At 42.2% G+C, this 288,358-nt stretch overlaps 1 protein-coding gene across 24 annotated transcripts; it reads left to right on the top strand.

Moving 5' to 3' along the window:
- The first annotated feature begins 56,253 nt into the window (after window positions 1-56,253).
- DTNA (dystrobrevin alpha) lies at window positions 56,254-283,653 on the top strand. 24 transcript variants are annotated; one of them, XM_054189393.1, is made up of 25 exons: window positions 100,318-100,511; window positions 111,470-111,543; window positions 119,044-119,149; window positions 183,614-183,681; window positions 188,704-188,784; window positions 211,210-211,423; window positions 219,206-219,291; window positions 220,870-221,024; window positions 225,632-225,737; window positions 228,228-228,394; window positions 230,871-230,996; window positions 236,192-236,271; window positions 243,808-243,885; window positions 244,509-244,601; window positions 251,378-251,465; window positions 253,933-254,030; window positions 255,399-255,512; window positions 258,797-258,893; window positions 260,365-260,385; window positions 265,365-265,524; window positions 268,319-268,408; window positions 268,951-269,119; window positions 269,851-269,983; window positions 273,281-273,327; window positions 280,123-283,653. In XM_054189393.1, exons 3-24 carry the CDS (start codon window positions 119,121-119,123, stop codon window positions 273,296-273,298), a joined length of 2,271 nt encoding a protein of 756 aa, XP_054045368.1. In that variant the 5' UTR covers window positions 100,318-100,511; window positions 111,470-111,543; window positions 119,044-119,120; the 3' UTR covers window positions 273,299-273,327; window positions 280,123-283,653. The 24 variants fall into 24 exon arrangements, with proteins under 24 accessions (XP_054045388.1, XP_054045377.1, XP_054045379.1 ...); XM_054189402.1 differs by lacking the exons at window positions 100,318-100,511; window positions 119,044-119,149 and adding an exon at window positions 56,425-56,446; XM_054189395.1 differs by lacking the exon at window positions 111,470-111,543.
- Window positions 283,654-288,358: the final 4,705 nt, after the last annotated feature.

The following is a 288,358-nucleotide window of genomic DNA, read 5'->3' as shown; positions in this document are numbered from 1 at the left end:
AGAAGTAACCTTTCCAGCCCTTCTACTAATCCATCAGAGCTACAACTAGCACCCAGAGCATTTCAATTCTCAACTCGTTTTTTAGCTGCAATTTTCATACCTGTTTTAAAAATGTTTACGTGTCTATGATCCCCTTGGACCAAAAATTCCATGTGACCAGAAAAGTAAAGATGAAGCAAAACAGTGAGAACTTGAGTCTTGGAGATTTCAAGTGTGATACTTTTGAATATTTTGATGTGTTATAAAATAGGAACAAAACCGAGTAATATCTTTCCAGTCTTCCCTAGCCCTATGAAACAAAAAAAGGGACTTATAAAATCCAAGTTCCGCACCTTTAAGGCCTTAGCAGGACCTTTTGCCTGTTGAACTGGCCTCAGCCAAATTTTTCTCAAGGTCTGTCCTTCCCTTAGGGCTCAGAACACGACCCTCGTTGTGCTGAACAGAGTTGCACACACACACAAAACACCCGGAGTTTGCTCAGCGAGTTGTGAACACCTCCATCTATCTGCTGAGACAAATCCGAGCCACCAAGAAACGCTTCACTGAAGCACCTAAACTGATGCAATACCTCCCTGCGCTAAAATTATAGGGACTAAACTTTATGAAGCAGATGAAATCAAACTAATTAAAGAAACAAGAAAGGCCCAACCTGAGATTTTTCTCTGCACTAGGTTTTCAAACTACTGTTAAGTACCGTGCAATGTGTATCTGCTAGACCTAACTTCTTTTTTCTGGTGTTCATAGACGATCGTATTGGAGAAAACTACTCACAAAGCTACTACCAGCCCCATTCACTGCGGATATCCCCAGCCTCAAGCTTCAAGGTGATGATTTAAGAAACTTTTAAACTTAATTGACTATTTACATGTCCGCAAAGTTTTAAACCACGTGTGTAAGGAAGGGCAATGAGAAATTTTATGCTGCTTTTGAACTTCCTGAGTTGGTTTAAAACCTATGTGCACAGGAAAAAAATCAAGGAAAAAAAAAAAAAAAGATGTTCTGCAGGACGTCTGACCAACTTGTGCTTGTGAAGCCCAGGAAAATCACCTGGCTCACTAGCAAAGTCATTGGCTGTGTGTAGATAATTCTGGTTTAAAAAAAAAGATAGAAAATATCATAACCTGCAACCTGTCAAGCTTCTTTTCATATAGTACAGGAATACTCGTCTTTAGGATATCTCTTATCAGAGAAGCCTTTTTACAGGAACTCTAAAGCAATAGCATTTTCTACAAGCTGTATCCTTCTATGCCACAGCTTCTGCATGCTTGATGGTAGTGTAGGCGGGAACTCCTACCTGCAATAAACCAAAAGCAATAAATGTCCACCCATGAACCGTAGTCATGATTTCACCTCTCCCTGGGGAACATTCCCTCTCAATACCAAATCATCAAAGTGAAATAGAAAATAACTTCATAGCTCTTGGCTCTTCTGTTAGCTAGGGCTCAAATGAGACCAGCGTTTGAGAGCGGAGTAAGCAGCCAAGAACAATTTAGTAGCAAATCTGGCATGGGTTACACCTCCAGAGCACCTCAAGTCTCTGGTGTGGCAATTCTCAGACAAAATTTTTCATAGTCGCTGTTCTCTGAGAAACAATGATCTCACATGGCAGTTACAGCAAGCAATTAATGCTACATAAACTTTTTTTCAAAAGAACCTTGTAGAACAACTGTATTCCCTAGGAATAGGGTGGCAAGGAAACAAGTTCCAGTGATGGCTTACCCCACTCCTGTGATTATTCTTATGGTGAAAATGATTGTCTGACACACAGATAGGCAAGGGTACCTCTTCTCCCCATGACTGATAATCTGCTGGTATTCATAAGAAGAATTCAGGAAGCAAATATTCCAGTCTTTCTTCTGTTCCACCACAGCTGAAATACACGTAGATTTATACCAGAGCAAATGTGAAATTTTTAGTACTTCGGCCTTTTATCCAAGGCAGAAGTACCTTTTTATCCTTTTAATACTTCAGCCTTTTACCCAAGGTTCTCAAAACACACATCAAGTCTATCTCCAGATATGACTTGAAACTTGTGACTTATCCACTATTTCAGCAATGGGAAAGCAGAAGAAGCATAGAAGGAGAAAAAAATCCTGCCTGTCATCGCCACTTGAGCCTGTAGGACATTGCAAAAGAGAGCTCAAACTCCATGAGACTCGTTTCCACTTGAAGCAGCACTTCATTTGTAGTCGCATAAAGTTTAACACCAGAAATGTTGTGGTCGTGTAGGCTAACCCCTGGTAGGCCAGAGGACATGAACTGTTATTGGTAAACCAATGACCTGTATTGCACAAAATTACTGATGTTTAACTGGACCTTATCTTCTAGATAAGACACAAAGAGATGAACAATCCACCGTGCCCCTTAGCTCTTTCTTCAGTTTTCTGCAACATTAAAAACATGCCTGGTTTTGGATTTGCCTGTCTTTGGCTTCCCTTGTTCCATCATCCTCATTCCCTCTCCTGCCTTCTCAGCTAGGTTAAAGCATTTTGGATCTGTGTTCCTCCTCTGTGAAGGTACTTTACCAAGTCACTTCTCAATCTTCTCTTTGCTAAGCTAAGCAGACTGAGTTCTCAAAGACTCTCACTGCAAGGCACGTCCTCCAGCCTTCAAAGCATTTGTCTTTGTCCTTTTCAATTCTGGACTTCTCCTGTTTGTTTCCTGCATTTTCTTTTTTAAAGCACCAGCAGCAGAATGACATGTACTATTGGGACCCCGATGCCCCACTTAGTGGTAAAATCCTTTCTCCTCACAAGCTGACAGCTCATACACAGTGCCCATCGCCAAGGCAGGCCCTGGGAGCTCCTGCTACCTTGCCTGTTTCTTAGGGCCCTCGTATCTTCTTCCATGCTGCTGTTTCCCAAGATGTGACCGTCCATTCTGCAGGTATGACCCCCACTCCTTTGCCCTGGCTATGTAACTTACATGTGGCTGCATTTTAATGCATATGGTGTGAAGAGCTCCAGAAAATCAAGGAAGTCTCTATAAAATTCTAACTCAATGCAGAAAATTTAAAGCCTAATTTTAAGAAATTAAAAGCATTCTCTAGTCTCTTGAGGTTTTTAGCTCTAAATGTCAAATAATAAACTATAAAAAAATCTCTTGTTTTTTACTGTCAGGACATTGGATTTATATTCTTCAACTCAGAGATTAATATTCTAGTTTGCAATAAGGCTGGAAAAAACAGCAAGCAAATTACAGAATGAAGTGTTAAGGCACCAACCAAAAAGCAAAAAATACGCCTGAAGAGAATTAACAACATTAATAAGTGAACAACAGACGATAGAATAATTACTGTTTCAGTACAAAAGGGTCCCTATTAGAACTGAATCCCTTTGAGAAGGGAAGAGAAAAAAGGCTACATGCTGTAAGCAGGAAGGTAACCAGCAGCATAATCATTGCTAGAATCTGATCTTGATAACCTGTCCTTATGTAGAAATCTTGTCCCCGTACAGAAAAGACATGATTACAAATTAGTAAAACAATTATAGTCAAAGGCTGTTTATAGTTCAGGATAATACTCAGTGAAAATCTTTGCCTTCTGAGACCGTATGTGTATTGAATTCCAGGTAAAATTCCCAATGCAATTGATCAAAGAGACCTTTGACTTCAGCAGATGTGCATCTGATCAGTATCTGATAAATCTGAACTGCCAGTTAGATCAATGGTTTCCCTGGTAAAGGCCAGAAATTAAAGGAGAACACTGCTTCCTAAGAAGGTGATCAACAGGGCTTGGGCAAAGCATGGAGATCCCGGTACTTCATGTAGATCTAAACAGTCCCTGTGTTTGCACAGAGCTCACTTGAAGGCACTGTGCTCACATACTCAGCTTATCTCAGGAGCCTCACCTGAACGGTGTAAGGGAAAGCAGCCTGCCATGCACACAAAGACTTCCAGTAATGCAGGGAGTTGAAAAAAAGGGGGAAAAAAAAAGACCCAGCTCCCACAAACACGTGCACTCATCCATAGCTGCGAATACGTAAGTTGCCCCATTGACTTCATGGTGTCGTTGACTACTAGGTTTACTGGCAAGACTGGAGCCTGGTGTTGTAAAACCCCCAGGGTGAAGAGATGCAAAAAGTCTCAGCACCTGGTCTGAGAGACTGTTAGGACACTAAAACAAATCAACTAATAATCAATCAGTCTGTTCTGTACAATGAAGCCACAAGTTAAATACTGTGCCTGCAACAAGCTACGCTGTAGTCTCCCTGGCCTATGCTCAGCGCAGGTGAGGGGCAATGCCACCCTGTACAGCCTTCTCGGACAAGGGCTTGATGCTCACTTGGTCAGCCCCGTGTGTCCCAGGCCAAAAAAGAAATCCCGACTAACTTCTTCCTGTGTAAGGCGAAGGGATAGCATAGGACACAGAGTGGTCTTTGGTGCGCCCCTGTCACCCCGCGCAGCCCCAGCCTGCTGAACTGGACATCGAGATCGAAGTAGCTGCGCTGACCCTGGACCATCTAAACGCAAATTTCTCATTCTGAAAAAAACACTCACCCTCCAAGCCAATTGATAAAACTGGAGCAGGGAAAGCAGCTTCAACCCATAGAGAATCAATCCCAGTGACAAAAAGGCTCCGGTAAACGGCTGCTGAGTCCATCGCATTGCATATTGGTAAAAGTAACTTGAGTTTCTTATCCTATCCAAGTGCCTTCATTTTATGTCTCTGCTAATTCCTTAGCCTGCAAATTCCCGGAACCAGAAATGTCCTAACAGGTTTTTCTGCCCATCATGAAATGCACTTATTACCTCTGCTTACTCACTGGGAAAGTAATTTGGTCTTCTGATTTTCAGCAGTGATTTCTGTGCGAAGCATGGCGACCCTTAGCAGAAACTGGCAGGGCTTTTTGTATGCTAAAAGAAGTTAATCGGTGATTCCCTTCTGCAAGTCAGGACATTATTCTTCTAGTTGGATTAAATCTCTTTTTTTTTCTTAACTAATGCAAAAATAGTTTTATATTATCTGAATTTAAATTGTACTAACTAGAAATACTTCGAGTCCAATTTTATGATTGATACATGGTCACACATAGTGGACTGCAAATAGAAATATTGTGGGCTGGGGCTCTGTACATTATATGGAGCAGGGATCCTCCAGTCTGGTCATGGTGCTCTGTGTTGTAATAATGCAAAGCCACTGTGAAGTGTGTATAACTAATCATATGAGGGGTCCTCAGCCCTGGAGAATCTCTGGGAGGTCTGAGGCCACTGTCGGATTGGTGCTAATCTGTACCCGCTGCCTGATGTGAGGCACTGCTGCAAAATACAGAAATTCCCATTTTGAACCATGGCCGGTGTAACTGCAGTCATTTTAGGGCCATGGGCAGAATGGCATCAGCTGGACACGGTTCTACTACAGGGCAGAAGGTGGAGGATTGAGGCGGGTTCTGAGGGTACAAAAAGCTTTGGCTAGTGCCTCCTGCTCTGCTTTTTCTTGACCATCACAAAGACAGAGTCTCTGTCCAGGAAGTTAAACCATTGAGGTTAATTTCGATATTTGAAGCTGAAATCTATTTTCAGGTCAAGTTCACCTTTCACAGACGATATTCCACTGGAAACTTCCTGGGGTTTCCGCTGGTGAACAAGGATCACCAATGTGCCCGGAAAATCAGTTGCCCAAAGGCTCTGATCTAAAGCCTATTTTTCAGGTGGAACCGAGAGAAACCAGTGGAAACATTGCAACTGGAACAGAAACCAGAAGTCTCTCTTGCTCAAAGATGTTCAAAAGGAGACGAATTGTTGGCGTCCTGACAATTCCCACATCACATAGACAGGAAAGCCGCAATCAGTGCAGGCCTTCTTCTGGATCCGCTTCAGGCTCTTTCCCACACTTCCACCTGCACTGCTGACAGCAGCAGCGATTGATGCAGCTCAGCCACTGCTGATGCTCCAGAAACATTCCGGTTTAAAGCAGAGCCACGTTACACATCAGCAGGGAAAGCCACGTCAGCGGCAGTGGTTTGATAAAGGTATTCCTAACATGCTGGATGGGCTGTTAATTACACCAGGGCAGCAGCGTGGTGCAGCTCCGGCTGCCCCCGACAGCTCTGCTCCCCCTGGAAGCTCCGGGGCTGGCAGCTCAGGAATGAGAGCGGCAGGAGCTGGAGGCAGCTTTCCTGGCAGCTGGCCTGCCTTCGCAGAGCTCCCACCCAGACCCTGCTGGTGCACGGGAGCTTGCCGAACAACATGTGAAAGCCCAGGGCAAAAGGCAAAACCAATTTCTCTTCTCTTCGAGAGAAAACAGAACGCTGGGTGGTAATTAGATTTGCCAGGCGCGGCTGTGGCGTGATGGTGCAGATGAGAGGATGCAGATATATATTCCAGGGCAGCCTGCTTTCACGTGGAAGCAGTGGAAGTGTTCTTTGACAAACAATGGCATTAACAAGTCTGTCTTAGTCCTGCCTAGTCCAAAAGGTAGTATTTATGAAGTATAGCTTACAAGGTTTGGTTTTCTTTTTTACACTAAAAGAAGGATGCAATTTTTAACACTAATAGAGGTACAAAATCACTTCTCTCCAGACCCGAAGTAACAGAGATCTTGTTTTCTTAACTCAGAAAAAATACAGAACAAAGCATAGCTGAAGCAAATAGAGGGACTATGGACTCCCACTTATTTTAAAGGATTTCAATTCAGGCCCCTTACGACTAGGTCCCACTGATCTCAATGGAAGTTATTTGTCCCTAAGAACAAACAGACCCTGATTTTCACATGATAATTCTCTTTAAATGCATTCCCTCAGCTTCCCAGGGAATGGAGGTGGGCAGGGTCCAGAGTATGCCTTTGAAGTCCCGGGCATTTTATTTGGTGTACTGCAGTATTGCGTTACTACGTGGCCACAGAGCTGCAGGTAGTTCATTTTGGACCATGCCCACAATCACCTGGGAAATCTCCTTTTATTGTTGTATGCTCAGATACCATCATGATCCAAGTCCCTGTGCTGATCAGAGCAAATAGCTAGTGAATACATGTATAACCGCTCCTGATTATCATGCAGCTGTACTGTGCAGTAGCTTTCCTACATTTACTTTGTCATTACCTGTCTAATGTTCCTCCGTCTCTCTCCTTTTAAACAGGAAATCTTCTTGACCTCAATCAGTATTTCTTCAAACTCCTTCCTCCCCCGCTCCTATCAAGTTCCTGCTTCTCCATCAGCCTTTAATGCTCATTCACCGGGGCGGGTTGTCCTTCATCGCCTGCTGTCACTCTCCCACCATCTCCTTATGTTAGGACATCTTCTGTGTCAACATACCAAGCTAATCTTTAATACTGACATCTTATATTCAGGCTAGTAGTGTTAAGCGAGAGCAAGTATTTGCTTTCAGAAGGCAGCCGGAGATGCTGGGATATTTACTGCCTTCCCGTGACTTGATGCAACAAAGTTTTACATTAGGCTTTGCTCTTTGACTTTTGCTTTTTTGTTGTAAAAAATAATGTGTTACAAGAAGGTGTGTGTGGAGGGGGGGAAGAGAGAGAGTTACCAGGAAGTATCTGATTTGTTTGGTTTTTTCCTGAAGTAGCATTTACTGCTTGGGATCTCTACTTTCCCCACAAAGTCGCATGAACCATAACGCAGCCATCGCGGGGAACAGCAGACACAGTCGGTGGACCTGCACTTTCTCACATTAGTCAAAGGCAAAACGAACGTCTCCATTAACACAGAGAAAAGTTGTCTGCTTGTGTCTTGCACTTTAAGAACACCTCTGCTGCAGCAATCATCAAACTTTTGGAAACCAGCTTCTCACTGCACCGTGGAGGCTGTGCTGTTGGTAGAGACAATAGGCTTCCTTCTGCCATGGAGGCTTTTGTCAGCTGTGTGGGGTTTTAGACAAACAGTCCTTATAATCTTGGAGGATGTTGTATGTGTAATCGTGGAGAGCTTGAAAAAACTAATATATTTGGTGTTCGTTCTGTGGCGCATGCCTGGAGGGCACTGCTCTAAATACGGATATTGCCCTGGACACGTCCAAAAGCAGTTAAGAAGACATTCAAGACGTATTACGGTATCTCTCAAAAAGGGCACCGGGGCACCTGGGATCACCTTTTAACAGTTTCACAGTTTCAGATCACCACAGCTTGGACAGGTGCAAGACTCCCCACCACAAACACACCTCAACTTGGTGTTAATGAAGTCTTCTTCATTGACTTTGCCAGCATAAGATGGAAAGGGAATGGCTCTCCTGGATGCTGGAAGTGTGCACAGCCGTAGACAGCACACAGATTTGCAGAGTGTGTGTTGTCCTCTGTGCTGCTGTACAACAGAGCTTCTGCTCTTGCAGTAAAGTATCTGGACGGGTAGTTTTTGACAGGGAAGATGAAAAAATTCAAGCTTATATATGCAAGAAGTTACCAATAGCTGAACTGTACTTTGGCCATAGTAAGTCTAAACTTGAAAGTGTCAATGAAGAACTTTTCTTCTTTGCTCTCAACATATATGCTCATTTCATCATTTGTACTTCCCCCACCCTTTCCAGCATTCATTCATAAGGCACAAGGGCAGAAGAGCCCCAACCCAGACAAGGAGGTTTTGTGCTTACTGCCAACTCCAACTTCAGCTTTATAACCTCATTCTTCAGCACAGGCCAAACTGAGTTTCACCCTTTCCAATATCCCAAAGTTTTCAGCATCTCGAAGTAGCTATAACCTATTAGAAAAGCAAACACCAGCTTATATTATCCACTAATTACCCTAGCCCAAAGCCTCTAGCTACCCAGAGCTGAGCTCTCTCTTCCAAGGAACTTGTCGTTAACCTCCCAGTCCCCTTTTTAGAGCCCACCAAGTCCCCTGCTGCTGACCCGGTTTACTCAGCCCACAGCCAAGGACAGCCGGGAAGGTTAATGGCGTTTCTCACTTCCTCCAGCGCCCTTGCTGGCACGGTGGGATCCCCGCAGCCTCTCACACAACTCGTTCATGTGCCAAAACCACTCTTTAGCTTAACTTAAATAGCCCTTTTCCCTTCCTGCTACTAACTCTTCTGAATTACTTATGAAGAGCGATCATATAAGCTCTACAGTCTTTTGCTGAGATAATTAGTCCTGTGCGTATTCCCTCACAGGAGAGTGACTGCCCCCAGCCATCACCTTTGCCTCCGCTCCAGGCTGTCCACGTCTTTCCTGACTGAGAGTGACCCGTATAAAGCATTAGGGATGAGATGTCTCCAGAGATTTCTGTGATAGCATGAAGTCTTGCTCTCTGTAGGAAGTACCTTGCCTAATAGATTCTGTGGTCACCTATTTTTCTTCACAGCCAACACATCTCAGTGGCTCATTGTCACCTTGTGACTAATAAAACGAAGACTTACTCCTCCTCTGTCATTCACAGCTGATGAACTCAAAGAAATTTCCATGATTAATCCCAAAACACAGAGACTATTACTTTGCCGTTAGATAAATTTCCATTTCTACCCCACTGGTCCTCATGCTCATGCATTTTGCCTTCATGTAATATTCCAACCTTGGCTCCATTGGCAGTGCCTCCCAGTCTGGCGTCAACAGTGTGCTGCTTTACCTCCTACCTACCACTTCCACCACTAAAGCAGAGCAAGGGTGGCATTAAGTCTGATCCCATAGCAACTCCATCATTAATTTCCTTCCTTGCTGATAGTTTCTCTTTAAAGAGCACGTGTGGCCATCGCAGCCTCTGGAGCCAGAAGAACAACTGCTCCAATGACCATGAACCTTTTTCCTCTCATACACAACCGCATGAACGCAACTTCTTCCGTGGGTGAAAAAAGTTGGCAAGTGCCACACCAGGTGCCCAAGCTTCCCCAGCTGGACCCCATTATGAGCACCCAGCTGTGCCTGCCACGGCCAGACCCTGCGGGCCTGTGTCCTGTCTGCGGTCGCCCTCATCTCCGAGGTTGTTCCCCATCATGGAGCCACCGGCCCTCACTGTGCCCTGATGCTCTGCCATGAGATGAGTATGCTCCTCCTTAGCTTTGAAATACACGTGGCACCAGGAGAGCTGAGATTGGCTGGGTGCCGGCTTCTGCTTCACCTGCCCTCCTTCTTATGGACAGAAAAGAGGGATGAAAGGTTTTACCTCAACCCCTGTAAATTAATCCCTTGGTTTACACGAGTGATTTTCAGTGACATGAAGAGTATCTTTCAAGCAGGCAAGTGAGAAGTCTGCATGAGCATCCACATTTCTAAAGCATCAGTTAAATGAGATGTTAGGAGAGATGGGAGGTTACCTGGCAGATAGGCTTTTACACGAACTGTACATTTCATAAACGTATGGCTGCTGAGCGTTACCCCAAATTTTTCTGCAACTTGCTTTCTCTAGTCCATCCTTAATAAAAGCACATGCCATTTTAAGTATCACAACAATTTGTGATAACTAGGTGCAAGTCTTACCAAGTCTTACTCCCTCATTGTCCACAAAGCCAGAAAAAATATTTCTGTGCATTTTCGCATTTTGCTTTTTCTAAGCACCAGTGTCTTTCCTTGCTCTGTTTAAACTGTCCAGCACCTCATTTTTGGCCATTGTTTCCCCCCCACCCCCACTCCTGTGTTATTTCAAGTTGGACACAATGACAAAAGCCACTTAAGGATGGGAGCTAATAAGACATCTGCTTTCCCCTAGCGAGTGCGAGGGGAGGCTTGCAAGGCAGCCGTCAGATGCGGGTGCATAATCGGACGCGTTACCTTTGGACTCCGGGTCACTGCTTGCCCTCTGATCCTTCTCAAGAGTGACCATAACTTGTTCTCTGCCTGTAAATCACTAACCTAGGAAAATGAGTTGATGCTTTTGCTTTAAGTCCTGCTGACAACTGTTTATACCACAATTAGCCAAAGTAGGGAAGACAAACGGGAGCGAGCTGCCTTCTCAGCCCGTGATGGGGGTCTGGCAGGTCAGAGGCAAGGCAGCTGGTGGGGCCAGTGGCCAGGCAGGCTCACTGGCTGCAGACCTCCAGCACCGCCAGTTCCACAGGCACGAACCACATTTTGATATAAATAAAAATAGCGGTAAAGCAAGATGAATTTGCGCAGGGTTTAGCTTTCCTTCTGTTTTCTGGAGTGCTCCTACATCAGAGCCCATTTAATAGAGCATACTGTGAGCAAGGGTGAGCTAAAGAAAGGAAACTGGAGGATAAAATACAGCAATTTTCAGGGGCCTTGGAGTCCCAGCATAAAGTGACGGTTCACTGTTCACCTGCAATGTATGCAATCAGCTTTGTGCTAATTTGGGCTGCTTTGTGATGTGTCTGCACATATGTCATGCCAAAAATGCCAGCCAGATGTGCTGCATTTGCAATATAAGACATTATCTATTTCATTTTTACTTTTCCTCTGTATCTTAAGATAAGTCATAGGTAAGATGTAAGTCAGCAGGAATTTTATTAACTAGCACTGTTAATCAGTGAAATGTGCAATGCTACTGGGTGGTCAACATTAGCCGTTTTCACTACATATAATTACCAATATCTTTCTCATTTCCAGATTATCACAATTACCATATTTTGCATATAGATCACTGTATTTGTTTGAAGTCTTTATGAATGTCAAAATGTAACCAGAACTTGATCCCAGTAAAAGGGCATATTGAAGACCTCCATTTGTGGTGATTAAATCATATACTAACCCAAGAGAACAGAAGGTCCGACGTCTCTACCAGGTAGTTAATGATTATGCTTCCTATGTCTTCTAATATTATCTTGAAAATGGCCATGTCAGGAGGCCTAGCAATCTCTTAGAGCACCTAATGCTTTTTTATTTTCAAGTGTCCAATTGCAGTATATGATCAGAAAGAATGACAGAAATGTCAATCAGATGAATGATCTATTGGATGGAAAAAAATGAGGGCCAAAATCTGCATTTTAGTCAGTTCTCAGTCAGGCTGGAGAAGTTATTTCAGAGTAAAGCAGGAGCAAGCAGACAGAAATATCCCACAACTAGGAGAAAGATACTTATTTCAGGATGGTATCCCATGGGCTTTGGTGGGAAGAGCACAGGGAGAGGTGCTCAGGCTTCCCCCTTGTCCCTGCCCCGACAGGGGTCACAGCAGATGCTTCGGGAGGGGGCAACAAACATTCCCTTAGTGACCGGCAAACTGAGGCCTCTGGAAAAAAGACCTCTGCAGTCAACCTATACGTGAATGTTATTCAGTCTCACTGACAACACAGGAAAAGGCGTTATTTTTTTCTGTCTGCACCTGATTCGGTGTAATGACTGTTCTCTTTCGGGTGCTGGGCATCTGCCTGTGCCCGCCCATGCCGTAGCCCAGCCCCTTGGGGCTTTATCCCGACAACAGGCTTAAGCACAGGCTTCACCAGTCATGGTGATGGTAAATAAATGCTGAGGGCCTGAAAACCTGGGCCTTAAGGCATTGCCCACCAGCCAAGCTGTTTACAGGGAAACTGGGAGAATTGTGTGTTTCCCACCTGGGTAAGGCTATTTGTAAGATCGAGCAGAAATGGTGTTTTGAAGATTTCATGGCCTGGGAATTTTGGTCTTGGGAATCAACCCGTCTTCTTAAACCAGGGTAGTTTTTTAGCCCATAGCTCCGAAAGATATTATTTTTTGTGAGACACTCTTTGGAGGGGGTTAGCTGCTGGGTGCCCTGGATGCAGCAAGGTCCTGCTGGGGTGTGGGAGAGCGGCAGGAGCCCATCTCACCCCAGGAGGATGCCCACGGCATGAAATACAGCCATTAGAGAGGCTGGGGCGGGGGGCAGGCGGGGAGCAGGGTATAGAGGTTCTGTAATGGAGCGCAGCGGTGCTGGGCAGCCATGGGCACAGCCAAAGCATGGAGAAGGCAGGGGAAACACCATTGGAGCAAGTGTTCCCTTGGGACCCAGCTGCTTCCCCTCTTCCCCGTTCAGCCAATTTTACAAATAACATGGGAATGAGGATAGCGGGGAGCTGCAGATGCTGCCCAGCCTCAAACGTCTCCTCTTCAGCCTGAGCAGCCTGCCCTAATTTCACCCGGTCCCATCTGTACCCACTGCCTTGCACACAGGCGGGGATGAGCGGTATGATATTGCAGATCTATTACGTAGGAACATCTATTCTATACCTGCCTGGAAAATGAGTTATGCCAATTCATAAGTAGGTGCGCTTGCTCCGAAATAAGAGCATCTACTCAGGAAATTAATTGAAGGTAGTTAATTGGGGGTAACTCCCAGCACAGCGAAGCCCTTAGCACGGGAGTGGGAATGAAGCTAACTGCTGTGCTACGGCTTCTGGCTCCTCTGCGGAGAGCGTGCGAGAATTTGTCCTCGGGCTCCCAGGGAAGAGCAGACACCAGCGCATCACCGTGGCACATCTTTGGCTCAGCCACTTCAATAGAATTTAAGCTGTTGTTTCATCAAGGTGCTTAAAAAAAATGGATACAGTTTGATAAAGTGATGATTAATCTTCATTATACTCCTCTGTGATCATCACAGCAAAGAGCTGCACTTGTGTGTCTGCTTGTCATCTCTTCTGAAAATTATACTGGTAAAGAAAGATTTGATTGGGGGTTAGATTTTGTCATCAAATCCCATTTTTGTTCACACGCAGCAAAAAGGGAGGAGTCACTTTTGAGGGAAAAAGGAAGTAAAAGGAAAGCACAATTGCTGGGCAGTTGTCTCTGACTTTCATGTAATGTAGCGTATGTCCCTGTTTGACATTCATGTGAGAGAAAAAGAAAGGCGTAGATTGAGAAAGGTTACAGGAGTTCTTCAGGCATGAAGTCATCTCCAGGCAGCAGAGTCGCTGCAGTTTATAAATAGGTTCTGCTCTCACCCACCTGCGTTCACGGACTTGGGGCACCGCTTAACCCATTTGCTTGCTGACACTTCTTTAATACACAGTTTTGATTTTCCTTTCTAACAATAACATTAAACCAGGAACTTAGGCCAACTGCTGGGTTTAGGAGCCACTACCCTTGCCATTCTCTCTTCCAGGGAGGAGAAGGGCACTGCACTGAGGAGGTAGGCATTGCCGTGGGGAATTTTGTCTCTCCTTTGCTGTGAAAGCATGGCTGATACTCACAAGACACTGCTTTATTTCATCCCTGGGCATGACTTTTGGTAAGACGGGAAGTCAGACAGGATGCAGATGCAGGCAGAAACAGGATGGTGAGGACCACCACTTGAACTCTGTTCCACTTTTACCTCCATGAAGAATAAAATCCAAAGCCTTCCCCCAGTTGGAACTGGATGATCTTTAAGGTCCTTTCCAACCCAAACCATTCTATGATTCTATTCCAGTAGCAGTCATTTTGCTTTCTGTTTATCTCTAGTTTCTAAACACTGGGATTGACTCAGAGCATGTCTTCAGGTTCCTTTTATTTCTACAGGCATGGCACCTAGAATATTCTTTCTATTCAGCTTAGAGGACGTCAACCTGCAAATAGCTGTGCAGACTTTCTCACAGTCCCTAGGTCTGGCAGACCTTGCACAGCGAAGGTTTCTGCAGATGGGAGTCCAGACACAGAAATGTAAGCAAAGAGCTGTGGAAGAACTGGCATTATATTGATAGAAATCACGGCAGAGAGGTGGAGGCCTCTCTCTTTCCCTGCCCTTCCAGTGCTGTCTAACTTGCCTGAGGTGGCCTGGGGCATCAGACAGTCCCGCTTTGCAGCTTGCTGTGGAAAACAGCTATTTTTTAGAGAATGCAACACTCCTGAGCAAGGGTGGCCATGTAGCAGTGCTGGAGCTGCTCCTGCAGTTTCTGGGCATTGCCATGAGCTTGCCAAAAGCACAAAAGGTCTGGGAGTGGAGCTGCCTCCTCTTTGGACTCCTAGGCATAGTCTGCCCTGCAATACTTGCAGATGAAATTGTCTCTGTCACAAGATACAAAAGAAAAGCAATAATGCTAACATCTTCCACCATATTGAACTGATTGTGAATCTAAAAGAAATGGTAATCATGTGAAGACAGACCGGATGCTTTTACTGGCACATAGGCAACATAGAGACAACTTACTCCTCCGGACAGGTAACAAATGAAATGTAGTTGTTGTGGGTTCATGAAGTTGTCTAAGTTCAAACGATCTTTACTGTCTTTCACAATATTACTTTGCGGTGTGTGATGAGGCATCACTTGACCAGAGTGACCACTGTCCTGCCTGCACGTGTGGGAGTGTTGCCAGCCGTAAGAGCTTCCCCTTCAGAGATAGTGTCTTCTGGGCAATTTAACTTTAGTTAGAATCTAGAACAAGAAAAGCTTTATATCCCTTGCATCTGAAAGGAAAATAATATGCTGTGCATTGTGTAAAGCTGTGTTTAATTGGAGTTGTACAACATAGTATTTGCTACTGCAGACGGCAGCACAGGTATTTGTTGCTGCATTGCCATTTGAACCCAGCTGTCCACACATTTTTATTGAAAAATCTTATTTATTTCCTCTTGCAGGTGCTGTTTTTCAAATGCATTCCTATTTGTCTTTTTGTCTTTCATTCCTCAATTGCATGCATTACCTTCCACTTGCTGAAACTAAAGATGTGTAACGCTTCTCCTCACCATACTCTGGACAGCCTACTCCTGTCTTCTTTAATTCCAGGAATAATTCTTCTTTTCTTTTTTTTTTTTAAAAAAAAAAAAAAGCACCCAGGTTCCAGGGGGATTCTTTGTGAAACTCGGGATTATGAGTAAGGGTGGCAGGACTGTGTCTAATGACTCACAGGTGCAAAAATGTACGGCCGTTTAAGAACTGCTCAAAAAGCCGCTTGTGCCCGTGTGAGAAAGCCTGAAGCCGAACACCCATCTGACTCCGCAGTTCAGAAACCGTGGAGCTTTGCGAGCCGGCGGCGAGGCTGAACAAAAGCTCCGGGGGATGTGCAGATAGACGTCTGCTCCCTCTCCTGGTAAGAAGGGAAAGCACCGGGGAGGGAGCCCCTTCTTACCTTCCCCTGCCCATGCCCACCCTGCCCCGCTGCCCGCCGCCGCCGCCGGAGGAAGGAGGGCTGCTGCTCTCCTTCATCCTCCTACCGGGCTCCGTGGGGGCAAAGGCGCAGGTGACAGAAGCAGGGCCGAGAGGACTCGGGGGAAAGGACTCCAGGGGTGTCTCCGCAAAGCCGCGGCGCTGGGCTGGGCGAGGCGCCGGGAGCTCCGGAGGGACGGAGGGGATGCGGCGCCGCAGGGGAAAGAAAGGGCTTTCTGTCGTGGCTGTGAACCCACGCTGAGGTAGTGGGCACCAAGAATTAATATTTGGGATATCCTCAGTGATCTGATAAAGGAGATTAATCAGAGTTAGGAGCGGAATGATATTTCACCCCTCGATAGAGTGAAATGCATGGGTTTGCTGCTGGTCCCTCTCTCTTTATAAAGCTTTCTCCTTACAGGACTTTTGGAGGCTTGTGGGTTTGGGAACCCTGGCCAGTCTAGCCATCTGCATACAGGCTCTCAGGTGTCCCAAGAGCTGATCGAATTAATTTAATTGCCCTACATGCGATAAGCTCATGCTGCTGATCACTGGGAGGACAATTCCATGTATACGTAACCATCACAAGTGTTACATTCACAGTCACTTCTAGAACACCTACTGCTTTATTATCTGAATTTGAGGGGGGAAACTAGCAACTAGACAATGATTTATTACCACAAACACTCTAAGGAATAATTTAGATAAATTCCAAAAATTAATCAAAGCTGGGAAGACAAAAGTAACGGCAGAAACAACAAGGAAATGTTCGGCACTGTAGCTGTAATGCTGGAATGGATACAAAGATTCAAGTTAAAAGGAAGAGAAACCATACACTAAAAATAATAACTAAACCCAAACATTAAAGGATAACATTAACATTAAAAGGTTATATACACTTGGCTGTATAAAACTTCTCGTCAACGCCACAGCGGTCTTCAGGAGATTTTGTGGTACGTGAGTAGGCATAGTTGGGCATGCTCGTGCCCTCGGGCACATAATGGGCATCTCACACGTAACATTGCCTTCTGCACACATAGGCAAAACACCTGCCTGGAAGCCATTGTGCCCTGTTTCTTCACTGGCTGCCTAACTCCTAGTTTGAACTTCCCCGGAGATGTGCAAGTGAAAGAGATCTCGGGAAAGAAGGGCCTTGCACTTTTAATATAAAAAATGGGTATAGCTGATTTTCAGAAATACCCCTCAAAGACAGTTCATGAATTTCAGTACAGCAGGCTGACTTCTCTCTTGGTTGTAATGTGTTAAAGATGATATGACTGACTTGGTACCATAACAGTGTGTCAAAATATGTTATCCTGGTAAGAAATAGAAAACAGTTTCTTGCTGAGACCTGTGTTCAGCAGTCTAGCTGCATTTGGCGAAGTATTTAAATGTTTGTTTAAAATTATATTGATGTCCCACTGATTTCAGTGAGACTGAAATAAATCCCAAATGTTTCACATATAGCTGAGAATTCAGGCTCAGTCTCATAAGCATCCTCCATCACTACTGAATTCAATGGAAGCTGAGGGAACTTGTCACCCAGTAGGAAAAATAGCATTTTATGAGGTATGCCCTTAATGAAACAAAAGATGTATCTTTTTCAACATGAGTGAAAGGGAGAAGCACGAGGCCATACTATGTTTAGTTGAGTAAAAGAGCAGCACAGTGGAACACAGGGGTTATATTAGGAAAGCCTCCAAATTTGGTATGTCACTAATATACAATGTTACTGTAAGATGCCATTTCTGGAGGCTGGTAGCTGATCTAAGTTAAAAAAGGAAAACGAATCAACACATCAAAGAGAGCACAAGTGTTGGTTTGGTATAATATATTTAGTAGTCGTTGCATGTTACAGAGCACATACATTTAGAAACAATTCAGAAACAGTTATGTTTCTGAGAGCTGAGGGACGGGAAGCCCAATGCTCCTATTTGTTCCCTGGCTGCAGACAGCTCTATAATGTGTATTCGTCTTCCAGGTGACCTTCTTTCTGAATGGGGTTAACCATCATGCTTGTTCAGCCCTCGTCATTTCCTCCACAGAGCCTGGTTCTGCTGGATAGTTTTTGCACTCTGAACCAATGTCTGGAAGGAACTTGGCTGAAACCACAGTTTTTATTATACTGATGGCATCGGGCTGGACAGGAACTGTGACACCAGTGTTAGCCCTACGGCCATCCTGAGGCACTTACTTTCTATTTTGGACTGACCTGTTATGACTATGCCCGTGCCCTTCCCAGTTTGGAAAGGAGAATTCAATGTGAAGGAAGATATTCAGAGTGTGATCCCACCACTAAGCATTCCTATTGCCTGGATTTGTGTCATTATGGACCACAGCTTTAGCTCGCATTGGAAAGATACATCATGAAACTGAATAAATGATTGATTTGAGGAATATTAACTGCTCACCTCTACACATCACTAGGTAAAGGTAACAGCAAGAAAGGAAACCATCAAGGCTCTATTTAGTATTTTTCTATTTTTTTCCATTCTCATGGATGGAACTTAGGTGCCAGTTTATAGTTAGGGTACTGGTTTGTGTCTGTTCCTGTCTCTCTATGAAAATAATTAAAAAGTCACCTGGACTGAGCATATAAGGTCACCTTTAGACCATGAAATGAGTCTGTGTCATGAGAAAGGGGAGTGAGGTTCAAGTGGTTGTGAGTTTACGGGAAATGAGACGTCACCTACTCAGGTCCCAAGGACTGTAGATTTATATAGTGTAAAACTATCGAGACTGGCCCTTAATGGCTAGCCTGATTTGGATAGTCGGATTAACTGGTGGAGATGGAAAGAAGTGCCGAGAGTTACGTTTCACACGGTGCTTTCACCTTAAACACTGACAGGAAACCCTGGACTGTCTCTCGTTTCATGCATGAGTGCTTTGGGCAGGACGAGATTCCCTGCAGTCGCCCAGGACCCACCAGCCTAAAACCTGCCATGGGTCTGCTGTGCTGGGGGAGGAGGGCGACCAAAGGGGGCCGTAGCCCGTACATTAGCACCACCTGACACAGTGTATCTCCTCCGGGGCAGGAGGAGAAAGACGCCACGGAGCGTGACCATCACAGCTGTATCCAGCTGTATCCATCCAACAAACCCCACGGAAGAGCAGGGCCACAGGGAAACACAAATCCTTCAACAACCTGAGCCGCGCATTCTCTGTGCACAGTCGCTGAGCACACCACTTCCCAATGCTATCATCGGTCACAAAAAAATTGTCATCCTGATTTAAAAAGCTGCTGTCTATGGCTATATATAGGCTGCTCTGTGTTCTGGGCTCTTCACACACATTAATATCTCATCGTGTCACGCAGGGAATGTTGCCATTCCCCACTGGTAACACAGCACGCAAGTTAGGGCCGCAGCCCTGCAGACGGTGATACGCTTGCTCGGCTCTTCTTAGAAAAACAGCCTCACGAAATCAGTGGGATCTGTCGTGGTTACATCCCCGGGTGCACCCCTGCCGCGGTTGCAGGACTGTGGCGTGTGGGCCTTTGCCAGGAGAGGAGCCATCCCGCCGCACGCAGGTGAAAACTGCCGTCGCCCACCGAGAGGAACGGGGTGAAGTTGGGACACCTTTTTGCGAATGAAGCTTGTATCACGGTGACCCGCCGCAAAGCAGAGGGGGAAGAGGGGGGATGTTACTAAACATGCATTCCTGGAGGCAAGCAGAGTGCAAACTCATCTTTCCCTACAGAACACACATGCGTAGAGTGGCCCGGAAAGCACCAGACGCTGCTTGTTAAAAATTGGCATCTCTTCAACACAGCTACCAGTGATTTTTCCATAAAACACATTAAGATTCAGTATAAATGCCTTTATGGATTTCACACCACATTAAAAGGAGTGAGTGATTGACTACATTCCCAGTAGCTTATTTTTCATCCTTTGACAGCTGTTAACCAGACAGAAGCATTATTAGTTCAATTTCTCATGCTGTAAAAATATTTGGATGTAGGAATTTGGCCAAATTTTTTCTTCTTGTTTCTGGCCTCCTGTCAGAGTTGGTTGGATTTTTTTGGCAAATCTGGAATGTAACTAGCACAGCATCTTAACGCAAATGCTGGGTTTAGAACCAAACCCCAGGTTTGCTAAGTAGATTTGAAGCTGGAAGCGAAGAGCCACAAGCTCTAATTACAGCACTCCCAAGCAAAGTTTCAGGGTCATTAGGGCTTGGATTTGGTTTTGCTCTTCACAAAACTAGGGGCTGCTTACACAATGTGGGTATCTGGTTCAAAGGTACGATCTCCCTGCCACAGTCAATAGATGGCATATGAAAAATAGATAATCATAGAATCATTGAATCACAGAATGGTTTGTGTTGGAAAGAACCTTAAAGATCATCCAGTTCCAACCCCCTGCCATGGGCAGGGACATCTCCCACTAGACCAGGCTGCTCAAAGCCCCATCCAGCCTGGCCTTGAGCACTTCCAGGGATGGGGCATCCACAGCTTCCCTGGGCAACCTGTTCCAGTGTCTCACCACCCTCACAGGAAAGAATTTCTTCCTGATATCCAATCTAAATCTACGCTCCTTCAGTTTGAAACCGTTACCCCTTGTCTTATTGCTACACCCCCTGCTACACCCCACCCTCCTTCCTGTAGGCCCCCTTTAGGTACTAGAAGGCTGCTATAAGGTCTCCTCGGAGCCTTCTCTTCTCCAGGCTGATGTATGCTAATGCTGAGGTGAATCCGTTTTTTCCTTGGGTAGACTACAGACAGGAGAAGATCCTTTCTGTTCATCAGTCTCTTCAGTCTTTATTACTAATTGCTTGTGAAAACTTCAGTGCTGTCTGTGTGTCTCCTGGAATTTGCAATCTCTTAAAGCAAACTCCCTTGCAACCAGGTATCAAAGTTCTTAAAGCATTATGTATGGAAATAAAAGAATTTCCCGGATGCCTCAATACCACTGGCAGAGTTGATAGCATCTGCTACCGCCCCCCAGGGGAATTTACACTACCCAGACATTATTCATCATTTCAAGCAAAACGATTGTGCAATATCAGCAAGGTGACGCTTACACAGAACCAAGTCGTGCTCTCAGTCAGTCAGGGGAAATGCAAGGCAGCAGCATCAAAGTAAAGGAGTTGCTCTGCATTGAATTTAGAGGAGCAAATAGCAGAGCCTCAGCGTTTCCGAGGTGTTCAGGTGTTACAAACAGTGCTGCTTCCCTACCGTGGGCTCTACCAGCTCTGCGATGGGAAACCAAACGACTCGGTAAACCCCAACTGTGTCTGAAAGAATTTCTCATGGTGCGGGAAGCAAAGGCCTGAACCCTTCTCAGTGGATTCCTCTGAATATGAATTACACAAGCCTGTAGAGCATACAGAAAGGGGAAGGTTTGGACCAAACACAGAAGCAATTTTAACACCTAATCTCCTGGAATACGGTTATTTTCAAATCAAGTCTGAGTTTTGAAATGTAAATGTTACTGGTCATTGCTAAATTACAAAGTAAGTTCTGTTTTTCAAATGTTTAAATGTTGGGCTTTTTTTTAATAAGCACACTGGAAATGGGCATATTGCAGCAGCATGAAATGTTCACTGGTGACCAGCATAAAGTAGCCATTGCAACTATTAAGTTTACAATTTTATCGTTCTTAAACAATACCAAGTGCTCGTTTCTTGTTCCAACTAAATATTTATGATTTTATATACAGATATATTAAAAAAAAAGAAACATCTCAAACTCCGAGGTTCCCTGCTCACCTGAAGTCTTTCTGCCAGGTTCCAGCATGTGGGGGACGTAGGTACGTCAGGCAACGCAGGGCAAGGCAGAGGTCCCCAAATGATCACCTCATGAGCGAGCCCTTGGCAGAAAGCGAGGGAGCAGCGTCAGTGCACTAATCACAGTCCACCTGGCCCTTCCCAAACCAGGCTGAATTAACCCCAGAGCACCACTGCACGAAGAGGGTGATGCTGCAGCCAGGACCTGAGAGGGTACCTATGCCCACCGCATCACTGGTCCCCGTACGGCGCTCACCGGGAGCCGTCTGCAGTGCCCCACACCACGCACGTCCCTCCCCTCCCTGAGCAACTCGGGTTCTTCTTCGCATCTGCCCCAGCCGACTATGGCACTACGGAGTAGTGGACCAGCCCACAGAGCAAAGTGACCCCTGGCAAACTCCACATACAGAGCATTAGCCCCCATTACTCAGAAGAATTAAGACAGAAACCTACTTTTATTTTCCTAGGCTTATTCATATAATTAATTAATATCTCAATCAGCCAAGAACAGGCAAAGACATAACAGTATTTCAGTGCATCCCTTGGGGGAACACTACACAGAGACAGCACAATTAATTTAGACAAGATCCATTTAGATAGCAAGTTAATTTTAATGGATAGAAGCTGAGACAGGAGCACCAATTTTTTGGAAAACTATGAGAAAGTCAAATTTCCTTTCCCCTTTACCTGTTGCCTACCTCCATCGAACACGTTTTTGTTTGGAGGCAAAAATCCAGCTGGAACTCAACCTGACAATTAATATAAGGGACAACAAAAAAAGTTTCTATAAATACATCAACAAAAAGAGAGTGACAGAGAATGTCCATCCCTTACTGGATGCGGGGGGAAACCTTGCAACCAAGGACGAGGAGAAGGCTGAGATACTTAATGCCTTCTTTGCCTCTGTCTTTAATAGTCAGACCAGCTACCCCCAGGGTGTTCAGCTTCTTGGGCTGGAAGATAAGAATGGAGAACAGAACAACTCCCCTGTAATCCAGGAGGAAGTAGTTAATGATTTGCTTATGCACCTGGACACGCAAAAGTCTATGGGGCCGGACGGGATTCACCCAAAAGTTCTCAGGGAGCTGGCAGGAAAGCTCACCAAGGCTCTCTCCATTATCTATCAACAATCCTGGTCAACAGGAGAAGTGCCGGATGACTGGAGGGTGGCCAATGTGACGCCCATCTACAAGAAGGGCTGGAAGGAGGATCCCGGAAACTACAGGCCTGTCAGCCTGACCTCGGTACCGGGAAAGATCATGGAGAGGATCATCCTGAGTGAGCTCTCAAGGCAAGTGCAGGGCAGCCAAGGGATCAGGGCCAGCCAGCATGGGTTTAGGAAAGGGAGGTCCTGCCTGACCAACTTGATCTCTTTCTATGACCATGTGACCCGCTTTCTCGATGAGGGGAAGGCTGTGGATGTTGTCTACCTGGACTTTGGTAAGGCCTTCGACACCGTCCCCCACGGCATTCTCCTGGAGAAACTGGAGAATCATGGCACAGACAAGTGTACCCTCCGCTGGATAAAAAACTGGCTGGATGGCCGTGCCCAGGGAGTTGTGATTAATGGAGCAAAATCTGGTTGGCGGCCGGTCATCAGTGGTGTCCCTCAGGGCTCAGTTTTGGGGCCAGTCGTGTTCAATATCTTTATTGATGATCTAGACAAGGGGATCGAATGCACCCTCAGTAAGTTTGCGGATGACACCAAACTAGGTGGGAGTGTTGATCTGCTTGAGGGTAGGAAGGCTCTACAGAGGGATCTAGACAGGTTGGATTGATGGGCCAAGGCCAATGGGATGAGGTTTAATAAGGCCAAGTGCCGGGTCCTGCATTTCGGTCACAACAACCCCGGGCAACGCTACAGGCTTGGGGCTGAGTGGCTGGAAAGCTGCCCGGCAGAAAAGGACCTGGGAGTGTTAGTGGACAGCCGGCTTAACATGAGCCAGCAGTGTGCCCAGGTGGCCAAGAAGGCCAACAGCATCCTGGCTTGTATCAGGAATAGCGTGGCCAGCAGGAGCAGGGAAGTCATCGTGCCTCTGTACTCGGCACTGGTGAGGCCTCACCTTGAGTACTGTGTTCAGTTCTGGGCCCCTCACTACAGGAAAGACATTGAAGTGCTGGAGCGTGTCCAGAGGAGAGCCACCAAGCTGGTGAGGGGTCTGGAGAACAAGTCCTATGAGGAGAGGCTGAGGGAACTGGGCATGTTTAGTTTGGAGAAGAGGAGGCTGAGGGGTGACCTCATTGCCCTCTACAACTACCTGAAAGGAAACTGTAGAGAGGCAGGGGTTGGCCTCTTCTCCCAAGGGAATAACGACAGGACCAGAGGAAATGGTATGAAGCTGCGGCAAGGGAGATTTAGATTAGATATTAGGAAGAATTACTTTGCTGAAAGAGTGGTCAGGCACTGGAACAACCTGCCCAGGGAGGTGGTGGAGTCACCATCCCTGGAGGTATTTAAGAAACGTGTAGACATGGCTCTTCAGGGCATGCTCTAGTGCCCAAGATTATTGGTTTGTGGTGGGGTGTTGTGTGTGGGGTTGTGGGTGTGGAGTTTAGTAGGTGGGTGCTTTTTTTTTTGTGTGTGTGTTTTTTGTTTTTTTTTTTTTTTATGTGGTTGGACTCGATGATTTCAGAGGTCCCTTCCAACCACTAAGATTCTGTGATTCTGTGATTCTGTGAAAGACATGCAGAAAGCCCAGCAAAACCTCTGTTGAATTTCTGCAGCTTTCTGGGGCGTTCGGGCCAGGTAAGAGTCGTGAGAAACTCCTTGGTGCTTTACTCGGTAAGGAAATTTGCTCATCGACACATTGAAGCTGTATGAAAGACGGAAATAACACAATATATAGCTTAACTATTTTAAAATTGGTTGTTTTATGTTTCGTCAGCATTAGGAATACAGCTTCCCAGAGCTAAGTCAGTTAATGAATTAGTTCTTTTTTTGCATGCCTTGCACTGATCTGACTGAAGGGGGGGGGCGGGGCGGGGAGGGAAGTGTCAAATAATCCTCATCCAATTTATAAGCAAACTAGGTTACTGTAAAGTTGTCCTTGTCACCGGGTGCCAAAGTGCAGCATGCAGTTCTCGCCTCCTTGTGGGTTGCCATCTGCCATTACATCTCCCTCTCCTTCCTCTCTCTCCCTGGTGGGGTAACGTTGGACCGTCAGGGGCTTTGGCAGGCGGTGGGGGAAAAAAAAAAAAAAAACAAAACAAAAAAAAACCAAAACACAACACTGTGAGTTTCCTACAGACCAGCGCAGTCTGCTTCTAATATAGTTTCAGTCTCTGCCTGCAGGAGACGAAGTTAAACAGACCCTGGGCCGCTCTGGGGCTCGATCCCCGGGTGGCTGTAAAAGCAGCACACCTGGGAGCCTCTGCTCAGCCCCGGAGATGGGATTTTTGCGGTGACCTCTTCTGCGTCCTCCCACGGCACAGCAGCAGTCAGCCACTACTACACCGCTTTGTGGCGAAGCAGGGCTTTTAAAGTTTGAATAATGCATCTTCAGGCGTTTAAAAACTGCTTCCAGTGTTTGTTTTCAACAACTGCGTCTCTTAACAGCTCATGGGAGGCTTTTCTGTGCAGTGTGAAACTCCGCCCTGGTTTGCACAGGTTGTTGTGCCCAAGCACAAATTGGGCTCCAGTCAAGGAGCATTTCGCTCAGAAATCATAAGGCAAAATGGGATCCACTAATTGCCGTGCGGCAACGACAAATAAGATACAGAGAAAATATCTGCTTTCTGCCTCAGCAGTTTACTTGCATCTCAGGCTGCTTTTGCAGCACACAATAAAATAAAATCCCAAGTGTTACTGACCAAGATCATGCATTCTCTGAAACACAGAGCAGATTTAAAAACTGGTTGCAGTTATAGCTGGCCCGAGCTATGGGGTTTATACGAGAGGATAATTCACTGACCATGAATAAAGAGCATGCCTCTGTTTGCCCAGGAAACCTCTCCTGTAGCCATTTCAAACTCTCTGTACATCCAGATGGGTATTTGCATTCCTGGCTTTTTAGGAAAATGAAGCAGGACACGGTGTAGACTTACTAGTTTATGAAGTGTTAGTTATAATTTACTTTTATGATTATGCAAGGCAGAGCTTGAGCCTTTTGGACAGGCTCTGTTCTGTGAAGACCACAACATTCACGTCAAATTTAAGGTCCGAGTATTGGGCAAAGGGAATGTTCAAGAGAGGCTCTTTTATACATGTGGTTCCATATCTGCCATCATTTCATTCTCGTATCACATTACAACATGGGGAAATGAAGCCTAATGAGATTTTTCGGCAACTCTTGCTATAACCTATATTTCATTCTATTTTAAGTCTGTAAAAATGTAAGTTTAAATGAAATAGCCATGTCTGGCTCTTTGGAGTTAAGTAGGCAATTAATAGAAACCAGTGCAATCGACGCGCCCTGACTCACGTTCCCTGAGGCGAAGAGCTGCTGTGGCTCAGGATGCTCTGTTTTGCAGATTAGTTCTCTCACAGCACTGTCAGCAATCAAATGTTTGCACCTCAGCTGCTGCAATGCCAGAGCAGACCCATCACTGTAAGTTCATCTTCATCAGAGGTTTAAACCAGTATGCCCGCACCAGGCCATGAATATGTATTTTCTTCTTCCAGCTCCTCTACAGAAGTGTTATTCCCAGGCGCCAGGGCAAGGTTGGCATCTGGGGACAACAGGACTGGATGTGGCAGATCTTCTCTGTGGGTGCTGTGCAGCCGGTGGGTGCAGAACTGGGTGTTCATCCGTGGCGGGATGTTTCTCCAGGGACCTGCTCAGAATTTCTGGCAGAGTGGGGATTATCAAAGGAAGGGCAGGTTTTCCTCTGAAGCCCACTGAACAGCTGTCCGTCTTTTCCACACAAAAAGCACTTAGCCCCATCAGTGCACTGAAAGGGAATATTCTTGCATCACCCCTACCGCAAAAGTGGCTTATTTCACATGAGGTGTAAAAAGGTTTTATGCTAAGTTGAATTGACAATTATTTGCCATGATCTGCTGCAGCAGCCTTCTCCTTTCAGAGTCATTCATGCAGTTTTACCCTGGACAACATATATAGATCTATCCGTCGCACGGCCATAGGACTTCACACAAATCTGCCAGGCATTCAGCTCTAATACCCTTCACACGAGGTTATGGGATCAGTTTGTATCTGTTGCTTAATCAATGAGAAATAAAACTCCAGTCGCTGCCAAACTGCTGCTTCAGCTAATACAGGCTTGGTCTGCTTTGCCTGAGTATCCTAATTAATAATAATGAAATAATGTAAGTAGATCTGATATATTTAGAAGTCTTTTTTTCTTTTTTTTTCCTTTCACCAAAATGGGAACTCAGTAATGCCTGGAGTTTTATTCGTCACTGAATTACTCTTTAATTGGAACTGATTGCCTGAGCTGCTGTTTGTAACAGCAGCTGTCCCTCTACCCAGTTGAGGGAAAAAACCTTTAACATCACCACCAACAGGGCTGCAATGTTTGCTGTGACAGACTGTAGGATACTGAAATCCATCCCCGGGTAGAGACAGATTTAATATGCATCCTTTTGCCCGAGTGGGTTAGAAATACTGACTGACAGTGTCTCGCCTTCTCTAGACTGATAAAGATAATGGTTTGTGGTAGTAGCAGGCTGCAAGGGGATGGGCAGCAGCCTTACAAACACAATACCAAGTAACAAATACCAGTAATTTGCTGTGTATTCCCATTCCCTGTACCTCTGCCCCACGGAGGGCACTGAGCTGAGCTGCTGCCTGCTGCCAGAATCTCTGCCTGGGCTGTGAAAGATCAGTGGACCTTAGCACACAATAACAAGATTAACAGAGACAATTTGGGGAATCTGCTCCGAAACAGCTGGATTCCTGTCTCCTGAGGGCCTGAAGATTAAACGGCTACTGGAGAGGCAGAAACACTGGAGGTCTGCTGAGAAAGGCAAGCCTCCTTCCGCCTGCCCTGCGAGCAGCGGGTTCCAAATGAGCTTCCAGGAGGGGAAAGGGCTGCAGCGACACAGAGGGAAGGGCTCTTACAGAAACATTGCTTGGTGGCCGAAGGGAACAGATCGATCTCCCGATGAGCCAGCGGTGAAAGATCTTCGGTTGCTTTATGTTTGAAGCTATGCAAGAAGCTGTAATGCCTTATGACAAAAATTAATTACTCCGAGTAATACCCTTGACCGTTATAGTGTAGGAAACATATTTATTAGAATTTTCCTGTGTCGGTACATAGAGCATTTTTTCCTGCTGTCTTTCAGGGAAAAACCTCTCCGATGCGTAAAACGTGCATCTCTTAAAAAGACTGATAAAATCCTTTTAAATTGGTGGCTGAATTATACCCTCTGTAATGTGGTGTGCAAACGTTAGGACACTTTTCACGTGATTTCCAATCATGCTCATTGGAAATACTTTATTGAGGAAAGCCTGTTTTGTCCTGTGCAGAGGTCTGCTGTTCTGTTGCCAGCAGGATAAATGGAGAAGTAGCCGCTGCCCTCCAGCTTGGGTGAGGTCTGGATCTCAGTGCAAGCTTTGCAGGAAATACCAAAGATGGAGCAGTTGGAAAAAGCCCATACATTGCATACACACAGGTCAAAGATGATTTTCTTCCGGATTTTGTTTTTCACAGAACGCAATAGCAGAATGAGTCTCAGCCATGCACTCAAGCTTCCTCTGTATTTCTTCTCTATTGCTTCTGCATATGAAACTCCACTGAGTCATAAAAAACGCTGACAGTACTTTACTTCCTATTATTTCAGATTTTATTTTCCTCTTGCTCTTCTCCTAAAGGTTATGTAAGCTGCACAAACCAAACCGACCTGATGTGGAGAAAGGGCATTTGGCTGGAGGTTCCCTGCTTGGGTATGATCTGCTCAAACCAATGTTTCAGGCTCACGTAGAGGAAGCGGGCAGATAAAGAGCAGCCTGGAGAATCTCCCCAGTGTATGTTTCAGAAGGTTCAAACATGAACGAGTCCTTACTGCCATTCTGAGCTCTCATGTATGAAGAAACATGGCCAGCGCTAGGCAAAGGGAGCTGTTGCTGGTAAACTAGTGATGGCAAAATACCTGCAAACCACAAGCTTTGGACCTGGTGTAGGTGCTACCAGGGGAGGTGGAAGGAGGCCTCAGGCAGTAGCTACTGCTTGGGGAATAAAGGAACGGGGAGAGGATGAACACAGAAGCTGCTCTCTCTCTCCCCCCACCCCATACACTGCATTGGGATTACAATCCTCCCCCTTTTTCTCTTCCAGGAGTGTGCTGGCCAAGGCAGACTGTTGCCTCCCAGCCCTGAGGTGGTAAATTCAGCTTGGCCCATCCTGCTGGGAAACCTTGAGTTTGCTCTGTAAGGAAGGCTCCCGTTCACCTGGTAACATTTGATGGAATTGCCTTAAATTCCTCTAACTTCGCTTCTACGTACTTTCCCTGCACTTTTTCCCCCTTCTTTTTTGGCTCTTCTATGCTATTTTGGCTATAGCACGGCTCAGTTCTCTTTTTTCCTCCTAATCAGCTAAGTAGCTTTAATATCAAGTCTTCTTTGGGGCTGAATTAGGACTTTCCTGAACAGTAAGAAACCAAACAAAATTTGCAGTGCTGCTCCATTACCACAAAGTTCAAAGGTATTCATGGTTATATATAAAAGGAGAGGATTATATGTAAATCTTCAGTTAAGATGATTATGCATAGCTCAGGTAGCAGACACACCCGGAATTATGAGCAGTTCCAGTTCAAACAGTGTAAAAAATCTGTGCACCCATATAAAAGAACCATAAAAAAATATGGTCCAGGGCAACAAAAATTATTTTAGACCTGGAAAATAAATTGTACTACATGGGGAATGTGTAAGGTAAATTTTGTATTGTCTAGCATACTGAAAACTCAAGGGAGAAAAAATCAGGGTTTATAAATACTATCAAACCAACAGCATAAATGGAAGAAGGGAATTATTTAGTCTTAGAAAATAACAGGTCAAGAAGGTAGGGCCTCGAGCTAAGAACAGGAAAGCTTAGATTACAAAAATCTCTTCATGGAACAATTAGATATATACCTAAAAAAAAGTTGTGAAAGATGTGTTTTGATTTTTAAAAAGTTCCCTTTAGAGTAACTATTTCAGAGCAAACTGTTATTGAAAATCAGCTGCACGAGCACAGACCGGGACTTGCTTTTGGTTTACTGAATTTAAAAGGCAGCTAACCGGGAAATATCGCCGATGCCTGCGCCACCCTGTACCCACTGCATTACATCTTCTGCAAAGTAGGCATAAAATGCTAATACGCAGTCAGAATAAAATGCCATGGTCCTGGCTGCAGTGAGCTTCACACTTATTTTACTATGTTGTAAATTTCTGCATATGGCAATATCAAATCTGCTTCTCTTGCTGTAGAAATTTAAGTACAGTTTAAAGAAATCAGAAAAACGACGTCTTTGTCAGAAGGCAAGACTGTCCTTTAAACATGTGGGAAAGGACTGAGTGACTTCAGTTCTGACACTCCTATCTATTCTTTCAAGTACGTAATCCCTCTTCCCAGTAAAGTCAATAGGAATAATATTTTCCCCCTTCTGCACTTTGTATGGATCATATGCGAAAAGCATATGATGTGGTTTACTTTGGGGTTTTTTTCATGAATATCTGCAATGTAATCAGTAAAGTCAACAATACTCTGGAAATAGGATGTACAGTCTCGTCTAAATATCTTTACTCACCAACGGAATACAGAATTTGACTGGATTCCCATTTGTTAATTTGTTTTCTCCACATGGATAGCTCTGCCCTTCGCAACAGCACTTCAAACATCATGCATTTAAATGGTTACTCTGTTAGAGCTTATTCTGTTTTTCAGAAAGTAAGTAGTGGATATTCTTTCTTTAAAATAATATTTAAATGTGATTTTAAGATGAAAAACACGCTTCTTGTCATAGCACAATACTTTTAAGGCAGGTCAAGCTTCGAGTTCAAACTAATTGGCAATATTCCTTTCAAATTAGTTATGGGTTGTCACAGTCAAAATCTGTTTCTTTGTATTAGCACTACATTTTCCATCTCTTGAGTTCTCATAGAAACCTATGTAAATTTTGATGTCAGGGTTTTTCAGAAAACCTATAAAATACACATCTGAATAGGTCCGAAATGTGGACATAGTCTTAAACTATTTATCAGAAATAGAAAATAAAAAATGTAACATTAGGCCATTGTCTTTAAGTTAGCAATGCCAATTGCTCTAATTGGTCCCTTAAAAGTCTTGGAACTGGGAGTGATAACTTGATGAACTTAATTTGCTCCAGAAAACTCCCGAAGGCTTTCATATGTTTCTTATGCAAAAGAAATCAAACACTTGCAACTATTCCTATTGTGCTACATTTGTGAGAGATAAGTATATCTAGAATCCCTTCTGCTCTGGAAACATTTCTGGAGAGTGTATGGACACATAAAGTACCTGATACTGCACTTACTCCAAGTTTATGCTGATGTAAATAAAATCCTGGAGAATCTTCTCAGCATGAAGCCTGGCTAAATGAAACCTGGAGTAAAGCCTCAAGAAAGTCCTTCCTCCCATTTATCTTACTAGAACAATTCTCTTTTGACATTCAGTTCACGTTAGTCAGTGTATAGTTCAAATAATTTATTTCCTAATTGTGCCCGTTAAAAATCATCATGGCTTTACAACATTATATGAAAGACTAGAAGTTAATACGTATTTCAGTCACGTGTAGTTCAAAAGTAAGAATGTCCTAGGGACACTGTGGGCATCCATCAGATGAGTGAAGAAAGATAAACTATGGCATGTAACATTATCCACTTAAGTGCCGCTACCCAATCCGTAAACTAATGAGAATTCATTACAAAGATACCAGAGAAAAGCAGATTACCTTGGATTTATGGCAAGGTAAATCTGGTTTTGCTTATTGTCTGTTTGTTTGTTTGCTTTCAAAGTCCTTACAAATGAACAGCAATTATCTTCTTCATTGTGCTTTTATAGTTTTCCCCTCTCCATGAAGCTGAATCAAAAAGATTAGTTTTAGAAACCTGATTCAGATCCAATCCAGTCTATCAATCTTCTTTTTGAAACACCTGAGCTTGAAGCAGGGAAGCTTCATCCACGTTCTCACACAACCTTTAGCAAGCATCAACTGGTCATGCAGGAGAAGACTTTCAAGTGACCACTGATTATCTATTTCCTTTAACATGTATGATTTTTCTGGAAGTGTTTGGCACTGACCCTCTGAAAATTCTAAAGGAGGACTGGGAGAGACTGTGGCAGGGGGCACGTACGTCTGGGACAACCAGCAACAATAGTCTGGAGAAGGAGAGGAGGAGGAAAATGTATGGCGTCTAGAGAAGAGGTGCAAACAGGGATGAACTGAGAGTCCCTTGTGAGATGGCATGCAGTACTAGCACTTCTCAGAGCACCCAACCCCCCTGCACCAGTGTTTCTCAGACCACTTGTAAAATAACGAGTAAGTGGTTTCATAGTGAAAATTCTAACTCTCCACTTGATCAGATATTGGTGAAGTATGAAAAAACATATAATGTAATGATACAGGAGAAAGTGTGCAAGTGAAGAGCGGACACGTAAGGGAAGGTATTGCCATCTTTTTCCTGTCCCCTCAGGGCTCACATCTTTATCTTAATCATTATCACAAAAAATTAGTTTCTTTTGAGAGAGATTTGCTGAACTCTTATATGGATTGTTGTGGTGGCTCAGGCCAGGAAGAGGAGTGTGATGTCCTCTGAGGCTGGTCGCTAATGTGTTTCTATGGGAAACTGGGAGCCTACAGAGAACTTTTGAAGTCAGAAATCCTGACTACTGACCTCTGCGCTGGTAAGACATATGTGGGTCGTGTGTTCATACAGGAGCTCCCTGTTGGACAGGAGCTCCTTTCTCTTGTGAGTGTTCTAACACCTAGATGCTGAAAGGTGTCCATCAAGGTCTATCAGAGCAAACCTCATTTCAGTAATCCCTGCTGATGCACAGTTAGGACCTTTAAAGCAATGCTGTAAATTGCAGCAGTCTGGCAGCTGCTGTAAATTGCATCTAAGTTGGGCTGGATCAATGAGGTCCAAAGTCTCATCATATTCTGCCCCTACGCCAGGAAGAGGATCTAATGCTTGTTATTATTCTTCTGTCTTAAATAAAGATATCATGGCACAGAGAAATAGGACATTATCCTTTCTATGTAAAGCATGGACACCTTTACCCGCAGCACATTTATCCAGTCAGGTCTAAGCCTGTACACGTTCCCTGCTCGGTTATGACTGCAGTCAGTCCCCTCATCCCCACCCCCTACTGAGGTGTCCTGTTAAGCGAGAGGACAGCTCAGCAGCTTAAGTCCTCACTGGTGAATAGAAATTTTGCTGTTCCCTGTTAAGGTTTGTTGTACACGAGGAATAAATTCTCTTGCCTGTAATATCCTGGCAATGAGTACTTTTTGGAGATTGATTAAATGCTTCAGCTTTGCTCAGTCTATTAATCTCAGCAGCCATTTATTGCTTCGAATACTACAGTGCATTGGGGATTATCCCTTAAGCACTGTGTGTAGAAAGCATGTAGCAGCGAGATACAAATCTTGTGTCTTGGAAATGCTTCTCTGGAAATGAAGAAAAGGAGCTGTCAGTAAAAGCCGGGATAGTTTATATTGGCACTGGATGCCTCAACCTTTTGCTATCAGTACTGCAAACTCCCATTCCCTACGTCAAATACATGACACTAACTTAGAATCCGTGGTGTAACCTGGTGTACCACTCCTGCTGCACCCATACTTGTCTGTTGATTCCTGCTGATACCTGAGTCAGTGGAAAGGGGATTTAAAACACTGCAAACTTAGAACAATATGAGCAACTGCTGTTGTGTGTTGGCTGGAACATCCAGCCTCTTAATCCAGTGAACTGTTACCACCACCCGCAAATGTTGCAGGTGTTATTATTCTGCATATGAAGCATATACTTAAAGGTAATATGTGGATTCATCCACATATTATAGTAATCCATCCTAGTGGGTTAAGAAAACATCTATCAACTATGTTAGCACTGGGGCGACCGACATGAATAAACTAAAGCCTAAGAAGTCTCTTACTTCATAGAATCACAGAATGGTTTGGGTTGGAAAGGACCTTAAAGATCACCTAGTTCCAACCCCCTGCCACGGGCAGGGACACCTCCCACTAGACCAGGCTGCTCAAAGCCCCATCCAGCCTGGCCTTGAACACTTCCAGGGATGGGGCATCCACAGCCTCCCTGGGCAACCTGTTCCAGTGCCTCACCGCCCTCACAGCAAAGAATTTCTTCCTAATATCTAATCTAAATCTCCCCTCTTTCAGTTTGAAACCGTTACCCCTTATCTTATCACTGCATTCCCTGATAAAGAGTCCCTGTCTATCATTCCTGTAAACCCCCTTTAGGTACTGAAAGGCTGCTATAAGGTCTCCCTGGAGCCTTTTCTTCTCTAGGCTGAACAATCCCAACTCTCTCAGCCTGTCCCAAGTCTTCATCCTGAGTGTTTGAACACTTTTTTTTTTCTTTTGCAAAAATTGATGCTTTGCTAACAACATTATCTTCAGTGGAGCTGTGCCGGTCTACAGCAGCAGAGGGGTGGACTCTTTGCTGCCCAGCCACTGTTACTGACTTTGAGAAATTGTCTCAGGATTGTCACTGTCTAAATACTTTACTTGGTTGGTTGCTTAACACTGGATTGTCTCTTTCATTTCAATAATGTAAAAACAAATAGGTATATGCATCAGGAATGAATTCCCTCTGCGCTGAGTTTACAGTATAGTTAACCAGTTATTTAAACCAGTTACCTTTCTAGTTACTTGAATGGGTTTGTATAGTACTTATTTTAGAGAGCTTGATAGCCAATCAGCGATGAGGCACATGCACAGAGGGAGAAAAGACACTGACCAGAGTCTTTTGGTGCTCCTTGTGCTTTCTGGCTTCCCTGTTTTTCCTGCTCTAAATGGCTGCTTGGCTAAATGCCAAACGTGTTGGCATTTAGATGTGTTTGTCTGTCTGTGCTTGTCTGTTCTCCTTTGGTGCACTCCTAAATCATTGAATCATTGCCTTGCTAGCCCACCAGAGTGTTTGCCTACCCTACCTCTAGACCATGCTTCTGATGGGACACATCTTCCAGACTAGAATCCCTTCGCTTATGGGAAAAGGTGGTGTATAAAATAGAGAATAATTCTGAAGCTGAACATCACATGAGAAGGACTATTTACAGGGCCATATGTAGTCCTGGGATTTGAAGTCCTCTAGAAACAGCACAGCCAAGACCAACGATTCTCAGAGCACCTGGGCAGGCTACAAACATAGTTTTCTGACATGCTGCTCTGGCAGTGATATGGCAAGAGTTTAGGACATCAAGGAGACTGTGATGCTGTCCAAGAGCCCACAAGGGAATTCTCTGTCTCCCAGAATGGTGACCCGCTTTCCTCTCACACCAAGCTGGGCACTCAGCCCTGCATCTCTGCTGCCTGAGATTCAGGTCACCAACAGCCCAGCTGAGAGTTTTGTTCCTCTCCAGTTCCTTGCCAGACTCATGATATTGCTTCCCTCTGAGTCTTCAAAATGCTTCTTGACCACAGTCAATTGCTCCTATTTCCCTGAGAAAATAAGGCCCAAATCCATATCCCATCACGTATGTATTTACCACTTAACTGGCTTAAAGTCTTCTTTGACAGTGAAGGCTGTCCTTGATCTCAGTCCCCTGTGACATTTATTCTGGTCCTCATCATATCAAATTATTTTCTAGGTTCCTTAACTAAAATTTAAGTTTATCAAGAACAACCCATGTATGATTATCCCATGTATGATCTGGTGAGGAGGGTATTAATACCAAAAATTCGTGCATCATCATGTTAATTTTGAGAAGTGTTTTGGGAGCAATGTTATAGCAACAGAAATCAGTCTTCCATTTTAGCATCATTAACTTTCTTTTTTTTGCACCCATTAGTTCGGTGATGACAAAGGGTCCAAGGTAAATTCGTTTAGCAGCTTTCTTCCTTGCAGCAAGTTATGAATTTATTTGTTTTAAAATTGGTTTGTTCTTTTATTTGAGAACAGTCAAAATGTTTTTTTTTTCCTTTTCCTTTCTTAGATGAGCCAGAGTCTTAAGTGGCTACTGGTGGTTTCTGCAGTAGCCAAGCCTTCACCAGTTCATTTAAGAGTTTTGCATCCAAAATAGAATCAAGCAATACACTGCACAAGCGCAAAGCACAAACCTCCCATGATCATTTCCAAGTGCAAAACAACCAGAGTGACACACCAAAGAACAAGTCCTGCAGTAAAGTTCCCGACTGTAAGGTAGGGCCACCTTTTCCCCGTTCCCATACCGCTGACCCAGTACGCACCTCAGTAGTTTCAAGCACCAGAGAAGAATATCTGTGTTAAGAAATCTCAGAGAGAATCTGGAGAAAGACATGTCTCAAAATATTTCCCAAGATTTTGAGCAGCACTTTAGATCACTGAAAACTATGGGATAAAAAAAAAAACAACAAACAAACAGAAACCAAACCAAACCAAACAAAAACCAACCAACCAAACAAAAAAAACCCAAAAAACCAAAACCTCAAACCCACAAACCCACGAACCAGCCTTGTTAGTTTTGCCAATTCAGCACCTCTAACATCAGGCTTAACCATCACACAGTTTAAAGTGAACTGGAAAGTGAAAAGTGAAACAAAGTTCAGTGATCTCATGGGAGCCTCCAGCTCTCTGTTACACAGAGTTTCTCAGACTACAGAAAGTAAGGGACAAGTGGAAGTAAAAGGGGTAAGAGCAAAGACAGGAATGTGTGGAAGTGCTAGAGCAAGAAGGAGGGTTTCAGTCTGACCTGGCAGCTGCCAGAAAACAGCCTCAAGATAACAGAGCATGGTCTGGCCAAACAGAGAGGGCAACTAGTGGCTACGGAGATAGTGTGTCAGCGCAGAGCGCAGGGGCACCATCAATAGGTCATTACTACTACTATAAAGAACAGCCTGTCAAAGCTGCCATCCCTTCACCTCCCCTTAACTCTGGCATCTCAAAACTTTGAGATACATCACAAAACTTTGCAAGCCCAGCTCCTACCAGTCCCTAGTACTTATTCTAGTAGGAAAAGGCATTCGGCCCTTGGCTACCACAGCCACAACATAGCTCAGTCTGAAGAGACTGAGCTACTCCCAAAGTTGCTATGAATCTGACACAGACCCTCAATATGTGGGTGATCCCCAGTAAGAAAGACTGTTCGCCATGACCCTAAGCCTTCGCACAAAAAGTTCTTATATAAAATCTCATCCTTAACTACAACACTATATTCCTGCCACTTACCCCCTTCATTTCCCTCTTTGCATAGTTCAAAATGGTCTCAAAAATGTGTGTATGCACCTTTGTGCTATTTGTTTTGATGCACATCAAGGACAACAGTCTTATTTTATTTAATTAGTGAAGCCACATCTTGTTTACCGATTAAGCATCTTCTACTTTTTTCTCATCATCTGCTTCTAAAATTCACAACAAATCCATATAGACAATGAAGCTGCTAATTCTGAAAGGCAAAGCATCCACACCGAGTATGCATCTTGAAATAAAAGAGTAAAAACTTACTGAGGGAAAAAATCTGGACAATCCCCAGAAGACCTTTCTGGGCCTGTTGGTAAAGGCTCTCACATAGATCACCCACACTGTGCTCCAGGTAAACAACGATCAACATCCACGAAGGCACACACAGGCTGCAAAATGGTCCCCCCAGTCCATCACGCAGTGCCCCTATTCCATTTTAACACTCATGTGGACATGCAAAGCACACTTAAAATTTCCAAGCAGTATTTGAAAACCAGTATGTTCCCCCTCCAGAGCAGGCGCACCAGGCATTTCAGGTTGCGTGCTGCTGGCAGCTATCGTCCAGAAGGGCATCTTGTGGGATGTTTAACCTGTCCTGGAAGTCTCCAAACCTCTGTCGAGCGACCTTGAGCTGTAACCTTTGGTCTCAGTGTTGCGCAGGGCATAGCACTCAATTATAATTCCTAAAGAGAAAACCTGCTGCCACACTGCAGATGCTTCAATAATGGTGACGTAGGGGTTACTGTTTTTCTGTCCAAGGAAGGGTTTCCTTAGCCATGATTGTAGAGGTGTAAGAAGACAAACGCTAATAGCATCTGTCTTCAGACTAGTAACCATGTTGGAAAACTTTCTGGGTTCGAGTTTGGGTTCTTTTTAGTTTTCGTTAGGGAAAATAGATGACAGTTTGTGAATATTCACTGTCTTTCCCAAATAGATCCACGTTGCTGTTGCTATCAGGCATACGAGTTAGCAGAGAAATATTCCTTTTGTTTCTAATCTCAGTGGGTCGGTACGGAGACAAACGCTACTTGTTGAAAAGAGGGAACAGCATTTTTGCAGAGCTGTCTCTAACTTCCCGGGGCTGGACAACCCTTGTGATAAGCAGAGAAGATACCTCTTCGCAGCAGCATGCAACACAGCCACAGCAGTCCATTCAGTGTCAATCTCCTTGTAACTAATTAGAACCAACATTGTGAGTTTCCCATGTACTTTTTTCCAGGAAAATATCCTTTGACAGTCTGAAGTCATTCAGTCATCACTGGTCATCCCAATTCTGCTGCAAAATCCCCTCCAAACAATCTCCGCTTCTGCCTGTACAAGGTAAATTAGTAGAAACTCAGGTAATGAATACACTTAACAGACATAAAGCCAAAATATGACACTCTGGGAAATGGTTTAGATGATTATTATAAATGGAATTTTTGGGTTAGCAGCTCATTAGGGTCTTTTTAAAAGTCAGTGAGCATGTAAATAAGAGTGATTCATTTGATATAGTTTACTTTGATTGCCAAAGTTTCAACAAGCTTCTCAAAGAAGCTAAGCCTCTTGAGAAGAGAGAAAGTGTCCTAATAAAGCGTTGCACAAATACACACACGTTAAAAGGCAGGAACTTAAAGACAAGAGTAAATGGCCAGGCTTTGCAGCAGAGGTTGGTTACCAGATACTACTTTGGAAATCTATGCTAGGGCTTCTGCTGTACTAGACGTTTACAAGTTACATAGCAGAAGGGTAGAGAGTGAAGTTGCAATGTCTGCAGATGGCACAGATGTTCAGAGTAAAGTTGACTGCGAAGGTGTCCAAAATGGATTCTTGCTGTATTTTATTAATTTGTGACAAAACAGCAGACGAAACTCAATGCCAATACATACAATGTAACACACACGGGAAAAATGATATGAAGTATGCATACATAATGATGGGACATAAATTAGCTAATATCACTCAAGAAAGTGCACTTGGAGTAATTTTTGGTGGTTAAAAAAAAGCGAATTGCAAATTAGCATTGTTAGAAAAGGAGCAGAGGCAAATAACAGTAAAAATCATCATATTGCTGTAAAAATCTATCACGCATGCCCATCTTGAGTACAGCAGATATTTCTGATCACCCGCTTTCACAAAGAGCACAGGAAGGAAGGAGAAAGGTGTCAGAACAGTAAATGCACAGAGTGGCTCCCATACGATGGTAGACTAAAGACTGTGGTAATCTTCAGCTTCCAAAAGGTTTGTGAAAGGTGAACAGGAAACATCCTTTCACTATTTTTCACAATTCAATAGTCAAAGGGCTTCAGGGCTCTAATTTCAAATAAGCAAAAAGGGGTTTTTTTCCATGTAGCTCTGAATTGAATGATGAACCTTAATGGCATAGGATATTGTGCAGGTTAAAAGCATAAACAGTTTTTTAAAGGAATTATAAAGTTAATAAAAAATAGACCCATTGATGTTATTAAGAAAGATAGTCTGAATACAGTCTTCCTCAAATGAGAAATTCCTTATAAGGCCTTTTTCAGCATATGTGCCCCATTTCAAGGTTTTAGATACACATTATCAGACTAGGTGATCTCCAGAGGTCCCTTCCAACCCCTACCATTCTGTGATTCTGTGATTGTTGAGGGAGCAAAACCTTTGACCTGGCCAGCCCCCAAAGTGCTTCTGTTCTTGCATTCCCTGATGCTGGAAAGAGCCACACCCAATGTGAAGTTTTTCAGAGGTGACACTTCTAAATCTCATCATTGACATTTGCTTTCTTACTCTGCTGCTCTGGAGTTTTTCCCAGTGCAGGGCTCCAGAAGCCTTGAGTCAAGACTGAAATAGGACAGTTGAATATGGGGGCAGGGGGTTAGCTTGGAAGAACTTTGAGGTCCCTTTCAGACCTTTGATTTGGTAAGCTCCACTGCAGATAAGCTAGGAGATGCTGCTGCAGCCTTCTGACTGCTCAGGTACAGGGTACCTAGGAGAAGTATGTCCTGTATCTATCCACATGAATTGCTGTTTCATCCTGAGCCACAAATTCAATCAGACAACAATCAACTCTTGTGGCAAAAGACAAATCATGGCATTTTTACACCTATGTGAGAGGATATTGAAAATGGAGATTTACAGTGACCAACAATAAATATGCTTGTAATTCCAGTGGCACAGTCCCAAAATGCACTGTGTCCTCCATCACCCCCAAGGAGCACGAAATCCTAGTTCACAGCACTGAGGGAGTACTTTGAAAGGAATCACCACCACAATGAAACAATGACTTACAGCAAGATAAAAGCCCTCTGCTTTATCTCTACCTATTCCAGAGCAGATAATGTGAAGCAGTTAAATAGAAGCACCTCATTTCAGTGGAAATCCTCTCACATGGAGAAGTTCTGAGCGTGGAATTAACCTGTGGAGTTTTTATAATTCCAAAATTTTCCCTTGTCAGACAGTCCCTCATGAAACTTAAGGCCATCTAATTGCCTTTATTACCATCATACAGTTAGTATAATATTGTAGAGGCAACTAGAGATCCCCATTAGAAAAGGTATCCCCTACGTAGGTGCCAGGACTGTACAAAGCCAAGGTTTATACTGTCCTAAACTTGCATGTTAGGAAGACACAAGGCAGAGGTTTTTATACAGGATGACAAATCTAGTCCAGTCTTCAAAGACAGACAGATCACACTGCAAAAAAAAAGGGGGGGGGACAAGCTACAAAATAGCCATCAAATTACTTTGAGGGAGCTTCTAAATATTCTTCTGTGTAAATGAAGTGATTAATGGTCTTACTATTCCTCCGTGCATCTCAGTAGATCTTGTGGTTGATAATTACATTTTGTTCTTCATTAAAATGCCTCCCCTTTGCTAAAATCTTTGCTGGGTTAATGGGTCAGACAGTCAACATCTGGTGGGATTAATCACTCCACGTATTCAAAAGTATCTCCACTATTGCCCAAGAAAGCTGTTTCAGGATAGGAAAGCAGGACACATGGAGGAAGAACTTGTGGAATCCAAGCTGGAGTCCACCTCTCTGCTGGCATTGTCTGAGCTGCTCTGTTATAAACCGAGAATATTTGGCTAAAGTAAGTTACTTCCATACTGTTGTGTTCATGTCCCCCAGGTGACGTGGTTGTATATATTCATGCCAATAATGCCAATTTAGCAAACCAGCAGCTATCGCTGCCTGTAACTGCAAGCACTAAAACCCCTTATTTACCCATGGGCTCAATTTTGCTGCCTTAAATCCACAAGGCGATATAATCATCGCTGCTTTACTGTAAGTGAAACAGTTTAAAAGTGGTTAATCTGATGAATGTGGTACAAGCCCAAATAACCTTTTGCCAGCTGTTTACTACACTTACAGTTGTTTAAAGTAATAGCTGACAGGAAGGCTTGGATAGCTGAAGAACAGGAAACCAAAATTTATTTAAGCATGTCTCTTTCTTTACAAAGTAGGTGAGTGCATAGACACAGTGTCACGGCCCTTAGGCTGAGAGCACCAACAGTTGCACTCTTCTGGCCCCAGCTTTGTCACCTGAAGAGGTTATTGTGGCTCCCTACGTCTAACCACCCACTGGCAGGAGGGTCCCAGGCACAATCAAATATGTGAGCACTTCTCAATCCACTTTGGTGTAAAAATCACCAAGGTTAGCACAGTCCAGCTTCAAACCAGCTACAAGCAGACACCTTTGCACTGGCGAGTATGAGGAGCTTTGCTTTCAGGTGGAAACCTCCAGCATGGGAGTAGTGGTGGCTTGGTGAAGAGGGTCATCTGCAAAGCGAGTGTGCCTCAGCCCTGCCTGCAAATCCTATGGCCTCCAAAAGATGCAGCAGTAGCACACTACCTTCATTTTGGTAAGAAGGTGTTTAGGAGCAAGAAAGCATGACCAAAATGATGCATTGCATTCATGCACGAACTGGACAAATCCCTGAAAAACTGTGCGTGCACAAGATGATTCTCACAGCTTTCTGTGAGGTCTGCCTTTTCTGCCAAGTCTGTTGCTCTTGGTTATTCACGATTTAAGTCAGCAGTGTTTATTCAATTATAAAAGTGCTAGAGGGGGTGAGGAAGGATTATGCTTTGCATGAATGTTAAATGCAATCTACCTATACTCAAGAATTAACATTCGTATTTAAACAGGTCACGCTCTAAATCAGTGTTATCAGTCTACTTGAGTTCTGATGCTTTAAAAACTACCTTGCTTGTGTTAGTGTGCTGAAGACTCTGATAGTTGTGTTTTTTATAGAGACACAACAAAGTGATATCACTTAAACAATGTTCTGAAGTCCATGTTCCCATCTAGCTCCACTTATTCAAGTAAGCCACACTAAGGTTTTGTCTTCGTGTTAATATCACAGAATCACAGAATCACAGAATGGTTCGGGTTGGAAAGGACCTTAAAGATCACCCAGTTCCAACCCCCCTGCCATGGGCAGGGACACCTCCCACTAGACCAGGCTGCTCAAAGCCCCATCCAGCCTGGCCTTGAGCACTTCCAGGGATGGGGCATCCACAACCTCCCCGGGTACCCTGTTCCAGTGCCTCACCACCCTCACAGTAATATGATTCTAATAAGAAGTGGACTAATACTAGCTTAGGCCTAACATTATTAAAGCCTGTTATTTCTTTGCTTTTCCTCTTACCTAATTTGTAACTCACACTGGGTAGTAACCAAAGTGCCTGCTGGGAGACTTTTTGAGTAGGTTTTCTTTGCAGCCCATCTGCTTTCTTATATTTGAACAAGGTGGATCTGAATCTGCCAGTCAATTTTAAAAGGCTTTTTGTAAGAATGTTATGAGCAACCACCTCATGTTTACAGCTGTGATTGCTTTTGAAAAGGACTGTCTATTCAAAAGAGATCTCACTTCGTCAAACATTGGAAAGGTTTACTTGTTTTCTTGAAATACAATTATCCCTGGAGTTCTAGAAGTGGTAATGGTGAAAAGGCTAAACAAAGCTGAAATCATGTATATCATTTGTGTCAATTCATCAGCTGACACAAACAGTCACAGCCTTACTTTACCACATCAGAGTATTGAAACTACTGTGCCCAAATTCTGTTGTGATTTCTGGTGGGTTGTTTTATTAAGTTCACCCAATCTGTTTGCTGTCTGTTAGGCTCTGGTTCCCTGTTATTAATATTGGACCACTACAGCACTTGGGAAAAGAAACCTCATCGGGATCAGGGAGGAAATTACATTTCTGCTCAGTTAGCTGAAGCACCCAAAACATGATTCACACTGACAACGCCTTATACTGCCTCTCTGAGTTACTCCTCATCGAGTATTGGTGCTAAGAGGACAGTAAATACCTGATCTGGCATACAGTCTGTGCAAACAAAGTTATCCCTTCAAAATTTCTAAAACAAATCTGAAGCAGTTGAGTGAGTTGTACCACTTCAGTGCCTTTCATCATCCAGCTGCGGCACTTCAGTTCCCCATTGCTGGGCACCTAAAGCCTCGCGTGATTTCTCTTGGAACCACAACTTAAGACAATTAGTCCCCAATTCTTTAAAATCCATCTGCTTTACTATTAAAGTGATAAACTGTGAAGTCTTATCCTGTTGTGTATAATCTCTCTCCTTCAGAGCAGTTCAGCTGACGCACCAGGGAGGCTGCCCAGCAGCAGGTTGTCCGTGTTGCTCTGAAATACAAGATGTGTGTCCTTCCCGACTCACTGCCACTGGACCTGACCCTGGCTGCTGTGGATGTGTGAATAAAACAGGAGTTTTCAGATAAGCAAGACTTTGTAAATAACATAAGGCCACTGCTGGTGGTGATAATGTTCCCCCAGTAGAAGCAAAACTGTGTATCACAGGTCTGGTATCTCAAGATACTAGATTGTCTCTCTGAGACCTGAAAATATCAGGGGTTGATTTATAAGTTTTAACAAACAGGTTTAAACAGTAGCTAAAAATCCTGGGTCTTACTTTCCTGTCATCACTGGGACTGGTAACAGCAGATATCTCATTGGTGACATTCTTTTCTAGCTGACACACCAGATATCACAGCGTTGCTACAAAACTTGTTACCAGTCATGTTTGAACTGATGGCTTGGGAAACTAACATATCTGGAGGTTGGGAACACAGAATTATATCAATATCTGAAAATATCTTTCTCCTGTTGCATGGTGTTAAGTGTCCATGGTGTCTTCTCTACACAAGAGACAATAATTCCCATAGAGCAGCCTCACCTATTTAATCTGTCCCAAAACCGTTTACGAAACTGAACCCTGATCCAGCTGGAAGGCTGTCAGCACAGCTTACTCTCAGCTAGGTGCTCGCTTACCGCTAAATGGGCTTCTCTCTTTACTTCTCTCCACTGTAAACAACGCACAGAATAATATAATTATGGTTCTAATCTAGTGTCCTGTGAACACCGGAGGGCTGAAATTAAAGTTATTTTTTATTGTCTCAGGAATGCACACAAGTTGGTGGACAATTTTTCATGTATATATGTTTTTTCTTTCTATTATTGCTATTTTCCAAGTTTTTTGTTGACATTATTTGCAGATTGTACTTTGGGGCCTGCTTTTAACACCATTGCGTGGCCAGGAGATGTGCTAGGACAAGTCCAGGGAAGAGTGTCATGTAAGTGATTGCACCACTGCACAAACACCCAGATAATACAATCTCAGCGAGACAGATGTCACAGTGTAAGACCTTTAACATCTAGACACTATTGAAGCTGTACGTAAACCTTTGAGATCTACACATACGCTGCCAACTCTTCATCACCCAGGTACTGGGGGGTTAGAAAACTTCAGAACACGCAAGAATCCAACCCCTATGTCTTTGGCTGATATCACTAGAGATAATACTGCTGCTTCCAAATCTAACCTCCACTAGAGCAGGTCCAGCTCAGCTGTCTAGGCAACATGTTCCCCATTCCTCCTTTTTCCAGAATAATGTATTAGCTCACATAGCAGGCCAAATGAATGGCTCAGCTCTAGAGAAAGGATAATCATCCTTCCACAGGCCTCCAGCAGAGCCAATGAGCCCCGTAGCAGCTGGCAGTGCGAGGCAGGAACACTTGAGTGGCTGCAGAAGACTGAGCTAGATTCTAGCAACGTTTGTTGGCTTGGCCCCAGCACTGCATAAACATGGCTGTACTCATTCTAGCGAGAAGCTGGCTCTGGATGCGATCTACTCATGTGTGTATTTATCCCTGCTTTTCCACTAATGAACTCTACAATAAGAGCAAAGAAAGAATGGAGGGGTCTTGGAAGACACAACTTGGACAATTGGATAATCTAGCAAGGCGGAGGTGAGAGTTGGCAGTAAATGAAGAGCTTCAAGGTGCAACATTTCAGGGGGGGTCACTGGATGATAGTGAAAGTCCAAAATTTCAGGTGTGATTTCACTGAAGAGAAAAGTATCATTTGAAAGGAGAAGAAAGAAAAGGGAATGGAAGTAGATACGTTGACCTGTAAAAAATACAAAGCGTACATGGGGCCTCTCTTCTCCTATCAATCTTAGATCTCTCTACCTGCCAGAAGCTATGAGAGGGTTAAAGTGCTGATGTCGAGGAAGAAACATTTTGTGCATTTGCTTCTTGTCCTGCTCCCCTGATACTAAATATCCTATTTGATTTGTTGTCGTTAATTGCTTAAAGTGTAATTAATATTTGACTTTATTTTGTACTTTGTCATTTCTGTTCATTTCTCAGAAAAGTAGTCAATGACTGGCAGTTGAATGTTACACGGCTTTCTGGTGTAAATTATAATTTGAGCAAAATCTGCTTTTGGTGAAAATTCTTCCACATAGAATGGAAGAAAAAGAATGATATTCACCATAATTTGTCACTGGACTGATACAGAGTTCAACAAAATAAATGCACTGTATACTAAGTGTTCGAACTAGTTGCTGGGTAATTAAAAAAATGAGGATATTATAGGCATTTTTTAAACAGAAGCCTAACATTCTTCAATTTAGTCAGCTTTTAAAAAGTTTCTGTTCCATACACTGAATAGCTGAACAGGAAAGAGGATCTTGCAGATGGAAGGCACAGATACAGCTACAGAAGAGATATAAAAAATAATTTATTTGATTCATAGCCTACTTCTTTGTCTTCTTGTAGCTTGAGAAATGCTAGACTGAATGAGGTTCTATGGTTCTTTATTTTGGAGAAATGCTTATTTTGTTTTAATAAATCAGGGCTTTGCCATTTCCTCCATAAATCAGGGAAGGGAAGCAATCCTATCACTTTTCTTCCATGTGCAGTCAGATGATGGAGTCTCTACTTGTCTGAGTGTTATGATTAAAGTCAACAGTATTACTCATGAAAAAGTTGCTCTTTGAGATGAGCCCAAAGACCGGTTCTCTTCTGTAGCCAAGTAAGTGTGCACTTGGTGTCACACAGCATAAAACAGGAGAGGCTGGGATCGCTGCACTCAGCCAAAGCTGTAGTGGCCAGGGGGAGGTATTCACTGGGCTAATAACAGTAACCAGCTCCTGTGTGATTAGCTGTTAACCTCCGCGCTTGTTCCTTCTGCTGCCAGACACTAATGATAGCTAGCCCCTGGAGCTCTATTTATTTGTTTCTGTCTCTCTTTTCACAAGAGGAAATATAAAATGCCATGCACTTCAGCTGACCTTAACTTTGTGAGATACTGAATGTATCCTTGTGCTGTTCAACCCATTCTGTTGTAATCTTAATGCAATTTGCTAGAGAAAATAAAGCCTTCTTTCTACTACCTAACTGTACCGCACACCTGGCACTAGCATTGGATGGGGAATACTCTAACCACGTCTCAGAGCAGATAGAACTATCCAGTCTTTCCCCCAGTGAACAGTTCTGCGTCTCCATCAAAAGCAATCTCTTCATAAAATTAAATCCACTTTGTTCAGTCACTGAGCCAACTGCTCTCCAAAGCCAAATAGATGTTGATAGTAGGCTCCAACCTCTTACTGCTGGTCTCTTTCTTTTACAGTTTCAGAGTCAAAGTCCAGATGACTTTTCTCTTAAGCGCTATATGATTGTAATGGACATAAGTGTTGGTCAGAAGATTGGATAAGTAGATCTACAGCAGCACTTACCACCTGCTCTTATCCAGACTTGGCTTTCAAGACTACAGTAAGCAAGAAGGTCAGGATGAAGGAAGGGAAGCAGAAGACCGAAGAGCCAGAGGCAGAGTTGAAGGCGGCCAACCCCCAGGCTGTATAATGGATTGGGGTGGAGGTTTGCTGTGTGGATATGAGGAAAGACATGACAAGGGGAAGCTAAGGTGATGCCTGGGCTCCAAAAGGGTCAGCACCTCATCTGTCCTTTTCGCTCATGTCCACACAGCTCTCTCTGCCAGCTTCTGTTGTCAGGATTAGAGAAAGGGTGCGGGGCAGAGCCCAGGTTCCTGCAGGATTTTGAGTAATCTGTGGAGCTAACTGCAGGCTTCTGCTCAGAAGGGACTGGTTATTCCTCCTTCACAGAACCCCCATGACCAGCTTACCCAAACCCCAACCCCTGCTCCATGAGGCCAGGAGAAACTCAAGCTTGAGCTCTGGGCTCTTTCCAGCCACCCTCACATTACTGCTTCTTCCCGCTCAGCTTTGTGCAGATCCTCTGGACTTGTCCCTAGTCCAATACTCCGCATAACTGACCAGAAATCTCAAATCTCTGCAGAGATCTCTGGAGACCTCAAATGTCTCTTGGTACACTTACCTGGTCCCCAAAACCAAACAGCTGGTACTAGAAAAAAGAGAAACCAACCAGTGAATGAATAAGCAGCATCTCGTTGCAGCTTGCTTGATTTAACAGCATTTCTTCTACTCTCAAGTCAAGGATTCTGGGGATAGAAGAGAAGGAGGCAAAATGCTAGAACAGAGTGTACATGGTAAAAATAAATGCTATTACCAGAGCTGCAAAACAGTACTTCAGAGATGCTGCAGGGCAGATCCTCAGCTGCTGCAACCTGGGCGAGTCCTGTCCCCAGCAGAGCTGTGCCGACCGGGGCGAGCTGCCCGCCCAGCCTGCCCTGCTCGCACCCAACTGCAAAATCAAATGTTCGAGGTATTTCTTTTCACACATGGAATCGGATCAAGATTTTGTTTTAGATGAACTCAGTCCACAAATACGAGTGAAAACAAGCCAATGACATATATATCACCAGGCCAGTAAAAGTTTTTGCACTGCGCACACCGGTAATACAAAAGAAGCCCGATCCTTTCATTTTATACAGACCCGAGTAGCTTTTTTTTTTCCTCAATGAAGGTAACATAATTGTACGAAGATACTTGTGAAGATTCTCAGGACTGAGTCCGCTAGTAGAAGCAACTGTGCCATAACAAAATATGGTATATTAGCTTCTTGGGTCTGTACACCACTATCTTGCAAGAGCTCAGAATTAATTGACTGGAATTGACTACACACTTTAATACTGAATTGCATAATTAGATTATTAAGAATTATGTTACCGCTTGTGATTTAAGCTGTTAGACAAAAATCACGGACACATACGGTTGGAAGAAACATAAAGGTTCTACCTCCTTTGAGAAAGACTCAACTCTGTGTAGCATATTCCTGAAAACAGTTTGTCTGTCTTGCTCTTCTAAAACTTTGACTACGGGAATTCTTTAAGAAACTTCTTCAAATGCTGAGATACACTGAGAAAAGGATCCTCTAGCATATATCTCTCTTGCTGCAAATCAATTCTCATCTTAATTTTTGTAGACATGGAGAAGACTTTATTTTCTCTGCAAGTCTTTTACACAGGTGAAGAATGCTACCAGGTCATCACTCAGTTTCCTTTTTTTCTAGATCAAATAAATCTCATCATTCCTTTTCCTCTTCTCTGGTCATTCTTGCTTTACTTTTTTCTTATAGTACTCTAAACCGGGCACACAACCCTAGTAATTAGTGCTGAGTAGTGCAGAGTAATTATCCTTATATTCACCAGAATTACATTTGTTTGGCTCACGGGGCGGTAAAGCTGTTGTAGGGGTAAATGTTTTTTCAGCAGCATTATACTGTTGACTCATCCTCAGTTCATGACTGACTGTAGGACCCAGAGCCTTGCCTCCAGTACCGCTGCCTAGCCAGCTGTTCTCCACTTTGCACTTCTGCGTTTGACTTCTCCCCCCTAAGAGGAGTCCTTTGCATTCTTTATTGAATTTGATCTTATTGATTTCAGAACATTTCACCAGCGTAGCAAGATTATTTTAAATTCTAATCCTGTTCGCCAAAGTGCTCACAAACCTTTCCATCTTGATGTCATCCACAGATTTTACTCTCTATACAAATCATTACTCTCGTTCAAGTCATTAATGAAAGCATTGAGTAAAACTGACCCCAGGCAGACCCTTGTGGGACCTCACTTACAACGTTTCCCTGGTTTGACAGTGAATCATTGATAATTACTCTGGACAAGTGGTATTTCAACCACTTGTGCACCTACCAGACTGCAGAGTGATTTTAGCCTCGCCTCATTTTCTTTTTAGTTCAGCGCATAACAACATCATGTGGGACCACATCAAAAGCTTTTAAGAAGCCTTACTCACACCTGATGCTTACCATATACCAGCTAGGTCAGGGATGCCCCACATACACGGCTTATGGACTGCATCCTCCAAGTTAGTTCCTGTAGCCTATAGCCAACTACCAGGCATCTGCCTTACCTATGTAGGCAGCAAATGACCGTGTCCTAATAATGCAGCAGCAGGGCTTCAGCTGACCACCTTCCCCCAGACACGGTCAGAGGGTGGGTAGGGATTCACCTGGACACAGGATCTTTGTACCGCTTGCCCAGTAGATCCAGCACTCATGGAAAGGGATGGACTTTTGCAGACATGAAGTGTTTTGTGGGTACAGTTTCCATAACAGGAGAGGAAAGCAAGGCAGCTCCTGGGTGCCTCCCAGAGACATCATGTCACCGGCAGCAATAGGGGTAGGTGCCTATGGCACTAGGCTGTTTGCCCTAAACAGGAGATTAGATCCATTTAATAGGATTAATTCAAAAGGCTTTGTTGCTTTACTGTATTCTACATATTTAGTAACAAACTGTTTTAGTTTGTTTTAAAATGTTTCTTGGTGACAGTCCTAGCCCAACTCCTCTGAAACTCCCTACTTTCTTCATTTTCTCCTTTTTAATGACAGGTGCTATGTTTATCCACTGGGATTTTTTCTTCTAGCAGCTGACAAAGATTATTGTTAGTGCTTCCAAGACTGCTCCAGTGCTTTAAATTTGCCAGTGTAGAGCTCAACAGGCCTGGCTGATTTCAATGTATCTACATTTCTTAAACATTTAAAATGTATTCTGTACTTATTTTGGACTTTTCTATACACCTGTTAAAATGAGGCACGCTAAGTTTCTGGGTACCAGCACCTTGTCTGTGACTAAAAACCATTGAATATGTCAGTCTTGGTGTCACCTGCTTTTCTTCTCATTCCCCACTAAGCAGCAGACCTTCCTTCAGCCTTCCCCCATTTCTAATGTCCTTTCAAACTTGTCGTTACAATTTGTCCCTTGTGACTCATTTTGTGCCTTAGCCTTTCCGTGTCCTTCCTATTCAGGCACATTTTGTCATCCTGCGTCCCTTTCTCTACAGTTGCTTTTGTGTGATTCCAGTGTTATTTACTTTAAAAGGTGAACCTGGCAGTGCGGTAGGGTATTTCTATGGTGCCAGGGCTCGTTGCAGTCAGGAGGACAGAAGGGAGGCTGTGCCGTCACACAGTAGCTCCCTGTCATGTAATGTAGCATGTACACAACTGACAAAGCAGCTTTGGCTTCTTTAGAGCCAACAGTAGATTAATTCATGGATGTGTTATCCTCTCAAGATCGTACAGTTTCATATTCACATCCTGCAAGCGTCTGTGAAGTGCAGCCAACTTGTTTCAAGTGCCTGCTCCCATAAAGGTCTTTCCTTGTAACTATTTTAGATGGTGGGTATGGATACATCTAGTTACCTTAAGGATAACTCCCATTTTTTCCTTTGCAGATCCTAAAGCATTTGCAAGGGACCCCATCCTTTTGCAGGCGGAGGAACTGAGGTACAGAAGGGCAACATTCAGCTCAGGCTGGGTTAGGAAGTCAAACCAGGTTGCCAAATCCCCATCCCACATTCTTGCAGCAGCATCATCACATTATCTCCACAGATGAACCACTGGCTTCCCTCACTACGTGTAGAGTGGTCTTGATGACACACATGTCTAACTTCACTTTCCATTTTAAAACGCTGCATACTATTTAGCTGTTTGGCACAGACAGCAACAATGTGCTAATGAAATTAAAGCTCTATATGCTCCAAAGTATCATTACAATATCCAGATTCCAAACTCTTTAACGCTAAAGTTTTGCATTTGCAAGATGTAGAGCACAACTGCACAGTAATACACCATACACTACATTAATGCAAATAACAGTTGTAAACTTGCATATATCGGCTGACAATAATTGTGTAGCACAATGTTTTCACTCTCTCAAAAGATGACTGCCACTGCTAGAGTGCATTATTTATTGAGGATAAAAACTAAAGGGAAAGAAATATTTTACTGCTGTAACTGGTGACCCTTACAGTTTCATCCTCTCGGGCAACCTGAAATCTGATTGAAGGAACGAAAATTTTTTGGTGAAAGACCATTCTGCTTCCTCACAGCCTCCCGCGGTATGTATTTGTCCGTCTTTCTCTCTAAAACAGTAGTGCTCCTCTCAGATTCCCTTCAGGACCATTATTTTCTCTGGTGGACAGGCTGGACTCGTATGGCGAGGGTGGGAGCCCACTGGAGCTCAGCTGAGCCACAGTCACGCAACCACAGCATTAAACCGATGGAAGGCAGACGTCTCCAGGCTTCACCAGGTAGGAGTAATGGCCACTAACACTCACCGTGAAATGGGTTTTAAACTCCTCTTGGAGTAGAATAAGTGATACTCTCAGAAGATGCTTTAGAAGTCTTAGATGTGAATAGTCCCCTCATTTTGCAAGCGAATAAATGCCTGTTGCAATGTATTTCTGGTACAGCGTGACCTCTCTGGGACTGCCATCGTATTCTGAATAAAACTCACACAGCTACCGCAAAGCTACTAATTTTGTAAAAGACTTAATCACAATTCTAACTTCCAGGTCATTAAGAAAGACCAGAGTTACACGTGTAGTCTGGTGCTAAACAGTCGACACCAATTCCTTCTTCTAAGGAGCAAATAAATAAAATTAATGAAAACATTACAGTAACACAGTGTACAGTGTTTTGTAGATCTCTGCCAGGACATCACCCACTAAAATCTTTTATTCGTATATAGCAGAATCTTATTTCTTTCTGTGACATCTCAGTATTAAGCACTGCATTTTTCCAGAGTGAAGTATGGACTTTATTCTCTGTTCTGTAATGAGTCAAGCAAGCCACCAACACATAGTGTCAGTATTTTTATTATTATTATCTGTATTCTGGTATTTCCGACAAGTTGAAGATCATAGTAATGATGATGTATCTAAAAGTCCAGTTTGGATAATGTACCCAAATGGAGCAAATTCAGTTTATTATTTGATTTCACAGACACTTGATCATACAAAATGATGCCTAGTTGGCACAGTGATAGATGAACTTGGGAAAGATTAGATTTGTTAACGATGACGTTAAGATCAGCACTCTCTAGTGTGATCCCTGCATTCCTCATGCTCTTTTAGCTGTAGGAGGTGCGATCTTCTTTCATTCTTGAGCAGTGGGGTGATGTCAAATTAGGAACCCCAAAGGCTGATAACAAATGGTGGGAGGGCTACTTGGTCAAAACATGTCGTTATCACCTCTGTCAACTTCATTGTTAGAGACCCAGTTACGTTAGCCAAGAAGAAATCAGCTATGTGTGGAAAATTTGAGAGGACTGTTATAGAGTTCAGAGGTTTTAATGCTATTAAATGTAAAATATAGGAAAGCTAGTAAAGGGCTTGTAAATTGCTTTGTGAATTGCTGGCTGGAAAGAAGAGCTGGTCAACAGGTGATAGAACAGCTTGCTTAGAAGGTGCAATGGAAAGAAGGGTCAGGAGTGCAGGAACTACTTTGAACTTCAAAGAAAACCACAGGTGGCCACACCTGAGATACTTCCCTTGTGCTGGAAGGGAACAAGACAAGCCACAGAGTATAGGTGCAAATTAGAGTCCTCTTTTTGTAGGGATGAGACATCTTAAAAACTCAAGGTGAAAGATAATAGGGCAGCTAAGGAAGAACCTGTTGTTACATTTGCCCTAGAACTACATTTTGAGTTTAAATGACTCCTGGTCATTCTTGTTTTCTAGCCCTGTAATTAGGCACTTGACCTTATGCCTGGATGGAAAGAACCTTTAATTTGATAAATGTTTGCACTTGTGTAGCGTTGATGACAAGCCTAGGTGAAGCTAACAAACTTCAGAGTATTTTCTGTCTTGTGAGATAATCCAAATGCATCCACATAAAGGGGCGTGAAGATGCAGCTTCTAGAGGAACAGCTCCTCAAGATATGTATAAAGGATCAGCAAATGGAGTGTGTGGCTTTGCAGGTACAAGAACTAATGAGGGGACAAGAGTTTTCAGGTGTTTGATTGCAGAAAGAAGCCTGCTCTGCCAGACATAGGCCAATACGTCTGAGACATATCTCGCAATCACAGGCAACACTCAGACTACCCCATAGGAACTCCATATTTGAGTTTGTACCATCAGCACCTCCATGAGACTGGCTAAAAAGTGGGATTTTCCCTTGGCAGAGGTTTTGATTTGGTTTTCATTTAGTTTTCATCCATTTCAAGCAAACCCCAACAAACACATTGTTTTCCTGCAAACTGGACATTTGAGGAAAACTTCACTTAAAATATGCTGATGTACAATGTACCCTAAACAAAATAACCTTCCTGATGCAACAGCAGCTCTGTCAGGCTGTCTTGTCTGTCCCAAGACTGCTTACAGCACCTAGAGTAGCATCAAGCCCTGACGTCTTGTTCCTGTCGTGCTCTGCCAGGCATCAAAGCTCTTTTTCTATGGGAATTCTGCCTTCTGCCTGCCAGTAGTTTGTTGAAAAGCAGCCTGCTAACCCTGGTCTCAATCCTCCTTGAAAACATTACCTATCCTGCCATGCAAAGAGCGTCACTGCCAGGTCTGTGACCCGTAGAGAGGGCAGTCCTTTGGCTGCTTAGCCTTGGAAGGGCATGCTCTAGAGAATGAAAGATTATGGTCTATCGGGGTGAAACTGCCCGTAAGTGCAAATAATTTAGTGCCGTGTTAAAACAGTGATGAATTTAGCCCATAATTTCAAGAAGTGAAGCAACGCTCCCTGACAAAGCCTCGGAAGCTATAATTTATAGCAGCCCTCCCGGTTAGCAGCCCAGAGAGCTATGAACATCCTCAGCCCCGTTACCATCTTAACTGGATCCCTACTGCGCACTGAGGTCTCCTGGTATATTCTCTTGTGAACTGGAAACAGAGATTTGAAGGACAGGTTCTCCTGTGGTCTGATCTCCTTTATGTGTCACTCTTCCTTTACAGTAAGGTTACTGTCACTTAAACGTCCCTGCTGAAATGCAAGTCTTCGCTCACCTCCTCAATACAGTGACAGAATCCCTGGTTGCAGGCTCACTCATTTCATCCTCTGTGACGCTGCCTTTTCCCCGCGTTTTTCTATTATACTCTGGTAATGATAATAAAATTCTGTATCTGATATCATCTGCAGACACACAGACTTCCCCTGCTGGCTCTCCATCACCCACTGCACCTCATTTCAAGCTCCCATTTCAACCTCCGTGTCCTCCACAACCTCACACCTCACTTCAGCTGTTTTTTCACCTCTTATGCACTCCATCCCTCCCACTTTCCCTGTGTGTCTTACTGAGCCAGAGGGTACCATTGGGCCACTCTCTGTGGTATCTACTATGTCTGAGTCACGTTTTCATTCTCTTCTCACCTCTCCTTCCCACTGCTTTGGCAGCGCGAGGAGGCCAGCAACTGCAAAGGAGATTGGTGTGGGAATCCAGTGTTGTCTGTGCAATGCCTTTCTCCTGTGCTCAACCCCTCAGACTGCTTTTTAAATGAGAATTACTAGATTCTTAAGAATTTGCATGCAGTTGGATAGTGTAACGCCTTGGCTATCTAACAAGACACATTTTAGCCTCCTGCATGATCAAACCTGCTCCCTTTTCACTTTTCTGCTTCCTTTCTCTAGTCTGAGCTGGGGTCTCCTCATGTTGTTTTCAGCTTAGTCAAAGGATCAGTCCCGACACAGGACTGATGTGGTGGCACCCCAAAAGCCTTCAGCCCTCCTGACAGCAAGTGACGAGCATGATGCAGACCTTTAAGCATTATCTGAGCTCAAGGTTAAGTATCGTAGCTAAAAAGCTATACACACTGATTATTTTCGTAACTGGATGGGAAAATCAGTGAAAGCTGAAGAGAAAAAAAAAGCCACCCAAGTTCCAAATTTCGTTGCTTTAATGACCGTACATTGCATGTCTAATGCAGATAGCTGTGTCTCATTTTCAGGTCATACGTGATGGATGAAAGGAAACACGGGGCTGCTTCTCTGAAAGGTGCTGAATTTTCTTCCCAGGTACCTGCACGTTCAGGTTAATCCCTGCGGTTTATCTGACTAGTTGGGGCGGGGGGGGGGGGGTGGCGGGGAGAAGCGGGTCACAGAACTTCAGCACTAGGGACAATTCGATTCCGTCACCAAACCCAAACGTGCTGATTTTGAGAACCGCAAAATGAGCAGAAGCTTTTGGTGTTGGTCGCTTCCTATAGCCGGGCTACCTATTGTGCTCGGGCGGCTGCCGCACGCCCCGGGGCTCACCCCTGCTCCTCGGCAGCGAGCCATGTTGGAGCTGGGCACGTCCGCAGCCGCTCGCACCTGCGGCACCCAAATCCAGCGGAAAAAGCCGAAAAACCGCCGCCGAAAGAAACAAGGGGCTCTGTGCCCGGTAACGCCGCCGGTGAGAAAGTCGCGCCTGGGGACCGGCGGCGGCGGCGGGCTCCCTGCGCGGATGGGAGCAGGGATGCGGGGGGAGCGCCCGCCCGTTTTTTGGGATGCTCTCGCCGCGCCTGTCCATCCCGTAAGGGCCCGCCGGACACCATCCCCCCCTAGCCCGCCCCGGCGCCGCTTTTACACCCTCAGAGGTTCGAACCCCACCGTCCCCGGGGGCCGCCGCGCCGCTTCCCCCCCCGGCTCCCCTCCTTTCCCCTCCCCACATCCCCGCCCACGCCCCTCCTCGGGAGAAGAGGATGACATCATCCCTCCCGCCCCACCGCTCCCCCCGGCCCCCCCTACCCCCCCCGCCGTGCCGTGGGGAGCGTCGGGGGCCGGGCAACGGCTTCGCGGCGGCTTCAGGGCGGGCAGGGCGCATGCGCAGAAGGCCGGCGTCTGCGCCGTGGCGGTGGGGCGCATGCGCAGGCGGCGGCGGGAGGCGGTGCGCGGCGGGGCTGGGCGGGCGGCGGGGCAGCTCCTGCGCTGACACCTGCAGCATGTGCCAGGAGCTGCAGCGGCAGCGGCCGCCTCTGCCTCTGCGCGGCGCGGCCGCCCCGCTCCGGCGCCGTGCGCGGCGGCGGCGGTGGCAGAGGAACGGCGGCAGCGGCACCACTGCCAACAGCAGCAGCAGCAGCAGCAACAACAACTCCCGCCCGGGCACCGGCGGGTGCGCGGTGACCTTACGGAGGGTGCGTTACCTCACAGGTAAATAGTCAGCGGATCCGCGGGAGGAGGAGGAGGCGGGGAGCCTTCCTGAGGTAGCCATCCCGGGCGGGGGGGCGATGCCTGTTGCCGTTTACCTGTGAGGGGCAGCGCGGGGGGGGGGGAGGTTGCCCGGGGTTTTCTCCCCTCAGTGCCTCCTCCCCTCAGGGCCTCGGCGGGGTGGGGAGGGTGGGGGGGGGTGGCCCCGGGCCGGCGATCGCCGGCCCGGGGCCACCCCCCCCTACCCTCCCCACCCCGCCGAGGCCACCCCGATTTCCCGCTGAGGTGATCCCAGCCCTGTCAGGTGCGTGTGAACACACACCGGGATGCGGGACAGCCGGGCTATCTCCCATCGACCCACCCAGCCGCTCGCAGCAGCAGCAGGTCCTTGAGTTCCCTCAGTAAGGGTGGGCTGTCCCCTGCTCCAACGTTGTCTGCGTCCCACTGAGGTAAAAGGGTGCAGAAGGACGGCTCCAACGTTGTCTACATCCTACTGAGGTAAAAAAGGGGTTGCGGGAGGACGGCAGCCTGTAGGGCGGCAGCGGTGGCTTCACCTCGCAGGTTCACCAGCTCATCAGCAGACTTTGGTAATTGGCTATCTCCCACCGACCCACCCAGCCGCTCGCTGCAGCAGCAGGTCCTTGAGTTCCCTCAGCAAGGGGGTGGGCTGTCCCCTGCTCCAACGTTGTCTACGCCCCACTGGGGTAAAAGGGCTGCGGGAGGACAGCAGCCCGTAGGGCGGCAGCGGTGCCTTTACCTCACAGGTTCACCAGCTTGTCAGGAGACTTTGGTAATTGGTGGTGGAAATCTTAGTCATTGCAGGCAAACTAGCTTGTATGACGCTCCCAATGCTGAAGAGTAGCTACCACCGAAAACTAAATACCGCTGGCCACTGTGGTGGTCAGCGGAATCGGGTACTCACCCACTGGATCCACTTCCCAGTATGGGCGATCAGGTACTATTTAAAACATTAGCAGGAATCAATATTGTCTGATAATCTTTGATTGTTACTGGTGACCCAGAAGATGTCAAAATGAGAAGCTTACCAAGTAAGGGGACGTATCACAAACTTGGTGCTTGTTGACTTTCCATTTTATTTTGTCGTGTTTGAAGTTTTGTAACTTACTGCTCACTTCTGGACGCAGTACCTCAGCTCCTCCCCTTGTTGTTGGGATATAGAAGTAGTTTAATAATAATGGGGGGGTCAAGGCATGGATTCTGTGGCTTAATCCTATCATAGCTATGGAGCTGTTTCCATAACTTTTACCTGAACGCCAGGTTTTCTGTCTCATCCATGAATGCACGCACGACTGGACACCTATTAACTAATAAAACGATGGCAACTAGAGAGTAGTGAGTGCTAGACTTTTAAGTTGTTCTGGTGCCTGGTTGTCAAAGGTTAAGTGAGCATGAGATAAAAGCATTGCCATGTCTATTTTAAGTTCCTGTCTTTGTATTGCTCCTCAAAAGAGAATGATCCTACTGACACATTTTTGGGTTTCATCCTCCTGTTGCAGTCACCAGTCATGTTCCTGTATTCATTCAAAGATGTTTTTGTGGTTTCGTGTGGATTTTATTATTTCTTTATCACAAGGCAAAGTTAATATTCAAAGAACTGAATGCCTAAAAATAAGTCTTCCCTTCCTCTAAAAAGTCACACATAAAATATCAGTTCCTGACTTGACCTCTCAATGAGATGTAACTGTAATCAGAACGAGGTGCTGTAGTCTTGCGGTGGTAGTAGTAAATACAAAATTACACACGTGTGCATACTGTAATCACAGGCAAGTGGATAATTCATGAATGTAATACTCAGTATATGTGGCTCCCCAGTGGTGTGTAATTAGTTCCACAAGCAGTTTTTGGTGCGTTACTTGGTGGTGTGAACTGATGCCCAAGATGGATAAATTGTGCAGGCTCAACCACGGTAAATTCAGCTCACTCTGGGAAATACCTCAGGACCCAATCCTGAAAATCAATGTGTGGCTGTGATCTCTGCGTGCTAGGGTAACCTACTGATCCCACAAGTAACAAACAGAAAAAAGCACAAAGTACATTATAATAAGCTGCCAGATAGCAATCTGTTAAGGTTTAGAGGAAGGCAGAGGATGCATTTTTTTGTTTTGTGTGGCTTTTGAAGGTTTAGTCCTTTATTAGTGATTTCTTGATTTCTACAATTGTACTCTGTCAAAGACTGTAGAATAGATTATCTCCTCCTATCCATTCTGCCCAGCGTAAGTCTATTCAGAATTGTCTATAAGGGCCAGCACTGATCTGTTTAACTTCCATGCCAGGCAAATAATCAGATATAATTGCACTGAAATCAATGAATATATACTGACATGAAACTGTGAGAAGATCGACCCCGTGGTGTTTTATATTTGTATAGCTGAAAGCAAAAAATAGCTGTCATAAATGCACTGTGTCCTTTCAGAAGAAATAGTCAATGTCTATCTTACAGTTGTCCAAAAAGTTTCTTTCTTCTGTTTCAGCAGCTTTGGGTTAGCAAAGTGAAGGCAGCAATCTTGGAATGAGAACTGTTCTGGAGAAACTTTTTGTTCCCGTGACTAATCTCCTTCTCCTGAATTCTGTGCTGTTAATCTTAGTGTGCATATACTCACACTACGAACATTTGGCAAGGACTATTTTCTTAGACAGGGCGCCTTAAGTGTGTTGCCAGGTGTCACAGGGTTAATTCTAATAACTGTGTTTTAAACTGCAGCTCTTTACATTAATTATGTATGTTCCTATCTCTAGGCATAACAGCAAAATGTATGTGGTATGGAATGTTACGTTCCAATTAGTTTTGCCGTGCAAATGAGGATTATAGTTGATGGGTAAGTCTGACATGTACTGCATGACTTGTCATGTTTTTCCTGGAGAGAGGGGAGTCTTGGGACTGAGTCACCATAGAAGAACATGGAGCCCCGTAGGCACAAAACTGGTGCAATGAAGTGATGAGTCAGACCTCTTATCTTTACATTTGGTATTATGTGGTATTCATGCACAGGGTGTATTGCACTCATTGTGCACCTAGGCAGGTAACTACCAGGCGAAAAACTCATTTAATCAGTCCTTTGGCTCTGGGATGCCTTTTCTTTGTATCTGTTGAACGTATCTTGCATCTATCCTACTTCTGTTGAAATGAAAGGCTGTTGGTTAGGATCATGTGGGAAATCACAGTATATTAACTTGATGAGCAAATCAGGTCTGCCAGGCCATACGCATTCATTTCTTGCATTGTTTCAAATCCAATAGTAGTGTGACCTCATACGTAGATTTTCGCTTTCTGCATTGTAGATTTGCATCAGCTTTTTCAGATGTCTGAAACCAGATAAAGAGTGGAGGAGTAAGAGCAGCATTGCATCCTTGTAGGCCCCAATATTCGTCTACGCCAAATGACTTTTATGAGTGTTGCTGTGGAATGACAGTATTGTTTCTGATTCCAGAGGAAGCTGGTGTTATTGCTAAGCTAATGAAAATAATTGGAATTTCTTAGAGGTGGTAGCCCCAGAAATATGTTAAACAGGGAGAGTGAAGACTGCTCACTCAGCTGATTTCAGAAACAAAACAAAGCTTTACATCAGAGATGTCTTCACTTAAGCACTTATTCTGAACTTCCTCGAATAGCAATCATTAATAACATCATCTCCTCAAGCTAACAGAGCATGAAAGTTCCTTGATTTATAATCATTTGGGAGCAGATGCTCACAATTCTGTCCACTTACACAAACAGCACAAGAATGACGTTTTTGCTGAAAATGGGGGGGGGGGGGAGGGGAGGGGCGCAGGGAGGCAATTGTGTGCAGGGCAATCACAATGGCCTGGAAGAATGTAATGCAACGGCTCCCTCTCCTAATTCATTACAAAAGCTACTAGAGAGAGTGTGTTTGGAAGAAAATACAGGAGATTTTTATTTGAAAGTCGTAGCAGAACATTATTGATTTGTATATTTTTAAATCTCGTGAATGTAACCAGTGACCATTTTGTGATCACCACAGACCTTGGCACTGGGTTTGGGGTGGGGGGTTTGTGTGTTAGTGGTCTTGCAAAAAAAGCTGTTGTGTTCTCACATTGCCTTAAACTGGAAAACTGTTGCAACAAAGACACATTGGAAAACATGCAGGAAAGATGTGCCCACTTACGTCTAAATCATACCAATTCCAATTAAAGCGTAAATGTTTTAAATTTTTTTAAGTTATCAGATACACCTTTTGCATTCTCTAGTTGTATAGATATCTAGAATGTCACAGAGAGGGTTTAGCAGTCTCAGCAACTGAGATGAAATGCAAAGCCAATTGCAAAAACTTGGAAATTTCAATGGTCTTTGTGTCCTGGTGTGGAGATCAACAAACCTGAGACCAGTTGCACTGATGAAGAAAGTGACACCAGAACTGGGAATCTCCAGAGAAACCCATCTCAACTCTTGAGAGATGGAGATCTAAGAAAAGTTTTCCAATACCTTTTGTTTGGATTTAATTACCATAGAATTGGAACAGCAAGGAGTCACAAGGTGATGAGCACCCTGGAAATCCATAGCATTTTCCTGTTGTCTTCAGTAAAGCCAGGGTTTTGCCCCACTACTTCAGATAGCCACGAGTGAAATATATGAGGCTAAATCCTTCTCTTACTTATGATGATGTAAATCCAGTCCTAGTGTATTTTCTTCTCCTCACAGTGGAGAGAGAAAGAGGCTGCAACTCCGCTACCTGTCCGCAGGGTATCCACAATTGCTGTTAGGGAATATAATTATTTTATGCTGTTCCTGTGTGCTATTCAAAACCTGTACCATTAACTGTGTGATGTCATCTTCTCCTCCTGTATCCGCTATATTTATACTGGTTATATGTGAAGTACCACTGACAGTTTACACACCTGTGTGTATGCCACAAGGACTCAGAGGGAAATTCTGAGCTGTAGCTTGTGTTGTGAAGAGGCTGCATTTGTATAAGGATGCTCTGTATAGCTAGAGTAGCCTGTAAAGGGAAGTACAGAGATTTTTATAATTGTTCAAAAGAGATTACAATTTAACAGAATTCCATCCTAGAATGTACAAAGTACAAAAATAAAGGCTCTTTTCAGTTAAATCCTCTACCAGCCTGATGCCAAGAAGCAATGCAATATCTCAAACGATTTGGGCTTTTTTAATCTTCTTAGCTGCAAGAGATGTCAGAAGAGCCGGGGTGGAGATCTACAAAAATGAAGTAGAAGATTCATGTGGAATTTCCTCATGTAGTGGTCTGTATGCCTCTGCTTATTTTGCTTAAAATGAGATCCAAACTTCAGAAGCACACTTGATTTTCTTTTCTCTTGGCGCTGACAAGCTCTGCCTTGGCTTTGTTGTCTAAAGAGGTAACAGCAATTAAAATGTGATGTGACAGCGACTTCTATAAACTGTTCCGTGATGTAAGAATCGTAACTTAAGATTTTTCTGACATGATGGAAATTAACAGGGGAAAGGAAATCTTTCAGCATTATCCGTGGCTTTTCAAAAGTTCAGCCAGACCTTCCTCCTGATCACCGACTCCTCGCACAGCGGGTGTGAGCCGAGGCCCATTTAACTGGTGAAACTCCTCTATAGCAAAGTCTGACCATGTTGGTTTAAATAAAAGCCTGATATAATTTTGCCCTTGGGCCTTCCTAGGGAACTGAGGAGCTGCTGGTTTAGTGCCAGAATTTGTTTGTCATACTTACGGGTGAATAGATCCATTGAACAGTGAGACCACGTTGAGCTGTTCATCTTGGCTTGTGCAGGAAGGTGGAAGTGTTTTTGCATTGTGCTTGGCAGCAGACAGGATGGGTGAGCTGGTTCCATCCAGGAGGAAGAGCCATGTCAGGTGGTTCCAAAGCGGCCTCCTAGTGGCTAAGTCCACAGGTGACTAGAGGAAAAGTGGAAAGTAATGCAACGTTTTCTGGAATGCGATTATTACCATTAAAAGATTAAAACCCAAAAGAAAACTACGACCCACCTCTGTGATAAAGATGAAACACAGCGCAAGTAGAAAAGTAAAGATAGGCTTTAATCAGAAATGTAAGAGGGGGTGGTGTGTGCAAGGTGGTGGTATGGTCTTCCTGGAAAGATTTGAGCTGAATTGAGGATCTGATGCCCGTTGTTCTGATCTTGACCCCTGGTTCCTGGGCAACAGTAGTTACTCACCAAGTCTGGGCACGTGTGAAAGGAGCTGCCTTTTGTAAGCCATTTGTATATGCCCTTATGCCTCGCAGAATTGCCCAGTATAGCGGCTATTTACATCTATTGAGTTTTCTCACAATTGCCCTGTTGTACTTGATTGGTGCCAGAGCTAAAGTTAAATGATGGCTGGCCTGTGCTTAGCCACAGCGGCATTGTCCACGGTAATCACCGCCACAAAGTAGGTCTTGATCGCAGGCTGAAGTACCAGTCAGCTCTCCTCTTTTCTTTCCTCTTTGAAATCTTCTTTGCTTTGGCATGCGTGTCAATGAAGCGCGGTCATGTGGTGTGCAACACAACCTTGAGTTGCGCTGGGAGGCTTGCCTCCCTGGAGAAAGAAAGAAGGGCTCTTGGCTGCCCACCAAAGCCCATCACGGATTGACAGTTACGCTTTAGTGAAATGGACCAACCAACTTCTCGGTGGGCAGAGCGCCAGCCGAACAGATGGGCCTGAATGTGGGCAGCCAGGAAAGCACATACATACGTGTAGATGTAGATAATTGTATGTACGAGCATAATAAATAGGGATCTCTGCAATTTGCAAAAAGTTGCTGAAGCGAAAGGCTGAGTACTAAAAGTGATGAGCCTGAAGAGAGACTTCTTTTGGGGAGGGGACGCGTCAGAGTGCTCAGAGGAAGGATCTGTGCTTTCCTTGTTGCTCTCTGCTTGCAGTTTTGCAGATTATGTAATAAACAAAGGAGGCTATTTAGTCTTTTGAGCTCCGGCACTCTGGTTACTACAGCTGGGAATGTGGAAAATGACACTTTACTGCAGTGGATCCGCTTACAAACTGCTTGAAGCTTGCTACCAGCTCACATTCTACCAACATGTTTACTAGTACAGCTTGAGATCAGTGGAAATCTGTGAATGCCATCCTTTTTGTTTTGAATTACTTCGCTGAGCAAGAGTTGCATGGAAATCAGTTACCAGTACAGAATGTAACAAAACTTTCTCTATAGGTCGTAGCTTCCAAAATCTTTGTGTGTAGTTGGCTAGCGAGTAAATGCTAAGTCCCTACCATGGATGGTGGTCAGCTGACACATGCATGCGGGCCATGTAATAAGTGATAATTAAACACTAGTAAGTCTTTTGAAGACTTAAACATTAGTTGCATCTCTACAGAAGGGAGATAGAAAAGCTAGGTGACTTGAACTTGTCTGCAGAGGGATTTGATTGCAGAAACCCATTTTGCTTGAGCCTATTTTCCTAATTTATCAGTGTGATGGTGGAGAATTGCCTGGCCTTGCTGTTTCAGGGCATACAGGTATATCTTGCTTGAGTGTCCATCTCTCCTTACTAGGAGAGAGCACTAGTGGATTGCAGGACGAATAACATCCTGCTACTCAGGGAAATTGCCTTGGGCTCCGCTTAAAATTCTGGAAGATCTGTGGATGCAGTTTTCCTTGATGTGATAGGAAGCCGAGGATTTGTGATTTTTGGCAAAATCTGTAATGAGCTCTCAATACCCTCAGTATAAAAGTAGAGATTCAGCTTTATGTTTCTAGGACTCTTAAGTTAGATTAGCAGGAATTATTGGGATAAGACAAATCTTTTCTCAGATCCTGGAAATAAATTATATTTACCAGATCTAATGTAATCCCTTTACGCTTAACCTGATGACATCACAGCTGTCCTTGTGACTCCCAAATAAAGTCCTATAGTTGCTTGCTTCTAGAGTGCACACAGTGCACAGCGAAATTTTGCAAGCCAGCACATTGAATGGGGCAGCAGGCCTAGGGAGTACGTTTTGGCTTAAAGGATGGGTCCAGGCTTTTGGTGCGGGCTGACCTGCCTGGCAAGGCATCCAAAATGAGTTCAACGAAAAGACTGTTTTGAAGAAGGGCAATAATGAGGTAATTTCTTAGGGCCCAGGTTTCAAAAGATGATTAAAAACACCTGTAGGCTTCAGAGGCAAGTATTTGCTCCCATAATGGAAATGACAAGAGTATGCCTGGTGCATTCTGAATATTGAATGGAAGGATGTGAGTATAATGTCTGACGTGCACACACTTTTATTAACTTTTTCTTCTTCTTTTAGTCTTTCAGATGTGTTTACCATGTGACTCTGCTCATTTTTCCCCTTCTTAAATAATAACCAGAACAAGCATTTAATGGTAGTGTGCAGTAGTTAATGGGAGCTACAGAAATTTAAATCCCCTGTGTGGGAATTCTGCAAGTTGAAACTCATTTAATCCCCGTCTCTTTAGCCCAACTCTACCATTCCCCTTTGTGTAGATTAAGGGGAACATAACCCTTAAATCTCAAGTGGTTTTTATCAGTTTTCTTATCACCTGCATTCAGCTGCTTCTGGTGGGACTATTACAAAAACACAGGTGCAGTCCTCCAAGGGACTGGGAGAGGGCAAAGTGAAAGAAAAACAGGATGGAGGGAGGAGGGTTGTTAAAAGTGGAATGGAGAAAAATGAGATGTGAAAGAAGGAAAGCAAGGCAAAGGGAAGAGTAGAAAGAAAAAAACTGAAACCAGTGGAAAACAAAGAGGGAGAGGAAAAGAGAAGGAAAAAAAACCAGATTATCAGATGAAGACCGTACTGTGTTAATGAAAATTAGTACATGCTCCAGCTAAGTTCCTTTTCTTTTAACATGACAGAGCAGGATTCATCTTGCTAAGTCTTCTTTGGGAAAAGGGTCTCATTTGACCCTATGGGACTACTCACATGAGGAACTTGCTTGAGAAGACCTTTATGGGCTGAAGACCAATGCTAGCAGCAGCAGGGTCAAGCTGTATCTATTTATGCCAACAGAACAGGATGCTGATTTCCGTTTTATTACTGAGTCTGCTGAGGTAGGAATATATTTGTCCCCTGTTAAGCACTGGCACTGAAAAGAGGAAAGTTAAGTTGCTGTATGTTTTAAGCCTGCAGACAGGCACATGGGAAGTTGAACTGCATCACGGCGTGCTCTATATAACCTTCTGCAAAGAAAGGGGATATGTACTGTCAAATACTGTAATATTAGAGGTATTACTTTTGTAGTCCCTGTTTCTCTAGACAGATACAGAAGATTTAAAAGCAATCAGTGTTCGTGAACACTGCATCAGTCTATCCTAAAAGGCACTTTGCTAATTTTTCCTTCCTGACCTCATATTCAATCTAGTCATATTAAGACTGACATTATTAAGGAAAACTGCATGAAACTTGTTGGCACAGAAGAGATAAACAATAACTGTTGTAGAAGATTAGTAACTTAAAATGCAGCTACTTAGTACATTTCTCTGCACCGTGGATCAGCCAGTCATCTTTCTTAGGTAGAAGAACAGGTAGAATACCTTTACGTTTTGGTGACAGGTATATTTCATTAGTCCCATTGTAATGCTGTTCTGTTTTTCACAGGGAATGCTACATGGGGCTAGGAGCCCTGTATTATCATTGCTATTTGCATTTACACTTAAATGTTGCCATCTTACTTTTAAAAACAAGCTAGTGTGAGTATAGTTATTCTTGTGCAATTTGTGGCTTTTTTTTTTCTTTCAACACATGAAAGCATGTAGTAGGGCATGATAAAACTCTCTTGATTTGTTGTAGGCAATCAGACTTTCGATGGTGTGCTTGACTATCAGAACAAACGACCATGGTTTCTTTACCATAAGCTCTGTTCCGAATAATTAATGTAATGTTAGTGGGCTTAGTGAAGCGGTGGGCTATATTACAGTGACTGCAAAGCATGGAAACCTGCTGTGTCTTTCTGTCACAAAAAGGCCCTGCCTGTGCTGTAGATCCTATGAAGAATTTGTAGAGATACTTGAAAGGATAAAACACTGTATAAATTCCTCAAGTTCAAAGAGAAAATACCACTCAGGATAAAAAAGGGAGCTTAGCCGAGCAGCAGCTTAACCATATATGACAGATCTAATGCTAAATCCTGCGCCATCAATGCAAATGCCTCTGGAGTTCACCAAGTAGCCAAGATGGAAAGACTAGAAGAAAGGCTTTGAGGATACTGACCTTGCGGGGGGAGGGAGGGGGAGGAGAGAGAGGAAAGGCATGTGCTTCCCAATAAATGACTCTGATTCTCTGGGCAGGATACGAACAGGGAAGGTTTAAAATGCGTACAGGCAGATCTGTCTTGCGTTTCTTGCGAAAACTACTTTTAAAGGCATTAATGTTTATTTGTCTGTATTTCTGTGCAATTATTATGCCATAAATAAAATTGGGAACTATGCAAGTTGGCAACCCTGTTATTCTAACATAAGGATAGATTACACTAGGCCTGAACGATGCTTTTGAGAGCTGAGACATACAAAAATCATTAGCTATGTGCTCCTTCCTGTGCCATGTAATGACATGAACATTGGATCAAAGTTGACCACCTTCAGGTAATGAGGGTAATCAAAAGTTCAGCAAAAAGGCTGGTTTAGAGGTGACACTTCCTTCTAGGTAGTTCTCTGTGACCTTCAATCATCTCTATGTGTCCTGGACCCAGCTGTTTTCTTGTCTTGCCAACTCCCTATAGAAATACACCATAGAAGAGTCATCCCAGCCGTGCTCATGCTGGCCTCCCTCCCACTCCAGCACAGAGCTAATTACGGGCGCCCGAGGAAAGGAACGACACAACAGCATTTTTGCAGCAGTATTGATAACAGATGCTGTTTCAGGCACCTTATACCCAGTGCTCGCAGTCTTCATTTCAAGTAGTGCAGGCGTTTGGAAGGTAGGAAGTTATGTGGTATCCGGAAGTTCTTAATGTTAAATAAAATTAACATGGACGCATAGCAGTAAGTGCAGTCCTAGGAAAGTATGTGTGAGATTGTGGTCACTGCTAAGAGGGGTGTGCTTGTTGGATGGCATACTGTGGCTTTTTGGCCCTTGCTGGTGACCGCAGGCATAGAAATGGTTCACGTTGCTTTTGTCTGTTTCTAGGAAAAGGAAGAAGCATGGAGCTGCATCTCTGTTCTAAAGCTAAAGTATAGAATAAAGGTCCTCTCTTTTTTCCCCATGGTTTTGTTTTTTAGGAGACTGCAGTAATGTATTCTAAGCAGTCACAGGAGCTTTAATGACAGCTGTTTTGCTTGAAAGCCTGTATCTGTCAGTGTCTGTAACATGACTTGATGTAATCCTTTGGATTTCCTCATGTTTAAAAAAGCTGCGGAGTCTTCTTTGCCTACCAAAAGACATTTAACAGTTGAAGCTTTAGCAGGGAATATTTCTAAAATCTACCATTTTGCATATACTCTGTTTGATGATCCTACTGTTTATGTATTTTTAATACATCTCTCACATTAGTCTGAACATCCAATTAAGGACATGGCTTAGGAAAATATGGGAGTCTGGAAAAAAAAAAAAGAAACAGAAATAAAATAACACAAGCAGAAACCTTAGCAGTCCCATATCAGTATGATGTTTGCTGCTCAAAACTGAGGAAAATATGTGACGTTGTCTTTCACAGCAGACTTTATGCCTATGAGTCAATCTCATTTTACTACTCAGCTGTCAAGATTTGTCCTTGAAACCCAAATTTCCCCTACGTACAGTGACATGTGTTTTGCAAGACCTTGAAACTACACAATGGAAGGAGAGCTGAAAACTGCTGCCAAATCTACAAGATGGTCATGGTTATCGGGAGCTGATCAGAAGCTTTAATTTCATGCACTACGGTACTACAGATTGAAGCCGGGGAGCTGCCGTGTGCAGGCGGGTAGTCGGCACCGAGCGGGTGGCTGCCCCTTTGGCCAGGTGGGGAAATGCAGATTTACCACAGAGGGCAGCAGGATGTGGCTGATCGTTCCCTTGACATCAGCAGGTGGGCTGTTGGTTTCCTCCCATTTTGTTTGCCCAAAACACTTCACTTTTTCTCAAGCAGTGATGCTTGAAAGGGGAAGGTATCGGCTGGTGCAAGTGTGTCCTGTGGCATGCTGCCTCACTTAATATGCAAAGGAGGAGAGTGGGGATAGATGACCTGACTGTAGTCCTCCTGAGGAAGCTATTCTGAAACCAACGAAGTCCAGGGCACTTGAATTTCATACTGTTTTTTTCAGAGGACTCTTGATGGCCCTGCCTAACAGAGAGAAAAAAGCGATGATTGTCCCATTAGTATTACGATTTACATCCCAATTTGTTAATACTAACATACTTATCTTTGCTAAACTACAGACAAACAAACTTATTTCATCAGATCCACTTATCCAAAATTACCAGCATACATCTGGGTGTCTCTCATGGGGCTTTGGGAGGGGGAAAAGGCTGTTTGGTTTTTCATGGTGGTATTTTTCCTTTCCTTGCTTTTCTTTTTATCAACTTCTTTCAACTGAAATCAGCAAAGCTTGCATATTGTTGTAGTTAGCTCTTCATGTATCTATTTTCATTTAAGGACTATAAGATATGGGGTCAATCTACATTTTTCTGGCGGTCTTAAAATGCAGTAGTTAAGAACAATTTATTGCTTTGTTCACAAAGCCTTAAACCAAAAGGAGAGGTGTTTTTTTTTTAACACTTCCTTGTCTTTGGTAGCCTCACAGCAGTGGAACTTCCTGGGCCTCTTGCTGTCTGCGTGGTTAAGTCCAATGAATCTTTTTGTTAACAAGTGGCTAAAAATTTATTAAGAATATTTTTGCTCTTTATGCTTTACCTCATACTTCTACTTGTGTTTGGGTAGAACATGCCAGCGATTGGGACATAATTTATGAAATGTTATTAAATGTTAACCCGTTTAAATTGAAGCTCCAGAATACACTCTTATGCAGTCCTTGAGTATTACAACATTTGTTAGCATATGTTATGTGAGCAGTTAGGCTGGAAGCTTAGACCTTGAGAGGGCCTTTACTATTTTTTTCACAGTTTATTCCTTTTTTCCTTTTTTTTTTTTTTTTGTTTTAAATAAGACAGTCCTCCCCTACCTTGCAAGAGCTGAGTGTCGGATGTGACTTTGTTTTGGAAAGTGGTAGCATACAATTCCATACTATTCACGAATCATCAATGTCATTAGATTTCAAGGTGTTTAGCTGGATTTTGATATATAAGGCTCTGCTCCATGTTGTCTCTGCATCTGTATTAACTGTCTTCTTAACTATTGCATTTTTCTACTTGGCAAATATTCCCAGCAGAAACAACTAGAGCAGTTGGTTGCTTCTAAAACTGCTGCATTTGTTACTGGTAACTGTACCGTTACCATTGTTTTTTTAATGTTCTATTTTTAAATCTCCCATTTAAAAAGAAAATACATGGAACAGTTATCAAGAAATGCAGCAAAAAAGCTACCCCAGTCCAGAAGGCTTTACAGCAAAATAGAAAGCAGTGCAGCTAAACTGTACCTTCTCGTACAAAAGGAGTGTGTAACACACAGTCTAGGCAGTAGATTCTTAGCTCCACTGAAGTCACTTCTGAGGGGCTCTGCCCTGACTCTGTGTGTTCCCCGTGAAGCTATTAATAGTGAAGCAACCAGCACACACACCGGGGCAGGATCAAACTACACTTGCATCAGAGAAGGGAAATAAATGCCTGAATATATACATACAGGCATGTCTGCAAAAGTCGGGTAACTGGATTTCTTAGCAATTTGGGATGGGGGTGGGGAGGAGAAGACAATGATAATGCCAAAAAAAAGAAGGAAAGGAATCGACATCTGGAGGCTTTTTGGAATTATTTGTACAGTGCATCACAAAAACACAACAACAAAGAGAAGGTCAAAGTCCTAAGAACATGGATTGCAAAGTCAGAGGCCCTTTCAAATGGCGTGGGGTCCATGCCTGCATTAATCTCAAAGTGACTTGTTTCAGTAAGATGGGAATATTTTAAATATCAAGAATTGTTCTGTTCTCAGTCACCTGACAGGATGAACACATCACAGAATCACAGAATGGCAGGGGTTGGACAGGACCTTCAGGGTTCATCTAGTCCAACCCCCCTGCCAAAGCAGGTTCACTAGAGCAGCTTGGACAGGAATGCAACCAGGCGGGTTTTGAACATCTCCAGAGAAGGAGACTCCACAGCCTGTCTGGGCGGCCTGTTCCAGTGCTCTGCCACCCTCAAAGTAAAGAAGTTTTTCCTCATGTTGAGATGGAATTTCCTGTGTTCTAGCTTATGCCCATTGCCTGTTGTCCTGTCACTGGGCACCACTGAAAAGGGCCTGGCCCCATCTTCCTGACACCCACCCTTTAGATATTTATAAGCATTGATGAGCTCCCCTCTCAGTCTTCTCCAGGCTAAACAGATCCAGGTCTTTCAGCCTTTCCTCATAAAGAGAGGTGCTCCAGTCCCTTGATTATTTCCTACTTGTAATTGGAGTTGTATTAAGTCTTCAAGTCCCAAACAGGTGGGAGTTTATCCATTGTTTTATTTACCAGCCAAGTGAATTTGTCTCCTGCGGTATTTAACTACTGCATCGCTGATAATACTGGCCACTTCTAAGAATAATGGTTTTGTCAGATTTAGATCTATTTAACAACACTGACAAATAACAAATGCTTCTCTTTCTGTCAATACATCTCCTTTATAACTCTTTCAGCCTAAGTAGGAAAAAATGACATAATGAAAACATTGGGAGCTGATACTAGAGCTGACTTCCCATCACGATTTCTGTGTGCAATCCCAGCTGGTTTAGCATGATCCAAGTGCCAAGTTAGCCCCTGGTTGTAGAAGGAAGGCTTCTCAAGGCTGAACGATAATAGGTTGCAACCTTTCATGTTTCATACACTTATTTCCTCTCTTATTTTCCTATCTGAGCACTTCAGATGATCGAAAATAACTGGCAAACATTTTTTTGCTTGTTTGTTTTTAAGTAGTTTTTTGAACTGACAAGACATGAAATCCTTAGACCAAAGGACAGTATTTTTCAGTCGGTTACAAATGTCTGAAAGTAGAGATGCTGAATATATTTACCTCAGCCACGATTTTATTGCCATAATAAGATTTTTTTGCTTTGCTGCACACACCAGGACTTTAAGATTATGTTAGCTTACGCTGAGCTAAATCCAGATACGGGATTTGTTTGTAAAATATACAAGGAGAGGTTTGTGGCTGCAGAAAGTCTCTACAATCCCCTTTCCCTGAGAAGATATTAGCGGGGTGCTTTCATGCCATCCTAGCTAAAGTGACCTTGTTGTTCACACCCCTGCGAGGCTCCTGAGGAGCCAGGGGGTAACTTCATTGTGCCTCTTCCAGATGGCAGTGTCCTTTCCCTGTGGATGTTTTGGTTTTGATTACTCTGCCCAAGCTTGTGTTGACCAAAAGCGTATGAACTCGATGAACAATGTTCATAACCTGCAGTAACTGTAGAAGAGGCACCTCCTGAGCGTGTGCAGCCCCTACCAAAGGTCACCCACCCATACAGCGTGAGCGCCCGAGTAAACCCATGTGCTCCCCCTCAGCAGGAGCATCCACAATGGCTGGAGCTTAACTACTATCATTTGATGATTCATTTGCAGTGCTTATTTTCTAAAAATTGCATAGCCTGTTCTCAAAAGCAAGGCAAAGAAAAAAGCAGCTGTTATGAAAAGAGAGGAAGAAAAACTCACACATACAAAACACAGAGCTTTAAAGAACCAAACCCACATTGTTAGGGTAGGAAAAAATCAACAATTTAGTTTTGGTCTTATCTTTGAAAAAGATCAGAAATAGAATTATATTTTTGAGGTACTAATCATATTTTAGACAATTATCAGCAACACTTGTGAGTCTAAGAACATATGGATTTGAATTCAGTCCTGACTTGCATTTCTTACCTTGTGGAGTCTCATGGAGAATAAAACAGGGAATTTTTCCCTGTTCTAAAAAGACGTGCTTTTATATTCCGTACTAGTGAATTTTAGGCATGTAACATTGATACTGAAATAAACACACTGCTTTTTAAGTGTAAGAAGCATCAGAACGACCAATTGAAATTTTAGTCTGTCCTATCATTGAATATGAAGATGGACTTCATAGTGCTTTTCTTTATTCTAACATAGTTTATATAGAATTTGATTCAAGAATCAGAAAATTGGCATGACTGAAAAAATGAAAAAAATAATTTTCAGTGCTGTGTAATATTTTGCAAAAAGTATTTGCTTTCTGTAGAAACAACTGATCTGAAACTTCCCTTTCAGAAATTTCATAACATTTCTTTTAAAAATTCATGATTGAAATTAAACATTCTGAGTTCTCCAAATTCATTGTTTTCTTTTACCACAGTCCAAATTTTATTTTTTTCTTCCTAAGCTACGGCAGCACTTTGTCCATTCTTCCATGTCTCCCAGTAAGTCAGGCTGTCCAGCCCAGACATACATCTTTCATGGTGTGTCACCACTATGCAGCTTCTGTGCCCAGTGAGGAGGTTGTATTTGCTGCTGAGATGATGCTTTGTCCAAAAGCAGCCCCGTAGTCCAGTCTACAAGGCACCGAAATGAGAAGTCCAGTGGGGTACTTCAGTAGCCCAGAGAGACGCAGCTTATCCCAAAACAAAAACACTCAGTCAGCTTTGAAAGGGATACATTTTTTTCTGCATGAATTAAACTTGGCTTTTAATGAAGTACGTCATTTGGATTTTGCTGGTGGAAGATTTCAGTTTCCAGCTCAAGTTAAAGCACTTGTGTGCTAAAACTCCCGCTGTTCACTTTTGTTCTGCTGACCAGCTCTCTTCTGAGATTCTCTTATACTTTGTTTGTATGGGTTGTAACTGGGAAATATCCTTGTTGTGAAGGCTTATCTTCTTCTGAGATACATTCGCTGTTGTTACAAGTAGGGACCTATGGAACCAGTACTCTTTCTCACAGTGGAAGAAACACGTCCAGGTCAGATGATAAATTTTCTTGCAGACTGATACACACATTTATGTTGAAGGTCCTGCCCAACTTGGAGCCCGGAGAAACAAAAATTCCTGTCTCTGTGTGTGTGTGTATTTAAGGGAATAGCTCACAGATGAGTCATGAATGCAGCATTACTAATGACCCTACCCACACCACAGCTGCTGAACCTTGCTGCAAGGCAGAATGAGCTACAGACCTCCCCCAGATGCCAAGAACATCTCATCAGTACTCCCTGGAGCTGATGGTCTCTGACAGGCTTTCAGACCTGGTCCCCACCTTCTAGCTGAGGAGCCTGTGCAGAGAGTCCCAGAAAAAATCTGTTCCCTGCCCCGTGTGCAATGAGACTCACCCACATCCTCTCCATGGCCTCACCTCCTGTGCCATGAAATCTCCCAACCCCCAGCAATTGCTGTAGCACTGAATTTACCTTTCAGTCATGAAGCTGCAGCAGAGAATCACGCTGAATGAGTGAATGCATGCAAATAAATGTACACCACAGAGAATGGGGTAATTTCTGCAATCTTAATGTCCTGGCTATATGCCTATTAGCATTTTCTTTGATGGACTAGCTTTTCTTTGATGTAGGACATCATATGTATTTTTTTAAATGACCTTTGTAAAGGCAATTCATGAAAAAAAGGTAGAAATAGTGCAGTGTTGTTTTAGAATAGGCAAAAAATCCTTTTGTGGCTCTTCTTAGGCAAGCAACGTTTCTTCCAGGGCAACAAAAAATATGTTAGTTGAAAGTGGGATGAGAGCAATTAAGATCCAAGAAAGGGCTAATCCTAGAAAGCTAGGATTAAAGAAAGCTGAAAAGCGAAATTTCAGCTGAAGAAGAAAAGGCTGATAAATATATTGAAAGCTTTTGATGGCTACAAAATGTATAGAAGGGCAGCTCATTTAATTTTGGCTTTTGCTTTTAACTGTCAGTTTACTATAACTGAATTTTTGTCTTCATTCTAAAGAACATTTTGGGGAATGGTGTTTCTTCTGCTCCTAACTGTGATCTGCAAAATAAATTTGAAAGATTTGCCATATGAACATGTATCCTTGCAGTGTTTTCATTAAATCTAGATTTAATTGATTTTTCTTTTTGAGTTGAGGTCTATCATTCTTTTTTCTCCTTAGTATTTTGCTTTTCTGGTTTGCAACTATTGTGTCGTCTTCTGGGTCGGTGCAAGCCCATGTATTAAAAATAAGCTGTTTTTTATAAGAATCCTGCCACTTCCCATTTGGAAACCCATTAATGAGTGCTGCTGTCTTTTTAAGCCCTGTGCTGCCTTGCAGTAGAGCCAGGGTAAGGGCTTGCCTTTTGATTGCTCCCACTCTCCCACTGCTACAAGCTATTCCTCCCTCTGAATGGGAGGTACGTCAACCTTTCCGAGAGTTGTCTCTTCATGGTTCTTCTTATGGGTACTTCACCTGACAGATGCTTCCCAGAGCTGCTTAGTCTGCTACTGCATATTTGGAGACGTGTTTGGTTTTTGACAAAACTCTGTTATGTTTGCGTGCTTTAGCAAGCCTTTTTACTTACAGTCATTTCTACCATCTTAAGGTTTCTGTGAACCCAGGTGCTGCTGCTGGTCTTAAGCTGTAAGAAGAATAGTGATCCTGATTCCAACACAAGCAGATGGGACGGTTTTATGCATGGTTCTGTTTCCCTTTTCATTTTCAGTTTTAGCCGTAAGAAAACATACTGCTCTGTGCACTTTGAAGAAGGACATTCCCTGGCTCTTGGTCCCAGACTGTCATCTCAGAGGAACGTTCAGAACGAGAGAGTAACCACACACCTGACTTGATGTTCCTGGCACCAGAGGCATATGAGTTGCTGGTGAAGACTTTGTTCTGTTGAATGTCCAGATCCAAAAGCCTTTGACCATAAAATCAAGGAAAGAGGCTCCATGGCAGTGCAGGTAACAGTTCCCAGTCTGCTGTGATGTGGCTTGGGGAGTGATTGTGAGGCTTTTCAGGGTCTAGGAGGAGCAGTTGGGATACAATGGTCCTTCATTGCATTTCTGCCATGTGAATAAACAGTTGATGTGAAATTTTTAGTGGTGAATTGGGGGTATGAATACAGAAGCTTTAGACTTTAGTCTCTTGCTGGCATCTCTACAAGGGAGACGAAGTTGTCAGGCCTTGTTGCAACCCTCAGAATACTGGACTTTCTTTTAACATAGAACTGCTAGATAGTACAAGCTTTTAAACTAAAACAATGTTATCCTTTATGGTATTACAGAAAAACTTGGAAATAAAATATATTAGGAAAACATAAAAATCAAAAAACAAAATTTCTGAGCCAGTACTGTGATTTCAGGGTGATTTGTGTTGATATTCTCCATTTTCTTTTGAAAATAAGATTAGTATCAAACATATTTTTTATCTGGAATTAGATCAGGCACCAAACAAGCAGCTCGTCTGGAGCATTTCAGTACAGCTTTACCACAGACCTATTTGAAGTTTAGGGCTTAATAAAGTAATTTTTACCAGTTAGGTATAGCAGTATGGATTAGAGTTGCATGTGTAGCAGTATCCCTTAATCCGAATTAGTTGATTCTAGGAAGTGAAAGTCAAGTGCACGAATCTACTTTATGAGCAAATATAATGTATTTTCAGTAGGGGTGTAGGAGATATGAGCCAATTTACATTAGTGTACACTTATTGGTATTTTTCATACTTTCATTGAGGAAATTATTTGTGTACTTCCTTTTGTGTGAAGGATTTTATTCCTTCCTCTTCTTCTAGCTTGTGTATCTGAAAATGGGAATCACACTGGTTGTCAAGCATCATTGGATGTTCACTGATCATCTAAAACTAGAAAGTAATAATCATATTTTAGAAGGCAAGTGAAAATCACTGCTGACTCTTCCTTGTGAGTTGTGTTGTGAATAGACACATTGGATTGCAGAGAGTTATGATATAAGTGTGTTTGGAAAATTTATTCAAAAAAGAAAAGCTGAAAACAGGCTCAGTCAACTGGTGTGCCAGGTTTCATTCTGCCTTTATCTTTAGCTCCCACAGCAGGAGGAAGAGCTAATTAGTGATGTTCTTCAGTATTTGACAAAATATGAATCTACTGTGATTTCCAGACTTTGCTGAGGATGGATTAGGAGTGAGGGAACAGGGAGAGCTGCCGTACACGGTCAGTGTGGAGAAGTTTGCTCTAAACTTGACCTATACCACTGCTACCAATCTATCATTATTCACAAACATGAGTGAAAAATACAACAGATACATTGACAGAGTATCCTAGCAGAGGCTCTCAATTTTTAAAAACATTTTTTTTAATTCCTTTTGGAAATAATTCTAAGAATTGGTAGTTACCAGTGTCCTTTCAACTATAATCAATTATAATAATTAGAATAGTAGAAATATATACTTGAAGAATAGACGTGAGTAGGACAAACAATCTATGGCAGCAGTAACTTTATGCAAAGAGCTGTGCTATGCAACCCAGTGGAGTTTCTTGCTGTGTGTGAGGTTCAGTGCAGGTGTGTATCCTCCCTGGCTCTGAGCCTGGGATAAACAACTTGATCTTCTTTTTGGGTGGATAAAGTGGCGCTGAGAAATGTTTTTTCCGAGACCTTTTAGGTAAAAATCTAATACCAAATTGTTTCTGCTGTGCTTCATTAGAGGTGCTTGCAACTGGATTGCTATTGATTGCTTTTCATATCAGATTCTGCATTTTAAAAAGTTTTAACAGAAAAATGACAGTGATGTATGTGTACCTTAGTATCCCTCTGTCAGATGTGACGGAAACTGCAGTTTATCATTGACCTGTTAGTGTCAGAGAAGCCAATGACTATTCACAACCCAAAGGCCCTGATCCTAAAATCACCTAAAAGTTGTGTGTCCTTATTAATGTAAGTAACTGTACTGAACATCATGGGATTACTCATGTTCACAAAACAAAGTGAGTTTGAGTGATCCTGGAATCAGTACCTTGGAAGCTGTTCATGTAAAGAAAAGCTATGATCAGATAACCAAAATCAGCAAGGCAGCAAGTATGAGATAGGCACTAGTGCTCATGACACTAAAAGTTTCCCTGTGCTTTCCAGCTCACAATAGCAAAATATACAAGGTTAAAAATACAGATTGTGGTATTAATCACTAAAAATTTTTCTGCCACTTTTGTCACCAGTTTATGTAGCTGGCTGAAGTCAGTGGGTTATGCCAGTTAGGTCAGGCTGAGATTTTACTCATTTTCACCCATTCTGTACTTTCTCTTTGCTTTGTGCAGGCCAGTTTTTTTTAAGCAACATTGTTGATACATGTGACATTTCCTTATCTTCTTTAGCGTAATAATGACATCAGACACAGCACTAGGAAATGCTGAGGCATCTTCAGGTCCTGCTATAGCAAAGGAATGTGTATAGATCTTGTAGGGGTGTTTAGATCTTGTAGAGGTACTCAACATCTTTCATGGGTAAAGTCCTGATACATTTGTGTGTACAGTAGAAGTCCACAGCTCAGCTGAAGGTGGGCCTTTAAAGACTTCACCAGCTGGTGTGAGAGCCTCTAATGATACCACCTCCTCATCTTCACCCTCCTTTTCACCCATCCTACCCCTCCCTGCATTCCCCCTCATTTCCCCTTCGAGGCTACCCTATGGATTTGGTCACCAGCTCAGCATCCCAGAGCCCTGGCTCCCTGTGCTGCAGGAAAACAACAAAACACCCTCTTCGGCAGTCACTGCCGGTCAGCCATAGCTTTTTCTCTGTGATGAAAGTTATTCTGAGAGTTTAGCAGTTCCTGCTTGGGGGGATAGGACAGTAAGAAACATGTTTGGTTTTTTTTCAGTTTATGCCTTTACAGATTTTTCCCTTTTGTTTTGCCTTCTGTCTTCCTTTATTTTAACTCTACCCCTTCTTCAGTCACAGTAGTTAAAAATATAAAAAACATGAAGTACATTTTGAAAGCAAATATTTTGAAAACTGGAAAAAACAGGAACAATTCATACAGCTTTCACTGAAAATAAAACAATTTTCAGACAGTAGTAATATTTATTGTTTCATTGACTGTGCTGTGCACATATGTTAAAAATGGTCCTTCAACTGACTATCTCCCAAGGTAGGTAGTTGTATCAAACCTAAATTCTCTAGTCCATTACTTTTGCAGACCTGCCTGGCTAAACTGCTATCCCCATTTGCATTGTGGTGGATTTCCACCAAAGTCTTCAAAAAAAAAAAAAAAAAAGTGGGTAAATATCCTTAGCGTAGTAGTGATTGTCATGTTATTTCAGTTTTCCTGTGCTACTGTGAGAACACAAGAAGGAAAAGACTATTATTTAGCTACTATATGCTGGTATGTCTTTTCCTGTGAGAAAGAAAACCAAAATTTTGTGGTTTATTCTATATTGGATCCACAGCGATGTCTGAGCATTACTGTCTAGCTGAATTCAATACCAGACTTGAGTGTATCATTTTCTGATCATGAAATTGTTTGAACAGTGACACCCAGACATAGGCAGTTAAGGTGGTTGAAAAACAGTAACCCAATAGAGAGCTTAGACTCTGTGGGAGGAGACTCGAAAGACAAAATAACCTGTCTGCAAGGGAAACAGATAATTTCCAAAGTGCAACAAGCAGCACTTGTTGCTCCTCTTCTCTTGAGTGTTAAGCTACTTTCTATCAAGACATCAGGTGTGGTGGACCGTCCTCAGCCTGCTCCAATGATAGTATGTTTGAAGAAGCATGGAAATTTTTTTTTTCATGAGCATACTTTTTCCAAAAATGGTGAAATGCAAGACTTAAACATACTTGAACGTATTGTCCTACTCTCCCTAATTCCTAGACGGTTTGAGGAAAATTGCTACCTTTGTTCTTTGGTATCTTTGTTTGTCAATTTGTAGTTGAAGGTGATTATTTTATAAAAAAGCGAAATATGCATCACAGTAAGTTTCACGTTCTATGGTCCTTGACAGAAAGTGCTTCACAGTAGCCTTTGTTTTGGCCAATCTTGCTTTTCAGCAAAATTAGGTCACAACATGTTCAGATTTATCTGAGACACCATCCTGTATATAGATAAAACTGTTAGTTCTGCCCTCCTTTGAGTTGCAAAGTACTGCTGTAGTGGCCAATGTTTAACCCCTGGTCTGTGCTCTGAGTAGCATGTGGCTGTTACAGCACAACTGTTCTTGTGGCTGCATGTCATGGAGCTGCAACAAAGTGCTTGGGTCAAACAGCTTGGCCTGGCCGGATTAGTTCAAATAACACTTGCCTATCTACAATAGCAGAGAAAATATTGGAAAACAGAAGAATCAAATAAAAAGTCTGTGTTTCTTCCTTTCCCTCAACTTCTATGTGAAAATATTGAACTTGTACTCAAAAGATCAAATGTTTGTCTTAAATATGCCTTTGAACACAGAATGAATTAAACTCAAGTAAAACATGGTGTAACCTGTGACCAAAAATTCTTACCTCTGGTTACACATAAAACATTCAGCTCATAAATTAGCTCCAGCGTATGCTCCTCAGCTAAGGATGTTCTTTCCTAGCAAAATGAGTGTGCATATGATAATGAAACCAGCATTGCTTTTATTGTCTGGGGGAGAGGGGATTCTAAGTAAAGCATCACTACATGAAGTTTCTGTGGAGTTTAGGCAGACACTCTAATAACATGAGTATTTATGGTTTATTGCATAAAAAGAATTGGTTCCTCCAACCATTACCAGCTAGTACCACGTGAGAGCCTGTCTGTCTGCATTACCATCCATGCACAAACTCCAATGTCAAGCCACAACTGTGCTTGTATGATTCATAGCTGTTAGCAAGAAAGACTTATTAGTCATCTACTTTATTGTCCTTCCTATAGAGTTATTCTGTATTGTGCTGTACATTTACTACTTTTTTTTCAGTCTAATTTTAAATTATCAAAGTACTGGAGTTCTTAACACTTCCCTAAGGAAAATGTTCTAGAGCATAATAGATCTACTGTCAAGAAATATACTAATTTCATGATACTCGTTTTTTCTTTATTAATTTCATTGCATCAACTACTGTCTTCTGAGCGTTTTCCCATGATCTCACTTTGAAACTTAGGCTTTCCACCCTGCAAATGTGCCTTGTTTATTTTCAGCTATATATGAGCGTATGAAGGGGTAAAAATTTACCTGTACAGGCTTATAAATTTGGCCTGTGTTTAGTAGGAATAAAGCAATAAAACTGCTGAAATTAATTGGTTCATTTTAGAGCAACGCATCTTTGCAAGAGCTCCAGATGTAATTACAAACAACAGCTAAAAACTTCATGTGAGCTGAAAGTTTATTTCTTACACCACTTTTTACAAAGGCTGGTTGCACTATCTGAATGTAAGCAGGCAGAGTTAAATTAAGGTAGAACTTTGTGTAGACATTGATTTTGGTTGGAGTTTTCTAGTTTATCTAGAGGATTGGTAGGAGACTTCAGACAGCTGAAGAATTTACAGTTTCCCAACAGAGGTATGCTCCTATGTGAGCTTCCCTAGGCTGTTTCAGTGCAAACTTTGCTTTAAACCAAAGTCAGTATTGGCTTCTGCTACTTGTTATTTCTGCCCTGAAATGGATGAAGACCACTTGCTACTCATCACAAATGCATGGTACAAGATGGTGGTTTAAGAGATGCCTTTCTGCTTTGCATTCAGATTAACTTTTTTAGCTCAGATAAGGGATGGTAAGCTTAGCATAAGATACGTCAAAATTCATCAGACAGTCACTCACCTGACTACACTTTAAACCTATTTTCAATGGGTATCAGTTGAATGAAAAAAATAATTCTTAAGTGGAAATAACACACATCAGGTTTGCCATAGCTGGCTTCTGCATGCAGGAATAAAATCTGAGTTAAATTGTGCAACTTTACAATGTCTTGTTGTAAATATGTATGTACTTAAGTGGCTTTACCAAACAGAACACAGCAAGTCTCATTTCCCTCCTTCTGCTTTGAAATTTGCCATCGTGAATTTCCTTGCAAACTTTAGATGGTGTGAACAACCTACAGGCGGCCTGCATGCTTCTGGCATCCTTCTCTGTTTTCCTTCTCTCCTGGTCTTGGACAAGTCTGTTTTGTACCAACCTCGTGCAAACTGCCAGCCCTCTTTCTGCTGAATTTCCTATATAATTCCAGTCCGGAACACTCCCTCTTCTGCTTTGGACAAAGATGCAGCCATGATGTCTTACCCTGGGATAGCAGGTTCCAATAGAGACCTTGTTCTAAAAGCTTTAGAGTTCATGAGTTTTATTAAGGATCTGTCATTCTTTTCCCAGGAAGTGACTATGTTTATGTGATAGTCTTTCCCTAAGAAATGGTTATAGTAGAACTCAAGGATTTTGAAGCGGAAATGTTTTCTAACTGAGGCTAAATGTGGGCAAGAGCATAAATAGAACTTGATTTTACAGAATATGTTCTGTAGTTGCGGTGTTTGCTTTATGGAGGATGAAATAAATACCTGAAATGCAGACAACAAGACAGCAAACCTGACTCTGCCCTTTGCTCAACAATATCTCTCACTTCTTGAAATATTTGAATCTTAAGTGGCCAGCTTATCAGTCCTTTGAAGTCAATGAGAAGACTGCAAATGACATCTCTCATTGTTTTGGTGTATTCAGCGTTCCTGTCTAAATATCCAGGGAAGCCATACGAGGGCAACAAGACAAAAGATCATACAGTTAAGAAAACCCGGGTGTCCTAACTTCTTCAGTCTTTGCCAGGTTACTCACAAAAGCTGGGTAATAGAAGGGAGATACTGTCTTCTGAGATAACAAATCTAAGCTAAGTTCTTCTTAGCGCCTTTTCAAGAGCCAGTGTGCTATTTTATTCTGTAAAATGGAATACAATGAAAGTCAAAACTGCATCAGTCTTTTGGGTTTTGTCCCAATATTTGCTCTAATTGGCCTTGCTAAGGTTTCTGTGAATATGTTACAAAAACTACAGTCAAACGTTCAGTGTTTGAACAGGCTTTTCCATAGCTTAGCTGCTCAGGCTGTCTTTACCTACAATATGACCTTATTGCCACTGAATGATCAGACTGTCCCTTTTGTTAACTTGAACAGTTTTTAAAAGGTAGTTGTTCTTTTAAATTTTAATTGGATCTTCAGACTTTATCTGATAAAGCTGACTGGGCAAAATGCATGAAACGGCATTAGGGTTATTTTATGTAGTATAACTGACCATGCATAAAATTCATGTAGTAAATTACACCCTGACAAATGAGACTTTTGTCCCTTTTATTCTCGTTGAAGTCTGGGTGAGCAGAACATATGGAAATTCCATATATTTAAGAGTCTTAACAGGATCTGTGCTGAAAAGGTAAAAATAGTTATTGGGTGTTTTGAGAGTATTTACTCCTACCTTAACATTGTCTCACTCGGATCTGTAGACTTCGTGCCAAGAGAGAGGTCCAGATTAAATACCATTGAAAATACCAGGTGTGAAGTAGCAGCTCTGCATGGAAAGCAAAGATTAGTCCAGAGCAAGTAAGTTTTCTAAGGCACTATAATGGATACATTTGCTGAGATGAACCTCACTGTTGGAATTGTTGTCAAGAAGCAGCAATTGGCTTTGCAAATCAAATGAAAGCCGTACGGTAAAAAGTAAAGTAGCAGAGAGTAGGCTGGACTACTGCCCTATTCAGCATTTACATTCAGCTTAAGTTCTACCATATTCTACCACCCTTTTGGTATACTGTGTATTTTGCTATGCAGGTTTAATTGGCTATATAAAGCATTTATATGAATTTGTCTTTGAATGTATGCTCTGAAAACAGTGACTTTGCAGATTCATATTATGAACTCTACGTTTATGTTGGCAGACAGATGATTTTTTTGGGAGTCCAGTTTAATAGCTGCGAGAAAACAGCAATAAGCCAACAAAGATATGTCTGTAGAAGTGTACAGGGTTGAGATTTCTAACTATGGGACGTAGCTGTCATGTTCTGATGTCATGTCGTATCCTCAGGTAGATCTTGTGGTGAAGTCGGGTGATAAAAAATTTGTGACCTCACAGCAGTAAAAAATTAGGATGTAGGACAGTGACATCACTGGAGGTGGAAGGGAAAGGTTCAAGTTGAGAACAGCAGTTGTGAAAGCATGTTTATCTGCGATCTAAAGCACAAAATAGTTCAATGGAAAATTGATTCTAAAGTAATTTGCTGTCTTAGTTTGCCCGAGGAAAATTCTTCTTAAGATATTGTAGAACAACTTAGTGGAACAATAAAAGCAATTGCCAACCTGAGTGTGTACAGAAAAACAAGCCTTTTTTAGCAAAGGGAAAAATTAATTCTGTCACATACTAATGAAGTGTCACATTTTCAGATAGAAAACCCAATTTCATTACCTACAAATCTGCCTTTTCTAAACTTCCAGGAGTTTGAAAACTATTCCAAACTCTTACTAGCAAGTTAACCTGCAAGTTCTTGATAGTTGTGTGGTGGTGTATAGAGTACAGATACAGAGTTTGCCAAGCTATTTTACTTTGACTATTTGGTTGGCTTATGTGCAAATAGCCTATACAATTAAGTGTATGTGACGACTTCTGCTGGTACTTCTGTCATGTCATAAATGCAGTGACCCTCAACAAAAGAGGTTAATGGCTTTTGTGTCCTGATGCCATGTCCAACAGAGATGTAGAATAGAGCACTAAGGGGCAGAATTTGCAGTGTTCTTTGCCTTGTTCAAAATATTTTTTCATAAATGGCAGCTAATAAGGTTTTAGTATATAGGGTACAGATAAATCTCTAATTGCCATCTTCATTATATTTCTAGTGAAAAATACTTGTTTCCTAGTGAAAAGGACCTGGTTCAGTCTTATGAAACATATTTTCAGAGTAATTTAAGGGTAAGTAAATATTTATTACTGGTGCAGAATCATAGTAAGCCACAGCAGAATTTTATTAAGAAATGACCTTATAGTTGATGATTATGTTACAAACTTAAACTGCAATAATCCACCTTCAAAATACGGGTCAGTGACTCTCATCACACTGTAGTAAAGGCTGTCATACGGGAAGATATGGAGTATGCTAAAGGGAATGCTCCTGGGACCTGGCAATTAACACATCCCGAGCACACAGCTTTCACAACAGTGCTTACTCTGCATGTGACTCTGCATTAGGAAAACTTGTATTGTTTCGTGTTTTTTTCCAGTAACAAAATTCACAGTTACTGAAGTTTAATTTATGTATGCATTAGATGGAGAAGCTGTAGGCATTTGTGCATAAAACTATAGGAAGTATGTTAACTGCTTTTCCTACCCATAGTATGAAATTTTCAGAGGGTCACCGCTCCTGTGTGACAAATGTGTGCATAGTAAGACTGAGCAGATCACTCGCCAAGGGCTAAAAGAGATTTAACACTTGGAGTTGTCTCTCCTGCTGCTGCTTTTCAGGGTTGGGGTTGGCTGCTGTTGTCAGTGCTGTGTGCTCAGGAACCTGTGAACTGCTGGCTCCCATCATCCTTTCCCCTACCCCGATCCTAAATCTTGCTATACAACAGCCTCTTTGCAGCTGGCAAGCATCTTCTCTGAGTGCTGTGTGAAAGACTGCAAAGAAGTCCCCCTGTGTAGCTCCTCTGTCCTTGATCTTCCTTCACACGTTCCAGGAAGCAAAAAGGCCTTTGTGCCAGAGTTGTGAACCCGGAGTGAATCTCATCTCACCTATAAACCCAGTAGCATTGATGGAAATGGCACACATACATTTCTTGTAGGATATACTGCCATTGTTATATGAGCGTTCTATAGAGAAACCCCTTAAATACCAGGGGCCAAATATAAGTATAAAGCGTTCAAATTAAATAAGCCAAAACACCAAGTTCCTATCCAGATTGTCACCATCTCCTTTTTTTTTTTATCCCCAGTTGTCTGCATCTTAGATCTGACAGTGATTCAAGATATGCAGATAAGTATTTTGGTGCATTTTGGAAATCCAGCAGTGAGCACAGGTTCATGCATTTTAGGCATGAACTGAGGAGTCTTAATAGCTGGATATTACTTGCATACGGCAGACAAAATTTTTCCTTCTGCTAGTACTACTGCAATATTTGCTTAAAAGGAATGTCATACAGAGATGTTCGTATGACATCTTTAGTCCCTGGGTTTTTTAAGGTCGGTTTAATGTTTGCAGTTTTGCAGGGACCTGATTCATGCCCATTGGTTTTGAAAAAAATCAGTTGTTTCAAATAGATGTCAGCAGTACAAGTTATCTCCTGCTATTTTGCTAGTCCCTCATTTTCCTAAGGTGTAGACTTGCAACGTCTTGTATGGTAGGAAAGGAGTGGGCAAACTGTGACTATTGGTACTACTGTCCACACAAGGGAGAGACAAAATTAAAAAATAACAACCTGTATTAGGTTTACAGTAAAGCTCCTATACATTAAGGAGCCTTCTCAAGAAAATGGATCCCCATGATGCTGGGCTGGCAGGTGTTTCTAGAAAAGCATCACCATGGAAAAAAGGGCTGCCAGCAAGATGAAGCAGCAAAGCACATTAATCAGCTCCTTCAACCAAATGAACTGAGGACAGGCGTGGGTTTTGGCACTTGTCCCACAGTGACTTCCCTCTCAGTAAACCTTTTCCCAGGGCAAAATCTGGTAGAAGGATCCCAAGCAGAGCTGCAGCCTCCCTCCCATTACAGGATTTGCTATAAGAGGGAAGGAGCGAGCCTGTGATCATTACAGTTCTGTTTTATTGCCCTGTTAAATATGATGCCTTATTGCTATTTTTAATTTAATTCTTTTGTGAGAGTGGAGGTGATAAAACAAATTGTTTCTATGCTTCATTCACACACCTGATGGGAGAATGGTGCAAGGGAGCTGCAAACTGTAATTCGCATGAGGTACAGCAACAAGAATTTCCAAATGCACGTACGTGGAGTGTGCTGAAAAGCTGAGATTTGCTAATGAACCCGCTTTCATCCCCATTTCTGATTGTATCTAATTATAATTTATAACAACAGTGCCTTACATCATGAACCCTATGTTCATTTGTGCTATCCCATAGTTTTTATTGCAAGTCAAAGAACACCCATCTAAGGGTATATATGTGACCTTGTAAAGGCTTTTTGCTGTTTCAGCAGAGATAGGAGAGACCACAAGTGAGAGCAAAAATTCTTATCAGGGACTAGAAAAAGAGACCAGGGGTTGGGCAAATTGTGCTTGGGATCTGCCTATAGCCATCCAGATAGAAAGCTAAAGGACTAAAGAGCCCTGCAGGCAGCAGCTCAAGTTGCAGGACCATGGGGAATGATGAGCAGTGTGAGGGAGATTTAATAAACCAAGTAGAGGATTGATGGGTTTTATTTCCTTTCTGATTTTTGCATTGAGAGTAGGAGAAGGCAGCATGGGTAATGTGAGACTCTGCTCCAAGAGAAGAGGGAGAATGCAAACTACCAAAAGGTCTACAGGGTGGACTATTGATGAAACTCCTGATAGGCAATGAAAGAATTTACATATGCTTGCTGTGGATGCCTAATAACTATAGATTGCGTGTAAGGGATACCAGTGAGTCACGTGGGTGCATCCACCGCTGTTCCAAGAGGGGAAACTAAGGCAAGATATAGGTGATCTCTTAATGTAAATTGACCTTTCTACATATTATGTTTATATTTGTTCATATAGCTGCTTCATAATTAGTTCTGCCAGTGCTTGGTTTCCATATGTCTTAAGGAATGACAGTATATTCTCAGATTTATTTCTGTTTATACTAATTAAATGCTAGTAAAACTGTCCACCTAAAGGACAAATTACAAATCATCTTTTCCTCAGCTCTGTGTTGGAATTCTCTATATTCCTAACTATTAAAGCTGCTTTATTTTTTGTGTTCTTCTGTCTTACAAACAGTTATGTAAGTTTATATTTCTACATAATTTAGCTATGCACTTCTTACATTGAACTCATACAGAGGAAATAATGAAAAATTATGTAGGAGGAGGATTTCCAGTTATTCAAGGCCTGAAGTGTTGAAATTGTACAAAGATTTATATTTTTATTAAGCAAAATCATGGCATCTCCAGAACATCTCCATTGCATATGAGCTTGAATATACATGAGAAAAGTCATTATCAAGGTTACGTACCTGAATTTCTTTTTAAAAATTGTTATGCAGGGTTGGAAAATAACATTTAGCACCATAGCTCTTAAGAGGGAGAAACCTATAGTAGGAAGGTAATTCCTGACAATGCGGAAGGTCCTCAAAACAGACTGTATGTTGTCCACTGACAGTATAAAGGGAAAAGAAAAACCATTTTTCACGTAAAGGAAACGCCTGATGATTTCGGGCAAAAGAATGGCTAGTTCTGCGGGATGGTCGTTATTTGTAAATGTCCTTGGTGGCTGCAGGCTTGTCCCAGGCTGGCTGCATCCCCTGTCCCTGCTGCACCACCCCTGTTGCCCAGCTGGCTTGGTTTGTGATGAAGGCGGAAAGTGATGAAGGCAGAAAGACTGTGGCCCAGGTTTTGCAGTCAGCAGCGGTGTATGCTGAATGGTTTGTCTTCTTCTCCTTTCCAAACCTACATACTGAATCAATTTTCTATTGTCCTACCATTCCATCTGAGGAGGGAGAGGACTCCTTCTAGGCTCTGCGGGCAAAGAGCTTGTGCGATGGAGCCAGGGGGTCTGTCTATTAGCTAGCTAGTGCAACTACAGATAGAGTTGCTTTTCTTGTAAGCATACAGATTAATCCAGGGAGGGCTCCTGTGTGGTCAGCCATGCCACAGAAAGTCAGTGATAATCCTAACAGAGAGAGGAGCCTCCAGGTGCTGAGGTGATACAGAGTTATGTGCCCATTTACCTTGTGCCACAGGGGCTTCCAACTGACTCTGACAAAGAGAAAGTAGATTTGTGCTCAGAAACGTGTCTGAAGGAGGAACGCAGAGCACGTTTTGTAGGTCTGGCTGTAAGGTAGAATATAAGAAGCAGTATTACATGCTCACTTATCTCTCTGAAGCAATGATACAGTATGGAAATTTGGCAGAGGGGATTGCCATGCTGAGTACCCAATGTGGTCATAGTTCTTCATGCTGAGGAATCCTCAGTCTCTTGGAAGAGAGTTATATCTTATCCTACAAAGTTGTGTTAACGGTGCTGTAGAAATGAAGTATTTTTAACATCTTGTAGCCACAAAGAGCTTGGCATCATCACCAGTTAGTTTCAGTTACCTTGCAATGCAAGGCAAGATGTCCCTACACGCCTGTGGGGGCGGAAACATAGGGCTGGCATTGCCCTGGATAGGCAAAAATCCCAAAGTCCAAATCAGAAAAGGGGGTCAAAGTCTTTCAGCACAGGGTACGTTTTAATACCCCCTGTTATCTTTAAAAGATCTTCACTTTTGCCTCCCTCATGCCTTCGTAGTCTTATTTCAGTCTCTCCTAGTAGCTCAGTTCCATTTCCAGAGGCCTGAAATGAATAAATCCAAACATGCTCTATTTAGACTTACACCCCATGGCCAGCACACCCGATACGGCATTTCAGAGACTGAGGGAAGCAAGCCACATTTCCTCATGGAAAAAAGAAAACTGCAGCAATACAATGACGTAAGGTTTATCCTGCAGGTTCACCTCAGGTTACAACCAGATCTAATTCAGCACGCTCTTGTCAGTACAGCTTACTTCAGCTAAACCGAGAAAATAAGTTCAATTCTACATACAGCTAACTCCCACATAAAGCATCAGAACCTTTCCAAGCTAATTTTTTATTGCAGATGGGTTTTTTTGGTGGTTTTTTTTTTTTTTCATTTGAAGAGCTGTTGGGCCTGAATAATGTGGTTTTATTTATATGTCTGGTATCAAACGAAAATAATCTTATGAATTTGATTAAAGAACCATCTCAAAGTAAACAGGACAGTCACACATTTAAAGAAGATGTTACCACACATCAGATGCTAATGAGGTCACTCAGGAGGACATTGCTGTTTGGGGCCTCTACTTGTCCCCAGGGTGCATTTTCTCAGTGGGAAAAGGTCCTGCTATGCAGTCTTAATCTAGAGCATGTTTTGAAGTAGCTCTTCCAGCTCGTGATGTGCTAAACTGCCTCTTTGTTTTCATCTTAGTAGGCTCCGAGAAATGAATTGCATAAATTTCACAGCAGTGAGATTTATTTTTTTTATATCTGAAATAATTTTACAATTTGACTCTCATATCACAGTGTAGCGGCAAGTTTCATCAGCTAGAAGACCCTGGAACTCCTAGAACTGCAAATACTCTTAATGCCGTGGCAGACCAGAAGTCAAGTTTGCACGAAAGATGTCAAGCAGCTCAAGGAAGTGAAATAATGTATCTTGGCCCAAATCTAGGCCAAAGTGTTTTTACACACCAAAGCAAGTAGAGTTGATGTATGCTTGCTGCCTTCATCTTCAAGTGCTGCTAGCTACTGGCAGACAGAGCAAAAAATTGTTTAGAAAGCAAGGTTTTATGGTACACTCCCAAGTCTGTAATCTTTTTTCTTAAACAAAATTTTTAGACAGAAATCTCTTGATTGAACTTCAGTGTTAAGCAAACATTGGCATGTTGGATCTGACCCAATACATTGTTCCTGACAGTGCTCAGGAACTGGCCAGCTGATAGTTATGGAATAATGTGACAAAAGGGGGATTTTCTTAATCCTTGGGGATTCCCCTTAAGGGGAATGTCTTAATCCCTGACATTTAATCATTGCTTGTGTGAGGAGGTATAAATGTTTGTCTTCTATTGCTTAAAAAAAGCAAGGTTCATTAAGGATTATATTGTTTCTTTTTAAAACAAATGAGTTTCTAATGGGAACAAGCAGGAATTCATTAACAATCTAATGAATATTTTCTATATAGTCCTTTTTGGTCGCAATTATATTATGCTGCAGACAGCTCCACAGGGTAAACTATGCTTTAAGTTTAAAAAGGTAGAACAGAATTTTCCTTAATCTCTTTTAAATTTGCCTGTCAGTTTTAAACTCCCTGTTTAACTTTTCTTCCATATCTCATGAATTATTTTGTCTTTTGACTGCAACGTATTCTTTTTGTTTGGAGAAAATAAATATGAATGTTTATTTTCCCTTCTTTTACTGCTTATAATTTTTATACAGCTAGCCTACATTCATCATGTCTCTCCTCATTTGCCTCGTCTCCAAACAAAAATCGTCCTTTCTTCATACAGCTGATTTCCTGAGACTCCTGGTGGTTTCTTCCCGGGGTCCGAACCCTTTCTTTGGCTGCTCTTTTTGCAGCCCCTTGGCTAGCACTACCTGTAGCATTCCTCATACTAGATTTACAGTTCTTTCGTTTTGTTTGCTTAGGTGGAGAGGGTTTCCGCACACCCCCTTGAATTTCAAGCTGCAGGCTTGACATTGCCAGTGTCATCTGAAGTGGTACGAGCTGGAGTTCAAACAGGTGGTACCGTCGGGCTGCTGTCACAGGGGATGAGATCATACATTCATTCTGTCTCCGTGATGGATTCGTCTAACTCTCTCCAACTCGAGCTGACTTTGATCCCCTATAATGAAAAGCCTTAAAATAGAAAATGGAAGGGAACAGAGAGGAGCTTTAATTATTTACTGGCTAGGTCGAATCCATACCTTTTGTAAAGAGACTTCTTTTGTTGTTTTTTGGTCTATTCAGTTTTCATTAAACCAAATTTAAATCTTTGTGCTCAGCATTGATTCAGATTCTGGGGCTGATTAAAGAGGCTTTTGAAGGAAGCTGCATTTTTTCTTCTTTTACTTAGTTATTTTTTCCATTTACTAAATGGAATAAAAATGCTCCCTAAACAATTTCCAGTACTTTAGTCACAGTGCTAGGAGGTCCCAGCTCAAAGTTTTAGTTGCTCTGAGAACCTTGTGACATGACACCCATCATAAAGCCAATGAAGGCTAGGTAGAACAAAACAGATAAAAAGTGGGTAAATTTGTAAATTCCCAAATTCTCTGGCAAGCTGAGACCTGATCATGTTTCCTACCACTGCTAGCATGGTGTTTAGCTGTGAGCTCATGCTGCCCCTGCCATGTTCATCCCTCTGGTAACACCTGAGCAGCACTGGTACGGTGTGGTGGTCTCCATGTGTACCCCATGAGTACCCCATGACTGCCTGCTTTCACAGGAGCATTCCCAATTAAAAAGCCAATGTCATCCTGAACATTTTGGTAATGTGTATTTGCCCTCCTCTGAAAACAGTAAGAAGACAGGCTTTTGGTGCGCCATTTCCTTGCATCATTATGCGTACAACCAGAAACAACCTTGCAGTTACCTCTGTAGTCTTAAGCAGAAAGCTTGCTTGATTTATTTTGGAAGCTAGTGTCTTCATAGTGTGCGTGGCTGTAAAATCTGCATGCTTGAGTTGAGGCTTGAGGAACCCCAGTGCCTATCAATATCACTACATCCACGGCTCCTTCACAAAAATAGACAGTAATGTGAAAGATAGTGATGGTTCAGAGAAATGTCCTTGCTTTATCCTCACCCTCTTGGTGCCTGTGGATACACTAACAGGCTACCATACATAGGGGAAAACATGCCTTTAATAGTTCTGTCTGAGCTGCTGTTAATTTGATTTCCCTCAGGTAGTCAGTGTTCGGTCACAAAGTCCTGGAGCAAGACTTTTTGTAGCAAAAAATACAGATAATTTACGGTGTAATGTCTGAGGCTCTTAGATAAAGCATATGCTATTCCGAACAAAGCAAAAAAATGATTTCTTTTATTTGGAGATAAACATGATGAACTCAGAAAGATGGGAGGAAGTGCTATAATGAGGAGCACGTTTATTCAAAGCAGCTTTGTGGTATCTGGCAGCGAGCAGATTAAGTCCAGACCTATGCTTGGTCTCTGTGCCATACGCATTGTATATTTGCAGGCTGTTTGTTATGACACTTCACAGAACAATGTCAAAATAATGTGTAATTATTATTGAGTTACTACAGATAAAATATTTTTCAATATCTCAGTTTTCCTGTGGAAGTTGTTAGTTTAGTTTATATTTTCAGTTCCATTCCAGCTTCTTCCATGTAAACTGGGCAAGTGTGAATTAGGTACATTGTGTCTGTCCTGAGGCCAAACTGCATTTGTTTGCATTTATGTAAATCCGGGGTAGTGCCTTGGAAAAGAATGGGCTGGATTCTGCCCCAAATTGTCAGGTCCATTCCTTTGCTGGGGCCACTCATTTAGGGGTGGGATTTTTGAGCAGGACTCAATGCTGCTGCAGCAGTTCTACTACTGCTGTAGCATTGCATGGCTCCTATAGCATTGCAAAAACTAAATTTGAAGAATTTAGAGCAGAACTAGGTCATGACCAAGTGCATTTGAAAATGCCATCCTAATTATTCACAACTTTAAAATTACTGAATGAGTTTCTTCCACATTTGCTCTGTTCCATAGATTCCATTGACATTTAAATGTAATTCACTTTATCACCATGTTATATCATAAAGTCCAGTTTCCAGTATTTTTATTAGCTGGTAGATGTTCTATAATATAAAAGGAAATAATACTTGGGGCATAGAGAAAAAAGGGAATGCAGTTAATCTGTTAACGTTCCCTTTCTGGAATTCACTGATTGATTTTTTTAATCTCATATTGGTATTGGGAAGGCTTTTTGTTTAGTTTCTAGCAAAAGTTGTGTAAAGTTCCTGAATTCTCCAGAAGGTTTAAGGTAAGTGCATGACTGGTCTGTCAAAGACCTAATGTTGCATCCAGCCTTTAAGACTCTTTTACTATGGAAAGTGTCCACTTTTCCTGAAAGTGCTGACTCTTCTCATAATTCCTCCGTATTCTGATGAGTGTGCACCTTCTCAGGGAAAAGTGCTTGAGAGGGATTTCTTCCTTTGAGATGTTTTCTATTCTGGTTTGGATTTCCATAAATCAGTGCTAAAAGGAAAGTGTAGATTGAAATACTGCTCTGAAGATCGCACAAACCACAGTGTAATGTTTGAACGTTTGAAAAGATGTATTTTTCTTGGGGTATGGGTTTTCACTGTGTTCAAAGAAAGGCTTTCATAGCAACTGCAAACGTCTTTTACAGGTGGTACCCAGTACTGCCAATTTCTCAGGCCTCAGAAATAGTGTACAGAGCGGGAGTGTTGCCTGGAGTTGCGTTCAGGTGGTCATGGGTTAAAAAAATCCCCATTCTCTCCGACAGTGAGATTGATAATTCCCACATGATTAATTGACTCCATAAGCCATTTCCCCCCACTTTTTTTTTTTTGCCTGTGCTTCATGTTGTTTGAATTTAACATGGCACTAACGTGACTCGGAGGTGGGGTGTTTTTTTCCCGTTGGCTGCACCAGGGTGCAGGAGGCGTTTGCTGCCTGTGTTGCCTAACGTGGCGCTGGGCTGCTGCTGGCAGCCGTTCTCTGGGAGCTTCGTGGGCCTTTCTCTGCAGCTGATCCTGACACCCATCCATCTCATAAGATGAGATCATTATCTAAATATGTGTAATAAAGCGAGATGATCGTGCACAAGGAGAGGCGTTATTTTCCTAAGAATAACACCGGCAGGTAAAGAGCAAAAAAGATTTGATATGTTAAATGCACAAAAATCCGTGTCGTGCCATCTCCTGAGCGTGATGGTGGTTTCTTCCTCACCAGCCATGACTTTATCCCTTTCCCAAGTCTGGCTGGGTCTGTCCTACCTGCAGATTTCTTGCAGAAAGCTGCTGTCCTTTATCGCATCTTCTCGCACTGACATTTGGGATTTCTCCACAGGATGGGTACAGCAGAGGGAGTAGTAGGACAAGCTTCTCCCAGGCTGTCTCCGCAGCCCAGACCCTCCGGCTGATCTAACCTCTCCCCTTCTGTCCCCATACCCTCAGCAGCATCAAGACCGCGCTGCCAAGCCCGAGTGGTCTGTGGGCACCTTGGGCGGGGAGGGAGGGAAGGAGATGACTGTGTGGCAGAGACACCGACCCCAGCCCCTGCACAGCATGGATTCATTTCAGAGAGCAAGTCAGACGCTGCTTGCTTTTATATAACTGATCTGATGGGATTCGTGTTGTTGGCCTATATATTAATGCTCCAGCTCTCATTAGCAGTTTCTGAGACTTCCAGGCCTCCTTCTGTGTTCTTGCTATGTATTTTTTTCTTAAAGAAAAAAAAAAAGCCATTTCCCCTTTTTCCCAAGGTTTTCGTCTGGAGGGTTGAATAAAGTGAGTTTTATTTTAAAGCAGGAGAGTTTTTCAGTGGTATGTGGAATGAGTGAAAGGGGATTGTTCCTGCCTTTGGCTCAACTGAACAGAGAGTCTGTTTCCTAGATTATCCTCTTCCAGTTCTGAAAAAAGTGTGTGTGTGTCACTCCATTCACATGCATGTCTGCCTGCACGCACACTTTAGGCACTGGCCAAATTTCCACGAAAGGCCTGTGGTTGTCTGTCCAGGCAAATATATATACATAATGTTTGTGGCATTTTTATGAAATAACTTACTGGAAACCTTTTTTCAGTGTAGAATATAGCACTGCAATGAAACCAAGGTGCTGGAGCGAGACAGGATGACAGAGCTGTTTCCATAACAAAAATAATTCATTTCATAATTTCAAGAATCAGGACATTCATTTCAGGAGAAAGTTACGGCAAGATAAATTTTGGTGTCATAATCTTTACTTTCACAAACATTTCAGTTATTCTTTTCAGGAATAGGCTGCAATGAGCTCTCTTAATTAGCAGTCTTTGCTACCTTTTGTATATTGGTTGGAGCAGCCGTGAAGCAGAGGGTTCTTATCACTGAGGAGACAAAGAGCATCTCGTGCTGGAGCAAAGGCTGTGTCATGAATCTTTGTAGCTGGCATGTGGAGTGTTTGTTTATTTTCCTTCTGAGTTTGGCTTTGTAAGGAACAATCATGCTATGTTTGTTTGTCTCACACTGCTGGACACGGCCAGTAGTTTTGAACTCATTCGACATTTCTGCTGAATTCAACACAGAGGAAGAAATCTCAGCTATACCGATTCTCCTTGACTCTCGTGAAGTGGGATTCAAGACAGCACCCCAGTAAGGACAGGACAGGCAACGTTCCCCTCTTGAAGCAGCTCTTGCTTGTGCTGGCTGGTCAGTCTGAGCACGCACAGCTCTCAACCAGCTGCACGACCTGCTTGCTGCTTTTCCCCCAGGTAGGGAGAAAGTACACAGGGGTGTGTGGAAGAGGGTGGGAGTGCTGATGAGGGCAGCACCTGGAAGAAGGGCAACCGTGGAGGCCTGGGGAAATGAAAGGGATTATTGTGCAGATGACAGCGCACGTTGCTTGCATGGTACATTAAAAGAAGCTGAAAGTGCAGGTGGGCACCGCTCATGTCCTGAGGGGTAGGAGTAGTTGTGAGAGTTTAGAGGAAATGGGGATTACTGTCGTTGGGAACAGTAAATAACAAAGGATCATAAATCCTTAGGAAAACAATCTTCATTAGATGCACTGCTCATCAGGCAACTTTAATGAACTACAGCTGTCACTGCAAACCTTTCAAGTTCAGCCTGTTTTCAGGTAGGGAACCAAGAATGGATGATACAGTCTTTTTATTTATCTATGAGTGCCATCATAGATAGGAAAGGCTTTTCCAGGGCTCAGCACTGTGTGGGATTAGGTTTAGCTGTCTTTTTTATTATTATTATTTTTAGAAAAATATTTTCCTTTCACTTTCCTTTCACCAAATCCTTTATATCCTGGCTCTTGTAGATGTGATGTGCTTATATATGATGATAAACAGTGGTTTAAACTGTGTGTTTGTCAAAAAAACTTCAGCAAACTATAAATATAAAACATTGGAAAAGGAAAGAAATGTTTAAAAGTAAATCATGGATTTTTTTTTCCTTTATTCAGTAAAATGGATTGACCGAAAATGTGATTTGTTTCCGAATCTTAGATGTATGACCATGGACATTCTCCTTTCTTCCCATATAGCTTGAATCACAGAAACACAAAAAATAAAACCAGAACAGCCAGCACAGAAAATCCTCTGTTGCTGAAAAACTGCTCATGGAGTGTATACCAGCTGCATTCCCCATTTACTTTTTTAATGCGTACCGAGAATTCAAGCAATTTGAATGTTTTGCAAAGAGTGGAGCTAACTCATTTGAACCTTTTTAGTGACTGAACTTCCTCCCATTATCCAGTGAGCTTCCCAAAAACGACAGGAGGATGGGATTCCGTGAGGAAGGTGTTGCAGTAGATTTCTTTGGAGCAGTCAGACTCAGCGCTGGGGGTCCAGGGCGGTGTTTTGCCCCGTGTAAGCCCATCTCAGTCCCTTGGTTGCCTTCAAGAGCAAAGGTACTCTGTCCTGCTGGATGCTGTATTGTGGGGACGGAGGGGCAGTGGGTGCTGGGTGGTGCTACCAAGAGCCCCCAGTTCCCACCAGTTTCAATAGCTGTTCTCCATCTCTTCCAGTAAAAAAGTGGTAGGTGGGAGAGAAGCAACTCATGGGTCAACGCTCGGCCAAACCCCGGCTGTTGGACCATGCTGGAGAGGGCTCATGGTGTAACCAAGTGGCTGAGTAGCCAGGGCTGAGGTAGGTGGGGGGGCTGGCGGGTGTATAGACCGAGCAATACAGAGTAAAGTCAGTGTGCTGGGTCCGCTGTGACAGGCAGGAGCTGCGTTCCTGTCAACGCAATGGTAGTCCCCTACTCAAAGCTCTTACTCTTGATCAAACCCGTGCTGAAATCATCTGCAGAGGTTAACAAGATTATTCCTAAGAGCATGAAGTACTCTGAGTAAGACCTAGAAGGACTGAGCCCGTAGGGTAGAAGATGTTGCTTATCCCAGTAAGCCCAAATCTTAAGACTGCCAAGACAAATGAATTCAAGACACTGACAGACAAGGGAAGACAAAGAGCAAATTCTGTGCACATTAAAAATAGCTAAATGTGAAGGGACAGACCATGCCTCTTAGGCACCGGTCTAAATTGGGAATGGGTAGGAAGTCATGCGGCTCCAAACATGTTACATATTTACACTTGTCAGTGGTACCAAATTACTCTCTGCTCCACGCCGCTCCCTTCTCTGCTCCCACGCCAGCTCCGGCTCCGGCTCCTCCACAAGAGCTTGCTATTGATAGATGTTCATGTATCTCAAATGTAATGCCACAGAGGTCCCTGATGTATTACATTTGGTGATGGTTTTACGCAACTGAGAGAGAAAGGCTATTACTCCCTCTCATAGCTGTGGTAAATCTCTCCCAGCTGTACACTTTGCGTTCCATGTTAGACACTGGTATTATTGCACATCTCTTCATCTGAGGAAACTGGACACCTGTCTTCTCCTTTGGCTTATGTAATACAGTTTTTGGACATATGACCTCTGACTGTCCCATTCATGGGAATGGGATCATGCCGTCCATGTTGACATCCAAGGTTTCACAGTAATTTCCAGCATCCTGTTCCCCAAAGCTCCACCTCCCACATACTGTTAAGTTTATAAATAACCTCTTAAGAGACATGGGAAGCAAACACTTTAAGTGTTCTTTCAGAGGATCCCAAACCCATTCTCTTCTTCCCTGTATCTAGTAAGGGAAATACACAAGTTAAGATAAAAGTGTGGACATGCTTCTGTGGATTTCCCTGCCTTTGTTTTTCCCCACACTTAAGCACTCTCTAGAGGTAGGCTGGAGTCCTAGAAACAGCTCGGTCTTAATCCTTCCTGTTCATGACTTCCCTTCTGAATCACCACATTTGTCCATCGTACCTTCTTCCATGGGGAGCTTCTTCCTTCCTTCCTTCCTTGTTGCCCTAATTAAAAAGGAGCCCTCAGCCACAAAAGCATGACTTTTCTTTGTTCTTTCCCTTTTGTCTCTCCGAGCATCTGAAGCACTGTGCATTTTAAGACCTTGTGTTAACACTTGTTCTCTGCTTCTAGTGATTATCATCCCTTCCAGCCTGACATCCTTACAAAACAATTGAAAAAAACATGATTTGAGGTATTGTATTTTCATTCCATTATATGAAGTTGCTCCATTTGACTGGGAGACACTGTGGCTCAGTGACTTTCTCTGCTCTGAGAGATTTGTGGCAGTCTTAGAATCGGCTCCATTGGGAAGCGATGCCAGGCAGCCTTCCTGCAATTCACCGCAGCTCCTAAATCTGAGTAATGGACACATTCCCTGAACCCTTGTATCAGCAATCGAGAGTTTTAGGACCTGAGGCAAAGAAGTAAAGTGACTTCCTCCCTTTATGGCAGGAAGTCCGTGGCATGTTTTTCTCTTGCTGGAGTTTTTGAAGTGCTCTGGAAGTCAGGCATTAAACATACTGATGTCTGAGTAACAAAGGTTAGTGATTCAAAAGAAATCTTTCGACTTTTCAGGAGCCATCAGCTAGTTTATTCTTTAATATTTGTACGTTGCTGGCAACTTTTCCAGGCCCGTGAACCTGAGCTGACTCCAGGTTAAGAGGAGCTCTTGCCTTCCTGCTGGTGGGACTGACCATGAAAATGGCTGTGGAGTTACTGCTTTTATCAAAGTTTTTATCTGTGTGTTATATATATGTTACCAAACACATACTGATATCGAACAGCATCATGAAGAGTAGCTGGCAGGCAATGAAGTGCAGGCTTACTTCGTGTGGACTAAGATCCAGCCCTTTGGATGATTCTTTTAACCCTCTTTAAGCATTTTCCTATTTGAGCCATTTCCTTCGTTAGCCTGAAGTAAACGCATGATTACTTTTACTACTAAATCAGCCTAGCCTCTCAACACCAGTGCTCTGAAAAGTGTAATGCCTTATCAAGGCATTTATAAACCATGTTTTTAGCCAAGTGATTCTAGGCACAGCTTGACCTTGCCCCTCCACCCCGACATGTGCTTGCTGCTTGCTTGGCTGCATCCCCCAGTATGGACCCCCCTTGGCAGCAGCTCAGACAAAGGCCAAAGGCTGTAAACGGGAGATACCTACCATGTTATTCTGTTTGAATTGGTGTGAGTGACTGTCAATTGATATTTTCCAGTTTCAGTTGCAAGTGCTCAATAATTCATATGTTTTACATGCGGTCTTGTGGCTTGTTCCATTGGCACCCATGTCTGAGATAAGGCAGTCTCGATGGCAAGCAGTATTCAACTGAATGCGCATTTACAAATTAAAAACAGGCCTGCTTCAAAAGGCTGGCGTTAAGAGCCAGGGGGTTTTGTCAACACAAATGACTCCTGAAGCCTCTGGTGGGGATGCTGATTTTCTGGGTTACATGGAAGGACTTTTTTTCCCCACTCAATCACCTCGAATGCTGCCAGTAATCCGTAGTCTCCTTATTTCCAAGTCTGACTTCTGAACAACGTTGCAATGCATTGTTATCGTAAGGAGACACAAATTTACTGAGTGGATGTTTAGAAGCTTTGTGTTTAAGATTTGGTAAAATCTTTTGTTGTTCCGTTTGGGTTTCTTTGTTTTTATATGCCACTGCTCACTAAAGCTCTCTGCATGAGCAGAAGTGCTGTAAACATCCAAATATGAGTCTCTGTGGAAGCTTGATGTGACAGAGGGTGAAGTGCTTCCTTGTGCTCCTTCAGCCGGTTGCTTTTGGAGTCCCCTCCAAAAAAGCGGGGACTTTCTTCCTGTCCTCTTTCTGACAGCGATTCAATCGGCGACTCCGGGATCCAAACCCAGAGACTTTGCCTGGGTTCGGGGGCACAACGAATCATTGCAGCTACCTCCACTCCCAACCACAGCCCATGCCCCAGCAGTTTTTTGGAAGGCACAGGCCGGGTTCGAGCTGCTGGCGGGGGGAGCAGGGGGCTCCCTCCGGGGAAGCCGGAGTCCGGCCGCCGGTGCCCGCCGGCGGCCCCGGTGCTGCCGCAGGCTGTCGGGGCGGCGCTGGCAGCCTCACTGAAATCCTGCCTGCCAAACCCTCCGTGCGTGTGGCAGGGAGGAGAGGTGGGGATGGGGGAGACGGGGGTGGAGTGGCAGGCTTGGGGGGAGAGGGAGAGAGGGAGGGAGGGAGGGAGGGAGGAGAGAGGGAGGGAAAGGGGGAGAGGAGGGGACGGGGCCCGGGTGGCTGCGATTGGTAAAGCTCCGCAAAGGCATCTGCCAGCAGGACTTCAGAGGAATGTGAAACCAAATCATTTACAAGTTAAAGATAGACGCAGAATACACAGCATCTTGAGCCAGGGTTTAAATTCATCCCTCTCCGCTTGGCTTCTCTCAAAGCTCTGCTTGTCAGCTTGCCTCTGTCTCCTCTAATGACTCTAATATTCCCTTAAAAAATAACATCATTCTGGATTCTTTGGAATTACTAAGGTGGCAAAAGAGATCATGGTGCATACCATAGGGTAAGTAGGAAGCTTGCCTTTGCATACGTTCGCTAGGGTGATTCCTCTGGGCTTTGCTTCTGCTTTCAGAGCACTCAGCAGTTACTGTAGGATGAGGTAGATCTTCACGTAATGCTTTCCCCGTGCAATTTATTCCCCCCCTGTTTTCCCCATATGGATTATTTGAACTTTATTCTTCAGTGAACTGTTAACTCACAAGGTTACTTGTCTTGGCATACCTAGGGAGTCTTGAGCTTTAATAATCTTACCGTTGCAGTTTTGAATGCTGTTTTCCTATCAGCTGAATTTTGTTATAATACCTTTGCTCTTCATTACTGGAAGGTGCTGTTTGAAATGCTGCTTATTATTACAAAGTTGAAAAGCTAGTTGTTTTCCACATTAGAGAGGATGTAATCAATGTTTTTGCATGCTTGTTTGGCTGTGGTTTCACTTACCTGCCATTTCCTCATGTGTGAATTTGATCACAACACAGGGTTAATTACATTTAACCTTTCTGTTCGTTTGTTCCCAAATAATGCTTTTACTTGGCATTTGGTTTTGATTTATTTTTTTTAACATTTTGACCCTTTTGTTTTCTCTGAACAAAGTCCTTCTAGCAGTAATTAAAAAGCGTGCACATTCCCCTGATAGTCCTCACTTTTAAATAGTGAGTTTGTGAGTAAAAGAGGATTCAGGCTGTCATATTCTTTTTACAACTTATCAGAAGTAATTTCAGTATCTAGCAGATATGTCACTTCATTGATCATTGGTATTATTTTCAGACTCTTTCTCAAATATTTCTGGTGAAGTTGTGGTGTTCCTGTGACCAAAAAGATTTTGAAATATCTGAAACTGAGTAGGAAGTTAGTTGTCATATTTGTGATATAGCAAGAACTTGTATTCTGAGAGTTTGATCTGAATCTGTGCTTTGAATGAGAATTGCCTAAATGCCAGCATCATTTTTACCATTTATTCTGGGCACACGTATTTTACACTCATAGTAGAGGAGCTCCTAACTTTGGATTTGGTAGCAGTTCACCCAAACATACTCAGAATTCCTGGCGTGTTAGTACTGCCCATAATACCCGTAGGAAGTAGGTGCTGTCTGCAGATAACTGAAACGCCTAACATTTTTGGTTAAAGATATCAGTGCCGAAGACACTCACATAATGTCAGTTTGTGCCTTGCAAAATATGTGGAACTGGGTGAGCTAAAATAGAAATGTTTCCTCTGTTTGAAGGAAAGGTGATGCATCTGGTATGTTTTGTTATCTTTCTTTCATTTGTTTGGGTTCAACTTACCTGAATTTTGCAAAACATCTGGGTATATTTGGGTGAGCAAATCTACTGTGAAGTTTTTTCTGCGTGGTTAAATGTAGGGGATGGAGAAGAAGGAAATATATAACCTATAAGGTAAATCTGGAAAAAAAAAACAACAGCAAGGGTGAGAAATGTCGTTCAAGCCAGTTCTCTTACAGTTTGTACTAGTTGGGTGTTCTTTTAACTAGCTTAGTCTAACTAAATACTTCAGTCCCACACTAAATTCCCAGGCCAACAGTTACTTACATTAAGGTATCACTGTAATATTTGTTTTGGTACTGAAGCGGAAGAACTTTGAGACAAAATGTGTCAAGATGAGTAAAAACTTGCAGTGGGGCTTAGCAAAGCTGTGGTTCATTTTTGGCTCTTATGCAGGGTCCTGCGCAGCTTCAGGCAAGTCGTGTGACCTCTCAGAGAGCATGTAAACCTGAAGGGGGTGGAAATACTTTTATTACGTTTCTGTGTTAGGTATCTAGATAACAGTTGTACTGCCTAGGCATCGCCTCTGATAAGGCTCGGCACAATAGGCTTCTGTTTTCAGGTGACGTGCACCCTCCCCAGGGCTATGGGAAACAGCGGGAGGGAGGAGGAATCCACAGATTTGGAAGCAGAGGTTCGCTGCACCTTTTATAAGCTTCCTAAACTGAAAGAGAAAAATAGACTGACATTCAGAGGTGAGCAGAAAATAGAATTAATGTTCCATGGGAAATTCCTGAGTCAGTTCAAAATTAAATTGCATTTCCCTACCACAGTGTATTGCTTTTCAGAAGTTATAGTTCAGGAGCATGGTGTTCCCATTTCATTATCTGAGACCCTTCTCCCATAATTAAATGTCCAAGAGGCACTGGAGAGCCTCGTCAGAAGGAAACCTGCTTTGTATTCTGGGAAGTGAAGCTGCCTGAAAAACTTTGTTCCTGGGAGGGAATGAGCATCTGACCCAGGAACAGGGAGGTCCCAGCATAAGGAACTACAGTGCTGGTGTTGGATTGACTTTAAAAAAATATAATCTGGTGTGTCTGATCTGCCTGAAGTAACATCTTCCAGTTGTCTTAGCAGTAAATGGAAAATCTTCAATAAACTGATATTCTCCCATAGAAAATGTTGCTATATTTGATGTAGTTTATATATTATTATAATGTGGGCATTTTTTCTGAAATGGAAAATCCTTGGCCAGCTGTTAGGGTGAATTTGTCATGGTTAGGGTGCATGCAGTACCACATATGTTCAGTGACGATGGTACCACATGGCAGCTCAATACTACCCAGGCTTTTGGGAAAGGGTGTGGTAGCTTTATCAGGGCAGGACGGAGGGACTGGGACCTCTCTCCTTTCCTCTCTCTCCTTCTCTCCCTGCCCCCTTCTTCCCCACTAGCCCTGTGCTCCTCAGGTGACTGGGGTTTGCTGGGAAGCAGGGAGGGAGGAAGGAGAGAGAGGGAGACATCTTTTTCTTAAAGGCTTTTGTAACAAGGTGTTGCTGCGGGTGGTGACACTCTCTTCTCCTTGATCTCCCGAACTTCGTGCCTCACTGCAGCCTTCCCTTCCCTCCCTCCCCTTTCCCAGGACCCCCACTAACCCCACACAGGGTGAGATGGAGAAGTGCTGCTGGGACAGGGGCAATGGGAGTGTGAAAGGGTGCCTGCCCCCAGCTCCTGCTTCTTGCTGCTGCAGAGAGGAGAGATCACAGAGGTCCTGGTCTTCAGGGACATCAAGCAGGGGACGGAACATTGACGAGGGGAGCACAGGCCTACAGCTGAAGCACTGGTGTGTCCTGGGTTTGGGTACTGTGTGAGTGGCTGAGGTGTTTTTCTGACACTGGTTTGGTGTTCATCACTAGCCCGTGCCACGCTTCCCTGCTCTGAGGAGCTGCCTGTTCAGTGTCGCTTAGGGACAAGCCCTGCTTCGTCACAGTTAGTAACACGTCTGCTCTCAGAGCAGGCAGATAACGGCCCCTCCCTTTCCCTTACCATTAAGTTGGAAGTGACTCTGTCACAAGAGTTGAGAAAAATCATGCTCTCTGAGGTTAAAATGGGTTTGCAACATTTTTTCCTTTAATAAATCCTACACTTCTTTCTTTGTAAACCCTGAAAACCAGTGGCAGGGATACGCATATGGGTGTTAAAATCCTTGCTTGCTAGACTTTACAATTATTGTATATGGTACCCATTTTCTTTCTTTCTGTCATGATCTTTTTTTCCTTTGTAAATCTTTGTTCCTAGCCTCATCTTTAAGCTTTTTGCAGTTATGATGCTGCCTAAAAAAAAGAAAATAGAGGTGTCATCAGGAACCACTTGATAAAGAGTGGTAAAGATCAGGACTGTTTCCCCAGGGTTCCCTGAGAATGCACTGGCATTTTTCTGAGCTTAAAAGTACCTAGAAGCAGCTCACAGTGATGTAATTTCCTTTGGGTCCTAATGAATCTGCTCCCAGCGATGGCAGCTGATTTGTTTTGGCAGAGTACGACAGGCAATGCCTTATACAATGCAACATGCTGTAGAAAGCCTCAGTTCTGTAATTTTGTAATTCCGTAAAAAAAAGAACCCCCAAAACACCCACAACTGAAACTAATGAAATTATGATGTCCTATGTAGCCATGTTATCACCTCTGAGTCCATGAGTGGAAATCCAGGGAAGTCGCCAGTCTGAGCGGTGTCAGGCCTCCTGCACTTACTACTCATTCCGGCCCCTGGTGTATGAAAGAACAAAGTATATCCTGAGCTAATTATTACTGTATGAAGTGACTTTACCTGGAAACACAGTGATACTTCCCACTAATAGGATGCTTAAAAATGCATCTAATTGCAGCTGTGGTAGTTGAGAGAATGCCTAATACCTAATAGTCTCGAGAAAACCATCCTCCCTGGCAGGGGGTTATTACAGGAAGCTATGTTTTACTGTGTCTTTCCTGTATCTGAAACGATTGTATGGCCTCTTACTGCATTTAACTCTAAAACCTGAATTGGGGAGTATACTCTAAGTAATAAAGAAGAGATAGGAAAGCACTGGAAATAAGGAATCTTTATTTATTAGTTTATTTGTTGGCATGGTGGTGGCTGTTTGCTGAACATAACCTTCCCTAGGGCAATGGGGGGAGTAAGTCGGCTTCTATGCCTGTGATCTTTGACAAGTCATGTAGGGAGCTTGGTATATCCTTTTCTGAGAGCGATGACAGTAATACTTGCCCAGTTCTATGAAGTGCTCTGAGATCAAGGGATGGGAAGTGGTACCGAAGTGCTGCATTCTTATTTTTTTTTATATCTTTTGTAAGACTACTCTGATATAAAATAACTCTTGTAAATTTGTAAGAACATTTGCTCTCAGTGGAACCTCAAAAAAGAAAAAAAAGAGAAAAATGAAGCAGAGACAGAGAAGTCTGTGAGCAAGTAGGCTTTAAAAACAATTTATTGACAACTAGTGACTAGTTCTTTTAAACACAATGAAAGTAAGCACAGGCAAAGCCCAGAAGAACGTATTTTGAATGAAGCTGTCCTTGAGTTCTCATTACCAAATAACAGCTGCAGATGGAATTAGTTAGTAGTCTTATCCTTTCATTCTACATTTTTAAAATATACCGTTGAATGAGAGTATATGCTTTCTAGTAATTACTACCTTTTCAGTCCGTGTTCATTCTTAATGTGACATTGTCCTTGGAACAACGTCAGGAAATACTTTTGATTCTTTCCAGATTTATAAAGCAATGATAGTTTGGCTCTCATGTGTTTCTGTCCCCCCCCTTTTTTTTTATACACAGCTCATTTATATTGAATCAAGACAGCAACTGTATAATTCGTTTGATATGGAAATATAATCCATTCCTTGGTTTCAGATCATTCTTTTTTCCTATAAATTGACTTCAGAATTACGAAGTTTACATCTAGAAAAATGCATTAGATTACAAAGGCAACACATTGATTTAAACATTTTCTAACTTTTGAGTTGATAATTCTGAAACCTTGACACTCTTTTAACATGGAGTCCTAACTAATTTGTGTAACTGAAAGCTTCCTCACCTACCTGAGAAATTAAACTTAATCTAGGAGAGCTGGCCAGTCTTTTGCAGAGTAGAACCCAGGAAAAAAGGCACTTCATAGATCCATGTTTGAAAGCATTTATCTTGTTATTTAATGTGTATTTTATAATTGTTATTACAGTTACAAATATTTCACTTTTCTTTGAACATACACAAACAAAATGTGTTTCCAAACAGATTAAACAGATTTCCAAATGGATCAAACAAAATGCAAAGTGTTCTATTGTTTTATTTTTGTCCTTAAAAATTTGATCAATTTGCATGTATTATTAGGGAAAATAAACCACATCAGTTTAATGCAGGTACAAATTATATTATGCTGGTACAGGAATACAAGGAGAGCTTAACGAAACTGAGACTCAAGTCATGTACTCTTTCAGGCTGTTCTGTAAACAAGTCATCTTTTTCTTTTAAAAAAATAAAAAAAAACACTTCTGAAAATGCCAACTGTCACGTTAATTCCCCTACAACCTATTCTGCATCCTCCTGGCTTCCTACCTCTTTCTGCCACCTGCCAAACCATTGGTAATGCTCTTCAACCAAACCTCCAGGTCATCTTCCCTCCAATTCCAGCCGTAGAGTTGGATGAATTTTTGGCTGAGCCACTGAACACGAAGTAACAGCAAACAGGGCAGGCTGGCAGCACATCCAGAGATGGTAATTCAGCAAAAGTCCTTGCTCCACCTCCTCTGCCTACAGAGTCTCAGTTAGGGAGGAAATTTCTGGAGGAGACACATTTTCAAACACAAGAGGTTGTGTGTGGCTGAGCACATCTCCCATTGACCCGTGTCAGTTCGAAACAGAAGTCATCAGTAAGGTTCAGACCTTCAGCTGGGTAGAGCAATTGCTTGCACTCATAAGCTCTAAAGCTCCCTGTGAACCATCCTTGGAGGGGGATGAAATATGCCTTCTGTTAATAAGTTCAATGGCTGTTTGCTGATAGCAGCAGAAAGATAACAGTTGTACCTGCCAGACTTTAAGTTTTTATGTGAAAGCATGGAGGAATGAGTGCTTCTCAGCAAAGGATTTATAAAGGATTTATTTATTTATTTTTTTAGCACAGGTAAAACTATTTTTTTTCAATAACTTTAGCTTTGAAAATTGGTGAAAATGTAATATCTGGTATGTAAATTTTCAGGTCAGACATAAGGTTTAGAAGAGCAACTGAAAACAAGTTTTGTAGTAGGAAGTGGGTGTAAGCAGAGGAAACTTGATAAAATGATAATGGCAGGAAACAATTATGTGAGTCTAGGAGATAGTAAATACAATTTCAGGAATCATACAGATACATAAATAAATCAGGTATCTGATGGTTGAAAAGAATCCAAGCAAATGCAAGTTCTTCATCTGCCTTAAATCTGGTGCTCTACTTCTAAATAGAATTAAAAGTGCTAGAGTTTAAAGTCTTTTTTTAAAAATAGTTTCCCAGCTTAGGTGAATTCTTAGCAGGATGGTGCATTTTCACTGAAAGGTGAATAGGTGTCTGCTGAGAGTCACGCAGTTACTCATAACTCAGCAGTAACTTGGACTAAATAGGCCTAATCTTTGCTGTTACACTGTTTAATATCCACATACGTTGAAACAGTGTATTCTCTGTGAAAAAAGCATGAAGTAAGTAGAAAGACTGATAATTTTTCAGGCCGCTCACTTTTCCTGAAAGTGGAAATAAATTTCTTGTGCACAAAGCCTCAGAATTTGTAACTGTACATGTAAAGTACTAAATAAGTCATCTACTGTGTTATGTCGAAGAGAAACCAAACTATGCCAGAAAGCAACATCAGACCAGCCAGGTCTGGCTATACCTATTTCACAGGTCATTAGTCCTATCCTTTTTGTGTTGTACACTATCGTAGATGACTGCTTAGGCTTGTATTAGGCATGACTACATATACTGACAGAGTCAGTATAGAGAAGGAAATAAAATAGGGTATCTCAGCCTTGGAAGAAATATTCCTAATTGTTTTCCCACCCTGCCCCTGGCAGACAGAGCAGGCAAATAAAAAGAGGGGAAGGTTATGCAAATATTGGCCCAGTCCATGCTGGATTTGCAGTATTTTTCACTGTGTGCTAATTAAGAACTACACGCAACTCGATGCCTTTCATGAGGCTGCATCGCAAGGGCACGCTTGGCTCACCAGGAGCTCAGAGGCCAGCAGTGGTGGTGTGTAGCTCCAGAGGTTCCCTGAGCTGTATGTTGGTAGCTCTTGGCACCAGCTCAGCTGGAGTCCTCTGTTCACTTTGGAGCACCACTCCTCAAGAAAACGTTGGCCACTTTGGAAGTGGAGAGGCAGGAGGGCAGTAAAAATGACCAGAGATCCAGAGGACATGCCCTAGGGGGAAAAACTGAAAGGTTTATGTTTGCTGTGCCTAAAGAAGAGCAGCCTGCGGGGGAGCGGATGGGGGACAGACAGTTTTTCAAGCGCAGGTAGCACAGAACAGGCTGTTGCAAAGAGGAGGCCAGTGATCTCTTTTCTGTGCCATAGACAAAGAGAAATGGGTGTGAAGCGAAGAAAAAAAGGTGAGGTAAACACCAGGAAAATCCCTGAAATACACTGCCAGGGGATCTTGTGGAGTCTCCATCACTGGAGGTGTTAGGAATGGCTTTAATAAGCATGAGTGAAGTGTATCTGACTTTATCTCATAGTGGGAGGTGGATTACATATCTTTTCTACCAACCTTATGATTTGGTGATACTGGTGATAATATTGCCCACAGAATTAGTTTCTTAATGAAAGACATGCTTTCTAAATTCGAGTTGGAAAGATCTCTCTGCAGAGTGGGATGTGTTTTGCTGAGGTGCAGAGGCACTTAATCATCATATAATTTCCTCATTTTGAAATGTTCCTTAGGTTAGTGGTTAAGGCATAAACAGCTGCCTTTGCATTTCAGCTCAGATATCATTGTCCTGAAATACTTGGGGACATCACACTGTCAGCTGGCACTTGACAGTCCATCCTAAATTTGAAACATGTAATTGGATTCTTAGGATGAAATCCTAGTTCCCTTTGAAGTCATGAGTTTTTATAGGGGAAAAATTTCATAGTGAGGACAGAGTGGTGTCCACTTGTATGTGCTCAGCTTTACTGTCCTAGGCAGGCCTGTTGTTTTCAGGACGAGGATATAAAGAGTGGGGTTGTAAGAGTGTGTAACCTTTGCTATGGCAAACATGTGGTTGCAGAAGAGAACCTTTGGAGTGCTTGTGTGGGTGAGTGAGAGTTTACAACAGGCATTATGTGAGGCAAATTAATTACTTTTTTCCTTTTTTTTCAGATAATGTCAACAAAACTAATTTACACCATCTGTTCTAAAATAGAGGCAGTCAGTAAAAAAGAAAGCCCTATTTTGGCTTTTTAAATTTCATTTGATAAGACTTTAGGCATTCTGTGTTCTCTTTAGTGTAATGTAATTTTTTTCCTTTTTCTGTTTTGGGGGGAGGGGTTCTCCCTCAAAATGTTGGGTTTTGGGTTTTTTTTATTGCCAGTGGCCTCTGATTTGCATTTAGTATTCAGGTAGCTGCATCTGCAAGTTAAATGTTTCTCCAGCTACTGGTTAATCCCTCCTGATGAAATGCATGCAGAGAAGTCTCCAGGTGCTATGAATTGGAATAGTTCCATGGAAAATACTCTGCCTTTGATTATGCCGATATTAATTCAGAGCAAGTTCACTGTTCACAGTTTAGGGTAGATGACAGTCAGAATTTCACCCTCAAAAAGGGATCTCATTGATGTAAAAGCTCAATGTGAATCTCAGAGAATTAAAATCTTTTGCCTCCTGATGTATCGTTGCGTTTCCACATCCAGGTTTCTTTGCAGGCTTTTCTTAACTGTGCGATGACTGTGTAGGAATTGCATGCACGTACCTGAGGCTAGAATAAACCCACAAGGAAGCACAAACCCCAGACTTTAGGACCACCCATATATCAGTTGTTAATAACCTTACAATGTTATTATAGCTAACACTAGAAACATAATTAAATCGGAATGATTTGAAACTGCCATTAGGGGGAAGAGGATGGAGGAAAACAGTTTCATCCTCACAACATCATGTTTTCATTGACCTACTTACAGTAGGGAAGAAAATGTGTCCCTTCCCGTTACAGCAGAATAGGTTTGTTCAGCAGTTTTATAATGCAACTGCGCAAGAGAAGACTGCCTTTCCTAACCACTCCAGGAGGATTTGGAAAGGAGAGTGACGTTATTTCACACACTGAGTACTAAGACATGTAAGTTCCTGTCTAAGCTATAATGTTATTAATCTTATCAATTTGGCAGAAAGTGCTTTATCTGAAAAATAAAAAGGAAAAAAAAAAAGACTTGTATTCAGAGGTGAGAGGAGAAGGGCTGTGCCTGGGCTGCAGCCGTGCAGACGAACCTTTTATGGGCAGTCACATTTCCTCCATCTTCATCTTCCCTGATGCAAAGTCCCTGCCATCCCCCAGACCCCCTGACTAGCGTCCCTTCACAGGCTGAAGGGAATGGCTGCAGCCTGCTTTCGCTTCAGCAGGAGTTCCTCACCTGCTTCACATCAGAGAATTACTGAAATGAAAGGGAAGATGTAGAGCCTCTGAAATGGGATGGGATGAAGATGTCTGGGTTACTTGAGCCATGGGACACGGTGGTGCCCATGGGATAGACGCCACATGGAGGGGCTTGGGGTGTAGCCCCCTCCTCAGAACCTGTGCATGTGGTGTTTCACCTTTGTTACTTTATCCCTGGGTTAATAAACCGTCTTCATATGAAAATAAACACCTGCAGCTAGTCCTTTCTAGGCCGCTCAGGTCACATTCCTCCACAAGGTGTTGTTGGTAATTTAATATCGTCAGAAGCATTAGTCACTGCCATAGTAGCTTAATAATGCACGGTAGGAGCCAGCTGGTAATTAACAAATTAAAGATATCGTATACATTTTGCCCAAATATTTCATATGTAGCAAAAATAATTAGAAGCAGAGCACTTCAGGTGTTTAAAGCTGTTACATACATTTAAAACGTCTCACCATGTTAGGAAATTATTCATTCTTTTAAAGGTCAGCTAGGCCTAATTTTGCCACTGTCCTCATAAATATGCACGTAAGAGTTGTGAAGTAGGGAGAGAGCCAGAGTCCTGTCTTCTTTAACCCTTTTAATTCTGCCTGTTTAACGTGTTCATCCCAACGTGACAGTCTCAGCTGCTCTCTTGTGCTTAACTTCATATTAGAAGTGTCTTGAATTGGAAGGTTATGTGCACGTGCGTGTGCGATGCAATCTATTGGAAAGATGAAATCAGCTTGTAATTTAAATGAAGGAGAGACAAAGCTAACACAAATTGTATTAAACTGCTAAACTGGGAAAGACATGACAGTATGAAAGGAGGTGGCGATCGGTTTCATTATGTAGTGTGAGTAAAATATCCCAGAATGCACAGGCTTGCTTTAACTCACTTGGTGTCTCCTTATTTTATCACCAGATGGTGACCAGCGGTTTCAAATTAAGATGCTCTCAATTACCTGTGCATGATGGTTGAACCATAGTGCACTTTGATATATCTCCCTTCCGTGCTGCTTCAGCCCAGTACTCCTTGATCCTCCTGCAGCCTGACTCCAGGACTCGGCTTTTGAGTATCCCAAGCCTTTGACTCTGCTTTTTCTCTGGGGCAGGATCTGATCTGAGCACTCTGAGGCAGAAGAAGCAGGGAACAGAGCAAGCGATCGGAGGAGCATCATTTCTACGGGTAGGGTGCGGTTAACTGTCTTCATGGGGAGCGCTTGGGTACTGGCAGCGGCTTTGAGAAATACGATTTATGTTTGAAAACTTTCTTCTTGGAGAGAAAAAAATAGTGTTGAAAATGTGAATGGCTGCTTTTTGATACAGAGTGCAAAGTCTTTGCCAGACAGTGACAGAGTTTCTGTTCAAGCTTTGAACTCGTGGTACTGATGCGAGTGGCTGTACAGTGCAATGAAAGGCAGGGAAGAATCTGCCCCATACTACCTTTGCTCTTTGCTACATTTATTCACCTCCACATTGTTTGACAGAAGAGCACTGGGGATTTCAAAGAATGTGTTTCTGAAGCTTATGAAAGAAAAGGAATTCCATGTGCAATTTCTGTTGAGATTTTTAGTCTCTTAGGGTCAGGCTCAGGTGTTCGGAGTGCTTCTTAAAACCTTTTGGTATTACCGCACAGCGGGTAGAGGTAGAAAGGGGCTATTAAGTTATTCACCCAATGCTGTTAACAATGTACACTTGTTTTATGCACTCTGAATTCTCTTTTGTTGTTGGGGGTGGCTTTTGCTTGGGGGTTTTCTGTTAGTGCTTTGTACTGACTGTTGTCTCAGCAGAAAACCTTCACTGTTTTTACTGTATAACAGTAGAGCATGAAAGCCTGGGCAACACTGGAGTCACATAGCGTGCAGACATGGTGAGAGAGTGACCCTGCTGACCGTACTCGGGATGGGTGAGAGCAGGCATCCGAGAGGGCAGACAGAAATACAGGAACACACCGCCCTTTACATGCGATCCCACAGCAGTGGTGAGAACAGGCCCCCCATCTCCCAGCCTGGGTGCAAGCAGCACGGCAGTTACTTTTTGCAGTGCTGCCAACAGTCCTGGTCCCTCCTCTGTCCAGACCAGGGAGCCTGTTGAATGCACTGTTCTTCTCTTTTTGCTGGTATTTCTGGATTTTCCCCCAGCACAGCCTGAGGGCAGGGTGTAGCAATGGTCCCACCTGGTTCTGCCTCTGCCACGCCATCGGGTGGTAGCTTGGCATACGCACAGGGACTTGGCAGGGCTCCTGGCATCCACAGCTGACATGTAGCTGTAGAGCCTGCCCTGTGTATCCCTCCCAGTGACAGAACAGCATTTTCTATCATTGGAGTTGGTCCCACAGGTAGAGCCTTGCAGGACATCCAAGGATTACAAGGCTTGTCCAACTTTACTACAATCAGCATCAGAGAAAATCTTTCACATTTTCCATCCCCTTGAAGACCTTCATATACACAAACGATCGCACAGACGTCATAACAATTATGTCCTTTTAAACTGCTGTATTAATATTGGTACTAGATTTTTTAAATTATTTTTTAGCGTTTGAGTTAATTCAGTTCATGACCTTCACACTTCAGGTTTCTAGGTGCCATTACCTCCCACAGAAGACTAGATTTCTGTTGAGGGGAATGAAAATAAATAGCATAACAAAGTGGAAAAAAAAGTTTTCTTTCTTCAATCTGATAGTTCATGTAATTGGGGAAGGTAGGGGGTGTCTTTAATACCTGTCACTCCCCTGCACTGATGCTTTTGAAATATTTGGACACAAGTCATGGTGCTTTCTGTTCACCTGGGAATAAAGGCAGGCATTCAGGCTGAATCTCCTTAGTTTCTACTTTTCTTTTCTCAGAATACATTGCAGGTTAGTATTTCTGCAAAGAGGCTATACAGAAATCTCAGAGCAATTTAAGCTGCGAAGATTTCTCTATTCTCTAGCTCATTTTGGCAAAATAAGATCCGTATAGCTCTGGATTAAAGGACCATTGTGATATTTGGATATTGCCTTCAAAGCATTGCATTTCAATACAATTACTCAAAAATAAACTTCGTGTAGGTAAAATACATTATTTACTGCATTTCTTTTATGCTGAACAAATCTGTAAGTTTTATTCTAGTTGTATAATTTTCTGGAAGAAAACCCTTTAATTCTGATATGTTTTATTCTGTGCTCAGTGCCTCAATTGTTTAAGTCAGACTTAGGCCGTCCTCTCCGGTTTTTGTTTTTATTTGGTATTTGGGAAGCAATAAGCTAACCTGTGTGTTCTGTGATCAGTCTGGGTGACCGAGTAATTCCACAAAGACTACTGCTCACTGGCTGATCGCTGCGCTTGCAATTTACTTTTACTAAGATAAATGCCAAAGCCCCGCAGCTGAACAATTCGGTTCCGAATGCAGATGGTTAAGCTGGAAACCCATTTATTTTGTAGTTTTTAGCACTGACAAATGAGATTCAGAGTCCCCACCAGGGCTGCATAGGCAGTAGTAGAAGTGCTGCTGGCGCTATGAAGAATTTTGCTTGAACTTGCGTGTGAGCTGCTGGTAGAGTTGTTCAGTGCTCTGCTTACTGCATGTTTACAGAAAGTATTTCCTTTTATTCCAAACAACCAAGCAAAATGTCATTCCCAACCGCTGCTTCAATGTCTTCCATCACTAAAGCAAAACAACAGGTGACTTGATCCTGATGTGCCATATGTGGCACATTTTGCAGTTGTTTTGTGCTTCTTGATAATGCCGGGATATGACTTCAGGTCATTCCAGCTGCTCTGGCTGCCTCTCTGCTCACTGAAATAAAGACTGCCTGGTTTAGTCATTACTATTTGCTGAGGCTGCTTTTACATGTGCGTTTACATAGGGTCCCAAACACTATGTGTAAAGATCTGTGTTAACACCTTGTAGTGAGAGTTTCCCTGCCGATGGGAACCTAGGCATGTATATGCATATATTTTTGAAGCAAATGGTTATGGTGATACGTGCAAGCTTATCTGCTTAGCCTGTTCATTTGAATGTAGCCTTCCGCGATTAATTGCTCAGATGAAAAATTCAGTCCATCCTGTTTGGAATTACATGTGTTTATTCAGTCCATTGTTAAAGCTGGTGCTGTTATTCATGCACAATTTTTGCTTCCATGTAAGTTTTATTATACTTTGATCTTCTCCTGTAGTACCCGGCATACTTTTAAAAACCACTTCTCCAGAAACTGTTATTTCACTGTAATTATAAAAGAACATGCATATGAATCACAAATGAGAATATTACCCAACTAGATGTTCCTAGAAACAGGAGAGCACTTATGTGCAATACAATACATTAATCATTTATAAGGAGTCAGCTATTAAAATGATTTTTTTTAATACTGTACATTGAGTACAAAGATGATGTGAAAAGCCTTTTAACTGAAGGTGTTTGTGGGCTTTTGAAACTTTCTTAAGTTTCCATCATCACGCTCTTGTCACAGATTTGAAAAGGAAAAGCTCAAATATACTAGTTTGGGTGACTCCAGGTTAAGGTACCTCTACAGTGTAAGTATATATGTATACATGTGTATATACACATATGTACATATATGTATCTGTACATATATGGGAACGTATATTTTTGCGCCATTTCTACAAGCTTTTGTCTTTAAGGGAAGTCCACAGTGTGCTTGGTGCTTCTCCATTTCAACAGAACTCCTCATGGGCAAGGGGTTTGGCTGCTTAAACACTTTCACAGTCAGGATCTGTGGTCATTGTAAGCAGATTTCTCAAATGAACAAAACTCATAAATCTAGCTTAGCTATTGTTTCTTCACAAGGCTTTATCGCTGGGTTGGCTTCAGACTTATGTATTTTAAATGTCCCTGGTAACAGAAAAAGAAAGGAAAGGAAAGACAGGAAGGGAGAGAGCTTCAAGCAATCTTGTTTCGAATTGCCTGCATGAAGGTGTAGTGTTCTCACTACCCAGTTGGACACGTGTCTGCAGATGGCAACGCGAGCTCACCTTTGGCCCTTCCACAGGCTGGTGGGATGTGCTTCAAGGCCAGTCACAAGCTGCAGAACTCACTTAGGACCACGCTGTGCCCAGTGATGATATACAGGATATAAGCAACTGCAGAAGCTGGAACCAGTTTACAGCTGCCTTGTACCTGGGCAGCTCGGGAAGGAAGGAGAAGTTGGGGTCTGTCTGTGGTGGCCAGTGGAGAATTTCGTTGAGTGGTGCTCATTCATGGTGGAGGTAACAGGGCAGGAGACCTTTGAAGCATTTCTTGGAATTTGAGACTAGCAGGGTCTGGTCTGGCTCCTGCTTTTGGAGCAGGATTACAATTATTAAGAGGCACTCACCACTGGGCAGTGATGCAGAGGACCATTCTGCTTCCCTGGGCATCTCTCCCTCAGCTCCCTTGCTTTGGGGTGAAAATTGGGCAAGGGAAAGGACCTGCTGCAGAACTGCAGTTGTTTTGAAGCAGCTTTACACCACGTGTATAGAGTGGAGGTACAGTCTGGATCTCTTTAAATTCCTGTGTTGATGTAGGCAACAAATTGGAAAAGAGAGGTGGTTTGGGGAATTAATAGCCACGCCTCATAACTTATTTTTTAAATAAAGAGCAGGATTTTCCAAGTATTGCAGAAAGTGGCAAAAGCAGCAGGAGAGAACAGATTTAACGCTTGTAAATAATCTTCTTTTTTAAGTGCTAGTTTGGGCAAAAGAGATTGCAGTTCTCCTAGGAAGAAAAGTGTGTAATGAATAGTTGGTTCCCACCTGTGTCACTTCCACTCTTCATACTGGAAAATACAGCAGTTGTGATTCTGGTAGCAGTATTTAAAATGACAAGCATATTTAAATCTGAGTTTGTCTAGTGTAACTTTGCTAAAACTATCACGCCAGCATGGTGGTACCATGAGAGCTTTACAATGTAAAACAAATCTTTTTTTGGCTCTGATGCCATCCTGAGCCCTGTTGTGGTGAAAACCCCAAGTGGATCATGCGTTCTGCTTCCAGCTCGATCTCTAGTGATTCTTCTGTTTCTCTGTTTTCCATGACCCCTCTGAGACCAAGGTGCTGCATGTATGTGCCCTTCACAGCCTCTCTGTTTGAGAAATGATGAGAGGGCCGGCATTCCCTCTGTTTTCACCTGGACAGCAGCAATCTTGATGCAAACTGGATGCGTGTGGCTGTGGGGCAGGGCGGGGAGATGGTCTTTGACAGAGACCAAAGTGAAGGTTAGCTTTCCTCATGGGGTCAAACCCCAAAGGAGATCAGACTCTCTGAGGTAAGGAAAAGACCCAACTTTCTGACACCCTACTGCCCTTTGCCTTAATGGCTTTTTGGGAAAGGACATCCATTCATTCATAAATTCATCAATTTTTCATTCATAAAATAACCCTGTTTCATGCTCTAGAAATGCTGGTGGTGGTGGACAGTGCATTGCACGCATATACTTTCCGTAGCTTTAAGTGCAATATTACCATTTGTGTCTTATTTTCAGAGGTGCTGAGCTGCTGTAGCTCTGGATGAAGTCCATGGAAAATGTATGTGGCAAGCACATTATTGAAGCGTAGCTCTCTCTGCCAGGTTTCTCCTGTTTTGCATCTAACACCAGACCTTAGTACTCACAATTCAACTGTTTAGTAAAGGTGAACTCCTTATCTTTTGTTTCCTATTTATCAAATGTTGTACTTGTAATTTATCCTTGTTTTATGCTGTCATACGCAATTCATGGTCCAGAACAATAGTTCTTCTGACCCTACAGGAAATTGATGGGTAGAACTACTTGGAAAATAATCTCCACTGGAAATCTTATTAAAAGTAAAATTCAACTAGGTATTACAAAGTTGACAGTCCGATTCATTCACCTGTCCAGGGCAGAATGGGAGGTCAACTTAAATTTGAACCCTTGGTAAAGAAGTGCCACTTCATATTAGTGTAACAGGCAGTCCAAAGATAGGATCACACATTACTAAAGGTAAAAGGTGCAAAAACCCACTTACAAATTTAAAAGCAACATCCTGTACAAGTATGATTATGGAGTAGGACATTGGTATTATAATCTTCCAAATGACAGCTCTATCTGACTGTAATTCATCATGAAGTCAATAGTTTCTGGTGTGCCAGGAGTTCTCTTGGTCTGATGCAAGAACTTTATAGCTTAACTTTATGACCCCAGGAAATTAAATACATTATTGCAGTTCTAAATGAGTCTTTCCCTGCCTGAAGATACTAAAATTTCTGTAATACCCACTATTTATTACACAATGGACACTTAAAAATTCTAAAACTTTGCCTTTTCTTTATAGCTCACACACAACACAACTGCATTGAAGCATCTAAGAACATGTTGCAAGCTACTTGTTTGTCGTTTTTAATTTTGGAGTTAGCAGAAAATAAAAAGTCAAGCTGTTAAACCTCCACCAATTTTCACTTCCTTGGAGTTGTTCTGAGAACTGCAACCTTTTGGGCCCTACGTGTGTCATTGCAGAAACATTTCAAATTCATCCATTGAATCAGGAGAGGTGACTTCAGTGCTGAGAGCTCCTCATAGTTCCACAGATAGATCTGAGGTACAGTACCGACCATGCTGTTGTTGCGTGGCTCTGGAAATGCTCGTTTGCTGCCTCGGAAGAAGGAATTGTTTTGCTCCTCTTTCTCTGAAGGTCGGTTTGTGTGAAACTTGCTCCAGTTTTCTTTTCGACACACAAATAGAATTGCCTGTTGCTTGTCCAGGTATCCTCTTTCTCGCATCTAATCCGAGCACGTATCTGGGGTTTCTTTTTCATCTGCTGAAATATGACTGTGATAATTTTATCTCGACAGCCTGTATGGCTCCACTTGCATTTAAGCGGCAGTCTGACTGGCTGTGGGCTTCAGGCACATGACCTTGGGAGAGGGACAGACTATTCGTGTTGTGAAAGCCTTCTGTATTGGAGTGACGTGTGTGTGCATGTGTCTGATATAACTTTGTAAGGGCATGGCAGACGCAAGAAACTGTCCTTCAGTGTCTGTCACTGCCAAACTGATCAGTTTTTCTGAGCTCATCCAAGTTCAGTTGGCACCTCTGCCTCCTTTTTGCTTCCCTCCTCTCTATTTTTCTGCTTATTATTAGCTCACTGTGGGTACTTGATAATGTAGTCTGTGATAAACAAAACACATAAAGTCCTGACTATGTAATAGGTAGCACTGCCAATTAGGAAAGCTGCTCAGCAGGTCCCATTATAGTACCCTGGTTTTCAGGGGTTTTGTGAAACTTCTAACATTTGAGCTGATATTTTTCAGGCCAGCTGTTTTCCTCAGCCGGCGTATTTTTGGAGTATTTCAGCTTGAGTGATTCAGTAAGACTGACAACAAGGCTAGCATAAAAATAAGGTTTTTTCGTCACCTTAAAAGAAAACCTCCAATATTTTCTTTGGTGTTCTTGTAGTTTGCAAGTTTGGAGCAAGGATGTAGACTTCAGTAGAGCACACAGCTTTTGCACGAGGAGCACTTCTTTTATTTGTCCCTGTGCAAATCTGCCCACATTTGGCCTATAGAGTAGCCCTCTGGGGAAAACAAATCCAGAGCAGCTTACCTGTGCTGAGAACTGGCAGTGGGTGAAGATCTTTGACAGATCCAGCCCCTCTGCACGTGCTGTAGAGTCTCCGTGCCTGCTCCTGGCACCTGAGTTGTTCCTTAGTCCTGGAGCACCTGGAAAGTTTTCTGCTGTATTTGTCTTTACACAGCTTGAGGACACACGGAGCTCCAGTCTCTGGTGTACAGCAGAATGATGCGCCGAGTGAGGAAGTGGTTGTGAAAAGAAATGTGTACCGAGGAGTCAAAGGCTGTACCGTAAGTCTTTCTTACACACATCAAGGGCAGCGCTGCAGTTTCACAGGCAGCCGGAACTTAGGTATCTCCTGTCTCTTAAATGCTGGGGCTGCTAAAGCAAACAAACACGTAACATTTTTGTTAACTAACTCCTCTGTAATAATTCTGTATATAACGTGGCATTGCTCCTTGTTTTGATGAATAAAGGTGATAGAACCTCTAGTGCTTTGCAGTACTTCTTAGCATTCCAAACAACCTTGATCAAGGATCCCAAAGTACTTTGGGGCTTCCACGTATTACCCACGTGAGGTATGCGTAGCACATACGCTTACGGCAGCTCTCTGTCAGGACAGGTGGGGAAGGGGAGCAGGGACCACCCTGGGCAGCAGCATCTCAAGGTAACGTGGCTTACGTTCAAAGTTCATTTCCATTTTGATTTATGAAGAAGTGCTTTTCAAAACTTCCAAGTTTCTACCATATGTCCAACCTTTAGCTAAGCAGATCTCAGAAGGGAAAAAACAAACAGAAGGAAAATAAATACATGAACAGTTTGAAACCTTGGTTATGGAGCGTTGGCCAGTAGTGAGTAGAAAATAATCCTGCTGTCATCAGTGTGTCTGACATTAGGATTACACCCCTCTTCAGCTCTGCAGTTTTTTTGTTGTTGCTGTTCTCTTTTAGCAATCTCCCTTTTCTTCAGGAAGAGCCTTTTGATTGAATTTCTGTTTTGTTCATTGTGGTCTGGTGAATGTTATTTCCCGCTTATTAAATACCCCATGCTTACTGTATTTTATCCACATGAATAGGTTTGCTTGAGAACAATGTGAAAGTTGCTTGATGAGGGGAGCAAAGAGTTAATATTTTTTACAGAGCTACATAATACTTTTGGATATATTTCTCTATTGATCTCCGAATCCTCTTGCGTCTGCCTAAATAAATTCTTTATCATGGAAAATAACTTTGCGATTTATAACACTGTGAGATCACTTTCCCCTCAAAAGATCTTATTTATATAGTCCTTTCTTGTTTTCAGACTCACTGCTCCTGCTCCAGTTTTCTCTCAGGTAGTCATGGTTTAAGGATAAATAATAGGCAAAGTTTGCATGAAATAGTGTTTTTTACAAAGCCAACTTGTACCTGTTGAAAACACGAACAAAATTCTGCAAGTGGTGGCATCTTAAAAAGATACACAAATCAACAAGTCCTCCTCCCCAGTTATCTGTAATAAAAAGGCTTTGGGATATTTTCTGATCTCTTTCACAAGATTTTCTGTGCTTTCTTCTCCTGCCTTTCACCTCACTGGACCTCATGTTTCTTGACTGCTCAGTGAGAAATATTCTGACCCAGGCATAAAGAACACGGACAGGGTATGAATACATCTCAGTGACTCTACGTCTGCAGTCTCCAAAATTACAAAATAATTCATCATCTGGACAACTAAAAAAAAGCAAAACAATCCATAGTTAAGTGATTTATTAAAGGCACAGTCTTTTATTAACACAAGGCAGATTTTCTCGCTATGGGGAAATCCACTTGTGGAAACAAATCAGAAGAAATTGCACATCCCAGCAATTTACTGCAGACAAAGGTTGCCTTCCTGACTTCTTCAGGAAAACAGTGCATTTCATGTACTGTAATTGGTGTGTTAAGCCACAGGCCTTAGTATAGCGATATATTAAGGGGTTCAGAAAGCTATACAGAACTCACTCATTATTTAAATACATTCTCAGCTTCCCTACCTGAATAAGTGGATTACCAGCTGCTCTGACAAAAATACTTTATTTAAGACAGGAGAGTAACCGGTAAGTTCCATGGACAAACATATTTCCCAGGTTTTAGGTAATACAGGAAAATTGTGAATTTCATGTTACAAAAAGGAAAGATGCTGAACTGAATGAGCTGATGTGCAGATACAAGCAACTAAGAGCTTATATTGCTGTTGCAAGTGGTTTTGTGTGCACAGAAATAACTGCTGTGCAGGCCAGGCTGGGTGCCAAAGTCATCTTCTCTGCTTGTATGGTGCTGAGGTTGCCAGCACTTACCCCAAACCTGATGTAGCTGTTGGCATAAGCCTAGACTAGCAATGATCACTTCGATGTCTGAAATATAATACAGCATATAGGCGACTTCTTTACAAAAAGAGCAGCACAGATAAGAATCCCTGCGTGTCTGTGATGAGAAGTAACAGACAGGCGAGGAAGGTGCTGTGTTTGCTGGAGGATGGAGAGGAGAATGGGAGGGGAATGGGAGGGCAGAACACAAGCGCGATTTTCCTCTTGTTGTCCTGCCACGTACCAGGTGCTCTGACCAGAGCCCTCCTGCAGCAGTTTATTTGCAAACAAAATTCAGGTTGCTGTGTACAAATGGGGTTAGAAATAAAGGCTTAAAAGAAAGAAGAAAAAAAAAATCCTCCTAGATTCCAAAACCATTTGAAACCGTGGCTGCATAATTGCAAGTAAAATCTGTGACAGTTCCTCTCTAATCATATGAATCAAGCAGCCTGTAAACAACAAGATTGTTCAGATGATCAGCTGGGCAGTGGATTTAGGATGTCATCTCAAGTGGGCTCACTCTACTGACATTAAGCATAGCTTTGGAGAAGAAACTTTGCCTCTGGCTGCATGCTAAAGGAATTAAAACTCCATCTCTCAGATAAAAATACGTCATTCACAGGATACGCGATATTGTGAGATGTGCTTCTTGTCCCAGCAATTTGCACCTTACGCAGCAGCAGAACAGAAAAATCATTGTAGGCACTGCACAAAGAAATAGATACGGCTCATTCACAAAAAGCACCATTACTAATGTCATCGGTTAATAATAGGCAGCACAACATATACCAAAATGACTTCTTTGAAAAATACTGTGGTGTTAGAGGATTTTCTTTTCTAGCTAGAAGGATGTGGTTCTGTCAGTCCTACACTCAGGAGCAGAAGCTAGTATTTTTGAAGCTAGTTTTTTTGAGAGCATCTTTGTTTTCATACTCTCCTAGGATTTTCCTACCTTAATACTACGTCTATTCATTTAATAACCTCTATCTGGAATTAAGGATACTTGAGTGTAAAATACTGATTCTTAGAGAAACTATTCAAACTGAAGCACCTTTTATGAGGCACAGCAGCTTTTCATGAGTTCTGTTGACGCATTGTCTAGGCTTGCCAAAGAGTTTTGTTTGTACATATCTGAGAGCATGGCAATTTCTTGGACAGGGATGGCTCTTATCTTTATTTTTTGCTCCTAGCATATGGTCGTTGCTAGACAAGAAGGCCAGAGTTTGCCCTAATAGAGACAGCTTCTGGCTGCTGGGAGCACCTTAGTGTGCATTTCGTTTAAAAAAGGTAGCACAGAAACAGTGAGTTCAAGGGATGCGATCTTTATCAAAGTAGTTTTAGGTCTGAGCAACCTCTGTCCGGATTCTTGCTTGTGGCTGTGGAGGGCATGTATTCAAGACTGCAAGGAAAGTGGCAATTCTTACAGATAAATCATCTAGTTTGGAATTAATTATTATTGCTATCATTATTATTATTATTATTATTTTAAAAGGAAAAGGCTGATTTTGAAACATAAGCTTTTCTAAGCAATCTGTCAGTTTTACATAATTTTGGAAAGAGCTCTGGCATCCTAATTCATATATCTAGCTGACGAGGTGGAGACCTCAACTTACTAAATAACTCACTGACTGAGACACTGAGGCTGCGTCTATTCCAGTAAACATGCCGCAGAGATGCCCCTGGCACCGAGACAAACTATCACAGCCCAGCGTGTGTCCATGCCACTGAACTTGGGCTCCGAAGCAGGGCAGCCACAGGCAAACAGCTTGATGGACATGTCTCTGGTCCCGGCAAATTCCCAAGCTGTTCCCAGGAGCCCTTTGGAGGAAGGAGGCTGTTTTGGGCCAAAACCATGCCAGGGACTGCTGGAATGCTGTAGGGGTGTAGGCAACAGCTCCAGCTCCCAGAAGCGTTCCCTTGCCCAGTTTCACTTACTAATATAGACATAGTCTTATCAGGGAGGTGGAACCAAATAAAGAAGAAGCAGGGGTTTGTTGCCGTCACTCACCATCATATTGCACGACATCGGTTTTGAACCCCATTGCACGCTGTAATAGATTATTCAATAACTCTGGGCAAGCTGCCTCCCTAACAGCTCCTGAGTTGAGTTGGAACAAATCTGCCCTGGGAAACGCCAGAGCCCAGCTTGACTGCTTGTCTTTTACTGGGCAGGATCTTGCTATCAGCAGGGTTTTTCAAGAGACATTACACATTTGCTTTCAAAACCAATGAAAATATTTGTGGAGAAATCTTGCCATTGGATACAAAAAAGTTTTTCTCCTGGGCCCAGCACTATAGGCAGTGTGCTGCAGTAAATCACTGATGCCCTAAGTTCTGGCATTGTTTTTTTTAGAATTCCTTTGTATCCGGCATTCTGTTTTCTTCTGTTTAAAAAGAAATATTTGTACTGGTAGTTTTTACTGGTACCTCAGTGCACGTAACATGGTGGTGTTACTGTGGTTTAAGTAGCAACATGTAGCCTTGCCGTCCCAGTGATGCTAGATGTTGCTGGTGCATGCGTGAAAGTAGCTAAACAAGCTGGATGGGAAAATTGGGTTTCAGAATGATACTGAGCTTCCAGGGATGTGCTTGTATGTAGGTGCGAGAGGAATCTCAGTCAGGAGGTGAAATAAAGGACTGGTACTGCGCAGCTCTGATTCCTTTTCAGAGGAAATTTTTCCTGAGTCATGTCTATAAAGGAAGCATTTGTTCATATGCCCAATACTAAGCAGAAAATTCATTCCATACAAACTCTTAAAATTAAGTGCATAAAGTTTGTATCCATTTCTAACTATTATGTGAAGATCGGTTTGCTGGCTGCCCAACTTGTTGAAGTAGCTATATTAAAATACCATAATAATGGGCGTGACGGGAAAGTTAAATGTAGTAGAACTGCTCATCGTTCTGTTTCTACCTGATTCCCTGACATTATCCACAATATCAAAAGGCGTGAGGATAAAAACCCACTTCTGTGTAGGCCAGCTGAAACTGCCGAGCACTCTGCAGTTTAATAGTAACAATAAACATAGTGACATTTTTAGGGAGGTAGATTTATTTCTTTTCCTAGAAGTAAATTCTGTGCTGAGTAAGCAGGCTAGTTCTGTAATTTCCTTAGTATAAATCAAAAATTTGATTTGACAGATGTATATTAGATTCATGGTTTGGTCTAAACTTTCTACTTTAATTTGCAAATATTTTCATTTTCCTTAGGGACAAGAGTCCTTCCACTCATCCTTCTTGAGTCTTTTAATACGGGAGCTTTGGTTTCCAGTTCAGTGTTTGTAGTTTCATGCATCTACAGCTAGTACTCCCATAGTGCAATCAAATGCATTTTAAGATAGTGGCGATTCTGCATGTAAATTGAAGTCTCAGGAAAAGCATAACTGATGAATCCAGCTCAGCACTTGATCCACAGCCTAATATGGATGTAGAATGTCTCTGGCCTCAGCCTCTCTGAGCACGTTTGGAGCCTGCCAGGATCTCACTTTGGACCGTTTGCATGATGAATTCATCCTAAGCAGTAAACAAAATGTGGTTAATGCTCTAAATAGACTGCCCCATTTCCTGGGTTCTCTGTGGTTCAACTGTTATTTAACATCAATAGCAAGATTTTTTTCAAAACAGAAAATTCGCGTTACAGCTTTTTGTTGCATCCATGCAGAGCCATATAGCAGAACTGTGGCACTGTGAAATGGCTGTTTTACTTAAAAACTAAACTATGAAGATCAGTTTAACTCTTTTTTTAATGTCGCTATTTGTCCTGGCATTTACAAATTCCCTGCTTTTAAAGTTTACCCTGAGAAGGATTTTGTAAATGTAGTACTATGATGCTAGAAAGAGCTGAGCAAGTTCCTGGGTAGGATATCTGTGGTCCTGGGCAAGTGGCTCTGGGTGGCCCTGAGGTCCCTTCCAGCCCCAACCACTGTGACTCTGTGACACAGTTGCTGTCTTCCTGAGGCTCCCGTTCCTGTGAGAGCAGCCACCTGAACGCAGATGTTAACTACCAGAACTGGACCACTTCATTTTTCCATTCTTTATAGTTGCAAAGAAAGTTGATTAAAAATCAAAATCTCTCTTTGGTGGCACTCCAGACATGCATGGTGGTGTTGTCTCCTTAGGAAGCTGTAGATCTGCATTTTCTGGCTATATGGATTAGCTGGTAGTGGGAGATCTGGACATTACACAACAGCCTGCTTCAGTGGTTTTAACAAGTAATATTATCTGTAGGAAAGGTCCTGCGGGTCCTAGGAAATGAAGCAGTGCTTTCTACTTTCTATAAAAATATAATTCAGAAGGAAAAAAAAAAGGCATTCCCTCTGGAATGTTATTTCTGTCCCGTGTTTGTTTGTTTTAAATGGATGGTCTAGAGGGAAGAGTCTGGTTTCTCAGTTTCACCCAATGCCTTTAAAAGAAGAGGAGGGATTATCTTGCTAAGTTTTGTCTCTGATGACCAGAGCTAGCAACTAACTCACCAAGTCTCCCCTGTTCTGCTCCAGCATATTGAACCTGAGAGCCACTGGAGAATTACACAAGCTGCTTTTTTCTGGAGAGCTGAATTACCTCCAGGGAATTGCCAGACCTTCCCAGATTTCCTGTGGGTGATCTCTGATCATCATTAATCATGTGTTTAACCATTGTAGTTGCTTTCCACTGTTGTCCCATGTCATGCAATTATTGACCACCAAGGCCTGTTGGTGTCCTCAGCATTTCATTTGTAATGGCATTGGGGTCATTGAGCAATCTGTCTAATTGCTAGAAAGGCCAAATGTGGAGGGGGACACACACCCAACCCCTAGAGAGTAAGAGCTCAGACTGGAAAAATGTATGTACATTGTTATGATTGAGACAGAAATTGTTATTTCTGCTGCTGTCCACAGCAGAATTAGCCAAGTTAATTGTTTTGGAGATGTGGGACTGTAGGGTTTTTTATGTGAAACTTCATCTTCTTCTTTAAGAAAGCAGTTAATTAACTCTTGAAGACTAAATTATTTGTGGGAATGCACTGCATTTAGGATTTTTGTGAAACTTAATGGATCTTAGATAGTTCCAACTTAATCTTTGACTATTTCTCCCATCATTTCATTCCTTTCCTGGTTTACCTTCAGCCCCAAATTAGACACCCTGAACATACTACATTGCTAGCAGATAAATACTTTGGAGAGGGACCTAGTTTACTGTGAAGGCTGTGAGACTCACGAAAACTAGCAGGAAAAGAAAAGGAGGGGAAAAAAGGTGTATAGGTGATGAAATTCATAGTTATTCTAATGCACGAGAAAAAAGACAAAGGTTGGCTACAAAGTAAGTAATTACTAAGAAGACAGAAGAGGTGAATATTCTGTACCTCCTGTCACGATTTTGACTCTTGGAACGGTTTCGTTTTCCAAATATTTGCAAGTAGCTTTCAAGTTATGGCAAGCAAGCCCAAAGTTTATTGTTTTGTTTGTTATTGTTGTTGTTATGCAGTAAAGCTTAGCATCAAGGTGTAATAAATACATTTTCTTTAATTCTTAACCAATTGGAAATGAAAATAATTTACATACTCATTTTTAACCTCAATTTAAAAGGATTTTTATAGGGTAGTACATGGGCTTTGGGGCTCTAGTACAGCCTTATATGTGCTTAAGAGGTCTTCAGGATGAAATGGACATGGTTAGTTGTATATTCAGACTAAATTAACCAATCCTTAAAGTAATCTGACATCTTTGAAAAACACAGATAAAGGTTTTTTGTAATTCAGCCTTTTCTCTTGACAGAGTACTTTTAAAAGACAAAATAGGTGATTAAGGAAAATCATCTCTGACCCACGTTCAGCCCTGGAAGGCTTCTTACTACCTTGGCTATGAATCAGGAGGGTACAGGGTTTATTTCCTCGGAGCACAGACGGCACCACCTCCACCTCCTCATAAATCTACTGACCCGTCTGTCAGCTCCCAACGTTGGCTCTCCGAGGACCCCGGGAGCTGGATCCGTCCCTGTGGGGCTGGCAGGGCTGCCCAGTGGCATGGGTGTTCCTCCATCACACTCCTGGGGAGATGTGCCACAGCTCTTATCTTGCCTTGACCCTGTCCTCCCCTCCTGCCGTCAAGGGAGGAGATCTAGATGAGATTTCAAAACACTTTGGTCATGGCCTGGTTTATTCATTTCCTTTCGGGCCAGATCCTGGTTGTTTGAGAGCAATAAGCCAGGGCAAACCCACAGCCGTCTCCAGCTCTCCTCACTGCCCCAGGCCCTCCAAGCAGGCAGGCAGGCAGGCAGGCAGATGCTCCTTGAATCAATGTCAGGCGATCAGGAGACTCCTCTGCAGTATTTCAGCACAAAGAATCCAGCCTCAGGTATGTAACCAGGCTGGAAGCAGGTTTAAAACTCCATTTTGCACACAAATAAGACTTCGGTGGTGGGGAAATAGATACCTGGTGTAGGCTGATTGCGGTATTGAGTTGGCAGGGCTGGTTGCACAGGGCAGTATCCAGCTCTGGCCATTGCAAAATGTATTGTGGGGACCTGCCCTTTGGTTGAGGGATATGTTGGATCACATAGCAACTCCTGTCCTGGGTGTGTGTGGAAAGCAGGATGGGCATGGCATGGAGGGAGGGAAGCCTCGCCTGTGTAAGGTGCTGGGGCACTGGCAAAATGTGCACCTGAGACTGGGAGCTGAGTGTCCTTTCTGTGTCCAGTAATATAACAAGTGTAGCAAGAGCTATTTGTTGAGTTGAGGGATCATATTTTCCATAGGGGACCAATACCCAGTCTTTTTTTGAACTTTCTGTGACAATTGCCAAGGACAGGCAGAGAATAAATTGGAGGGAAGGATGGGTTGTAGCACGAACCAGTGAAGCACTGTCTCAAGTAACTGTTTGAAGGCTTGTTTTAGCATCTTGAAAGGAAGCGGGAATTCACGTGTTTTATTTTTAGCTTGCAAGGCAAGAGTTATTTAATGTTCCTTTATATCTCGTCTCTGAAAATGTTCTCACTGAGGCAGGATCTGCAGTCTTGGAGCTACTTAACCCAAGACTTGCCTGCCTGTGAAAATTTATTTTTACAAGGGGAATTACTGAAATTGTTTTTCCCCTATAAAATTTTAAGTAGAACTGATTCCAAACTCCAAAATCAGTAGAGTGTTAACATACTTTCTGCTGCTGGCAGTGATTTGTGATTCACAGTATATAGTCGGGTGCGTCTTGCTTTCAGGAAGTCATAAGCATTTTCAGATTTTTATTGCAGAATAGCTTTTGTTACCATTTGCTTTGATTTTGGCTCCTGTTAAATTATATGCAGTTTGTTTACTTATTTTTTTCTAAAGGAATATTTTCATCCAGGATTTTAATAGTAATGCTGTGACTGGGCCTTAAATCTTTAAGCAGAGATGAGATAAGCTACTCATTTATAGTTAGTGCTGACAAAACCTCTCTTGCATTTCCCCCTCTCCTCCTCCTTGGTCTCTGAACTTCAGTACCATGCCTCATTCTTTAGGTTCCTGAAAATCAATGAAATATTTATGATAGCTCATTTTCCAGCAGTTGGGTAATGAATGGGGTTGCAAGATGTTGCTGGTCAATACTCGCACCTCTTGTCCAGCACTCTTGGGTCAGCAAACATCTCTGATGCATCTTTGACCTCCTTGTGGGGCTGCCCTTCTTTTCCTTCCTTTTCTTTCCTGTGCGATAACAGAACAGGGTGAACACCAATGAAACGAGAGCCATCGTCTTCCCGAATGGGTACGACAATCTGCAAAGCATGCATTAAAAATAAAACAGGAAGTCAGTGATTATCAATTTTTAGCAAACACATTTCTACCGATCTTCAGACTGATGCCTAATGATAACAAAAGGAGAAGCTCTGTGTCTGGGCAATGTAATTTCTAATTATTTGTAGTATCTTTTCCCCTCATTATGGCATGGGCTGTTTTTATTTTAAGGCCTAAGACCTGTAAGAAGAATATCAGAGGCTTAATGTTGCTTGTAAACAGCACGTGTTGAACAGCGTGGCTGAGATAAATAGGTATCAGGTTAAAAAAAAAAGGAACATCTTTTTTTTTGTGCATTTACAGTTTGCTGAAGTAAAAGGCAGCATATAGCATATGGCAACGCTAGCAAGGAAGAAGTCATGCCTCTCAGAGACACTTCCCTAGTTTAAGGAGTTAGCAATTGCTTCCCGCCCTCATAAAAGAAAATTACTGGCATCCCTGTGCTGAGCGGTGAGCGTGTGGGTGACGGGAAATAAGGCTTCCTCCAGACCTGGCCACCTGCTTGAGGAGCAGCGATGGCAGTGGGAGGGAAATCCACCCGCCGGCTAGCTGAGAGTGTTGATTGATGTCTGTTTTCACTGCCGGAGGGGAACCAACGCCGCTCTGCTGCACGGCGAGCTTCTCCTTTGTGTATCTCTTTTCCCCTTGAGAAGAACCAGGAGTGTTTATTTGGACCCTGCTGCGGAGGAGAGGGAACAGCCTACACACCTGCCAGGAAAGGGAATCCTAAACAACTGCTCCCGCTCAGAAGAGATTGGGAGCTGGGCCAAACATTTCATACGTGGATGATTAAAATTAGACTCCTGCATCCATATGTACGTTCTCATTTTGAACACACTGCCTGGCTTACTTCTCTTCTCTCCTGCCTTTTATGTAGTCCCCTAACGGGCAAATGCTTCCCCCTTTCCTGCAGCTCTGACAGTGGCCCTTGTACTCACTGAAAGTACATTTATCTTTCCTCTCCGTAATCATACCTGATCACAGGCACAGGAACACAGCTTCTGTCTTTCATTTTCCACTAATATTCACTTGACAAGTATCTTTTTGAAAGGGAAAAAAAAAAGTGATAATCTCTCCTTTGGAAAAACAGCCAAGTGTGGAAGCGGGCTTGGCTTTCTGCCTCTCCTCCTGTGCTGCTTCTGCCTGAGCAAACCGAGACCTTCCTGCAACCCACACTCTGGTCTGGCTGGAAAGGCATCCCGAGGAGGAAGGGGAGAAGGTAGGCAGACCAGCACAGCAGTCAGCTACGATGTGCTTGTCTGCAGGCTGTTCTGTTCACGAGCACCAAAACCACCAAAGGATAAAGAAGCAATGAGGCAGCCAGTGCATGGCTGCACGACCTCCGATTGCAAGGATGGAGACTTGCAGTGAGCCACACAAACCTTTTGGTGCAGGAGGACTTTGTGCCAAATTTCAGCTTTCTGTGTCCTGTAAGTTGGATAAGCACATGGAGATGCTTATCATCATTAGACAGTTCCTGAGAGCTCTGAAGCATTCAAAGACCCCAGTACTTCCAGAAAGAAATCCTTATGTTTCAAAGGGATGGGTATTTTTTTATGTTCCCCTCTTAAGAGCTCTTCTTAGGAAAATGAGACGACTTCCTGGAATTAGTACTGCTAGGAACGCCCTATTAATGCTGCTGTTTTATAAGCAGCCAGGTGTCTGCATCCTCCTGCTTCGCACTGTGTACCCTCTGCAGAGTCTAAGGGCCACAGTCAGGGGGAGAGCAGGGGGGACCTGCACTCCCCCGGGGGCTGATCGGTTGGGTCACGATTCTGCTTCAAAGAGAAAAATCCTTCCTTGGGTAGACTCTGGGCAAGGAGGCAGCAGCACAGCCTCTGCTGCGCGCTGTGGGCTTGGCTGGTGTGGGCTTGCCCCTCACCCTGGGAGTTGCAGGGCTGTCCTGGTCCTGGCCCTTGCACGTGCACCACCATACAGGTGAGCAGCTACCTCTGCACCTTTCCTGGGGAAAAACCTTCTCACACAGAAACACCGAATTATTTTCCCTGTAGGAGAACATCTTTGATGGTAAATCGAGGTTTGAATCCTCCCCTCCTGGTCCCAACTGGGGCGTGGTGAGGGTGTACAGGAACTCCCCGCGCTGGGTTTCCTTTCCTCTGGAAAAGCTACAAGCTACTGGGTACTGGCCAAGACACAGAGAGGAGGCAGCTGATGCACACCCTGTTCTTGCCCTAACATGGAGTGAGGACATGGTTGCAGGGCACACACAGATACAAAAGCTTTTTTTTTTTACATCAAAACTAAGAACAAAGCACCTTGTATAGCAAAGAGAATTTTATAGCTCGCTTCAGCCTGGAAAAAGACTTTTCAGAGCAAATAGTGCTGGCATTGTCTCCTCACAACCCTGCAGTGTTTACTGGAGGTAGTTTATCTCAAGCTGTTTTTTCATTCCTGCGTATTTTAAATTGTCCTCCCAGACCCTCAAAATTAAACAAAAGCAGTGACTTCATGACGAAACATCCCAATAAAAAAGCTCAAGTGAAATCTGTACATTTTTACAGAGCAGCTCCCCAAGGCTGCCAGTCATTGTAGTTTTAAGAGGACTTGCAATTTATGCATAGCCTCCAAGCATCTCCATGCATCAATAAGGGTTTTCTGATTGTTGTTGTTGTTCTGTTTCTTGTTGTACGGAGTACAGGGATATGTATTCGAGGTATAGTAAACGGCATTGTTAACATTATAGATGCAAATGTCATTGTCTATGAGGAAGAGGACAAGGTACGTGTAAAAGAGATTTCCAGAATTATTAAATTCGTATTACTGTCATAAAAATGCAGTCAAGTGAGCAGAGGGGAGAAGCCAAAATATGAGCTCCGGAAAGCAAAAGGGGAGCAAGACTGAGCAGTTACACGTTGTTGGCCGTGGGAGCTGAGCCACCCGCACGTGTGTAGCCCCTGACGAGCCCCCACACCTGCTGGTTCTTGCTTGGTAAGGCTGTTGCAGCCTGTCTGTCCACAGCTGAAGGTGCAGGAGTCATTACATTAACGAGAGAGAAAGCTGGAAATGATACACAAAGGAAGGAGGTCTTTTGAGAATCGGGTTTCACTGTTTCAGCTACTTATGGAAAAACTTATTTATAATAGTAGTCTCCATAGGAGGTGTGTGTCTGTATAGGTACGTGTATATATGCACATGACATATGTTTATGAGAAGGAGCTTTCACCATGGTCTGTCAGCCTTAAGCACATTGCTTCTATTTCTTCTTAAACCCTGTGACTTCATTTTTAAAAAAAAAAAGACATTAAGAAACTCCCAAGGTAGAGAGCGAGTGTGTGTATGTGTGCACGCGCGAGGGAGTGTGAGTAACTTATCTTCACATTTAGCTGGAGCCTTGGTATTGTCAAAGCAGCTGAATCACTGCCTGCGAGCTGCCATCTTTGCCATGGTGATAATTTGACAGCGTGCCAACATTGCTGCCTACCGTCTCTGAAGAGCTGACCTTGTAACAACATCAACACTCTTTCTTTGGCTTTTGCTGACATACTCTAGGCTCTGGAAGCTGTTTTCAAAACAAATATATAATGAAGTATTGTGCTTGTAAAAGCAATTGTGTTTCCGTTCGTCAGATTATTTTAGGGTGTCTCGCCTGCCAAAGGGCAAAGCAAAGGAACAGGCAGGGAGGATGCGGCTCTTCAGATAAAGTGAGAGGCTCTCCGTATACAGGAACGATGGGAATCAAAAGTAACCTTGACGAAATCAGAAGTTAACAGTAAAGTAGCAACTTATTGACTCCCTGCACTGTTCCATCGTATAACAAATTCTTTCTCAAGGTCACAGACAAAGCAAGGACAAGTGAGCAGAGCTCTACAAACAACACAAAGAACACACAAGGGCCAAAAGCAAAGTAACCTCTTGATTTAATGCTTGCCATACACTGTTGCATGTCTTTCTTCGTGCAGCCAGAAAAGAATCACCATCGAAAATACTGATGAAGACTTTCCATCTTGACATTTGTTATGCAGAAATGATAGAGACTTGGCTTAGCAGGTACGGTAAAAGCATTGTCAGTATCTGAGTATACCAGTCTTCTTGGCCCTAGGTTTAGGCTGCTTTCTACTGGGTGACCTGACATGTTCAGACGCTCCCCATTCGTGGGGGATTACTTGGGTACTTTGTATTCCTACTGCCCACATTTGTGTACGAAACTTCACATGCCCCTTGCACGTCCAGTATGTTTGCCAGGACTCAGCTTACAAAGGAAGCAGAACAAACCCGACACAGGACTCACCCCACACTTGCTACTGCTTGGGTCATGGGGACCAGGGGTAGTGAAATGCTGCTACTGATGTGTTTTGTTCTTGCTATCCTTATTAAACTAAATTAATATAGCAATTACTGGTGTCCTAAATGACATTTTGTCAAACGTTTTTATGATATCAGAGACCATATAGTGGATGCATGACAGGCTTTCCTTAAAAACTGCCATGCGGTGCACAAAAAGGATACATATGGTTAGGTAACAGCAACTTTAATTTTAGATATGGGATTGGAAAATGCAGTTACTTTAAACCTAAGACTCTGTAGGCTAAGACCAGGATGAAAGATGGAGCTAACAAAAGTCTGGAGGCAACATCTTCATGAGACACCCCAGTTTTCACTCCCCCTCAGAGATCTATTTTCAGGTGTTGTCAGAAAGGAAAACACTATAATTTATACCAAAATGTTTCTCCGGGATCCTTCTTGAAGTACAATCTTTTAGATTTGTTGAAGTCAGGTGAATATTTTATAAACTTTCAATTCCGCTTTTACTTCTATATGTAGAAGTAAAAGTTACTCTTGATTTTGCATAGTCGAGGATAAAGATTGTATTGTTTGCCGACTTTCTAACTTGTCTACTTAAAAAGCCTCCAACAAATAAAGCACTCTGACTTCAGCTCCTTCTGGCACTTGGAGGAGCTTTAAGCTTAAATGGGATTTGTCTAGCACATATCACTGTATTACTCTGCCTTTATGTATAGTTTGTATATGGCCAGCAAAACTTCAGCTACTGCAGAAAAAAGTATTTGAGAGAAACAGCAAACAAATTATATTCGACTTTGCGTTGTTTTCTAGCTTGTTTCTTTTTGCAATTCAGTGTTGGATTTTAACTTGCAAGTTTCTGTTCGGGCTGCATTTTCTTTGGGGATCGTGTTTCTCCCTTTGTTGATAGCACTCGAATCGTTGGGCCAAACCAAGAAAGAGGAAAAGGCTGAAAACAGGATTTTCAATGTGAAAATAACTTGCCGTGGGACCTATTTTCAAACCCTTTGTAGTGGGGAAGGCTGAGTCTGTTACTCTTCAGGACATCTGGATGATGTAGCATCTCAAACTGCAAAGAGGGGTGCTTGAAGTTGTTGGGCCTGTTGTATGTCATTGAGATGGGATGTTCAAGTTTAGCTTTGAAAAGAGCATTTGTGCCTTAAAAAAAAGGGGTTTTGTTGCCTTAGCCAGTGGCATAGCTAGGAATGGAAATCTGGATGGTCTCCAAGCTATGGTGGACAGGCAGTGGCCAAATCTTTTTAAATGTGACCACCATACAGGTTCAGATTTGGGAAGGCTTAGAAGCTACTTGGGTGGGCCATGTCTAAAATGTTTGCCTGAACCAAGCTCAATACAGAAATTTGGTGCAAATTAGCCTTTTGAGATACTCCTGAAAGCACAGTTGTCTGTGCAGTGGAAATATGCATTTTTTCTGACAGTGAGAAAATTCAGTCTTTTAGTGCCTGAAATTAGTTCACAAGCTGCACGGTTTATAATGCATTCAGCTTTATACTAAAAGCAAGGACTAGTTTTTGGTGCTTTGTTTTCAAGTTAAATGTTAACATCCTGTACAGCAGAAGCCTGCTTCTTACAGGCTTGGTTTCTTCTGGATGGGTGGCAAGAAGGACTTTCAGAATGACTTTCCAGGGCGCTGTGAGCTTTTACTGGCAGTGCGTAATTTTAGCTAATGGATTTATTAGATTATGCTAGTTTTTTCCTTTTTGTGTGAGTGGGATCCCACAGCAGAGACCCTCTCAGCATGCAACTTTTAAAAATAGGTAAGGAAGATTTTTCTATCAAGGGAGAGATGAGAAATTGTTCCTTTGGAGAAAGCTGTTTTGAGACCATCCAAGGCAGAACTGCTGGGATGTCCACCAATCAGTGCCTAAAAAATGCAAATTACATTTAAAAATAAGTATTGCTTGAGTCTTTGCTTCTGAAACCAAGGGAGCCATCCATTAGCTGCTTACTGAGGAGAGTATCCAACTGGACCATAGAAGGAGAAAAGGAGTGTGCCATGGAAAATGAAGCTCTAGGCTGAGCCAGATTTTTTCCTGTTTTTGTGCACAAAAAGGTCTTGTTACAGCCACATCCTTTAAGCCCCGAGGAGACAAGATCCACTGCCAAGAAAGGCTTTTGCATCTCTGATCGCATGCTGCCTCCTCCACCAGCCTGTATTTTTCTAAAAATAATCCTGATTTCATACCTTAGCTGATGGACCTCCCTAGCAGCCACAATAGACACAGCCTTCCTGGAAAACACGCAGTAATATGTAAAAGCATTGGCTCCATTCTTTAAGAGAGACTGTACACAGCTTTTGAAGAGGCATCGTTTGTGTTTTGAATTCTGCTAAAATGTGGTAAGCTTATCCCGAGCCCTTTCTGCTTCCCCCAGAACAAACAAGTTGCTGCTGAATACCAGGTATCTTATTCTGCAGAAGAACAAGAATTCCTTTTTTTTCTTTAAAACAAAGAAAACAAGAAGTCACTTGGCAGGAGGGACAGAAAGGATTTGTTTTTCTAGTCCATGGGGAAATTTGTCAGGCTGCACAGGCTAGTGTGCGTGTGATGGTTGCTAACAGTCAAGGGAGCGTCCTCAGACAGGTGTCATATTCTCCATTTGATAAGCAAGGAGAAAAGCTGCCCTGCACTGGCAGCACAGCTTTGGGTCCATGTTACTTTACTGTTGGTGGGAGATCACTTCTCCACCCCATGCTCCTCATCCCTCCTCCTCATGCTGGGGTCACCATTCTCACCTTTGTGTCAGCTCGTTTATCCCTCTGGTTGCCAGGATGCTCCCACACCAGGTCTGCTGACGGAGTAGCAGTAATGTCCAGCTGTGTCCTTTGTGAATATACGAGCTTGCAAACAGCCCTGGGGTGTCACATGTGACTCCATCAGGGGTACCAGAAGTAGGTAAAATACACTGAAGATCATCCAAAATATTTTCCCAGCGCAGAGAGGTCTGTGGCTTGAGGACTTCCTGAGCCAGAGGTGAGGTCTCCATGTTTAACAGCATTAAGGTATGGTTAGATGGTGGTGTGAATGTCCCCAGGCTTCATACCCTGACCCAGGCCTACTGGTTTGTGTTGTATGTGGTGCTTTTCCTCTGCATTTTCTCTCCCCAGCAAAATGCAAAGACACTGCTGGAACCAGGACTGCCTAGGCCTGGCTTAACAAAGTCGGACTTTAAAATGCATGTTGGATGTATCTGTACCCATAACGTTTCCCAGGCTATAGCCAGATGTCACCAGAGCAACCATGCAAACGTTGACATGGGAGGGAGCACCTCCATCATGGAGACTTGTCTTTTGCCATTTTCAGTGATCAGGAAAAAAGTAACAGAAAAGCCTCCTTCTGTTACTGGCCACAGACAATTTTTGTCACCCAGAAACACGTATTGGATCAAGAGTAAAAAGCAAAAAGCCAGAGCTGTAAAGAAAGCAAGCAGCACAGACAGCATCCTTTTGCAGGTTGGCCACCTTCTCTCCGGCTGCTGTTTGACAGTGCAGCACATCAGCCTTCCGCTTCCAGAGCCAGCCTCGGGGCATGTATCACCTAGCACCAGGGGAGGAGGTGGCAAAACACCGATCCCCGCTCTGCAGGCACAGAGCCGCTCAAAAAGCACTGAGGGGGTGACCTGTGTGTGGTGTCAAGGCGACATAAGCTGCATGTTGTATGCTGAGGCGGATTTGACACCAATGTGCTTGTGTGACAGTCTCGGCTGCAGGTCAGGTTTGTGCTGCTGCCGAGTGGCCTGTCAGTCACGGGTTGCTTTAATGGTCATGGCATCCTGGCTTCAGCTGGGGAGTGGAGGCAGTGGTTTGGGCACTGTGTGTACACACAACGGGAGTATCAAAGGGGCTTCGCAGAAAAAAGCCTACATCTTGTCCTGGGTCTTACCAGCACAGAAATGAGTGACCTCCATTTAAAGATTTTTTTAATCTGATGTAAGAATCCTAATCTTCAGCATTACTGCTGCTTCAGTGTGTCTCAGCCCTGACGGTACACAATTTTACAGTGTATCGGTGGTTTGTTTCTCTCCCTCTCTATCCCACATTTATAAGAGATTTTCCCCTAAAAAGTTAATTCTCCATTCTAATAAGCAGAGACATTTTTAATCTGACTTTATCTTGGGAAAAACCTCACTTCAGAAGTTAGCAGCCAGTCGGCTTAGTCCCGCTGGTCCAGAAACATGCAGCAGCAAAATCAGTAAAATCACCGTGTTTACACTGCTGTGAATAAAGATCCCGTTCACTTGCCTCTGGGTGCGTTGGCTCAGTAGGACCTGCAGCCAAGTGCCCTTTGAGTTTTGGAGAAGAATCATAGTTTTGGTTCTACTCTGTGGCCAGAGATTAGTGTAATTTTAAGGCCTTAGTGAAAATAACAAGAACGTAATAAGAGGTCTCTGAACAGTATCTCTTTGAAACTCTGGGGGCTGGGGCAAGGGGAAGCCTGGTCTATAAAAACATGGGCGAATGCTACTTGCTGTACGTTTGAAGTACTGAGGTGTTCAGTAGCTAGTGAAACATACAGCATCCATGAAAAACCAAATAGAACTATTGACAGTAAGCAAAGATTTTCCCAAGGGCTTTTGCAGCTGCCCAGTTTAGAAATGATATCTGAAGGGCTCTGATCGGTGAAACGGGCTGTGGATTCCTGTCTTACCATTTACTTCTCAAGGTGAGTGGATTGGAAATTGTGATAAGACACTGGAAATTACTACAAAATCCTGTACTGTTTAATGGTCCTATACAACATCAGAGCTGTATTTATTGTTCTAGTAAATAAATTTTTCAAGCTGTCAAAATAAACAAGAAAGAGGTGTGTGTCCCCCGCACACACATTGTATCTGTAACTAGTGGTTGTAGCGCTTACCTGGGTGAATTCCTTGGGAAACCCCTGCCTTCATCAGAAGATGATGCTTATGCTTTTCATGTCACTTGTGTGAAGGTTAAGCACTGTTAACCAGAAGGGTGAAAGCTGTGGTTGCTTGAGGGAGCCAGAGGGATGTTTAGACTTTTGGCTTGCTTGATTTATTGCTCATTTATTAGACTGCATCCTAACAATGGTGCGTGAGAGGCAAGGAGAGCTATACATTTCTGCCTGATTTCTATTAACAGCCTTCCAAATAATAGCCTTTGTTAGCAGCTGCTTTTTTTCTTTTCATGTCCAGGGAAGAAATGTTTAAAAGCTTTTATACTGTCTGAGTGAGTTAGGGAGAGAAAGAAAGTGCCTTCGTCTCCAGCTCGGCCTTTATGTGCGGTCGTTTATGTTTTCACAACGAGCAGCGAAATCCAAGGCATGTTGCAATACTGTTTGCTGTTTTCTTATCTCCTTATTTATGTGGTAGTCTAGAGAGAGGCTAACAGGCATGTAACTGACGAAATATTAAGGGCTGAGCGTTCAGGATATGTATCATGTGAGTGGTGGGTGACTAACCGATCAATCGGTTTCCCTCACTTAGACTCTTCACAGCTAATCTTTATGTTGATCCTGCTGGAGGGAGTGATGCCTTTGGTGAAGAAGGAAAAGTATTTGACACTATGGAGCTACTCTTCAGGGCGATGTATTTTGTGTATTGTGTGCGATAAGTTAATTGTCCTTTTGCATGTTTGTATGGAGTTAGAAATGTGATGTACTCAGGCTGCTCAGAGCTGAAGCTGCAGATGTTGTTACAAGACACAAGGAACATAGGAATGAAACTTCTGAGAAAACCTGCATTAAAACCTGAACTGACTCCAGCTGGGTTTCCTGAGCAGCTCTAGAAACTACTGATAGGCTCATATGAGCATCAATTAATGACAGTTAATCCTTTTATGATTCATAGGTGAGGCACACACGCCTTGAGCAAGAAAGCTTCCTTTATAGCTGCTTGCAGCTTCTCTGTATTTTCACCATCATTGGCCTCCACTGTGTCCCCGCTCTCCTGCTCTGATCCTGTCTTTCATCATGTCTTTACCTATTACTCTGCCTTCTTCTTCCCTCCTCCTCCTCCTCCTCCCCAGCCTCTTCTGGCTTCCCATGCCACCCTCCTCCCTGGGATCCCCCCTTTCTCCTGACTGCTGCTGTTGTGTCTGGCTTTCTCGCTGTCCTCCCCGGTGTAACAAACACTAACCCGGGACTCAGAGGGACTTCTCTTAATGTCAGGCCGCTGCTGGACCTGGTTGGTTATAGTCCAGAGAGTGCTTGCAGAAATGCTCTGGCAAAGGTCTGTCTTGGATATTTCTAAGCTCCTTGTCTATGTGATTGTCTTATCACATCAGGCACATAAACATCTGTGTCCCCAGAAAAATGCTGTGAGATAGGATGTGCTATTAATCCTCCTTTATAGACGAGGGACTGAGATCAGAACAAATAGGGAATTAAACCAGGGTCTCCTGAATTACAAATCAGTATGATAATGCCATCTTTATGAATATGCTCTTTGTTTCAATTTGCCTGGACAATTTTTTTTAAGTAGGCTTGCAAAAGAATGTGAAAAGTGGAGGGAACCAGCATAGTTACAAGGCTGTTCTGGTTTGGAGAGGGTGACTATAGCAGGAGGGAGGAAGGAGTTAGGGAATTATGTTGTTACCAGAAGTTTACACAGTATTGTCTTCTTCATGTTGAAATCTGTCATTGTTGGTAGTATTGGGGTTTTTTTCATTGACCATTCGTTTAAAGCTATTTTCAAAATACCGTACGGAATCATTTCATACAGATATACAAAAATATCACACGGAAATGGGTTCCTACATTATGCATTGTAACAGCCCAGAAGTTAGAAGGATGGCTTTCCCTGGTGGCATTCCAGTTTCAAGGCTTCTAAGCTACATTGACAGAGCTAGGGACCCAAGCATCTGTCTTCTCAATCATCGATGGAGTCCTAACTACTGGACATTGCACGGGCTTCTTTTGGGCTTTGAATAAAAATTCTACCTTAGACCCGAGAAACCTTTCCAACAGAACTGTTACCAAAACTAGGGTATGCAGAAGATAGGTGCTGTGTTTGATAAATCAGCATTTTCTTGTTACAAATTCTGGTTGGAAAAAGTCCCGGCCAACTTGGCTTTCCACACTGTATTATAAGAAGTGTTCTCATCTTTTGTGCGCAAGTTCAATTTGTTAGTAATGCTTGCTACAGTGTCTGAGCAGATAAGCTGATTTCAATTATCTTTCATTTGATTGCTTTCTATTTGTTTTCAGCTCAGTGTCATTAAAAAAAAAACAACCCAACCAAAAACCCCACCAACATTTATATGTGGTACCAGTACTGGACTTAGTTGTAGCAAAAGTAAGTGAAGTTAATCAATGCTGAGGGGAATAGAGGTCTACACTCTGACCTCACAGGAGAATAAATCAGGAACTGAACAAAGATTTTGAGATGCTCATAAGGGAAACAGAGAGGTTGCAATCCTGAGCTCCAAATACAGCAGGAGTGGGCTGACTACGCAATGGCGAGAGTAGTCCTGATTCCCCTTCTCTCATTTGATGCATTCTCCTTCCTCCCAGCTATACTAAGCAGGAAACATGGACCAAACGTAAGAACTCCTAGTAGAGTTTCCTGTTTGGAAAATCAGAGCTACGTGGACTTTCTGATGCACTATCTGTGAGGCATTTGATCTCTGCAGAATAGGTAAGGTATCCAGGTGTCTGGCATATTCTCTGAAACTTGCCCTTATTATGTGTCTCTGTGGTGAGAATCAGGAGGCAGGAAACAAGTCTTAAGTGCATATCCCCACTCATTCCTCTGGGTTCAAGGGAATTTGAGCCCAGGATCCCCCTGTTTATCTGGTAAAATTGTAGACCACCACAAATGAAGAATGGCACTAGAACTGTAAAGTTCCCTCCACACTCAGGTACTAGTTTTAAGTATTTATTGCAAATACTGATGAATACAAGTGATTTCTAACAGAAGTGTCCTTTTGCATTTTTTTTTCTAAAACCAATTTCCTGCTGTAACCCAAAGGAAATGTACCCAGTTATGAATGATGTTGCTTTTATTGTATTCCTTAAGACTTTACAGCTTGCCTCTCATCCCTCTCTGGAACAGTTTTTAAAATAAAATTTTTCAGTGATATTAAAATATAAATAATAATTGGCTTTCATGTAAAAGCCACATTTCATTTTGAAGTATTTACGCAAAGCATCCAGTATGTTTTACTATTAAAATAATTTCCTTACTGAGACCAACCTTGTTGCTACCGAACTGAAGACAAAGAACAGGCTTGGTGTCGGGGGGGCAAGTTCAGGAGGAGAGTATTCAAAAGAGAAAGTAAAAAAGAGAAATTCTAAGCTTTTCCTGAACATCGTTAACTTTGATTTTTAACTATTTAGGTGAATATGATATTTTCAAGGTGAATGTGGACCCCACTCACACACAGATCCTTTGAAAGCTAATTTTAGTTTATTGCATCTCTGAAAAGTTTGTCATAGTTTGGAATCCATTGTAGGCAAAATAAACAGGTCTGTTGGGCTGATGCTACCTGAGGACAGTCAGGATGGACATAGGTTGACATTACTACAGAATAAGAGCAACTTGGTACCCTTTTTATTTCTCCCATCTCCAACAGTATAATGAGATAAATGTATTGCTCAATGTGATCTGCATTTTGGGCATTGCTTACCCTGCCCGAAAAAGCTTTCATTCTAAAATGCAGGAGGTCGCATCTGTTTCATTATGCATCTTTTTGCCACAGTTGGATGATATGTCACATTAGCTGGGGTTGCTTTATGATCTGCTTGCATTTTGGCAGGGCTGCTTCTGTACTGACTGCTGCCCTGGCTGCACAGGTGGGACCAGGAGATGCGGGATGCCCAGGAGTCCCTGCTCTCAGTCTTACAGGACAAGCAAACACTTCATTTGCATTCTTGTTCCCAAGTGCTGACCGACTGTCTCAGTACTAGTTAAATTAAAACTATTTTAATCAGCTGCAGCTGTATTCAACTCGATTGCTTTGAATACAAATTCCTAGCTATCTTTCCCCAACATTTATCCTTAGATATATTAATAATATCTGTAAAGATAGATAAGGGTAACGTCAAGATTATCTCTATTTATGCAAGTGCTTCATTTGGAGGTCCACAGTGTAATTAATTTCGATGTGCTTGAGTCCCAAGAGGGCAGAGTCACCTCCATCCCCTGGGCCGCTGTGCACTTAACTCCTCAGATCATGGAGAGTTTTCTACTGCAGTGCTCCAGGTGGAGAATCAGCCCTGAGAATGGGCAGCTGTTAGTCACCTGAAAGGCTCCGTCCTTTCCCCTTGCGGGTGTAAATAGAACAGGGTTCTTGTGCATCGTAAACATCTTCTCCCGCTAATTATACACACATCCAGTGACACAGGTTTTCTTTTGTCTAGAATTGCTGAAGAGGTGCTTTAGAGTAAAGAACACTGTGCATTTCCACAGTGGGATGAGGACAGATGCTGCTTTTAAGATGTACAAAGCTGGCTAAGGAGAAATAGAACCCACGAAACTTGGGATAAGTATGGGATTTAGAGGGTAATTTAGGGGCACTTCAGAGCTTCCATTGCAGGTGGGCAGTAGCAGAGAGAAATCCTTTCTGTGACGCTTCATGTTTTGTTGATTCACATCCAGAAGAAAGGTGAGATTAGGGGTTCTTGCATGAACATGGGGAGGAATTTCACAATGCATCAATGCCCCGTGGGCAGAAATACCATCATACCTTTTACACCTGTGTGCCAGGGAAGCAGGAGTCAAACTGCTGGCTTACACAGCATGAGCCTGGGCCTGGCAGCTCCCCTGTCTTCAGAAGGGGCTGGATCGAAAGGAATAGATTAGCATGTCCTCAAGCTCCCATCCACAGTCCGGGACTTTCAGTGTCTCTCAGGTGTGAAGAAGCGAGTACCAGGATGCTGGCCTTTCTTCCCACATGCAAGGTACACATGAAATAAAGGATGATTTCTCAGAGCAGAGGCAGAAGAGAAGTTGCGTGGGTTTTGGTAATACGTGCAATATTGTGGAGTTCTTGTCTTTTCCACAGGTTCATGCTGGCCTGCATCTTTTGGTGGAATTAAGAGTGGGAAATTTGAGGATGCAGATGAAGTGATAAATTATTAGACATAGCTCATTTACCAGACGATTGACAGAGTCTGTGAAAGAAGATAGTAGCATCCATGAGTTCGATGATATGTTTTAGGACAGCTATAAGTGAAACATTGCCTGGCACCAGGAGATCTGGCTTCCCAGATGTCTCTGCTCACCTTTCATACGCAGTCAAATCAAAACCCCATTTTATCATTTTTGTCCTGTTTCACCTTTTGTACTACAGATGGCAGTCCTGTATATGCTTCTTAGCACAAAATTTGAAGGCTGAGGGAGCACGCTCCCATTTGAATGCAGAATTTTAACTTGTTGGGGGGATCAGAGGAAGGGGTGAGAGGGATTGATCAGTTACGTTTTGAACCTTATTCCTAACTTAAGACAGAAATTAGTTTTCAGTTCTTTTTGTTTTCAGGAAAAGTATGGGCCTGATTTTGCCATATGTGGCAATTTATAAATTGCCAAACATCATTTCTAGAACTGTTTTGGTAACATTCAGTTCAGTTGGGTTCACAGTTACAGATAGCTCCTTGCTCTGGTGATTGTCTGTTACAAATACCAAATATTGCTATTAAACAAAAACAGCTGTAGTTAAATTTAGGTAAGAATGAAAGAAATAAAACATATCCAAAGCAAAGATGATGAACTGATTTTAAGAGAAGACTTTTCAACTTTTCCTCTGATATTAAAAGTAGAGCTTAAATTAACAACAGTGAAATTGCTAAAAATTATTTGACCACATCCTTTAGAATTTAATGAAGACAGGTCCATGTTCAGTGAAAATTAGTTAAAGCTACTGTTTCACTTAGTACAAATGCAGTTTGGGTTGATGCTATATTTTTTAATGATCAGGAACACAATCTATCTGGAGCACCAGACGGTCTCAATGTGGTTGTCGTAAGACTTGTGCAGGTCTCCTCAGGAAGGCAGGGACTGTTTTGCCTCTTTTTTTAATCAACATCACTCCTCTGCTTTCCCGCATTGGCCTCTCCAGAGCAAGAGGCTGCTTATCTACTCAAATGGAGTGGGAACTTCTTTTTTGTGGAAAAGTGCAGGGAGAAGATTGAATTTATTTCCATTTGTGATATAAGTAGAAAATGAATCCAGCCTACCAGAGCTGGAAACTAAATGTATTAACTCTTTGCAGAATTCCCTGCCAGAACCCCTTATGCCAAAACATCCTTTTGGGATGTTTTTAAGGGAAGTCAGTTGGGTAAATGTCAGGAGAAGGCAAACCAGACAGCTGGCCTCAGCGGCATTTGTGTTCCCCACAGCCTTGACTCCATCCTACGGGCCCAGACGGATTCCCGAGTGACCCGGTTCAGGGGTGATACCTTTCCTACTCTCTCTCATCCTCTTGCCCCTCAATTTTTCGTCTCATCTTCTAGCCCCTCTGTTTTCCAGCTGCTGTTAGCTGGGGTTGAGAGCCTTTCTGTGCACTGACAGTGGGGCAGCTGCTGGCGCTGCCTCTTGCAGCCTTTTCAGGGACCTCCCTCCCCTGCAGAGCCACACGCAGGGACAGAGGTAGGCACAGGAAAGGGTCTTCCAGGTGTGCCCACTGCATACTGGTTGAAGAGACACATGTGGAGACACATGTGAAGCCACTGGCACATTATAGATTTGGGAATAGGGTTGCTGCAGTAATTCTGAAATCTGTTTCAGGCTTCGTGTCTGAAGATTGCAACAAACGGGTTCCCCGGTTTGGAGGAAGCTGGGAGCCCGCTCAACCATCTGAGCTAATTTTAGCCAGGATGCACTTCCATTTCCTGCGCAACATTTCACACGTAAATGAGTCTAAATGAGAGAAGGGGTGGATATTATGAACGAGGTCCCAACTCACAAACTTGGACCTCTTTGGACATTGGTATGTGTAGTAATTAATCGTATGGCCAGATGAAGGGATTGAGATGTCCTGTTGCAGTGCCCTCAGTTGGACACTGGAGAGTGCTTCATGTACTGCACAGTGACAAAGTTCACTGAAACATGATCATTAGTTTACAACAGTTAACGATTTCAGATCACCTATGTCATTCTGTCTTCTTCCATCATTTCCTTTCATAAAGTATGTATAACTATGTACTTTACCATACTCTCAGCATTAACGTCAGGCCTGCTTTGGTTAAAGTCATGTAAAAACCAGCACTGTGGTTTACTTACTGTTAGTAATCACATTTTCCTTAAAGGTTTCTTTAGAAAAGCTTTTACATTCGTCACAGTGCTATTCCTCATACTTACCTTTCAGGCTAATTGTAGACATAAGCAGTTATACTTACACATTATTGTAATTGTTGCTGATGGTGCCCTATTTAGTTAATGTCCCTTCTTTCTGAGTAGTATTAGATTTGCTGAATCTGTCTATTTTTACTTTTGCTAAATTAAAAAAAAGACACATTAACATGCTTTCAAAGAGATTTAGGGAGAGGGAAAGCACTACATCCCACTGCATGAATTAAAAAAAAATGCAAATAGGCTCATAAATGAAAATTAAGAGTTGTTTTTATTTAATAGTTGCATCTCCGTCAATGCAAGATTTATTGGTTTCCAGTCCTCCCAAGGCTTATGAATGCACTTAATTGGACTCATTGGATTCAAAACCAGGGTTTCTTCCATTCTGCAGAGCAGGGGTGCAGGAGCTGGCTACGTTTCAGCACATCCCGTGAGCCTCACTGGTGTTCACATCACCAGCTTTGGCTTCTCCTGCGTGGGGGCACGGCGACCTCTGGCAGTGTCTCTGTTCAGAGATACCTGCTTTGCTGGATGTGAAGCTCGGCCTTTTACAGAGGGAGATTGCATCTGTTTTGCCTGCTTGGAGTCAAGCAGGTGATGGAGACGTACTCTGCAAAATATGATGGGTTACATGGCAGAAGATTTAGGCTGGTACACATGGCCTTACATGTGCTTGGCTTGTCCGTGGCGCAGGTGGAGACTGTCTTGTGCCAGCACGAGCAGCAGAGTGGTGGAACAGGTAAGGCAAGGTCCAGTCTGTGTTTCTCTAATGTCCGTGCCTGAGTGTGGGTCTTGATCCGCTCTGTAATGCTGGGAGCAATGAGGTCCTGCGAGCTCTGTAGTCAGTGGGGCTCTTCTCCCTGTGCTAAGGTCTGCAAAAGCAGTGAGGAGATGGAAGTATCTCAGGCATGTTACCACCTCCTGCTGAGCTTCCAAACTTATTAAAGCAAGTTGCTAAAAAGGACAGAAGATGGCTATTGGCAAAGCACTATGAGTACAAGCGTTTGGTGTAAGATAATAAAGCAGTATGTAAAATTGCAGCAAAATCTCGCTCTTTTTCTCCCTTCAAAAATGTAGATGGGCCATGAAGTATAATCAAATATTAAAGTAAGAGTTAAAAATAGTTTCACTTGGTGCACTTCCCTCAATCTCTTGTACATGTTTTTATTTCAAGATTACTTTTATGCTATTACTAATTTCTCTCTCCTCTGCTATTATATTAAAAAGCCGTGCAAACAGAAGTACAAAGTGGTGTGCAAACCATAAAGCAAGCAAAAGAAATAAAAATTATTTATTTATAGAATTGTTTTATTTGAAGTACGTTTTCATGTACTTCAATTCAATGAAGTACATTGAATTACATGAAGATACTTTTTAAGTATCACGTAATAATAACATATTTGAAAGTCAGAGAGGTGATTTTTTTAAAAAAAAGGTTGATTGTATCTTTTAAGATAATATTGTTCACCATCTGAGAGCAGAATGGACCTACACAATATTGTTCATATAAATACTGTGGTTCTTTATAGTAGAAGCGTCATCAAACAAAACCCTGTGCAGATTACTGTTGCTTGAGGGCAAAATAACTTCCATAGCATTCAGGATGCGTGCTGTTGCAGCCCCATAGCAGAGTACACATGCTGCCTGGCAGCACGGTAACATGGCAGCGAGCTTGAGAGGACATGCATAAAAGCAGATTGGTAGGAATTTGTTCTCGTTGCCATGGTGGTTTGGACACTGTTTACTTCACCTGTCAGCCGGGTCTGGTTCTTTCCCACTCTTCTGGAAACATGCAGCCCTAACCTATAGCGAGGTTCAGCCCCAGATAGGTAGTCAGGTCCCAGTAGCACATGGACAAAAATTTTATTGTTTTTTTTTTTTAAATAAGGTTTCTGGCATTTGTGGCTGAGGAGGAGAAGTCCAGACAGTGAAGCGTGCGTTATCCATTCAGCGGTGCTCCACGTAGCCTAAACCCCGCCTAAGCACACTGTCAGCCGACCGCTGGGGCTTTCAGCCCTGGGTTAGCAGCAAGATCCTCACAGAGATGGGTGCTGCTCCCTCCCTGGTCCTGGCAGCTGCCAGGGAGGACAGTGCCACTGCTGCTTCCTCTGTCCCCAAGGCCTGGGACAGGTGGTGGAGCCGCTCCTCCTAGTAATGAGATTCCCAGCTCCTGCAGGTCGGTGGGAGGAAGGTCTGGGCGCAATCAGGGGTGGTCCCAGGGAATGGCCTCGCTGGTGGCCTCTTTGCCCCAGTCCCACTCTACCTGCCAACCCCTAGAATTGTTCTCAAATACAGATGCTTAACTGTTGTAAAATTTGTGGCAGCTTAATGATTATCTCAGATAAGGGATGGGATGAACTCTCCACATCAGTTTCCCTTGTAGTTAGTGCCAAGCTGTGAATATAAAATGCCAGGTTCTGGTTATAAAAGCGCTCTAATATATATGGCACCCTTCCCTTGATATCCTTAAACTAAGTGCAACAAAACGGCCAGACATGCATATAATTTTTAGTTTTTCAATTACTAATGTCATGGTACTATTTTCAGTGACTTTGGTTTTATCATGGTACTACTACTGCCAGTGAACTACTGTAGTTGAAAGGTTGTTGGCATATCCTTCATAATTTTGAAAACAAAATATCCTTGTCTCCCTCTGGCTAAGTGGTTAAATCACACTGCAGTGGCCCTACTTGATAATTTTCTCATGAAAGACTCAAATCCTAGGGTTAATTAAAGCATGGAATAACTATCTAGGGAGGCATATATAAATGCTAACAGGATTCCTACCACATAACTACAGAGGCAAACATCACCATGTATAGTTTATGCTAAGCTGAGGACAGAAAATCCTTAGATCTCTTACAAGGCAGAATTTTTATATTTTGTGACAGATATAGCAAAAAAACCAACCCCAAATGATAACAAAACCACACAAGATTTGATAATGTTGATACATAGATATATGCATAATAATCGCAGGGATTAAACATTCTGGGAGATTGTATAAAGCTTTATATTTACAGGAATTTTAATACCCATTCCTGCTAGAGGAACCTGGATCTAGGGTCAGAAAGCGAGGAAGACTGCTGTGTCCAACTGAAACTGGCGGGGGAACTGTAGCAACCAGAATTATCTACTGATAACGTAATCTGGCCAGTGCTGCAGGCCAGAATATTATGGAGAAGAACTGCATGATCCACAATGATAGGTAATTAGAAATATTGTTTGGCTTCTTGCCTAAAAGCCCCGGTTTCGAGAACATCCACTGGCACTCATTGTCCGCCCCCAGCACCGCTGCAGGCACCAACTCAGAGGGAAGGGTGCCACCTCCTGACTTCCATCCTCCTCCTCGGCTGGCCTCCATTTTCCCCCTGAGGTTTGTTTTTCTGTACTGGCTTGACTGTCCTTAGTTTATGCTGGTTAGCTGAGGTAAGGGGAAATAAATGGATGAAGTAACCTAGAGCTTTTGGCAGAAGCCCTCAGCGCTCTTCTGTCAGCAACTGTGTGGACCACTCCAGCATAAGGGGATTCTGCAGAGGGTCTCTCTATCCCTTAGATCGCCTGGATTTAGGTCTGCACTCCTGTAACTGATTTTATTCATTCTTGAAGAGGTTAGGGTTTGTCTACGCAAAGCAGAGCCTTAGGAGATGTACCAATACCATCTGCTTTAAGCATCCAGCTTGGATGCAATTCAGAGGACAGCATTAGGAGCAGCAAATCCCTGTAACTTCATTGTAGAGAGGCAGGTGTCTCTACGCAGGCAATTCAGGGGCAATTCAGGTCATTCATGTTAGATGCTTAAAATAGAAGATATGCAAATTCACGTCGTCTGCTCTCTTCACCTAGTTCATTGCTTACATCTATTTATGTCTTGAATGTGATTTATCATCACGCCGCCGAAAGAAACCTTGCACTCTTTTCAAATTGCCTGCCCAATGTAAAAAAAAAAATTACCAAAGCATCTAAAATAGATCGTGACTACGTGCCCGTTACAACACGTGTGCCCACGTGCCAACACGTGCACAGGCACACACGTCGTGCCTAAGCTGCCTGGGAGGTGGTACATCAGGATTGCTGGGTACCAGCAACAGCCACGGTGTTTTCGGATGAGCAGCGAGAGGCCAGTGGTTGGGCTGATTTAGCCCAGATGGGTTTTGAGGCTGTTTGAGCTATTGCCTTTGTAGAAACATGTTAAAATATAAATGAAGAAATGTGTTTTGGATAAAGCCCTCTCTGCAGGAGTGCAGAAGTGACCATAGTGGCAGGGAACCTCATTGCTAATTTATTTGTGGATGTTTTTTAAAAATGTGTCCTTTTGAGAACCATTAGAAAAGGGCCTTTTCATCAAACCGCTCCCTGGGCCCTTGTGCTTGCGTGTTTGTTCCCATGCTTTGGAAGTGCTCGAGCTGTCACTGTGATGCATAGTCGTGGTCCGGTCTTCAAACATTTGTTCTCCCCCATGCTGTAGTGCTGCTTCATACGGCGATGGCTGGCCTTGTGTTCAGTGCCATAGTAACCGTTCCTTGGAAGGGCAGCAGGACGAGGCAAGGAACATGTCAAGCACTGGAGAGAGAATACACGAAGCCAGACCTGACAAACTCTTGACGTGGATGATAAATACTTGACAACGCTTGGTGGTGGACAGTCAGTTGTCCTTAATGAAAGGAGAAGTAAATAAGCAATTGAGAATAGGGAGCAAAAAATTATGAGTGGCTCACCGGTATTTAACAAGGGATTGCACAGATTGGTGCCAAGTGAGCAGTCCTCTGTGGAAAAGGATGCTTGTGTTATCATGGGGAATCCAGGTCAAACCTCCCAGTGCCTATGGGTCATTCACCACCAGCACATTCACCTTGGGGAAGAGGTAGGAAGGATAGGAAAGAGGCTGGAAATGGTGTATATCCATCTCTCTTTCTTTCTTCCTGCCTCTCTCCCTGTCTCTTCCCCTGACCGTCTATGTGGTTCTCCCCAGTCGCCCAGCAAGGCTGTAGCAGCCGGCTGAGAAACCATCAGGCTTCCCAGGGGCATCTGCGGAGGTGTGCCCAGGCAGGGTCACTGTCCTCGCTCTCTGCCACGGCACAGTTCCTCATTTGGCTTGGCGTGAGTGCGTACCTGGGTGGCACGCCAGTCGCCCCAGCCACCCCAGCGGCTCATTGCTGGTATGTGAAAAGCAAGGCTGAGCCCAGTCTTCAGGGTGAAGAGCTTTTGTTCATTCTGACCTGCTTTGGTTATAGTGCTTTATTTTGCATTCAGAGTTTAATCACAACCAGGGGCACACACCAAGGGAGAAATCCCATTCAAATCATCAAAATAATTTTTCGGGGCATCGTGGGTTCTTGCAGCGTAGGGCTTGCCTGGGTTTTGGCTGACAGTGAGTTTTGGCTGGCTCTGGGATACATGGATCCTCAGGGAGGAGGGAGCAGGGGGAAGGAGGGGCTGTAAAGACTTCAGTTGTCACAACCTTTTTTCAGCTATTAGGAGATGAAGGCTGCAGTTTCCTAACACAAATTCTCTGACCGCCTGCCTCAGTGCAGGGTCTCCCCCCATGCCAAACTGTCTGCTCGCTCCTGTCTCTGCATGCCACCTCCCCGGCACTGCCAGAACGAGATATTTGTGGTGCCGTGAAGCGGCTCAGCCACAAAGATGTTTCTGCGTTGTGTTTCCACCGCTCCAGCAAGAAGCATTATTCATTTGAGAAGGGCACCCAAGTCAGTTTGAGTCCAGACTGGCTCGTTAGTGCCGGGGCAGCTGCAGCCATGCCTCTGGCTGTCTCTGTCCTCCCATGCTCCAGCCTGCAGGCAGCTCATGGGTTCTCCAAAGGCATGCTGGACCCATGCTATTGGGGCTTGCAAGACCCGGATCTCTGACGAGCACCTGGTGGTGACATCCAGGCGGCTGTATGAGGACTTGCCTGGGTCCAGCACAGCAGAGCGGGAGCCAGAGCTGGCACAGCATCTTGCTGACCCCCTCGGGAGCCAGCTGGGTGCCCCTGCGCCGTGCCCACCAGCCCTGCCAGGACACGGAGGCTGGCTCAGCCGGGATACAGCTTAATTAATAGTTCTGGCTCCTTGTGAAAGCAATTAAATGGGGGAAAAAAGAGTGAGTGCTGGCCTCTATATAGAGGAAAGCCTAAAACTGTGATCATCTGTGGCTCAGAAATCAGACAGCAAACAGACCCAAGCACAGGTGTTTGCTTTTAATATCTTGCAATGTCCTGGGGTCTGCAGCCTGACTTTTGGCCATTTGGGCAGCACTGTGGAGGCCTTTTCTACTCATCAACCCGAGCAGCTGCCCAGTGCCAGGGCAGGGGTGCTGGGAAGGCAGGAGGAAGGATGTCACACTGTTTGTCAGGCAAGTGGGGACAGTGAGAAGAGATGTGATTCCCTGTGCTGGTTCCTGCTCACCTTCAGAAGTGCTGGAGCAGTGCCGCTATGCCATCTCTTGTGCTCACACTGTGTTTTAGAGGGAGAGTCAAGTCTTGATGGCTGCTACAGGCAGTTCCTCCAGAGGGAGTCAGTTCTCATAGGAGCCAGCCTTTACCTTTATTTTGCATGGCTTGAGTATTGTGTGAGAGGATTGGTTATCCCACGGCAGTAGGAAAAGAGCCCTCTAGAAGGCTGAGTAGCATTTCTGGTGAGAAAATATTTTGATGGAAAAGTGGCCGTTCACCTTACAAGTCCAAATGGGCTTCATGCCATCTGTGTAAGGCAGCCCCTGGCCAACAGGTGTTTAAAGAACAGCAGAGTAACCTTCCTTTGAGTACATTTGACATTGGCTTGATCTCCTGTTGCATTTTCCAGGTAGTGTATTAACTGACTCTGTTCCAGAACAATAACTACACAGCAATGCTTCAAGCCATGCCTGACCCTTTCCATACAAAAGTTAAGTGCCACCTGGAAGCTGGTTCCCACCTTAGGAGCACGTTCCAGGTGCCTGCCTGTGTTACAGATGAGTTCAGGGCTGTCCCCTGTTACTGACAAGCACAATTTTTAAAACTGGCATGCTTTTCCTGCAGGTCCCCTGAAGTTCACTACAGACCTGTAGGAGTGAAGGAGAACTGAGTTTGGTGGGGGAACACAGCAGAAGAAAGCATATGAAAGCATGAAATCATGAGTGACACAGGAGGCTGCTTTTAGCCTTGGGATACCAGAGCGGACATGAATTATTGAAATTATGGCTGTGTTAGTCTTTGTGTTGTCAGCCCTTCTATAAACAGTGAGCAGGTGCTGTGCGCCTGCAAGTCCTGTTGAGTGGGAAAGCCCTCTGGTCAGGGAGTGGGGAAGCTTCTGCTGGGGCTCCAGCCTGCAGCTTCAGCTGCATGACCTGGATCATTTGTTGGTTCAGACAGAGGGATATTGCTCTTCAAAAGCCTGTGTTTGTTTCTTTTAAAACAGGTGACATCCTTTACTAGTCCATTAATAGTCCATTAGGCTCCCTCAATATGTTTTCTTTTTTTCTTGTTTACTATATGCGCAATTAGAGTGAAGTCACTAAAAGTATACAAGACAGACAGTAACATTAATAGACGTGCATGGAAGATTTGCTTTTCTTGCCTTTCAGCTTTTGGGGTTTTTTTTTTACAATTTTTTATGTGTAAAGTACTTATCACAGAGTTTGCAAACGACTATGTAACAACTGAAACTCAATCACATTATACAACTTCAGGATGTGCTTTATGGCCTATCTGTTCTCATGGTAGTCAGTATTTGGGGAAGAAAATTCACCATGTGGTAACAATTAAGAGGATATATGTTGAGTAATTGTAGAAATTGTTCTGAGGAGAATCCTCTTGCACTGTGTTTTGTCCCTGTATACAGAATGCCAGAGAGAATTTTAAAAGTGAATAAACAAATAAACACCTACTTCAAGGCATAGTAAGGTAGCTCTTCCAGGAGCCTGCATTGCTGTTTTCCATCTTCAGGGGTCTCTTAGAACAGCTGCTGCTCTGAACATCTACTAAACTGGAGATCTATGAACTCCAAAGCCAGCCTTCGCTGACTGTTGCAGTGAGGTACAGATTCCATGAACAGCTTTGGCAGGTCCTATGTGAAAATAAGGTAAAAATATTATGGATTAACTCAGGCAGAGTATGACTCTGCTCATAAAACAGTAAGAGAGAATTAATTAGTAGTTAGGATTTTATTCTTATTTTTATTTTGGACTCTCTAACAGGTTGAGATCCATGATAGCAGTAGCTGTTTTTTCTGCATCTTCCATCACATCACGTTCAGACAAATGGAAAACTGAGTAGAAAAGTTGACCTTTTAATGATATAGTTGCAGGACTACATTTTTACTTAAGACGCTCCTAGAGCGATAGTATCTTTCACACCTTGAACAGACTTTTTGTCTTGGAAATGAGAAGAGAAGCAGTTATTTTGACTGAAAATGCCTAGCAGGTTTTGGGGAAGGCTGGTTGCTGAGAAACCCATTAAAACCATTTCAGAAAAGTCTGGCAAACTTCATATGGCACGTATCAGGTTGCTGCCAGTTCAGTCCCTGCTCTTGAAGAAACTCCCTACAGGTGAAAGGCCTGACTCCGCTGCACATTCAGTCTTCTTCTGTCTACTGAAACTGCTGGAGGAAGGCTACGGCCCTGGTTCACAGGAAGAATTTGTTCTCAAATTGCAAGACTGGGACCTTAGAGGTGATAATTCACGTATTCTAGTACACTTCCTAAGGCAGACTTTGAATGGTATTACTAAGATGTCTCAGCAGGGCAAGAATTCATCTGAAGCTGTAAAGCATCAATGTTTAACTCAAAAGGCTCTGCTATGGTTGGTACTCATGTTTAATGCAGTAGGGCAGTGTTAATAATGTTTATTCAGCATTTTCCAGATAAATACAATTCTGTTCCACAAGTAAACAATTTGTAAAAGTTTTTTTCCAGTTGAAGAGGGTGGGAGTTTGTGGCTGTTTTGTTTCTGAAGGTGTAAATTTGAATTTCACCTGTAGTAGCTCTGCAGCTGTACCATTACATTTCTGTCTGCCAAGCATGATTAGGTGATTGCAATTCCTATGGAGATAGGGACCTAAATTTTGAAACCAGTGAATGACAGGAGCAGAAAAATAATCGTCAGCTGTTTAAGGGATCAGTGGTGATTTCATACTATTAACTCATTTGTTCTCTTAAAAATAAACCTCAGGTCCTGCAAAGCAAAATGTATAGTTTAGTTGTGTCATTCTTTTTAGACTTTGCCACAACTTAGCTCTCACAGGTGGCATGAGTCTCTCTGGATTAGATTTACTGCACAAGAAAACAACCCTGACTTTTACCGGGTGGGTGGACAGGAAAAAAAACCACAACTTTTTGTCAGTCTTTTGTGTTGCAGCAGCTGGATTCATTGCTGCTATGGCAACATACCACATGATGAGGTGTATTAGATTGCTCTGCGTGGAGCACGAGGGGGAAAATGAGCACAGCTCCTTGCTGAAGGTAAAGGTTATGCTGGTGTTTCTGCCGGAGAGCTGGGGAAGGTCAAATGCTCCAGTTCCCAGCACATGTGCTCTGTGAAGAAGTAGGGGTGCGTGGCGGTGTTAAACTGCAGAACCAGGTAAGGTACAACTGCATCAATTAACCTGAGGTCTTACCCTCCTCGGTGTGGCAGCAAAACTTCCCAGAGAGTCTTTTAGTTTTTCCAAGTGGTCTTTTTTAAAGTTACTGTGCTAACGTGACAGTGTGAATACACCGATAGTGGTTAAAACTGTTAGACAGACTGTCTTACTGCAGAGAGACCAGTCTTACAGATTAGGAGGTGTCAAGTCAGTGCAAAAGTGTATGTAGATTTTTGCTGTTGTTTCAGCTTTACTTTGAGGTGTTGAACAAGTTTTGGTTTTGTTACTATCTTCACAGTGGTCCAGAATATCTCTCTTCTCAGTCGGAATCTAGCGCTTTACCTACTTAGTGATTTTTATTATCAGTACTTTTTAACCATCTGATGTCTTTAGCATTTATTAACATTTCTTCCTCCCTCCCGATCAGCTGGGTTGTCTGGGTCTTCTTGGAAATGAATTTTCATATCATTTCCTCCTTTAGATTTTATGCTGCCTCCTTAAGTGTGGCGGTTTTGTTAACGCAGTTAAGCAAACTTCAGTGCACCTGTAAGGATGTGAAAGTGGAAACAGTGCCACAGGATATTATGGTTTTTACCCTGATAACCATTCATCCGTATACAGGTAAATAGGAATAGTTATTGTAAGCGTTGAATTTATCTGTTTGTTCAGACCCATATTAAACTTCAAAGAAAGATTTACTCTCCCATGTTCTCTATGCACTTTTTTATTTTGCTTTTACACATAATTAGGTTAAATGCAACAGGCTTTCAAGTAGCATCCATTAGGTGGAAGAAGACAGCAGTACTTTATAAAGGTGAAAAACTGAGGGACACAAACAGTAGTGGAGAGGATGGAGAGCAGGCCTGAAATTCAGGTTAGGTGGTTCAGTACTCTTCCTGCTTCCCATGAGGTGCTTCCAACATTTTGAATACTTCCTATTATCTGCAACTTAAAACATATTTCTACCTAACCACTGGCCTCCTGCTTGCTTCACCAAATGGTTGCTTTTCTCTTGTGACAGTCTAAAAGGTGGTTAAGAGCCTCAAACTTTTGCTTCATAGACGATTCTGCTTACACAGATAACAAAAGGCAGAGGCAGAAATCCAAGTGCTTTTTGTGCCACTTTAGGAAGAGTGGTGAGGTTAAAGACTCATATACTCCCTGGTTCTGTCAGAAAGCACAAGGCACACGGTATGGATGTCTGTGCAAAGCCAGCCCATAGGAAAGGCTCCAGCATGTTTTGTGGTAGACTGATATAAAATATAAGGAAAAAGTGGCCTGGCTCACTGCTTTTACATGGGGTGTAAGAAGGGTATGCAAATATGCAGTCCTTCCCCACTGCTCTTAAGTAAAAGATTTCAAGCAACCTCTCAGTTCCTCCAGATATATTTATATCCCGGGTGAGGCACTGTTTAAAAGCCCTCGTTGCCACTGTAGGCAAATGGGAAGCATTCCTGTGGAAGCTGAGGGCTGGTGTGAAGGTCAGCCTTTCCCCTCCACTCACCCTTTTTAGTGGTGAGAAGCGACACCCTGAGTTATGGTATAAGTTATGGTATAACTAATCCAAGTATAAGATATAGGCAACTTTTTGCCACAAGCAAAGAGCAAGTGTGCTTTATGTGACGCTGTAGGAACTGCGTGGTGAGAGCTCAGATTTAAATGAGGCTTCTCCGGCTGTCATGAGGTGACCTTAACAGAGGTGAAAAAAGCAGCAGCCGTCCTGCCCATAGGCTCCCAGGAGAGGATTTGTGAGATAAAGAAGTGTATAAATGACCAGCCTGTTTATGATCCCAGAACAAGACAGATTTGCAAGGAGTTGAGTTGTGATTCTTGAAAATGAGGATTTGGAAATCTTTGAAGGGGAAGAATAGCTGTACAACGGAAAACTCAGGCAAAGTAGGACCATTATTTAGCTCGGATTCCACCAGTTCAAGCACAGCAAGGAAAATCCAGGTGAAATTATCAGAGCAATCAAAGAAGTTTAATCTATCTAGATTTAGGGACCTTGTTCAATTGGGTGAATGAGGAATCTAATTCAAACACCCAAGAGCTCTTTATCACTAATGCAGCACGTTCATTGTGGCCCAAAGCATAAGGCACCAGGGATGCAAGTGATTCATAGCATTGTATCACTAACCATCTAACTGACTGTCCCAGAGATGCACTAGGGGTGAATTTGTCCAGGGAATTCAAAAATTAAGGAATCTAGATAAAAGCAGACAAAATACCCCCCTAAAAAGTACTTCCCTCTCTGTGAGTTTCATTTGTCTTTGGAATCAGAGCTCTGGTGGTTTATTGCATTGAAAGCAGAAAAGGAAGTGACAGTCTTAGTTAGGGGCTTCATTCTTAAGCAACAACAACAAGATAGAAAAGGGTGTCTAGCTAGTCATCTTTGCTAGAGTAGCAAAAAGGTAAGAGATTATGGAAATATGGATATGGAAAATCATATTCTTGGTGAAGCCTGGTAAATAGAAGGAACATGAGCACTGTCAGCAAAAGGTAGTTTCCTTCACCAAAGGTTGTTCCTTTGCAAGGTATTCCTAGGATTATGTTAGCCTCTACAAATCTTCTTAAAGATGACAAACCTGGTCATGATTTGGTGATGAATAGCGTATTTTCAAGTATCACATTTTGTCCATTTTTAGGATCTGTGAGTAAATATGAACCTTCCCCCCTTGGACTTTTGTTCCACATACTTTCTGCTGTCTCATTAATCCCATTGAACCTTTTATAAAACCTTCAAAACAAAGGACAGTATCTTATATGTCTATAGACTGCACAATTTATTAATACCCAGTGCTAACTGAAACCTCTGAAAGGTGCACTAAACCAAATTATAATTCTTTATAACATATTGGTACCTCTTGTACATGAACCAGATGAGAAATTCATGGAAGACTGCTAAAATGTGCTACTGTACCATCAGAATAATTTCACTGCACAATGTTACTATTCAGATTTTACCCAGCATTATAACTATAACTCACTGATAATGTCAGCAAATTTATAAGAGGTATCTCATCTGCCTACTCCTACAGATTAAAATCACACAATTTATTAACATAGTAACTTTTTACTAGTTTTGAATTCATGGAAAACAGCGGAAAAAACAAACTGACTCCACTGGAAAGAAAAAAAATAATCCATTGGACTGACATGAGAGTGTGTCAGCCTCTGAGAAGAAAGAAATCTAAGAAATCTGGGATCTTGATTACTAGGAATCCAAACAGACACAAAATGTTAAGGCTACGTAATATGATGTGTATATGCCTTGTATGCAAATAATAACGTAGGCAAAATTCCAATACGGAACAACTTGCAGTGACTAATAGATGTAGTAATATGTGCACCAGTAGGAGCAGGCCAGTCCCTCACTCAGCTGTCAGATGGCTGAGATATTTTTCTAGGGATAAATATGTACAATGATGGTTACAGTAGCAGATGCTAACTCTAGGAGCTTGGGCTCCACATCCAAATGTTCATCTGGCTCAAAACAAAATGGGCAAAAGTGTTTCCAAAGGGAGAGCTAACATCTCCAGGGCCACATCTCAGACCAAGAGTGGGTGTATTGACAGCAGTCCACGTGCAGGAGCCATGCTCTCAGGACCAGTTATTTCCAAAAGGTCCAGCCACTTTAAGCATGCAAAATGGAGAATTAAAGAAATCTGTTTTCTTTGGAAGGAAGCCTGCTATGAAATCATCCCAGGAGAAAGTGATTCTGTTCTTCATAGAGCACGGGAGCTTGTGGCATCAGGATGTTTATCCTGGATGTCTGGAGGGTTAGCTCCAATCAGTTCCCATTTCGGCTTTAAGGGTGTGCTGAAACAGGTCAAACACACACAACTTGTGGAAAATGAGGCTCTCACTCCTGGACTGCCATGGCCACTAAGCAAGGAAGGGAGGCTTCTGTTTGAATGTCTCAGGGAGAGATGTAAAGCTGCTACCTGGCCACATTTGTCTGTGGTCAAACTTCCTATAATTCTTCCTTTGAGGAACTTGCCTTCAATATTGCCAAGTCCCAAGTGCTCACAGATCACGAGTCTGTGCTGCGGAACAGTCATGAGATGTTAGAGCTACCCTACTTTCTGGCTCATTGCATGTTCTTTTCTGCAGTCGTGAACCGTGGAGAACTTCTAAGTTCACTGCAGAGCAAAAGAATCTGTTCAGCCTCCTGTACTACAGTTTGTTAAGGGAAAAGTGCCAAATGCTGCAACACCCTGAGAAGAGATCCCCTTTTCCTGCTGGAGCAGTAGAGGTACAGCTAGAAGAAAAGCTCTCTGAGGTGGGCAATTTGGGCATACAGTGGAGAGACCCTAAAACTTAGAGGCTCATTTGGGAATATGTGCAGATGATTACTTCCAGTGAGGAATTAACTTCCTTTGAAAGAAGGTGAAAACAGCTTCTTTAACCAACAGCTCAGGACGTCTGGTGGCTCTTGGAGATGTTAGGTCTTTGAGTGGAAAGGGAGCATAGCTTCTTCCTACAGATTTGTCCCCCAGTAAACCTGTACTGAGATAGCCTCTGGCTCTGAACATCAAAGACTACAGCTCCTATCCAGATCCTGTTCTAAGGAAAGCTCCTCTCTGTGATTCTATTACCTCCTCCCTCAGCTTCAGGCTATACTAATTAATTAGTCTACAACAAGACTCCTTCTCCCTCCCTGCTCATCCCATGTAACCTAACCCTCATATACATGCCTTTGTGTGTGCATATACACACAGACATACTTTGAGTGAGTCGTGCGTGTCAACAGATACAAATTATTGAGTTTGGGTTGAATTACTTTGGTTTTCATGATTTCTAAAGAGAAAAATGGCTGAAGAAAAGACTAAATTCCATGAGCTTTTTTGTTAAAGATAAGTGACGTAAGAAGTGCTATCACATTGTGTCAAGGAGAGTAAAACAGGTGCAAACTGCAAGTCTCCCCTAAATTAATAGCCAGGTAGCCTATTAATTGTGCCAACAGTGAAGTAACCGTGTCTGCCTCTGAGGGTGACCATCCCACGCTCACCGCCAGCTGCAACCAAACGCTGGACTGCGAGCAACTGGATTTGCAGGGCTGAGAGGCAAAGTGCCACGTACCTACTAACTGTAATTAAGAATGTTATTTCTCACACATTTATGTCACGAGGTGAAGACTAAAAGCCTGTTAGCTGTCTTCAGTTACGGGTATTTTTGTGTGGAGCGCTGCTTAGAATGAAAAGTGGCAGATTAGACTTTCAAGCACCCTTTGACAACGGCAGTGAAGCTGAGGGTGCACCGAGGAATGCTAATACTGGAAAACTAGGAACATCTTGATTGTTAATTCTGCTGAAGTTAGCAGAGCAAAGAAGAAAAAAAAAAAAGGTGTTTTTTTTTCCTTTTCATAACCCCTAGGCTTCATAAATGCATCACACTTCCTTATTGTCAGTTTGCTCAGGAAATCACTGCTGACATCTCACCTAAGTATTTATTATCATTCCAGTCAGGCTATCTTTCACTTATATTGAAGATCTCTTGGATTTTTACCAGCTTTAAATTATATTGAAAGTAGGCAGATGAACATTTAAATTAAAAGGTTAATTGAAACTGAAATATGGCACTGGCACAGTTAATTTGTTTCAGTTAAAATGTTTATTAGCTTAATCGAATATTTACAGAACCAAGGCAAAAAAAGTTGTGCATGTGTTTCCACACACACAAAAGTAAATGTACTTGTATTCAAAAGGTAAATAGCTACTGATAACCATTAAAACCAATAGTTTGTAAGAGTATATGTCCAAAAAATAGAACTTTTTTCTGTAGCCAAAGGCCGAATTTTTTATGGTTTCCTATCAGTCACCAGTTTCTTCTATGATTCTTTAGGATTTATGAGCACACTGAAGTCTTCAAAGGTGTCAAGAGAAAGAGCTTACGTTGTACAAATTCTTGGGCCAGGAAACACTGGTAAGGTCTTCTGCCTGACAGAAGATGACCAAATATATTCTCTTGTCTTCTTTGTGGACCTTTGGATACTGACCAGGAAGATCCTTGTGAGGAAGAGCTGCTAGAGAAATCTCTCTGCTTTTTATTTTCCCTAATTGGAGAGGGGTCAGGCTCTGTTGGTGACAGGAAAGGAAAACAGTGATTCATTCTGGCTTTCCTGGAAGAAAACAGATTTCATTTAGTTGGCTTTTCCTCGGTGCCTAATTTAACAGCCCAATCAAATGAAGATTATTTTTTTTCCTTTGAAAGAACTGTATTCCCAATCTAGGGGGCAAATTCAACAGCAATAGTAACATCAAAATTAAACTAATCAGATTATGTCTGTATGAACACAAATGGTTTTTCAGAGAGAGCAAGTGCTTGCAGTATGTTCCAAAATAAGGAGTAACACATTATTTGGAATATGTTTAAACATGAAAAATGTGCTTTAATTGGATTATTTTAAAGAAGTTTATGTTTGAAAACATCTACGCTTAATAAAAATGATATTGTGTAATTTTCTATTCAAAGAAATGTTATGGCCCTAAATAGCAACACAAATGGATTATTTATTTTTTTTTTATATCTACTAGATGGACTATTTTAAATTCTACTTTATCCCCTGTATTAGTTTTCTGACAGGATTTCCATCATCAGGCTTTAGGGAATACACTTAAGCGCTGAGGTCTTGAAACTATGGTAATTCTTAATCTTTAGCAAGTAACCAGTTAGACCTCATTGGCTTTGTGGCATTCAAACCTGTCTTCAGATCTCACTAGGTATTTTGCCCATTATAGCATCTTCTTCAGTTATACAGATGGATATACTGGGAGAGTATCTTACCAAAAACACCAGTGTGTGACAAGTGGGAAGGGCGCTTTTATCCCCCAACATGATTTTGTGAGTTTATGCATCTCAGCGGCACTGCGGGAGAGAGAGTAGGTGGTCTTGGGCAGTGAGGTGGACGCGAAGGTCAGGATGCCTCCTTTTTTCCATGGAAGGGTGGCTTCAGCTCTCTTCAAAGAGTATTATCCCACCCTATAACTAGCTGCGTCAGTTCTGAGCAACTTCAGAAGCCAACTTTTTCAAGGTGGCTTGAGAAACAAAGCCTAGTCCTTTGGCCTCTAATCAAAAGAGTCAAACTGTTTGATTTTGATGATCGTTTTTTTGGATGATGGTCACCCAGCAGGTACGAGGTGCCCAAATGCTTCTCTGGCGCGTTGCTTCAAAGGGATGCGTTGTTCATGAGTAGATTGACCAAAAATACCTGGTTTTCAGGTTTTATTCCGTGAGCCTGTTGTGCTTGTTCCATGTTAGAAACTTAACTGTCGACCTCTGAAAACTCTGTGTGTGAAGGTACAATTCAGTGCCTTCAGTGGGCTTTGGAAATGCTTCCAACACCTTAGCGTGAAGGGCACTGCTAGGTACCCCTCAGCTTCCAGGCTGTATGTTCATTGCATTTCCCTTCTCCTCTGGTATTCTTACTGCCTTCCCCTGCCTGCCTTGCCACTGCCTTCTTTCCCATCTGTCCATCCTCACTGCCTATATGCACTTTTTTGCCTCTGTGGTGCTGTTCCTTGGAGCAGACTCTCATTTTCTAATGGCCAGATGCTCTTCCTTCAAACCTGTTCTTTAACATTTATGCAAGGAATCTCTTTCTAGCTCTCATCACCAATAATCCTTGCACCTTTTCATTGCCTTAACTTGTTTCTCTATGTCTTGTCTGTGTTTGTCCTGGTTTTGGTGGCAAGTTTTTCCTGTGTTCACGAAGCACTAGTTACCTGTACGATTCTTATTGAGTGTTGATTGTTACCAAGCATTGTGGCTGCAATTATGTTTACATTTGCCGTTGTTATTCAGAGTTATTAATTGGACTTCACACACACTCTTTCATAGTGTTGCTTTGTGCCTGATAAAGCAACCTATTTGGTGTCCTACGTGTCTGATTGAAACAAGGCATTGCTAGAGCCCAGCACTTGCTTGTTCTCTGTTAGGGGAAAAGTACTGAAACCGAGGAGTTTTCGCTCAGCTAGACCTTTCCCATAATGAAGCCCATGTCATTCTTCTCCTGAAGAGAAGCTGTTCTCTGGAGAGGCTGTAAGCAAAGTGTGTGTCTTGATCCACCTGCAGTGGATGTTTATATGGCTGCCTTGTGTGCACTGCTGGGCTTCTCCAGGTGGCCACTGGGCACCAAGTGAATTTTGAGCTGTCAGCCTCAGTGGCCTTCCATCCTGATATGGAAGGTGGCATCTGGAGGTGGTGGGGGCTGTGGCACCAGGTCTGGGCTCTTGTCTATAGGGCAGCCTCAGGAACGCTGTCAAAGGCTGGTAGGGGCATTCCCTAAAAATGCGTAATACTTATTTCTGAAGTACCCCTATGTGCTCATATCCTCGAGACTGGGAAACTCCTTCCCTAACTGCTGAGATAATGTGAAATAGGGAAACAAGTCTGGTTTCTGCACCTTCAACACTGAACAATGATCTTTGGAAAGGAGAATCTGTGGGTGAATGAGAGAAGGTGATGGTGGGGGATCGTGAGCACAGAGACGGGGGACTACGTGCTTGCAAAAGAGGAAACCCATTACCGCTGCACCATGCATAAGGAGATGAAACCAGCTCCTGCTGTGCCGCCTTTTTCATGTTGCTGCTGCACCTCACTGCTGAGTCTCCTTTTCAGAGTGATTTTATTACAGTGATATGTTAAATGCAGGAAAATGACGTAATCCTGAGCCATGATTAGAAACTGAAGAAGAAGGATGTTTTAAGCTAGCCATTAGTAGGGGGGGGTTCTCCCAATTGGCAATGTAAAAATCTGTAAATCACATAAATAATCTAAAGGACTAAAAGCAGAATGAAATAATTGTTCATTTTGGGTCAGGTTTGGTTTTTAAGAGCCTAAGCGTAATTATTGTGGCACAAGGGACCTTTTAATGATTTTAAAGCAAACAGAGCTGGCTGCAACAGTAAAACTTGTGCCTTGGAAGCAGCAAGCACGCTGGGCTGGGCGAAGTGGTGAGGCAGAGTCCCATGAGCTGGAGCATCACCAGCTTAGACTTGCGATGGGACTGGGTGGTTGCAGGCTTGGGTAAGTGTAACAGCCTTCCAGCTGTCAGGGGAAAAAAGATTATTCCCCTCCGTTTTCTTTAAATGCCTGAGTTTATGACAAATGTACACTAAACCACCACTTTTTACAACAGAAGTAAGAGTTCTAAGTCAAAAGCTGAAAAAGAGGATCTTCCTTGCATGAAAAATTGTGACTCATCGCACTCAGCCTGTGTATGGCCAACAGTGAAGTGTGCTCTTCTTGGGGCTTTTTTTCCAGCTTGCTCTCTGCTGCCTCTCAGTTAAACAAGGGGCACATCTCAGCACGTATAACTGAGCTGCATGGAGAGAGAGCAGTGATTTAAAACTACTGAGTCTTTTTTTTGTAAGGCAAAGTATGCATCAGGTAGGTGCAGAAATAGATCTCGCAGTTTAGAAATAGGTTTTGAATAACAGAACATACGAGGCCCTTAAGTTTTGGGTGAAGTTCAAAGAAACCCTTCCAGAAAGCCAATTCAGAATTTAGCCAGGCCATTCTGGAGTTTAATCAGCAGTCCACCAGTGTGATTAGTTTTAGCTCAGAAAACATTCTTCAGTTTGGGGTGTGACTTGGTAATATAGAGAACAGCTACAGATCTGAAAATAGTGACACAAGAAGCAGAAAGTGCCTTTGCTCCCTTTTACTAAGCTCACATCTCTGTTTTGAATTCTGACCAAAACCCAGGATAATACAAAGTTGTAAACAGAATAAGGACAATGTTGCAATGATCCCAACAGTTGTTTTTTTTTTAAAAAAAAAGAATTACATTTTCTGTTTACCCAAAATGTTCTGCCCTTGTCCATAAAACTAAAGTTTTATGTGTAAATGCTGATTTCTAATGGAAATAAAATACACAGTATCTTTTAAATTGAGTGCTGCCACATGAGGGAATATGTCTTCATAATGATACTTCTGATCTTGAGTTAACTGTGAACCCAGGACATTAATATTGTGCAATCGTAACTGTTGGAAGGGGATAGTAAAAATTTGAAGTCCCCATTCCAGTTTCTGAAACTCTGATCTTTTAGGGAAGTAATACCAGGGCTGTAAGTGCATTCTACCTGGGAAAATGCTAATCCATCTTCCCTTCCACTACAGCTGGTCAGATGCGAACAGAAAGGTCCCACTGGTGTGCTGGAGGCAGAACTCTGCCGTCTTCAACATACTCCATCTGGCTTTTGCAGCTCCTTGTGAAGAGCAGGACCATGTGAGCTACTGCTAATTAGAGTCCTGTCCCTTTAAATTCCTGTTGTATCAAGTGAAAAATTGGTATATAAAAACACCTGCAGGTCAGGAAGAAGAGTTTAAGTGGTTATGCCTGCATTTAAAATAACTTTTCCCCACGACCACGATTTATTGTATAAAAAGAGCCAATATTGTAAACCTCTCTCTTGTGGGAGTGTCCCACACAATCTCTGTGCCTATTCATCCTGTCTTTTCTATATTCACTGTTTGGTAGTTACACTTTTCCTATCAAAATTCTGGAGAGCTAAAGGATAGATTACTTTCACTGAAATCAGTGACTGAAATTATTACATCAAGGTCATTAGGTTAATTTCCTATCTTTGTAAAACAGCATATAATTTTAAATCCAAAATTATCTGAAGTGGATAAAGATGTGGAAGAAATGAGCTGATATAATGATGCGTAAAATCTCCCATCAGTATTTCACATCTGCCACTTAACACACGATTGCGTGGTTTGTAACGAATGCCACTTTTTTCGTTGAGAATCTTACAGTAATTAAAGAACAGAAGATTGTTGATCCACACATTGCCATCATTCATTGCTTATCAATTGTTATTTCTGATGTTGCTGTTCTGTTGTCTTGATTCCACCTTGATTGGGAGTCTGTTCACATTACAATTTAACCTTGCAGCATTCTAATTTTAACACTGCAACACTACAAAATAGACAAACATACAGACTAGACTCTGTTTTCAAAAGACGATGTTTATTTTCATTGCCCAGCTTGATTTTTGGGGGGAGAATGAGAACTCTTCCTTTGTGAAAGGCAGACACCTAATGGACATCTTACAATATATCCAGAAATAGAGGTATCCTAAATCACAGGTTACTTCTGAAAACACAAGCCATTATGGCTAAAATTAAACATAGGTAAAATCCTGGCAAAATCGACTTCATTGTTACTGAAGTCAATGAAAGTCTTTCCATTGATTTAAGTGGAACTGGGATTAAGCTATTTTATATAGAAGATTAAGAGCTTTTACTGTTTTCACATGCAGACATGTGCACCCTTTCTATTCCCTTCTCTGCTCTAAATGTACTGTGCGGGAAAAGAGCCACTTAAAAGTTCACAACCTTTAGGCAAGGTGGCATGCCAGCAGTGGAGAAGCATTAAGCTGTGCAGGACAAGCATGGCTGTGCACCTCAGCCAGCGCCTTTAGTTCCCAAACGAGAGGGTATTTCACTTGACAGGGCTGCAGCAAAAACTCCAGGTAGCTTCCAACAGGCTTCAACTCCCAGTGTTAAAAGCAGAAATTTCAGACATTTTGTTTTTGAGGTTTTTTGAGGTCAGTGCAAGACATTTTCCGTAAGATGGTTTTCAGGCTGCATTTGTGAAAGTATATTGTTATAGCAACTTAATATCTCGGATATCAACTCAAGGGAGTAAGTCTGCCGCAAGTTATGCCATAGCAATACTCAGAGTAAATGACTTCTGACTTTTAAAAGTGCTTGTTTCCATGCCCTTTCTCTGTGTGTCAGAAATCTGAGGAGCAGGGACCAGTGTGAGGTCTGTCTTGTTCCAGGTGTTGATCCTGAGGGAAATTGCCTGGGGGCCTCCAAGCAGTGGAGCAAGTAGTGGTGAGTTGGACTAGGGAAGTGATCGTCCCCCTGTACTCGGCACTGGTGAGGCCCCACCTTGAGTACTGTGTCCACTTTTGGGGCTCTCACCACAAAAAAGACATTGAGGTGCTGGAGTGTGTCCAGAGAAGGGCAACGAAGCTGGTGAGGGATCTGGAGAACAAGTCTTATGAGGAGCGGCTGAGGGAGCTGGGGTTGTTTAGCCTAGAGAGAAGGAGGCTGAGGGGAGACCTTATCACTCTCTACAACTACCTGAAAGGAGGTTGTAGAGAGATGGAGGTCGGTCTCTTCTCCCAAGTGACAGGCAATAGGACAAGACGAAATGGCCTCAAGTCGCACCAGGGGAAGTTTAGACTGCATATTAGGGAGAATTTTTACACTGAAAGGGTTAGTAAGCATTGAAGCAGGCTGCCCAGGGAAGTGGTTGAGGCACCATCTCTGGAGACATTTAAAAGATGGGTAGACATAGCACTTAGAGATATGGTTTAGTGATGTTTTTTGTCAGAGTTAGGTTGATGGTTGGACTCAATGATCTGAAAGGTCCCTTCCAACCTAGGCAATTCTATGATTCTATAAGTACTATTACATTTTACAGTGGACATCCTTAAGAAAGAATCAGGGCTTGTACCAGGATGCCATGTTTTCAAAATAAAATTTGCAGCATTTGCTGCAGCCAAGAGAAATTTGCCACAATATTTTGCTCCAGTACTCATGGTAACTCTGGCCAGGAGCCCTCAAACACAAATCTCTGAAGTGTCTGCTCTTCGTCTTTCATGGCAAAACTTTGGCCGAGCCCCTGAAAAAACCTAAATCCTTTATTTCAAAGAGCAAACATTTACTTTCCCACACGATTACCTGCCTGGAATACAAGAGAACTGTTTACTGAAAAAAAAAAAACAAATAAATGACATTTTTCTTTTTTAAAGTCACCCTGTAAAAAGGATGAGAAGTGTAAGCTAAAGTCCCTTTCTTTCCAAATCTGTATTTTTTTCCCCAGAAATATCAGCATAAACTGATGCATATACTGAACTTTGCATTTGTTGTAGATCTGTGACTTCAAGAACAAGGGAAACACCTTTGTACCAGGACAAAAACAGTCCAGGTGCGGTATCTTGCCTGGAAGGCCAGGAAATCTGTGTAGAAATCTTTTTCATGGATAGGGATATAGCAGAAAAGATTATTCAGAGTAGCTGTTGCCTGCAGCAAGCTTAAAAGGTTTAATCTTAAAAGGTTTTCTATCCCATATACATTCAGGTGTTATCTGTTTTACAGTCAGTGTTTGCAATACTAGGGAAACAAATATAAAGCAAACTCACTTTTATCCTGATGTAACCAAACGTGTGCAGATGTGATCTCTGTTTGTTTGGTGTGCGTGAGGAGAATGGGAACAGCTTTTCTTTGGACGTTGGAGAGAGTACCATATTTGGGGTTTTTTCTAATCCTTCGCCGTATCAAAAACAGAGCAGTCAAGACAAAGATTATGTGGTGTGTCTTTTTGATCCCAGCAAATATATTATTCAGGTCTGATAAGGTGAGCTTTTTAACAAATGTTTGTACCTAGCTTTTCTGTTGAAACTTGAGAGGTAAACAGAAAACATTCTGTATGGAGCATTGGATTTCATGCTCAGTATTCTTCCTCTTCAGAGTAACTCACATAAAACTGTCCTAGGATCCAAGTTTCCAACATTGGTCAAGAGTTCGGCTGATGCCATGAACTGTTGCTGGCTGATGCAGCAACTTCCAGGGGCTTTAAAATGTTGATTCTCCAACTTGTTTAAGTGCATTAGTTAATCATGTGTATGTAGTTTTACAGTTTTATAAATTTATGATCTTACAATATTTTAAGTTTTTTAATGATTTCTAGCCTCCCCCTCAAGTTACTGACCATTTCAGTTAGCACAATTTCAGCAGATGATTCAGAAGAAAGAAAATTTAGCTATTTGTGTCTCAACCTGGAGTATTTTCCTTATATAGCTAACATGATTTTCAAAAAAAACATACTGGTTTTCTTCGTAATTCAAGATCTTAGATGAAAATAAAGTTTGAAGGGATCCTGTTACATTTCTTTTGCCCTCGTTATTTTGACCTTATTAATGCTGCAGGTTATTTATAGCTCCATGACTGCTCTGTTAAAACCTTCGCAGGCAGACTTGACTCTATCAGAAACTGCGTATTTGAAAGACTTCCAGGGTTGCTGCTACTTCCGAGTAGGATCTGCTCCACCCTGGCTTCTCATGGACCCTTTGGGGCTTCTGCTCTGGGAAGCCCTGCTGATGTAGCCAGCTCATATGACTGGCATCCAAATGCTTACCTTCAGAAGTGCCACCCTGTAGTATTTTTCTCCCTCACCCAAATCTCTGTGATGTTGTGCATTGGATGATACAACCTGAAATAGCCTGTTGCTGATATAGTGAGGAATGACTGGCACTTGATACAAACAAATCTCCTGGCATTGGAGACTGCCAGTGGAAATCCTTTCAGTGCCTCTGTGGAAAAATGAGGTGCACACAAGGAACACCACCAAAAGGCCTTCCTTTGCCAAATATTTCAACACTTTACAGCATGTAAGTCTGTTCCAAGCAAAGGTATTTGTCCCCTCTGTCTGCTATACAAATAGGATTGAGTAGCAAAATTGTAAATAAAATAAATAAGTAAAATAAAATTGTAAGCACTCGAGAAAAAGCCTCTCTGGCTCTTTCAAGTCCCCTTTTCAACTCATTTGTGTTGTAAACTGCACTTCCACAGGCTTGCTTAGAACCAGGCCTGCAGATAAATATTTACCCAATAGATTTTGTTAAATCTGTTTCAGTGCCTCTGGAAATTAATTCACACCTCTAATTCCTAAATACCCTTTGCCTCTGGGCATCTGTAGTGAAATGCAGATATTAGAAGAGCTGAAATAGAGTTGAGATAACTGATAACCTGAGTCAATAGGCAATGGATTGAGAAGACAGAATGATCCTTTGTCTCTCCAGGGCTTGGAAATGGAAATTTTTGAGCTGAAAAGCCAGGCTGGACTGGGGTATTTCAGGTCCTTCAGGTGGTGCTTGAGAAGGATTTTCAGTTGTGTTGTCAGGCTTCCTGCACCCTCCAGGTCAGCTCCAGCCCTTCACAAGTTGGATCTCCCAGAGAGAAAGCGATGCACGTGGAGAGGTGCCACCACCTCCTGCAACAGAGGGAGAGTTGAAGAGGAAAGGCAGGCTCTTCTGTGGGAAATCAGCAGCAGCACATGGTGACAGCCTGCACAAGTGGAAGGACACTGTCTTCCTGGAAGTGCCTTGGTTAAGGGATAACAAAAAGCCCTGGTCAGCTGAATCAAAGCCTCTCTAAGACCCTCAGCCATGCAATGGGTTGTATTCAGTCTCCTTGACAGAACAGGCCAGACACAGGTTGGGAGAAGCTAAGGGTTGGCCACTCACCTCACCAGAAGCTATAGCAGATAATCTCACCCATTTTTCTTGGCTGCTCGGTGTATTACGCTTTGTTAATTCATCTCACTTCTTGGTCCTGCCCTTCTTCTGCATAGACCTCGTTCTGTGCTGCTGAAATGCTTTTGCTTTTCCTGATGACTTTGGTGCAGCACTGTCTTGCTCTTGATCCTGCTACACAAGATGCACCTGGTTTCCTGATGTGGAGCCCCAACTCGGACCACATCTGCCCCTAGACCTGGGCTTCTTATATTCTTGCTTCTCAGGTTTCTGATCCTGAGTGGTTTTGACTTGGCTACCTGGGTATAGTTTGGTCCCTAGCTCTTCAAAGCCAATACCTCATAATAGTGCCTTGTGACAGCAGAGCAAGGCTGACCGTTGTTTCTTCTTCCATCAGAAGGATGCCAGACTGTAGGACATTCACCACATCTCTTGAGAGACTGTCCACAGCTTACTACATCTTTCACTTCAGAGTTCCCCTGTCGAGATTGGACATTTTCTATGTTTAAATATCATTCCTTTTATTCCTAATTAAACCCTTTGTATCATACCTAATAATTCTTTCCACTACATGAAGAGCAGATAGCTATTTTATTCCCAGCTCATCAGCATTTAACAAAACTGTATAGATCTGATGTAATTCTTTTCCCAGAAATCAGACCCTCCGGTCTCCACCCTCTGAGTATTTCCCCGTCTCTCCTTCTCGCTCCTTGCGCTTTGTCAATAGCTTCCAGACAACTTGGTGCCTAAACCAGAATGTAACAGTTGAGTGTGGTTGAGCCAGAGCCAAACGAAGGGAGAAGGTCTCTTACTTCCTGCTCTGATGTGGTACATTTGATAAGGCAGACCAAAAATACTCAGAAGAGTATTAGACATGGTCTCAGAATTAAGCAAATGACACTTGAGGTGCTAATGCACTTATTCTCATTTTCAAATATCATTAAGCAGCTTAGTTTAAATCTGCTTATTACCAACTTAAACTACTTCAATTTAAGTGCCTCTGGACCAATTTAAGGATCGTATCCATCTGCCAGCGTGGTTCAAACTGGACATGGTTTTGTCAAGGGGGTGGTGTGTCACTTCTAACTAACATGGACTTCTCGGTTTCAGTTTCTGTTGTTCTCTGAAGTAAGCTGGTCGTCGCTTTCAAAGCGGTCATTTGGCATGCAGTCAGAGCATCACACCATCGAGCTGGTTGCTGGCTCAGCAAAGGGCTTGTTGTACCCAGTGCCTCTGAGGCTGGAAGTGGTCTGTAGCTGCCTGCTCGTTGTAATTACCTAGGTAAATGTGCCTCTCACCTGTGACAGTCACTTCAAGTACATTTTCTTGTCAAAATTCAAGCCTAGCGAGGTTACTGCTCTCTGAGAGGATTCATGTAATACCCTTGCTCTTGTGGCACAATTGGCAGTGCCCTTGCAGTAGCCACGAATACCCCAGCAGCTCTGGCTGGGGTGCACCCACTGGGCTTCTGTGGTACATGGTTACGGGTGGTCAGTACTTGATACTGAATGTATAGAATCATGGAATGGTTCAGGTTGGAAGGGACCTTAAAGATCATCTAGTTCCAACCCCCTGCCATGGGCAGGGACACCTCCCACTAGACCAGGCTGCTCAAAGCCCCATCCAGCCTGGCCTTGAACACTTCCAGGGATGGGGCATCCACAGCTTCCCTGGGCAACCTGTTCCAGTGCCTCACCACCTTCACAGTAAATAATTTATTTCTAATATCTAATGTAAATCTATGCTCTTTCAGTTTAAAACTGTTACCCCTTGTCCTATCACTACGCTCCCTGATAAGGAGTCCCTCCCTATCTTTCCTATAGGCCCCCTTTAAGTACAGGAAGGCTGCTATAAGGTCTCCCCAAAACCTTCTCTTCTCCAGGCTGAACAATCCCAGCTCTCTCAGCCTGTCTTCATAACTGTCTGTATCTGTACAGTGTTTTGTTTGTTCAGAACCAAAGCATTTCACAGGTACTCTCTCCCAGAATATATCACTCCTTGCAAGCTGCTGGAGGCCCTAATGCCCCATGCTTTTCTATAGGATGTCTCTTTTTTTTGGCGCTGACCATCCGTTCCCCTTCTTCTGTTGGCTGTGAGCTTCTCTGATGGTTGATGGCAGCTGGTTTTTGGTGACTGGTCTTTGTGAAATACCTGTGTAACTGTGGTGGATCCTGGAAACGGCACCTTCACAGCTGTGAGTTCACTGATTGGGGTTGCTCCACGGAGTGGTTTTTGGGGCGGTTCTCCTAGAAATGCTGTCTTGTGTGGTCTTTGAAAAAAAACTCCTACTGAATGCAACCATGACACAAGGACAGGGAAGTCCTTATTCATTCATTGACTAGCCTCACTGAAGTCCACAGCAGTTCTCTCAGAGTAAAAAATACTCTGCACAGGTGAAGATGTTGGCTTGAGACCAGTAATTCCTCCTGGCTATGGGAGACATACAGCACGTAAAGCATTCATCTTCCATTATGGCTTTATGTGTGCGTTTAAATGTAAACTATTGGTATTGTATTAAATGTGTGTAGAATAATAGACCCCAGCAGAAATAGAAGGAAAATGAGACCTTTGCAAAGGAAAGAGGTGTTGAAAAATTTGTTCCAGGAAGTTTAGTCTTTGGCAGAACGTGACAGAAGCACATACAGACGTAAAGTGCTGTGTGACCATGTCTTGACTGTTTTGGCACCTCTTGTAACCTGTCATTAATGTTACAAAAGTCATTTTTCCACAAAAGTTGGTGCATTCTAGCGCAATGGTTGCATAGGAGTGTGTCTTCTGTCTTGGCAGCCCCTCAGATAGGTGTTTCTAAGAAGCTATCTATCTACTTCATTTTACATGAAGAAAAATGCCTTTTAACAACCGTCTGGGGATTTCAAAGCACATCAGGAATCTTTGGAACTGTAGCTGCTGGTTTGATAGCTGTGCTTCTTTCGGGCTTTCCTGTGCTCCCCTTGGTTTTCTTCACATTCCCTCCTCGCCATGGGAAAGGTAAATTCAGGACACTGAAATTTCTTCAGACGCAAGTCTGCTTACAAATATATTTGTACCAGCTGAGATGTTTATGTTGCACTGGAGGGATTTTTATAACCTAAATGTTCTTTCACAATATAATGAATACTGTTTTATTAAAAATGCTCCTCTTCAAGCATGTTTTGCATATACAACAGTAACTCGAGTTTAGCAGGGTCCAACCAGTGTTAATGTGCATATCTGAGAGGAAAGAACAGGATCAGTGAATCATACCTAGGACCCAGTTTCTGCTGTGTCCATTTACAAGCATCACCAGCCATTATCTTTGCATTCAATATTTCAAGCATTAGCTTTCTGTTCTGGCTTAGCGTACGAGACTATTTGCTACATAATTATATTGTATTTCATTTTCTTCTGTATGCTATTGTAATAATGATATTGCCTAATAAAATAATGTCAGATTTTAATTAGGTTAAAAGTAATTTGGTATATTAGGTTTTTTGAGAAAATAAACTAGCCGATAGTGCATATCAAGCTCTCCGTCTTTTTATGTTTGCATTTGCTTTCATTTCCTGTTGTGCTTTACCTGTTGAAATAAGGGTGGGATTTTTTCTTGAATTGTTTTAAGTTATTATAGCCCTTCACAGCCTTGCGTCTAACATATTGATGTTGTAGTGAGGACATAAGGTGTGCCTGACTTACTATTTATTCAGTGGATAGCTTTGCAAAAATTCCAGCCTCTAATAAACAGTTGTACCTTATTAGTCACTGAAATGGATTAACTAGACTAACGTGAAAGGGTATGGTAATATTGTATGAAAGTAGTCCAGCAATGGGAGGCCTAAATTTGCTGTGAGGCAAAGACAGAATACATTTGCATCAAAGACAGTTCTGTAACAGAAAAGGTTATGCTGACTTTCTGTGGTGGGAAACTTAAGGGATGACCAGCAATGTATGGCCTGAGAGAAAATGTAGTTCTCTTCAAAGTTCACTTTTTTGTAAGAGTGTCATGAATAGCATCTCAACATACATCCAAATAATGAAGACGAGAAGGATGAAAGGGGGAAGGATTCTTGTGCTTCTTACATCCTTCTCTTTAGTTCTTTAATTCCCTTTGCTTTCCAAGTGACCTCAGTACTCTGTAAACTTCCAGATCACATGTGGAGGAGGTATGTTCTCTCTTAGATATATCTCTGCACGTGACTAAAGCTTATCTTGTGCTGGGAGATAGTCTGACTCCTGCTTGAAGTGCCATTTGCAAGTACATTCCCTTTTATATACACTGTTTGTAGGCTGCCCTTTTTGTTAGACATTTATTAAGGACTCAGTAGAAAAACCTTTGAGCCCGGTTCAGCAATCCGTTCCTCTTCAGCTGAGCACTCGGTCAGCACGATGGAATTCAGGCATATGCTTTGAGTCCAGTGTGTGTGTAAAGGCTTTGCAGAATAAGGACAGATTAAAGAAAGCTTTCATTGAACTGGAGCCCGTAGGAGTTTGCCTTTCCTATGCATTCGCCATTACGAGACGCAGAATGTTTGTGTCGGCCTGTAGTTTCATGTCACTTAATTTTTTACAAATTTAGATATCTCGTTGCGTGGATTTTTTTTCTGCTGTTTCTTCTGTTATCGCATGGTGCTGCCGGCCTGCCTGTTCTGTTTCCATTGGATATAATGATTGTGTTGCAGTACTGCTTAGGTGATTATTCATGGGTGTGCAGGCAGATAGTTATGGAATACACAGACACTGACTTTAATCATTCTGACTTTGGGACAGTTAGGATCTTGACTGAGAGTCTTGAGGACTGAACTATTATAACTATTATAACTAATGCTGCCAAGTGAAATCATTTTAACAATGCACATGGAACTTTTTTTCCCACCGCAAACTTAGAGACTTAGTCGTGTGTCCTTCAATGTGATTTGGTACTTGAAAACAGAATTAAAAAGAACAAGTTGGCATCCGCTGTAAAAGAATCTTCAACTGAATGCAGCCACCAAAATGATCGAGTTGTATCACTTTTACCCAAGCCATCAGGCCACTCACAGAAGGGATATGGCCAGGTAAAAAAGAGAAAATCGCCAATTTCCTTATTCTCTGACAACAGCTAATTGCTAAAAATGCCTTCTTCAGATATTAATTAGATCAGCCTGTAGGCTGCTCTTACTTGCATTAAGGATCTGATTTCTCTCTGCATGAGATTCATACCAACTCAGTAATCAAAGCTTTTTTTGTCTCAGAAGGTACACTTAACCGAAATATGCTCATAAATTTGTTAATTCCCATCCTACTGCCATTCCTCTGTCCTAGTGCCCAGTCTCACTGAAATTTAAGACAAATTAATGGCTACCACTATGAAAGAATATATGTGAACAGTTTCATCAGTACCTCATTATTCTTTCATTTGTAATTTAATTTCTACCTTTCCCCAATTAGATCTGGAGAGACTTGGGTTTCCATGGGAATGTTTTTAAAGATTAAATTTTTTAGCTGTGTTGTTTAGATATAATTCAGACTACTTTTTCATTAATCTATCTGTTACAATATTTCATAAAATTAAAAAGTGGAAAAAGGCCAGAGGGGTCTATTTCAGACATAAAGATGAAAAAGTTTAAATTCTTCTTGGTTTTCAGTTGAATAATGGAAAACTCTTCTTAGCTGAAAAGGGTTTTTCAACTTGCGTAAATCAATGGCTATTCAATTAATTTTTGGATGCCAAAACTTTTGATCAGGTAAGGTGACAAAGTCCAACAGCCTCTCTATTAACTGATTTGTTTGACTACCCAACAATACTTAATTTTAGTGAAAGATTTTCAGAGTACATGCAAAGGAGCTCAATAGTTTCAACCACCTAGGAATGTATCTTCTCCCACAGCTACCATTTGATTTATTTAGATGTTTTTATAATTCTAAGGAGATGAAAGTACCTACTGCCTTAAAGCAAATAATCATCAAATCCCTGTTTACAAAAACTGACAACTTGTATTATTAAAATTGGCAGAAGCCAGGAAATGCTTCCCAACACAATTACATCACTGACAGCTTACTCAAATGATTTTGGGTTTAATTATGGCAGCACAAGAAGTACTGAAAGATCCGTTTGACTAAGTAGGAGTTTAATTATACGTGAAATCCTGCAACCTCCTTTGTGTCTCTTCAATGGCAAATAAAAAGACCTGAGAGAAGACCAGAGTACCAAAGCATCAAGAGTATCAATTACATGCTTCCTGTGATAAAGTCCTTATAACTTTTTAGCCCTTTAGTTTCATTATGATTTTCTCTATGAATTTTCTTTGCCTAACTAACTGAAAGAAGTAGAACTGCAAATTCGAGTGTTTAAAGGTGATCAATACTTTATTGGTCATGTTTTTTAGAAAAATAGTAAAAAACCAAAACATAAGTTGAAGGAAAAAGTATAGTTTGGATGAAATACAGGTCCCTGATGAGGTCATGGCAGAACTTCATGAACAGATTAACACATCAGACAAGCAGATTTGGCACGGTATATCGTCAACTTTTGTGTCTGAGTTTTGGGGTTTTCTTCTTTTTCTGGAATGTGTTTTGGGTGCAACAAAAAAGAAATGACTGGTAGCGGAGTTTTTTTCTAACTACCCCTCATCTGAACTAATGCTCTGAAACACTGTGCATGAGTGTAAAGAAAATCAATATCTGCTTTATTTGTTTTAAAATATTTAATAAAACGTAGACAAAATATCATTTTAAAATAGCATTTGAGCAGAGCTTTGAAGAGCTGTATTTGCATCTGTGCCAGTTAGCTAAAATCAGTCTCTACTGTTTATCAGAACTGGTTATCAGAAGTGATGGCAATGACGCACTGGTGAAGTTTTTTGGAGCTGACCAAAATTATTTTCTTGGATCATTTTTATCTCTCAATGGGTGAAAACATATTTGAAGCACTGAATGTTAGCTTTCTTTCCTTATTTCATCCAGTAGAATAGTTTCTTCTAGTGCCAAAAAGCCTGACTCTAAAGAAGTATGGTTGGAAAAATATATCTAAGCAACTCTCGTAAGACAGTTTTGTAAAGTTTCACATGCATATTGTAAGCCTCAAGTATTGGTTTTCTCAAATGTCTTTCATGTCTGGAGTAGTAAGATTCTCAGTTATACAAGAGAAGTCCTCCTTTGTGTGGCAGCGAAAAGCTGAAAATTATACTCTACGAGCACCCATAAAAAGCAGAAGAACAAAGCTTTTGGGATATATTTTGGTCTAGTTAACAAAATTTTGAATTCCTAAACTTAATAATGCCTAGTGCACGTGGAAAATGACTGGTGGTTCCTTTGTTACCTGAAGCCAGTCACAGCATCCTCTGCTAAAGTTCTGATTCTCTACGGTATTAAGTATGAAACTAGTCTATTTTGACTCTCATATTTTCTGTCTTCACATTGCCCTTTTTTCCTTTAGTGATGAACCTCTTCACAATTTGCTTTTTAGGCCTCACAGATAAGATTTGCATAGCGTTCAGACTTCCTTGAGGACTGAGTGTTATGAAAATGAGTTGCAGTGGGTGCCTTATTAGGCATTTTTGACAGTGTTCTACTAAGGATATGAAGGTCCCAAAAGGGGAACCGATGAAAAATCTGTTGGAAAATTCTTTCTTAAAAACGAAAGATACATTTTGCTAAAGGAATAAATCAAGAGAGAATTTCAGGGTTTTGGTAATATTAAAATTGCAAAACATAACAAAAATAAGAGGAGGCAGACTTGCTGAGGCTCATGTTGGAGGTGAGCTTAGCAACAGCTTTTATTTTCCTTCTTCACTGCAAAAAGCTCATCTAGATAAAATACAAACAAGCCCTGTAAGTGAAATGCAATTATACCTAGCCTCAGGAAAGAGCATTGAACAATTTTATTATCGTGCCAAAGATTAGTCCTGGAATGTAAAGCTGAGAGAGGCCTATTAAGGACCTGCTTCATTAGAAGATGTGGAACAAGACATTCATACGGCACCAGTAAATCCATTAAGGGGAAGAGGGCTCTGAAATGGCCTTTCATGATTCTCATTATTAACTTCAAGGATTGCTGAGGTTGGTGACTTTGCAAATACAGTTCTAGCTAGCACTCATTCTCCCTTTTAACTCTCTGTTCTCCAGCCCAAATTCACTTTGGAATAAGCAGCCATAGCTCTGCTCTAGTTAGCTGAGCAGCATCCACCTACCAGGGCTGAATTTGCGGAAAATGGGAGAAGAGGAAGAAATCTATGGAAAATTTTCTCTCTCATATTGCTATGAATTCTGCATGAAGGGCACTCCAAACCTAGCTGTTGACTAGCTTTTAAGTTCCTCATAAAGTCACTGTAAGCTAGACCCTAGCAGGTTCTTTCATTTTCATAAATAAAAATTTCTGATGCTGGTAAATCCTGAAAAGGAATAGCAGTTTGTTACATATAGAGGACACTTTGATAAAACTGTCCCAAGCAATGGCAGACAAGAAGCCTGTGCAGCTGAAAAATGTTACTGTTTCTGCTCAAAGCTGGGTTTAAATATTGACCAGCTGCATAGAAAATGGCATCTGATTTGTCAACAGCATGGAAAATAGCCACTGAGAAACCAGCACATTTCTCTGCATCCTAATGCTTCCAATTCCCAGACATACCAATGCGAATATCTAAGATTTGACATTTCATGGAAGAAAAAAAATAGCTGTTTGTATCAGGAGTTGAAGATTTCCTTGCTAGGGAAATAGACTGCTCAGAATAAAGGGTGCTCGAGCCTGGTTGATATTTTCTACCAAACGATGGTACTCTCTGCAGAAGTGATGTCAAGATACTCACTGACAGCTTTACCAGTCTTCTGGAGCAAAAATTCCAGCTAGAAGCTGCATCCCAGAATGCTCCCAAGCGCTTCAGAGCCGCAGCGAGCACGGCTGGGCAGGACTCGGGCAGAGACAAGTGTTTCTCTTTTTCCTCTGTACCTACTGCCATGGAAAAAACCAGCTTTTATCCATCCTGAAAGACTGTCAGGAATGTCACCGGTCAGGATTCGGAGCTGCTTCTGTCAAACAGGCGGCTGCGTCACAGCCATCGCATGGGACTTGGTAAATTTTTCATGCCACAATTAATCAATTTCAGCAGACGATTTTCCTCACTGGCGTGCTTCCCGCCTCCCCAGGGCTCTTCATCCGTCACGGACGAACGGGATGGGGATTTGTGGAAGTGTTAATGGGGTGGCTTTTCTCACAGCCATCAAACTGTGCACGCGCATGTGTCAGGTCGGGAATTTTTACAGTCTCCGGTGAAGTGTATGAAACTCTCAGGAGGGGAGCTCCTTCTCCAGGTATACAGGCAATTACTTCTTTTGGGTTTTTTTTGGAGCTACTGATTTAATTATGACAGGCATTGCTTTTACCATGCATACAGATAGCTCAAGAAATGGAAATATACTAATTACAAGAAGAATGACGTAAAATGGGGGTTAATAAACTACGCTATTTACCCTGTAAATATTAAAACAAGAAAAACACTTATATGTGAGAGAGAGTATTACCGTACTTATAAATCAAAGCAGCACAAGAGCAACGGAAACTAAAATGAGGCATTTAGTTCTTACCTTATGTATATTATATGTTATTCCCTCCCAGATTTTATAAACAAATAAAGTATATTAAAAAAATAGACCTACTATGCTTCTGATACATGGTAAGCACGAAGATGAAATTGTAATCAAAAGAGTTCAAATAAAACTAAATTATTTCTGTATTTATTATTTTCCTTTAAGCACTACTAACATCATGGAAGTTTTCAGCTTGAAAGGCTGATAGAAATGAAACATTCACGATATCTTTTTCAGAGGCTGGAAGCCTTATGCTTGGAATGATTTCTGCTCTGGAATGTCTGTAATATATTGAAGCCTTAATACCTTGCTAATTGGTACCTTACTAATTAGCCCGTGAAAAGAATTTTAATTAGATGCACAGTAGGTGTTCTCCCTACCTGTAGTGGAGGAGCTGTTTCCTGGGGAGAAAAGTGAAGGGAAAAAGATCGTGGAGGGGATCAATAGAAGACAAATACAATCTAATCCCTACTATGGGAAGAGTGTACATTAATTAATATTTTTCAAAATCATGTCAGAAAATTTATTCTGTTTTGTAAAGTACATTAAAGTTCACTTTGTGATTTGCTCTTTTCCCCTGTAGAACAAATTGTACTTTTTTTTTTTCCGTGACTTGGCACGTGTTATAAGCAAAATGAGAAGTATTGAAACATGACTGTAGTCAGTTATGCTCACGGCCAGCCCCAGGGACTGAGCTGAGCTTATCCCAGGCTCAAAGCCTGAGTCTCCGTAATCTGAGTTAAAGAGCTGGGCTGTGTACCTGTGAGCTGGATCAAGGTGAACAAGGCTGGAAAGGGAGATGCACAACACCCATGACCAACAGCATTAGTCGAGCCTGGGCTGTGGCACATTCTGGAGTTAAAAATGCATATGAAAAGCTTGGAAGACACAGTTAGGTGAATTACTATTAATGACGACTCAAAAATAACAATATTAATGAGCAACATCTATCATTTTCTTCTATCAGGAAAAGAGGCAAAGGAGGGGTAGAAGATATCTATCTGAGAATACTGCCACCACTAATGTTCTCATTAGCTTAATGGCATATATCCCATTGAAGAGGATTTTAAGATTTTCATTTGGGATGAAGGCTGTTTTAAAATCTGCAAAATATCTGGTGCAGTGAGTCTTAAAAATATAAATACAAAGTTTCTTCCCTCTCCAAGGAAGTCTGAGTTGTGCATGTATAAATATAAAGTTATTTGTCAGGCCCTGGAACCCCCGTAAGCCCCAGCAGTGAAAAGGGCGATTCAGTTTCACTAGATAATGGGACATTCTGAAAAATGATGATCACATCCAGGGAACGTTTTATATAAGGAGATTAAAGCATCAGTAAAAGCAAGGGGACGATGAACTGCAGAAGAGGGAAAACGAGTTAATGATTTTTACCCCACTGAAGGGACACTTTAAGAATGGTTTCTCTGAAGGAAGTGGAGAACTTGCTGAACAATTTGCATTTTTTGAAAAATAACTTTTTTTACTTAATTTTGACTGGGAAAATTCTTCCGCATGGTGAAAAAGGTCACAGGTGAGACACATTCCACTGGATGCACTGTAGATATTTAAAAACGGTAGCTAAGGAATATTTTTATCCAAGCAGCAGTATGAGGGAAGGGAGAATAAAGTTGCGTCCCTTTTGTTTTCGATAAAGTTTGGAGCAATCACTCTGAGGCCAGTGATTATTTCACAAATGTTAGAGAACATTGGTGGAATGAAAGCAGCAAATTAATAAGTGGAGAAAAGTCTGTAAGATTTAAGTGTAAATTGTATCAAGAAACTGAAAGATGATGATGTAATCCTTGTGCCAAAATCAACATAGCCCAATTTCAGTCAATGAATATGAACAGTATATAGTCTGAAAACCAGTTGCACGTTGTTTGTAGAATAATTCTGAATACAGGAGAAGTCAGAGAAAATGATGCCCTGTGACCCACGCTACAAATAGTAAAAGTTAATCTAAAATTGTATTCGCTCTGAAGTATTCCCTCAACTGCCCTGCCTGGTAAAAGGTACTATCTTTTCAAAGGGCTTTATTAACCCAGCTGTCCTATGAGATCTGGTCATTTGCCGTGGCAAAATTGTCTCCTACTTTGTGTTCGACTAGAAACAGAACGGAGTGCGGGGAACGCAGACTGGGGTTAGTGGGATTACATCATGTTTCGTCTTTTATGGGCAGAGATTTAAGGCTGATCCGGGTACAAAAGATATTACTACTTGCTGTCTAATTAGGGTGCAGGTTGGGTCTGGCGTATCTTGAGGTATATGTCATTTTGCAGGGAGGTGTGAGTCCTCCCTGGCGCCTGTGAGCTGAAGTCAATAGCAAGGCGCCAGCCACCTCCAGGTTAGAGGCTGTGTGGCCGCTTTTGTAAAGCCCCATACTGAAAGCTGTTACCTCTGCAGAAAGGCAGGTTATATTAGCTCAGGCTTCATGCCACGCTACACACATCCGTGTCTCTCCCGGCCAAATTAGAGCATAAGGGTGAACTTTTGAATATCGCTGCAAACAGGATGCAGCCGTACCCTTTGTCCGCTTCCTAGTGGGACTGCTGCTCACATCACAAAATGTCCAGCATAGACAGCACTTTAGCAGAGCCTTTATCAGTACTCTGGGAAATGAATAGGCTGTTCGGAAAAGGCAGTTATAATGTACCGCCACTTCATTTGAACAGTGCATTTTGGAAGGGAAAAAAAAAACACACAACAGAACACCTCTTATGTGATTGCCTTTCGTTCTCCGAGAAATAAAAGGAAACTGGTTTTCGATCCTGAGTTCTTTGGTGATGGTAGACTTCAGCATCCCGTATTTTTATCCTTCCTGTTATATACATATGTGTTATATGCTATATACATATTTTGGATTGCAGGCTTCTACAGAGCATCTCCTTTATACCCCAGGTGGTCCAATGTTATTTTACACAGTCTAGTTGAGATAAGGATGTAGATTACAATGCAGCTGAGAAGCCCCAACCAAACATGGCAGGGAGGAAAGGATAGTGGCTTGCTAGAGTGATTACCCATAGGAAGTGGTGATGCTGACACTGGTTTCATTTTTTGAGTGCTGCTAAAGATGTTTATCATTACTCTGGAGGCTCTAGTCTTTTGTGGTTTGAATGCTGGTTGTGAGGGAAGCTGTCTCTTTTCTCTATGCCCTATCCAGCAGTAGCACTCTTCGAAACAATCTGAAGATTTTTATGTCTGAAAACTGCAGGAAAAGATACTCTTACTTCTTAGCCTTTTGCTGGAACTCATTTAATCAGAGACATACTGTCTTGCATTTGAATAAATATTTGGAGTGTGTTTGCTTGAGCAGATAGAGGGTATTATGTTGTAGAGTAGAGGTGTAGTTGCTGTTGTGTTATTTTTTTGTCTCCTCCACCCGGAATTGGCTAGAAAGGCATTTTCTAAAATATAAAATAATATCCAAATCTTTTATGATTTCTTCTCTCTTACATAATTTAAACTGAAGATTCCTTATTTAAGAAAACCTAAAATGAATTTCAGAGCTTGTGTTATGTAAGTCAGTTAGTTACATCAAGCGGAAAAACTGAACATTGCCTTTGGGAGAGAGAGGGGGGGAAACAAATGCTTGGAAGCAGAGTCTAGGGAATGGAGGACAATTTGGGGACCACCTTCTCCACAAACCATGCCACAGAGAGGCTGACAAAAGGCATTGGGCATACATGGAGCACCAGTCAACCTCAAAGGTTCTCCAGGATCAATTATGGATGCTTATGTACGTATGCACAGTCTGGGAATAATACTCAGTATTTTCACATGATTTTGTCTTCCAGAATGATTGAAGATTGTGGAAAAAGAGGAAATACCATGGCAGAAAGAAGGCAGCTGTTTGCAGAAATGCGTAAGTACTTCATAGAAATGTTTTGCTGTGATAGACCCAGCCAGTTGCAATGCAATGCCAGTAAAATCTATGCCAACTTTCCACCTCAAGTAACTGATATCTTCATTTCTCAAATGGTTTAATGTCATGAAACCAAAACTGCAGGAGAATGGGCTGATTTGACCAAATAGCAGGAGAGAGGGATTTTCTACATCAGATTTTGTGATTGTATTGTTTTAGTCAGTAGCTTCTTGAGACAAAGATGCTGCAATGAAGAGGGATAAAGGCGTCCAAAAGACTACATCTTTTAGGGGGGTGTCTGTAGTGGGCTGACCCCAGCCAGGTGCTAAGCACCCACACACTTGCTTAATCCCCAGCCACCCCCCAGTGGGATGGGAGAGAATATAGGGAGAGCAAAAGCAAGAAAACTGGTAGCTTAAGGTAAAGACAGTTGATTAAGTGATGAAAAGAGAAAAAATGACAGCAAAAAAAACCAAGTGATGCAAAGATGGTCACTCACCACCTCCCAAAAGCAGACCGATGCCCAGCCTCTCCCCGAGCAATGTTCCCCCTGGAAGACAAAACTCCCCAACCCCTTCTTTCCCTACCCCAGTTTTATTGCTGATCATGACGTTATATGATACGGGCTATCCTTTAGCCAGATGGGGTCATCTGTCCTGGCTGTGTCCCCACTCAACCTCTTGCCCAGCCCCAGCCAACTCTGTGAGGGGACAGAGTAGGAAGCAGAAAGGCCTGGATGCTGCACAAGCACTGTTCAGCAATAGCTAAAACATCAGTGTCTTATCAACACTTCTTTAGCCACAGATCTAAAATACAGCACCATGCAGGCTGCTGTTGAGAAAGTTAACTCCATCCCAGCCAGACACAGTACAGGGACTTAAGTACTACATGCCCCACTTCAGCATATTTTTTATAGTTTCTAGTGAAGCTTTGTGTTCCCTGCAGAATAGTGTGTTGGGGATATACTATACTAACAGTGTTCCTGCAGTTCTCTTGACACTCATCTCTTACTTCTCTGACAAACATTCTACTGTTTCTCAAGGACATTCTATTACATCTGAAGTTTGAGACTGTTGCCCTGTACTAGATTTACCTAAATTCTCTCTGTAATTCCTAACCTTCCTATTATTTGTTCCCTGCAACATAGTAAAAAATGACAGAACATCTCCCCCATCATCTGGGGGAGACAAAGATGAGAATTACTGTGACTTGAGCAACTGTGCACACTGAAAGGCCAGGTCTGTGCTGGTGAATTAAATGTGCTTGGGACTGTTCTCCAGGGGCGAGCCCATGGGGGGCTGAATGCCCCACTTCTGCGCTCTTGAGCTCTCTGAAGTTAAGGATTGCTCGTTCAGATGGATTCAGATGGCCTACTGAAAATAGTCTTGGCCCATTCCACTGTGTCCACTAGCTCTGTTGTGCCCTGTAATTATTTCAATATCACAAAAGGCTTGCTGTTGTAACTCAGATGGATTGTCGCTTGAGTACAACATCCTGGACCAGTGGAGGGAGGGGTTGTTCTTTGGCCATAACTAAAAAAAGAAAAAAAAAGAAAAAAGGATGGCATTTGTCCATTATCAGAACATGCTATACTTTTAATTAGAATTATAGAGCGGACTTGAGCTTATATCAGCCAAAGTCAATAGCACAACTTCCATTAACTTCACTTAGTTTAAACTACTCCTAAAATGGAAGATAATTGCTTAAGACTTCTCTGTGAGGATTTATGGTTTGTTCCCGCAGTTTTGAAGGCTGTTTTGCTGTTGGGTTGTGGAGGAGTTAAGGGGTATTGGGAAAATTTACAGTCAGCAATTGAGGCAGAGGAGGGATGATTTTCCCATACTGTACGCAAATAGTATTTTTTTTCTCACACATTTTAGTATTTTGACGTATTTACTTGTGTCTGGTTTATCTCATGTGTGCTTCCTTTTTCTATTTGCCTTGTTCCCTTTCTCTTCCTACTACACATGCACACAGAGAACTGAGTTCCAACTAGGTAAAAAGAGGGGAAAATACTATACTTTTGTAAAAAACTAAGCATGTTTTAAGCAAAGAAATGTCCAGATTGCTATAAAATGCTCAAATTTGCATTTTGAGAGTCCCTGGGATTCCTGTGTATGTAAAGGGTGTGCTTCACTGAAACAGAACTCGTCCTTCTGTCCGTGCATTCACGTGCCCTCAGCCCAAACAGTCCATGCTTAATAAAAAAAAATAAAAAACAGTCCACACACTGTACATACTGTGGGCCCTGCAAAGCTTTTTCACATTATAACAAATATAAGCTTCTGGTAAAAAGTTAAACTTCACAACCTGCCAATGTTAGAGCAAGAACATTCATAATATAGAGGACTTTGCCAGTGTTTTAGGTTCTTGCAGTCATATCTGCAAGTCTGTGACTAAAACCCCACGGTGCTTTTAGAAAATGGGTCATGTTCCAGGCTACACAAAACAGAAAAGAAAAAAAAAATCCAAGTTTTTCTGCGTTTTTTTAGTAGGAAACTTGTTCTGAACAAGGAGTAGATGGATTTGACTCTGACTTTAGATATGGGCCACTATGTGATTTTCCCTGTATCTAAAGAAATTTAGTTTGACTTTTTTGTTAACTTTCCTTCAGAAGAGGCATCTTTCTAGTTCCAAATTACAAACCTTTGTAAATTAGTGTCATAATCAATATTATCTTCTGTAGAGTCCTGTGGTTAAAGCTTAAATTGTGTCTTATATCTCAAAATGCACCATTGACATCAAATCACTAGGCTACCTTTCGTCTCACCTGATGTGCTCAGGTATATCCAGGCTGATGGAGAGAGTTCAAAGTGTACATCACTGTTGTGCTGCCGGCACATGTTATCCAGCAAGAAAACATCGGCCAAAGCTTGCAAAGTATCCCTTTATTATTTTGCAAACTGCAAACAGTGTTAAATGAGATGAGCCATATTCAAAGGAAACGGCGAAACGCTGCCAGTGGGCAAAAGGAAGGAGAGGCCACTGGCAGTCCTGTAGGCAAGTTACAAATTCGCAGTCTCGTTTGCCGTGCTCAGTCCTGCACATCTTTCCACTTGTTTTTCAGGACTCTTCATGTAAGTGAGGTCACTTTTCTACAGAAGTAATTTGACAAATAGATCTCTGACTGCGGCAAAATGTGAATCATGATAAAATTAAATTGTCTGCTCCAGGGATTTGCCAGGAAAAACACCTTCTCCCAAAACAATGCCATCCACTGTGTGTGTAAATAGTAAAGAAAAAAAGCAACATTATTGTCAACAAATTTGTTTACTTAGGATTAATACTGCAACATAGGAAGGTCAATGAGCCAGAGTCTCACTTTGCTTAGAATCTTTACACCTTCTTAAAAGGCTGAAGTTCTATAAAGGAACATTGGAAGCTTCTATTAGTATCTTTCACTAAAGTTAAGACGGAAAAAGTTAAATTCATTTTACTTATTGGTCCTATTAAAAAAGGAAAGACTTAGTGTTACAAGCATTATCCTCCCCTTTACCAGTAAAGAAGTTTTTCCAAAAGCTGTCAATGAGATACTAATGGAGAAGGGAGAAACCTCTATAATTTAACAAAAAAGCATATGATGAAAAAATAAAAAAAAACTTTCCAGACCTGATGTTAAGTAGTTAAGGGTAGCTTCTCCCAGGAGCAGATGGTGTTAAGACAGCTAACTGCAAAAGGGAGTGGCTGGGAACCCTGGGAAGACGGTGTGGGAGAATCCAGTCAGGAAAAGAGCAGAGTTTGGGGAGAGGAGAGAGAGTATCATCCTCATTTTCGTCTCGCAGGTCAGAGCACATTTGAAAAATTTGGGTCCAAAGGATGGCAGATTATTTAAGAAAGTGTGGGTGAATGATGCTGACATGGCCATATGTACAACTGAGCAGCCAATCTAATAATGTCAAGATGAATCTTAAAGAAAGCATTTGGGAAGCATGTGTAAAACAGAATAGGGCCATATTCCACTCCGCTTCTCTTACCTGATTGTACCTTGTTTGGATGTGTTTCATCCGGACAGTTTCTTAAGAAACTCTGGTTTTTGTAGCTTGGTACCTTGCTCAACCGAACAGAACAGGTTTTACTCCTGTTACAGGGCATATCACTGTGAAAAAGTAATACGCAAAAATGTGATTGAATGTGTTTCTGTGAAATGTGTGGTACAATTAATAAGCAGTCTTGTATTTCACAGGCCATATTGTAGCTATGAGGCAACACTCCTTTACATAAGACATACCAGCCAAGAAGGAGAAAGACGGAAATCACAATCTCCTTTTTGAGGTTTTTGGGAAATGTTATGAGTGGTACACAACAGCAGGAGGCCTAAAGATGCTGTGCCAGGTTCTGCCCCCATCCTGGTCCCTCTGTGCTGCACTTGTATGTGAAATATCTACTGGTGAATTTATACCCATCTCCTGGGCAGCTGCTTTGGAAATGCTGCCAGATCTTTAACTTGGAGCAGCCTGGGCCAAGCTATGTGTGAAGCAGAGAGGTGACCCTTAGAGGTCTCTGTTGCAGAGTACACACCTCCACAAAATGGAGAAAGCCCTCGCAGCCTTTGTGTTACTTTTACCCGCTTCTGCACACTGCTGTCAGTCTTTTCATTATGGCATGGTATTGTTTCTAATTGATTTGCTGGCGATACCTTGTTCTAATCTGGCACGTCAGCCAAAGATATTTGTTACAATCTTTGTTGTTAAATATTAAAATTAGATGGAGGTTTTCCCTGCTGTTGGAGCCTGGCCAGTGCGTCTTTTAGCCTGCAGCTTGACCAGATTGTTCCTCAAAGTGACAGACACAGTGGGCTGACTATTCCTTGCCTTCTTGCATAAAAGTCTTTTAACACTGTAGCTCCTGCCATTCCCCTTCTTTCTCCTCATCCCTCTCTACTCTGCCTGCAAAGGAGATAGCCTTGAAAATTATTAAAAGAGAGTCGGCTCACGTGTCTTCTTTGTTCTCTGGCTTCCCTGCTAGCAAAGATACACACAGGTCGTATTCCATACAAATGTCGCTGTTATTCTCTTCCACTAGGGGCTCAAGATCTGGATCGCATTCGTTTGTCCACCTACCGAACAGCATGCAAGCTTAGATTTGTTCAGAAGAAATGCAACTGTAAGTATGTCAGCACTTCTTTCGTATCCCATGGTTATTGGCTTTCCCCTGCACTCCCCAGTCTGTCCTTCAGATCAGTCACAAGTGGGGACTGTTTGATTCGGCATTGCAAAGGACGTTAATCAGAGTGCCTGGGCAGATTTTAAATAGTAACCTGTCTATATAAGGCACTTGTCTCAAATAGGCCAGTGATTCAGTCGTAGGAAGGTGGGTCGTGATGCAGGCCACAGCTTTATTTAATAAGTACGTTAACTACATTCTCCAGTTTTCTTGTAAAATAACATTTGGGGGTTACAGCAAGATCCTGCAACTTAAATGCTTTTATAGCACTTCCATGGAGAAGAAATGATGGTTCCAGTCCTCATCTCTTTGGGGTGCAGCAAAGTGCGTGCAATGTCAGTCAGCCCCCTTTGTTCCAGAAGGCCAGCTAGAGACATCTCCTCTAAGAGGGTGAACCTGCTTGTAATCTCTGCATGTCTGTCCTCCTCTGTCTAGGCTTCATTTTTGAGAAGTTTCCCACTTGATTAGTGACTTTTTTAAGGTTTCTTCTGGGATTCAGTGTTTCTTCCTTTACAGCTGCAGTTTCTATTAGCACACTCATGCGCTGTGAACCTTAAAGGGGAGATAAATACAAAATCTGTAATGGAGTGTATCCTTTCTTCTCCATCCAAAATAGTATGCAAATACTTAGAATGGCAGGTTTTGGTTTATGCATTTTACCAGACCTTTCCACACCAAGGTAAAAAAAAGAATCCTAACCAGGGGAACTCTTGTCAGCAGTAGCAGTAGGGAGAGGACTAATGCAGAGAAAACAAGTTTTTTAGTCTTCATATCTAAACTGGAGTGACAGCCTGGCTACGCTTGTGCTATGCACAGTGGTAAGTATGTTAAGAAATGCTCACTGCAGTTAGAGATTAGCCACCCAGGAAGGAGTTCCCAGTTTTCAGGCTACATCTATCTGCGTTACAGAAACGTTTAGCTTATGCTGTCCAAACATACTGCAGAGGCCAAGTTGTGGCGCAAAAGACTTTGGAAAGTACGTATTGGGTTATTAGCTATGGAGCTTGTCGTTCAATCACTTCTGCAGCACATTGCTCGTGTTTTTAATATGTGTTTAGCTGAAGTATGAATGGAAGGATCAGTATCACATTATAAGCAGGCTGCCAGACACAAAACCCAGGAGGGGGTTAGTACCTGCCCAGCAGCTGGCTTCTCCCATTCAGGAGGAAATGCGTTGAAAGACACTATTATGTTGTATTCAGTTGTTTATTTTAATTTTTTAAATTTTATGTTTAAGAGGATGACTTTTTCACTTCATTTTCATGGTAACAGAGTACAATAGTCTGAGGTGACAAAAGTATCCAATTAAGTTGACAGTGATAGCAAAGTCGTAATACTAATTGCTTTGATAAATGTATACAAAGCAAATGAAAAAACAGAAGGGTGCAGTAGTAGCCTCATTGTTGGGAGTGGCTGGCTGGCTGAAAACATTGGTTGTTAGTTTTAACGTTGTTCCTCTTATTTATCAACCATGATCTGCGTTTGTGGAACTTTTGTTTCTCTTTGTGGAGAATGAATACACATGCCCCTCAGTTTGCCAGCTTGCGCTTATGGACAGTGCTTGCCTTCTGGTTGCCATTGATAGCCTAGGAGAAGTGATTTGCTGGTCTTATGTCAAGACTTAGGAAAAAAAAACGGGGAAGTGGGGGAGACTTAAAGAAATATGTTGTCGTAAGAGTTGGGTTCTGTGCAACTTAAGGAGTAATGCTTGCTGCTCTGGAATGGGCTGAATTGCGTGTGTCTTTTCACTGTCAAGTACAGCTTTCTTCTGATCGTTTCTGTTAGACTGCTGCTCTCCCAGATGGCTTTCGCTTATTAGTGGGAAAAGAAGTCATTCATTCACCTGATACGATTTCAAGCAATGGTGTTCCAAGGCAGAGCTTCTAAACATAGAGATGCTGAACCAAGCACTGCTGCAAAACAGTTAATATCAGACCTCCGACTCATGTCAGCTACTCTTTTTTTTTCCCTACAGAAGTTGCCATTATGCACCACCCAATAGTAGGTTCAGGACAAAAATAAAAGGCCATGGGAAAAAAACCTTTCTGCTGCATCTGAGCTGTTTCATTTAGGGGAGAATACAAAAAGAAAAGGCTCAAAGGCAGTTCTGCTCCACTCCCAGTGCATAGCACCTCCTGTCACTCAAGCCATCCTTGTCTTCTTTCAGCTGTGCTCTCTGCCCTGGCCTGGCACACCAGCCCAGACTTACTAGGAAAAAATTGCTTGGAAAGAGTGTGTTTAAGGGGTTCTTTTAAAGAGCTAATTTAATAAATTGCAGGGAGCTGCTCTTGGCTACAGGTTGAAGGTGTATGAGGATGGAAGCAGAGAGCTGCTTTGAATGCCAGAAGTGGCTGTTCCGAGGAAAGCAGAGCAGAGGTTTTATTAACACCGTCTTTTTTACCTGAAGGTGCCCATTAGCATAAACAGTCACGGGATATCATTTAAGAGGCAGCTATGTTTATCCCAAGCAATGCACTGTTTGTTTCTGTTGTCTTTAATGCAGACACAGACATGGGTTCCTCTCCTGGCTTCCCTTTGTGAATTCTTCTCTCAGTACAAAAGGGTGTTCTACTGAAACCTTCAGCAGCTGGATGGGTTTTACTGGTGAAGTAGACAATGTGCAATGCGCAAAGGTGCCTTCATAATCTAAGAGCCATTCTCTCTTGCAGCATTTCTCTTTAAACTAGTTGAACTGTCTAGATTATAGGGGAGGTCACTGTTTACTACAACGTACCAGAATACCGCTATGTATGTTGCACGTTGAGTACTAACACTGTCTGTCAAATTAATTGCTCCATGGAATTATTTCATTTTCACAGGAGGAGGACTACTTTAAAGATATTTAGCAAACAGTCTTCAAAATTGCAAATATATGTGTTTCTGATAACTCCATAAAACTTCAGGAAAACTACTATGCATGTGAAAAGTATTTCTTCTATAAAAATCTCTCTGAGCATTTAAACCAAAAGGCAGTTTAAATAAAGTCAGAAAAATGAGAAAAATAGCAATTATTTGTCAAACAGGATAGAACTGAATTCAGTCCAGCCTCGTTCTTCAGAGAAACAAGAAATTCTTCTTAAGAGGTCAGAAAATGATAAGTAGATAAATTTGAAAAAGCTGTAATGTTATCTTTCGAAGAAAAATTCCTTCAAATTTAAGGATTTCCCTTTGCCTATGTTAATGCTACAAATAAATAACAATAACAACAAAAACATTTAAAATCATTGTTGGCACACCTCTGAATCTGCCAAGTGCCCAAACATGGGATGCAATATGTGACAAAAATCCCAAAAGCAAGAGACATACAAAATTCTACATGCAGGAATCCTAAAAGCTGGGAAGCTTTATTAGTGCAGCATGAATATAAACTCATTTTACGCTTCTGTATTTCTGCTGACAATTTCTAAAATGGGAAGTAATGAAAAGAGAAACTCTGTAGGTAATATAAGTACCTTTGAGGGTGTGGTGGGTATAGGAGGAGATGATTGCAGGGTATTTGCTCGTTACTTTGCAGAGCTCCTGTAGCAGTAGGCCTGTTGCAATAGGGGTATTCTTATTCATAAATACTAACACAAGATGTACATAGCTTTTCTGTAAAAAAATAAAAAGATCAAAGAAATACTAAAGAAGTCTTGAGAAGATCTTGAGATTTGGGCATGAGTAATTCCAAATGAATGCCACGAGTCTTGGAAAGACGGACCCTGGAGAAAACACTGCTGGTGGTTACACCATCTTCAGACCTCAGAGTGTGCGAGCTGACTGTGGCTGCTCTGCTGGGTCGTGGTGTTGGATGTAGTCTCAGAAATAGCAGCACCCTAATCATTTGAGGTTAAATTTCATTATTTGGGATAATAAAAGCAGACAGGAAGCAGGTGCAGAAATATGATTAAACATGCTATGTGTTTATTCCAGTCTGTACTGTACAAAATGGACAAAATGCGAATAGCTGACTTCTTCATCATCTAAATTTTCTAAATGTGTTTTAAAGGTGGCCCTAAATAGTGCACACTGCAGAAAAGGAGGGAGATGGAGGCGAGCACCACAAGGTCTGCAACAGTCGCAGAACTTGAAAACCCCCTGAACTAGTTTTGCGCTGACCAAGTCAGACATTAGGGTATTGTCCTTCACTCCTACCTCCAGTGCATCAGAGCAGGTTTTGGAGCATCTGGCATACATTCTCACCATACAGACTCCTGCTCGGCTCCCCTTACCGCCAGGAAAATGCCATCTTGACAAGGTTGATTTACAGTTGTTTATCTATAGCATTCAGACACAGAAGTGCAATAGGCTTTCCTAAAACAAAGCATGAAGGACCAATGGCAGCTGTTGCACGCATCTCTCAACGTTCACCAGTATTCAGGAACTACCACAAAGCACAATTCGTAGTTATCCCCAGTGATCATTGTGCGGTTGGTTTATTTTAATGTTTGCGTTTCAGTGAATTTATTAAAACCCAATTGTTTATACCGAAAAACAAGCTGAGATGAAATATCGTGTTCAAATGCAAATTCCCTCTGGGCTGTGGTGGCAGCAGCAGTAGAATATAACAACATATCGTAATCAAAACCATTATACAATTAAACATCACTCACTAATACAGAACTGTACAGCTGGAAAACTGCTGCTGTCCTCGATGAACTTTGTGTTGTGAAACTGAATGTGTTGTGAGATTATTCTATGACTCTGGCTGCAAAAAGCAGATTTTGCTGATTTCCCTAGATCGGAATAAATCATTGGCAGTTGAAAGCTTGAATCTAAAGCCATGCCAATGATCATAATATGGGGCTTAATTAATGCAGACAAAAAGGGAGCTTGTTTCTCCGGCAGTTTAATCCCAGCACCTTAGGGTTTCAGTGTCTTTATTTCTCCCTTCAGTATTCTTCTGTGTGAGTGATTCCGTTTTAGTATTTTTTTATTATTTTTTGCATTGTTTTATCTTATCCAAGTTGTGGCACAGCTGTTTCCACATAGGGAGCGCAGCTGCCATGACTGTGGTGGAGACCTCGTGCATGTCCAGGGCAGTCTCCTCCACCTCCACCCTGCTCTTCCTCCTGCGTCCTCTGGGCTTAAGTAGTCACAGCTGAAGCATGTGGGCATGTCAGCTTAATTTCCATACATGCTCTTGGGTGCCTCTCTGATCTGATCTGCCTTTTTACGTTTGTTTTAAGTTAGAATAATTTCTCACCCTCCTGAAATTTAATAATTCCCCACTGAAAATGAATGACAGTTATTGTAAGCACACTATTTTTAGATGCTTTTCTTAAAGTTTTTTTCCGACTGTACTGTTATACCTCCTGTAACACCACAGCAAGCTGCTGAAACTGGTTTTGTCCTAGAAACTGACAATTTGGTATCAAATGATGACATCAGCCTGTGTGAGCTATTGGCCCCCATCAAGATGGCAAGCACTTTCTAAAAATTACTTGATCAAACCTAAATAAAATTACTAGGGTTTGGATCTGAGTTTTGTTTTTTTTACTGGGCTGACACTTAAAATACCATTTTATCCCATCTCATTCAACATGCCGTTCACCACAAAATGAAAAGTCACAGTATATGGTACTTGTAGTAAAAGGAAAGGATATGAAAGTCTTGATTCCGCACTGGAAATGGTGCTGTGACCTTTGCGTTATGCAGTGGCTGAGGAATTCAACAAGAGATCCAGGTTCAGCTTTCTCTCTGCCTGACAAAATATGTGCTGATCTTACATAGCCAAAAAAGTTCCCTAAACACAAAGGTAGAGGATAGTCAGAAGTGTTCCATTCTCTCATGTTGACGCTTATCCACCAAATCTTCATCTTTATATGTTAATTGATTTAGGAACTGATGACTGCTTCTGTTTAATTAACTGAGATCTCTTGCCAGCATAGTATAAAGCCGTTCTTTCTTTGACTCAGCGAGTATTTATTTTCTCTAAAATGAAATGGAGTGCAGAAGAAATGCTTGGTGGTGGTGTCCTTGTTGTGCAAGAATCCCATGAAGATCCCTGCCATGGCAGGACTCATTAATTCTCAATATCTTGCCTTTTACTTCTCAAGGACTATATAGCCTGTGCAATTTTGTGCTTGCCCCCCATCCTTTTTTTCTCAGGCTGACCATCAGAAGCAGAGCCACTAAGTTATCATGATTACAGAATTGTTTAGATTAAGTAACTTAATCACTGTAGGTTTCCATGGTTAGTGCTCTCTTCTCATTGTTGGTTTTTATCGTGTTTTTCATTCCATCTTGGAAGCAATGAAGCACGAGATAGATAGATTCAGGCTGGGTCACAGAGCAATCAAACTGAATGACAAGCAATGTTGCCTACTCGAGAAGTGCAAAAGGTCTGCTTGGCTGCAATTTGAAACATTATTTCCTGGGGAAAATAATCTGCCTCTTGAATTTCTGATCATGGCATTCTCCTGTTCTTTTGAACCCTCAGTGGTCGGTCTTCTAATGAAATTTGCTTTAAAATCCTATAATTTGGGGAAAAAAACCACAATTTTAGTTCTTAGTTTCATTCTTCTCTGTTGACCATCTTGGTTAGACTATTATTATTGTTATTATTATTAAAATAAAAAGGCCGAAAATATTAGTTGTGTTCTTGTTTTCTATTTTAACAAAAGCTGAGATTTACAGTCACTCACATGACTCCGAGACATCTGGCTTTAAAAAAAAGGAAAAGCACTCTGTATTACAAGAATCATGATGCCATTGTGTAAATTACTAATTTGGGTATCCTGCAGTACTTGAATAATGGAAAGAAAGATGAGCTAATGATTTTAAAAACTTTTTTTGTTCCTTTGTCTTTACCAGCGACTTAGAGACTAAATGCTCCTGGAACTGCTAATACTGTTCCATATGGGTTTCCAGGCAACTATGGGGAAAGGACGCATATATTATACATTCTGCATTATGCATCAATTATTTAATCAAAAGTTCAAAAGGGCTTGATTTAGCATATTCCCTGCAGACGAATCCTTCATAAGGATTTTAGTCTGTTAAGTGTTCACTCACAGCACAATATCCTGAAAATGGGTTCAGATTTTCTTTTCTTTTCCTTTTAACTGTTAAAGTTTATTAATATACTTGGCAGACCATAATAGCTGTTAGAGAGCTGACATATAACCTGTATATCTGGCATGTTCATTGAGGGACTGCTATTCAGCCTTTTCTTCAATATTAGCACAAAGTGGACTGTTACTACCTAAAGGGCTTGTGGTATCTCAGATGTCCCTGAGTATTTGCGCTTGAAAGCTACCACTGCAAGCCTGTCTTATACAAGATTGGTACAAGAACTATCAGTGGACATTTGGAATTCATTTTAATGTCAAAAAGAGTGAACCAGACAAGGATATATATCTTAAAGTCTCACATTTTTATTTGCTTAGAGACTGATTTTTCAAACACGATTCCAAGTGGCTCCTGTTAAAAACTGAGTTGCGGAAGTTTGTCAGCTAATATTATTTTGCCCTTTACAGAGAAAAAAGACCGAATTGACTTCCTTTGAGTCAGAAGTTGACAGGCACACAGGCTAGGCCACGTCCCAAGTATACCTACATGCTGCCCTCTGCTATGCAGGTGGCTCAGCCCTGCCTTGATGCAGACAGCTTTTGTAATTGGATCGTAGCTGAAAATCTCTTCTTACTGACTTCCTGAACTCTGCTAAAGCTGCCATTCACTGTGCTATTTCTGATGGCTTTCCTGATGGAGGTTTAAGGTTGGACAGTCTGTTCAGTTCCCCACCGATGTCTCTGAACATCTGCTGCTGGTAACAGGCGTCAGTCACCTTTGCCTGGCAGGCTTTGGATTAGTGACACAAAACCAGGAAGTTTGTGCATCTTATTTCACATCGGTCCTCATAATGAACACTTCAAATAAAATAAAATAAATTATTACTAGCTTAGTTCTCTTCTAGGCAGTCTAAAAATTGCAAAATATATGCAGACATACAGTCTCATGCAAACAAACTGATACCTTGGTGATGACAGGATCAGCATGTCTTCTGAGGGACCCTTCTTCTTCACATGTGAGTTTTTTTCTTCTTTCACCCTCTTTTTTTTTCCCCTCAAACTGTAACTGTGTATTTAAGTCTCCTTCATCGTTCCCCTGTCCTTTCTTCAGCTTCCTGTCATTAGTTGTTGCATTTGCTTTTATCTCTGACTTCTCTGCAACCCTCATTCTCTTGGCTGCTCTCTCCTTTCCTGTTACCCTCTCGGCTCCAAGCACCTTTCTTCAGGCAAACCCTCTCTTACACTTGAGCCTTTGTTCCCCTCCCCTGGGCTTTTCTGGTCTGTCCGGTTTGGATATTTTGCTGAGCCTGTCGTGGTGTCTCACAAGCACCTTCATAGTGTGCCAGAATGCGTTAAGGAGTGTGACTTACATGTGGGTCATTCTCTTAGTTTTTTTGCCGTATGACAACATATTTATGTGAAAAATGGAGGAAAAAAGCAAGAATTTTTCCTTGGAGCAGGTATCAGTGAGTTTGGTGATCGTGGTCCTTTGTTCCTTCAGACCATCATCTTGAACCAGCCCTGCCTCCGTTCTGGACTCAAAGCAGTAAGTCTGGAGGAGTCATACATGAGCTCAGTCCATATGTGCTTTCTGTAGAGAGTAAAGGACTGTTGATGTCCTTGCAGAAAATTGTTTTCCTAAGAAGATAAGCTGCAGCATTTTGCCCTACTCATGTGCTGTAGCATTGCATTCAAAGTGTCCTTCTCCAACGCATCTGCTGAGTTGGGGTTTTTGCTGAGGATCTTTTGCCTTTTCCTGGTTTCAATGCTGTCACTCAGCTCTGGAGAACGAGTAGGCCTGTGCAGCTTTCCTCCACCTAAACCGCACAGTCTGCACCATCTTCCTGCTGAAACAATGGTCTCTGCTGCAGCCTCCCATGGATGGTCCAAACTGTCCCCAGCCTTTCCTTGTTCCCTTTCAGTATCCATTTCCAGTAACTTTTACAACTAAAACTGCTGTGGAGCCAGCAAGGATGCTGGCTGTCCATGTTTTCAGCAATTACGGGCTTATTCAGGTTGAAGACAGCAAATAGTCCACAGAAGGACACTGGAGTGTGGGGCCTGACATAATTTTTAGTATAATTCTCTTCTTTTGTAATTCCCAAAGAGTGTTTTTTTCCATGTTCATTTGTTTGCAGGGTTACATGGTAAGTCAGTCTGTGTACCTCTAACAGTATGGATCAACTTCCTAACACCCAGAATATTCAAAGAGAAGCTTTAGCTTAACTGTTATCTCACATTTTTATCCCCCAGCTGCACCTAGGATTATTTTCTGTAAGTCTTGGTGGAAGATTTCGTACAGCATGTATCTGGTATGCTAGGACAAACTGTGAGAACAGAAGATGTTGGCCACAGAAAAAATTTCCTGCTTTTATAAGTGTGAAGAGACTTCACAATATAATGTCCTCAGCGTGTGTTGTTATTAATACAGTTCTGGGACTCTACACAATGAATATTCAACTTCCTGGTGTTAATGTTTGTGATATACAATGGCTTTAGAGAGGCAGTTTTTCTTGTGCTGAATTAAGGCATTTCTACGCTGAATTCAGACTGAATTATGTCTGTGATATTGTTGTTGGCCGCAATGAATTTCTAGCAGGGTATTTGCGATCAGTCTTTGGCCCTTCACTGTGCAAAGTGTGGGCTAATTCCAGGAGAAGTTCTGTCTATGCTCAGCCTTTTCTTTGGTCCATGTGGATGGATAGATGGATGTCTCCTTCCCTGACAGAAAGTAAATTGGAAGTAACTCTGTTGAACTCACTGACATTACTATTGCACGAAGGAAGGAATGAATTTGTCTCTCGGTGTATATTGTTTGCAGAGGTTGAACTCAATTTCTGATAAATGAATCCGACACTGGTATCATACAGCATCTCTTGTAAAGGTGCTGATCTTCCCCAAGTTTAATTTTCCGCACTTCATTCATCTGTATTTTGCCTTGAAGCTCTTATTTTGTCTTGGATTTGCAGGATATCTGTAAGGATTGCTTGCGTAAAATAAAGGATGACAGATAAGTGGCCATGTACATTGAGACTCTTACTCCATCTAGGGGCCCTGACAACATCATTAAAGAGCTTCTGTCACAGAGAGGAGGGAGGATAGATGTGTGGGACTGCACCTAAATCCCATTTATCTGTCATTTCACATTCTGCAGTGTTGTTTCCTTTCTCATTGTTGCTGACTGTCGAGCTATGTTTGTGTCAACTGGAGCTTTTCCCCTTTCTTGGCCTATTCCTCCTACCTGTTTCCTTAAGAGATGTGGAGTTTTTGTGCCTGACACTGCAAATTGCTGCAACGGGAGCCGCTGCAGTTGCCTCCTGGTTACTGGTGTTCTGGTTACTGAACAGATCAGCCAGGGAACTGGAGCACGGTGCGGCTCTTGCAGGAGACATTGCTTTGAATATGAGTAATGGCAGAGGGCAAACGCGGAAAGACTGTGTGAACACAAAGCCAGAGTTTAGTCACATATTCTCTACAGTTTGTCTGAATGAGATATTGTCTACTCAAATTAATTGTTAAAAAAACCAAAACGGATCTTCCAGATACCAGGATCCATCTCTCCCTATCTCAAAGCTGATTATAGCTCAGATCCCAAAAGATTTTGGGGCAAATAAATCCTGTTGTTTTCAGTGTTGTAAGTCTTTAAATACCTATGAAAGCTTGAACCTGTGGCAGTAATTAGCACCTCCATTACCAATCTCAGCAAAAGGTTAAATAAGATTAGAGTCTGAACTGTCCTTATGACTTCAGGCATAAGTTGCTATTTCACCGAAGTCCTGCGTGTCACATGAACGTCCTGTTCCATTGCAGTGCGCTCGCTCTTAACAGCTGAGTTTGATTATTGGGATTTTGTCCCAGCAATCCTCTGGATTAGAGCTCTGGACCCAAACTCTTCAGAAGAGAGAAGCACATGCCATCACTCTTTAGTGTGTCTCTTCTCTTCTGGGGGTGAAAAATGCAATTCTGGTATCAGGCAGTTTACCCAAGCATTAAGTTCAGCTTTAGTATTTCTCGCATTATTTTTAATAATTGAAAACATTATGGGCCAAATTCAGTCCACATTACATAAGAAATTATTTAAATTAATATAGTAAGTGTCAGCTTAAGAATATGCATATATGTAAAATATTACAGGAAATACACAATTCATGTTTCATTAGTATTCTGTACCTCGTGTTGCTGCTTATGGTGTTGCCAACCCTAAATGATTAAAAAAAGAAAAATCACAGAAGACAAAATAGCCATGGGTCAAACTCTGAAAAACAGGTAGTAGGCCAAGAAGGGGTTTCGTCTTCAAGCAGTTCTAGATGTATAATATGGGCTCATTCTTTTTCATTGACCTACGTGATATGACTGAACCTTGAAGGTTGAGAATGTAATATCAACTTGTTTTCTATATCCATGAGGGAAGAAATTGTTAGAAGAACTGTTACATCACATATTTTCTTGTCATCGTGAGCTATCTTTTAAAGAAAACAGCAGTTAATATGAGATTGGGGATAATACCCTATATCCTTAGAGCTGGTAACACATACTGCTTCAAAATTAATGAAAAATACAAATAACCCAATTTGTTAATATTTGTATTCTTTACACTTGCTTTTTGCTGGCAACAGTGCCAAAACAAGCTGTCTTACTCTTGTGGCATGGGGAGGTTTTTAGGAGGGATAGAGGGAGCTGGCAGCAGTCGTATCAAAGGAAAAAAACTGAAGTATTTGAGAGAGAAAGATGTAAGATTAGTCAGACTTGGCATTTGAAGAAACGTCCTTCTGGAGGAGATTTTATCACTGTAATAAGGACATTCAACATAAAGACATTCTGCCCTATCACATGTGATTGCTTGTATAGGACGTCCACACCTCCAGATCTCCAAGCACATATAGTCTTTATTCAACCACATACGTAGACAAGGCCATTTGCTGGAGCCAGCCGTGGGGACGCACAGCCTTTGATTTGTGTTAGCTCACTTGACATTGTGGCGGTGGAGAGTTAAAATGTTATAGCAAATGTGTGCTGCGTTTACTAAAATATACCCAGTAGTGCCATCCTGTGGTCAGGACTGTGGCTACCAGAAGGCTTGTGCGCCGTGTCCCGCCTGGTTTCTAAAAGCTGGTTTGTCTTGGGTTGTTACACAAAATCTGAGTTGTGCCAGGCTCTAAAATTACAGGGGTTTTCTCGTATGTTCAGTCATTTCTGAACTTCTAGTGTAATCTCCTAAATAGGAGGGCTGGGACATGGCTTTTTCTTTTCTCTCCAAACGTTTTTTGGAAGTCTCCATAATTCAGCTTCTGTCACCAGATCTATAATGGAGAAAACTTTGAAAATCAACTCCAGATACAGAATCACCCAGCCTTGGAGATGTTCTTTGCCACCTTTTGGGTGTGCAGAAGCATTTTCCTAATATATGTTTTGATGTAATATAGTACGAAAGAGTTATATTTCATTAAAAAACTTGAAATGCTGTAATTTTACTAATTGAAATATGAACTCGGATATAAGGCAAATTGACCTTATTTTAAGAGAAATGAGAAAGCTGTTGTGTGTCATGCGTATTTACTGACCAAGTTTTGTTACCCCATGCCTCCATGAATTCTTTGGCTAATTTAAAGCTGACACTTGCAAAACCCATTTGAAGGAACTATTTATATTTAGTCAGATTGAGGCCTGATTGCACAATGCCTCAGATAAAGTCATTCTCAGTAAAATAGTATTATGGTGGGATAGCAAGAATAACAGAGATGCATAATCTAGGAATACCATTGTTAGGGGGGCATTTATAAAGTCGCTGGCTATGGAATACAGGTAGCAACAGGTCTGTTATTTAGACATTGGTCTTTAATTCATAAATATGCTTAAGTCTTAAAATGGGAAGATTATGTATAATCGATGGATTTAAGCTATGTGACTTATTAGCAACACTGCAGAGTTTTAATTCAGTGGTCTTCTGTGGTTGTCATCAAAACATTAAGCAGCTTAGAGTTAGATTTTTTTCATTATTTTATTTTATATATGTCATACTTCATTCAGCATTCCGAATAAATGATTTCAAAGTGTGTTTAAAAAAAGGAAATACTTTCCCAGCATCTGGGTGACAAGTAGATGACAACAGTTTCTCAGCCCAGCACTGCAGGGTACGTCGCCCACTGTTCCCTTTTGCAGAATCGACTGTCATTAGTGCTGCTCCTTGGGGAGACTGATGGCCTCTTCTGCCACCCACAGAGAGCCCCTCAGGCTCCACTTAAATATAGGTGAGGCAAAATACGCGGGAAATGACGGGGGTGGGGGGAAGGAACTTTTATTGTAAATTAAATTAATGTAAAAGAGAATAATTTTACTGGAGATCTTTACATACTCTTACAGCTTCGTGTATTTGTCAGGTGCCATATTAAAAGTAGAAAAAGAACATATTTCAGTGTATTGTTATCCTAATAGTTATTCCTCATTAATAGCACTTGGCCAAGTTGACAGACACTTCCAACAGGCCACGTTTGTTCAATGTGCTGTAGTGATCAGAATCTCAGAAGGCTTTAGAATAACTCATTTTCCCTCCAGGGCAGAACAGTAGGTGAGGACACAAGGATGCAAGCCCGGGTATGTGGACAGGAGAACCTTTAAAACTTTTCCCCAAAACTTTCAGTGCCTTGGTTGTACACATCACGTCCTGCAGATTTCCAGACCCCCAGCAGCCAGGTTTGGCAACCACTCGGAAATGTCTCCCGTGCCAGCAGCGTGCAGCGGCCCAGCACGTGCACAGAGAGCCCAGCTCCTGATGGGCAGGACATCGCTTGTGCAGACTGATTCCATGCAGCATTTTGCTCAAAGTCCAGCGTGTTCCCTGTGGTGTATCTGCCTGCATTCAGTGAGTCCAAACGCAGCTGACTTAGTCCACGTGCACAGTAGGTGGGAAGAGGGATGTTTCCGTTGGCTGATCTGAATGGTTCATTCCTTATCAAGGCACTCCTGCTCTCTCTGGGTGTCCATCATTGGGGTGGGCAGGTAGAAGTGGATGGCCTTATTCCAGCTTCTCGCTGGGCCAGTGCGTACCACACACCTGCACACTCTCACAGCACGGGCAAAGAGATAACGAGCAGGAGGACTGCATGCGTCTGACGGGACTAAATGATGAAACCATGACCTCACCCTGAGATCCCTCAGCATTCAAAGGAAAGCTTGAGGGAATGCTTGAGTAGGCAGAGCATCACGAAGGCCCTCTGTACACCTCACACAGAACCTCTTGAGGATATGGAGGACTCTTTCACAAGTGTTCAAGGGGCCACGGGGCAGGCTGTGTGGGTTTTTTTGTTTATTGTGTGAGTCAGAAAAGGGATGGCTTACTTGAGCAATGGCTTTGGAGAAAAATCAGGGGGGCATCACTGATTCCTCTCCAATCAGGGTTATTATGTTTTTGCAGTATAAGTCAATGACTAGACAAGGACATCATGGAATCACTGAGGCTGGCAGGGACCTCTGGAGAGAGCAAGGTCAGGTAGAACAAGTTGCTCAGGTCTGTGTCTGGTTCAGGTTTGAATATCTTCAAGGGTGGAGACTCCTCAGCCTCTGTGGGCAACCTGTCACAACGTTTGACAACCCTCACAGGGAAAAATTTTTTCTTATGTTTAAATGCTTTCCTGTATTTTGATTTGTGTCTGTTTCCTTCTGTCCTTTCACTATCCTTTCCCTGAGAAGAGTCAGGATCAGCTGCCTAGCAGGTGCCAGCTATGCTAGAAATCACTGGCCTGTATGAACTGTGTCTGGCAGCAGAGGTTGGCAAGGGAGGTAGACGAGGAGCCTGAGACATGGAAGCAGGAATAGAAACATACAGGACATTTCCAGGTACAGTCTGAGTGGAGGTTCAGATATTTGGGCAATGAGTAGCCTGTGTGTGACAGCTGTCACCAGATGTACCAAGCCAAAGAGCTGGGTACCTCATTCTAGCCCTGAGCAGAAGCAACACCCTGGTACATTTTCTTTTTCATGTGATTTGGCACCAGAGAGGGTAAAAGATTGCAAGCCGTCATAGCTGGCACATCAGTCTGTGTAGTGGTGAGATGTGCAGATAGAGCTTTCGGTGATCATGCTACAGCTGACTGATTTAAGGGGCAGTTTGGCCCCAAACAGGTGTAGTTTAGAGGGAAAACACACCTCCACTACAAAAAAACAAAACACAGTCCTCCATTACCCTCCTGGCAGTGGGAGAGCGGGAGACAAACAGATTCACAGTGAAGAGTGAGTGACTTCCTCTGGCTTCACAGCAATGGCAATGACAAATGGCTCCAATACCCTGCTTTGTGACGGGTTCATAGATTCTATTAAAAAAAAAAAAAAAGAAGAATCATCTAACATACTTCATAATACTTTTAGGATTGTTAGACAAGGAAGCATGAATCTCTCCATTCTAATGAAATGCACCTGAAATACCTGACACACGTTCAAGTGCCACTGATTTCAAATGACAGTACTAGTATGTTTAAACTCCAGCATATCTGTAAGAGTTTTGCTGGAGTAAAATCTTAAGGAAATGTATACTAGAATTTTGGAAATAATTTAAATTAATACTCCTTTCAAAGTTTTTCCTGTATTCACTAACAAAGGAAAATCTATCAAGGATGAATTCTGTCCTAACTATGAATTGGGCGTGTTTAATCTAGGTTTAGTCAGACCTACTGTGTATTAAGTAGATTTGGATTGATTATTAAAACCCTAATTTCGTTGCTTCCCTTGTTTGATTACATGTGATCTCCTCTTCCATGTTCATTTAGTAATAAACGCAAAGATAACATTGTAGAGTTCATGGTTCAGGTGGAATACCAAAAATGCAGTAGAACAGATGAAGATTTTTGCATAAGTAGATCCATTTAATGGTAAGAAAGCTTAAGCACACAGACTGGGTTTAATAGGTTTTTTTGCTACTTAGAAGATAAACTTCCACTACAGTTTTCTTTTTTATGCTTGCTTAGGGCAACATCATGTCTTGATAACTGATGTTTGAAGTAATCTGCCTCCTTTGAGATTAGTGATATATCCAAGATTATCTATATCTTCCAGCCTTTCCATGATTCTAAACAAACTGCATGATAGGAAGAAGACTTCATTTTTCGCTGCATAAATAAATTTTAAAAGTTCTTTGCTTTGAGTTGAAAAAAAATGAGTGTAGTCCATCTCTTCTCTCACATTTTGGCTATTAAGAAACCTTTATCTATGAAACAGAAAATTACTATTTCCAAGTAAATTAAAGTTACTAGTTACAATAAATTAAAAATACATTGGTTTCCTGCTAATGAAGAGACTAAAAAACACTTGAAGAAGAAAAGAGGGAGGATGAAGATCAATAAAATTGACATATGCATTTACAGTAAGCAACATAGTTTTGTCCTAAGTTCTGCTTTCTCAAAACGTGTCCAGAGTATGCGTCTTCCACAAATTGACCTGTTGACAGAGTTGTAAGTGATGCAATTCTGTACTCTAACACTAAATACTCTTTTTCATCATCAAAGTAGTAAAAGGCAATAGGAAAAGGTGTTCTGAACATAGGTAAAGGGAGAAGAGCAGGATGTAAAATTGCAAGGGTGTTTGAAAACTTTTTAGTTTGAGGAAAATATAAAACTTTCAAACTGAGCCAGCCGCCTTCATTCACCCTTACATCCTGCAGAGAGGGACTCGTCAATTCAGTTACAATGTGTTGGCAACAGGCACTCTCCAAATGTTGTTTTATCAGGTGGAGTAGTCCACTGAAGGAAATACCGTTTGTTAATTGGGGTATATTTTCATGCGTTAATCTTAACTCTCTGCAGTTCAGCCAGGCTCTCCTCAAAGTACGTGTGTGTTGGTAACGATCGCTGTGGAGTGAATGGCAGCCATCTGTAACGTTGCTCATCTGCATCGTCCCACTTCTGTCCCAATGCTGAACTTTATTTACATTCACTGATCACTACCTGTTATGAAACATGCTCAAATACGAAACCCTCTATGACAGTGTTTAAATATTACTTAATCTCATAAAAGCTAAATTAGCAGACAGTGTTTGCCATAGAAGATCTAATAATGCAGCTGTTAGGCTTACCTCTGACTTCAGAAATCACTTAACAGAAAAACTAAGGGGAAATGTGTAGCTTAGCAATTGCTCGTGGAAATCATGACATCTTTTTCAGACATCAGGTAAGCGAGGCTGATCGTCTGGACCTGGATAGCTGTGCTGTTTACAGAGTGCGAGGCCTTCAAAGGGTCTGTGAAGATTGGCTGGGCTGCAGGATTTTGGATTGCCTTATACCACACAGGTGCTAGATACAAGCAGCTTTTACTCCCGCTGCCTAGCGATCATCTGCTGACGCTGAAGAAACAACTGGCAGATTTCTATAGCTTTACAGATCCATTTCAGAAAGGCCTTCTTTCTCATTTTGAGGGATAATTCCCTTTTCAGAGGGAAACGTGGCTAAGGCAACAAAAGCAGAAACAGCAACAAGAAGTTAAAAACAAACTTGTAGAGTTTGACTTTTTTGAAGGAATTTAAGGCAGATTTTAGGGGAGAGAAAGCTCTCCTGCATCTGTAAACTGTACGTTACATTGCAGACTCCTTTTGTTAGCATCATAGTAGTATGCAGAAATCAGATTCGGGTTTTATTGCGCTGCACGTTGTGCAAACAAAGCAAGGAGACATGCCTTCTTCACTGAGATGAAAACAATCTCAGGGATGGATAAATAAACAAATGGGCATAGCAGATGTTATAGAAAAAGGGTAGCAGAGAGTATGAAAATTAAAAAGAGAGGAATGTAAGCTTATGCAAAGTTTGCAAGGTTGACATTCTATTATTATGTTGAAAATACCATAGGTGTCATATTAGCTATAGGCATAAATTTCTAATAGTACAAGTGAATAGAGTGGAGCTTGCAGAGGCCTGTGTTTTTCTCTGCTTTTTCCCAATGTTGATAGGTTGACTTGGCAGCATGATATAATATGTAAAAGTCTGCTTACTATGTGAATAAATGTAAAAAAAATAGGATTCAAAGTGATCAGTAGGGCACTAAACCCAAATGTAATCTGTGCAAGGTCAAGCAATGCAGTGTAAGAGGCTGTGACAATGACAGGATCTGGTAGCCGTTCATACAGATTAAAGTATTTATTATTAATATGTTATATAAAATCTGAATTATTCTAGGCCACGTAGTAGTCAGAACAGAAAAGACATCCTTTCTTAATGTTTAAAGAGCAAGGTGTGGGATTCATCTCAGTTAACTTTACCAGCTCTGAGGTTACATGTCTCATGTAAACTTGAGGCTTTAGGCATTGTCTGTAGCCAATGAAGAAGTATGGGCACCTTCAAAGCGTGGTTCATCCCACCTATCTCCAGATGGCAGCTTTAAATGGCCTTCCAGTACCTGAAGGGGGCCTATAAGGAAACTTGGTAGGGGCTGTTTGCAAGGGCATGTAGCGACAGGATGGGGGACAATGGTTTTAAACTAGAGCAGGGTAGGTTTACATTAGACATTAGGAAGAAGTTCTTTACAATGAGGGTGGTGAGACACTGGAACAGGTGGCCCAGAGAGGTGGTGGAGGCCCCATCCCTGGAGACGTTCAAGGCCAGGCTTGATGAGGCTCTGAGCAACCTGATCTAGTCGAAGATGTCCCTGTTTAGTGCAGGGGGATTGGACTAGATGACCTTTAAAGGTCCCTTCCAACCCAACACATTCTGTGATTCTATGATTTTTCTTCCACTGATGTTAAAAAGAACCTTGATCACCAGCTGACAGCAGACACCTAATTTTTGACATTTAAATTTAGGTGGGTGAATTCTTGTCCATAACAACTGACTTAAGGCCAGAGACTTCAGTCCTTTGTACACCAGTCTAACAAACACTTCTTGTGATTTTGAGCCAAACATTTGAACAGATATTTTAAAAATTAGCAGATCTTGTTAAAAAAGTCTGGCTCTTGTCCATCTTCCATTTCCTCCTCCAGGAAGTGTTACTTTCCAGCCTCTGTGTAGAGATTTGAAATTTGTGAATAAAATGCAAAATAAAATGGTGCAGTGGAACTGTTGTTTATTCAGCTTCAAGTGGAACCAAAGTGTTTCTGAAAAAAAAAAGAAAAAAAAGCCCAAGTAAAATTATTTATAGTACAAATGCACAGCAGTTCCTCGAGACTAATATTTCATGGTGGGTGGGGGACTGTTACTGCTGTGTAATTTCCCATAAGTCATTTTCTTATTCTTGTGCCCTAGCTTTCTGGCATACCAATGAATGTCAGGATAGCTTATGAGGCTTTCCGGTTAGAGTTAACACTAAACCCAATATTTTTCTCTCAGATGTGTTAGTGTACTGATATTATTAGTCCCATGTCTGCTAGCCTCTGGACATTTCCCTTCCCAGGACCATCATCAAAACTAACTCTGGACATGACTATGTTATGAAAAATATTATATCAGTGGGAAAAGAAAAAAAAAAAAGTGAAAATCTGATGATCACATAGTATCAATACTGGATCATGTGAAGAATAAAGACACCAAGCCCCATTTCAGTTTCATTTCTTGTGCCAGCTGTTTTCCTCCATGCTCTCTTATCCAAGAGTTTTACACTACTAGGCTATAGCAATTAAAGTTAAATTGCTGCATGAAATTCTCACTGTCGGGAAGTCTGCCTGTCAGGTTCATCCTCCCTGGATGTCCTTCTATCAGTGCTGGGGAAACCATCGCAGTTCCCCGCGACTGCAGAAGTAAACACATATGGTCAAAACAACGGGCTTAATGCTGTGTTCCTTCCTCCGCACTGATCAGGTGCAGGAATGCTTGAGAGGTACCCCAGGCAGCTCTGATGGCATGATTTGTTACCCTTTAAATTCCCCTTTTCCACTCCCACGCTTTTTTTCCTCGGCCACACTCATGCGCCCCCAGATAAACAGCCTGTCCTTTCTTATTCTTTTCCCACTAGCTCTAATGTTGCTGATTTTACAACCTTATTCAGTATTTATGATAGGGTTGCCTTAGAAATTTCTGCCCCGGTCAGCAGTGTATGACTAGTCATACTAGTGTGAGCTACTGCCCCTGTTTGTGCTGTTTCTCGGGTTGCTACCCTGTTAGTGTAATGTAGCCTCAAGTCAGGGTTAACCATCTGCATACGCCTTACTCTCTTTTTGCTATTTGTTATGCCTGGTAATTTCTCAAGTCGCTATCTTGTTCGTAGTGTAGCTACAGTTCAGGTTCGACAGTTTGCGCACATCCCCTCGAACCCAGAAGCCAGCCTGGTGAAACTGCTGGTGGAAGCACCTTCTCCTTCATCTACTTGGTCTGAATTACCAGACCAGCAACAGCTAGACCTTGAGGGAAACATCACGCTTAACCTTCTGCTCTCTGCCTGCCCTTGCCTTCTTAACAAGGTCACAAAATACATGGGCATGGTCCAGCCTGTTGCTGCATCTTCTGACATATGGCTCTGTATTTCTTCCTTGGCTGCCTTATGATGGTGACCCACAGTGGGAAATGCTCATTAACCCTTCTGTCCTGGACCAGGCGGTAGCCTGCTTTCTGGTGACTTCTTCCTAGTCTAGTCTGACCTCTGAGCCGTGTGGCGAAGCTGCCCAGAAAGGATCAGGTTTTATGGGCAGGCTGTCTTCCTGGAGATTGTTCACCTCTCATTTACCCAGATTGTCGCAACTTGACAGTGAAAACCAGTTGACTGGGAATGGGAATGGCTGCATTAAAAGGATCTGAGACCTATGCCAGATTCTTTTATGGGGAAGATGCTCTTCCCCCAGCTAGGAGACAAAAAGGAGGAGTTCAGAGAGGGTGTGTGCTCCACCCACCCTGGCTTAATTCAGGATGACACTCTGAAGACAACCTGCCAGGGTACAAAGTTCCCTATAGATAGAACTTTCCTTTTAATACAAAGGCCAAATAAATATTTAGGTGTCACAATGGAACCGCATCTTTCAGGTTTTCCCAATTATTTGCTAGGGAACAGCAAGAAGAAGTAGAAAAGTGCCTTGTCTAGTGCCTGAAGTAGTTGCTGCTGCTGTTGCTGCTCACCTGTATGGTGTATCTTCCTCTTTGGGCTTACACATGCGGTAGCAGGGTATTAGAGATTATTTTTTTGCTGCGGTAGAAGAGAAGAAACCCAATCACAGGGAAAAATTCTAGACTAAGTAATGCAACTATATCTGGTTTCATTATCTATCTAATATCAGCTTACATTTCCCTGCCATCAGACCATCATGTCACAGTGCAGTCCGAGACAGCACCTGCAAACCAAGCAAGTAGAAGTGAAATGATGAGGATTAGAATTAAATTTCTCTATCCACAAAAAAATGCATCTCCTTCCACATACAGATGGCTCTTGATATGTCATAAGACATATCAAAATGCTAAGTAATAAGAACTATACAGTAGTTTCTCTGGTAAAAAAAAAAAAAAAGAGAATTTGCACCCTGAACCTCGTGATTTGTTTCTGATTGACAGTTTCATAAGACAATAGGTAATACTTAAGATTAAAAAGGGGGATGATTCTTTGAGTTCAGGTTTGAACTAAATCCAAATTTTGAATGAGTGTATGGGTTTTTTTATTTTTGGCATGGTGCACCACTTCTGGACATGCCAATCTGTGGCAAGCCGATCATATTGACACAAGAACAGTGCTATGCACACAAGGTTTCTGTTTGGGTACAATATGAAGGGTGAGCAGAGATTGTCCTTTAAGCCATTCATTGTAGGTAAAAAAAGCCCCCATGAAATTCAGCTTAGACTGGGACTTTTATCAGAGAGATTTAACAAACAGTTTGGCAAATGTATTTAGAAGACACGAAATATGACTTTGGGATCACTTCATTACATGTTGTTTGCTTAATGTAGCTTGTCTACCCTGACTCAATTACAATTCTGTTTCTGTAAAATATTTTGCTTTCCATACAAATTGCTGAAAAGAATTTTCAAAATGTCAGTATGTGTTAAGCACTTAGTATTCGTAGGATCTACTGAAAAGCCCATCTGCTATGCAAATTAATATCTAAGAGTAATTTCTGAATGGGAGTTCATAGAGGCATGGTTCAGAAAAACGATTAGGATATGTTTACCTTCCAGTGATTTCCATGAAATATAGACTTTGACTTGAATGCTTTATACAATGAGGAATGATTTCCCGAGCTGAAGTTGTACTTATTACAACTAATAATATCAATATATTGTTTGCTTATTAACAGATTTGAATTTTATTTGCTCTTTCCTTTACCGAGCTCACTTCTCAGTGAAGGAAAATACATTCATTTGTTTAATTATTCATGAAGTGTTTGTGTGATTGTGTCATTCCCCACCCTGTGGGATGAGGTGGCTTTTTTTCTCAGTTGCTTTCGGGAGTGCATGTCCCTGCTGACTGTTTCTGTCCTGTCCCCTAGTGCACCTGGTGGACATCTGGAACGTGATAGAAGCCTTGCGGGAAAACGCACTGAACAACCTGGACCCCAGCATCGAACTGAACGTGGCTCGCCTGGAAGCTGTGATTTCAACTATCTTCTACCAGCTCAACAAACGGATGCCAACAACCCACCAGATCAACGTGGAGCAATCCATCAGCCTACTGCTCAACTTCTTGCTAGCGGCCTTTGATCCGTAAGTCTGCCTTTCTTCCCTCCTCTCCTGACTGGGGAAAGGATTTTACTTGCTCCGGAAATATCTCTGGAAAACAATTGAACAAGCTAAATTCTGACCCAAATAATGAGTGTGTGAATAGTGCTAACCAGGGAGAGAACCTAAATTAAGGACCTCTATATTCCTCTCTGTTGAGCCAAATTCAGCACAACTGTGTTTTCGTCCAGTTACTCAGACTTGTTCCAGTTTATATCAAAGAAGAATTATCTACAGAAACAAATTTACATCCACTTCTAATTTGCCTTGTTATTTATTGACACACCAGTGGCTGACATCACTGCAATGCCTTTGCAGCAGTGACATGGGTTAATAGCTCATTATTTTGAAAGAGCTCATTTTCCTGCAAGTTCTTGCAGCTGTAAGCAATTTTTTTTCTTCTGGCTCATGCCAGTGCAGCATGATTTTGAAACCGTGACAGAAATAGGATAAAGACCTGGAGGTGATGCTGAAATTCATGTTGTTTATTACTGCATGGGACCCATATTACAAAAAGGACAAGTTTGAGATAGAACGAGCCACTTACCGTAACAAATACACTGTGGATACGTATTACGGTTTCTGAATACACGTCATCAACCCATACTGCAGTATTTGCAATCCTCAAAACCGAATTATTGGAGAACAGTGGTTAAGTCTGACAGATGCAGATGACCTATTGCCTCTTTATGGCAAAAACTCACCATCTGAAAACACTGGCCATGACGCATTAAAATAAGGATGGTGCCCCTCTCCCCCTCCCTCTTTCCTGTCCTCTCGCTTGAGGGCCCTGGTGCTGGGTACCATCGAGAACCTTTCAGAGCTAGACCAGCCAGCAGCTCAGTTGTCATGGCAACAGGGAGAAAAAGTAGATGTTCCACATGGTGAGGCTGCACCCAACCTCCACTCTGGCCCCTCCGAGGGGAAAAAAAAGAAGCCAAGCCGTTGTGAAACCCTAAACTTCAGGAATATTCTTCTCCCCTCAAGGGCAGTAAAAGAAGGAACAGGCAATTTAATTTGTACCATTGTGGCTGTGACAAGAATATTAAAGGACAACAAAAATGTCCGAACGCATGGATTGGTGCATGCCGCAAGCAAACTGCTTCCCGGCTGGAAAGCACAAGGAAAGACCCAGGACTGTGGAAGCAAGACCTGCAATAATGTGCTTGTTTTGTAGCTTGCTGTAACAGGGGTGGAGAACTCAGCCAGACGTCAAGGCTACTTGCAGAGGAGAGGATTTTACTCCCCTGTAGGGAAACTGAGAATGTCCTTAAAGGCGCAAGGTTTTGCTTTCCTTGGAAACATCCCGTGTGCTGTGGATCGTGACCTGTTTCTGGGCTCCAGTAAGGACCTCCCAGGGGTGAGGAGGCTGTGACCCGCATTCCATTCACTGAGCAGAAACTCAGTCTGTCGCGCTGCCTCCAAGCAGGGTGCACAGGATGCACTTCCCAGAAGGACAGAGACACCCAAAGGACCCCCAGGAACAGGCTCACAGCTCTGGGAACCAAGAGAGGGACTGACAGCCTATCACCCCTTTTTAAATGCACCAAACATCTGGGATGATGTTCAGGTGCAATCTGAGATATCGAAGTTCAGGCTTCACAGAGATGTGTGTCAACAAGATCTCTCTTTACTGTAATGGAAGTTTGGACACCTATCACAGATACAGACATAAAAGTTAAGCATCTCATTCTCAAAATGTGCCCTACCCTTTAGTATGGTTCAAATTATTGAAGTTTTGGGTCTGGTGTTGGTTTAGCAACAGATCTGGTGGTCCAGATTTTCCTGTATCTGGGAAACAGAGGGAGGGAGGTGGCTCTACATGCTACAGGGATGGTGTGAGAGCTGCTGGGGTCTAATCAGACCTGATAGCTCTGCTTCCCGTGTTGCTCCCTTTCCTCCTGTCCCCTGCAGTGCAGCAGAAAGGTCCTTCACTGCTGAAGGCTACAAGTTGGTAGGAGGAGCAAGGTCTTCTTGTGGTCCCATGCTCACAGAGAGGCAATACATTGCATATAGGGGGAGCAGGAGGGGGACTGTGAGGTGAGATGAAGTCTTTTTCTCACTCTCCCCCCATTTATAAAATCTGGACAGTGAAACTAAATTGCTTGCAGTCTTCTCCAATGAAAAAAAGGAGTTTTAGTAGGTGCATGAACCATACTGAAATCACAACCATCACATCTAAAATAATCTTGTTATTTTTGATATGGGTTCACTCTTCTGTTTCTTAGCCTTGTGTTTTAAGGAAACTGTTGACCTGCAGAAAGGCTATCCAAATTTCTAGATGGCTACTGAGGAACTATTTTTTATGTTTATTGATGAATGTTAATATGATCACATTTCATTCTGTGAACACAAACAACCAAAAAAAAAATCCCAAACCCCTGAAAAACCCAGAATAGTTTTCTAAGACCAAAACAGTAGACCAAGACCAAATAGCTCTTCAGTATAAATGAGAAGGCTGTTCTAAGTGATCATGGATAGTTTTGGTATTTGTGGCTACACAGAACAATGGCTGCTCCTCCTGTACTGTGGGCAGGTACAGAAAAGGTTGTGCAGTTTCTCACGTCCTGTTTGAAATGCAAAGAGAGTGGAGAAATGGAGTCTGCAAATTAGCGTATATGAAAGGACCACAAGGGACAAGTTAATGTGTGATTTAAAATCTTAATAAGCCTACCACTGTCATTTATTTAGTTCTAGTTAATATATATTGCCCCACGTGTACCGTGCTGGCTGAAGATCCTCCAAGCTTTAAACGGAGCTTCTTCCTTTGTTTACAGCCTGCTGAAAACCTGACAGGCTTCTCCACCTAGAGTATTTTCTAGAGTATTTCCCTAGGCCTGCAACACAGATGTCTTCTCAGGAGCTAGAAACTTAAGAGGAACCATGGTGCAATGCGGTGGCACGTGGGCCAACTTGCCCACTGCCTGTATGAACATTCATCCCAATTTTTTGATGATTTTTTCACAGCCTTGGGGATTCATTAGGCCTACAGATAATTATATTTCCCTGCTGCTCAACCCTGAAGGGAAGAAAAATTATAGGGTATAAGATTTCATGTGACACTGACTCCGGTGCTCCTACATGCTCAGCCAAAACCAAAGTGCAACCTTATCGAACTGCAAGACAACAAAATCAAAATTCACAAACAGAAATGTCATTAAAATTGATTTGCTATTAGCGCACGAAGGTCAGCATCATGTTGTAGAGGACCCGACAGACCAAAACCAGTGAGCAGAATGAGGCGGTCAGACTTTAAAGAACCTGGACAAAAACATGCCTGACCTGTGTTTTTGACTGCACGATAAAATTGGGCAATAGCTTTTGCTTCAAGGTCTAAGGTGATTAACTGGGTTTATGAAATAATAGCATACTTCCTTCACTGGCACACAAGTAATATATAAAAAAATGACAAGTTCAAACCTCTCTGAAAAATTCATCCCAGGCTGGCGTCAAAGCCTGCGCAGGCAGCTGGGTGGAATGTCAGCCTCATTCAATCGAGCGGTTCCCAAAAAGACTCTTTTTAAACAGACTGTAAAATATTCTGTGCTAGATCATCTTCAGCACTGGCTCAGTATTGCAATACAGCTATTCCTGCTGCAGAGTTTAACTGAGGAGATCATAGCTGATTTTTCTCTGTCCCTTGACATACCTGTCCTACGAATGGAACTGTGAGCTCTGGGCTATGAAACAGACCCAGTCTAACTGGAGGGGCTTGACTTGTACAAAGAGAAGAGGAAATATTCGTGCCCGTGTTTAATCAAATGCACATTTGAATCATACTGAGTTCAATACATAAAGATGTATCTGTTTTGGAAGTTTAACTTCTTGCTCATCCATCTGTTCAGAGCTGTCAAGTGTTTAATTCCCTTCTCCACTAACCATTGAAAGCCGTACAGGCCAGCTAGCTTTTATGAAGGAAGTCCAGCAAAAAAATGCATTTCAGAGATTTGGTCATTATGCATTTTGCTCTCCTAAATGAAAGAATTTTGCTTGATTCCAATAAAATTTCCTCTCTGAAACCTGTTTGTGAAAATGGGAATTTGTAACTACAGCCTCTGACATTTCAGAATTGGCTGCCCTGATTAAGGTGGGCAGTAGAAGGCTCACAAGTAGCTGAAGAAATTTTGTTACTTTTGGAAAATATAACTTAAAGTATTGGGGAGCACCGCTTCATGCCTAGTTAATGAGGAAAATCATATTTTCTCGTTGTCCCTTTCATGGGACACATTTGCTATTTCTAAAAGATGTGACGTTATTTCTTTATAGTCTTCCCACCATATGGCTGTCTCAGTACAAGTATTGTAGAGATCCTGACAAACGACAGTGTCTCCCATTTGGTACCGCTCTCCTTGCTGACCCAAAAGGCAAATTCAGGCCCTGGAGCTGGACTTAGCCTTGTATGGTCTGTGGATTTATCAGGCAGTCAGTCCATGGGGCTTCCTTGCTCTGGGGAGATGCTGTCTCTCTCTGCAGCCATGCATTTGAAGAGGAAACCTTCTGCTCTTCTCTGGTGTCTAAAAGCCTGTGTTATTTTTTGCCCTTTTTTTTCCCCAAGCAGCAGGAGATAACCTTAAGCCCTGGCCATCATTCCCTTTCCTAAGTGCTCCATCCTGCGTTGTTGCTAAGTGCACATCAGTGTCAAGGTTTGCCTTTGCCATCATTTATGCTTCTAGTGCTTTTCTGTAGGGATCTGAAGAGTAACCTCAGGAAGAGAGGTGCTATAGAAAATCAAAATGTTTTCTGTCCTCTCCTATTTCCACTAGTAAAATTTTTATCTCTTTGCATTAGCCAGCCTAAAGCTTCTTGCAGGGAGCACCGACTTCAATAGAGATCTCCATGCTGCTATGAGCCACTGTTTCAGGATTTGCTTTTACGCAGCAAACAGTGCGAGGCCCCCATGCTGCCAGTCAAGGGCATCTGTAGTGCTTAGACATAGCTTAGGGCACTTCTGGATCCAAATGATATTGGCAATTCTCAGGCCCCATTATCCTGTCTGTTCATCAGTCATATATATTTAAATATGTATGTGTGTATATGTGTGCACACACACACACATATATATTTGAAGGGCAAATTGAACTTATACTGGCTCTAGTGATGCTTTTATGAATACAAATGACCGATACAAAATACAGTGTCAAAACTAATCAGCTCAAACAGAGAGATAGAAGAGATAAATCAAATCTTTTCTTTTTCTGTTCTTCTGTTCCATAACTGTTTAAGTATGGAAAAAGCCAATGGCTTTGGGGTGGAAAGCCGAAGGCAAGTTGATATGTGTCTGCCATTCAATAATAGAATCCTATTAGTAAATGTAACTAAACCTACTGGGAAGAATACTCTAAATCTGAAGCACTTCCATACGGGCTTTATTTTTTCCTGTAATTCTTCCATTGCATCTTAATAACACCATTGCTTCCACTTAGCATTTATTTTTCTTAAGTATAACTAGCTCTTTTAAAGGCAGGTGAAAAGCTCATGATGAAACAGTGCAGAAAAATTCTCAAAGGTCTAAAAGGTAGCACGCACAAGAAGAATAGAAAATGAGCAAATTCTCAGCCGTAGCATTGTAGGTCCTGGTTTACGCAAATTAGAATCCAGTCAACGAAGGATGGAAATACAGAAGACTGGAAATTCCTATACTGTGATTTTAATCTTATGAAGCCAGTCAAAGGGAACACAATGTAATGAAAATGTGCACAAAACCCATCATTAAAGAACATAGTAAAGATTTATTTCTTAAATACTGAAGTCGTGAATTTATTTCTTTTTGTCTATATCTCTATTTGATTTTCTGACAGAAAGCAGAATTTTAAATGAGTGTAAAGAATATTTAGAATTAATATTGCAAATCATGAGTTAGGCTGATGTAGAACAAAATTCAGTTCACGGAACTTTAAAGATTATTAGTTACCCAAGCTTAGGGAACTGCATCATTTTCTAAAGTCTGAGTGACTTAAAGAATAGTGAAGCATGTAGCATGCTTTAAGGTACTGTTATGGGTATACCGTTCATGTCTGCTATATATGTATATGTTACTGTATTAGTCTGCTTTGGGGCTTGCAGAGAGACAGACACAGTCATAAACTCTGTGTCTTTCCAGAATCAGTTTATCTGACACAGTATTCTTCATTAGAATTAAGAGTGGCAATCAACAGAGTAATTTCAAAAATATTGATGAAGAGCTAAATTTCTGTAATTTCTGTATTTCTGTGTTTTATATTTTTTATTGCCAGTGCAGTTAGACTACATTATGTAAGACATAATTGTATATATTTTAACAGGAAATCTCTTAGAAACGTAACGTTCCCTGATAAAGACTGAAGATCACAGAAACTCTGCTTCTAAAAAAATGAGACAAAACTTTATTATCTGGTCATCATTAGCCCTATCAGCAGAATTTAGAAGGAGACACAGGTGCCATTTTGCTAAGCTCACAAATATTGGATGACTGTCTCTTTTTTAAAGCATGATGACAATGTGTTCTCACTGATGTCATTAAACAGGCATATGAGAAGCTATTAAGTAATGCAAAGGAGCTTGGATGACAGATAAAAGTTGCTCCAGTGCAACAGTGGACTCTTACTGCCTTATAGTAAGACTCTGAGAATTCCAAGAAAAAACACATTTCACCGTTTGGATGCCAAAAAAAAAAGAACATTAAAAAGCAGATGAACTTAGGAGACCATGTTCATTCTCATCTTTGGAAAGGGACTGAACATTACGGCATTTTTGTTCTGACGTTCCTGTCAACACTGGGCTTAGTTTTGCCTAAATTGGGGGGATAGGTCTTTTAGGAGGTAAGAGCACCTTGCAGTGTGTGAAGTCATGTATGACTCACGCAGCTCAAATATACCAAGGTTTCTATAATGGCAGGTAATCATTGGGGACCATCATGACTGTAGAGGGAGAACGAGATAGCAAGAGGAGCAATAAAGTTAAGCCATTGCGTGCTTCGAGACAGTGGAAGAAAGAGTTGGCAATGTGCTAAAGGTGAACGCGGCGTCCTGAGAGTGCAGTATATGGTCTGATCCTTCCAGGGAGAACAAAAAGGCTTTTATTTTTACCTGAAAGTGACTGCATTTACAGAAAAAGCTACGTCTATTTGCCCCAAGGCATCCTCCTGCGTGCATTTGGGGTTTAATAGCATTATGCATTTTAAGTTGAAAGTAGAGAGCCAGGCATAGGCCCAACTTGAACAAAGCAGGGACAGCACTCTTTTGCATATCACAACAAATGTCATTCTGGATGCAGGTATATTCCCCATTTTTCAGCAAAGTTCTTAAAGATTCATGGGGGTCAGGTGTACCATTTAAAAGGCAATTGTCAGGACTTAGTCCTGTGAGCCCTTTCTGCTTTTTCACTTTTGTTCCCAGTGTTGATTTTTGCACTTATTTGTAATCTCCTAGGGACAGAAGATACACATTGCACTTAGGATAGGGAGACCATGAATGTGGTAGGTGCCTTCCAGTGCCACTGTAGCACAAATAGCAGTAATAATCATCACCTTAGTGTATAATGAGATAAGCAGTTTAATACTGAGCTTCACATACATAATAAATCTGTTCTGAGATCTTTACAGAACAATGTACTGATGTGTGTTCCCACAAAACAAACTTTGATTTTAAAGGCCTTATCTCTTTGTATGTCAATCCACATACAGTGTGGATTACAATATGTCATCATGTCAATGATACACTTTTTAAATGGAAAGAGGTCCATGTTATGAAATGAACATATAAAATATGTCTACTTTCTACTTTTGAACAGGGAAGGACATGGTAAAATTTCTGTTTTTGCTGTCAAAATGGCCTTGGCAACTCTCTGTGGAGGAAAGATCATGGACAAGTTAAGATGTAAGTCTTTTGGGTGGCATTTTTTACCTGTTAATCATTGTTGTACTTGAGAGATAACAGTACAGGTAGGAAAGAGGAAATCCGGATAAGTTATAGTTTGATGGTTGGATTTGGGGTTTGCACTATGTATATATCTCCCAAGAAAATACCCTTAAATGTTTGGCTGAACTTCACATTTTTGAAGGCAAATTGCATATATTGAGGTTCTGATTGGTGGATTTTTTTTTTTTTTCCTTTGGGATGATTGAATTCAGAGTACAGGTAAGTGCCTCAAATGTTCAACATCATGAAGCATCATTTAGCAATTTCTTCAGACATTTTCTGAATAACATCCCTCTCATTTCACACTTAGAAGTACAATATATTTATGCACTATTTATATTTCTTCCCATAGGGCGTATACTAATTCCATCTGTTTTGGAGAACAGATTCTCATTTCACAGGATTTAATCCCAGTTCCCCAATGGCCAAGGCATAGTTTACTTGTAACTGCAATGAAAGACTTTCTGTTAAGTGCTATGATGTCTGTAGCTCAGGTCCAGAACACCATTTTCCAGACTTTTTGACCAAAGGATTAATGTTAACCTTCAGTTTCCTCCGAGCCTTCTACCACAGCCAAAGAAAATTGAGTTTACGAATTGTTGTTGATTACAGTAGACAAGTAGAAATCCCAGGCGCTAATGTAGTCTTCCAGATTTGGTGCCATTTTTTAATATATTATATCGATGTAGAAACTCAAAGACAGGCTGAACTTAAATTATAAATTGAACACTGTCATAAATTGAGCACTGTTCCATAGGTTGTTTTAAGAACAGGAGCAGGGTCCATCCAGCGGAAGACTGGAGTGTCATGATGATTCTTCAGGTGCCACGTCCCAGGGTCCTGTTGTCTGAATTTTCCTTCCAGGTTCCTGTAGCTGACATGACAGCCTGAAAAATGAAAAATGTTGCTTAGTCTATGATCCCCTGCTAAACTTAGGATAATTTTAAACAAAGAGAAAGGTAAAGGCTGAGAAACGTGCACCTCTGGAATAATAAAACTGCAATATTTTTATACATGAGCAAAAAAGAAAAAAAAAAGGAGAAGACTGAAAAGTAATGCATTTGAAAGACTTTCAGTGCTTTGTGCGTCCAAAACAATAATAACTGACTTAATGAACTTATTGTCAAGATTTAGATTTGACATGGTAAGCCGGCAGTAGGCAAAGAACTGATGTTGCGTATCTTGTCAAATTAAATTCTTCTTATCTGATTAAATTACAACCTCATGCCATGCATTAGACTTCACTTTAAAAAATGACCACACACAATGAAAAATAAGCAGGCATATTTTAATATCAAAATCAGCTATTGATTTTTTTTATATGTAAATTTATTTTAGATTTTTTTATATGTAAATCATTCCCTTTTTTTTCTATTGAGAGGGGTTATAATTAAAGATGCAGTAATAGTGGAGGTTTCCATAAGCAGAACATGTTATTTAGCACTTCTGGTTCAAATCAGATGATACTGAATTCAGAGCAAATATGTAGCTCTCACTGAAGTTGCTGTGTCTTTTTCTTGTCTTTTCCCGCCTCAGATATTTTCTCAATGATTTCTGACTCCAGTGGAGTGATGGTTTATGGCAGATACGACATGTTTCTGCGGGAGGTTCTCAAGCTGCCCACGGCTGTTTTCGAAGGGCCTTCATTTGGTTATACTGAGCAATCAGCAAAATCCTGTTTCTCGCAACAGGTAAATGGAAGAGTGAGCATCCTAGACATAGGATCTCAATCACCCCTCTAAGCAGGCCATGACTTTCTTCCTTTCTTACGCATGTGCACATATTTGCCCAGGAAACGAATGGCTGGGTGGAGGGGAGGTCCACTGTGCTAATTTCTGGCATGATGCCTTCTATAGGAAGCTAGTATCCATAGGTTCACCATATCACTGTGGAGGAGAGAGAGGCTTAGTCAAAAGGTAACTCAGAGCAGGATCTTAACTTACATGTTCCTAAATTAGGGAGGCTGAGGAGACTGGCTTCCTAATTTAAGCATCTAAGTTAGATGCTTACATTTAGATGATGTAAATACCCCAAGACATATAATCCTCCACTCCAGTTAGTTGTTGTTGCTGTAAACGTATATGAGATTTTAACTTCTCCATACAAAGCTCAACTCCAACTGAAAAATCAAGCTACGTATTGTACACACACAAGAACTTTACGGGTGAGAAGAAAATTGCATTAAACCATTATTGAAATGGGAGTCAGTAGGTATTAGAAAATCCCTAGTCTCTTACAGATAACATCAGTGAGATAGGGTCAGGAAACCAATGAATTGATCCTGAAGAAAATACGAGATTTTTCCACAACGCACGGGACTCTGTAGGTGCACTGAGTACAGTACGCTGGCTGCATCTAATACCTAGCACTGCAGAAGAACCCATAATTGGGGCTGGTTGTCCATTTCTCCAATGGAGAAAGAGAGGATTCCTCTGGCTCTTGCCACACATCACACTGTGTAATTCCATAAATATAAAGTAAGGGAAGATGCTGAAACTGGGAAAATGTTAGAAATAAAGTGGTATTTTCCTTCTCTTTATCCTTCCATTCGCTAACTGAATACTGTTGAACAAATAAGTTGAATGGAGCATAAATGGTGTCATTTTCATGCAAAACGGAGTCTTATTTTTTGTTTTCCCTCAGTTTCCTTACTAATCAATAGGCACTCCAGTCAACTGAAAGGCATTGTTGAAATTCATTTATTGAATCATCTCCCAAATAATTTTAAATCATAATGTTTGCATATATGAAACTAGCCTTGTTTCACAGAGGGAGACTTAAGACAGCACTTCATCTTACATTGAAGAATTTACACAGTGAAGTGACTTTTGGTAGCTTTGTGTTAAAATAATAAAAGAGTGCTCTTGCATGGCAACAAGGCATTCAAGCTTTGTATGTAGGCCGTAGTATTATTAAAGATCAAAGAAAGCAGTTTCTTTTCTTGAAAAAATGTCATTCACGCCTCATTTTCTATCTAAGCAGCCATCAGAAATGGCACTTTCATTGACATTGCATCCAAATGAGTGGACTAGATGTACTAAGGTACTTTAAGAAACAAAGTCTCCAAATAGGCATTATATGGTTTAGTTCACAATCTCCATTGAAAGCTAACGAGAGTTAGGTCTCTGACTGATATAGGTACACAGTGGATTTACTAAGCTGCCCTTTTGCATCTGTAGGCAGTCAAGTGCTCCTGTAAATCTAGTCTAATTTTTCACTGAAATTCACTTTATGTAATTCTCATTACATCTTCAGACTCAGAACAACATATCCCTATGATAAATGATAGCCACAGTCTTAATCACACTGTAGGTCATTCCCTCACCCCCTCATATTGCACTTAGTGTTATCAAAAGTTGATACCTTGGAATAAGTTTGGCACTCTCTCTGTTGTTCTCAGTATGGATCACTTTTGTTTACCTTTCAGCCTTTCAGCTGATACATAGCATAAGCCCACTGATACATAGATTCCTCAGTTTCAGGGAAAGAAAAAATTCTGGGAATGATTTTCTGCTCACGGTGTCAAATCCATTTCTGTTTGCATCTGAAAGGATTTTTCCTATTGCAGAAATGTTTTATTATTTCCCATTCTACTGGTTTACTTGATCAAACCATGTACTTTCTTCCGTCTGTGGACGACTACTAGATTGAATGGCTATTCAAAATAGAAACAATCGCATTTCCTCATGAGCAGATTTATGGAACAGAAATGCCAGAGCAAGTGACTTAATGTTTCAGAATACAAATCTGTGGCTCAAAAGGGAATTTACAGCCACCACTTTCCCCCATGGGTAGGTTTAATATGATGTTATACTGTATTTGTATTTAGAAGTGTTGTTATTATTACAAAAAAACCCACTTTTTATCTCTCTTTTTTTATCCCAAATTAAAAAGGTAGACATGAACTTAGTTTTCTTAGCACTTGGCTAAGTGTTATTCCACAAACCTAGACTCCATCTGCATGTGGCATATATTTAGAAAACAGCTTTCAGTTTCAGCTTTCCCAGCAGCTGAAAAAAACTGCAGGAGGAAAATATGCCTTTAAAATACATGGAGCTTGCTCTGCTCCTTTTAAGGGACACTCTCTAATCCATAAAATCAGTGACCACCAGAGGAGTCTGGCCATAAAGTTGTCAGTGAAGCTAAATTGCTTTTATTTGGTGCAAATCAGGTTTTAAATTATAGCTGCTTTCAAAAGGCCTACTGCATTGTGGAAGAGCTGTTCTTGTCTCCCCATCCATTTGCTTGTTTAGACCAGCTGTGTGTTTGCTGCCAACTTAGCTGCCTTCAAGAGCAGAGGGAAGACTTAAGGCTACTCAGCTCTGCAGTACGGGCCACTGGAGGACCTTTCTTTTCATAGACTTTGTTCTGCCTTTTCTCCTCCTGTTCTCAGTTCTACTGCAGACAGTATAGACATTTGCTGGCGGCGTTGGTCAGCAGAGCTATGCTAAACGTCCACAGCAGATCTCCAAAAGAAAGATGCTTTTCCCTGAGCTTATAGCATAGGATGCCTATTCAAGGAGTGGTTATCCACTCTCCATGGCTGGGAAGATCATTCATACAACAAGCAGGTGATAACTGATTGATTGGACTTTCAAGCTACAAGTATTGTGGGAAAAGATAGTATTTCAGTGAGATTTAGAACTCATATTCTGGCTATTTCTGTTTACAAAAGAATCAAGACCATTTTCACAATTAGCCTGAAGTGTTTTCTCTTCTTTTAGGGACAAATACCTTCATGTATTTCCCAATATCTTGCAATATTTCAGCCCTGAGACTGTTGCAGAGTGAGATGTTTTCCACTAATCAATCAGTGCATAAGAGAAATAATGATTTTCTTTACATCTGGTGTCAATTTATATAAATGCAGTACAGAGACTCCATCTGGAAATCTCAGCTCTTAAAAGCACTCCACAACACACGGAGATGATACATGTCACTGCATAGCTGCTGTTTTGCTTCCTCATGGGGTAACCACAGTTCTTTAGCAAGTTAAAGCAGTAGCTTATGCAATCAAATATGAAAATTTAGCAATCCCTTTGGATATGGGAATGCTACTTAAATATGTACGTCTATAAATTATATCTGCACACATTCTTCACAGAGCTCAATATTTTTGCATTTTAATTTTATTTTAAAGGAAGGTTTAGTTGATGATTTCATAGAATCATAGAAGAGTTAGAGTTGGAAGGGACTTTAAGATCATCTAGTTCCAACCCCCTGCCATGGGCAGGGACACCTCCCACTAGACCAGGCTGCTCAAAGCCCCATCCAGCCTGGCCTTGAACACTTCCAGGAGGGATGGGGCATCCACAGCTTCCCTGGGCAACCTGTTCCAGTGCCTCACCACCCTCACAGGTAAGAATTTCTTAAGGACTCTCTGTCCTTGGCCACCCAGTAGCTGTGTACTTTAGTACACACTTATGTAGCTGGTATACTAGGTCGGAAAAAGCAAGTATTTATGGTGGCAATACCTCAGGCTGAAATATCACCTCTAGGTCTGAAAAAAACAAATGGACTAAGATTTGTGCTGACTTTTTCCAGACGCCTAAGAAGCTTAAGGCCCTAGATTACATTTTTTAAATCAACAGGGATATTTTAGTGTTTAAATGTCTTTGAAAGATAAAGGGGCATAGGCCTTTTAAGTGCTTACAGGTGTGGAGAGTTTAGGAACAGTTGCAGTCCCTGAGTGTACACAAACACAACATCCCACAATCAGAGCCCACCCAGAACTAGTTGCTCTCACTCAAAAGACAAGCGTAGTTTCTTAAATTACAGTAACACAATTGCCTGTGATGGTCTGTCCTTACCCTATATTTGTTTTGAAATTATACTCCCTTGTCATTATTTTCTTTCGTTTTCTTTGTTGGAGTACCATCAGTCATTCTCTGCAGTGGCTTTTCATGTGAAAGTTGGTAATACATAGCGATGCCCTACACGCACTTGTACTCATTATAGGGTATTCATAACACATGAGAACATGAACAGTTGAGTGCTGGCCTTATTCACAAAGCATCTTCAGGCAATGACTTTAGAAGAGAGTCTTCAGGGAAATGGGAGCTAGGTGTCCCCATCCCAGCCTTGTGAAAAGGAGTGTTCCTCATCAGTAGAATACATAACTACTAAAAATAGTCCAGAAAATCTTTGCTGGTATCACTTTTTCTTCTTAGTAAACCAGGGCTACAAGTAAACAGTGTCTGAAACTCATTCCCAAGTATTTCTGTAAGGGCAAGATAAAATCATTTTGATGTGTCTAATTAGTGATTCTTTGTGCATGTTTGTTTGCTTGTTTGAGCAGAAAAAAGTCACATTAAACACTTTCTTGGATACTCTCATGTCTGATCCTCCGCCGCAGTGTCTAGTGTGGTTACCGCTTCTGCATCGACTGGCAAATGTTGAAAATGGTAAGTAAGAGCTGCTGCCAAAGAAGAGTTACAAAAGTAAACTTTTGTGTGATGATTTTCTCACTCTGTAGGTGGTTTTGTAAGAGCTACTGTCCTGAGTTCATTGACTTCCATTGCTATTTTTACAGTCACTGGTAAAATATTTAAAGAATCCTGTTCGTCATTTGGCCAGGAACATGGTTTAATTTTTGCTATGCTCAGGAAATTATCCTAATCATGTCCTTTCCTCCTGTGCTCTGGATAAGCAAAGAGTGATAGGACTTGATCCATTCACACACTTACATTTGGTAAAATATCAAGGCCACAACTTTTATTAGCTATGACATATGGCAACAGAGAAGGAACAGCTTGGCAGTTTCCGTTCATACAATATCCTTGGCAGGAGATGTCCAGTGCAGTGCAAAATACTAGCCAAAAAGTCCTTATGAAGGATCTCCTCCTAAGCCCACACTGGCAGACAATATACTCTGAAAAGGAGCAAGGAAGTTCCAGATTCTTCTTTATCCTTTACTTGTGTGGATGATGAGTATTTAACTGTGAGGTGCCTTTTTCTCCTCAAGGGGTGTCTTTCCCCGAAATGAGTAGATCACAGATACTAAAGACAGGAAGGGACCATGAAGATCAACCCATTTGATTATTGGACAGTGCGTGTTGCATGTCCCTGAAGAGTAGCGTCTTCCTCAGCCTTCCAACTTCTTGAGCACCTGGGGAAAAGTTCCCAGACTCACAAATGTAGTCCTCCAGCCAAAGCCTGTTTCTGTAGAAGGTGCTGCCACTCTGGAGGTGCAGGGACAGAGCTAGAAAGCCTGTGCATCTCATCGCACCGTGTGCGCCACCAAATTGTAGCTCACAAATGCTGCACAGTTCCTCGTGTAGTTCTGGAGGAGTTCCTCAGCTCCAAAGCAGCCTGCTTCTGCTGTCCACAAGGACCAGCACTGCCAATATAAAATAGGAAAAAAAAGACAAGACAAGAAATGCGTTTTTACTTTCTTGTTTAGCTGGGTGTGCTTGTTCCTAATGTGGCATTTCTTGCTCTTGATCATCAGGAGGCAGTGATGCTGACAGTCATTATTCCAACACTGTAAATCTAGAAAAAGGAAGATTTTAAAATGGAGGAAGTTTATACAAAAATGTTAAAACATTAATTTAGCAAGATAAATAGATTTTTTGGTAAACAATTTTCCAGCCCAATATTTTGCCTCAGAGGTTGTTTTGTAAGGGACTTGTTGAATATTCCTGTGTTGTTGCTCCCTTGAAGGTTTACCTGTAGCATAACTGAAGTTTTGGGACGCTGCAGGGAAAAAGAAATGGGGGAAGGGGGCCAGGAGGAAGAAAAGATCATATGTACTCGTCCTGTTGAGAAATAAAAACATTTATACCATATTTCCAACAAGAAAATGGGGCTGGAGAAAGGCTGGGGGGTTGAGGAGTGCAGCCATTTTTAGGTGATAAGACAAGGAGGAGGAAATTGTACACACCAGGGAGTGTAAGGTGATGTTCCTAAGTCCTTCTTGGCTACAGAGCTACCTATTTACCCCACCTTCTTCAAGCTCTTGTCATCCATCCCTGTCCCTCACCAGCTTCACACCATTTCCCAGCCTAAAGCACCAACCCTTCCTGCTGCAAAATTCTGGCAAGTAATTAAAACCTTGACGCGCTCAGCACTGATCCAAATCCTCCCAGGCTGAACCTTACAGTAGGAGAGCAGAAGGTGTCTGGGAATAAGGAGATGTTCAGTACCCTGTGGCAAATTGGGTACAGGCTGTAGTGAGAGGAAAGGAACAGAAATAGCAGTATTGCCAGGAAAGGGCTTCAAAACGTCGTGACTGGTGCCTTAGCATGCTCAGTGACTTGCATCCTCGTTAGTATCTGTTTCTGAGTGGAACAGAGAACAGGGCCACAAGAGTCCCTTCAAATGGCCAGCTTTCCAAATCTGGGCATCCAAAGCTAAGTGTTCAACTCCATTATAAAGGTACCGAAATGATGCCAGTTGTACAGATGAGACAGCAGTAATTAAAGAGACAACAACATGCCTAAGTATGTTTTTGTGCTTCCAGTAATGAGACAGCTGAGTTTGACTTTTCCTCCGAGGCGCATCGCTTTAGCTCCTCACAGCACAGCAAAACGTTCAGCTTCCCTCACTAACACAGCTGAGGGTGTGGTGGATTTTCCCACGTGTGAATTTCCTGTATCATGGATTCTGTGGGACACTGAACGCATTTTTCGCTGCTGCGAGCGGGAGGTGCAGGTATCAGCTCAGAAGTGACATAGGGTTTGTGGCCCAGCGTGGGAAGCGTAGCCCCTGGCTCAGCACAGGGAGCTGGGCGCCGACTCTAGTTTTCACGGGTCAAAGCTGCAGGTGGCATCTGATGCTGCGGATGCTAGAAACAATGAAGGGATTTACCCTTCGATTCGGGGCTTTGTCCGTAAACTTTTGCTGGGGGTTTCTCTGCTTTGGTTTACGGCTCGGCGTTTCTTTCTCTTGTGCAGTCTTCCACCCCGTCGAGTGTTCCTACTGCCACAGCGAGAGCATGATGGGGTTTCGCTACCGCTGCCAGCAGTGTCACAATTACCAGCTCTGTCAGGACTGCTTCTGGAGGGGCCATGCCAGCGGTTCCCACAGCAACCAGCACCAAATGAAAGAGTACACGTCATGGGTAAGGGAAGGCTCACGCCTCACTGCAGACTGCTTTGCCCTCCAGCCGGTGGAGAAGCCCCCGGCCGCAGCTCCGGGCAGCCATCCGGCACAGGGGAGGCTGGGAGCTGGGCTGCCGGTTTGGATCAGCAACCCTGTCAGGGACGCTCCAGCCTTGGGAGCCGTCAGGAGAACGCGGAGGTGGGAATGGTCCCTTCTGGGTGAGGATCTGGGGCGCCTGTGAGGGTGCGTGCCGGTGGGAGGGCAGTGCAGGAAGGGCTGGCAGCAGGGCACCAGGCGCACGGCAACTTCTCCCGTTCCCACAGGAGTCACGGTAAAATTGTCATTGGCTTGCTCTGTTTGGCTACGTGTAAATGAAGTGGTGAATACATAACGCTCATTCATCAATATTTTCAGTCGAGTGGCTGCAGCATATGCGTAGCATTTGGGATGGTCCTGGCACTGTAGATTTGAGCGTGGTCACAGGCTTAGATCCACAGTAGTGTTTACTGCAGAGAAAAACACATTTCAGTCTTTCCGTTGTTAAATAAAATAATTCAGTGCTTTTTCTAAGCTGAATGAGGGGTATCAACAGGTACGTTTACCTTCTCTAAAGGGCATCAGACCTGCAGGCGAAGCTCTCCATGGACTGGAGCAAAGCCCCAGAAGAAGCCCTGGGTCAGGGAGCAGCCCCATCCTTCAGGGTTCAAATCCAGAGACCAGCAGAAAAATCCTAACTAATCTCAAAGATTCCAAAAGCATATTATTATTTAAAAAAGAAAATTATGCATATAGCAATGACTCATATTTGTATAGCACTTTGTGTGTATTTTTTAACAGTTATGAAACTTAGTTCTTTTAAAATGTCTGTTTTTCTGTTGATGGAGGCAGGCAAGGGTTAAATTTGATGTGATTTGCTCTGTATGCCAGTCACATGGCTCTTCAATGCCTCCCAGCAGATCTGGGTCTTTAATTGTTTTTGTGGGTCCTAATTGCTGCTTGCTGCATAGACAGGAATGGCTTGAGTTTAGTCTCTGAATAGGAGAGTGCCCACTATGTAGCTCTGACTCCATTCCTAATAGCAATTTGTGCTATAAAATCATTTTTGCTGTAGCCGGGGAGCTGTAATTATAGGCAGGAAGTAGTTGGAAAACTTAAGATTCCTGCTCAGCAGAAGACAAAAACGTGACTACATGCCCAGTGGTTTCAAATGTTTCCTTGTCAGAAACAAATGTTTTGCTTCGAGTTTGAAATTGCCTTTCTGTAGCATTCATTAGCATTTGTTCAAACCTGGTTAGCATTCTCCATAATGCATCCGCATCGAGCTCCACGTGCAGGTTAAAGGCGTTCATGGGTGCAGTGGAACTCAGCTGTTCTCAATTCGGAGTGAAGTCACATTTATAATGAAAGAGAAAAAGCCTGAACTTTACATATTTAGGTTGGATTTCTGTAACAGAAATATTTCATTATTATCTTGATTACAGTCATAAGTCGGCACAGGATGTGTTTGTACACATACAATACCACTCCTGTAAAGTTCCAGAAAGATTTTTAAATTTCAGCGTGTAGAGCTGTGTTCGGGGGGAGGAGCCAGTGTAAGCATCACTGCCCCTGTTTTACTGGCAGAGAAGTTGAATCGGAGAGAGGTGGGTTGGATTCCCTGAGAATATCTCACACAGCCTAAAAGACACCCTAGATCTCTGAACCTTTCCTTAGAAAAATGTTCAGCTGCAGGAGTGTCCAAACAAAACTAGAAAGCAGAAAATAGTGATTTTTATTTTTTTTTAAGACTCACTGATGGGATTTCAGGGTGAGAAGCATGCTTCTTGTGCAGAACCTCCCCATCTTTTGGTGACAGTGACAGTACATCAGCCTCTTCTGCCGCGTTGTCACCATGATGGGGCAATTCCCACCATGTGTGTGTCTGAAATTTCCCGTTTCCCAGCATGACAGGGGCTGCAGCGGCCACGGGAGGTGGAAGAAGAGCTTTATAACAGCAGCAAAACAGTACAGGGAACTGAGGAGGGAAATACTAGTGAGGAGAAGGAATATAGCAGCCTTGTCCTGGCCCACAACTTAGTAAGGAAGCAGCGTCCCATACGGTGTATCTATATGGACAAGCATAGACAGATTTGTTCTGCTTGCTCTCCAAGCTGGCGAGGTACGAGCCAGCTCTAGTCCAGGTGACACGAACTTTGTGCTGTCCTTCCTTCCATACTACCCAAGCGCAGCATTGCAAAGAAGCTGTGGCCACTGCATCTGTCCATATAGATACACCTCCCCCAAGCCTACTCTAAAGGCCCCTGAAGGTAAGAGTAATCTTTCCTCCAAACTGAGTGGTCTTTGGTTTACCAGACTCTCAGGGCGGGAGGGGGGCAAGGGGATGTCAGTCCATAGTATGTAAGCTGTAGAGCTTCCTGTTGTTTTGTGCTTCCTATAGCAGAAACAGTATGCACCTTACTTGTCCAGATTACCTCTACCTTCCTTGTTCCTCCCAGAAATCACCTGCTAAGAAGCTAACTAATGCACTTAGCAAGTCTTTAAGCTGTGCTTCCAGCCGTGAACCTTTGCACCCAATGTTCCCTGACCAGCCTGAAAAACCTCTAAACCTGGCTCATATTGTGTAAGTATCTGTGTGCTGTAGAGAAAGTAAGCTTTGTTGTAGGAGTTGCTTACAACCAAGGATAGATACTAGAGCTCTGAACAAAATGGGAGGCAGCTGTGGCATATCAAGCTCAATGCATCACAGGTGCAAATTTGCTGATAGGGGTATTTAGTATAAAAATGTTATTCTGGGGTGACTTCACTTGAAAAGTCAGTGGGATGTGTACCGATAACCAAATATGGGGATATGGTGTTGGTATGTCACCATTCTTCTCAAGACGTAACCATGCAATTTCATGAGTTTTAGCACTTTGGGGTGTATTTGCACTGAGAACGTTAGTTTTGTCATCTAGAGGCTCTCAACTTCAGTGTATGGCAGGTAGGTCTTGACACAAAGCACCAGGGAAAAGGGAAGTCTTACCAATTTTGTTGTAATCGGTGTCGGAGTTCTCACTGACTTTAGTGAAGCTGTGGCTTCATCCAGCCCTGAAGGCTAGCTACGCGATTCTGCATAAGAGCTGTGTCTTTAATTGCCAAGTCACTTGAAAAGGGTCTATTATCTTTACATTTTGATATTTTGGGAAAGCAAAACTAGTTTTTGATCTAGTAGTTTGTGTCACTAGTTTTTCTCTGCAGGAAGCAAGAGACCCAAATCAGGGAGAAAACATATTTGTGCAGGGTGGGGAAATCATCACTTTGGATTTTATTTTTCTAAAGCGTGTCCACCGTCCATAGTGGCAGTTGCTCAGATTTTTCTCATTTATCAGTTTTACCTCTGCTTCCGGGGTCCTTAAAAAAAAAAAAAAAAAAGTTAAATTTTCAAGGAAAAATTAAGACAATGTTTGGAAGAAAGTTACAAATAAATTAACTTGGAAAAATTATTTTGAAGATACTGTCTTTAAAGTATTTCCCTTGCTCTGCTATACATCTTAAGAAAAGATCTTTCTTAACTGCCTTCCCAGAGGCCCTGGCTGAAGCATTTCAGGCAACAGCCATTAAAATTGTATTTGCATGCTCCATATCTGTGTCACTGGCTGCTGGAATTATTCCAGTCTGTAATTATTATACATGTTTACTTTTGTCAGTGCTGAATGTTCGTATATAGCATCTTTAAGGGCATCTGCATGCTGGCCAACGTGGGTCGTGTGACACCTGGAAAGTTCATCTAACCAGCCTGACGTTTTAAGGATAAATCATGCTGATGGTGTGGTTACGGCCGAACTTTTTCAATGCGTAAAAGAGTGCCCCGCTCTTCAAATGCGAGGTGCTTCTGACAGATAGATAGTGCCAAATCCCTGTTACACTTGGCTGTCAGATAACACCCTTGCACTTCTTTATGGAGGTGTAATGGGAGGATGTTCTGCTTTGGAAGAAATCACCCAGAGCTGGATCTGCTGAGCTACCCCACTGCTGTGTGTGGTGTCAAAGGCTGGCTCTGCTGGCGAGTCAGGGATAATTTCATGGGGCAGATTTTGGCCATCCTTAAGAGAAATGGAAAGAGACAGAGAGCATGAAACTGAAAGAGAAGCCTCTGTTCCCTGTTGGCTGGATGCCCTCAAAGGCCTGAGGGTATGTCAGAAAATAATGGGTAGTGAAAACTGGGCTACTGTGAATGGTTTAAAAGCATTTGGGCAAGGCAAGGGGAAGGTACCGTAATTGAGTAGGATCTGTTCCAAATCTTTGCTGTGAAATTAACACCTTCCCTTCTTCCTAACTATACAGACATAATTTAGAGTGATTGGATGTGAGAACAAACCATCATCAATTTTGTTTTATGATAGAGTTTCTCTTTATTCATAGATTGAAGGCAATATAACTTGGAAATATATATTGGCTATAATGATACATGAGTGAAAAACCTGTAAGTTGTGGAGGTAGCATGATCTACAGCATAATTCACGTACATTAACTGAGGGGAGAGATATGTTACAGTACCTCATTGAGAATATCTTCTCGCTGATGTGATTTTTATTTTTAAACATAATGGAAGTTGAGACAAACAGCTCTGGGCAGGAATCCAGGCAAAAAGGATTTTATATGTGCATTAAATGGAAGAATTTTGGCAGCAAAACAGTATCCTTTTCTTAATGGGGACAAGTACTCTCTGCGTTACTATACAGACTTTCCATTTCATCGTTATTCCACCTTTGAGTGGTACCAGACAGAAAGACTGCATCGGTTTTTTTGGTTTACTGGTGCCACACAAAAAACTCAATTAAGCAGGAAACACATTTAGGGCTCATCTAGAGAAATAGTTACCAAGGTGTCATTAATCTGATGGAGGAGCTCCTCCCACTGATGGAGGAGTCATTTTTCCTTTCTATATGTGAGATCGGCAATCGAAAAGAAACACCAGACTGCAGAGATGAGAAATGGTGTGGCCAGTGCATCACGGAGGGATTTTTCAAGTGCATTCTGCACTGGCCTGACTTCGTTTCCATCTGAGCCTGTGGGAGCATTATTTTTGACATCCGTGTGAAGAGGTTAGACCAGCATGGGAAACTTTGGAAAATTCCTCCTGTTTCATTTGGTTTATTACTGCGGGTATGTGTTATGCCAAGGCATGCATTTATTACATAACGTATTTCAATAGTATTAAGTCTTTTCTGCCTCCTTGAGGAAAGTTGATTATCATCATCTCACTTTTATCAGAAAAGTTAATCTCTCCCTTCCAGAAGTTTAGAAATAACCTCAGAAAGATATACATTTTTACTCAACAGCTGAGTTTTCATTTACTTTACCCTAAAGTCTGTTCTTGTCTTATTGCTTCACACAACTGTATATGTACATTTGAATGTCCATTTGATATTCAAGCTGAACCTGAGGAATGTGGCAGTGGGCATCAGCCTTTAAGAAACTTGCGTTGGGAAATCTCAGATTAGTTTAATATAGTTTTCTTCATGTAAGAGTTGACAAACTCATGCTAATCACAAAACCTTAGCAAAGCCTTGGAGTTTATAAATGTTTGTACACAAGAGTAACTCTGCATATGTAAACAGATCAATGAGCTTTTATGCATAGAGGCTCTCATGCTTTTTGCAGAATCAGGGCCATAAGAATGGAGTATGTCCAATGCACTACTTAGACCACATACATATTAAACTGACAATTTAATTAATGATGTCTTTTCCATTTCATTTTGGCTGCAAAAGAGATACTTGGTGAGTATTTTTCTTCTTTAGTACACTTATTGGAGGAAAAAGCTTGGAAGAAATGCAATAGTCTCATTATTACCAGTCCTTTTTATCAGAGTCCAGAGCCAAATAAATAATTGTCTCTGCATAGACAGTGAAAGGGAAGAGCTCTTTTGGGGGTTGGAAACTTTCTCTTCCACGACTATTTTGAGATAAAGCTTGGAGAAGACATTAACCTGAAGCGTGTATGTGGAGATCTGCTGAAGTCCGTGGGTGCCACATACCTTCTTCCTACTCAAGTCAGCAGAGGTGGACTGGGTGGGTGCAAGGCAGAGCAGAGTTCAAGCTCTGCCAGAGGACCTCTCCTCCTGCCACCTTCTCTGGGACAGCGTTGAGAACCAGCCTCTCCTCCCTTCTCCTCTGCTGTGTAGGACTCCACAGCCCAGGGCTGGACCCATCTTTCAGAAACCCCAGCCTGTGCCCAGTTAGTTTTTGAATGTGTTCACTGGCCACTGATTGCATTGAGAAAAGGAAAAATGCAGTAGTCACACGTAGTTGGTGTGTATTTCTCCTACACCAATTACTAGTTTACAGTTCCCAGGCAGCAAAATACTGGTTGCTTACCCATTAAATAAAATTAGTTTCTAAGTATCCAGCCTCTTCCTAGCTCTGATGGAGTCCATGAAAAATAATATTAAACACTTCTCCATAAGTACACAGAACACAAAGTGCTGCTTTTCAAATTGGTGACAGACCAGAACTGGAGTTTTTCGTGTGGGTATGCAGACGCAGGGTTAGGCTAAAACTATGTTTTCATATAAATGAATAACATACCATCTTTTTATTAGCAGTTTTAAACTTCTTAAAATCGGTGTGGTGTTGTCATGCTGAGAAATCCATTTGGACTGGTCAAAGACTACATTTATGCTTGTTTTTTAGCAGTTACAAAATAAGAAAGAAAATACATAGTAATAGTTCACTTCTGTGCAAAACTGGCTTTCTTCCTTTCTTACAAATGTTTTGAATGACCGCTTGTCTTGCACAAGTAGAGCCCAGTGAGTATCTTGCAGATGGGTACTATATTTTGATTTGCATATCTGCAGAATTTAGAAAGCAAGACAGATCTTTCACAGGGCTTAAAGGAGATATTAACTGTCTTGAAATCTAGGCAATTTGAAGTCTGAATTATAGATGGCTTCAGGTTCTGCCATATCTGTTTGAAAACCCTGTGATTTTAATAACATAGTTTTTCCAGAGTGTCTATGCTTTTTGCCCAGTGTTGCATAAGAAGTCCATTAAGAAGGGGAAATTTCTCCTTAATGGATTCAGAAGAAAAAAATATGCAAAAAGTATTTTTTAAGAGTAGACAATAAAAGACAGCAGAGGAAATATTCCTTCTCATTTCATTTTTAGTAAGAGCAGGAAATAAAGAACGTAATAATAAAACCATCATTATTAGTGGGTCCTCTTAAACTAGACACTTATTTTAAATTTTGATTTGGGGGTTTGATATACCAGTTGGAAAGCTTTGCAGTTAAACCAGTTTAGTACTACATGTATTTTATGGGACACTGAGGGCTGTGGGTACACTGTGGTCACTGTGTGGATATGGTACCATGGAGCTTGGAGCCAGGGATGACCTCATGAAAAGATGTGTAATTTATTGGCAGTCGCCCCCTGCAGACTTCCACGCTGCCACAGGGAACCTGCTAGCAGTGCTCAGCCGAGCTGGCTGGCTGCAGTGACTGCACCATGGACTACAGGCTCTGGAAAGAAAAAATGGCATAGTGGTTATTTTGCCCAAGCAAGGTGGGGGGGAAATTTGAGCAAGTTGCTTAAAACTCACCTCAGCACACACAAAAGTATTATTTCTTTCCAGGCCTAAGTAACAGTGTGTTTTTATCGACTTCTGGTTAAAAACACAGCATCTTTAATTTGGAATTCTTGCTACCTAAAGTAGAAGATGCTAGTAGTAACGTTACTTACACAAGAAGCTGATTTTATTCTCTGTAAATACTGTTGCTGATGAGTTTTCTTCTGTGCAAAATTATTGCAACAGGATATTTTGCCTTCTTCTAGGCCCCCCCCGACCTGTAACCAGCATGAACGACACACTCTTCTCCCACTCTGTTCCCTCAGGAAGTCCTTTTGCAAACAGAAGGTGAGTTCTTACCCTCGTTTGTGTTAAACCATTATATGAGAGTGGCAGAGGTTTCAATTTTCAATTCCCCCCAGAAAAAAACAAACCCAAAATAAAATTTACAGGCATGAGCAGAGAAAAGCCTTGCTTATTTTGGACTGATACCAAGATACCTGGATCGAGAGCTGGAGTTAGGGCACCCCAAGCTCCTCACAACAGAGCACGGAACTTCAGTTCTCATTTGAACCATTACGTCCCACTAAACATGCTCACATGCAACGTAGGCAGCCTCCCGTAGGGGCTGAAAATGGGCTGCCATTCTGCAGCAGCACTGTGGGAATAGAAACTGGGACATGCCATTCCCTACTGGGAATGCCTGCATCGTACTGCGAGATATGATATGAACAAAGGGAAAATGTCCTCATACTTGCAAGATATAGCAAGACCTCCTTACTCCCATTAAGCCATTCAGATTTTCATTAAAGGCTACAAGAGAGAAAAAGTAGTCTTGGTGTATGGTGACCCTTCAGCAAACAAACCAGTAAAGAGTGGTCAGAAACATTAATCCCAAAGAGAAGGTGCTTGCAGCTGAGTGTACTTTTTGGCCTGGTATTTTGACTCTGGCAGCCAAAATACGTGTGTAGCATTTGCTAGCTGTTCGCCAGATCTGTGTACGCCTACCAATGCACGCAGATGAGAAAGTGCCAGAAAAATAACTTCCTGCTGTACTGGGGAAGATGAGTGATGTGTCTTCCTTGGGTGCATTTTATTGCTTGGTTTCTGCTGTACATGTCAGTGCTTCAGTGTTCCTGAATAACTAAACACAATCTCGGAGTATGTGTGGCTACTTTTTTTTAACACCAAAACCAAACCCGCAGTGTACAACACTGCAGTGTCAGAGTAGAGATGGTTTATTACTACTTTGATTTATGAATTTTGTTACCAGGAGCTATAAACTGTAAGCTCTCAGGGTTATTTTAACACAAGTAGCTGCTTGGTGTGACCCAAGATGCTTTTTGAAAGCTACTCCCAACACAGGCCCCAAGACCAGATCTGCTGCCTGTGCAGGCAGGGAAACTGCAAAAGCATATTCATTTCTGTTGTTGGAGTATATGGAACTGTATGTGCCAGGGCAAGGCAGGATAATCTATTTGTGGCCTCTCCAGGGCGGGTCATTAAGAGCAATGTTCCTTAAGAGTGTAGCTGTTGCTTCTGTTTATCCCCAAGAGGTCCCTGTGCTCATTCAACAAACGTATGCTTTGCCATTTAAGGCCAGGGACCTGCAGTAATAACCACAGCACTATCTACTGTGCTACTTGTTTTTCTTTACATATGAAAAAAATCCTGATTATGTTACTTTTGTGTTCTTTAGTAATTCAATTGATTGTCTTCCTGAACTATCAGGATTAAACATATATGACCCCTGAGCCATTAGAATTCCGTTTCTCCTAGAGGAAGAACTCCTTAATGGCAAATCCCCTGAAGGCAGGAGACAAAAAAAAATACCCCACAACCATAGGTACCCAGACTTTCTTATAAGTGAATAGTATGACGTCCTTACACAACAAAAAGTTTCCATGATGCTGCAGCAGTCAGTTCTGGCTTTTTAGCGTTAACAGTACCCTGGTATGTAAAGCAATCACATTGCTTGTATATTAAAAGCTATTGTAAGTTATGTTTCAGTGACCTAGCAGGATTTTTAAGTTTTTGACAACTTATTCTCATTATTTTTATTTTCAACTCTTATAACTTTAATTTGCATTTTTTAATTCAAAAAATAAAATAAAAAATACCACACCAGCTGTCAAGTCAGTATCCGTTCTAAAATGGTTACAAATCGCCTTTATTGTCATGAACCCATTCTGAAAAGGCTGGTCTCTGTGTGTACTTTTTAGGGTATTAACAAGGTTTCGTTGTTTGAATCACTCAGGTTACTTGGGGGTATAAATGCAGCCAGTCCTGTGGCTGATGAGCATTCTCTTATAAAGCTGTATGTAAATCAGCTTCACAACAATTCACGGTCAGTATGAGAGCACTAACCCACTAATCGCTGTAGTTCTGTAGCTCATGCACTAAATCATTAGCATTTCTGCTAAACTACTAAAGATACTCTTTAAGGAAGACTCTGGTGGGCTAGAGGGTTTCTGTGGCTCTAATTAGTCTTTTGAATAGACTTCCTGCTGGCTGTGGGCTTTGCCAACTTCTCTTGCTTCTGCAGAGCACAAATCTTTCATTTTACCCTTTTATGTAGGATTAATATTCATGTATTTAGAGGAAGTTGGAAACACTGTTTTTGAAAACCAAAAAAAATACACCATTATGGTTTCATCGTCAGTGTGTGACTTGCCTGACGCGTTCTTGACTGAGGAACGAGAGAGACTCGCACAAGAGCCTGGAAATGACTCCAGGTCTCACAGCCAGCCTCCTCCTCCTCTTCTACAGCTCTCGCTGCTGGTGGTTACTGTTCTGCAGTTAGTGCCACTTCCCAATAACCTTTCCCAGACCCCTTTGCTTTGCTTTTCAAAATGACCACAGAAAAGGTGGATCTAAATCCTACTGAGACTAATGAAGACTTCCCGTTTACATAGTAAGCGTTGGATTTGGACTGATGCCTTTGGTTGCTGCACCCTTTTTCCAGCATTCCCTCTCATCTTAGTGACCTAAAGGAAGAGCCTGTTTCATTCTGCATAAAAGAAATATGCAGTTGGATAAGAACAGTTTCCCCCCCCGCTTTTTTTTTTTACTGTGGAGTCTAATGACCTTTCTTTTTTTCTTTTTTCATTAAACCATGAGTATTAGCTATAATTCAGCAAGAAAGTACTGAGACCAAGGTACTTTTCTGCTAAATGCCAAGTTCTTCAATCTGTATTAGACTAATAATGGTATCTTCATTCATTCTTTTAGGTTTTACTATTATTATTGCCCTGGGAAAATCAGGCCTCATTAGTGGAAGCTCATCCTCTCGTACATCAGAGAAACAGACTATGGCAGCTCTGTTTGCAATTGTGATGATTTTATATTAAATGCTACATGACTTATATAATAACAAAAATTGTACAAACTCGGGGTGAAATTTCTGGCTGAACGTAATCAATGCTGAAAGCTCTGCTGGCTGCGTTTTCACTGCAGATAACTGTTACTTTAATTTGTGTTGCAGTCTAGTCCAGAGGTTTCAGATAGCTTTAAAGAAAGTTTTTATGTAATTAGAATGTTTATGCAAAGGAGAATTGGCACAGACTGTCATTTGTAGCATTACTGTGGTATTTATTTCAGCTAGTTGTGTTCATACAAAAACATTACCATTTGCAGCCAGTTTCTCCTTGTAGCTGGAAATGCTGAATTCAGCACAGCAAGTCATTCTGCTGCTGGAAATGGATATGGTCTCATAAGTTCAGCACAATATCGTCTTCATTTCTGGATTCATGGGCAAGAAAGGGAAATGAACTGGGAAGGAGAAGAATCTTATTAGAGGAAAGATCTTTGATAACTAGTAAATACAATGACAAATTGTGAGGAACAACTGCAAGGAGATTGAACATTATATGTTCTTTGCAGTGTAATTGCCTCTAAAGCACCCATTTTGGGTGTGTATGCAATTATTACAAAGCTCGAAGGAGGTCAGAGTCAGGCTTTCCCTGAGGTGCTTCTTAGTTTCTTTAAGCCACTTCAGAATCAAAAATCCCTTTAAAATTTCTCTGATTGCTTTGCTTAGTTTGGGCCACCATCTCCATAAGAGAGCTTTCATTAGGAGGTTGGCATAAAAATACAAGCACCTTTCTTCTAAACACATACAGCATGCAAATTGAGATCAGCAATGTGCTCTGTACAGCTCAAGAACAACTTTAAAGCACTTATATTAGAAAAGAAACAAAAAATCTGTGGTCTTCTCCCAAATACCAAATCACAGTCATTTGCTGCAATGACAGCTAATGTGTGATTAAAACCACAAATCCTGTAATTTTTTCACTGTAGCTAATATTCAGTTTTTAATCTCCCATTTGGTTTTGTGATCTCTGATTACCTAGAGGGCAGCAGAACAAGGGAATATTGCTGCATAGTCAGTAACGCCCTTGCAAACCCAATGAATTGAATGTGTTATGTCAAAACAGGTAAATTGAGCATTATAGAAACTTCTGTCCAGTCAAGAGGAATAACTCCATACCCTGAATTAATGTTTTCTTCCTTATTTGGAATCTTTTGTTCCCCAGCTGCAGTCTGTCAGTGCTGCCTTAAAGTACATAGCTACCATAGTAATGGATACCATTGCTTTCTCTATAAATGACGTCTTTAAGCTATCAAATTATAGAGCTACGGTGGGATGAGATGAAACAGAATGGGTTTTGTTGCATTTTTCTCAGCCCTCCCCCCCTCACAGATAATACATTTAGTTCTTCTGAAGAAGTAATAAACTGGAATAAATGGAGTGATGCAGCACATTCTGATGAACTTGAAATTACTTGGCAATTCTGTGGTAGGCAGATGGAATGCGTGATGGTATTAAATGCCCAAAGCCAAGGAGAAATTGAGTCTTATTTAATGCTGAATCAGAGTAGCTGGTGCCTTTTTTGAATTCCACATAAAAGCTAAAAAGAATTGGATGTTCTGCCTGGGCATAGCAAGAAATTAGGCCAAATTTCTGGATAACAACTAGCCTTGGAGCAAAACATACTGGTTGCCACTGCTGTTGTCCGTGTTTCTATCTCTAAGTGTGGTATATTTGAACTGCATGTTGTTTTCAGAACAAGATGAGAATCATTATTTCGTGGGCAATATTCTGCCTGGTAAAGGAAAGCTTTGTATGTCTTACTGTTTAGTAGCCAGGTAGACACTAAAGAGAGTATAACACACCAATATCGTTAGGTCTGCGTCTTTGTAGATATCTGCTCAGAGTTGGAGGTTTTGTCTCTTAATTTAGATGGGGAGCATACTTCGGCATTTTACAAAATGTTCCATTTTAACAGGGGTATATCTTTAAAATCTATGTTACAGAAAAACTCACTGTGACCAAAACAATCTCTGAAGTATGAACTGTATTTTGGGGAAGATGTGGAGGATGTAGGAAGATGTGGAAGAACAAGAAGGACAAATGTCAGCCCTTCCAAATGAAGGAAGGTTGAAGTCAGAAACAGGGACAAAGATAGAAGAGTTTATACAAGAGACAGTTTAACCTTGGTATCCAAAGATACTGAAATTATGAAAGAATTAGTAAGCACCTGGAGGATAATAAACCAATGAGAAATAACCAGCATGGATTTGTCACGAAAAAATTATGTCAACCCAAACTAATTTATTTCATTGACAGGATAACTGGTCCAGTGGGTAAAAAAGAAGCAGCAGATATGATACAGGTTGACCTTAAAAGGACTTTTGACATAGTCCCAGGTGACACAGAGGTACCCAAAGGAAATATGAACATGGGGAAATTAGTATAAGAGCAACATTGAAAATCGGTAATTGCATTTTCAAAAGTTTTCTGTTGTTCTAGGAGGACATATCAGCTGGGATTCTTGAAGGCTATCCTAAGTCAGACACTATGCACTGTTTCTTGTAATGACCTAGTGGGAGCAACAGACTGAGTGTATGCAATTTGTAGATGGTGCAAAGGTTGAAATAGTTACGGGAAGGAGTGCTTGGAGAACAGTTTCTAGATTAAAAAATGAGCTCAGTTGCAATGGTAGTAATTGATGTCCAAATGATCTGAAATCCGTTAGAGGAAACTCAGTAATTGTAAGTGAAAAGTGCTGTATCAAGGAAGCAAATAATCAAATAAAAGATGGAGCATAATTGGATGGACAGAAATATTTTAACAGAGGACCTGGCAGTTGCAGTGAACCACAAACTAATTGAAGTCAGCGATACAATTGTAGATTGCATCTGACCCTGGGGCATCATGTGGAAAGCCACTAAAACTCATTCCCTGGAGGAGGAGACATCTGCTTGGAGGTTTGCACCCAGTGTAGGGCAACAGCACAGGGACAAATATGCTAACCAGCGTGACAGAGTCCAGAGGAGACACACAAACATCAGAAAAGCTTAGAAAACAACTCATAAGAAGAGTTTGCACGATTTAAGTTTGCTTAATCAACTAAGAAGGAAATGGACATTGATAGACATGATATCAGTTGCCCAATGAGTGACGTTTGCTTGCCTGTCCCTCCACCCTATGTCACTTCTGGAGAATAGGAGAGAACTTATGGTTGGCAGAGGGGTCATCACACTGCACTGTTAGAAAGCAAATAAAAAACCTGCCCTGGGGTCTTTGGTCTCTCACTGTGGCAACATACGTATCTTTAAGACCCAAAAGCTGTATTTTGGGCTGAAATGGCACACCCTGTACCCCTTGAACGCGTTTTCCTTCTGTAACTGGAAAGAAAACATGGGTGAAAAATGTATCCTTCTAGATGGCATGGAGCATGTTTATCTGCATGGATATCACTTCAGTGGAAGCACAACACACATAAGTAGCGTGCTGATGGGCATAGAAACGTGAAGCAAGCATTTTTCCTTGATGTGCAGTACAGCATTTCATACAGCTATCTGCCAGATTCATTAGAAACCAATAGGGCTTGGGTTCTTATGACACCCTTCGGTACCATCCTTTTCAGAACCCCGCTACCAACCTTCACCTCCCAAAAGGAGGGGAATGGCGCACACCTTGTCTTACTGAACACTTTCTTTGTCCCAATATTAAAGGTTTTGATCTTCAGTCCATCAGAGCCACATCTGCTCAGATTTATCATGTGCATCTGCCTATACACACACCCCCTGCCCGGGATGCACAGGCGCATGCGCACTCACACCCATGTCTTTTCATCAAAGGCATTAACAGTATCAGTAGCCAAACCAAAAAATAAAGGCGAATAATTTTTAAAAAGAAGAAAGTAAAATATATTTTTGTTTCACTTTGTTGTTTTTTAAACCACAAATGCTGCAGCATGAAAGAAAAACTAATATTTCAATCTCTGCATTTTTAGCCAGTGTTATCTTACTGACACAGGTATTTTAGCATTGGGAAAGATGCAGTTACTGCAATCCATTAAATACTGTAACTGGGGGGGGAAAATGGGTTTGATGAACTATATATTTTTTTAAAACAGCGGAAGAACAGTACTTCTGAAATTAAATTGGTGCGTGCCATCACTGGATCTAAATAAGCACATTTCCATAGATTATTGAAACTATCTCATGGCAAATGTAGAGAAAGGCAATTTAGCTGTTATGGTGAAGCTATCCCAGTTTGAAAGCTGTGTTTAAGATGATGTTTATCTTGGACTCCACCTGGAAACTACACAGGCCTTCAGCTCTCCATTTGTGAGAGAAGCACATTTTGTTTTTTCTGTAGTGAAGGCGTTATAGTTTGCTATTGGAGAATGGGAGGGAAAACTCTAATTCCTGACTTTGTGTTTCCTGAAGTTTTTTAAAATTTCCTTAAAGCTTCTATTGTCATTTTATTCAGTCCAGGGCACTTGAATGAGTTTCTCCAAACTCTGTTCTGTAATGAATTTCAGACGTCATCACTGTTTACCCTCTTCTTAGTTTTCCTGTCTTATTAACTAGCTCTCCTTCCAAGAATACAGAAGTAGAACAGAGCAAACTGCTGGCTAGGGCTGCTCCAGCTTTCTTGAAAGGCAAAGGGTAAGTTAAAGAGAGAGTATGTTCATAGCTTTCACTAATACAGCTAAACCGAAACCTTTTCCTCTATTCCTCTTGCTTTTAATATATTCTATAAACATCTTTCCTAAGAAAACTGTGATAACCAATTAACCCAGTGAGCTAAGTTGGGCATGTTTAAATATGTATTATCTACAACTGGATGTGTGAGGTCTTGATCAGACACTTCTGAACAAATCCAATTTGTGATTTCAGTACATTAATCATGTGTGTAACATATGTATATTTAATGTATATATGCAATACATAATATATTAAGGCCAATAGTGCCGACCTTACAATCTGGTGTATTTTGAAGTAAATGGTACTGTACAGCTCCAGTCCATGGCCTGATCTGGCATCTCACTGATTTTTGGGGCTGGCTCTGTAATCGAGTGGGATTCTTACCATCTTAAGCCATTAAATACTTAACATATAAATTACAATAATAACACAATAATTTCTGGAGGTTTTTTTTTTTTTTCCTAAGAACACTTAAGTATTCGTTCCTAAATTCCCATTTCACAGTCTCACTTGCTCCTGCTTTCTCTGTTTATTTCCCTCTGTCTGTCTGGACTGCACCCTCTCTCCCTCCGACCCCGTTTCAGGTTACAGTACAGCCTCGATGTTGCAGACAGGCTGGCCGATGAACATGTACTCATCGGGTTGTATGTCAACATGCTGCAGAGCAACCCCGCACGGTTAGTGCAGGTTTGGCACCTTTGGGGAACCCAGGAAAGGGAACGTTGGTCGGCCAAATGCTCTCACTCTCTCCTCCTGGCTACAAGTTGAAGCAGCTCTTTATGAGCACTAACCTAAAGGGAATGCGTTGTGAATACAGGGTATGTCCTCCCAAAGTCGGTGGATTGGGGCAAAATTGCTGTTATTCTCTCTAGTGATGCTAAGTAGCAAGTATTGCAAGTAATTGCTCGGTTAAGAATGGTTATACAAATTGATTTGGGATACCATGCTTTGGGATACCGTTGGGACACTAGTCAGTGCAGGACTTGGTGACAGTACAGAAATCTTCATACAACGATGACCAACAAGTCCGTGTTTTCAAGGTAATGATTTTTGAGGTGATATATAATTTGTAGCTTCAACTTACCTTGAAAGTAAGAAGTGGTAATAGTATGTAAACAATGATAATAATAATAATAATAGGAATTTACTTATTAGCCTGGTGAAGGAAGGAGTTAATTTCAATTTTTATGTATGTCAGGCATTGTTTTTAAATCTGCCTGATTTCTGCATTGTTTGAATCTTGTATATAAATTTGCCCTTATCTTTTGTTCAGACTCAAGTATGTCTTGAACATAGTTTATGCTGGAATGAACACGGAGCTTTGTCTACTAAACCCACCTGCTGTCCGAGCACTTGTGGATGGTGGCATTGCGGCAGGCCATCCCAGGGAGGAGAAATGCTGGCTCGCCTCTCCAAGTGCAACAAAACTCTAGACTTTGCAGCCCTGTACCAGCAAGGTGGTGAGCAGTGTAGTACGTAGCTCTAGAAAACGTGGCACTGAACAGAAAACTGTACAGTGTTTCCAACAAAACTATGCTCATGAGGTTTCTTTTGAAACCTTCTAACCTAATGAACCCTTCTGTTTCTTGTACTGCTATTGCAGAACATTTCCCAGGTTAGGAGAAACTCTCCATTTACTCTTATATGTAGAAGGCAACAAGGAACTTCATTTGAACTTCAGTTGAAAATAGGAGTAATTTGCCATGCCCAGTGGGGAAAAAAGTCTGCCCTTCTGTTGTTCTGGATCTGCTTCTCTACTCTGTAGCTCACTGGAATGTGCCAGTGGGGAAAAAAAAGGCGAACTAGGTTTTAGTGAGGAAAATGAAAACCATTTCTTCAAAACAAAAATGTTTTGAAGGGGAGTTTCATTCCTGGAGAAGGACTTCCAGGAAGCAGACTTACTGAGTCATATATACACCGTGGCTGTGACAACAAGCTGTTGGGGGCATGTGTGTAGACCAGTCATTGCCCATCCACGATTGAGGACAGGAGCATGCTACCATTCGGTCTTGTTTGACAGGGAGAAGGAAATGTGGCCCTGCCTGCCACAAGTGACTGACTTGATACTGTTGTTCAAGAGGCAAGCAAAGAATGAACATGGGTTAGAGTAATTTTTGGTATTGGCTGGTTTGCCAGACATGGTGTTTTGGATGCCATGTCTATGATTGATTTAGCTTCAGTGAGGGCCACCAGTTGAATCCCCTGTGAGTGCCTAGCCTCATGTTTAAAATCTTCATCCTCTAAATTTTATTCAGTATATTCCAACCTGTTCCTTCAAGCTTTTGAGCCAACCTCACCAAGTCATGGTACATTTGTATCCAAATATGCATATAGAAATTGTGTGCCATAACATCCTTCAAATTTAATGTTTTTGAGGGATGAATGGAGAGTGACTGATAATGGCCTTAATTGTTTAAATAACCAATGCAAAGCATTGTACATAACATCTAATTACTGATATTAAATCAGTGCAGTCACAGCATCCTCAACGAGAAACAATATCTCAGTTATTTATATAAGGTACTGATTAGATTTTGACAGAAATGTAACTGAGAGGGACAGCAGTCTTAGTCATGCGTCAAACCATGCTGCATTGCCATTGTTTGCTTTACTAACAATGAGACTGGTAGTAGAAAAAGTGAATGGTTATATTTTGGTTAAGACAAGGAGAACAAACAGAACGTTGCCATCCTTGAAGGTCCTGTGTGAAGACAGTTTCCAGGAGAGGGAGGCGAGGCCTCTGCGGGAGGCTCAACTGCTGCGTCTCCTATAGCCTGAGGTGGCATCTGCAGGAAATGTGAACTCCTCCTGCCCATGCCCCAAAGTGGCTGGGTGCAGTTTGCCCAAAACCCACACAGCTGTGTTAGGATGGTGCTGAGTTCAAGTTACTTCACCCTGCAGCTCAATAGGATTTGGTAAATTGAGTAACGCATGTAGTTAGCCATAATCAGGTAGCTTCTGGTTTAGGGGAGGCTGCAGGCAGCCAGGTGAGCTGCTGTGTCTGCCTGGAGATACCATGTGTACATACCCTTACGTGCCATCACCTATTTGGAAGTCCTACTGGCAGACAAAGGTGAAAAGAGGAATGATTGTAGCTGGACTTCCATGTCTAAGTAAAACTTTGTGAGCATAATATATAAAATTATCTTGAGAGCAATATAGTAGCATTTCAAAACAAAATGAGGTGGGATGTTTTAGATATTTTGACAGGCTAATTTATAGTAGGTAACGATCAGTCCAATATAGCCCAGTACACCTTTTTTCTGTTTAAAGTGTAGCTAGTATTTATATTTTGATTTTTTAATTAATTTAATTAGTTTTCACGGCTTATCTTTATTTTTCATCTGCAGTTATTTGGTACCACAACTAGAAGTACAAGTTTTCCTTTCTTTCCCTCACAGGCTAATAAGCTACTTGAGGGTTTTTTAGAATCCAGTACTCCAGGGCAAATTAAGAAACAAGAGAAAGACTTAATTCATTATTTATAGTAACTGTTTGGGTAGAAAAAGTATCCCTTGGACAGTCATTTTGGTTAGTTTAATCATCATTTAGTTCATCTTTAGTGTCTGATTCTAAAAAAGAACTTTTAACTACAAATAGTTTTCCTTTTTGTTCATGTAAGTTAGAGACATTACCTAGTTTTGAGTATTAATTCTGCGTATTTCAATCTTTTCCTTTTCAGGTGCAGAAGAAAATAGGATAAAATATATTATATAAAGTAGGAGGTTATTTTTCTTCCATAGAAAGTTACTTTCTAATTTTTTTATGTTATACTGTGTAGTACTGTGGTGAGTCATATTTCTGTACTATAAAAGTGCAGTGCCATTCTATGGTATTTTAAAAAATGTTTATTAAGGGGATGTGCACAACAACTAACTCTAGCCAGTTGAATCGTCCCTTGAAAGAAGAAAAAAATTGAAACACACCGATTGCAGAGGAAACATATAGACATTTGGCTCCCGTGAACAGAGTTACTTTTTGTGATTATGCCCACGTACCTTAGTGGTATTAACATTTTGGTGGTAAAATCTTGGTGATTCTAATGTAAATGGCAAAATAACAATAGCAAAGGGCTCAGATGACGTGTCTCAGTTTGAAGTGCCTTAACACCGGGGCAATTTTTCAAAGTGTCAGAGATAAACAATCCTCAGAATAGATGTGCTGGGCTGTTGCTAGGACATTATTCTTCTAACCCTGAGGCTTAGAAACCTACCCTTTAATTTGTCAGTATTTTCTATCGTAAATTATTTATTAAGTGAAGGTTTGTAGAATAAGAGCGTATCATGAAGACCACACTGATACCTCTATTGCAAAAATTTCAGGAGGGACTGGCATTTCTGAGGCTTTTCTAACCAGCAGTGACATAATTTTGAGACCATCAGGGGACGTCCATATCACCTTGTTGCCGGGTCCCTACTGCAGAACAGGCTGATGTGACACATTTAAAGCATGAGAAAAAGCAAAAATCCTCCAGTGTCACTCCTCTGTTCACAGGCTATCATATTTTTCATCCTTTGCCTGGAGTTTTGAGATCCTTTTTTTTTATGGATCTCCTTTAGACTGTGGGATATTACACAGTTCAGCTAAAGCCTGAAAAAGAAGTCCGGTTGTACAGGCAATAAGATTGTATATTCACTCTACCTCTGAATGATAATAATTCTACCAGACCGAGTATTGCCAATAATTATAAAGTCTTTAAAGAAAGAGTCGCTAATGGAGAAGCAGTATTAAAACCATTGTTTAACTTTTTTAGAAAAGTAGGATCAGCAGCCGGATATTTGTATGCAAAATGTTCGTTTTCTTTCAAAGGGATGCCTGAATCATTCTCTCGAGGGTCCCAAATTCTGCACACATATTCATAATGTTTTAAAGCTTGTGTGTATTTCACTGCATCATTGTCCGTGAAGTTGCTGAAGTAAAAGAGAAGTGAATTATGGCACATCAGAACTCTGAGCCATAAAAGTCTTGGCAGTCAAGGCTAATCCTGCTGTGCATACCTCTGTGCTTAATGTTCACACAGAATAGGTACATTCCAGAATTAAATTTATCTCAGACACTGAAATTTAATTTACAAAGCTTTGGGGCCTGTGATTTGTGGCATTCATAGACCAAATTTGACACGCTGTTACATCTATTTTATGACATCCACCTACACATAAATATATATCAAAGACATTAGATAGCAAGTAAGAATCAAAAAGTTGCAGTGGCTTAGTTCATTCAGTAAAGACATTGTCTCAGGGGTTAACTCGCGTCTCAGAACTGCGTTGCAGATTGTGTTATGCCAACAAGTGGAACCATAATCCATTATTCTTCCAGGATAGATAATGTGGTTGCACATTGCTGTAAAAAGGAGAAATTGCTGTTTTCACAGCCATCTGTTAGGATATGATGTTTTAGTCATTATGGAAAAATTAAAAATGAAATACAGTGTCATGAAAGTAACCCTGGAAAGTAACCCTGGTTCACATGATTTTATGTGTCTGTAAGAGTTGCTTCCCCCTTTCTTTCTCTGGATAACATGTCAGGACAGTAGGCATGAGTACGTAAGAAGCAGAACTGCATAAATTTAGAAAAATACCTTTAGCTTGGGTCTTTTCAGAAAGTAAAACACTTATCCCACAAGAATCTGAGTACACATAGAATTAAGCTATATATATAACAAAATAAATTAAACATAACCAAAAAACAAAAACTCAGTGTTCATCTGCCACCAGAAGTCTTAAGTGCGGTCTGCCGTGCAAGCTTAGCTTACACCGAACCCCTCTGGGTCTGACTTTTCATAGCCTTACTGTTTTTCTAAACTGCATGTTTGTGGGCTCGTAGGTTATTGTCAGAATGAGAGGAAGATGGTGTTTGTCTCTTATCCCTTACCTCAGCAAGCCATAACAAATCCACGTGACACCCAGCTTTAGTTTAATGATCAGTGAATATCAAGCACTACTCATCTTTCAAACATAAGATGCACATTGTTGTTCCCCAACGTACCTGGGGTATGGACTCCCTGAGGATTTTTTTGAGAAATATTTCCTTTTCCTTTTAAAGATGCCGATTCTTCAAAAGCAGAACTTTTTGCACAAGTGCCATTTTTGTCTGGAGGACTTTTCAAGTTCAAGATATAATTTCTGGCAAAAATCAGAGTAAGATGTCCATGCCCCAAATAACCCTTGTTTTGTGCACTCTTTTGAAATGCGAGGCTCATTTGCCAGCAACCAGCCGCGTGCCCTGGAGATCCCATGGGTAGGGAGGTGTGTGCCTGACTCCCTTCAGCCAAAACACCGGAGTTGCCAAGGCATAAGAAGAAAAGAGGTCAGACTTACCCTCTGGGATAGTCTGCAGGCTGTCTTGTATTCCACACAACAAAGCGTTCTTCTCGCCTCTTCTTAGGGGCTTCATTTTTTTTCTCTTAAATATACTAAAAGTAACATGATGTAGGTTTCTAAATCACAGGATTATCCACGGTCAGCTAAATCCTCTTCATATTTCATTTTTTGACAGTTTATTAGTTTTGGTGGTTCTCTGCAAACTTCTAGATATTTAGAAATAGCAAAAGTTCTCCCTATATTACCTTTTTCCTGCTCATCTGACTAAATAATAGCCTCCGTTTAAAATAAGGACCGCGGGCAAGGGATTAACCTGAGAGAAATATTTGCCTTTGATATTGTTAGAAAAAAAGAAAGTAATAAATTTCAGTATTTCAAAGGAATTCAGCATATTTGTAGTAAGTTCTTACACTTTCTGAGTAATTTTTATGGAGACCAAAAGCACATGATCTTCATAGTCGGTGCTAGTAGTCTCCTGCATCCTGGCAGCAGGAGTTGGCTCTAAGTTAAAGTCAGTCCAAGTCTGGGATCAGTGGTGCAACATTGTGTGATTCTCTGAAATCTTAGCCTTAACTATCAAGAATCCAAGTATGAAAGAGTCTGATTATAAATTCCTAGATCATGTGCTCCATGAGGCCTTGGTAAGTGCCCTGCAAAACTGTCCTAAATAGTGTTTTCTGTTGCAAATCTGACAAAGCTTCTAAAATTGACCTCAGCAAATGCTGAGGTTCCCACTAGTACATTGTCCAAAAAGTAGTCGCTCTTCTAGGTGGTATGACAAAGCTATGAAGTAAAAACAAATGCTGACTAGTGGCCCTGACCACCTCCCACCCCTCCTTGGACAGAGTAGTCTACGAGTTGCATCTTGCATGGCCTTGGCCAGGGATTGCAGACTGCTGCTGTTTCCCCCTAAGGGAAGGTGCTGCCTGGCCCCAAGAGCTTATCCTTCCAGGGAAATCACCCTTCCACTTTTCCCCTTTGCTCAATTAACATCTGCCATTATTAATTTGGTGACATTTTGCTTCTAAATTCTGTAAGTGAGGGTGTCTGAGTGGACAGCATGACGGAGTAATGGTCTTTTTTGCCATGTATTAACATATCTTCCCTCCTTCCCTTCCAACCCTGAGCAGCGTCCTCGACAGCGCAAGTCGTCTGGATGAAGAGCATAAGCTGATCGCCAGGTATGCAGCAAGGCTGGCAGCAGAAACTTCTTCATCAGTAAGTGTTTTAATTAAAGGAAGGTACTTTCCTTCTGTCGTGTTCCAGGGGCTTGGCAAGATCTGGGAAATTACATCTGACAGTCTTACTGATTAATGGATTATTTTTCCCTATCCTTTTCATCAGACGTTGTTATGCTTTAGTAATAACACTTTTATGCGGTCCATTTAAACTGAAGAATCCACATACTAATGCATTTAATCTATATACTAATGCAATGGTATTTAAACAATTACAGCAAAGGGAATCTGACATCTTGAACTCAAGGAAAAGACTAGAAAATATTGTCTGGACTAGCTTTGGTTAAAGGTTAATGATTTACTGCCATGGAAAAATGGGCCGGTGAATCCATTTTACTCCTTAGTTCAAATATCACGGACACTAGGGCCCTAAGTGCTGAGGATTTTAAAGAATGATCTTCAGCAGGATGACCATAATGACCCCCTGCATTAGCCCTGGCTCCCATTTTCATTTCAGAGCAATGATTATTCTGCTCTATGTATCCCAAGATAGAAGGTGATGACAGGCTAAAACCTCACTAACTATATACAGGAATAAGAGAGTGAAGCAGGAACCTGATCAAAGTATGTAAAATCTTAAATGGCACAAATAAGGTCAGCCTAGTTACTTTTTATCCATCTCAGCACGTTTGATAGAACAAGGGACCATAAATGACAGTCAAGTGAAAAGCAGCCGGTCCAGAGTGCCAGGAAGCATATTTTCACGCTGAGATTTACACTGTGGGGTCAATTGAAAGGGCATAAACAGGCGCCGCTCTTCGTGTAAAAGCGCTGTGACGCATTCATCCGGAGTGGAGGCGGCGGAGATGAATCTGCCGCCCCGTGCAGCTGTCTGTCATGGAAGATTTCTCGCTACCTGTAGGGGAAAGAGAGGGGTGCTTCTGGTTTGCCAGCCCAGCCCAAATCAGTCCCTTCCAGAGGCGACACACATTTTTTTTTAATTTAAGACAACCTGTAGGTGATGGGCCTGTTTCTGAAGGACGTTAATTCTTTATGGGAGCAGGATTTCCCATTACATCTCTGGGTAGAAACTGGTAGAAATCAGTTGTATATAACATGTGTCTGTGATAAGGGGGAAAACTTAGGAAACAATATTTAGCTTTTAAATACAGCTGGTTTGGAGGAAAATACTGAATTTGTCATTGCCATCCACCTGTGCTCTTTGAACAAGAGAGACATAAGGAAAAGAGGTTTCTGTTTACAGAAATCTTTCCAAGCACAAGAGTGGCACCACATTAGGAGCACAGTAGAAATTTTTAAAGCTTTGCTAATGGTCATTCTGTTTTTTAAGGGATGAAATGTATTAATAACACTGGGCATTCCGGATAAAGATCCTGGTTCCCTCTGTATCAGTCGTGACATCCACCAGCATGTATCTGTTCTTCTTCTTTATGCACTCCTCTGTTTCCCTATGGTTGCAGTGTTAACAATGGGAAAATAGCAGAAAAAAAGGTAAATGGTTGCAGGCATAACGTACTGTTTCCCCAAGTGCTAACAAAGGTTAGGACTGAGATGTATCTTCATCCTTTCTGAGTGTCCACGCCTGCAAGGTGCCACCTCCTGGAGGAGGGGGGTGCCTGGTATCACATAAAATTGGGCTCCAGAGTTTGCATTTCACAGGGCTCTTACGGTGAGAAACACTCAGATCACAGCAGTAACCCGGCAGAGTATTTTTTAATGTCCGATTCTTTCAGGTTGGAGTTAGAAATAACTGAGTATCTTTAATAGCTGTGAAACTTTAAATGTCTTGCTCTGCATTGTCTTTGATACAATACTGAAATACAGGAGTGTGAACAAACAAACCAGTATTTGGTTTTTGATGATGAAGATGGTAAAAAGAGCATAGTCCTTTGAAGCTGTAGTGAGCACTGCCTACTTTTGTGAGAAATAGTTTAATTACCACTCAATTTCATTGAGGAAAACGAGAGCTTTCCTGACATATTGTCGAAGTATATAGGAAAATGTGGCCAAATGGACCACACAGCCAGACTGAAAGCTGAGTACAGCTTTCAGACTGAAAATAAAACCGTACTTTCAAAAGAAGGAAGCATCACCGCACTGGAAACACATACTCCTCTTTTTGGAGAGGAACGCTGTTTTTTGCTTCAGTGTATTCCTCTTGTCTGTAGTATTGAAATTAAGAGCCATATTACAGCAACTGCCTGCAGCAGTGCCATTGCCTTTTGCAACGGGTTCAGAGGAAGCTCCTTGAAGCAATGAATGACAGGATGGTAAACACTGAGTCTTATTTACTCTAGCACTTACCCTGCTTTTACTAGCAATGGAGCCATACTGGTACGAGCACAACATGGATGCTCTTTTTTTAGCGTAGGCATTAGCGTGCTGCATTTTCTGTAAGCAGATTTCACAGAACAGATCTGTGTTGAACACATAGATGCATGCTGGCTATTCCTCCTTCAACACAGCCTTCTCTTTTTTTGCAACAGCAGCAGGGTCAGCAGAGAGGGGCATCAGATATCTCCTTCACCATTGATGCAAACAAGCAACAAAGGCAGCTGATTGCAGAGCTTGAAAATAAAAACCGGTAAGCATCCCCAAGTACCTGGTTTTGTTCAGTCCCATATATTGTGTATGTTTCTTTGTTTCCTAACATTTTTTACCACCTACTTCTGTGCAATGTGCTCATACATGCGCATACACCTCACTCTACAAAAAGCATAGGGCACAAAAAGGTCTGCAGAATATGACAAAGGCTTTAAAATCCACAGCCACCTTGTGTTTTAATGAATGTACTGTTCAATGGCATGAAATAATCCTTGACACTTTACTGTTTGCAGCTGCTGTTTGTTAAGAGTTAAAAAAAAACCCTATCCTGTTTCAAAACCAGATTAACTTTGAGCTGGATCCTCTGTAGCACTATAAAACAGAATGATAAAAGGATCAGTCACACTGGTAATGTTATGCTCTCCTGCTTTTATTTGTGAAAAAGATGATTAAAGCTCTCCGGAACACAGTCTGCCTGGGAAGGGTCTGCAGAAAGGTTAGCAGCAAGTTAGGCTGCTGATAAATGAGACACTAGGTATGGATGTAACTGAGACCGAGAAAGGGTGTCCAGAAGAAATAGGCCAGCCGGCCCCAAAAAGGAGCGATGCCCGTTTGTTAGCAGCAGAGGGTCTGGCCCTGGGTGTCAGACTTGCCTGATGCCATGAAATGTATGGCAGCAGAGCTCTGCTTTTACTGCCGGACCGTAAAACAGAGGCCAGCCCAGACCAGATGGTTTCCTCTCCCAAACTCTGCACTGCCTTCTGTCGCCGTGTAATGAGCCACCAACTCCAGTCTCGATTTGTCTTTCGTAGTTTGAGGCTGCCTCCTGACCGTCTGCTATCCAGCACGTTGGGAAGAAGAGAAAAATTCCACAAAGGTTTCAACCTTCTGCTGCGGAGCTTTCTATTAGCCTTTTGACAGCGCTCCAGGGCTGGCAAGCCAGCCATAACAAGTCCTATTACAGGGCTCCTCCATGTATTGTTGACCTCTCTCAGATCTCTACTTACACTAAAAGTATTTTCTTAAGTGCAAAATATTTCCTCTGATATTCAAGAGGGGCCAGATATTATGTTAGTTTTTGTGAAGTTCATGTGATGCTTGAAATGTTCATGGGGAATAAATAGAAGAGAGCAACTTAAGTATATTGCTATTTCATGTCTGACTCTGATTTTTGGGGGTCTTGAAGAAATATTTCACTTCATGATGAAATCCTAAATGTTTATTTAAAAAATGTCCAGAGATCTGTCCCAGTGTTGAGGGCTTCTTTTGTTGGTTGGAGCCCGGTCATTATATCCACATTGATGAAGAGCTACATGCAGTCACAGTTTTTCTCCCCTTGCAATGTCCAGTGAGCTGGTTTTGTGGTAAATTACTGACTTGTGGTCTTCTGCTTATTCTCCTCCCCAAGAGAAATCCTACAGGAGATCCAGAGGCTGCGACTTGAACATGAGCAAGCCTCTCAGCCCACACCGGAGAAGGCACAACAAAATCCCACTCTCCTTGCAGAGCTCCGGCTCCTGAGGTAAGTCCGCAGCAGTAAAACCTCCGGCAATGACTGGGGCCCGCGAGTCATTCTCAATGACAGAAGAAATAAGAGATAAGCCTGGCTTACGGGTCTAGGCGCTTTTTGAGTAAATAGCGCAATGTGTATTTTTTTCTCCATTTTCAGTGCAGGCTGTAGTCCTAAAAGTAATTAAGCTTATGCTTTAAACAGTATGCATGAGGAATCTCACATGTTACTCATCTACATTAAATGAAGCATGTGCATTAGTCTTTGCAGAGTTAGGCCCTTAGGTCATTTGGAATAGGTCCCCACAGCCCTGTCCAAATGCCATTAATTATATGGGGAAAAACGTCGTTCTGTCAGAACAAATGCTTCTACAAAGACTTCTTGTTTATGCTAAAGTAAATGCAGAGCTACATGAAAATACAGCCAGAATTAGAAGTTAATTTTTGGAAATTCCACCCCCCGCCCTGATGTGTTGAACTGCAAGGAGAGGTCAGTTCTCTTCAGCCTGCAAAACCAGGCTGCAGAACGATCCTCCTTGTCACGTGGGGAGTGAGGAGTAATGTCCTCTGCAGCAGCTGAAGATTTAGAGGGTCATTTCTCCAATTATCCCACCAAGCTAAAAACATTGATACGGATGTGTCTGCAAGTTAATTAGGATACTCTACATGGATTTTCTAATTGTCATGTGTATCACATTGAAGAAGAACAATTGGCATTGGCTCAGATCTGTAGGCTGCCTGCAAGTCCTGAAGTTCGTGTTGTGAGAGCCAGACAGAGAATTCAATACGAAATATTCAATCCACTTCATGTAAACACTTTCTTTCTAGTGAAACAATGCTGAATTAAATTTCATCCCTTCCACCATAGAGCAGTTCTCTCATGAGAAGACTGAAGAATATTTTTGGCTACTTAGCCGCTCGTCACACAAGTAATATTTTAGTGCTCTGATTCATGACCAAAGGAAATTACTATAGAAATTGTGCTAAATTTTTAGTTTACAAATACTGTATGGTCTTATTATGGAGTTTTCCACACTAAAATATTTTTGTTTCACAAATAATTACATTTGCTTTCCAATCTGAAGACAAATTAGCTTCTTCATTTCTATGAGTGATTTTAGTATGTAATTACTTCTAGATATCTACAGGCAAGTGACATTCTGTGAGACATACAAAACTGACTGTGATGAAAATGTGTACACTGCATAAAATATACCAGTAATGTAGCTCCTGTGCATCAAGCCTAAAGTCTATTTTAAGCAGGTTTAGGAGATTAGCTTTCTATGTAGTTGACAAATAAAATTAATTATCCTTAAAAAAAAATCGAATTATTGTGCAGTGTTAGCAGACTGACTACTTAATTTTTCCCTCTTTTCAATTTTGCTACACATATTAAACGCATAATATCCTTATTTGAATTTCCTGACATGGGATGTCCCTAGGGCAGTGATGCCGAGTTGCTCAATTACGGTATCTTTTCTGATTTAATATGCAGTGTCAGAGTCAGAAAATAATTTTTAATCTATGGTTCTGTACCGCTTTGCATACCTTCTAAAGTGCTCACCATTTGAAAGGCAAGAGATTGGCTTTTGATTTACTGTGGAACTTCGACACCGCCTCAAATTCCTAGACATTTAGGATGTCACGAGGCTGTTCTTACCATGTGTAAAACAGCAGGACTCAGAACAGCAGCACTGATTTACGACTGTTACCCCACAGATTTTTGGGGCTTGAAACAATTAGAGCAGTAGGGCAATTTAGTTCATATAATAGTAAGAAATGCTGGAATCTGTAAATTACGTTGTGGGTACCTGTCCCAGCATCTTTCACTATCTGCTGTAGCGCTGCAAACTCACTGAAATATGAGGTTCTGAACACAGCGTTCCTTCACATCACCAGTGCTGTCTTGGAGGCAGGTTGGAAAGCCCATTACTTGAACTTGCTTTGGAGTACGGCGGGAGAAAAAAGTCGGAGGAGCGATCTGTGCGTTGCACGCTGCTTAGATCCTCTCTCCCCACTGAATGAATCTAAAACCCAGCAGAGGTCTGTGCTAGGACCTGCCACTTGAAATTACATGGACAGGGTATCTTATTTTTATTAGCGGTTTCTTAAGCTCAGTTGCCTTTGTCCAGTTCATAGCATTTCCAACCATTACATGCCTAGAAAAGAAAAGCCAGGCAATTTGTAGCAGAAAGTAGATTAATCCTCCAGAAGAGTAGATGCAACCTGGCAGTGTTACTGTATGATCCTATTATATAGGTGAGAGATAGCACGCATGAGCAATCCTGTAGAAATCAGTGTTGCTTTTATCAGTAACTGCTCACTTACAGAGAAGGCTCAAAATCAGGGTTTCATATTTCCCAAAATATAGGAAATGTAATTAGTCTTATTGGTTCTGGTGCTTTTCCATTTAGGATTACATTGTCATATTTTGTAGGTAATACAGGGCTAATGACATAGTGGTTTTATGTTATTTGCAACGCAGTAGTGTATAAAATATACCTAATATGTATGTTTTTCAACAGTAATGTTGTTAATTACATCATAGCTTCCAGGAGGCAACAATTTTATTTTGTATGTATGTAGGGACCTCTCACTCAATTTAGTGGTTGAACCCCCGTCCTGTGCAGCGGAGCTGTGCAGAATCAAAGCTCTTCCCGTTTATGTGGGCACAAACTGGCTGTCGCACTTGGAGTGGCTCAGTGTTCACACCACCATAGGACCAGCGCTGGACTCTGACTCCAAAGGGCTATTTTCAAGCAGTTATATCTCTACTATGTGATAGCCTTACTCTTGCTTCCAGAAAAAAATAGCAACAAAAGCAGATCGGTGTGGTTTTCTGGCTGAATTTCGGAACTCTCGTAGCTTCTCTCATATCTCACTTTCTTCAGCGCCCCTGCTGTAATTTCCTGTCCTTCAGGGCATGGCTTTAATTTCTCCTGTCGGCTAGTTGAGGTTATTGACTAGAGGGATCCAAAGACAAAAACTGACAGGCATTCCCACAAGGGAGTATAACACAAATTTGTTTGAACCTCATTTGTTCATTGGAGAAGGATCTCTGTCAGTGTCTGTCTTTTTCCTAATCACTGTATTCTGTCCCATGAATATTCTCAGTATGAGGTAACTCCCTAGCTTTCATGTAGCCCCGTTTCTAAGCACTGTACTGAATTCATGCAGCATGTTTGCTTTCCTGTGGTCTGTAGGCATGTACCTCATAGTCAGGCTGGGGAACTGATGCCGTTAAAAGCTGCTGACACTGTGAGGGGTAAGCTCTGATCGGATCTGCTTGTTTCTCAGACAGCGGAAGGATGAGCTGGAACAGAGGATGTCTGCTCTCCAGGAAAGCCGAAGGGAGCTTATGGTTCAGTTAGAAGGCCTCATGAAACTGCTGAAGGTAAGGAGCTCCACCGGGTACTACCAAGGAGAGCAAGCAGAGTAAAGCAAGAGAGGAGAGGAAGGAGATAGGGCGACAGAAATCTGCAGAACTTCACTATTTCTATCCATAAAATTTGGTTTTGTTTCCTTCCCTTTCAATTTTTTGCCTTAGTCTTTCCATTTAGGGGTTTCAAATGATGCTCAGATTTTATTGTTCCTGTAGCAACACTGCATCATCATTGTCACCTACTGTTAAGTGGAGCATCAGAGACAGGCTCTGAGCTATTGAAAAATTAATACAGTCCTTTAAAAAATACTGCAGCATGGTGCAAAACAGTCCTGTTTTGCTCTTTAGTAGAAGGATTTGGCCGCATCTCTGGATTTCAGGCTAGTAATCTCTGGATCAACCATTTGACAATGTCCAAACACAGAATATTTTGTGGTGCAGTTTCAAGTGTTTTTCAAGTTTTCTCTGTTGAGGACATCAAATACCAAAAAAGAAACAAACTGACATGTAAAACAAGTTAACTAATAACTGTAAGAAAAACAACTCAGCGCTGTACACTACTACCTATTCCAGCTGACAGTCCAGAAATGCTTTTGCTATTTCATTTAATTTCACCCATTCAGTTGCCATTCTGTCAGACATGCCATTGAACAACCACATCCAACTCTCTGATCTTAGAGATGCTTCCCCAACACTTGATCGTTATCATAAATACAGAAACAAGCCCTTGTTAAACAGATGAAACACATCTCAATAAAGGATCTCAGTTAAAAATGAAGATGTCAAAAAGCATGTGCATTTTTAAGACAGACTAGGGTAAGATGGAAAAGGTGTCCATCTTCGCAGAGTCCAGCCCTATTTTACCTGATGTGCCTCAGGACAGATGATGGCAGAAGTTCACCTTGGAAGAAAGTGCTCTGAATAGCATAAGAGTCTGTTTTGTTGCTGGCCACGCCAGGTAAAGTGAGTGCATGGAAATTCAGTGCAACTCGTGTCAAATGTGGCACTGATAAAAGCAGAAATAATTTCACTGAAATCCAGTTAGCAACATACATTCGCATCAAAGGATGAGTTTGACCCTTCATGTCATTTGCATCTCCTCAGGCACAGCCACAATGCAGGAATTGGTGGCACCTGAGCAGCAGTAGCCAGCAGATTTTTGGGAGCTGGAAGTAGATGGGATACTTTTTGTTCTACCTATGAAATGCTGCAGTGCTACAACTAGTAGTCAGAGCTGTCTGCTGTCATTGCACTGCCTGGACAAAGAAAATTTTGGGTGTGAAAAGATAGTAGCTTTCTGCACGCTTTGCACTGTTCTGGTGTTTCCAAGTGTGCAGAGGTGGGACCATAACCTGGTGAAAAACCTTCAGCTATCTCGACTGTACCTTTAACCCTGTACTCCAAATTTTGCTTTGTTTTCTGTTCTTCACTTACATCCTGGCTAATCTCATGTGCTGATCTTGCTGATCCTCTTTTTCTTTAGGAAGAAGAATTGAAACAGGTAGTAAGTTACCTCCTTATTGGAGGCCTCACTAACTCCTAAAAGTGATTGTGTTTCTGTGATTTATTTACTTCCTTTGCTTGAAATGTGTGTGCGTTCTTTTGACCAAAATTAATATTTTGCAATTCTTTCACACATTATTTCAAAGTATCTTGGGGCAATTTTCACAATTAAACACCTTAGTCCTCTAGAAGGTGATCATGGCTACAAAGAGTCTTAATCTTTTTCTCACTCCTCTAAATAAGAGCACACAAGATACGGATACAGAAACCAACACCCAAATGTAATGAAAGCAACCTAGAATATGAATTAACACTTCTACCATAGATAACATTTTGAAAATGTTATGAGAATTTTGGAACTTTAAGAAAAACATAACTGAGTTTAAATTAGACCAGGACAATGAGTTTGAAATCCCACTTTATCCAAAAAAAGTCAGGGCATTCTGTGCACATCTTTTAAAGTTGACACTGATGCTAACAATGAGACTTCAGGAAAATAATGTAGTTTCTAAATGGCTTCTGCAACCTAGATCAAAAAGGGCCAGTATTTGTATTACTGATGGTAAATTTTAGAAGATTTGATTGTCTTGGAGCTTTTTAGTGTTAAAATGGATCTTGGAAAGATATTAGGCTAAAAAAAAGCACTTTTCAGACAGCAGTCTGATTTATAAGTCCGATAAAAATGTTTCATTTTAATAAAACACGCTTCCTCTTGCTTTCATTAGCAGAAGTACAGTCACAGAATCACAGAATGGTTTGGGTTGGAAGGGACCTTAAAGATCATCTAGTTTCAACTCCCCTGCCATGGGCAGGGACACCTCCTACTAGACCAGGCTGCTCAGAGCCCCATCCAGCCTGGCCTTGAACACTTCCAGGGATGGGGCATCCACAGGCCTCCCTGGGCAACCTGTTCCAGTGCCTCACCACCCTCACAGTGAAGAATTTCATCCTGATATCCAATGTAAATCTGCCCTCTCTCAACTTGAGGCTGTTACTCCTTGTCCTATCATAACACTCCCTCCCCATCCTTCCAGTAGGCGCCCTTTAGGTACTGGAAGGCTACTGTAGGGTCTCCCTGGAGCCTTCTCTTCTCCAGGCTGAACAACCCCAACTCTCTCAACCTGTCCTCATAGCATAGATGCTCCAGCCCTCTGATCATCTTCGTGGCTCTCTGCTGGACCCATTCCAACAGGTCCATGTCCTTCTTGTGCTGAGGGCTCCAGAGCTGGACGCAGTACTCCAGGTGGGGTCTCACCAGAGCAGAGTAGAATCACTTCCCTCAGTCCGCTGGCCACACTTCTTTTAATGCAGCCCAGGATGCGGTTGGCTTTCTGGGCTGCAAGTGCGCATTGCCTGCTCATGTTGAGCTTCTCGTCCACCAACACCCCCAAGTCCTTCTCCTCAGAGCTGCTCTCAAGCCATTCTCTGCCCAACCTGTATTTGTGCCTGGGATTGCCATGACCCAGGTGCAGGACCTTGCTCTTGGTCTGGTTAAACTTCATGAGGTTTGTACAGGCCCACCTCTCAAGCCTGTACAGGTGCTTCTAGATGGCATCACTTCCCTCCAGTGTGTCAACCGTGCCACACAGCTTGGTGTCGTCGGCAAACTTGCTGAGGGTGCACTCGATCTCACTGTCCATGAATGTCCATGTCACAAGTCTGATGTGTTCTTTCTATGGTAGAGCATGCAGATTTTTTAGGTAATGCTTACCTTCATAAAACTAATATTTTGGCTAATTTTTGTACAGTATCACTGTTGCATATGAAACAATAAATTTGACCAAACATCATTTCCGTGTAAGGGCTGTCTTTTTTGATTTTGCAGTATTAAAAGTCTTCCATTTGCAAGAGATGTTTCGAATGTGACGAGAGTTACCCTATCATATAAAATGTTCACTGGACAGTATAAGTGAAAGCACATTTTCAGGCTGTTATGAGATATGATTTTTCTCTCATGAGAGTAATAGCCTCGCTGAATACCAGGTGATGATGCTAAGGAATTACTCTCACAATTTCCATTAAATGATCCCCATTACGCCATGCCATTTCATGATCTGTTGAGAGAAACAGGATTAAATTAATTTCTGGAGGAATTCAATTGGAATGAGCAGCCTGGCAATTCATCTAACGCTCATGAACTTTCTATTTCTCAACTGCCCTTCCTTGAGAAAGGATAATGAGTTCTTCACATCTGTGTCGTTTGATGAGGGCTTTCCCCATCTGTCATCGCGGTTCAGTTCCGGCAGAGGGAGCAATGGGCTAAAGCTCCTGTAAAGCCAATGTTAGTTTCAAGCATTTTATCCTAAGCATGCGTGACACTTGATAGTGGGAAATCTGTCTAGCAAGAGTTAACTTAAAATCCATAGCAGGTCAACTAGGGATGGTGAATTAAATAAAATACATGGAAGTTTTCCTAAAAGGCACAAGAATGTTGATAGCTGCAAGCAAGTACAACGTAAAAGCTGAAGCCATTCACATATCCGTGGTGGCTGTGGTAGCTCCCCTTTCAGCACGCATTAGACCTCAGCTGGTGGGGCTGCCGAGGTTTGGGAGCAATTCGGTGCTCAATTTCTCTGCTGAGATTACCACAAGTCGCTACTGGTTATCACAGCAGGTTTCACGCCATTAGCTCTAGCCTGTGAAAACCACCTTTCTCCTGTTAACCACTAAGCAAGTATCCAATCCTAATAACACTCCCTCCCCACAAACTTGGGCTGAGGTGGATCTAGATGAGTTAAATGTAATTAAAGTGTTCACCTCTCCGAAATCAGGCATTCCCTAATATCCTCGTGTTTCAACTTGCTGTTCATCAGTTCTGTCTGATGCTGCCCATATAATATAAAAAGGGAAGAGTTTTTTACTGGACGGGGGACTCCAAATGTTTCATCTCCCTGTGCTTCCCAAACAGTTTGTTCCAACACTGAAGGCTACAGATAAGAGAGCACTGTTTATCGTAAACACAAGATCTCAGTCATAGCTGCAAAGCAGACACAAGGGTAAGCACTGGTGCACAGCAGCTTTTACATTGCTCTTGTGGGAAAATTCCAGCAAAGAATTACTGGCAGGCATCTGCTATTTTTAGTAAATAAAATGCCTATTCTGAAGTTCATTCCTTAAATGTGACTTGACTATAGGACGCAAATTTTGTACATTTTTTTTTTCATCTTCTCTGAAAGTTCCCACTGTTGTTGGTGTTCCCTAGAACTCAGATCAAAGGCAAAGAGAAGTTGAGGAAAAAGGGCAAGTGAAAGAGGGAGCTGGGAACCAGAAATTATTTCGCAAATTTGTCTCAGAGGATGAAACATTCCCTGTCAGGACATGAAAGGAGATAGCTGTAGCTCCCAGATTCCCCACCTGGTGTGCAGGGGGTGCGACCTCCAAGGATCTCGGAGCATCTCCTGGTTGCTCTGTGCCCTGCCTCTGGAGGACTAGAGATCTGCATTTCTGCTGGAGTGGATACAGATGATTCCAGAAACAGGAGAGCATCTGGCCCTGGTGTATTTGATTTCCCTTTCATCCATCATTTAAATGTTCTAAAACTGATCATTAAAGAAATTATCAGTATTAAATCCTCCGTTCTCCCATCAGTAATGTGCTTATTCTTCATAAACCTAATTTGCCCTTGATGTCTCTCTGGTGATAATGTCTCTTAGAAAGGGGTGATAGAAGAAAAGAACAAATGGCTTAGTATTCTGATACATTATTTATGGTGTGGGGCAGGAATTTATAAAAATCTCAAGGGCAATGCAGCACTCCTTCTACAATGGGCTGCTATTGTCTTTTTTAGAACATACTTGCCAAACTGTATCAGGGCTGCAGTGACAGCCACTACAGAAGTCAAAAGAAATGGCATGGGAAGAGTTAAGAAATCCTTCTGAATTCTCAAAATAAACCCAGGGTGAGGGAAACACCAGCCCTCAGGTTACTTTTCACTGCAAACAGCCAGGCAGATGTGTTGTAGTTCCCCTTTAACAGCACTCGAGCCACCTCCATCCTTGGCATCTACCAAACACAGGTTTTCAGTCAAAAGCCGTGTGCAGTTTGGTGTGGGCTCCAGCATTTGTTTTTCTTACATGGATACACATTCCCAGGGGGTTTGAAACCGTGGATGAAAAGGGCACTGTCTTTCTTTATCACTCACCCAGCCGCATTTGTAAAAATGACTATTTTGTAAAGTCTGCTTGAATTTCATCTAAGTGATACTAAATACTAACTGTGAGGTGCTAACAGCATGGCATTTTATATGACTGGTGTTAAAACATTTTCATTTCCAGCAGCTGAAGCCATAGCAGGAATTTATATTGCCCCGTCCCCACAGTGTTTGGGGAGTGCCTGAGTATATCCTGTAGAGTGAACAATTTAATAGCGTATGATTTAATAGTGGCTTAAAATAGTTTTCTAGCTCCAAATAAAAAGCATAAAGCTATGTTATTTATTGCAAGTGTCAGACTTAATGTGACTGAGAGGTTGCGTGTGCTGTGAACTTCTCCTGGGGGTGGCGGAGGGCAGGGCTGTGACCAGCTCTCGCAGCAGCGCTCTGATGGAAGGGGCCATTTCAGTCCCTTGCCCAGGCTCAAAGCCATGTCGGAGCCAGCATCTTTCCCCTTCTCTCACAGCCTGAATGGGTTATGTTTTATCAAACGTGCGTGCAAACTGGGTGAGTGAGAGAGGGAAGAGGGCAGAGAGAAGGTCCATACTTTGGTGCTTATTAACTTGGATTTTTTTTGATTTAGCTGCCTGTCATTTTCCCATGCTTAAAGGAAGTCAGATCTTGACTCATATTTTCCTACTTAGTATTTTTCTACACGGAGGCGTTGCTGTCTGCTAACAACTGACTTCACTATATTTCTTTTAGCAAAATTAACATTACCCAACTGATCTACAAACAGCATGATGCCTTTAAGCTGAGGGATGGGTGACAAGGACAGCAGGCGAGGGCTCTTTCGATGACCTGTTTAACCCCTTGTGTTTGTTTTGCAGACCCAAGGGGCAGGCTCCCCACGTTCCTCACCCAGCCACACTATCAGCCGACCGATTCCAATGCCCATCAGGTCTGCCTCTGCCTGCTCCACCCCAACCCACGCACCTCAGGACTCTCTGACCGGGGTGGGAGGAGACGTGCAGGAAGCCTTTGCACAAAGTAAGTCTCGTTGATATCACATCTGAGGTACTCAGAGACTGTCTGAAGAATCATTACTTGTGGTTAATGACTCAATGGACTTGAACTTCTGAGTTGCATGCAATGAAACAAAACAAAAAAAAATGTTCAACGACTGTGTTTTGCCATTGAAAATCTACTTTGTCGGCCATCAGACTTTGCTGTCAAAGTGAGCAGGTGAGCAGAAACTGGACGATGATGCCAATTAATGGATTTTGTGGTAAGAGGGAATTTTGATGCAGGATGGTCAGACCAGTTATCAGTGCTCTGCTAACCAGAAGAAGAAGAATTGCTGATGACCTCAGCAAGGCGTTATCAGTGTGTTTGGTTTTAAATAAAGACTTTACTAGGAATAGGTGACACAGTCGTAAAATTAGTTCAGGTGGTAAGGGCTCTTGTAAGTCACCATGTCCTCCTGCTCCAAGAAAGAGGGCTTCAAAGTGAGATCAGACCATTCAGGACCTTAACCAGTTGAGTTCTGGGTGGCTCCTGACATGCATTTTCCACAACCTCTGTTCCGGTGTTTGACCCTGCTTACTGTGTAAATTTTTTGTCTTTCTACCTGTTTGGAACTTGGTGCAACTTGAGACTGTTGTTCCTTGTCCTTTTGCTTTGGGCCTCTGAGAAAAGTCCAGCTAGACTAGACAGGAATCGAGTCTGGAAGTCTAGGTGAACTGTTCCTTTGCATTTCCAGAAGACTGCCGTAGGCTGCACCATGTTTCTCATTTCTCTTTCCACTCTTCTGTCAAATAAAAATAAATTTTAAACTGTTTTGAATTTCTAAGGCCACAGATTAAATAGTGATGTTGAATACTAAAGAAAGTAAATAGTCTGTGTGATTCAAATGAAGAAGTATTCCTTCTTTTTCTAACCTGCTCTCCTAAAATATTTACATCACTGAAATTATTTTATTTGAATCCATTTTCCCCTGTTTCCTTAATACAAATCAAATGTAAGTCGAGCTCTGGAGTTCCCCTGCTACAGTGGAAGCCTGTTTGTTCCCAGGAGCCCGGTTCAGCCCTCTCATGCACCCTTCCCCTTGACTTTCATGGCAGTTGTGTCTGTGTGTATCTTACAACAAGGTTGAATCTATCATGCAATCAAGAACTTTCTCCTGAAGTGTAGTCAATTCATATCTTGAACAGGTTTTACCAAGGCACAATACCTAGTCCCAACGTAACAGGTTGCTGGATATTTCATTTTCTGTGGTAAAAGAAACAGGCAAGACATATTTTTCTTTTTTCTGCTGTGAAAAAAATCAAAACGGGCAAAATTATGGACCACTAGCCCCTATGCTGTTGTAGGACAGTTTCTTCCAGAGCTGAGAGTAAGAGAAATAATGTGGTGGCCACAATAAAATATCCATAAATAATACTAAGTCTGCCTCAGGCAAATGCTTCTTAAGTAAATAAATGTGTTCTGTTCAAGAGAAAAAGCAATATAAAAAGGTAAGCGATCACATTTAAAAACTGCTGTATTTGACAAATATCTAGCTTTATGTCATTATTTACCATATTCTCTAGATGGGAAGGTCAAACCAAAAGAGCTTGAAGCCAACCATTCTGTCACATCTTGACATACGACTTTATGAGTGGTGGTGGGGCTGAGATTTTATGACTCCATTCTGTGCTGCACAAACAGAGATCTGGCTATATATGCATAATGCAGACAAGCATGATTAAAGCATGGTTTCTCTTGTTGATTTTTTTTCTCTTTCATAGTGTTTGCAATAGTTCAGAGATACAAAATTGAAAAGACTTTAGAAGTGTGTGTGGGTATGAGAGAGATTAACTACTTTAATTTACATCCCAGTAACCATTTGCTAATGGCTATGTTAAAAAAAAAACCTCTTTAGGATTTGAGGAATTTTTTTAGATGTATTGTTTTACATTCAGCCAGTTTTAAAGAATATACAGCAGTTGAATCCTGCCAATTCCTGTGAATAATCCAGGCTGGAAGATTAGAGATTCTGTGGGATATATTGATTATTCAGCTACAATAGGAGCTATGTTTGGGATTTGGGGGAGTTAAGCATGCGTTACCCACAGCCTGCTCCTAGGGAAGGAGTATTTCATGCAGCTCACAGGATCTTTCATGATTGATGGGTAAGGGAATATTGCCAGATTCAGCGGGGAAGCACTTCCAGATCCATTATTAGAAAGAGTTTAAAAGCAGCCTGGGGCTGTTTAGAGAGGCAATAGTGCTTCCTTTATTAAAAACAAAAAAAAGAGACAGTAAATTACGGAATATACAAGAAAGTCCTTGAGCTACAGGACAGGCTGAGCGGGAGCAGAGAGGGAAAATCCCTATCAGGCTTGATGAGGTCAAGTATGTTTCTTCAACGTTTGCCATAATTATCTGGCGAATACCTGACAATAATGGTGTCATTAAACAGAGCTGTGGGAACTTAGAGAAAACACTTCATTTCTTCCCTCCTCCCCCACAGACATTTTAAATGAGTTCACGCTGGATTTAATCTTCCAGGCCTGGTCTGCTGGTGTCACCACACAAATGCAAGCTTGATGGCAATGAATAATCTCCACATATCTGGCATTGTGATTAAATGAAGCATGAGAGTAGGCTTCTGCTCTTGCATACAGCATAAGTAAATGAGGCCATTCTGCAGAGAACTCTTCTGCACGTGTCCCTCGTAAGGACTTTGATACCCTGAATTATCACAATGGCAGCTTTCAACAGGGTTAAAACTGCTTTCAAGAGGAAAACATATGTCATGTGAAGAATATTAACACTGTGCTTTGTCTGTCTCTTGCTTCAGGTGCAAGACGAAACTTAAGAAATGATTTGCTGGTGGCAGCAGATTCAATCACCAACACCATGTCTTCTTTGGTAAAAGAACTAAATTCTGGTGAGTGAGGCTAACGAGGGTGGATAGTCACCACGTTGACAGTTCACGTATATTTGAAAAAATAGGAGGTAGGAAAATATAAACCAACAGAAAAGCAGTGTAATGTATCTTCAAAGCTTTTTATGCTTTTAGAAAAAATAACAGCTTCAGGAATACAGCAGTTCTGAAAGCCACGGACGTAGAGATGCAGCTGGGTAAAGCGAAAACTTTGAGAAGTTTGTGATTCCACGTGGAGCGGGATTTCACTCTTTAGAAATTTCGTTCAGTATAAGACGTATAGGACCTGTTGTAAAACGCGGTCTGTAGTATTCTCATAAAAATATTGTACCTGATAACCCAGATAAGTAGAAGTGTCACTCTTCTGTACCACCACAAGAAAAAAACTGTTAGCTCTGCTGATATATGTAGAATGATATACTGTTGTTCACTATGAGGATGTCTCATTCTAAGTTGGAAAGGCAGAGAAAGGCTTAGAGAAATAGGCAAGTATGCTTGCTCTTGTGAAAGTTAAATGGAACCATGTGTCACCTTTTGCTTCCCAGAAGTGGGCAGCGAGACAGAAAGCAATGTGGATTCTGAATTTGGACGGACTCACTTTGATGACCTCGTTCCATCCCCAACCTCTGAGAAGGCTTTCCTCGCACAGATCCATGCCCGGAAGCCAGGGTACATCCACAGCGCTGCTGCCACCGGCTCCATCCGCAGTGACATGTGGGTACCTGCTCGATTCGCCTTCTTAATCTCATCCTTTGTCTGTTGAAAGCAATGTGCATCATGTAATGTTTTCACTCCCTGTCAACTATTTGATTACCCAAACCAATTGCTTAAATCCAAGTGAGGACAGCTTCATGGTTAGGTAGTAGTGAGCTCTGTAAACAATAAAGACCGGAACTTCGGATGTCCTCAGGAGTAAGCTGTCTCACATCCAGTCTGGTACATTCGGGCAGCGTGGCGGCTGTGGGACAGCTGTGCTCCCTGATACTCCCTGCAGTCCTACTGCCTGCTTATCCAGACTGAGGGGCCTGTTGGAGCCCACTGTTGTAAATGGAAAAGACAGAATGCTTTTTATTGACCAACTCAATTGATCAACAAACAGATTTATTTTTAGAACCTGAATCTTCCTATCAAAGACAATAGGCATCTTTCCAGTTATTTTTAGTTCAACCTCTTTGTATCAAGTTATTGATAACTTCTGTTACTCATTTCCATTGGGCTGTACCCCCAAAATGCCTTCAGCAGAATGTGCCCTTCGGTCTGCTTCATCAATACCAGACCACTGGAAAGGGAAAATAGTGTTTTCCACTGCCAGGAAAATGCTGACCAATGGAGCATGTGGTTGGATGCAAAAATTCCACTCTCCTCATAGTTTACAAGAAAGGGAAGTTTTATTGACTCTGGATGTCATTCATCTCAGGGGGCTATTTATTAATAATTGTCTTTAGGGTTACAGAAGATGGAGACCCCTATGTCAGAGCAGATGATGAAAATTACGAGAATGACTCTGTCCGCCAGCTGGAGAACGAACTGAAAATGGAGGAGTACCTGAAGCAGAAGCTGCAGGATGAGGCATACCAGGTGGGAGGACACAAGCTGTCCATACATCTCCATAAGTGAGAAACAATAATCATAGAATCATAGAATGATGATGTGAGAAACAGTAATGCACCATAGCTGCTCAGTGCACTTCTTAACCTGTCCTGGGCCCTGGGGCATGATCTCTTCTCGGTTACTAGAGCAGCCACATTCCAAAAATGGCTGTTGTTCTCTTCCCCAGACACAAGTGCATCTAGCCTTTGTGCATCTCCAGGAAGACAACACAACAGTAGTCCTTAAGCTTACCCAGGGCATCAGGTGGGACAGAATTGCCTCTGGGCTTGTTCCTGCCAGCGTCTACCAAGTTACTTAGACCTCATTCCCCTGTACCACAGAGGCTGGTTGGTGGTGTCAAGCTGAGTTCTTGCTATATTGAGATTATTTTTTTTCTCCAGTAGCAAAAAACATTCATAGTGGTTTCTCCAGCGTGAACTGAAGCTCAAGTGCAGTCTGTGTGTTATTGTCATTGTCAGAATCTGGAAGGAGAGGAAAGGGTCCAAAATGAATTGTATCCCAGAGGACCAAGTATTCAACAAGCATCTAGTATAGAGAAGCCTCGGGATTTGTCATTAAACACCCCCTGAGGAACTTTTCAAAGGGCATTTGTTTAAGAATCTGAGTAAAGCAAATTTGCCAGGGGGAGCTGGAATTCTGCAGATATCCATCCTGTCCTGTCTGTGTAATGGTCTCCACTTCTACCTAGTGTAATGTACCATCACCAGTTTTTAAGTTATTCTGACTTGGATCATCCTAATATAAAATTCATTACTTCTTATAATGTTGGTAGTAATGTCAGTAGGAGGGCACACCCAGTTCAGTTATTTTGGAGCAGAGCTGAAGCAAGCAAAAATAACTTCTCCCACATGGTGATCAAATAAAATTTGGAACTTGGCACTACAGAATATAACAGCGACCAAAAGTATAAATGGGCTAAAAAGAAAAAAAGGATTAAGCAGGTACTGAGAGAACAGGTGTATGGAAATGGGGTTCACAAGCACCTTCTGGGCCGGAATTCTTTAAACTGCTGATTGGTAGGAGCTAACAAGATCTAGTCATTTTTCTGGTAGTTTTTCTCTAGTGTCCGCTGCCTGTCACTTTGGAGATAAGAATCTGGGACTGACAGGTTCATGATCTAATGAAGAATGGCTGCTCTTTTGGTCTTCTTTTCTGTAAAGCTGCTAGGATGAGTTATTCTTGTAAAAGTTCATCGACTCACATCAAAACTGCAGGTAGTTTTGAGGTTGATGTGAGCATCTTTTTTTTTTATTGTTTATCTAGTTCTGCTATCTGCCCACGGTAGCCTGCCAGAAGTCATTTCATTGCAGAGGTCTTAAAGGACATGGTGACAGGAGCAGAATTATTACAGACTATCTACTAAGGCAACAGTGGGTGACATGGGGGTTTTTGTCACAATTTTTCATCCAAGGTAGGAAATGGCAAAAATGACAGCCTTTAAACTTCTGAACAGGATGAGCAGCTACTGCTGACATAATGGAAAGTAATTGTCAGTTATAAAGGAGGAGTACCTCAATGGTGACAGCTGTCAAGCATCAAATAATAAATGTTATTATTGCTGGTAAAAATTCCATTTTCTCCAGAAAGAACGATAGACCGATTTGACTGTACTTTGATTACAGTATGGAAATGCAATATATGGCAACAGTGTTACATGAGTTTCACAAGATACAAGGGGATTTTGTACATGCACAACGTTCAGTATGCACGTGCACTGCGAAATAAGGGCATTCATTGTGTAGTAGAAGTTATACATGTTGCTCAATGGAACTGGGTGTTACTCTTGCTTCAGTCAAAACAGAGCTGACAGGGCTACTGTCTTCTGACAACGTTCCCAGAAGGAGGAGAGGAAATCTCCCCATCGATGTCAGAAGAAAACTTCTTTTGAATTTAGGTCAGCCAATGCTATTCCCAGGTGAATTTTGTTCCCCATTGTGTTAGACAATTTGTTTCCACTGGGGGGGGAACAGAAGAGCAAAAGAGAAAGGCTTTTTTCTTTCAAAAATATATTCACTGAGGGAACAGAAAGTCCTCATTGTAGACAAGTTCTGTTTAATAGCACTTTTCCAAAAGAAATTTCATTATGTACTTTACTGTCTGTGAGATTGTCAGCTCCTATCAGGCAACGATTTGACAGTAGGGACTTGTAAGTAGGAACTATTTTTAGTTGATAACCGCAGACCCAAAGTGTGCAACGTCCTTCCCAGTGTGGGTGATGCTCTTTCGATTAGGGAATGTGTTTAAAGCAAGCAAGAATATGTATTAAGTTAGTAGGAACCACTAGGATGATTAGGGGATGGTTGGATAGTGTCATGTAGTGATCCTGAGACACACGCTTTGGCTTTGGCTCGTTCTCTGCACTTTGCAGTTAATTTGTGGTATTTTGCTATTCTGTTCCTTTTTCTTCTAGTGTCACTGAGTAGTCTCTAAAGATGAAGACACAACTAACTTTCTACTTGCCAAAAGAAAGGAAAATGGGGAAATTTTCTGTTTAGGGTATCCTATTGAACAGTGGCCAGGTCAACTATTCTCATTTTGCATCCGACGATTGGAATTTATTACAGGCTATTTTACTCTTTGTACTCATATGTACACTGCATTCATCCGGATAGCCAAAAAAAGCTGGTGACTGTAGCTATCGTAATGCAATTGTCAGCTGAAAAAATCTGCGAGGAGGAACCTCCTACTAAGGTTACAGAATGGTAACCTCAGTAACAATATGGTAACCATTTTTATGTTATTAAATGTCTCACTTTGTGTAAAAGCAGCACATTTAGAAAAATGTGTAGATGTAGTGTAGCATGGAAGATGGTTGGTCAAAACCCACTCTTGTTATTTCGTGTCACCTTGTCTCCAAGCAAGATTTTCAAGCTAAACTCCAAATTAGTATTAAAGTATGAGCAGAAAACACAAGATACACAAGGAAATCTGTGACAGAGGACCTCAAAGGAGGCTTCTTTTTCTCTCTTTTTTCAAAGCATGTTGTAAATAACAAATATCTGTACCAGGAAAAATCACATTTAGTGCACAAGTGTAAATGCTAACAGTGCTTATCCTCCCACATCTGCTACCAGTTGTGTTCTTGTTACAGTCTTTTGCTGGATGTGTTGTGTAAGACACTTTTCATTGGGTTTATTTTCTGGGTCCGTAATCGCTCCCTTTATTTCTAGGCTTGTGCATGGCTTTCTTCAGAATAATACACTGCCTGGCTGCTCACTGGCTTAATTTGTCATCTTCTTGTTTTCTATCCTTTGTTATCTACAGGTCAGTTTGCAAAGTTGAGTGCAATATCCTTCTCTCTCTCCTCTCAAGTAAGTATCATTATAATTTAGAAGAACGTTTGGAATGAATCCTCATAATGTGTATTTCAGTCGCAATGCACCTTGTGCTGCCTGAGTGTATGTGGAGATGCAGTTTCTTTCTTCTTTTAACCTGTGTTTGGATGCCTAGGAATGCCTCTAAATAATTTCCAATAATCTGTTTGAAATACGGGCCTAGTCCTGAATATTCCTGTTAAGCTACCACCCTTTTTATCTTCTTCCTTTGTTGACCGTGGGTGAGAATGTGGGCTTTTCTTCCCTGGGGATGATAACAAATATATCAGGCAGTACAGAGAAACCTTATCCAGAAGATAAGGAATCAGATTACATTTCAGGAGACCTGAGTTCAATTCTTTACAATGCTTTAGTCTTCCTAGGATAACTGAAATAAATCATTTCTGGTGAGACTGGAACATCTACTCTAGTGTGTGAAACAGGAGTTAGGCAAATATTAAAGAAGGCAGTCCACCAGCTGCTTTACCATAGAGGTGTCCTCAGATGCATGGTGGAAGTTTAAAATGCCCCAATCAAAAATGCAAGGTACAGCTACTGGCTGGAGTCTGGCAATTCAGAGATAAGGCAAGAAGGTCTATAAATTCCCTGCTGGCCCATATTCAGGTCATGGTCCTTACACGTGCCAACCTCACAGTTGCAGCACTGAGTTTAGTGCCAAGTTCAGCAATTGTGTTCTTATTCAAGAACACAGACAACAGCCATTTTTATGAAGTAGCCTGTTATTCTGAACTTTTGCCCAGGAAATGGGAGACCACACGTTTCCTTCTTGCCTCATCTGAAGCTGCGGACTCTGTGTTTCTGGCTTCCTAGGAGAGTGCAGTGCCCTGCTGTGAAGATGACAGTGAGACAATGCTGTCCGTCCTACTGTGACACTGAAACCATGGGGTAACAGGGCCGGAAAGGGAGAAGAAATCCAAATAGAGGTCTGACTCCGGTCTGCAAACAGAGTCTCTTCCTCAAAGCCAGAATTAAAGGCACCCAAAGGTCAACTACCAAATGGGCACTTCAAGTTGGGAGCAGGGTCATGTTCAGATAAGCAAAATCAGCGAACTAGCCTGTGCCAGCTTTAGCAGGAATTCATGTTGCTGGGTTCTGCATGCCATGTTTTATGCTAGACCTCCTTGTTGATATAGCAATTTTGATGGCAAAATTTGACCCTGATTCAAGGGGTTTGTAACTTCTGATGACAGCAGAATTTGGATGTTAAAGTGTGGACCTTGTGAAAGCAGCTGCCAGTCTTCAGTGTTAAAAGCTGTTCAGTATTTCTCAAGCATCCGTCTCAGTGTCTCTAGCAGCTAAAGCAGAATAAATGGATGTGAAAAGCAAATAAACAGCAATACCCAGAGTACTATAAACACCAAATAAGTGCTCATAAAAATTCTTCTAACAGTGCCCCTCAGGTTACATTAATTTTCTCAGTAGCCTTGTTAAAAACATGAGCCGTGTAGAGTTTCCTAAACACTGACAGCCAGAAAAGCAAGTTTTCTTCTTCTGTTTTGTTACAGTCACCAGTTATAGATCAGAGAAGGAAAACAGGTCTCTCAACAATAATGTATGTGTGTATAACTATGTACATACTGGAAATGTTAAGTATAAATGAATTAAATTACAGTTATGAGTAACTATGACTTTAAAGGGTAGTAGCATTCAGACAAACCATTTGCAGTATTAAGTGGAAAAAAAATCCTATTCATTGGAATGATAAAGCTCAGGAAATCCCATTTAAGGTTTCTGCTATTTTCAGGAAGCAGTGTTAACATCGTGATGTGGGAAACGCATACTGCCATACAGCCTAGCGTTCTTGAAAATATGCATCCTGTCTCAAATTAGCAGCGATCTGAGACTGAGCTACTATCTCATCTCCTGGAAGCTTTTGAAACCTTTTGAAACCCTGTCAAAAAGACATTTTTTAAAGCACTGTGCTCTGGTTAATTTCATAGTGAAACTTTTTTTAGCTCCCAGGGGAGCACTTCAGCCACTAGCAAAGACTGAAACATTCCCACCAGTTGTAAAAGTCTGGCCCTATAGAAATTAGCAACAAAAATCAGTGAACTTGGAACTTCACCTATATCCACAAAAACAAATACATATCTGTATTATGGTACATTGTGATAAAGACATCTGAACATGATAAGCGTGGCTTAGTCTTCTCAAGATTCACTTTTTCATGAATATGGAAGATTAAAGCATTTTATTTGGTACTAATATTTCATAGTCTTGGAAAATTAAATCCAAAATTGTTCATACTAGTCACAACATCTAAAGAGCTTTTGCTGTTTACGTTGGGTTCTTGCTCAAAGCTTAGCAGTTGCATCAAGAATTTTGCTTCTAAGATAATATTATTCAATCGATGATACAAATACAGTCAGTATTACATCGCCTAGATGGCCATATGAGGTAGAAAGACAACACGCTTCCCTATCTCGCAACAGTATTATATTTGTGCTTATTTAGAAAAAGCTGTGAAAAATAGAAACAGTTTATCGTAGTGTCTTATGAGTGGTATTGCCGCTGATAGACAACCAGAGAGTTTTCTTCATGTTCTCATTCCTCAGTCATGGACAAGTGGTGTTGATGTCATTTGATTAATGCATTTTGCATTCTATTTGCATTTGCATTTTAAAAAGTGCTATGTACGATTCTTTAGAATTGATTTTGAAATAACATCTACTATAACAAATTCCCAAGAGACCAAGTGGTTCCAATAATACGTAAAACAATTTAATCATATTTTCAGTTTATTTTTTATATTAAATGTACTTTAATGCCACTTGTTTTATTTTTAATAGAGTAGCAGAATGAATTTGAGCTTGTTTTCAGCAGGCTCTAGGCAGATCTTGAAATGAGGTGAACGTTCAACTTTCATGTTATTTTGCCTTTATCCCACTGATAGCAGTTGCTTTTTTGCCAAGGATGGCCAATGGGAGCAGAAAGCCTCCATCTCTGAAAGTGGTTAAGAAGTTGTCGTTTTCAATGAAGAGCTGTCAACTTGTGCAGTGGACGTGTTCCCATGAGACCTACAATTTCCTAGATTTTCTAAAGCAATGCTTTCTTAGTCTGGCATAGCAGCATTTTTCTTGGTCATGTCTAATTCATTTATATGCATTATTATAACAGGAAAGGAGGTGTGAACACCTAATAAAAATCAGACCTTAAGCATTCATTAAGAGGGAGTGCAGGGAGGAGTCTTTATTAGAGGTCTCGTTGTCGATTTTTTACCTGTGATCACATTTTCTCTATGTTGACAAAACCGTATAATAATTTAAGTTGAAGACTCAATTCCATTCCCACTGCAAACCCTCTCACTTGCCTTAAACCTTATCACACAAATTGCGGGGTCTGGGGCTTTCGGGTGATCAGGGGTGACATTTTCCATTACGAAAGTGACTGAATGGTTTGTATTGGAACAGGTGGAAATTTTTCAAACGCAAAACCCCTTAATTCCTTCAACTTTTTTATATGAATACATTGTTAAATTATTATTTATTCAACTTGGCTGTTTTTCCAGGATCAAAGTCTTACGGAGTAATTCTGTCATGTTTTTCTCATCTTTTCCCTTTTGCTCCAAACTCTGTTGTCATGTTTACCAGCAGAGATTAGGAATATTGCCAAATGCCAGATGATAAAACCCACGGGCCAAGGGAGGTGGTGTGATCAGTCCAGTCTGCCCAGTGTGCTGCTGTGAGAAGGGCTGTTGGTTAAGCTGAAGGTCACAGGCGATTCGTTGAAGTGCTGTGAAGACACAACTGCCCTGCATGTCTGGTTTTTTCTGGGAAGGAAATAAGATTTTAGAGCTGGTGTAGCATTTCACTGGCCACTGACATTTTCAGCCTTTTGCGACACGAACCTGGCCATTTACTGTTTGGGAAAGAGGAGAGGCAGGATCCATAGCCCAGGTTAACCCAAGTCAGGTTGCTAGCCCACAGTTAATGGGTGTGTGGGTTTCAGATTTGCTGTGCCCACTGCCTGAGGTCACCTTTCCCAGCCATGCCCTGGCCTCCCTTTGCCTGTAGAACCCCAAACTGCTAGACAGACTTGACTGGCTGCCTCTAAAGCTGAGGCGTTGTGGTTCATTCCTAGTGTGGGCTTCATGCCAAGAGCTCAGGAGGTGCAGGTGCAGGTGCATTGGTTGATTGGGCCCTCAAGAGGTCATCTGGTCCACTGTCCTGTCTGACACAGGTCTAGCTCCAACACGAGACCATGTCAGCCACAGCTTTGTGTAGGAAAGACTTGAAAACCTCCACAGATGGAGATTTCACCACCTCTGTGGGCATCCTCCTGTACTGTGGTGCCATGCTCCTCATGTTGTGTTTTTTTTCCCTTAGTGTCCAACCTGAACCTCCCAAAATGGAGGTTGTCTTCTTTGTCCTTTTTGTGTGCTCCAACCACTACCAAGAAGATTTTGGCTCTGTTATCCTTGTAACTACCCCTCAAATAGATGCTAACTGATCCCCCCTTGCCACCTCTGCCCCATCCTCAGCAAGCCCAGTTTCTTCAGCCTCTTCCTCTTATGTCAGCGATGCAGAAGTGAAGAAGCAGGACACAGTCACTGGACGAACTGCTCACATCCAGAAGTCATTCTCTACTAGCACAACCAAATGATTCAGCATTTCTTTTGGGTTTTTTTCTGAACAAATACATAAAAGATGGTATTACGTGGACCATTCCCTTTGAAAATAATAGCAAGCTGACAGCACAGTAATTTTCAAAACTGTCTGCTACATTCACTCAGCTATATTTTGGTTTTCCTCTTTATTTTTCTTCTGAAGTCCTCCTCTTCTTAGCGTGTAGGCGTAAAAAAGCTGTAAAAGAACTGTGACCAAGTTAGCTGGAAAGAAGCAGCTTGTTTTCTGAATTTAATTCTAAAATTACACAAGTGATAGAGATGGGTTTTGAAAATCGCTGAATGATAAGTAGCAGAAAAGAATGTGTGGATTAAATTACAAAAAAGGTCAAGAAACAGTTTTGTAACACGACAAATCATATGTGTCTTAACTTGGAATGAATTCTGGCATTTCCAAAATGCTGTTCATTAGTACTCATTATTTCTTGTATGAAAATCTCTCTATCCCAACGCTGGCTGTGGAACAGAGAGAAGCCTTGAGAGAATTCAGAATAACCTCTCTGCACTCCACCAAAGAGAAGTAATTTATCCAGAAAATTCGAAACAAATCCAAATACTTAGCAGTACTGTCAGTGCATCTTAACGCATCCAGTGTTTCACAAGCCACTCTTATCTTGCTCTTGTGGTTTATGATACCATCAAGAGATATGAGATGTACCGATATTTACATAACCCTGAAATTGATTCAATAAAAATCCGTCTCAGGCAGCTGAGAACTGACCTCTTCCATCCCTTTCAATTGCATTTGTTGACTGAATTGTGAAGAGCAAAATGTTCCTTTACTAAGATTTCCAAATTAGTTTGCAGACTTAAGTGGTGCAGATGCATGTCTGATTTTTTAAAAATACTTGTTTAAAATGTAGCTAAAAATTTTTTCGTGAACCTGTCATTAGACTTGCAGTGCAGGTTTCCTTTCCATTTATCAGCAAAATGTTAATGCTAGGTCTTCTGTAACTGCCTGATACAAGGAGATACTAAATTAAGATCATCGTACCATTTGGCATGCTTAGGTATTAAGGAATCGGATGGAAGCATTTGTGTTTGAATAATTAATACAATCAAATGGTGTCAGGAAGGAGAAGGAGCAAGCTAAACTACCTGACCTTTCTTAATTCGTCAGCTTTAATTTAACTATTTTTTACTGAAGTAATTTGCATTTCATATCTCATCTTGTTAGACCAGCTTTATGCCGTGGAATGAGTAGAAAAGAATTCGTGTCAGTAGGGTTTGGTCCTTTATGCTGTTACTGTGAGATCTCATACAATGCAAGTTGGTTTTCTGTCTAGAAAAGAAACCTAGTTCAAGAGAAAAAGGATGAGCTCCTTAACTTTGCAAGGGTCAAGCGTGTAAGCAGTGCTTTTACGATAAATATGCCAAAACCAGAAGTTTGCTATGTTAACCAGACTGTACATCCTGACACAGATCTGAGAAAGAGCAGCAGTTGTCTGTAAGCATTTTCCATTGCCAATTAAAACTTTGATGCCTCCGATACAGGAATTTGAGATCCTTACTGATGCTTCAGGGTATGGAGGAGCACCAAGGAGAAACTGGTGCACCAGCGGATTAGGCTGTTCATGAGCTACAGCACCCAGAATCATCCTTTTAAGTAACTAAATTTCTTTTTAGACACAGTAAAACATACCCAGGCACGTAAATCGAGGGTGAAACATTTACATGTGAGGGGAGGTTCATGCTGATGAGTGACTCTTAACGGAGTGGCTGAACACTGCACACAAGGGGAATAATCCATGGTTTCACTACTAATAATCTATATAGAGAGCAACCTGGAAGGGGAAAATGGAAGGGAAAATGGGCACATCTGCAAATCTGTGTCGGTGCAGACTGAGTTACCCCAGGGTCCCGCAGCAGAGCAGGCAACAGCCTTCTCACCCATGGTAGGAAGAGTTCCCAGCTTCCCACGAGCCTTGTAAGTTTCTGTTTACAGCTCACATACCTATGGCTCACCTAGGTAGAATGGCTTTTTCAGTTTTTTAACTTTTTCAGGGATAACCACAGGAACTGGCCAGCTCCTCCTCTTGTCTCTCAATAAAGCAGCAGGCAGAGGCTTTACTTGCTCTGCCTGTGTGGGTGCAGCATCTTAGAACCAGCGCTCCTTTTAAAAACCTTCCTTCAACGTTTCTCAACAGGCAAGCTGCAGTCAGACGGACAACGAAAGCTACGTAAGAACTGATGATGAGGAGAGCTGCTTTCGGACAGACGATGAAGAAAACTCGGCTGCAAACTTCACAGAAGAGTGGAACCAAGAGGTGCAGCGTCTCTTGACAAAAAAATCACATAACTAAGTTCTGAGGACTGTAGCACAGTACTTTTGTTCTAAGAGTTGTAGTTTGTAGATGTGTGTTTTTGACAACAAGACTTTTGTTTAAAGCTAACTTATATTAGCTACATCTTCTGTAACATGGCTCATTACCGGTGAAGAAAACAGACTGACGTACGTACTGCTGTTACAAAGGATGGCGGTATTAATAACTCACCTAAACCCTTTGCACATGATATTGAACCTGTTCAGTTTACAATGACAATACTGTTTATAGATAGAAATTTGATTTCTGAATACTTTGAGATTTTAGTAGATCGGTTTACTATACACTGTACATTTTTTCCACAGAAGAAACAAAAAGCTACGATTATGCATTTAACATTGAATGATTATACTCCTGAGTGTATATATCTAGTAGCCCAAAACACAAAGTACCTGACTATATTTGCAATTTGTTTGCAAGTCTTCAAATTAAGACTTATACAAAATGTACTAAAATAATAATAATATAATTAATAATAATATAAAAAACTTCTCTAATTTAGGGCTAATGTGTAACTTAGGAATGTTTCTTTCAAAATAATCTAACAAATCAGCCATAGAAGTTAGTGTAAATATTTTTTTTCCAAATAGATATCATATACAAAAGGTGACATTCAAATGATATAGAATCTAGTTTTTAAATCAGCACAGATCTTCTTAAAACTGTGAACTATGTTTTGAAATACTCGTTGCTAAAGCTGTTTATAAACCACAGGTGCCATAAGATCCCTGAACTGACTGATGTTACGTATAATCCTCCATGGTATTGTTTCATTGATGTTTTAGCTTTAGTAAGCATGTGTTCAACAAACCGGCTCTTTCCATCTCCCTGCCCCTCCTCCTCCCCCCGTCCCCCGAACCCTTCCATTATGTTATTTTCGAGGCCTTCAGCTTTAAATGTACAGGCTTAAAGTGCGCTTGCAACTGTTTTCTTTTGATTTCCGAATGTGTATTGCCTTAGCCAGCCACCAGATGTTCTGCATGCACTCTTGGAAATGTGTAGTGAGACTCTTTCGGAGCTGGATGGAGAAATAGCTATCAGTGAAAAGCACAAGGAAAGCGGTGGATTTTTTTTCGGAAGGACAGGCATACAGTTACAGAATTGGAGTTTTGTCCGGTTTAGTATTTTTCAAGTATAAAGGCATTTTCAGGACTTACCTGGCCGTTTTGGATGAGGCAGTGAGACCGCTGGCTACGTTTGCTCTGCTGTGGCTACAAACCTGCAGATACTCCCGAGCGGGGATTGACACAAACTAGCTGGAACGTCCTCCCCACGGCGTATTGCTTGGAAATAAAGAAGAACCCTGTATGGCACCTAGCCCTGCCCTGCAGAGAAGTCGGAGCCAGGCCAGGAGCAGCCAGACCAGAGGCCGGGCAGTAACACGGCGCAATGTTACACGCTGGCCGCTCAGCCTGTTAGCTCGGGGCCACCGCTGGGCTAATGTAATTTTACTGCCCTAGTACAACATGACGGCTTCCAGTCTTTGGCTGACCTGAAGTGACACTGCTTAACAGCCCTGAAAACAGTAGCGTTTCATACAGATAATTTCACGCCAGCACAGTTTGCCTCCAGCAAGTGATGAGATACCCATCTAAAGCAGGTTAACACGGTTGGTCTGTCCTCGCTTTCATGGTGACGTGGATGTGCGCTGCTGCCGTATTTACATGAGATTGCTATGTAGCTCGACCCAGTAAGTCCACTTGTTTGCATGCACTCTCTAGGCTCGTGGCTGTTTCCCTGGGCACTATGTGTTAGGGAATGAGTATCTGTATGAAAGAGCTGCTGCCATTTTTCACTTTCATAGTGTATCATTGCGTATGCAGATCTCCTGTCCACGTCTCCTTGCATATCTGGGCTCGGTCTCAGACATCCAAATGCATACTAAGGCATCCAGGTATCTTCATGTAAGCTTTTCATTCTTGCAATCGCTGGTCCTCGCTCCTGGGGTATGTGCCGTCCTGGCAAGGTAGGCACCGTATCCTCCAATGCCCCCTCCTCCAACCTCCTCTCAGGAATGGGTGAGCCTCCACTAGTGCCTAGCACTCCACGTTTAAAGCTACTCCAGAGAAGCTGTAGATGTTGCTGTCAGCTCAGGATTCCAGGCAAGCATTTCCTGAACAGAGACAAAAACAAGCTAGAACACAGCTACATGCAATGGCTGACTAATTCAACCCATGTCGTGTTTAACTGTACCCAGAGTAATAGATCCTTCCCATCATCTTAATGTCTGCGTGCTCATTATCGCTGTGCTTAAAATAGATGCAATAGAATAAATCCATTGCAAGGGCTTCCGGACTAGGAGTTAGGAAAATTGAAGGATCAAGCACCTTTCTCTCAGGCTGGTGTCAACAAGGTGATCCCCAGCAGAGCTCTGGGTCCCTTACGCCCTGGAGCTCTGAGATGAAGCACCTCTTACTTGGCTTGCCAAATATCTATTTTAAGCATTTTCCAACTGTTGAGCTGGCTGCGTTTTCGCCCAGCTGGTCTTTGTCTGCTTGTTGAATATTATTTTGGTTGTGGTTTGCGGTCATTAAAACAAACAGAGTTACAGAAGAGGCCCCTGGCGTGGGCCTTTTCTTAACCACCAATGGCCCACCACAGCAGTCAAAACTCCGGGTGGTTTTACTGTCACTGGAGGGAAACCAGTGGTTTGGAATCAGGAGACAGGGATGTGAAGATGTATAGGGTCCTTGAATGTCCAAAGCGAAGGTGGAGAATGGGTTGTCTGTAAGTAGTGATGTTAACTAAACTGCATAAAAAGGTGTGTGGCCTTTGTTGTGATATAATATGTATTTTCTTATATGCATGAGCCAAATTGTTGCATCATAATTTATCATAAGTGTGTCCGCCTTTACTTTCAGTCATCTTCTCCCATCCTTATTGGTTCTTGGCAATTACTGTAGATAGACCTTGTAAATATTGCAACCTCGGGTTGCTGTAATCACGTTGGTTCAATTCAGCAGACGGAGCTGTGAACAACAAGCACTCCACTGTGTCCTGAAGACAAAAGGGCATTTTTACCTTTGAACCAAAAAAAAGAAAAAAAAAAAAAAGAAGTAAAAAGTATGAAGAGTTACATCTTGAGGCTACTAACTGTAAGGCATTTTTAAAACTACTGTACTTGACACCACTTGAGACAGATACAGAGACACTGAAGATGTCACGATATTCATTGGTATTGTAACAGAACTGCTATTGTATGGGTTTTTTTGTATTGCTGTTAAGTATTGTTTTGTGTGTGTGTGTTGGAACCTACTGGGGACATGTTATATTTTGAAGTGATTAAACTATTTAATTGTGTGTCTATATTTTGGAATGGAATTATTTCTTCATTAAAAAGATTTTTAAAAGTAATTTCTGGAGCATCGTATTTGTGGCTTTTTTTGGTTTTGGAAGTCCTGTTCCATGGAGCCCAAGCAGTGGGTCTTTTTCCATAGGGAAGAGAAAATGTGTCCCCGTGATGCAGCAAGCAGTTCTTGCTTCACCCACACTGTCTCCTCCACCTCTGTGTGTGAGAACAACTTCCACCACTTTGAGCATGGTACTGAGCAGCACCTGCTTTCGGTGGCCCAAGCAGTTTCATCCTTTCTTAATTCTCTGTATCTTCAGCAGTTTCACAACCTGAAAATGCAGTTCCCTTGTCCATAAAACATCTCCCCCTGCTTCCACTCACCATGAGCAGAGACAGCAGGGGCCTGACAAGGTGCCTGGTACAGGCCTGTGAGGGAACCCTGGTCCTCAGGTACCCAGACTATCTCCAGTAGTGTATTTTTTCTTGACCACTGTGTTTCTCTCTGTCCTTAGAAGGAGGCAGACCTTGGAAGAGGTGCACTTTAACGGCTTTACCATACACAGTCACACGTTATCTTTCATTGCAGGAGAACACAAAGTCTTTGTTTTTCCAATGACATTTTGAAGATGTCTTTCCATATCAGGTGTTGGTAATAACGATTGGTTGCTAACCTAAAAGAGCACAGAGTTGCAAAGCAAGAGCTCTTAAAGCAACAAGTTTCTGCCCTGATGAAGTACCTCCAAGCATGGCAAAGACGGTCAGGAGGCAACGCCGGGCTGCGCTTTTTGTGCCCGTGGTGCTGCTGGTACTCCACAGGGCAGCCTTTTGAGGGTGTGCTGCTGGCCCGTGGTGGCAGCCCTTTCACAGAATCACAGAATGGTCAGGGTTGGAAGGGACCTTCAGGGATCATCTAGTCCAACTCCCCTGCCAAAGCAGGTTCACCTAGAGCAGGGTGCACAGGAACGCGTCCAGGCAGGTTTCGAATATTCCCGGAGACGGAGACTCCACCACCTCTCTGGGCAGCCTGTTCCAGTGCTCTGCCACCCTCAAAGTAAAGAACTTTTTCCTCGTGTTGAGGTGGAATTTCCCGTGTTCCAGTTTGTGCCCATTGCCCCTTGTCCTGTCACTGGGCACCACTGAAAAGAGTCTGGCCCCATCCTCTTGACACTCACTCTTTAGATGTTTATAAGCATTGATGAGATCCCCTCTCAGTCTTCTCTTCTCCAGGCTAAACAGACCCAGGTCTCTCAGCCTTTCCTCATGAGAGGTGCTCCAGTCCCTTGATCATCTTTGTAGCCCTCTGCTAGACTCCCTCCAGCAGTTCCCTGTCCTTCTTGAACCAGGGAGCCCAGAACTGGACACAGTACTCCAGGTGCGGCCTCACCAGGGCAGAGTAGAGGGGGAGGATGACCTCCCTCAACCTGTTGGCCATGCTTTTTTTAATGAACCCCAGGAGACCACTGGCCTTCTTGGCCACAAGGGCACACTGCTGCTTCATGGTCAACTTGTTTTCCACCAGGACTCCCAGGTCCTTCTCTGCAGAGCTGCTCTCCAGCAGGTCAGCCCCCAACCTGTACTGGTATGTGGGATTATTCTCCCTAGGTGCAGGACCCAAAGGAGGAATAACCAGCAGATGCACTGCAGCCAGCCACCGCAGAGCATGTCCCTGGCAGCTCAGCGCAGCTGAAACGTCCCTGCTTGTACACACGATGTTGCTAATTGGCCAACTAATTACACCGGCGTGAGGGCTGTTAGAAGGAAAGCAGTCGCAGCACACCCAAAATATCCACCGTCTACTTACCACATAGCCCAGTATGTCAGGAAGCAGATAAACCCCAGTCTGCTGCCTCCTCCTCTGACGCTGACTGCTGTGGTAACCTATAAATCACCAGGGTTTATTTGCCCTAATTCCCCTGTCTACACGGTGATGTTCTTCAATAAAGACGATCATTTTACACTGTAAATTATTTGCCAGAACTGCAGAACTTTGCCTCCACAATCCCAGTCCAAATTCATATCCACGGGATTGTAATATATGATGACATATCGACAGCGCAGGAGGATAACTCTGTTTTATCCATGCATAATCCCAAATTGCTGTATTTCTTCCTAACCTACAATCAGCGTATGGCCTTTGGGGAACAAAGGAGCCAGTGAAAACTAATTTATAGGCAAACGCTGTTTTCCTCTTTACCTCTTGGTCAGTCTTGCTACATTCTGCTCCCCACAAGGGAAATAGACTCATGAGGGAAGAAATAAATTGGTTACGTTTGCAAAAGGCAATAAAATAAAGATACTAAAATGAAAACAATAGTGTAAAAATAATAAGTTTTTTAAAATAAAATGTAAAATAAAATAATAAAATAAATAAGTGGTCTTTAGACCGGGGAAGGTGGCACCTTGGCTGCACCAGCACTGAACTAGGTGAATGAAAGCACCTGGAACTTTCTGAAGGCACCTGGGAGTTTCATTCATCAGCACACAGATCCATGGCCGCTCTTCCAAAGTTTGCTTGGGAGGCCTCTTGCGCAGTCATTGCGCGTTCCCTTGCGAGCAGCCCTTAGTTCTGAGTGAAACCTTTTAAGAGAAAACTCACAGGAATACGGCGCCGAGTCTGTCACAGAAATAGGTTAAGTGGGGTGGGAAGAGAAATCTCCTCTATTGTTCCACGATGAAAAAAATGCATTGAAGAATTTCATATGCTTCAGGATCATCCCGTCTAATACCCCAGATAATCCCCAGATTAAGGATTCCCCTTTGCTTTCTCCTGAGCGATTGCCACCGTTGAGTTGTCGGGGGATTAGGACAGCTGTCCCACAGCACCGATGCGCCTTTGGCTGCAAAAGGCAAAGCAGCAGAAGACAAGAAGATGAGATGAGAAGATGAGAAGATGAGCCTCTCACTAGCTTCCAGTTCCCCTGAGAGAGGTACAAGCCAATGATGAGCAGGTCCCAGACTGGAATAAACCTTTCTGAAGCCCACAAGCCTGGAGCTTTCCAGAAAAAGCTGTTTTGGGGAGCGACCTCCCAGGACAAGGCTTGGGGATGTGTGCAGGGAAGCAGGGGGATGGTGGGGCCACATCATGCAAACTTCGAGATAAGATGGTTAATACAGCTTGGAGATAATAAAGAGTAAAAAGCTAGGCAATGTGAAGGAGTAGTTGCTTTTCCGTGTCTTGGAAGGAAATAGAGGAGGCCACTGTGCATTTTGTCATTGTTATGCGATGTTGCAGAATGTCGTTTGCTGTTTAATACAACATAATTTACTACTAGCAAATTAATTTCCTCATGACTTACATTTTTTACGCGCAGCAGTGGCCAGATGGCAGATGTGTTAGGCCTGCTGCTCGTTATGCTGATTGTCAGCCGTAAAGGCCTCCCAGTTAACATTTCTTCTCCTCTGCTTGTCATAGCCCAGCGTTGCGTCTGCACCTTCTTTCAGAAAAGAGGCACCTGCGAGTGCATGTTTGGAGAGGTTTTCTTATTACTGCTGGGTTTGGTTTTGGCACCTCTTGGTATGTTCCTGTCTAAAAAAAATGTGTGTCAAAGTGGTTCTCAGTCCAGGGATGTGAGCGTGCGTACCTGCATTTCTCAGCCTTTGGTCTTTGCATCCCACAGATCTCTGAGAGCATTCCCTAAACTCAGCCTGGGGTGCAAAAGCCTCCCTGCTCCTCCTCCCTCCGCCGCCTGCCCCTCAGTGTGACAGCAGGAGAGGAGACTTCTCCACACCTGCACGAACCTTTGTCCTTATATTTTTGCTGGCATTCCACTCTCACACCAGGGGGAAACAGGATTTGCCTGAAACCTCCCCAAAAGCTGTCGGGCCCCGCCTGGCGGGGCAGGGGCTGCTGCTCGCCTGGAAAGCACGTTTCTCACCCTCGGCGAGCATCTCTCTCCGCGCTCCTGCCCCACTTCCCATGGGAGCTGCCGTGGGGCCCAGGCTGGAGCTTTCCCTCCAGGCTGGAGGGGCTGGAGCCCCCCGCCCTGGGTTGGGGTTCCTCGCTCGGGTCAAAAAGTTTCTTTTGGACATCCAAAACTCTTCCCTGGTTTCACCGAAAACCTTTGTACCCGCCCTGCTCCGCAGACTTACCTCTCCTCCTGCACTCCTCGCTGTTGCCTAGTCCAATTACACTCCATTTTTTTAATTTCTTGCTCTGTTGTTTCGTAAGGCCACTGGCAGTGGCCTTAAATCCCCGGTGATGTTACGCACGTAATAGCGCTGCTGTCAGTAGGAATCATGTGCTTCACAAGCCTTGAAGATCTGCGCTTTTGTCTCTCCACTTCCTTTATGTCTGCCTTCACGTGGAAAAGCAAGAGCTGCGGGCTCTGTAAGAAGCAGCTTTCGTTCGTCACCATATATATTACATAGGTGCAACTAAACTTAGAAAAAAACCCCAACAGACCTCAGCTCTGAAAAGCCACCCTATTGTCCTCTCTGCAAAGCGGCAAAGTATTTTTAAATGGCACTGTGTGCTCGCCAGAGCTGGTTTTACATTGGCTCCGTATAACCGCGCTCTTGCACCCGGCTTGTTTGCCCAGAGCCACCCCGCAGTCCCCAGTCCCCCCAGCAGACCCAAGGGCTCGAGCCCAGTTTGTTTCGGCTGAAAGGCTGATACTGTAGCTGTTGCAGATGGAAATTAGTGCTTGAGGGAGCGCTGCTTCCAGGGAATCCTCTCATCACTCGCTCTGAGTCACAGGCTTGTTGGAGGACACTGCACCAGAAAACACATTTTCTACCATATTTTGGATCTAAGCTCTCACAAATTAA

This window comes from Rissa tridactyla, chromosome 2, assembly GCF_028500815.1.
Source record: "Rissa tridactyla isolate bRisTri1 chromosome 2, bRisTri1.patW.cur.20221130, whole genome shotgun sequence".
Classification (NCBI taxonomy): Eukaryota; Metazoa; Chordata; class Aves; order Charadriiformes; family Laridae; genus Rissa; species Rissa tridactyla.
This window is presented reverse-complemented; position numbering and strand designations above follow the sequence as displayed.

What these genes read in the sequence shown, in the direction of transcription:
- DTNA (XM_054189389.1), top strand. Translation starts at nt 183,429, where the DNA reads ATGGAGGACAATTTGGGGACCACCTTCTCCACAAACCATGCCACAGAG. An exon ending in GCAGCTGTTTGCAGAAATGC is followed by an intron (nt 183,682 to 188,703) that starts GTAAGTACTTCA and finishes CTCTTCCACTAG; the next exon opens with GGGCTCAAGATCTGGATCGC. An exon ending in TGTTCAGAAGAAATGCAACT is followed by an intron (nt 188,785 to 211,209) that starts GTAAGTATGTCA and finishes CCTGTCCCCTAG; the next exon opens with TGCACCTGGTGGACATCTGG.